This window comes from Salmo trutta, chromosome 17 (genome assembly GCF_901001165.1).
Source record: "Salmo trutta chromosome 17, fSalTru1.1, whole genome shotgun sequence".
Taxonomy (NCBI): Eukaryota; Metazoa; Chordata; class Actinopteri; order Salmoniformes; family Salmonidae; genus Salmo; species Salmo trutta.
The window spans coordinates 42,311,763-42,600,120 of NC_042973.1; the positions used below are offsets into that span (position 1 = coordinate 42,311,763).

General features: G+C 42.7%; 1 protein-coding gene across 1 annotated transcript; it reads left to right on the forward strand.

Annotated features, from left to right (window-relative positions):
* The first annotated feature begins 27,581 nt into the window (after positions 1-27,581).
* tmtc2b (transmembrane O-mannosyltransferase targeting cadherins 2b) lies at positions 27,582-200,939 on the forward strand. The gene is made up of 12 exons (XM_029696839.1): positions 27,582-28,020; positions 106,157-106,736; positions 146,160-147,006; positions 153,977-154,091; positions 154,617-154,702; positions 155,993-156,177; positions 156,445-156,523; positions 165,517-165,638; positions 174,616-174,697; positions 176,741-176,855; positions 185,425-185,488; positions 197,917-200,939. The coding sequence occupies exons 1-12, from the start codon at positions 27,938-27,940 to the stop codon at positions 198,100-198,102; spliced, it is 2,544 nt and encodes an 847-aa protein (XP_029552699.1). The 5' UTR covers positions 27,582-27,937; the 3' UTR covers positions 198,103-200,939.
* Positions 200,940-288,358: the final 87,419 nt, after the last annotated feature.

Consider the following 288,358-nt stretch of genomic DNA (forward strand, 5'->3'; position numbering starts at 1 on the left):
AACTACTGAAATAAACTAGCAATGTGCTTTACAGTGTTTGTGGCCAGTAAGTACATGTAGAACATGGCAAGAAACACATGGAAATTAGGATTGTCTTAGTTTAAGTTCGTGTGATTTCCAGAGGCATAATGTCAAAGTCATTTGGGGGGTCAGGGAGGTCAGAGGGGTCGGAGAACTACTACCTTAACATCCCATTCACCAGCATACATAAATCCTCACTTCCTGCTTTGTACACAGAACTAGAAAGGGCACCCCTCTCTGGTTCTCTATGCATCCATAATATATGACGCTTACTGCAGTTGATATGCCAGAGGGTATTGCTGTATACATGTAGTCTCCACATCTATTGTAGACAAGGTGTGTACAAGGTCATTTCCATCTAAAAGGACCCATGAGCACCAACATGTGAGGCTCATAGGGGCATGTCAAATTGGGTGTCAAATGAAAGCTAAGAGTCTATATTTTTGAGTAATGAAGGCATACAGTGCAATTGGAAAGTATTAAGACCCCTTGACTTTCTCCACATTTTGTTACATTACAGCCTTATTCTAAAATGGATTAAATAGTTTTGTCATCAATCTACACGCAATACCCCATGATGACAAAGTGAAAACAGGTTTTTAGAAATGTTTGCAAACAGAAATACCTTATTTACAAGTATCAGACCCTTTACTCAGTATTTTGTTGATGCACCTTTAGCAGTGATTACAGCCTTGAGACTTCTTGGGTATGACACTTCAAGCCTGGCACACCTGTATTTGGGGAGTTTCTCCCATTTTTTTCTCTGCAGATCCTATCAAGCTCTGTCAGGTTTGATGGGGAGCGTCGCTGCGGAGCTGTTTTCAGGTCTCTCCAGAGATGTTCGATCGGGTTCAAGTCCGGGCTCTGGCTGGCCACTCAAGGACATTCAGAGACTTGTCCCGAAGCCACTCCTGTGTTTTCTTGGCTGTGTGCTTAGGGTCGTTGTCCTGTTGGAAGGTGAGCCTTCACCCCAGTCTGAGGTCCTGAGCGGTATGGAGCAGGTTTTCATCAAGGATCTCTGTACTTAGCTCTGTTCATCTTTCCCTCGATACTGACTAGTCTCGCAGTCCCTGCCACTGAAAAACATCCCCACAGCATGATGCTGCCACCACCATGCTTCACCGTAGGGATGGTGCCAGGTTTCCTCCAGACGTGACGCTTGGCATTCAGGCCAAAGAGTTCAATCTTGGTTTCATCAGACCAAAGAATCTTGTTTCTCATGGTCTGAGAGTCATTTAGGTGTCTTTTGTCAAATTTCAAGCGTGCTGTCATGTGCCTTTCACTGAGGAGTGCCTTCCATCTGGTCACTCTACCATAAAGGCTTGATTGGTGGAGTGCTGCAGAGAGGGTTGTACTTATGCAAGGTTCTCCCATCTCCACAGAGGAATTCTGGATCTCTGTCAGAGTGACCATCGGGTTCTTTGTCACCTCCCTGACCAAGGCCCTTCTCCCCCGATTGCTCAGTTTGGCCGGGGTCAGCCAGCTCTAGGAAGAATCTTGGTGTTTCCAAACTTCTTATATTTAAGAATGGAGGCCACTGTGTTCTTGGGCACCTTCAATGCTGCAGACATTTTTTGGTACCCTTCCCCAGATCTGTGCCTCGACACAATCCTGTCTCAGAACTCTACTGATAATTCCTTCGACCTCATAGTTTTGTTTTTGTTCTGACATGCACTGTCAACTGTGGGACCTTATATAGACAGTTATGTGCATTTCCAAATCAGAGTTCCTCTGGCCAATGTCTGTGTTATTTTTCCCATCTTAATGTTTTCTTTATAGTGGCTAGTCTGAGATATGGCTTTTTCTTTGCAACTCTGCCTAGAAGGCCAGCATTCCGGAGTTGCCTCTTCAATGTTGACTTTGAGACTAGTGTTTTGCGGGTACAATTTAATGAAGCTGCCAGTTAAGGACTTGTGAGGTATCTGTTTCTCAAACTAGACACTCTAATGTACTTGTCCTCTTGCTCAGTTGTGCACCGGGGCCTCCCACTCCTCTTTCTATTCTGCTTAGAGCCAGTTTGCATTGCTCTGTGAAGGGAGTGGTACACAGCGTTGTACGAGATCTTCAGTTTCTTGGCAATTTCTCGCATGGAATAGCCTTCATTTCTCAGAACAAGAATAGACTGATGAGTGTCAGAAGAAAGTACTTTGTTTCTGGACATTTTGAGCCTGTAATCGAACCCACAAGTGCTAATGCTCCAGATACTCAACTAGTCTAAAGAAGGCCAGTTTTATTGCTTCTTTAATCAGAACAACAGTTTTCAGCTGTGCTAACATAATTGCAAAAGAGTTTTCTAATGGTCAATTAGCCTTTTCAAATTATAAACTTGGATTAGCTAACACAATGTGTCATTGGAACACAGGAGTGATGGTTGCTGATAATGGGCCTCTGTACGCCTATGTAGATATTCCATTAAAAATCAGCCGTTTCCAGCTACACTAGTCAAGTCATTTACAACATTAACAATGTCTACACTGTATTTCTGATCAATTTAATGTTATTTTAACGGACAAAACATTTGCTTTTCTTTCAGAAACAAGGACATTTCTAAGTGACCCCAAACTTTTGAACGGTAGTGTATTTAGGATAGGTACACAGATCATCTGGGATTCTCATCAGGAGCGTTCAGGATTATTACCACATGCTACACATCAGGCTCAGTGCTGCTGAGGCATAAACACTCACAGACACAGCATTGTGATTCGCAGTCTTCACTGACTGCTAGGGTGGAGCTCGACAGTTTTCACTCATCACTCTAATCCCCACTCCTATCACTCGTGACTCCCATTTCCATGGCGTGGAAATATTCAATCTGACAAAGTTATTGGAGTTTATTTTGAATGAGATCATTAAAACACTTCAAGGGTGTTGAATTAATGCAGGTGCTCAGACATTCCCCTAAGTATTGGCATGGGTTTTTGGGCTTTGGGTTTTGTTTTATACTTTATTAATAATAGCCAGTGTTGAATAATACCTAAATATGCAAAGTAGGATATTGCATATTTATATCTTTGTGTACCTATTTAGGATACAACACCATGAAGAGAATGACATTGTAATGTAGAGTTAGGAAGCAGGTGCAGTTAGTGAGTTTAATAATAATGAACATGGAACGATACAAAACAAGAGAAGCGTCTGACATGGGAACACACACAATACTACCTGATGACTGACAAAACAGAGTGCTAGATAAATGGTAAGTAATGAAGGTAGTAATGAAGTCCAGGTGTGACTGATGATAAGGCGCAGGTGTGCGTAAAGATGGTTGCCAGGTGTAAAGATGGGTTGCCAGGACCAGTGGTTAGTAGACCGGTGACGTCGAGCGCGGGAGAGCGGGAGTAGACATAACAGAAGTTCATATTAATAATAATGTATTTCTGAGTAGTATAGATCAGGGACCCATGATGAAATTCTGTTACTGCAATTCCGTTACAGGGTGGAAATCTACTTAACTTACTGTAGTTCAATAACCAAAAGAGATTTTTTTCAAAGTCAATATGTCATGTCATACCTGACATCCCATTCTTTCTAGGGGTTCTACATTATATGCCTTACATTTTTTGTAGGGTGGCAGGTAGCCTAGCATTTAGAGCATTGGGCCTGTAACTGAAATACCTTTGCCGACAAGGTGAAAATCTCTTGAAGTGCCCTGGAGTAAAGCACTTGACCCTAATTGTCTCCAGGGGTGCTGTATTATTATGGCTGAACCTGTAAAATAAATCATTCCACTGCACCTATCCTGTGTATGTGTCACGTCCTGACCAGTAATAGGGGTTATTTGTTATTATAGTTTGGTCAGGACGTGGCAGGGGGTATTTGTTTTATATGGTTTGGGGGTTATGTGTATGTAGAGGGGTATTGTATTTATGTGTTCCGGGGTTTTTGGTATATGTTCTGGTGTTGGTGTTCTAGGTTTTTCTAGTTTGTGTATTTCTTTGTTGGCCTGGTGTGGCTCTCAATCAGGAACAGCTGTACATCGTTGTTCCTGATTGAGAGTCATATTTAGGGAGCTTGTTTTCACCTGTCTGTTTTGTGGGTAGTTGTTTTTGCATTGCTTATAGTCTAGCCTGCAAAACTGTTTACTGTCGTGTTTCTCTGTTTTCTTGTTTTTCCGTGTTCACGTTTATAATAAATATAATGATGAGCACGCAACCCGCTGCGCCTTGGTCTAATCACTACGACAGTATGTGACAATAAAACATATATTTAATTGTTTTTGCAGACAATGTACAATCTTAATTTGGAGCAGATATTAACAGAGTTTTTGGAAAACATGGACACATAAATGTAGATTTTACCTAAATTCTGTAACCAAACTTTGCATATGCACAGTTCTTCCAGTTAAAGTGTTTTGTAAAATGTTCAACGAAAATTGTTAAAAGTAGTCATTGCGGGTAGAGTTGTATGGTTTGTTAAAATGTTAAATCAATTGTTTTTGTTTGGCATACCTTTTAAGTGAAAAATCAATCTCAGTGCACTTCTTTTACCATGGAATTGACCACAAATACCTTTGTGCATCTTTAATTCACAAAATAATCTTCCATCTACAATTTGGAAACATGTTGCCTTTTGTCCTTGAATGCCTGACTCCAGTAGGCCTCACATAACACATACTCACTGTTAGCATAGCTGCTCCCTCAAACTCACTCTGATATAATGACATCACCACGAAACAAAATTCCTGACTGTCCATATCCTCTACCTTCCCTCTACCAGGGGAAGGGAGGAAGAGCGGGCCAAGGGGATGAGTAGGAGGACTCTGCCTCGGGCTCCTCTGTCGGAAGCTTTAACACAGATCATCTGGGATTTTCATCAAAAGCGTTCAGGATTATTACCACATGCTACACATCAGGCTCAGTGGTGCTGAAGCATAAACACACACAGACACAGAATTGTGATTCAAAGTCTTCACTGACTACTAGGGTGGAGCTCGACAGTGTTCACTCATCACTCTAATCCCCACTCCTATCACTCGTGACTCCCATTTCCATGGCGTGGAAATATTCAATCTGACAAAGTTATTGGAGTTTATTTTGAATGAGATCATTAAATCACTTCAAGGGTGTTGAATTAATGCAGGTGCTCAGACATTCCCCTAAGTAACCGCCATCGATAAGAAACAATACTGTGCTGCCGTATTCATTGACCTGGCCAAGGCTTTCGACTCTGTCAATCACCACATCCTCATCGGCAGACTCAATAGCCTTGGTTTCTCAAATGATTGCCTCGCCTGGTTCACCAACTACTTCTCTGATAGAGTACAATGTGTCAAATCAGATGGCCTGTTGTCCGGGCCTCTGGTATTCTTTAGGGGGTGCCACAGGGTTCAATTCTTGGGCCAACTCTTTTCTCTGTATGCATCAATGATGTCGCTCTTGCTGCTGGTGAGTCTCTGATCCACCTCTACGCAGACGACACCATTCTGTATACTTCTGGCCCTTCTTTGGACACTGTGTTAACAACCCTCCAGACGAGCTTCAATGCCATACAACTCTCCTTCTGTGGCCTCCAACTGCTCTTAAATATGCATGCTCTTCAACCGATCGCTGCCCGTACCTGCCCGCCCATCCAGCATCACTACTCTGGACGGTTCTTACTTAGAATATGTGGCCAACTACAAATACCTAGGTGTCTGGTTAGACTGTAAACTCTCCTTCCAGACTCACATCAAACATCTCCAATCCAAAGTTAAATCTAGAATTGGCTTCCTATTTCGCAACAAAGCATCCTTCACTCATGCTGCCAAACATACCCTCGTAAAACTGACCATCCTACCGATCCTCGACTTCGGTGATGTAATTTACAAAATAGTCTCCAATACCCTACTCAATAAACTGGATGCAGTCTATCACAGTGCCATTCGTTTTGTCACCAAAGCCCCATATACTACCCACCACTGCGACCTGTACGCTCTCGTTGGCTGGCCCTCGCTACATACTCGTCGCCAAACCCACTGGCTCGAGGTCATCTACAAGACCCTGCTAGGTAAAGTCCCCCCTTATCTCAGCTCACTGGTCACCATAGCAGCACCCACCTGTAGCACGCGCTCCAGCAGGTATATCTCTCTGGTCACCCCCAAAGCCAATTCCTCCTTTGGCCGTCTCTCCTTCCAGTTCTCTGCTGCCAATGACTGGAACGAACTACAAAAATCTCTGAAACTGGAAACACTTATCTCCCTCACTAGCTTTAAGCACCAGCTGTCAGAGCTGCTCACAGATCACTGCACCTGTACATAGCCCATCTATAATTTAGCCCAAACAACTACCTCTTCCCCTACTGTATTTATTTATTTATTTTGCTCCTTTGCACCCCATTATTTCTACTTTGCACTTTCTTCCACAACAAATCAACAAATCAACCATTCCAGTGTTTTACTTGCTATATTGTATTTACTTTGACATGGCCTTTTTTGCCTTTACCTCCCTTATCTCACCTCATTTGCTCACATTGTATATATACTTATTTTTCTACTGTATTATTGACTGTATGTTTGTTTTACTCCATGTGTAACTCTGTGTTGTTGTATGTGTCCAACTGCTTTGCTTTATCTTGGCCAGGTCGCAATTGTAAATGAGAACTTGTTCTCAACTTGCCTACCTAGGAAAAATAAATGTAAAAAGTGTAAAAAGTATTGGCATGGGCTTTTGGACTTTGGGTTTTATTTTATACTTTATTAATCAACCATTGTGTTACCACATATACCTTTTGTGCAACCAAACATTCCCTCCATCTATCTCTTACGGTCTCTCTTCCTACTATTTCTTTATACTTTACCCTCCTTATTGTTCTTGCTTCTCATTCCCCTCTTCTCATTGTCCATTAAAAGCCACCCCGGCCATGTGAGCTGATTGTGGAGGTATGTTGTGGTCAATGTTCCCTCTAATTTCATCACTGAGCAAATTTCAGGTCTGCTGAGCACAACTTGAATGTTTTGAAAATTCAGTGCAACTTCCGGCGCGCATTTACTATGAACACTGAGGCTGTACCCACTCTGAGTTAGTTTTAACAGTGGCCAAGTAGGTCTACTGTGGTATTTGATCATGATGTAGGCCTACCAAAGTGGCCTACCATCAAAAACAATGCAGAATTTACATCCCATAACATTCTAACATGGAAATAGCTGTTCTATCATTCAGCCTACAGTAGCAGCCAATGTGTGGTCTTCAATGTAGGCCAGACAAAAAAAAACATGCAGGGCTTGACATTAACCTGTTCATCCACTTGTCCTTCAGACAAGGAGGTGATTGAAAATGTTGTTGTGTTGTTTGATGCAAGACACCACTTTACAAAATAAAATGCATTATTATTCCCATACCACTATAACAGAGAATCAGACAAATTATGCTACCCTCAGCCTAGTTGCTACTTAGCATATTCAAGCCTGTCTCAAATGCAACACTGCCCCTTTGCGACATAAAAAAGCTCTTTACCTGACTTTCTTTTCAAAGATGTCTAAAACTGCACATGTTTTCTGGTCTTGTAAGAAGCAATCCACTCCCCCATTGCTGACTACAAATTATCTATAACTAGGCTAATAACTCACTAACTAGCAAAGGATATAAACAAATGTACAAATGTGCACACGGCGCTACATGTCGCTTTTGTTTTGATCTCAAAACAAGCGCATCTACTCACTTCAGCTGATGCTGTAGAAACAGTCCAGTTCAAAGTGGATGGCACAGAGCCATATATGGCAATGGTTTATTTGCATATTGGCCTGCTGCAGCTCAGATTGCTTATGGCGCATCGATATGTGTACGGGCCTGAGTTGTGCCTGTTAAAGCAATAGAATCTTACTCCGATGCGTTCTGCCTATAACAAAATATATTGTATAGTTATTTTTGCATACTAAGTCTTGCATAGTTTTTTTTGTTTCGGTATGTTGCATTGAAAGTGGCTAATATTGTGTTGATTCAATCACAATTGCCACAGTAAAGGGAAACGTTGATAGGGTTAACTAACAGGGAAACTAGAAAGTTGAGTGAAGTTAAATCTCGTGCTTCTCAGCGCACGCTGATATTTCTTATTCGAGTCAGAGGGAACATTGTTTGTCGTGGCCATGTTGGATATGGTCCTGTACTGGGGTCACTGCCAGAGTGTCTGCCTTCTGACCCACTTCTGAGGAGCTACCAAGCTCAGCCACATCCAATCACCAGAGGGCATTCACCAGCGTAAACAATGCCAATTGGAGCAGATGGCCTAATGGCACTATGCCATTTGGGGCAAAGCGGGATATGGTGGGTCATAGTGGGCTATAGTGATCCAGTGAAACGCTGCTTGTGTAACAGATGGAGATTTGTAAACTTACTCCTAAGCCTGAAATGTCTCCACTTGCGTTGCCGAATACCTAGCTTTTGTGTGGCACGACTGGGTAAGAACGTTTTAGGAGGGCAGTCATGTGAGTTTGCCAAGCAGAGTTCCTGGTTTCTACTCTCAGTGTGAACTAGAGCAGGAAGAAGTGGTATGACTAAGCAAGCAGCACAATGTCCATTATACTTGTCCACGAAGAACTGAGTTTCAGGAGGACATGAGCAAAAGCCACATAAAGTCTGCGTTGATGGTATACGCTGTCAGTCAGTTGGCCGCCAGTGTGGGATGTGGAGACAGACGTTAGTGTGGGATGTGGAGACAGACGTTAGTGTGGGATGTGGAGACAGACGTTAGGAATGACAGAGGTTTTAGTGATTGTCTAGAGAGACGTTGATTCAACCATGGAGGAACTCTGCTCTGGTATAATTTGATTATGTAAATGAGTAGGAGTGCTCCTGAGTTTGTTAGTACGCTGAAGGGGACAGGGGCGTGTGTCTGGCGGGATGTGTGGGGGTAGGCAGAATTATCCGGACATTTTGTGGGAAGCGTGTCACCACCCTGACCCTCGATGACTTGCAGTGATCCCCTTTCTTTGGTTTGCTTGAGAGAGAAAATGGCATTATAAGAAAGCCATAATATTCCTCCCGGGAATGTATAGCATAAACAGATGGGAGGTCTTGGCTGCATCAGTCCAGACAGATATAACCCATTGTTCACTTCTAAAAAGCAGTAGAGTTAGCGAGCTAATTCGTCCAAGGAATCATTCAATCGGGTCATGTGCAGTGTCAGCAATATCTGCTGATAATTATTCATTTATCACATAAATAGTTTCTAAATAAATAGTTGCTTGTCCTCCTTGCGGTTAGTTGCATTGTTCCCTGTCTTCTCTAGTCCCTCTCTCTGCTGTTTGAATAAACAGAGTGCTCCATCTTGTCCGGAAATAACCTTGACCTCTTCTGATGCGTGGCAAATGTGTGCAGGTGCAGGTACCGGAGGGAAAATACTGATGCTTTGAGCTGTATGGGCATGAAAAACATTGGCCCCGGTCCCATAATAGGAAGTGACTAGTGGATATTGCCCAAACAGAGAATTCTCTCCCACTTGACATCACAAGTGCACATACTTGAATGGCCACGAGAACTGATACAAGCTAAAAAAGAACTAAGATTCCCCAAAGAGATGGCGTAGTCCGATGCAGCAGCGTGGGTGAGGGAGCGGAAATATTAAAGTTATTTATCCGTGACTCATTCAATCCAGCTTGCTCAAATTCGACCCAGGGAATAATGAGAATTAAACTCAGAACTACCCTGTTTTTTTTTACCCTCCTAGCCGGAGATCAAGACAGGCCTGCTCCCTTTAGACATGTGAAAAACACAATAATGTAACCAGTGTCTTATAGTCTGTCACAGTTCAAAGGAGAAGGCATTGAGAGCACTGACACGTCAGCACACAGCTCGCTGATGGACTGAGAGGAGTGAGGTTAGACTACTGGTAATCTGACTGTAGAACAGGAAGTGAACAGAGTGTGTTGACATAATGGGAGTCAAAAGGAGTCAGTAATTGGCGTCAATGCCCCTCTGTATTAAGTAACTATGACTTAGTCAAGTTCAGTCTAAGCTAACAGCGACTCCCCTGATTATACAGTGAGCATTCTACTCATTTTCCCACTCAATTGGATTGTCTCTCTCTCTTTATCATTACACTTGGGAAGAGCTGACGTCATCGCCAATGATGGTTCTTTTATATTATCAGACAACTCAAGAGTCTCAAGACCCTACTCCCCTTTAGCAATGTTAGAGTCTGTAAATGTACAGTAACAGTACCACCCATGTCAGAATTGGAGCTGGGAGGTGGTCCGACAGACCTCCACTTCCTCCAATCTCCTCATTATTAATAGGCCTGCTACTGTAGTAAAACTCCCTTCAGTCTAATGGGGAGGGAAAGAAATTCTATTAATGACCATGTAACGGATTCCAGACCTATGCTGAATACATCCTCCTCACTTTCCAGCTCCATCTAGCCATAAGCAGCCTGTCCCTCTCCGTTAGGCCATCAAACCTGAAGTGACAACATGATTCATTTTAAAGCTCTCTATTTTGCGGCTGAGCAAGTCGTGTGAGAGGAGGAGTATTTTGAGCAATGATATAAAGCTAATGATCTCATGTTTTCCCTTATGGCTGTGAGGCTGCCCATTATCGGGCAAGACTGTCTGCGATTGGAGCACAGATTGCACAGCAGAAGGGAGAGGTTTGATGTCACAACAGGGAAGAACAATATGACCAACAATACGCATGAGGAGGTAGAGGAAATGAAGTACAGGGAACTGCTAATGGTGCTGCAATAATGTTACCTTTGCCAGAGATAACGCATTCATAGGAGATAATCCCACGTTACCTCATGCATCACCTACAGAATGAGAATCTGTCTTCTGTTTCCAGCTTTTTGTCTTTCTCCGTTTCCATTGTAGTGGATGAATGAATATACATATTCAGGTGGGCTTCATTGAGTTGCTGTAGTGTAAAACATTATAGAGCAACGGGCTGGTTAGCCATGTATATATTTCTGTTCATTACCCTCATTATATTTTATGTGTCAGTCAAACCATATTACACATGTATCCCTCCAAAAAGGCCCTGTACTGTAGATGCTCCCATTAGAGTTCATACAATGTTACTCTCCACAGCCAACTTCAGTTACTGTAAGTACCATTCACATTTTTTCCACTTTCTTTCCAGACAGTACTTGCTTTACCCCCAGACGTGGTCCTGAACCTGTTATTATCTCACAAGCCCAGAGCAACGTCCCTGTAATTCCTTGAACATGTAAGATCGGAAGATACAGCAAGATGGTCTGTCACATGCTGGATCTCAGGCTGCACACATGTTTTCGCTTAGGTGGACACCTCACATGTGTCGGGACTAAGTGTTTATGGAATCAACAGGACAGGATTTATCAACAGTACCACAGTATGAGAGCGCTCTGAAAGGGGAGCAGCAGGAGATGATGCAATATCTTGAGTTGAAATGGGCTTGCGATCTGACAATACAACCTCTCACCCTGATTACTGGCCTACAGCTGTTTAGCACTTGTGACCTTACTGTCCATCAGTCCTTTTGTAATACATGGTAGGCCACACAAGCTCATAGAATGGGACCTCCGAGTGCGTAAGCGTGTAGAGCGTAAAAATCATCTGTCCTCAGTTGCAACGCTCACTACCGAGTTCCAAACTGCCTCTGGAAGCAATGTCAGCACAAGAACTGTTAGTCTGGAGCTTCATGAAATGGGTTTCCATGGTCGAGCAGCTGCACACAAGCCTAAGATCACAATGTGCAATGCCAAGTGTCAACTGGAGTGGTGTAAATCTCGCCACCATTGGACACCTAGCAGTGGAAACGCGTTATCTGGAGTGATGAATCACGCTTCACCATCCGGCAGTCCGACGGACGAATCTGGGTTTGGTGGATGCCAGGAGAACGCTTCCTGCCCGAATGCATAGTGCCAACTGTAAAGTTTGGTGGAGGAGGAATAATGGTCTGGGGCTGTTTTTCATGGTTCGGGCTAGGCCCCTTAGTTCCAGTGATGGGAAATCTTAAAGCTACAGCATACAATGACATTCTAGATGATTCTGTGCTTCGAACTTTGTGGCAACAGTTGGGAAAGGCCCTTTCCTGTTTCAGCATCACAATGCCCCGTGCACAAAGCGAGGTCCCTCCAGAAATGGTTTGTCGAGATTGGTGTGGAAGAACTTGGCTTGCCTCTACAGAGCCCTGACCTCAACCCCATCAAGCACCTTTGGGATGAGTGCGAGCCAGGCCGAATCGCCCAACATCAGCGCCCAACCTCACTAATGCTCTTGTGTCTGAATGGAAGCAAGTCCCCGCAGCAATGTTCCAACATCTAGTGGAAAGCCTTCCCAAAAGAGTGGAGGCTGTTATAGTAGCAAAGGGGGGATCAGCTCCATATTAATGCCCATGATTTTGGAATGAGATGTTCGACGTGCAGGTGTCCACATACTTTTGGTCATGTAGTGTACCTCTCAGTCTCCCAGATCTGGAATACTACATTTGCTCCTATGCTCCCCACACAGCAGGCTTCCTGTTGCTCCTGGCCAAGATGACATAAAGCAAAGCAGGAGAAAAGAAAGGAAAGGACTCCAAGCTAGGCTGAAAACATAGTATCCTGATGAAAATAAACTTTGTGAACTCATAACAAGGCCTCAATCGCAGAGGGACATCAGGGAATGCTGTGTCTTTGTTTTTACAAATATGGCTTGCGGACAATTCACTCCACTCTGCTATTAAGCCAGACGGCTTTTCCATTTTATGTATTGATTTTAACTGCAATTTGTACTGGAATTTAAAACATCTCGAGCTCCTGTTCACCTGACCGAGTTTGTGATGCTAAAATGCCGACTCCACTATTTGCCAAGGGAATTCACGTGTGTTATTATCACAGCTGTGTACTTACCGCCACAAAAAAACATCAAGGCGGCACTCGGCAAACTGTACAAAAAAATTTGCTTGCAAGAATCCTCTCACCCATAAGCAGTTTTTATTGCAGAGAGAGATTTTAAACAAGCACGTTTAAAACAAATTCTTCCAAAGTATCACCAACATGTATCCTGCCCCACGAGAGAAAATAACATGCTGGACCATGTGTACACAAACATCTGTGATATGTACAAAGCCATTCCCACCCCCACTTCGGCCAATCAGGTCATGCCTCTCTGTTCCTACTCTCCGCCGACAAGCAGCAACTCAAGAGGGAGCCACCAACAACGAATGAGGCGCTGGACAGAGGAGGCTGACTCAATGCTGCAGGACTGTTTTGAGAATATTCATTGAAATATGTTCAAAGAGTAATCCACCCCGTCTCATCCATCAACATTGAGGAATATACATCGTCAGGCACAGGCCTCATCAGGAAATGTATTGATGATGTTGTCCCCACAATAACAATCCGGAAATATCCCAACCAACTCACAAAGCCGCCAGCCAAGATGGCATCCCTGGCCGCATGCTCAGAATTTGTGCTGCCCAGCTGCCGGGCGTCTTCTCTGACCTCTTCAACCTGTCCCTGTCCCAGGTTGTAGTCCCCACTGGCTTCAAGGAGACCACCATCGTCCCAGTGCCCAAGAAAACCAAGGTGACATGCCCAAATGGCTATCACCCCGTCACACTCATTCCTGTCATCATGAAGTGCTTTGAGAGTCTGGTCATGGCCCACATCAAGGCCAGCATACCGGGCACACTGGACCCACTCTAATTTGCCTACCGCTCCAACACATCCACGGAAGATTCAATTTCCATAGCTATTCACATGGCCCGAACACAGTTGGACAAGAGGAACGCCTATGTGAGAATGCTGTTCATTGACTACAGTTCAGCATTCAATACTATTGTTCCCTCCAAGCTTGTCACCATGCTCAGAACCCTGGGTCTGGACACTACCCTCTGCAACTGGATCCTGGACTTCCTGACGGCAGACCATAGACTGTGAGGATTGGCAACAACCCCTCCTCCACATTGACTCTTAACACAGGGGTCCCAAAAGGGTGTGTCCTCAGCCCTCTGCTGTACTCCATGTTCACGCACGACTAGGTGGTTTTGCACGACACCAACTCCCTCATTAAGTTCGCTGACGACACCACAGTTATAGGCCTGATAACCAACAATGACGAGTCAGCCTATAGGGAGGAGGTAAGTGAACTGGCATTATGGTGCCAGGACAACAACCTCTCCCTAAACATCATCAAAACAAAGGAGTTGATTACTCTCTTCAGGAAGCAGAGGAACACACACTGATCCACATCAATGGGACTGCAGTAGAAAGAGTAAGCAGTATAATGTTCCTCGGTATCCACATCACTGAGGACTTGTCATGGACCAACAACACCACCACTATTGTCAAGAGGGTGCAACAGTGTCTCTACTTCCTAAGGCAGCTGAAGAAATTAGGAATGCCACCCCTGGTCCTCTCCAAATACTACCGCTGCATCATCAAGAGCGTCCTGAGCGGTTACATCATGGCCTGGTACGGGAATTGCTCCATCCACGACCACAAGGCCCTCCAGCGGGCAGTAAAGATGGCCCAGTACAAAACTGGGGCCATGTTCCCACCCATCCAGGACATCTTCTTGAAACTGTGCCTGAGGAAGTCCCGCAGCATCATCAAGGACCCCACACTCCCCAGCCATGATCTGTTCACTTCCTTGCCGTCGGGCAGAATTTATCGGAGCATGAGGTCTGATATCAACAGGCTCAAAGACAGTTCCCAGTTAGCACATTTGGTTCCTTGGAAGTTGTGGGAAAGTACGTTTTTAGTTTCCGATTGGTTCTAGGTACGAAGCCATACGTTTCCTGACCGGTAATACGAAACATTTTTTAAATATTCTGAGAACTGGAGTGAACATTTTGCTTGTTCTGTCCATTTTTAGGACACTACGTCACCGCCAAGTCTAAAAGTAGACCTCAAAAATTCTAGCCCCTTGGGTGCTGCCATAGAGTTACATTTGAAGTGCCCATCCAAAAAGGCTCAAGGTCATTGGCCACAGATAAAATGACGTCAAATCATGTTATATCTACAGTAGCTTTGATTGGACTGATCATGTCAACATCAAATCTTAGCTAGCAGTCATCATCATGAATCAAGTCAACAATCTACTGGCAAATCATTTTTAATCCTTGTCATATGAAGAGAAATAATGAAGAGAAATTATAGATAAAACGTATCAATGCTTATCGGCCATTGGACATAAACATTACACAACGAGTTGGAAATTGCAAATTCATCAATGAGTGGTTTGGAAGAAATCAGTGGCTAACTGCAAGCATAGCCTGCTATTCAGTGGAGTGGCTGTGGCTGTGTGGTCGGTCCTAAGTCTAAACATTCAACTTTGGCCATGCTGTCAATGAAGCATGATTTGTGCCGCGCTCAAAACAACTGTTAACTCGGAACTGCAAAATCTGACTTCAGTGAGTTCAAGACAACTGGGAACTCTGGAAAAATGAGCTACGACTGAGAAAATACATTTTGAACTTTCCTCCAACTCGGAATTGGAAATCGGGAACTCGGGGCTTTTTCTAGAGCTACGACCTGAAAATCACTGACGTCATCATGATTCAACCTTTTTCCCGAGTTCCCAGTTGTCTTGAAAGCACCATAAATCCAGAGAATGCCAGACTTTTATGACAAAACTTAATGACAAAATTCTCCCACGAAGGACCGCCGCGCCACCTTCCTGTTCAAGTGAGCACAGCACAACAAGGTGAGTCCAAAAACATGCCAGGGAGATATGTATACTGTAGCTAAGAAAGTAATACTAAGTGTATGTTGTGTAGTAAGCTGTTAGTAGCCCATAAGCGTCACCCTAATAATTTGGTCTATTTTCACCTCTTAATTTCACCTACTGTTCTGACTTGGTTGTGCACATGTAGCCTATAACCTGTTTTTGAGAAATGTAATGATTGAATATTGTGAGAGCTTTCATTGTCTGCTTATATGCCCCCTTTATTTATGCTAAGGTTCTGACTTGGTGTACAGGGAAAACACTGTAAAAACAGCTCATGTTCTGAATTCTGTTGCTGTACATAGCAAAAGTGCTGAACAAATAGTTATATTGACTACGTCCGTCCTAGCTTGCTCATTAATGTGTTAATCGAAATTACGAATTGCCTCTTATCCGCTTGTCGTCCCCTTGTGCCATAGTTTGTACATCTCAATTGTCAGTAGAAACCACATTTGTTTAAGCAAGTCAGCCATATGAGCTATGTTTTTTTTAAAGGCAGTAAATGAGACTGAATGAACTGTTTCGCTGCCCAGCTGATAGCCAGGTGTAGCTGTGGTAAGATGTTGGGACTGCTAATGTTGGGACAGCTTTATGTAGGCCCAAACAATTTGTGGGCACCGTTTGTCACCGTTATAGTGCAGTGGCTTGCATCTCATATTTTTTACACACCAAGATTTACATTCTAAAATCACCACTGGTCTGGTATAAAGCAGACTGAAATATTATGATGCATTTTTTTATTTTTACCAGGTAAGTTGACTAAGAACACATTCTCATTTACAGCAACGACTTGGGGAATAGTTACAGGGATGAATGAGGCTTTGTAAGCTGGGGATGATTTGGTGATCGTGATGGTATGAGGGCCAGATTGGGAATTTAACCAGGACACTGGCGTTAACACCATGGGATCTTTAATGACCACAGAGTGTCAAGACACCTGTTTAACGTCCCATCCGAAAGACAACACACTACACAGGGCAATGTCCCCAATCACTGCCCTGGGGCATTGGGATATTTTTTACTTAGAACAGTGGAATGGGTGCTTCCTTCTGGCCCTCCAACACCACTTCCAGCAGCATCTGGTCTCCCATCCAGGGACCCACCAGGACCAACCCTGCTTAGCTTCAGAATCAAGCCAGCAGTGGGATGCAGGGTGGTATGCTGCTGGCAAAAGCAAGTTGATTAAATTAAACCTGAAGCAGGTTTTTCTCTACTTTGCCTGTGCTTAGCCGTATCCTGTTTATTTTTATCCTGAAAAACTCCCCAGTATTTTCCGATGTCAAGCATACCCATGATGCAGCCACCACCATGCTTGAAAATAAGGAGGCAGTTACTTAGTGATGTGATGTGTTGGATTTGCCCCAAACATAGGGCTTTGGATTTAGGTCAAAATGTACTTCTTTGCCATGTTTTTTTGCATTACTGCTTTAGTGCCTTGTTGCATACAACATGCATGTTTAGGACTTGAACCCGATCGAGCATCTCTGGAGAAACCTGAAAATAGCTGTGCAGCATCGCTCTCCATCCAACCTGATAGCGCTTGAGAGGATCTGCAGAGAAGAATAGGAGAAACTCCCCAAATACAGGTCTGCCAAGCTTGTAACGTGATACACAAGAATACTCAAGGCTGTAATTGCTTCCAAAGGTGCTTTAACTAAGTACTGAGTAAAGGGTCTGAATACTATATACAGTTGATGTCGGAAGTTTACATACACTTAGGTTGGAGTCATTAACACTCGTTTTTCAACCACTCCACACATTTTTTGATAACAAACCCAAACGCCTGAAGGTACCACGTTCATCTGTACAAACAATAGTACACAAGTATAAACACCATGGGACCACGCAGACGTCATACCGCTCAGGAAGGAGATGCGTTCTGTCTCCTAGAGATGAACGTACTTTGGTGCGGAAAGTGCAAATCAATCCCAGAGCAACAGCAAAGGACCTTGTGAAGATGCTGGAGGAAACAGGTGCAAAAGTATCTATATCCACAGTAAAACTAGTCCTATTTCGACATAACCTGAAAGGCCGCTCAGCAAGGAAGAATCCACTGCTCCGAAACTGCCATAAAAAAGCCAGACTATGGTTTGCAACTGCACATGGGGACAAAGATTGTACTTTCGGAGAAATGTCCTCTGGTCTGATGAAACGAAAATATATCTGTTTCGCCATAATGACCATTGTCATGTTTGGAGGAAAAAGGGGACACTTGCAAGCCGAAGAACACCATCCCAACCCTGAAGCACGGGGGTAGCAGCATCATGTTGTGGGGGTGCTTTGCTGCAGGAGGAACTGGTGCGCTTCACAAAATAGATGGCATCATGAGGATGTAAAATTAGGTGGATATATTGAAGCAACATCTCAAGACATTAGTCAAGAAGTTAAAGCTTGGTTGCAAATGGGTCTTCCAAATGGACAATGACCCCAAGCATACTTCCAAAGTTGTGGCACAATAGCACAACAACAAAGTCAAGGTATTGAAGTGGCCTACAAACCCGACTCAGTTACACCAGCTCTGTCAGGAGAAATGGGCCAAAATTCACCCACCTTATTGTGGGAAGCTTGTGGAAGGCTACCTGAAAAAATGGACCCAAGTTCAACAATTGAAAAGCAATGCTACCAAATACTAATTGAGTGTATGTAAACTTCTGACCCACTGGGTATGTGATGAAAGAAATAAAAGCTGAAATAAATAATTCTCTCTGCCATTATTCTGCCATTTCACATTCTTAAAATAAAGTGGTGATCCTAACTGACCTAAGATAGGGAATTTTTAGTAGGATTAAATGTCTGGAATTGTGAAAACTGAGTTGAAATGTATTTGGCTAAGGTGTATGTAAACTTCCAACTTCAACTGTATATATATATATATATATATATAATAATAATATATATATATATATATTACAGCCTGAATTATTTGGTATAACTTAGCAAAAAAAAATACAAACCTAAGCTTGTAGCGTCATACCCAAGAAGTCTCAAGGCTGTAATCACTGCTAAAGGTGCATCAACAAAGTACTGAGTAAAGGGTCTGAATACCTGTAAATAAGGTATTTCTGTTTGCAAACATTTCTAAAAACCTGATTTCACTTTGTCATTATGGGGTGTTGTTTGTAGATGGATGAGGGGGAAAAAAACGATTTCATCAATTTTAGAGTAAGGCTGTAATACTTTCAAATGCACTATATGCTATCACAAAAATTATAATTTACGTGTGTTTAGTGCTAGTGTAACATTAGAATACGATTTTTATTTCACTTTAAGTAAAATAATAGCATTTTCATTAGTTTATGTTACTGTAGGCAATATGTTAAAAAAAAGTATTCAATCAGTTTTATTTGTGGAATGCCTTTGTTACAACTATGAAACAGAAAGCATATGTGTTGGAATACGGTAACTGCTTATTTTTATAACAACGAAATAAATACAAAAATACCCCAACCACCAAGAAGCACAGTCATAAGACGCGAGGTCAAATGATGAAAACATCAGTAGCCTAAACCTTATAATAAGCACCAAGTGGCCTTGATAAATAGTGAAACTTGACACAAAAGCAATACTGGCATTAGAATGAAAGTATTCACACCCCTTGAGTTTTTACACATTTTGTTGTGTTACAGCCTGAATTTAAAATGGATTAAATTGAGATATTTTGTCACTGGCCTACACACAATAATCAGCTAATGTTTCACATTCCAGGCATGGAAAGCTCTTATAGGCTTACCCAGAAAGACTCACAGCTGTAATAGCTGTCAAACGTGCTTCTACAAAGTATTGACCCAGGGGTATGAATACTTATTTAAATGAGATTTTTCTGTATTTCATTTTCAATGCATTCACAAAATGTCTAAAAACATTTTTCACTTTGTCATTGTGGGGTATTGTGTGTAAAAGAAAGTTATGTTTAAATAAAAAATGTATATCTAATCCATTTTGAATTCAGGCTGTAACAGTGTACTGGGATACAAGGTAGTTGGGGTGATTGATTGAGGTAATATGTACATGCAGGTTTGGTTAGGTGATTGATTGAAGTACTATGTACATGTAGCTAGGGGTGAAAAGCCGAAAGTCTGGGTAGCCATTTGATTAACTGTTCAGCAATCTTATGGCTTTGGGGTAGAAGCTCTTCAGGAGCCTTTTGGTCCCCCAATACCGCTTGCTGTGCAGTAGCAAAGAGAACAGATTGTGAATTGGGTGGCTGGAGTCTTTAGCGCCTTTAGCGCCATCTGTAGCGCCTTGCAGTCAGATGCCGAGCAGTTGCCATAACAAGCGGTGATGCAGCCAGTCAAGATGCTCTCAATGGTGCAGCTGTAGAACTTTTTGAGGATCTGAGGGCCCATGCCAGATCTTTTCAGCCTCCTGAAGGGGAAGAGGCGTTGTTGTGCCCTCTTCATGACTGTGTTGGTGGGTTTGGACCATGATGGCTCCTTAGTGATGTGGACACCGAGGAACTTGCAGCTCTCGACCGTCTCCCCTACAGCCCCGTCGATGTGAATGGGGGCATGATTGGCCCTCCATTTCCTGTAGTCCACGATCAGCTCCGGAGGGAGAGGTTGTTGTCCTGGCACTGCCAGGTCTCTGACCTCCCTATAGGCTGTCTCATCGTTGTCGCTGATCAGGCCTACCACTGTCGTGTCGTCATCAAACTTCATGATGGTGTTGGAGTCGTGTGCGGCCACGAATGTGAATGCGTTTTATAGTTTACATGCTTAGAATACCAGTAAAAGTACATGTACTGAATGATATTGTGAAACATATAGAAGATAACAGCCAGACAGTAAATAATGATATGGATTTGAAACAAGTTTTGTATTTGCACAGGCAAAAAAATAACAAATTATTTTCTATTGTCCATTATCACTAGCTTTGACTTAATAGCATTCCTTTAATAGGCAACTCAACTGCCTGGTAGATCATATTTTTCAAGAGTTCTTATAATAGTAAAAGAACAACATATTAGTAATTTAATCATTCTTAAATTATGTTTTAGAGGTCAACAACATTTTACAACTTTAATTTTCCATTTTATACACAATTAGTTCAAGAAAAAGTGTGTTAAATTATGTTCGGTTTTGCTCATGTTCACTTCCTTGTTTTCAACCATCTTTGAATGGGGTATTTAAACAAATATGTGAGTCCGATAATGAAACCCTGCTCATCCTCTTACTAAATAGCATTGGTTGAGATGATAAAAGGTGCCAAACAAAATTCACATGTTTAATTTCATTTAAAATTGATTGTCAACCGCCCAGTTTTCTGAATTTAGACCTTAAACAGACAGTGCAAGGTACAGACACAGTATTTGAGCATATGCGTGTAAAGATACCTGAGGAAATCTACACAAACACAGATATAAGACGATGAATCCAGCACAATGACGATCTTAGATATTTATGACGACACATATGCCATGCCCAGAACAAGAGATGGCGTTAAATATTCAGGTGTCAACACACACCCTCTGGAGTTGCTGCGGTGTGTCTGAGGCTGTGTGTGTTCTCCTACGACCTGGGATCATAGGCCTGTGTGTCCACTGTAAGTTTAGTATGTTTTCCCTGAAATATTCTTAATCATCAGTGACGTAATCGTTGATTAACTTTTCGACTGTTCCCTTAGTCACACTGGTCAAAACCCACTGGGTACACACTGATTGAATCAACGTTGTTTCCACGTCATTTCAATGAAATTTTGTTGAACCAATGTGGAATAGATGTTGAATTTGCATCTGTGCCCAGTTGGAATTCTTGTGCAAAGAGAGACCAGATACAGACCAGCTACAACATGACTAAAGAGAAACACCAGCTGCAGACCACTTATAGCACCCTGACTACTGAGAGAGACCAGCTACAGATTTGTTATAGACACCTGACTGAAGAGAGAGAGACCAGCTTGTAACGGCTGTCTGTGGAAGTAGACCAAGGTGCAGCGGAGTTAGTGTTCATCTTGAGTTTTAATTTACGAACGAACACGATACAACAAAACAAGAAAACCGACAGCCAAACAGTACTGTCAGGTGCAAGACACTAAACAGAAACAGAAAACAATCACCCACAAAACCCAAAGGAAAAATAGGCTTATGTGTGACTTATGTGTGACTCCCAATCAGCAACAACGAACTTCCGCTGTGCCTGATTGGGAGCCACACACGGCCCAAAACAAAGAAATACAAAAACATAGAAAAATGAACATAGAACGCCCACCCAATGTAACACCCTGGCCTAACCAAAAATAAAGAACAAAAACCCCTCTCTATGGCCAGGGCGTTACACAGCTACAGAGGGAGACAGAAAGGCTGAACAAGAAGCTCAAAGGTGAGTCAACTAATGAGTTTATCAGAAGTGCTTTCTCTATGCCAAGTTTTCTTCTGGTTACTTTATTCAATGTGAGTGGCATCAATCAATGTAACTAAAATAAGGACATGGACAACTTCTAGGGAGACCTTGTCAAGAAGGATGGAGTGTTGAATTCAATTTTTACTTCCTCTCCTGTCTGCTTAAACCTGGGAGGAAAGCAGACAGGATTGTCTAGGGAGCGAAGCACACCTTGTGATCATAAACAACCGAAAGGAACAGGTGAGAGAAAGAGAGCGAGAGTGGGTGAGGGGGCAGAGAGGCTATGTACGAACAATGTTTTTTTCTGTGCCAAAATAACAGATATTTATTAATTGCTTATACGGAGTGAAAACAATCTAGATTGGTCTGACTGACTCAATTGCCTGGAAATGGGTGGATGGCACATCACTGACCACAATGTAAGACATGAAGCGTTCTGTGTCACTAAGAAACCCCTGAATAGAGTAGTAGGATCTCAGAGAGTGGACCGTTTTGAATCTACAGTATGTGTTGTTTCTACTGCAGATATTGGCAGGATGCACAGCCTAATAAAATGTTTTGCCAGAATTTCTGGGAACCCCATTTATTTTTTGCGCCAAATTTCCGTTGACCACAAATCTCATGATGCAACTTTAAAATCTGTATATTTCAATTCATTTTATTTTCATATCTCTTATCAAGTTATCCTTCCCAAAAGCATGTGTATATTGTTCCATATAATAATATGTACTCTTAATTGAAAAAAATATATACATATTTTGGTGTCCCCACTGCAATTCCCCCATTAGGGTTCGAGACACCGACTTTTAAAATCTCTAGCCTAATAGCTGGAAAGGAACAGAGCAAGACTGTGTGGAGTTTTATACCGTTTAGAAGAAAATTACAATCTGTTGTCTGAAGAGCCTAACACTGTAAGATCATATTTTATAACTTAAAAGCTTAACACTGTAAGATCATATTTTATAACTTAAAAGCTTAATACTGTAAGATCATATTTTATAACTTAGCTAGACATGTTGGCAATAGAATAAGATTTCAAATGATGCCTACCTGACCCAGATTACAATGTATAATGGAAAGTTTTTGGATGGCAAAGCTAGGAGAGGCTGTTTCATAAAAGTGCATTTAAATGTCTTAGTTTGGAGAGGTGTGTGGCCACTTGAAGACACCAGTTAGACACCCTTGTAATCGTTTTTCTTATCTTGAACCTACTCTAAAATGTCAATGAATATTCTTGTTATGCTTTATTAACGTATCCAGAGTATTTTCAGATTTTGTTATTGATAAAATGCTTTGAAAAGTACAATAAGTTAACAATGCACATAAAATCAACAGTGTAATGTTTGGATTCAGCCTTGTTTTATGTGAACTGTTGTGTCCTCACCTTTAGTCTGATAATTTCCCCTTAATCTCCGAAGTGTTCTCTTTCAATGGCTACCATGGTGATGCATATGCTTTTTATAGTTTTACATTTCAATTTAGCCCAATTTCCAAAGGACCTCTCTGTCCTATCAATATTACCCTTCTAATCTTTTGTCTGAAGACTGTTATTTGGTGGATTGGTACTCTGAACTGCACCCACTCTCAGTACAATACTGATTCCAATGCTTCCACAGCGCCAGCCACCTACTACCATACCATGTTCAAAAGGCACTTAAATATTGTGTCTTGCCCATTCCCCCTCTCCCCCACAATCCATGTCTCAATTGTCTGAAAACCTTCTTTAACCTGTCTCCTCCCCTTCATCTACAGTGCTTTAAGTGGATTTAACAAGTGCCATCAATAAGGGATTGTAGCTTTTACCTGGATTCACCAGGTCAGTCGATCATGGGAAGAGGAGGTGTTCTTAATGTTTGTATACTCAGTGTATTGCCACACTATGATGGTTGGAATAATACTGGGAAATTGTGAAAATAATGAAAATGACATTTTTGTGTAAGAGCTGTTTGAACATTTTGTCTGAAAATGTTGCCTGTTTTGATGGGACGGAGTTTTGACCTGCCTGGTGATTTCCCAAATTAGTTAATAGACCAATAAGAAAGAGTTCTAAACCTCTCTGCCAATAACAGTTCATTTGAAGTTTTCCACTCCCCACTCAGACTACTCCCAGACAGTCATAGCTAAATTCTTGCTTGAGTAATTGCTCGTTGCTAAGAAGACAATTTAAGTTGAAAACAATCACAGTAAAGTACTTAATTGTTACCCAGAAATTATTTTATATTTAGATAAAAATGGCTGGATTGGACCTTTAACTATACTGCCTCCATTATTATAATGCAGAAAAACATTGCCTGATCCCAGACATTTACTAGCAGATGGGTTAAATGCACATAAAAACACTGGGTCAGTCGCTCCAATCAGTTTAATTAATTCTTGAAATCTATTACATCATCATGTCCTGCTGTTCAGTGAATGGCCACATTGATGCCTTCCTCGATAGACAGGGGTCCCTCTATTGAAATACCATTGCATCAATATGCAGTGGACCATACTGGCCTCTTTGTCTATGGAGCACAAAGATCGATTTAGTTCTCATCTGTTCCCCTGCTTCCTCACATTCTCCTTTATAGTGTGCAATCTCAAAATACTCAAATGGTTATATTCCAATAGTGGATGTTGAAAACACTTGCTTTAGTGTAAAACATTTGCTACAGTTGGAAGCATGACTGTGCTGCTTTGCTTCAGTGTTCAGACTCTGTGTAACTGAGTGTACTCAGTGTTGCTCTTCTTGCTGGGTGAGCCCTCTACTGGACGTTTTGAAAGGCCAATGGAAACACTCGTAGTAGCCTGCAATGGCCACAAGTCAAGAAACAATAAATACAACCCTCCTGGTTTAATTCATACTAACCCTCCTGGTTTAATTCATACTAAAGCAATGGACCTGCTATAAATGTGTAATAACCATGTTATACATTATGGATAGTAATAGGGCATATACATATCAGGCCTACATCCCCTAGAAATCACAGTTTTCCCCAACTGTTCATATTCCTTTCTGGCATACATTTGTTTCACACAATAAGTTTTAGTAAATGTTATTTAAAACAAATAATAAACTCTCCCTTATTTACCTCTTTAATCATTGTTAGTTGTTAAGTTCTCTACTGAGGCTTCTTAAAATATTGTTAATTACTTTTTTATTGGATTGTCTTTTCTGCCTCAGGTTTATTTTACCGTGGAGTGTTTTGACTCTGAAGGCAGGCACCCATGGAATATTTACTACAGGGTTAACATGTTGTAATGCTCTAGAGGAGACTACTGTATTTTCACATGATCGTTTCTGGCATATAATCCTTAGTCTCTTATAAATACTAACTAGTTCAATATACAATTGAAGTCGGAAGTTTACATACACCTTAGCCAAATACATTTAAACTCAGTTTTCACAATTCCAGACATTTAATCCTAGTAAAAATACCCTGTCTTAAGTCATTTAGGATCACACCTTTATTTTAAGAATGAGAAAAGTCAGAATAATAGTAGAGAATGATTTATTTCAGCTTTTATTACTTTCATCACATACCCAGTGGGTCAGAAGTTTACATACCAAATACTACCAAATACAATTAGTATTTGGTAGCATTCCATTTAAATTGTTTAACTTGGGTCAAACGTTTCGGGTAGCCTTCCACAAGCTTCCCACAATAAGTGGGGTGAATTTTGGCCCATTCCTCCTGACAGAGCTGGTGTAACTGAGTCAGGTTTGTAGGCCTCCTTGCTCGCACACGCTTTTTCAGTTCTGCCCACACATTTTCTATAGGATTGAGGTCAGGGCTTCGTGATGGCCATTCCAATACCTTGACTTTGTTGTCCTTAAGCCATTTTGCCACAACTTTGGAAGTATGCTTGGGGTCATTGTCCATTTGGAAGACCCATTTGCGACCAAGGTTTAACTTCCTGGCTGATGTCTTGAGATGTTGCTTCAATATATCCACATCATTTTCCTTTCTCATGAAGCCATCTATTTTGTGAAGTGCACCAGTCCCTCCTGCAGCAAAGCACCCCCACAACATGATGCTGCCACCCCCGTGCTTCACGGTTGAGATGGTGTTCTTCAGCTTGTAAGCCTCCCCCTTTTTCCTCCAAACATAACGATGGTCATTATGGTGAAACAGTTCTATTTTTGTTTAATCAGACCAGAGGACATTTCTCCAAAAAATATGATCTTTGTCCCCATGTGCGTTGCAAACCGTAGTCTGGCTTTTGTATGGTGGTTTTGGAACAGTGGCTTCTTCCTTGCTGAGCGGCCTTTGTTGTTTGTTGTTGTTCTGGGATTGATTTGCACTTTTTGCACCAAAGTACGTTCATCTCTAGGAGACAGAACGCGTCTCCTTCCTGAGCGGTATGATGGCTGCGTGGTCCCATGGTGTTTATACTTGCGTACTGTTGTTTGTACAGATGAACGTGGTACCTTCAGGCATTTAGAAATTGCTCCTAAGGATGAACCAGACTTGTGGAGGTCTACAATTTCTTTCTGAGGTCTTGGCTGATTTCTTTTGATTTTCCCATGATGTTAAGCAAAGGGGCACTGAGTTTGAAGGTAGGCCTTGAAATACATCCACAGGTACACCTCCAATTGACTCAAATGATGTCAATTAGCCTATCAGAAGCTTCTAAAGCCATGACATCATTTTCTGGAATTTTCCAAGCTGTTTAAAGGCACAGTCAACTTAGTGTATGTAAACTTCTGACCCACTGGAATTGTGATACAGTGAATTATAAGTGAAATAATCTGTCTGTAAACAATTGTTGGAACAATTACTTGTGTCATGCACAAAGTAGATGTCCCAACTGACTTGCAAAACTCTAGTTTGTTAACAAGAAATGTGTGGAGTGGTTGAAAAACGAGTTTTAATGACTCCAACCTAAGTGTATGTAAACTTCCGACATCAACTGTATATCTAAAAATCTAGTTTTGGTTGATTCGTAATTATGTTATGACTGACATTATGCCATTTCAGATTGTATAATCCAATAATCAACAGACATTTGAAGCCTAAATAAATAATATTTTGTATCATTTTGGGCCAGTAGTTCTATTGAATTAGGTTACATTTTATATGTATATATAACATTGGTTGCAGCAGAGCACAGATCAAACCTAGTGTTTTGTATGCCTGGAGGGTGAAGCCCTATAGCCCAGGTTTTCCCAAACTCGGTCCTGGGGCACCCCCGGGTGCACGTTTTGTTTTTTGCTCTAGCACTACACAGCTGATTCAAATAACCAACTCATCATACATTATTTTAATCAGCTGTGTAGTGCTAGGACAAAAAAGCAAAACGTGCACCCCAGGACTGAGTTTGGGAAACCCTGCTATAGACTACTGCTCGGATTAAATCCAGATTATGGCACTATGCTGTATAGGCCTATACAAAGAGCTCTCCCGAGGGTGAGAATTGGAAAACACTGGTGAGACTGGTATCACTGCTCCACCGAGATTGACATATTCAAACTCATAAGGGGCTATATACCGTAATTATGGCTAGATTACCTATAGAAAGGCAATGGGGATACAGCAGTTGGCAATAAAGAAGTGTCCCATCATGCAGTCTAACTCTAATCCTCAAATCATCAGCATCATTTTCTTCTATTCCCTGCGAGGAGGAGGGACATCGCACATGCGCAGAATATCCTTTATCCACACGCGGCTCAATCACGACGTTTATCCACGGGACCACTATGAATCACACGAGCAGTCTTGTAGGAAAGGCGTGCAGATGCAGTCAGAGACACTGTAAATGCTGGCCGTTTGCTCTATTTCGTGTAGGATCATAGCTGTCCTCCTCTAGCTCAAAATGGGTTAGAGGGAGGATGCCTGCCTGGATTATCCACTTTCAACACTTTGCGAGGATGTGGAATTGGAATATCTGTTTTTGCAGAGGCATCTTGACAAAGACGGAGAGAGATAATAGAGATAGTATTTGAAATATATCTCCACTGTTCTTCTTCGTTTTCTTTCCTTGTTTATTTTTTTGAGAAATGATTGCAGAATTCGTGTGCAGCGCCGTGGCTTTGGTCCTCTATGTCAACACTCTGGGCGCCGATTTCTGCTACGATGACAGGTACATGAATGAATGACATTGCTGTGCTGCCCGTAGGCCTACTGTCAAAGAACACCGTGGTTTTTAATAGCGGCAGATAATTGCTTGGCATAGTAAAATATCTCTGAACATCTCTAGACAACATTTTGCGGTAGCGTTACGGAATGGCGGGCAGAGGGAGGGTGGCTTCTGTCAGTTCTCTCTGTTGGCTGAACGGTCTCGGTAAACAGCAGGCACTTGCTTGCCAGTACAGTGTCACTGCATAAAGTTTGAGTCCTGAGAGGATCCAATGATACATAGTTGCAGGCGAGATGAACCCGAACGCTACAAACAATGATCAGAGGAGTAATTTGATACATTGTAACTCCATAATGCCATGCTATTAGTTGCATGAGGCAGCACCATGTACATAGCACCGCATTAAAAGCATTTTCATGGCCAAGTCTCGTCTTAAACAGCGATACTATGTATGACACAGTCATATTTGTTAGGGGCTGTACCGTCCACATAAACGGGTGAATAATCTTTTCTGAATATCATCATTCTAACAGACAATAGTGAATGATGATCCCAAACGAATGAAATAAAACAACCCTGTTTGAAATAGGCGATAGGACTGAAATCAAATAAGACCAGTGCGCTTCATTAGGCAGGCTAAAACATATTGATACGTTTTAATGTGGTTCATTCTCCATTAAAAAAGGAACGGTCTAAAAAGTGGAAAGGCGTTCAGTGCAGTCTGCCGCCGGCTGTTGTACCTCCAGATAAATAATATTTCTCCCGGGACGGATCATTTATTGTGCCAAACAGATTTAAGTACCTGTAAGGGCTGAAGATCTTAACACAACACCTTCCCAGTTTTATTTGACCAACGGCTGCTATACTTTTGGACAGTTAAACATAATGGCCTCAGTATAATAGCTTGGTTGATTGATTTAACGAGTGATGGTGTAGTGCAAATCACACTATATTACATTTCAATATTTTATAACTGGTTTGATACGTGCAGAATTGGAGGGTGGTCTCAGGGCAATTTGTATTATTCTGTACGTAAATCTGTGACACTCCATTTAGAATGATATGTTACATTCGGTTACATTATGAAGGGAATAGAGGTTGTAAAATATCATGCGATTTAGAGGACATACACTGAGTGCACAAAACATTAAGAACACCTGCTCTTTCCATGAGATACTGTAGACTGACCAGGTAAATCCAGGTGAAAGCTATGATCCCTTATTGATGTCACTTGTTAAATCCACTTCAATCAGCGTAGATGAAGGGGGGGAGACGGGTTAAAGAAGGATTTTTAATAGGGATGCACCAATATGACTTTTTTGGCCGATACTGATATCCAATATTTTCCTTGACAAAAAAAAACTGATACTGATAACCGATATTTAACATTTTAGCAGCCTTTTAAGCATTCTAGTACAGTTAACTAGTTGAAACAAAGTGTCATATGTTCATTTGTTCAGTTCGGAACAGATTGTTTAATAACTTGGAAATGAGAAAAATGACACCTCCGTGAATGTATTTTATTCCACAACAGATATTCATGACACAAATATTTTATCTGCCCCGCATTACAAAGATGGTTAAGTTGTTGGTGGCTCTTCTTACTATCCAATCTTGACTGTATGAAGAAACTTAAAAATGATTTGAAAGAAATATAGGTTGAAACTAAAATTCAGTTTATCATTTTAGCTATAACTGCATGAAAAAAGTACTGTCTCTAGGCTGTCATAAACCGCTATAAATGGCACAACTTCAACTTTTCAAATGTGCTCAACTGACTTCACTAGTGAAATGAGAGCAAATTTACAACACATCATCTCATCTTTCATTTATGAAGTTAAAAAAATAAACAAAAAAACACAACTGCTTTGTTTTAAATGAAATGAAAGTCTTGACCTATACCAGCCATGAATGAACAACAGAAAAGCCATTGGGCTTAGTACATTTTTTCCCCAGTGACTCTAGATGGCTGTGTTACAATATGACTGCCCATTTACAATTTTAACATTTGGGGGAGGTTTTTCTTCACGAAGAGGACCTGCTCGGCTTTGTCACAAGAGAGTCTGTTTCTTTTTTTCGTCTCCAATGTGTGAAGCTGCTCTGAAAAGCCGCTCACTGTCCACACTACTACGGGGAGCACCAAGATACTTGCACGCAGCTTTAGCTAAGGAAGGGAACCGGTGCTTGTTACTTCTCCAGTATCCAAGTGCATCTTTATTCCTGGGAATAGTGGGTGCTGTCAGGTATGCTAGTATCTGCAAATAATGAGAAAGGGGGGGGGTTAGTACATTTAATGCAACATATTGCATTATTCTTGCATTCCAAAGGATCATTAGGCATAGATCAACAATGGCAAATGTTGGCCGATGTAGTAACAGAAAATGAAAATACAACGCCTCTCTCTCTCTCTCTCTCTCTCTCTCTCTCTCTCTCTCTCTCTCTCTCTCTCTCTCTCTCTGAGATACATACACACACTGACCAAAAAGTTATTTTGTTGGCATTTATGTATGTCCCCATTACCAGTAAAACATAATCAAAACCTAGTTCTTTCACTTACTTGCTGTGCTGTTTCGTTGTTCATTTGTTCAGTCATTTCATTCTCAACCAGGATTTCATCGTACATGTCAAGCAGTGAAATTTCAGCTCTGTCTGTCCGTGGCCTCTTCTGTCGTGGGTCCCCTTCCTCGGTGCGCGCTGTCACTGTGTCCGTTTCCATATTGTCCACCTGTGTTTGTAACATTTCACATAAACCCTGTTTTTGTCTGCATCGAAGTAGCGGTCCTTGTACCTAACATCGAGCATGGTGGCAACACAGTAAAGAGGCTCAGAGAGAATGCCACCGAATCGCTTGTTCACAGCGTCTAGTAGAGTACTTATGCAAGTTTTAACCCCACGGTCTGTGTTGGCAGTTTTGTTGAACAGTCATTTCAATGCCATGACAGAGGGTATCACGTCTGCTGCAGACGCAGTTGAAGATCTTATTTCTCGAGTCAGTAGTTTGAATGGAGCTAGGAGTGTGTTCATGTTTTCAATGAGCGTCCACTAGTTTGTACTAATTGTTACAGGTAACTCATAGCCGGCTGCGTACACGCCAAGCACTCGTTTTTGTTCCAGCAGGCTCTCCATCATGTAAAAAGTACTGTTCCATCTGGTGGAAACGTCTTGCTTAAGCCTTTTAATTTTCACTCCAAGCTGCTCCTGTATTGCTTGCAGGCGGCTGTATGCTAGCTGTGAGTGTTTAAAATGACCCACTATCTTCCTACCTGTTGCCACTGTGTCAGATATGCTGCATTGGGCCAAAACACCTTCGTTCACAGCCAGTTGCAGCATGTGTGCCATGCATGACAAACTGGCGACTCCGCATTCTTCCAAAGCCTTTGTCATGTTACGTGCATTATCACGTAGCACAGAGTGTACTTTGTTCTTGGAGATTTTCCAAGTTTCAAACATGTTCTCAAATGCCATTTAAGTGGCAGCAGCGCTATGAGAACCAGCACATTCTTGAGCATGCAATATGGCTTTCCTCAGTACGAAATCCTTGTTAACCCACTGTGCTGTCAGACTCAGCATGCTCATGAGGCTGACATCACTGGTCCTAATGTCAGTCGTGAAGCGAATAGCAGTGCATTAAATGTACTGCAACATAGCAAGTAGCTTGTGGATGTGCGATTCAACAATACTGTGTAACTCCAGTAGGGCAACATCTGAAAAATAGCGCCTACTTGATAGTGTGTACCGGGGCTCAAGGAGAGCCAACATCATCCACAACAGAGAACGGTTGATTGTCAAGGGCAATGAATTCCATTATCTTGGCGTTAATGGATTTCGGCTTTGAGTAGTCTCGCTGAAATGTTCTTACTTTTTCAAATGACTGCTGGACTTGAACTTGTTTAGTTGTTGGAAGTGTGCGCTTAGTTTTTTTTCTGCTTTTATTCTAAGTAGTCACTGAACGTCTGGGGGTGATGCAGTTTCAGATGAGTAATTAGGTCTGTGGTATTGAAAGATTTGAATTTCTCCCCTCGGGAAATAATAGCAGCACAAATGTTGCATATGGCCTTTTTGTTATCTTCCTTTGAAACTTCAAAATAGATCCACACCGCAGACATTGTGGGCTTAGGAATGCTGTGTTGCACGTGCGATGCTGTATTTTTCGTTGCGTCATTATGTCACCTACCTACGTTATGTAGGTATGCACATCGGCTTTGTACATTGGCGTTAAACTAGACATCGGGCCGATGTCGATGTTGGCATTTTTGGCTAAAATCGGCCTATTCCGATATTCTCACCGAAATATCGTGCATCCCTAATTTTTAAGCCTTGAGACAATTGAGACATGGATTGTGTATATGTGCCATTTAGAGGGTCAATGGACAAGACAAAAGATTTACGTGCCCTTGAATGGGGTATGGTAGTAGGTGCCAGGTGCACCGGTTTGTGTCAAGAATTGCAACGCTACTGGGTTTTTCACGCTCAACAGTGTCCTTTGTGTTTCAAAAATGGTCCACCGGCCAAAGGACATCCAGCCAACTTGACAGTACTGTGGGAAGCGCTGGCGTCAACATGGGCCAGCATCCCTGTGGAACACTTTAGACACCTTGTAGAGTCCATTCCCCAACGAATTGAGGCTGTTCTGAAGGCAAAAGGGAGGGGTGAAACTCTATATTAGGAAGGTGTTCCTAACTATCTTCGTCCTCCTAACGTAGTCATCACTGCTAGCTAGCTAGTCAACACTGCTAGCTAGCCAACCAGCCAACTTCCACCGACTAGCTGCACTATCTATTACATTACAACGGAACGACTTGACTAGTGTAGTGTTAGTGAGCCAGCTACTTAGTTGTCTTTGCATCTAAGATAATTGTGTAGTTTAGAGTAATTATTAGTAAGTAGCCAGCCGCGACGCCAGACGTAGTCAACACACCTAGTCATCATTAATCCACTGCTAGCTAGCTAGCCAACAGCTAGCCAACCGTTACCGACTAGCAGCGCTGTAGATACCAATACTTTTACAACGGAACGATTTGACTAGTGCAGTGTTGGCTAGCTAGCTACATAGTTGTCTTTGTCATAGCTTGATAATTTGTGTAGTTTAGTAATTACCGAGGTTAGCTAGCCAGCTATTGCCGTCCCCCGCGACGCCATTTTTCCTAACCCAGCCAACTAGTAACACTGTAGAAACTAAAATACATTACAAAGGAACGTCTTGATTAGTGTTATGTTAGCTAGCTACAAAGTTGCTTTGTATCATGACAAGGTGTAGTACTGAAACTATCGAGGTCACCTAGCCAGCTACACCTAGCCAGCTACACGGTCAAACAAAGTCAACAACGCAGCCACTGCTAGCTAGCCTACTCCACCAGCCAGCAGTACTGTATCATTTTCGTCATTTCAGTCAATAGATTTTCTGCAACGTAAGCTTAACTTTCTGAACATTCGAGACGTGTAGTCCACTTGTCATTCCAATCTCCTTTGCATTAGCGTAGCCTCTTCTGTAGCTTGTCAACTATGTGTCTGTCGATCCCGGTTCTCTCCACTCTGCACAGGCCATACAAACGCTTCACACCGCGTGGCCGCTGCCACTCTAACCTGGTGGTCCCAGCGCGCACGACCCACGTGGAGTTCCAGGTCTCCGGCAGCCTCTGGAACTGCCGGTCTGCGGCCAACAAGGCTGAGTTCATCTCAGCCTATGCTACCCTCCAGTCCCTAGACTTCCTGGCGCTGACGGAAACATGGATCACCACAGATAACACTGCTACTCCTACTGCTCTCTCCTCGTCTGGCCACGTGTTCTCGCAAACCCCTAGAGCATCGAGCCAGCGGGGTGGTGGCACTGGAATCCTCATCTCTCCCAAGTGGACATTCTCTCTTTCTCCCCTGACCCATCTGTCTATCTCCTCATTTGAATTCCATGCTGTCACAGTTACCAGCCCTTTCAAGCTTAACATCCTCATCATTTATCGCCCTCCAGGTTCCCTTGGAGAGTTCATCAATGAGCTTGACGCCTTGATAAGTTCCTTCCCTGAGGATGGCTCACCTCTCACAGTTCTGGGTGACTTTAACCTCCCCACGTCTACCTTCGACTCATTCCTCTCTGCCTCCTTCTTTCCACTCCTCTCCTCTTTTGACCTCACCCTCTCACCTTCCCCCCCTACTCACAAGGCAGGCAATACACTTGACCTCATCTTTACTAGATGCTGTTCTTCCACTAATCTCATTGCAACTCCTCTCCAAGTCTCCGACCACTACCTTGTATCCTTTTCCCTCTCGCTCTCATCAAAAACTTCTCACTCTGCCCCTACTCGGATGGTATTGCGCCGTCCCAACCTTCGCTCTCTCTCTCCTGCTACTCTCTCCTCTTCCATCCTATCATCTCTTCCCTCTGCTCAAACCTTCTCCAACCTATCTCCTGATTTTGCCTCCTCAACCCTCCTCTCCTCCCTCTCTGCATCCTTTGATTTTCTCTGTCCCCTATCCTCCAGGCCGGCTCGGTCCTCCCCTCCTGCTCCGTGGCTCGACGACTCACTGCGAGCTCACAGAACAGGGCTCCGGGCAGCCGAGCGGAAATGGAGGAAAACTCGCCTCCCTGCGGACCTCGCATCCTTTCACTCCCTCCTCTCTACATTTTCCTCTTCTGTCTCTGCTGCTAAAGCCACTTTCTACCACTCTAAATTCCAAGCATCTGCCTCTAACCCTAGGAAGCTTTTTGCTACCTTCTCCTCCCTCCTGAATCCTCCTCCCCCCTCCCCCCCCCCTCCTCCCTCACTGCGGATGACTTCGTCAACCATTTTGAAAAGAAGGTTGACGACATCCGATCCTCGTTTGCTAAGTCAAGCGACACCGCTGGTCCTGCTCACACTGCCCTACCCTGTGCTTTGACCTCTTTCTCCCCTCTCTCTCCAGATGAAATCTCACGTCTTGTGACGGCCGGCCGCCCAACAACCTGCCCACTTGACCCTATCCCCTCCTCTCTTCTCCAGACCATTTCCGGAGACCTTCTCCCCTACCTCACCTCGCTCATCAACTCATCCTTGACCGCTGGCTACGTCCCTTCCGTCTTCAAGAGAGCGAGAGTTGCACCCCTTCTGAAAAAACCTACACTCGATCCCTCCGATGTCAACAACTACAGACCAGTATCCCTTCTTTCTTTTCTCTCCAAAACTCTTGAACGTGCCGTCCTCGGCCAGCTCTCCTGCTATCTCTCTCAGAACGACCTTCTTGATCCTAATCAGTCAGGTTTCAAGACTGGGCATTCAACTGAGACTGCTCTTCTCTGTGTCACGGAGGCTCTCCGCACTGCTAAAGCTAACTCTCTCTCCTCTGCTCTCATCCTTCTAGACCTATCTGCTGCCTTTGATACTGTGAACCATCAGATCCTCCTCTCCACCCTCTCCGAGCTGGGCATCTCCGGCGCGGCCCACGCTTGGATTGCGTCCTACCTGACAGGTCGCTCCTACCAGGTGGCGTGGCGAGAAGCTGTCTCCGCACCACGTGCTCTCACCACTGGTGTCCCCCAGGGCTCTGTTCTAGGCCCTCTCCTATTCTCGCTATACACCAAGTCACTTGGCTCTGTCATATCCTCACACGGTCTCTCCTATCATTGCTATGCAGACGACACACAATTAATCTTCTCCTTTCCCCCTTCTGACAACCAGGTGGCGAATCGCATCTCTGCATGTCTGGCAGACATATCAGTGTGGATGACGGATCACCACCTCAAGCTGAACCTCGGCAAGACGGAGCTGCTCTTCCTCCCGGGGAAGGACTGCCCATTCCATGATCTCGCCATCACGGTTGACAACTCCCTTGTGTCCTCCTCCCAGAGTGCTAAGAACCTTGGCGTGATCCTGGACAACACCCTGTCGTTCTCCACTAACATCAAGGCGGTGACCCGATCCTGTAGGTTCATGCTCTACAACATTCGCAGAGTACGACCCTGCCTCACACAGGAAGCGGCGCAGGTCCTAATCCAGGCACTTGTCATCTCCCGTCTGGATTACTGCAACTCGCTGTTGGCTGGGCTCCCTGCCTGTGCCATCAAACCCCTACAACTCATCCAGAACGCCGCAGCCCGTCTGGTGTTCAACCTTCCCAAGTTCTCTCACGTCACCCCGCTCCTCCGCTCTCTCCACTGGCTTCCAGTTGAAGCTCGCATCCGCTACAAGACCATGGTGCTTGCCTACGGAGCTGTGAGGGGAACGGCACCTCCGTACCTTCAGGCTCTGATCAGGCCCTACACCCAAACAAGGGCACTGCGTTCATCCACCTCTGGCCTGCTCGCCTCCCTACCTCTGAGGAAGCACAGTTCCCGCTCAGCCCAGTCAAAACTGTTCGCCGCTCTGGCACCCCAATGGTGGAACAATCTCCCTCACGATGCCAGGACAGCGGAGTCAATCACCACCTTCCGGAGACACCTGAAACCCCACCTCTTTAAGGAATACCTGGGATAGGACAAAGTAATCCTTCTAACCCCCCCCCCCTTTAAAGGATTTAGATGCACTATTGTAAAGTGTTTGTTCTACTGGATATTATAGGTGAATGCACCAATTTGTAAGTCGCTCTGGATAAGAGCGTCTGCTAAATGACTTAAATGTAATGTAAATGTAATGTTTTGTATATTCAGTGTATAGTGTCATATGTCAATCTCTGTTGTCTATACCTTTTAGCTACATGTAGGCCAAGTTGTGCACTTAACAACCCATGTTGTTAAATAGCAAGGAAAATAGCAAGGAATCAAATATAGATATTTAATTACAATGTTTAGTAAATCCTCCTCTTGAAATTCAGAAAGCAAATTTGTACACTAGCTGAGAAACCTCAAGTCAAGTGCCTTGACTTAACCCAGCTAATGAGTTTAAATCCAGTGTGGCACTGTATCGAGCATAGCCAGGAGCACCGAGGGTGGCTGAGAACACTACCTGAGGATTTCTCATCGATCTGGTCCTGGAGTCTTGCTACTCAGGAATACGTAATTATACTGCTCTCGTTACATTTAGTTGTGTTCTTGAGAAAATAAATCCTACGTGAAATTGAGTGCTCTGCTTGCTTTAATTAATGTAGGGTTTGCTGAGTCTCATCTCTATAGGACAACCCTGTTCAAAGATCACTGGTTTTACGGGTTGATTTAAGTCACCTTCCACTTACCAGTTGTTGTACATTGTAACTCATCATGGTCAAAGTTAAGAACACCTTAACTACATGTTTTGTGTGATGTGTTTGCTAGCCTAGCACCAAACAACTCTTTTATATGGAGGAATTTAGGGGCCTCAAGGCTTTCCACTGTCAATGCTCTCAGCACCACCACCACCTCCCTGCACAAACAACCTAGCCTTGAAGAGGCGTCCATTATGTGGTTCCAGAATCACCCCTGGAAGTTGGTTCTCCATCTGGCCATGGTCATCATTATCACACAGAGCCTTGACAGCTGGACTAGAACATAGTGAGTCATATGTATAGTTCATATCTCAGCCTATTGCTATAATCCTGTATGACCCTGCAGAAAAGAAATGGTCTGTACTCTGCAGTGTTGTGTATTCATGGATGCCATGAATACACCTTTATTTAACTAGGCAAGCCAGTTAAGAACAAATTCTTATTTACAATGACGGCCTAACCCGGCCAATCCCTGCCTTCGCTGGGCCAATTGTGCACCACCCTATGGGACTCCCAACCACAGCCAGATGTGATACAGCCAGGATTCGAACCAGGGACTGTAGTGACACCTCTTGCACTGAGATGCAGCGCTTAAGACCGCTACGCCACTTGGGAGCCAAAACATACAGCTAAATCTTTTTTATATATAATTTTTTTTGTTTGTGTTTAAAGTATTTGCCAACATAACAAAAAAATTATATAATTTCAATGGCGTTGTTATCATTGCAATAGTAACACATTATATCCTTCATGGGTCTTGTTCAAAAAGTTAAATAAGTATTCTGCAAGGTTTTTCCAAAAATCTACCACATTCATAGAACAAGAGTCAGATTTTCACCTTTTTTTCTCTGCAGAAAACGCAGATATCATCAATATCAACCAATGCCTAAAACAATTACATGGATATATCTTATGTAGAATCTTAATATACAAAATATTTGTAAGGCATCAACCCAGATTTTTTCCAGACAATGTCAGGAATAAGCATTTTCCAGAAAATGTTTCCTCTAGGTGTAAGTTGGCTCATTATTTTGGGATTGCACTTTCTTCAGCTCGTTCTCCAGGAACGTTATATTTTCCTTGTTCTCGCTCACAACTGTGAGAAGCTGACGGACAGTTTCTGAGTATTTATCAATCTTCTTTGATGTTTCTTTGTTAGCTCACTCCTATGGTGGAGACTTTGGAGAACGTGGTGTCTTGTTTAGTAGTCAGGGTCTGGATAACAGAGAGAAGTTCCGACATGGAAATGTCCTCTTTCACTTTTTTTTCCTCTGGTGGATTTTTAATTGGGGTCTGAGGTAAAGAGGTTGCAAGGATCTCATCCTGGTCCATCTTGTTCTTTCTCTTGCTTGAGCTCATGGCATCTTGTGTATCCATGCTGCTCTGGCTCTCGTCGTAGCTAGCTAGCATGCCTGTCATCTTCTGTGAGGCTTGGATATTCCGTCTATTGTAGTCTTTCTGTCATGTACTTCCCATTCAAATTGACAAAAATGAACTCTAAACTTGCCAAATGTTGCTAAAACAACTTATAGTTAGTTTCTTGCTACAATGATATCCCATATTAGACTGTTAACCACCTAACCCTCAAAGTTGCTTGGACAAGCGAGAAAACACTCCCTTTCACAGCGACGCCATCTTGGCCCTATATGTAGCTAGATGTAGTAAGCTAATGTTAACTAGCTGGCTCATCATTGCCCATGAAAGGAAGTTAAGCTAGTGAGCGAGCATTTAAGCCAGGTATCCTAGGATAACAAAAACTAAAAGTGTGTACTGTATGTCAAGAGTGATAGACCGTTTCAGGCAACATGAAAGAGAGGAGAATGCATTGCCGTTTCTCTACAGGTAGGGTGAGTCAACATGTTGTTCTACTTGCACGCCCACACACCCACACAAATCAGTACCATGCACAGCCACATCATATTTATCTCACGTTAATTGAACTAAATTGTTTTGGTATCTTTTAGTTGTCACTGAATTAGACTAAGCAGAGGTGATTTGATGAAGTTGAAATAGTGCTGGAATAGTGGAGGCAGCTCCTGTTTTCATTCCGACTTGCGGTAACTCTCCGTGGTTCTAAATCGATAGTTGTTTAGTGGTGTGAAAATGTTGGTAACATTAACTTGCTTGACCATACTGTAGGTCATGTAACTGTCTGTCACATGCAATATACTTCGTGGACTTGTCCGGTTTTGCGATGGAACAAAGGTGTGGTTGAATATATTCTGCCACTGTGTCTTCTTATTGTCTCAGCCTTTAGGCCTATATATCACGTCCGCAAGGCATATGAACTAACACAATTATTACAACACGTAGGTTGTAATATGGATTTTCTTTTTCCTGGCTTCTCCAGTGATTTTTACCTACGCACCTCTACTGGCACTCTGCAGGTTGTGTCAACCTGGTTAAAGCATCAGCTGCAGCGTCAGCGTTACTGTTCGTAATTGGATTTAAGTTGCAAAAACATCCGTGATTTTGTTTCGAATGGTTCTGAACTGAATCAATGGTTGATGTGGAGGATAGGAGAAGGAAAATGAAGCTGTTCTCCTGGGTCACCCTTGAGAATTGTTCAAGCTGAATGTCTTTGTAGAAAGACAGCCACAGAGCTGAATCTTTTCAGAAAGCCTAGACCTGCACTCTGTTTTCTAAAATAATGTTCACAATTTCGTGATGAAATGAGGGCTTTGATCTCAAAGTACCCTTCATGGTACATAAGAGTTACGGCAGCACTATACTGGATGGTTTGTTTATCTCTTGTCATGGTTGGACTATTCATTTCCCTGTTCTACTTCATCAATGCTGCACTGCACTCCACTCTGATTGTGATATTGTTAGAATGGGGATATGAAAGTGTGAAAGACAGCGTTATTGAGGACAGAGCCTCCCTGGACATTGCTGTGACCTGACAGCGGCTTGGTCAGGGAGGGGATGCAGTCAAAGCATGTAGCACTGCAGTCTGATGATGTGGGGTGGCACTTGGTGGCCAGAGCGCTAAATGTTTCAGGTCAATGACACACTAGATTAGTCATTCTAAAGTTCATCAGTTGGGGGGAGACAGTGGAATGCCAAAATTATTAAATCAAATCAAAGTTTATTTGTCACGTGCGCCGAATACAACAGGTGTAGACCTTACAGTGAAATGCTTACTTACAGGCCCTAACCACCAGTGCAATTTTTAAGAAAAAATAGGTATTAGGTGAACAATAGATAAGTAAGGAAATAAAAAACAACAGCAAAAAGACAGTGAATAATAACAGTAGTGAGGCTATATACAGTAGCGAGGCTGTAACAGTAGCGAGGCTATATACAGGCACCGGTTAGTCGAGTTAATTAAGGTAGTATGTAGGTATGGTTAAAGTGACTATGCATATATGATAAACAGAGAGTAGCAGTAGCGGAAAAGATGGGTTGGCGGGTGGTGGGTGGTGGGACACAATGCAGATATTCCAGGTAGCCAATGTGCGGGGGCACTGGTTAGTCGGGCCAATTGAGGTAGTATGTACATGAATGTATAGTTAAAGTGACTATGCATATATGGTAAACAGAGAGTAGCAGCAGTGTAAAGAGGGGTTGGGGGGGATGCAAATAGTCCAGGTAGCCATTTGATTACCTGTTCAGGAGTCTTATGGCTTGGGGGTAAAAACTGTTGAGAAGTCTTTTTGTCCTAGACGTGGCACTCCGGTACCGCTTGCCATGCGGTAGTAGAGAGAACAGTCTATGACTGGGGTGGCTGGAGTCTTTGACAATTTTTAGGGCCTTCCTCTGACACCGCCTGGTGTAGAGGTCCTGGATGGCAGGAAGCTTGGCCCCGGTGATGTACTGGGCCATACGCACTACCCTCTGTAGTGCCTTGCGGTCGGAGGCTGAGCAGTTGCCGTACCAGGCAGTGATGCAGCCAGTCAGGATGCTCTCGATGTTGCAGCTGTAGAACCTTTTGAGGATCTGAGGACCCATGCCAAATATTTGTAGTTTCCTTAGGGGAAATAGGCTTTGTCGTGCCCTCTTTATGACTGTCTTGGTGTGTTTCAACCATGATAGATTGTTGGTGACGTGGACACCAAGGAACTTGAAGCTCTCAACCTGCTCCACTGCAGCCCCGTCGATGAGAATGAGGGCGTGCTCTGTCCTCCTTTTCCTGTAGTCCACTATCATCTCCTAGACTCAGCATTTGGGAATTGACCTGTTTGTGTCTGACTCAGATTGTACATTTTGTCTGTATGATGAAATGGGGATATGTGGAAAATAGTGGGAATAATATTTTCACCGATATAAAGCACTGCTTAGAGGTAGGATGAATATTTTATTTCCAACATGAGTTATTACTTAGTGTTTGGAATGGATTATGGCCCTTAGTTCTTTCCTGCCTGTCTGCCAGTAATCTGTTGTTCATAAATAGCCTTGACATTATGTATTTTCTCACGGATCACATTAAGGAGTGGCAGAGTGGCTCAAACTATAATGAATCACTTGGTTTGATGACACATGCCTCTAAGTAGCTTTCTGTTCACTAACACCCTCAGCCCCGTATAATGTGCCCAGAGTGCTGTGTGTGTGTCTGTCTGTGTGCGTGCGAAATCGTCATCACTGACAAAACATCCCACGTACCTACCAGGATAAAGGAAATGCAGACAATAAATATGTAGTCCTTCACACGTCTTAGGCATTGCTTCTTTATTCTTTCCTGCCTGTGCTGAGGGCCTGAACGTATCTGGCTTGTCTGTCTGTGTGAGGCTGACTGCCCTGTAAATAGCCCTGGCTGGCCTGGCCCTGGTTGGGTTTCGGTGGTACTGCTGTCTGAGCTGGCTTTGCTCCGCTTTGCTCCGGCTCTGGCTGTAGTGTCCACCCAGTGGAATAGGATGGGCCAGCCGACTCCAGTCCGGGCCCAGCACTGTGGTAATGTAGCGAGCCCAAGGGCGTCAACCCAACAGTCTGAGCATCTCTTCCACAGTCTCTCCCAGTGCCCTGTAATTAGTGGAAGCCTCCAGAGTGGCATGGAGGCACGGACGGCAGACTCTCAACAGGCGTGCAAAGCCTCTCGCTCTAATCTTCCATCGGCTGCAGCCAGATGGTCATGTTTTTGCGAAGCATTGAGGCTTTTTCTCGCCTGTGCTCTTGGGTTTGAGGTGGAGTCAAGAGCAACACGTTCAGTGCAGCCAGGATGGAGACGTCAGTGTTTTTCAGACTGAATGATGAAGCAATCTAGGAGGTCTGTGTGAGAGGGGTCCTTTGGTATTGTTCACACATTGGCATTTGTTCTTTTTAGTTGTTATTGTGCCTTGGGATTGATTTGAACGTCATTGAGACTGAAGAGTTTTGATGTGTTCTCTTATTTCAATGGTTTACCATATAATACATACAATCCTTCCACGCTTTTCTGGCCTGTCACTGAAACAGCGTAAATCAGGGATGCATTTTCAAGTGAAGCAATCATTTCCACTTATTGAGTCATGCAGTTATTGTTCTCTCTTTGCAAATGCTTGGAAGTTGGCTTCTATTGTGATCAGACAGACAATTTCTCATCTACCTATAGCCCAACAAGATCAGCACATTTCTAGCCACAGATATACGGCTTGACTTCCTTTCATAACTATATTTTCCAGCAGATAAAGAGCTCAAATTGTAAATGTTATTTTCACAAATGTGACATAGACTAAGAAGCTTTCAGTATTTGTTGCTAAAAATACTGTTAATGAGAGGTGTCAGTACGTTGTGCATTGCTTCGGTTTCGCATAAACCCACAGAATTACTTGAATGGGAAACCATTGGGAAACCATTGGGAAACCATTGGGAAACCATTGACTAGATAGGATGCACATTTTTCCATCGAAATTAACAATCGAAATTAACAATCGTATCGTATCAAATTTGGACAAATGTGCTCAATATTCCAAGTTTTTAACAATAGATGGTTTTGTCGATGCAGGGCACAGCACATAATCAGGAAGTGAGTAGGAAGTGAGGGATGGATTGGGGCTACATGTTACGCAGCAGCAACAACTCTGGGGGATATTTTACCCCCCTTTCCTTCTGGGTCACTGCCTCACTCAGTGACTGTCAACACTATTGCTATTTAACCCCATCTGCGGCGCGGTGTGTGATGGCAGCTCCCACTGGGTGATCTGTGTCGGCTGGTGTGACCCTGTCGTGCTGAGGTGAACTTTCTCAGTCATTATCCCGCTGAGCTCTCACTGTCTGAGCACTGCTTCAGGTGATCAAACCTGGATTTGGGATTTTTTTTTAATCATGGGAATTTGTGGAGAGTAATAACCTATCCAAAAGGTTATCTGCTGTGGGGTAACATACTATGTATTTTTTAACATCACTTCAAAGTGATAAATCCGCTGTAATACATCACTATAGGTTGATTCAAAACGGTAGTGTAAAATGTCAAGCGCAAGTCAATTAACTTTTGATTTACATTCCTTATCGATAGCATTTAACATGATGAACGTGTTGCGGAGATGCCACCAGATAGCCATAACTGCCGTTGTCCAGATGGTGTCTAGACTTAATACAGGGGACTTAAGATAGGGGACATCCATCCATCGGGTTTTACCCTCTCTCCATGGGAGAAATTGGATAGGCCTGGCCCATCCTGCTGCTGTAGTAGGGGAGTAAATTGCCTCTGTGATTGCCTGGGCAGATGATTGTCATGTGTGAGGTGCAGTTGGAAAGGGTGATTGTGGGTTGGCCTGATCAGTCACTGCCCACCAGTTCATGAAAGACCCTGTGCACAGACAGACAGCCTCACAGTCAGTCCTCCCAAATGAAGCAGCCCTGGATGCTTTAATCGTCCCACTGGAACCCACAGAGATGAGGAACAGGCCATAAGTAGTTGTCGGCTTTGTGGTGGACAGCATTAAAGATGAACTTGAACCACGCTACACAAGAGTTTAATCAGCGCCCTCTTTGCCTTTTCACAATCTCTTTGTTGACTATTTAATTAAAGCCAACAGATTATCTCTCCAAATGTATCATGTGGTGCGCCTACCACCCCTCTTGACACACACACACACACACACACACACACACACACACACACGTTTATACACACCCACACGGAAACGAATCATAATCACCTTAGACGTACATATAACGTCAGATTGAATTATCCAGCATTAAAATCCTTCACATTGGCAGCAGTGCATTGTGAAACATTTTACAGCGCAACAAAGTAAAGAGACTGTAAGTACTTAAGCTGCCAGAAGAAGACTTGAAGCTTGTCTGGGCAAAAATCATCTTTTTTGGAAAAAGCTGCTTGGTCAAAGACTGAAACCCTTGCAGCAACGCGATACTGCGCTCTCCACAATGGCTGAAGGGAGGCCCCCCTCTGTAAAGGTTTGGTGTAGTGTTTCCTCCCATCATTAGACATGGGTTTTAAATCATTTGATTTCATGTGGGTGAGTCGGTAATGGGTCTAGACAAGGCCTTGGATTCAGAGGGCCAATGTTGGCTGATGGATCTAATGCCGTTTCCAGGCCCGGGTTGCTGAGCTCTCTTCATATTAATGGGATTAACAAGGGTTTTGGATGAGAGGGCAACTGTAAGCAGAGAACCCAATCCATTAGAAACAAGAACTCCCTTGTTGCCAGTATCAAACAAGGATGCTATAGTTCATCGGTGGCCTTGTTTTCCCGTAACATGGGACATTGGCGTGTTGTGATAAGACTATTGACAGCCTGGCCTGGGCCTTTGTGCATTGTGCATGGACTGTGTGCATTGTGAAGGGACTCTCACTATTCTCCCTGGCCCCATCGAAGGTCCTTATTTGTCACAGATGGGCGAATTAAGGCCCTGCTTGTGTCGGCTGTTGTTTTGGGCAGATAATGAAATAAGACCTCACTGTTGTGGCACCTTTGTGGGCCAACTTGTCAGAACCAATCAGGTCCGCTCTTTGTGGGTGTACGTGCCTGGGTTAATGTAGCCTACTCAATGGGAGGGAGAACTCCGTTGTTTTGTTGTGTCCACTCAGCAGTGGGTGGCATGGCTGTGGGATGGAAGGATGTCGGACGAGCTGGGAAAGAACAAACTGAAGTGACCTGTGATAAAAGTGTAGTATTGTATCCAGTGCTGCAAAATACAAGTGTTGGATTTCTTTGAGGTTTTATTATTATTGTGGTCAAAGGGGTTTCAAATATGATTACAGCATCCTGTTTTTGGAGAGTGAGTCAGATGTAGGACACGAGGACCTGCGGGTAGATCCATTTAGCTACTGTACTGTTGGCGAACAGGCAATCCTCTCAGGTCGACCCCCAGAGGGACGTGACAGGCCTACTGCTACTGTCCTCACTGCTGAGGTCATTTTGATGCCACAGATGGGTTTGTTACAGCAGAAAGAGAAAAAGATTAGGCCATGGTGTGTTGGAAGTCAAAAAGTATTTTGATGGTGATTTGTGGGTAGGCTGTGTGGGAGGTGCCTTCACTGAGGACCAGCATACTAGTCCCAGTGATGGCCCTGCCCAGTACAGTACTTTATGTCTTCCAGGTCTGTGTGATGGAGAACCCATCTCAGGTTGTCACGGTCTGTCTCTAATTGCTACTGTAAAAGCATGAGTCCTCCCAGCATACCTTTGAATTCACCGCCCTCTGCGTCGTCAGACAACCTTTGGGACATCGGCCCATATTAACCTCCAGATGGTACTGTCTTTACTGTATATTGTTTCTCTTAAGTGGGACCCCCAGCATTTCATCAAATTGCTACATTGAGAGAGGGGAAGAGTTGAATCCACTCCAGCACTGTAATCTAAGCTCTCTGAGCTTTTCACCAAGTGGTTGTGTGGGATATGAAAGAATGAAACCAGAGCTGTTGCAATGTTAAGTCATCGTTAGTGGAGCTGGGGCTAACTTCATCCTAGCTTTTTTCCCTGAGCTCAGTCTAACCCAGGCTGGCTGTTATTTTAATGTCTGCTGAGCAGTGAGGGTTTTGTCAACCCTATTTCTGTTTTGGCCATAACTGTTTTTTGTGTGTGTGTTGGACAGTTGCATTCAAATGACATTATTTGCACAACAAGTAACCACTATGGGAATAAAGTTTAATGTGTAATAGATTTTATTCTAATTCCAGAGGAAGACAAGCCAACTCTCTCCCTCTCTCTTTCTCTCTCTCTTTCTCTCTCTCTCTCTCTCTCCTATCTCTCTCTCTCTCTCTCTCCTATCTCTCTCTCTCACCATCAAACGTATTTATTTTGAAACAGCAAATTCTTCATGAAGACTTCACCAGTGAATCAGCGATAGACAATGTCAGTCCACCCACTGTTTGAAACGTGAACACATTTGATTCCCATCGTTTATTTTGGCTGTGTATTGACCCTCAGGATCGCAAACCATATTATTGACATACTGTAGATGTTTTCCCCCCTCTAGTGATCCAGCCAAGTGAGGTCTTCCTCTCCGGCGTGAGGAGGATACACATGGCGAGTGACAGAGGTTTATTTTAGGTCGGTGAGGAAGTTTGGGGTTCTGAGAGAGTGTGTGCAAATGATTTTCTTTTACTTCTTGGCCTCTGAGGTTTGAGAAGCTGTAGTGGTGGGCTGTCAGCTCGTCTTCCTAAATGTGCTCTCAAGAAAAATAAAGAAGTATTCAATCTGGAGGAGAGAGCGAGAACATGAACTGATCTCTGATCTGCCGTCTGTTGGCTCATGCTGCTGAGAAGACCTTGGGCTATCTGTTCTCAGTCTGTACAGAAGAGCACGAGTCCTGACCATGAACTCCTGCAGCCTAAGGACTAGACTTAAAGGACTTTTACCTGAGGAGCTGTTAGAGATGTCATCACCACATCAGAGGCTTTGAAAGGGTATTCTTTAGGCATCGGCACCACCTCCATATTTAGCTTAGTCAATTCAGCCACACTAAAATCATCAGCCTGTCTAATAAGGAGCAGTTTAAGTCAATCTATCCTAGTATTGATTGGTGTTTTAAGCTCTGATTTGCTTCAGGGTGAGTGACTGCTGATAAAGCCTGGCGTCTTCTTGCAGCCATTCACATCTGAGTGGGAACTCTTTGCAACAAATTGTCACTCATCAGGGCTTATTTGGACCCACATTACAGGATTGGTAATGTGGTGCGCTTGTCACTCTCTCTGATTGATGTGTGTGCGTACTGAATGGCAGCTAGCTAGCACAGCCTGGTAATCCTCAGGTTGGTGTATTGTGTGCTCACTGGACCCAGGCTGTTTATTTGAACAGAATAGATTGACAACATTATCTGTGATCTCCTTCAGGAACGCTCCTCAGCTATTGTCATTTGCCATAGAGGCATTAAAGACTGACATGATGGGGGTTGATTTCTGTTGATGAATACAAGTGTGGGTCGTAGGTCGGCACTGAGTCACAGATGTCTGGTCTTCATCTGAATTTTTTTTTCTATTTTCATTCAACCCCAGATTGACAATAAAGGGTTTTAGTGTCTCTTGCCTGCAATGTCACAGCGGTATGCTTTTATGCGTTATATATACACCCTGGGCCTGGATTCCGTCTCAAAATGGCTTGTGCACTTAGCCTGCATATTGATGAATGGTGCCGCAAAGCCCATTTTTTTTGACTAGCACAAGGAAATGAAAATGCACTAAAATGACTCTTTCATATCTTCATAACGTGTGATCCATAGCATGTGGGGCCTGCTGACACGCAGAGATTTGAGGTGTGTCTGGAGACGTGGTGTATCTCACCCGCCGGGTGCTGTATTGGGAAGGGCGTCTGGGAGTAAAACCTTGGGAGTGATTGATACTGGGTGTCATGAGAAACAGATGTGTTTGTGTGTTCCATGAGCCTTTAATTGTGTGGTAATTACTCGACATGAACAAAGATGGGGGTCTCTGGTAATCAGAAGCCTTGGGAAAGAATACTACCAGGTTATATTTCCATTTCTCAGGATGCAGTGCGGTAACACATGGCAGCTGTGTCTGATCGACGAGTCTTGCGGTGAGAAGAGTTGTAAGATGTCTGTTGGACAAGGGCGACCCAAAGAAGTCATTTCAAAAAGACAATCCGGTGACCTTAGATGTTTCAAGTTGTAGTTGTTTCATTTGGATGACCTGCTGCCCGAAGTGATCGCAAGCTGTGCTCCCAGAGCGCTTGTTCTTGTCAAAAGCGAGCAGAAACGGAACACTTGGAGACATCTCGTCTGAAAGTGCCTAAACTACACGTTAGACATGTTCCCTCCAAAATCGAACAGAAGAATCCATGGTTGTTGTGCATTTTTGTGACTCTGCACAACATTTGGGGTTGATGAAAATCTTGTAAGTTTCAACGTTTATTCGCCATGTGCACAGGATAGAACAGGTGTAAAACAGTACAGAGAAATTCTTACCTTGAGCTCTTTCCCAACAATGCAGTAATAATAACAGATAATAATACAAATTAGAATAAAACAGAAATACGATGTGAGTTAAAGAAACACAAGAATGCGTTCGGAAAGTATTCAGACCCCTTGACGTTTTCCACATTTTGTTAGATTACAGCCTTATTCTAAAATGTATTAAATTGTTTTTCCCCCTCGTCAAACTAAACACAATACCCCATAAAGACAAAGCAAAAACGGGTTTTTAGATTTTTTTGCACATTTATAATTTTTTAAAACTGAAATATCACATTTACATAAGTATTCAGACCCTTTACTCAGTACTTTGTTGAAGCACCTTCGGCAGAGATTACAGAGGAGGAGTTTCTCACATTCTTCTCTGCAGATCCTCTCAAGCTCTGTCAGGTTGGATGAGAAGCGTCGCTGCACAGCTATTTTCAGATCTCTCCAGAGATGTTCGATCAGGTTCAAGTCTGGGCTCTGGCTGGGCCACTAAAGGACATTCAGAGACTTGTCCCAAAGCCACTCATGCATTGTCTTGGTTGTGTGCTTAGGGTCGTTGTCCTATTGGAAGGTGAATCTTCACCCCAGTCTGAGGTCCTGAGCTCTCTGGAGCAGGTTTTCATCTTTGCCTCGAACCTGACTAGTCTCCCAGTCCTTGCCACTGAAAAACATCTCCACAGCATGATGCTGCCACCACCATGCTTCACCGTAGGGATGGTGCCAGGTTTCCTCCAGACATGACGCTTGGCATTCAGGCCAAATAGTTCAATCTTGGTTTCATCAGACCAGAGAATCTTGTTCCTCATGGTATGAGAGTCTTTAGGTGCCTTTTGGTAAACTCCAAGCATGCCGTCATGTGCCTTTTACTGAGGAGTGGATTCCATCTGGCCGCTCTACCATAAAGGCCGGATTGGTGGAGTGCTGCAGAGATGGTTGTCGTTCTGAAAGGTTCTGTCATCTACACAGAGGAACTCTTGAGCTCTGTCTGAGTGACCATCAGGTTCATTGTCACCTCCCTGACAAAGGCCCTTCTCCCCTGATTGCTTAGTTTGGCTGGGTGGCCAGCTCTAGGAAAAGTCTTTGTGGTTCCAAACTTCTTCTATTTCAGATTGATGGAGGCCACTGTGTTCTTGTGGACCTGCAATGCTGCAGAAATGTTTTGGTGCCCTTCCCCAGATCTGTGTCTCGACACAATCCTGTCTCGGAGCTCTACGGACAATTCCTCATGGTTTGGTTTTTGCTCTGACATGCACTGTCAACTGTGGGACCTTATATAGACAGGTATGTGCCTTTCCAAATCATGTCCAATCAATTAAATTTACCACAGGTGGACTCCAATCAAGTTGTAGAAACATCTCAAAGATGATCAATGGAGACAGGATACTCCTGAGTTCAATTTCGAGTCTCATAGCAAAGGGTCTAAATACTTATGTAAATAAGGTATTTCTGTGTTTTATTTTTTAGACATTTTCAAAAATGCCTAAAAACCTGTTTTCGCTTTGTCATTATGGTGTATTGTTTGTAGATTGCCAAGTTTTTTAAGTTATTTAAAAAAAAAATGTAATCCATTTTAGAATAAGGTTGTAACTTAACAAAATGTTGAAAAAGTCAAGGGGTCTGATTACTTTCCGAAGGCACTGTATATACATGTCAGTGCCTGTACCTTATTCAAAGTGTAGGGGTACTGGAGTGGTTGAGGTGGGTTTATACATTAAAAGTGGAAAGTGACATACAGTACTAGCAGGAATATATAAATACTTATGGTGATATACTAATGGTAATACTGTATACTGTACACCTAAACAGGAGTGATAGCCTTCATGTATGTCCTGGATGACTGGGACCTCGCCCCCAATGATGCACTGGGCCATCTGCACCAACCTCTGTAGGGCCTTCCAGTCGTGTTTGATAAAGTTGCCATACCAGACGATGACACAACCAGTCAGGATGCTCTCAATGGTGCAGCTGTACTAGTTCCTGAGGATCTGAGAGGCCATGCCAAATCGTTTCACCCTCCTGTGGGAGAATAGGTGTTGCCGTCCCTTCTTCATAGCTGTTTGGGTGTGAGAAGAGCATCTTAAGTGCTCAGTCCTCTACAAAAGCTGGCCTATATTTTAGCCCACCACTTTGTGTCATGCTTTTCATACAAATGGGACATCTTCAGATTAATTGTGGTACACTTATGTCACCTATTGTCAGGCTCAAAATATTTCCTGCTATTTGACCAGGAATCCTGCAGCAACTGATGGGCAGCCTGGCCTGTCTTTGGGAGCCTGTGTTTGAGTGCAATACAAGCTTGTAGTGTATTTGAGTATTAAAAAGGCTTCAACATTTTTGTAATTTCCGACTTGATTTGCCCTAACAAAAAAATGTATCAATCACTACAAAAATGTCCATTAATTTAATTTAAATTTCCTGTAGCTACAATTAAGATCCTACATCTGTATGCAGAATCTGTCCTAATGTGAAACACGAGGCTCAATAATGCTTCATTTGATTCAGTTTTCTATAGCAGGAAAGAAATTTGAAACGTTGCTGGATCGAATCCCCGAGCTGACAATGTACAAATCTGTCATTCTGCCCCTGAACAAGGCCATTAACCCACTGTTCCCTGGTAGGGCGTCATTGTAAATAAGAATTTGATGTCCCATTTCCTCGCCTAGTTAAATAAAGGTTACAAAAAAAAATCAAATACACGTAAGATAAGCATTACGTTTGGAAGCGTATTTATTTATTTAACCATTGAGAACACATTCTGTTTTACAATAACGACCTGAAAGTAACTTGATTTAGCAGCATCTGGGAAAGAGCAGTTAGACATTAAACATTAGTCAGTGAAATTATCCTCCCGTTTCTTTTTGGCCAATGGTGTTGTGCCTTAGGCTTATTTTAGGCCAATTGGCAGTTGGTTCCTTGCGAGTTTGCAGTTACACAATTTAAGATCTTGGCCCTCACCCTGAACAATTACAATCCCTCAGTTGACTGCCGTGATTAGCTGTTCTTGCTCTCCATGACACACTCAACACTAGTCACCTATACCGTAAGGTGGTAGCACTCATTCCTGAATAGCCGTACATGTTAGAGTTTTAACAGTATCCTCTCTGAGGCTAGAGACATTAGCACTGGGGCCCCGCAGGGTTGTTTGAGTTTACCCATCTTATTCACACTGTACACAAATGAATGCACTAGCAGTAATTGGACTCCCGAGTGGCGCTGCGCTTTAAGGCACTGCATCTCAGTGCTAGAAGTGTCACTACAGACCCTGTTTCTATCCCAGGCTGTATCACAACCGGCCGTAGTTGGGAGTCCCTTAGGGCGGGGCACAATTGGCCCAGTGTCATTAAGGTTTGGCCAAGGGTAGGCTGTCATGGTAAATAAGAATTTGTTCTTAACTGACTTGCCTAGTAAAATAAAAATCCTGAAAATCACATTTTCTGATTATACTGCCATTCTTGGTCCGATGTATAAAGATGATGATATGTACAGGTCAGAGATTCAAAGATGTGTCAAGTGGTGTGATGAGATCTCATCCTTAATGTAAACAAAACGGGGGAGATGGTATTTGACCCCAAATCTGTCGGCGACCACGTGCCTGTGGTTGTCCACAATACCAACATAGACAGGTTAGTTCGTATAAGTACCTGGGTGTCCACATTGACAATGCGCTGAGCTGGAAGGTCCAAGTAGAGAGTGTCTGCTGCAGAGTCCAACAACGCCTCTATTTCCTACGGTGACTCAGGGTTTTTGGACTTGACCAGCAAATGCTCCTGTTCTACCAGGCGGTCATAGAGAGAATCCTGAGATACGGCATCACAGTCTGGTTTGACAATTTAGCAGTCCAACTGAAATCCTGTTTGCTGCCTGATACAAACTGCCATGAAGGTCATGGGTGTGAGGCAACATCCTTCCCTGCAGAGTATTTTTGAATAGACCTTTATCAGACAAGCGCAGAAAGTCATTTCAGGTCATATCAGACCAGATCTGATCCCTCCCATGTACTTTACTCTGAGCATAAGCTCCTCCCCTCAGTCAGAGACTATAGGGTCCCTCCTCCCCTCAGACAGACACTATAGGGTCCCTCCTCCCCTCAGATAGAGACTATAGGGTCCCTCCTCCCCTCAGACAGAGACTATAGGTTCCCTCCTCCCCTCAGACAGAGACTATAGGGTCCCTCCTCCCCTCAGACAGAGACTATAGGGTCCCTCCTCCCCTCAGACAGAGACTATAGGGTCCCTCCTCCCCTCAGACAGAGACTATAGGGTCCCTCCTCCCCTCAGACAGAGACTATAGGGTCCCTCCTCCCCTCAGACAGAGACTATAGGGTCCCTCCTCCCCTCAGACAGAGACTATAGGGTCCCTCCTCCCCTCAGACAGAGACTATAGGGTCCCTCCTCCCCTCAGACAGAGACTATAGGGTCCCTCCTCCCCTCAGACAGAGACTCTAGGGTCCCTCCTTCCCTCAGACAGAGACTATAGGGTCCCTCCTCCCCTCAGATAGACACTATAGGGTCCCTCCTCCCCTCAGCCAGAGACTATAGGGTCCCTCCTCCCCTCAGACAGAGACTATAGGTTCCCTCCTCCCCTCAGACAGAGACTATAGGGTCCCTCCTCCCCTCAGACAGAGACTCTAGGGTCCCTCCTCCCCTCAGACAGAGACTATAGGGTCCCTCCTCCCCTCAGACAGAGACTATAGGTTCCCTCCTCCCCTCAGCCAGAGACTATAGGGTCCCTCCTCCCCTCAGCCAGAGACTATAGGGTCCCTCCTCCCCTCAGACAGAGACTATAGGTTCCCTCCTCCCCTCAGCCAGAGACTATAGGGTCCCTCCTCCCCTCAGACAGAGACTATAGGGTCCCTCCTCCCCTCAGACAGAGACTATAGGGTCCCTCCTCCCCTCAGACAGAGACTATAGGGTCCCTCCTCCCCTCAGACAGAGACTCTAGGGTCCCTCCTTCCCTCAGACAGAGACTATAGGGTCCCTCCTCCCCTCAGATAGACACTATAGGGTCCCTCCTCCCCTCAGCCAGAGACTATAGGGTCCCTCCTCCCCTCAGACAGAGACTATAGGTTCCCTCCTCCCCTCAGACAGAGACTATAGGGTCCCTCCTCCCCTCAGACAGAGACTATAGGGTCCCTCCTCCCCTCAGACAGAGACTCTAGGGTCCCTCCTCCCCTCAGACAGAGACTATAGGGTCCCCACATGTAAGCTGAATAGACATTGGCTGGTGTTTTTACAGACATTTTCCAATCCTTTTCCAAAACTCAATAATTATACCAATTCCTAAAGCATCTAATCCCTCTGTGCTGAATGACTACCACCCTGTCACCTTGACATCCTTAGTAATGAAATGCCTTGAGAAACTTGTGAAAAGTCATATTCTCAGCGTCACCCAGAAGCTCCTCGACCCGTTTCAGTTTGCCTATCAGCCTAGCAGAGGAGTTGATGATGCCATTCTTACCCTCCTTAACATGGCCTATAGACATCTAGAGGGTGTACCCTCCTTAACATGGTCTATAGACATCTGGAGGGTGCCAAATCCCATGTTAGGGTTCTGTTTGTTGACTTTTCTTCTGTCTTCAACACAATCCAGCCTTACATTCTGGCACAGAGACTCATTCGGGACTTCTCCTTAGATGGGGGGCTGGTTTTGTGGCTGTTGGACTTCCTGAACCAACGCTCACAGCGTGTCAAAATCGGTCCCCACGTGTCAGATATACGCAATACCATCACAGGCTCTCTTCAGGGATGTGTTTTGTCCCCACTCCTGTACATCTTGTACACTAATAGTTGTACTAGTTCGCATACTGACAGACACCTCGTTCGCTGATGACACTGCCTTGATCAGCCTGTTGAATGATGACGAGGAACACCATGGCCCGGTCCTAGATGACTTTGTAGAGTGGTGTGAGGAATCACACTTGGTCCTCAATTCCAATAAGACCAAAGAGATGTGCATAGACTTCAGGAAGCGTACAACACCTACCTCTGCAACATCTATCAGAGGTCAGAATATAGAGATTGTAGAGGAATACAAAAACCTGGGTGTCCTCAAGGCCAATAAGCTTCAGTGGAGTAAATGTACAGACCTAATCTACAAAAAGAGCCAACAGAGACTGTATTTTCTCAAAAAGCTGGGATCTTTTAATGTTGACTGTACTATACTGACTCTGTTTTACAAATCTTTCATTGAGAGTATTTTAACTTTTTGTATTGTTTGTTGGTTTGGCAATGCCACTGTCAGCCAGAGAAATATGCTGAGAAGGATTATTACCACAGCAAGCAAGGTACTTGGAGTCAAACAAGACAGGCCTGGATGAGATCTTTAAGGTCAGGGCCCTCCGCAAGGCTCACAAAATCATTTTAGACCCAAGCCACCCCCTGTACCCGGACTTTGAACTACTCCCCTCTGGGCGCAGGTATAGGGCACCCCTCAGCAGGGCATCCCTCCTAAACAGCTCAGGCTAATGTTCCTATCGACCCAGTAAGGCCAGCAGGCTAGTCTCTTTTTATTGGTACGTAACTGTTATGAAAGTTGTACTGTCAATTTTGTTTTGTATTTAAACGCCACTTTAAACGTGTACATGACGCTGCAACAAAATGTCCCTATGGGGACAATAAAGTCAGTAAGATATAAATAAGCACTCATTCATTCCCATGTCCATTAAATACTGTACCTAAACAGCAATAAGTAAGCTGAGCTGTGTTAGGACACCACTGTGGCTCAGTTGGTAGAGTTTGACACTTACAACACCAGGGTTGTGGGTTTGATTCCCATGGGGGACCAGTACAAACAAAACACGAAAATGTATGCGACCATTACTGTATGTCGCTCTGGATAAGAGCGTCTGCTGTATGACTAAGTATGTAGCTAGATGATAAGGGTAACGTGCAGTGTATGTATTATGTTGAGTGTGTAATGCAGTGTCTATTTTGTACACAGCAGTACTGTGCGTCGAAGACAATTTTCCCCTTGGGACATTAAAGTTCATCCTATCCTATCCTAGTCAGGCCCAGCTGTTGCATTAGCCTAAAACTCACTTTATAAAAAAAATACTTCTGCGCAAACACCACAGTGCACATTACAACGGTAGTGTTTAATGCGCAAGCATCTTTGGAGAGCATATTCAGCTCTGCTATATGTCAGTGAAAAGGGCTTCTGTCTTGCTTCAGGAGTACTGTGCTGCTTTATTCCTATGTCCGGCTTTGATTTATAGTGGAAAGAGCTGTTTGAAAGAACAATTTCTCTTGAAATATATATATATGCTCGGAAGCCCTCAGAGCTCATGGTTGTTCAGTGTAACATTTTTCACCCTTGTGGAATGGTTGTCATTGTTTAATATCAACGAGTTCAGCCCCATTAAATTCCCGTTAGTCATCATCTTGGGCAGGATCATCTCTTGCGTGGGACAAAGCCAGTGAGGGCTAGGTAGGCTGCATCTGCACTGGGTAATCGGAGCTGGGTTTGAGATGAGCCGTAGGTCAACTGCACTGCCGCGTGCGCTCACAGTGTGTCTCAGCGATGATGCAGCCGCCCCTAATCAAAAGCACATTTTGTGTGCGGTTATGCAAGTCCCCTCCAAAACCCTGCTGGTGACGCTGAATTGCTGTGGTGGACGTCGCCTCACATGAGACGTTTGCCTCTTCCCTTTGCACTAATCTTTTCTTCTCTCGAAGTAAAGATCACGTCACACAGACAATTTGGCGCCCTGAATTGTTTTTTCATTGTTTTCTCTGTGTGCAAGCTCTGAAGGTATTACAAATAGGTATTACAAATAAAACAGCGGACAACCCACCGAAGCTTTAATTATTTGCAGATTTGTCTGACTTCACAGGGGATGAGGCAGCTGTTACAATCCTAGACTCCACTAAACCAGATTAGGGGTTAAAACCTTTTAGAGGCAGGGGTTGGGAAGCTCTTTAAAACTCTCCTGCGGTGTGCATCTATTCTCTACGAAGGCTTATACAGTACATGGGAGAACAACGTACAGTAATTGCATCACAGATCCTCATTATCATTCAACTCCGGTTTAGAATCCAATTCAATCTGCAGGAACATGTCTAAATTCATGACAAAAATTCTGTTCCGCTGCCATGGCTCAAAACTGAGGATGAATCTCAAAGGGTCAAAGAATCAAGCCTCAGATCTCTGGAAGCAGAGTAAAAATCCTGCTACACTTCCTGACACCTGGAGACACAGGTCCACTCTTGCATTTAATAAGCCCTTGGATGGTTGACCTAGCACAGGCAGGTGTACAAGGTTCTTTGACGCCGGCAGGAAAGGGCAGCTCTGACAGGTTCATCCATCGTTGTTGGAAAAATGGTAGTGAGATTTATTGAAATCACACAAAAGCAAGTTTGGCTGTACACATAATTGCTGGGGACTTGCAAGAACCATTTATCAGGGCAGGCCTCCAATCAATTAAAATGTTCAGGGGATTGCAGATGCTGTCATGCTGTGGAAAAGTGAACAGCTCTATAAAGGGTATGCCTAGAGGCCCGGGTATTCAAGCTAACAGCAGAAATACTCAAATATAGGCACCTCCTAGAGCTCCTGCACTGTCAATTGAATGAACCAGTGATGATGATGCAAGTGTAGTGGGGTGAGGGGTAGCACTTGTCTCATGCCCAGCCAGCCTCTTGTAGCAGCCAGCCTCGCTCTCGCCCCTTAGCTATGTAGTCAGCTTCCACGTCTACTTTTACAGAGGTAACTGCTGGCGACCCTAACAGGAAGGGGCTTACATGGCCAGACGCGGCTTTATAAACATTGATACATTCAGCAAGTCTCCTCAACATTTTTATGTAACACAAATCGGACAGATGGCCTCATTAAGAGTGTTTTTGAGGTCTAACCAGTCTTTATTAGCATAAGCATGTACTCACCTATTTCTTTTAGCAGAAAAACAAAGAAAAACTAAGCTATGTGACCTTTGCCATTTTATTCCAATGCATATTTGACTGTTTTACTGATTTCACGTTGAGGACTACTTTTCAGCAACCAGTACAAGGCTATTGACTGGACGGTAAAGCCAGTATTTTCTTTGAATGTCGAATTGTTCCTTCCTTTTATGACTGAGCTAGCAGCAGCCAGGAAGTTTTCCTGCACTGTGAGACGCTTAAAGAACAAGACACTAGCACCGATTAAACATGCTTTACTTAGCCACTCTACTTACACGTGGTTGAATGCCCTGGCCAGCAGTACGCAACAGTGTTGTTGGCTATGTGCTGAGAACTTTATAAAAAAAATTATTCATTGCCATTTTCCCAAACATGTCAAGGACGTTTGACAGTGTGTATTTGCTTTGATTTTACTTCAGTGTGTATTTCCATTTCAACAGCAGCTGAGTTATTAGATGGATGTGTGCATATGCCTGTGTTTATTTTTTAGAGATTTAAGGCAGATTTGATTAGGATCAGAGCCCAAGCTCAGTGTATAGTAGTGGTAGTTAGATAATGCCGAGTAATTAGATAATGCGGAGAATGAATGAGTTCCGTAAAAGGCCAACGGTTTTGGTTACCAGTGTTGGAAGGTCTGCTGTGGCCTTTACATTGATAAAAAAAAACGTCACCTCTGCCCCTGACCTCAACACACTCGCTCACCTCAGGTTTTTGTCCGTCGTCCACCGTTTCCTAATTGGCAGCATTTAATCAATAGCACCTGGTGTGGAATGGGCAGAATGAGCCCTCTGATTGTGAGAGGCATAGGGTGTACCACAGGCAGTCCGCTAGGGCTAAATAATTAGAACATTGTCTGTGTTCTACCCCACTTTGAGGATTGAGTGGGCTGCCTAAAAAAAATGTAACCACAAATGATCCAAAAAAAGACAGCGCCGCCTTCAGACGAGGGATACTGCCGTAGATTTGTATACAATAACCTTCATTGTGTACCATGGCAACACAATGGTGATAACTCACGGCTTACTGCTGTGGAAGTCCGGATGGGAATTCCCAGGGACCTCACGATACAACATTATCACAATACTTAGGTGCCAATACGTATTCACTCATGATTCTATATGTATTGCGATTCGATATTGCGATTTTATTGCGATTTCATGTTCCAAACATATTGCTCACTATACGTCTGCTGCAGAGAGTCGAGAGAACATTACAAAACACTTTTTTTATCAGTTACAAATAAGTACTGAAAACATTTTGCCTCTATTTAAAACAAGATGGAGAACAACTACAGGATGAAAAAGTTTTGGCACAGGTAGAGCTGAGAAACGCTAGCTAATGCTACCCTACAGTAGCAAAAAATACTTGGAGTCAAATATCGATATAATATCGTGTCAAAATGATATTGATTTTCCCCCCCATCACTACATGGAAGATCCCATTCAGTCTCATGGAGCATGACATAATCCAACAAAATGCTCATTGTAATGTGTGCATTCAAGCTCATGTCCATGTTTAGCTTGTCTTTTTGTTGTAAATCATGTACTAATCGTGTTTTTTTGTTCTTTTTTTTCCCTCCTATGGTCCTCAACCTCTCCCTGACTCTGTGCTGCTGGCTCTTTATCAAAGGCATTGCAATCATGTTGATTTCTGTATGGAATGCTGTGCTCTGCTTTGTTGTGAACATCAATGATGTCTTTTAAGTTGAAATTCCTCCCATACTAGATCAACATTTCATACAAAATGATTCCAGTTCTTTGTGATTTGAGGGAAAACAGGCCTTCAGTCGCATGTCTCCAAAAGCAGGCATCACTGGATCAGTCCAGTTCATCCCTATTAAGTGGAGGGGGCAGCATCTGATCTAACTCGACAGACTAGAGCCGGGGAAGCTTCCCACAGCGTGTGGCTGGTAATTGATTTGATGGAGCTCCCCCCACTGAGGTGGTGAATGAGATGACAAGCCCAGAGGGGTACGATGGGAGATGAGAGAGCATGAGGGCGATCAATGCTGCGGATACAGAGGAAATGGCCTCTCAGATGGGGCGTTTGTGTGCCGAGCATGGCCTCTCTTACCAACTGCCACTCTCAGTTGTGAGATTACAAAAGGGCCATGTTTCTGCACAGCCCATTTGTTTTTACGACCGTGTATTAGACCATGTGGTTTTCTGTACCACAGGCCAGAAATATTTTTAACTTCTCGTCATTTTAAGAGATATCAAGGTCATAAATTCAATATGAGTCCCAACCAAAATCTGTTAATATGGCATGACATGGTCCTGCTATGAGGGGATGTATACGTTATTCCCCCTTTTACTGAACTCGAGTGTGGTTTAATATCCCCTAGACGTCATAATGAAGGGCAATAATCACAATTATTTTCGATTGGAAATGTGGTGATATACAAGAGTTGATACGCAACATTGAGATTGCAGTGGAATTGCTGCGAGGCATTGAATGGAATAGTTCTCCCTTTAATGACTTAACAAAAGCTCTTGTTGGGGTTTAGAAGTTTGTGAGTACAATATGCATTTCACAGGGGAACATTAATGAAAAACGTAATATTTTGAATGCCTTGCAGTACGTATAAACTCCAAAACCAGCTGTACCTTTTAGAGTTTCATTCATCTGTTTTCATGCAACTGAATCCTACCACACAATACAGTACCTGACAGCTTTGCCTTCCAGCACAGCCTTTTGCAGCCAACAGACTGGCTTGGTCAATTGCACTGACACTTCTCAAATCGTAAAATTCCATATACTGTACATATTTTTCTTTAAGTTCAGAATTCCATACTGTGTGGAGGAGAGGGAAAGAGAATAATACCCCACTTTGCACCTCATAAAACACGAGCGTTTTTCAGCAGAGTGCTCTCTCTCTCCCTCTCTGAAGGGGCCTCAGTTGCACCCCTCCAAGGGGGCGTCCCAGGGTAGAGTAATTTGAAGTGGTGAGGGAGGGCGTGTGAGGGTATTAACTGTCCTCACACTGTCATGTGGATCTGATCTCCTTCACCTGGGAATGGATAGGTATGGCAAGTATTCAGGAATGCCTCTGCTATTTCTCTCTTTCCCTGTGAGGATAGGCAGTTATTTAGACTGATAAAAACAAAAGAGTGTCCTAAAGAGGGCAAGTATGAAAGAGGTTAGTTCTTTTCTTTCTTTCTTTCTTTCTTTCTTTCTTTCTTTCTTTCTTTCTTTCTTTCTTTCTTTCTTTCTTTCTTTCTTTCTTTCTTTCTTTCTTTCTTTCTTTCTTTCTTTCTTTCTTTCTTTCTTTCTATGTCTGAGAGTTGGGAGTGGAAGTTGATAGGATGCAGGAGGAGCCTGTGGCTGGCTTCCACTTTGACCCTGCTGACTCCTCTACCCCACGCGGCTGCCAGTCGACACTGCCGAGCGGTAATCTGTGTACTGAGATTATCCCCCTTTTTGCCGCCAATCCAAGAGTCTGGGCTGAGCCTGTGCCTACTGAGCTGAATAGAATGTGTTCACTGTGTGGTGTTTTAGCCCAGTTTGCGTGACTTAAATTTTTTATATCTGTTAAGCTCTAGGAATGCTCTCTGTGGCACTGAAGTAGCGGGATGGGGGGAGAACTACTCGCCCCCTAAGTGATTCAATTATTCTGCAACAGTTCACGATCACCCACCACTGTTAAAGTGCTATGACAATTCAGTGAGGTGGAACAATTGAGGAAGTGTTTTTTTTTTATATTGTAAGCTAAAAATTGAGTATGGCCACAGATAGACGAAAAAGCCAGTATCCTCGTATAAGAACAAGCCCTCTTGAACGTGTTGTTGGTTTGAAAGCCGTAATGTCTCCGTATTTGGAAAATGCAATATAACATTCAGATTCCGATGTAGTCAATGTAAAACTAAGAGGGTGGAAGAACATGAGGCATGCTCATACTCATAACGGTTTATAATGACAGACTGGGTCATTATCCATGTAATGTGGTTATAGACCTTCCACCGGGAGATGGGTAAGTGATTGAGGAATGATTGACCTTGTTGTGAGGGATATTATCGTCCCAGAGATGTCACCAGAGCTTATCAAACCACTTTGTGCTCTGCTTGTGATTGATGTGTAGCTTATATCAGACAATGCCAGAACTGGTGGTATTTTGTAGCTGCTATAATTTATCAGGACAATCAGAGTCAAATTGATTGTCTGGGGGGGTGGCAAAAATAAGCAAGGAAATGGCTTCCCCTGCTCTTCTCAGAAGTAATTCATTATAGTATGCCACTCTGTTGTCCAGATGGATGTGGTCCTCATGTCAGTGGATTATCTTAATTATCAGACTGGGTTGGAATATCATACACATAAGACTGTACAGTACTGTATGTGACATGATAGGACATTTAAATTCATCTGTTCATTCACTGACTTATCCCAGACAATGAGGCCTAAACCTCACAATGAAGAGTAGTGACCACACGTGAACTCTTATCAGGGATCAGATCTCTTACAGACTGGTTGAGCCCAACCATGAATATGATTCAACTTAATGTTTTAATGGGGATCTTTCTATCAACTATCTCTCTTTCTCTTTCTCTCTCTCTTTCTCCTCCTAATTACTGGGCGGCAGGTAGTCTAGCGCTTAAGAGTGGTTGGCCAGTAACCGTAAAGGTCACTGATTCAAATCCCCGACACAACTAGGTGAAAAGTCTGTCGATGTTCACTTGAGCAAGGCAGGGATACTTTGGGTTTTGGCAATGAGGCCCTTTATCTACTTCCCCAGAGTCAGATGAACTTGTGAATACCATTTTTATGTCGCTGAGTGCAGTTTGAAGGAAGTTGCTAACTAGCGCTGGAAGTCTATCATTGCGCTAACGCTAGTTAGCATTGGCTCGCGAAACTACTGTCTAACTTCCTTCATACTGGACACATAGACATAAAAATGGTATCCACGAGTTTGTCTGACTCTGGGGAAGTAGATAAAATCCTGAAGTATCCCTTTAACCATTTCGCTTAGGCACGTGCACAGAGAGCTTTACCTGTGCAGAGCACAAGCCCCTTTGCCCTTCCGGTCTCAAAAGGGCCCTTTTCAGTGGTGGTATAACTTCCCCAAAATGTTTTTTTTATTTTTTATTCTGAACCCACTGCCCAAAAGTTGTCCTTTATATGTCATCTATGCTTCAGAACCAAAACGTTGTTTTGATCGTTGACCAATGACCATATCCAGATTAGTGACCAGAAAGAACTTGTTTATTCTCCTCCAGTTTTGCCTGGAAAAAAAGAGTAAGCCTATGTTTATCATCCACATAAAATGCAGTTTAGAAGTCTACTACTGACTCAGCTTTGCCAGAAAAATAGTCTACCTGGCGATTTGATTGATCATTTTCATATTTCAGATAGGCCTAGTTTGGGTGGCGACTAGCTACATGTCTAAAGACAAGCAGCTGTAACACTTGACTGCCTTCAATATTATGGGTTAAAAAATGTAACACTGGTGAATTTGTTAAGATATTTGTGAGAAAGAACAGGGCAACCCAGCAGGCAACGAGCACTCTGCAGGTAGACTGCCCTTCAAAGTGATGGCACGGTGCAGACAGAACACGCTTTCCATCTGATCCTGCAACCTCTGCTACACGTATGTCGTATGATTTCCCTGGACTCCAGAGAAGTGACATGACAACTGCTCGTCGAACATCTCGCTCCAAAATTATAGCCATTAATATGGAGTTAGTCCCCCCTCTGCTGCTATAACAGCCTCCACTCTTCTGGGAAGGCTTTCTACTAGTTGTTGGAACATTGCTGCGGAGACTCGCTTTCATTCAGCCACGAGCATTAGTGAGGTCGGGCGCAGAGATTTTCGATGGTGTTGAGGTCAGGGCTGTGCAGGACAGTCAGACTGTTGCCACAAAGTTGGAAGCACAGAATCCTCTAGAATGTCAATTTATGCTGTAGCGTTGAGATTTCCCTTCAGTGGGAAACCAACCAAACTTTACAGTTGGCACTATGCATTGGGGTAGGTTGCGTTCTCCTGGCATCTGCCAAACACAGATCCGTCCGTCGGATGGTGAAGTGTGCATTTCCACTGCTCCAGAATCCAATGGCGGCGAGCTTTACACCACTCCAGCCAACGCTTGGCATTGCGCATTCATGAAGCTCCCGACGAACAGTTCTAGTGCTGACGTTGCTTCCAGAGGCAGGTTGAAACTAGGTAGTGAGTTTTGCAACTGAGGACAGCTGATTTTTACGCTGGTTCAGCACTCGGCAGTCCGGTTCTGTGAACTTGTGTGGCCTACCATTTCGCGGATGAGGAGTTGTTGCTCACAGACGTTTCCACTTCACGATACCATCACTTATAGTTGACCGGGGCAGGTTTAGTAGGGCAGAAATGTGAGGAACTGACTTGTTGGAAAGGTGGAATTCTATGATGGTGCCACGTTGAAAGTCACTGAGCTCTTCAGTAAGGCCATTCTACTGCCAGTGTGTGTCTATGGAGATTGCATGGCGGAGTGCTCGATTTTATACACTTGTCATCAACGAGTGTGGCTGAAATAGCCGAATCCACTAATTGGAAGAGTGTCTACATACTTTTGTATACAGTGCATTCGGAAAGTATTCAGACCCCTTGACTTTTTCCACATTTTGTTACGTTACAGCCTTGTTCTAAAATTGGATACAAATAAACATCTTCATCAATCTACATACAATACTTAATAATGACAAAGCGAAAACAGGTTTTTAGAAATGTTTGCTAATTTATTCAAAATTAAAAAACAGAAATACCTTTTTTACATAAGTATTCAGATCCTTTGCTATAAAACTCAAAATTGAGCTCAGGTGCATTCTGTTTCCATTGAGCTCCGAGACAGGGTTGTGTCAAGGCATAGATCTGGGGAAGAAGCCCAAAACATTTCTGCAGCATTGAAGGTCCCCAAGAACACAGTGGACTCATTCTCATTCTTAAATGAAAGAAGTTTGGAACCACCAAGACTCCTCCTAGAACCCGATGGTCACTATGACAGAGCTCCAGTTCCTCTGTGGAGATGGGAGAACCTTCCAGAAGGACAACCATCTCTGTAGCACTCCACCAATAACGCCTTTATGGTAGAGTGGCCAGACGGAAGCCACTCAGTAAAAGGCACATGACAGCCTACTTGGAGTTTGCCAAAAGGCACCTAAAGGACTCTCAGACCATGAGAAACAAGATTCTCTGGTTTGATGAAACCAAGATGGAACTCTCTTTGGAATGAATGCCAAGCGTCACGTCTACTGAGGACCTGGCACCATCCCTACGGTGAAGCATGGTTGTGGCAGAATCATGCTGTGGGGATGTTTTTCAGCGGCACGGACTGGGAGAGGATCGAAGGAAAGATGAACGGAGCAAAGTGCAGAGAGATCCTTGATGAAAACCTGCTCCAGAGTGCTCAGGACCTCAGACTGGGGTGAAGGTTCACCTTCCAACAGGACAATGATCCCAAGTACACTGCCAAGGAGTAGCTTCGGGACAATTCTCCGAATGTCCTTGAGTGGTCCAGCCAGAGCTCGGACTTGAACCTGATCGAACATCTCTGGAGAGACCTGAAAATAGCTCTGCAGCAATGCTCCCCATCCAGCCTGACAGAGCTTGATAGGATCTGCAGAGAAGAATGGGAGAAACTCCCCAAATCCAGGTGTGTCAAGCTTGTAGCGTCATACCCAAGAAGACTCAAGGCTGTATTCGCGGCTAAAGGTGCTTCAACAAAGGGTCTGAATACTTATGTAAATGTGATATTTCAGTTCTTTATTTTTTTATACATTTGCACATGTGCATGTGCGTGCGTTGGGGTCGCCAGCTTGGTGGGCTAACGCTGCTACTCCTTTTTGGGGTCGCGGGTCAAAAAGTTTGAAAACCACTGGGATACATGATAGTGGCAAAAAAATGGAGTTGGGTTGGATATAGTCATGGTAGCCTACGGTATTTCTGACAATATTCTATTTTGACTGAAATTGTGTTAGTCATTGTTAATAAGTGCAGCATTTATTCCACTTCAAAATACTTTACTCATCAGGTTGTGCTGCTTTCCCCTCATCTTGCAGTAATTGCTCAAGGAGTCTGTGACCGCAGATGCAGGATTTTTTTGCCCCCCAATAGATCTGTACACTGTCCTACTTTTGCTCCTGTAAGTCGCTCTGGATAAGAGCGTCTGCTAAATGACTCAAATGTAAATGTAATTTAGTACATCAGTGAATTAAAGACTCTCAGACTGGCTCGCTCAGGTGGCACACTGGAATTGACCACACACACACACACACACACACATACACACATACACACACACACACACATACATACATACATACATACATACATACATACATACATACATACATACATACATACATACATACATACATACATACATACATACATACATACATACATACATACATACATACATACATACATACATACATACATACAAAACCTAATGGAACTGAGTATCAGCTGAAGTTTCAGGAGTACATGAGCAAAAGCCACATAAAGTCTGCGTTGATGGTATACGCTGTCAGTCAGTTGGCCGCCAGTGTGGGATGTGGAGACAGACGTTAGGAATGACAGAGGTTTTAGTGATTGTCTAGAGAGACGTTGATTCAACCATGGAGGAACTCTGCTCTGGTATAATTTGATTATGTAAATGAGTAGGAGTGCTCCTGAGTTTGTTAGTACGCTGAAGGGGACAGGGGCGTGTGTCTGGCGGGATGTGTGGGGGTAGGCAGAATTATCCGGACATTTTGTGGGAAGCGTGTCACCACCCTGACCCTCGATGACTTGCAGTGATCCCCTTTCTTTGGTTTGCTTGAGAGAGAGAAAATTGCATTTTGAGAAAGCCGAAACAACATTCCTCCCAGAGTAAAGAGATGGGAGGTCTTGGCTGCATCAGTCCAGACAGATATAACTCATTGTTCATTTCTAAAAAAAGCAGTAGAGTTGGCAAGCTAATTCTGCCAAGGATCCAGCAGTAGGTGTCATACCCCGCGCCAGCTGGAATAGGTGAAATAGCTGGAATAGGTGTCGTTTTTGGCTGCAAAGGAGTTCAGGAAAGCGTAGCGAAACAGCGTGAGCTCAGTGTTTGAAAACATTACCTCTCCTCAGGCTAACGAGAGGCGTTGTGGGTAATCCAGGGAGACAAGGGGATTTGGATGGTGATGTGATCAGCTCGAGGCTTTCTTCCCAGTAATCTGTGTGATTACAGTGAAGAGAGGCAACTGACCGATCTCTTGATTTACGGATACTCTGGGGCTGTATTCAAAAAGCATCTCAGCGTAGGAGTCCTGATCTAGGATCGGGTCCTCCCTGTCCATATAACCTTATTCAAAGAGAAAAGGGATCTTGGGTCAGAACTCTTTTGTGAATACGGCCCTGGACTCAACGGACCGATGGTCCTTTACCCCTTCAGAGGACGGGCCTGGGGTGCTTACAGATTGAAACAGGACTGAGTACAAGTCTAAGCAGCTGTAATTTCAACACTGTTAACCAATAAACCCTGATGTCTGACTGTTTCAAAAGGTCTTGGCTTCGAGGAATGTTTTCAAAATGGCCGTGTCCGCATGACAGAAAGATTTTCTATCGACGCCGGAAGCCTCGACTGACATGCCAAAGTCACCAGCCATCCACCCAAACAAAAACCAAATCCCACTCCAGGGACAAAGAGTGATAAATCCCTGTGAATTGATGATGATTGCTCAGTCACTCAGAATGCCCTGTTTTTATGAGCTCGTATCAGTAATATCCCAGAGAGAGTTTTACTGCTAGATTCCTCTAGCATGAGTTTGACTGTTTCACTGGCCCAGTCGACCACCAGACCTCCCAGTCTCTGGTTTCTTAATGAGCATCACTCCTAACAGGTGATCCGGGTAGGCATTTGAGGAAGGATGCTTGCGTGTGTAATGTTTATTTGCCTTACTGTAGATTATAGGCTATACTCTTATGATTCCAGCGTCGCCTTCTCTATGCTGCAAATACCATAGCGATCCATAATGTTGAAATCCCAATATACTGTATACCCAATGCCTAAATCAGAGAATGCAAGATCTTACAGTGAGTAACTAATCATCCCTAATTGAAATACATTATTGTTTACCATGACATTTAATAATTCTGTAATAACTCCAATGTGAGGCTGCTGGCGTTTCCTACACATGCTGCATTGCACGGTGAGTGGGCTGTTTTGCAATCCAAATATAATGGCGGCTCCATGTTACAGCACAGCTGGAATGAAAACAGACATAAAACAGGCTATTAATTGTTTCCAGTCGTTGCCTGTCCAGCATTCTGCTGGTGCACAGCATGTAGTCATTACATCTTTTGTAAAAATGTATCTGTATGTATAAAGGCCTATATCCAGACAGTTTCATGCATCATATACTACTCGCCATGTTGCCTTCTGTTATTTTCACACTTGAAAACGCATCATAAATATAGCTCATACATATGTTTATTTTCCCGCTTTCTACACAGGCCTGTATGGTGAGCCACAACTCTACTTTTTTCTTATAATCGGCAAATGTTGCTCCCATTACTATCTTTGGGTTTTGCATCTGCTTAAGGCTGAGTCAAGTTTTATTTCTTTGTTTCAATGAAATATAATTTCATATCTGATTCAGAGTTTAAATACATTCGCTTCCATTCTATATATTTCACTGATTCTTTCTGTCGTTCTTTTCCATTTCTTCAGGTGAGGAGAGTACTGTTACTTTCGCTATGCCAATGCATGTATAACAGGAGGGCTCCTATGTTCTTTTCACTTTCAACTCAACCTCACTTGCCAGTGTGATTTAGAACTTGTTAAAGCTATCCACATGAAACTTGTAGTTGTCACTGCTACGTTGGTAAATGGTATAATGAGTCACGCTGAGGAAATCTAGTCTGCAGCTCCATTCATCATCTATTACTTCCATGTAGAAAATGTGGAAGTGCAGTCCCTACCAGGGAATAAAACAAACCAACTTTCATCTTTAGTTGCTGGCAGTAACTAGGCTTTCATTTGATTACAGAATAAAAGTTTGACACATGCAAGGAAAAAAAACGAAGGTCATTTCTCACAAGACTAACAACATGCACCGTGCTCCCCGGCTGTTCTCTACAGAAAACAAATGAGTCACACAGGACGAAACATTACTGAAGTCTTATTTGATATACGCTTTCATGTCAGTTTCAAAGGAACAAATGTAGAAATAAATGTGGAATGATACCTGCTACATCTGAAACATAGCTATGTTCTATATTGATCATTCATCTCCCTCTATTCTTAAGCAGTCCCAATGTCAGAAGAAAAGAATGGTATTATAGTATTTTGGAACAAATGGCTGATAAATGTTGCACTAATCCATTTCAGAAGATGAATAAGCAGTGTGCCTGGGCAGTTGTTGGACAGAATGTTGGGCAGCTGGTTGCTTAGGCCTACACTGACTGCCATGTGCATGTGATTCCACATAAATGCACCTCTCTTTAACAATATCCGGGAAGAAAGGTGAAAATAAAGCTGCCATGGACATTGTGGTGTATTAGATCAAGAAAAGATTATGGTGAATTAGATCAAGCTGTGTTTCTTTTTCCATCTGGGCCCCATGGGGACCATTTGTTCTTACACGTCTGGGTTTGCGATTCTTGGTCAGTGCCGGCTGACCAGAGTGATGGAACAAAGCAGGCCTGTCTCGCGAGCCCATGTCTTTGTCTCAGAAATATAGTTCATTAGTTGAAGCTGGCTGCTCAGGACATTCCTCTGTACTACAATGTTACTAAACAGGATTGCTCCTGGCTGCAGCTGACTTTCAATAGAAATCTGATTTGAAGGATGGTGAATTATTCCTTTGGGGGGGAGTGGTTTATAGGTCACTGTGCCATCCTGGTCTGTCTGAGGAGGAGTGAAGTGGATTGGGGAGGGGCGATGGCTGTGGGGGAGAAGGAGCTCGCTTTTCTAGTTGAAAAATCTCAGCCCCTCTTGCACTGCGCTGCTGTAGGGGGACAGGAAAATATTCCCAAGCCTGCTTGACCCAGAATTCCCCTCTTCACAGCAACAAAGGGATTCGAGTCCAAATATAATTTATGTACAGTGCCTTCAGAATGTATTCGTACACCTTGATTTATTCCACATTGTGTTGTGTTACAGCATCAATTCAAAATGTATTAAATACATATATTTACACCCATCTACACACAATGTCCCATAATGACAAAGAAAAACTGTAACTCGGCCACTCAGGAACATTTACTGTCTTCTTGGTAAGCAACTCCAGTATAACATTTGGCCTTATGTGTTAGGTTATCGTCCTGCTGAAGGTGAATTAATCTCCCAGTGTCTGTTGGAAAGCCGACTGAACCAGGTTTTCCTCTAAGATTTTGCCTGTGTTTAGCTCTATTCTGTTTATTTTTTATCCTGAAAAACTCCCCAGTCCTTAATAATTACAAGCATACCCATAATATGATGCAACCACCACTATGCTTGAAAATATGGAGAGTGGTACTCAGTAATGTGTTGTATTGGATTTGCCCCAAACATAACACTTGCTTTGTAAGTGCCTTGTTGCAAACAGGGTGCATGTCTTGGAATATTTGTATTCTGTTCAGGCTTCCATTGGCCTCATGGTGAAATCCCTGAGAAACGGAGGAAGGACGCCTGTATCTTTGTAGTGACTGGGTGTATTGATACACCATCCAAAGTGTGATTAATAACTTCACCATGCTCAAAGGGATATTCAATGTCTGCTTTTTTTTACACTGTAAATCCAGGTAAATTCTAGCTACTCAAATTTTGAGGAAACTGATTACCTCAAAAAAAATTAAGTTAAGAAACTTTAATAAATGAAGCGAGCAGTTCTACCTTCATATGAGTAATGCAAATGTTGTTTTTTGAGTAAGGTAGACTTAAAATGTATATGTAAATCAACAGTTATTTTTGATTTCTCGCTACATAAAAATCACTAGTTAAATTAAATCAATATGGTGAAGTGAACATACAATCTTTTTAAATCAAGGTCACTTAAGTATATAGTTGCAATACTTTAAATGCTTGAGTTTAGGAAGGTCCACCTTACTTAGAAATTGGGCCAGAGAAGAAGAGGCAAAGCGAGAGGGATATGGGCCAAACGAGGTCAATGAGAGAGTGATCAATTTGGTCAACAAAAATTGTAATGGCTTATTTGCTACGTGAGGTTCATTTGATCGAATAAAAGTTTCATAACGCTTAGGTTGTTTTGAGTGTACTGATAGAAGTAGTGACACCCTGCAACTTTGAGAAAAAACACGGCTATGCATATTAATGATATGAGGCTAGTAGCATAGCATCTCTCTCCATTAAATACAGGTGGTTGATGTCAACCCCCCTCATCGAATTTTCAAAAAAGTTTTAAAATAACAAGCTGTAGCCACCAATCCAAAGAGAGGAATAGGCGGGAGCTTGGCTGCCTGCCGTTCTGCTCGGTGGACAACGAGTCCCATTGTTAGGGTGGAGACACGACCATCTCGTCATTTTATCCAAATCTCTGCTTGGGCCTTAGGAGAACAGAAGAGATAAGAAGAAATAGTCTTTTATAGCTTATTCCAAACAGATTTATGGGGAATATTTTCAAAATAGACTCAGGCTGAAGATGCGAATTAAAGGGAAGCAATCTATCCATAAATGTGCACACAAGTAATTTGTGCCAAGTTCAGCTGGAAACAAATGTGCAAGCTTAAAAAAGATAAAGTACAAAGTAACTTTGACCCCTGTAAAATCCGACTACAACTAATAACGTGGATAAGTTGACATTTGTCACTACACATGAACATAGCAGAACATAGTACAATACATTCTACATCTTGATGTTGATGTCCGTGATAACAATTGTTATCGTCTCCTTATATGGGGTCACTGCAAGTTTCCACACTTTCGTTTAGAGGTTCATAGTAGGTCCAAACCAAAATTGAGAGCACAACATAGTCAGTGTTTTTTAGGCCGAGTACCTATGTGAGTGTGAAAGAGAGGGAGAGTGTGTGCACGTGTCAATCACCACACTGACTGTTTACATCACTACAATTGGATAGCATAGTCTGTGCCATCAATAGTGACCTTAAATATTCAGTAGATAGTGTGCCTCAAAATGAGAGGGAGTGCGTGAGAGAGAGCAAAACACCCCACAGGCTGCTCACAGCGTCACTACACATGCATCAATAGATCATTCTTCAATAACTGGAGCTGTGCCTTCAGCTTACTACCATGAATTCGATGAATTCGAATGTGCTGGTGAGTTCCTTTGGGTAGCTCAAATGTAGGGCGTAGATCATACCTAACGAATCAATGAATCCCTCAGCAAAAGTGGAGAGGTTGGTCACCACAACTTCAACCTTCACGACAACAGCCATCATGACAGGGTTGAAACGGACTGGTACATTTACATTTACGTCATTTAGCAGACACTCTTATCCAGGTATGTTGTCACTGGTGACAGTGAGGATGACTACCGCTGCATCTCCCAGACCTGGTTCATCTGAATCCTCCAGCTGGAATAGATAAACAGGAGAAGAACATTTCGAAATTTCACCAAATATACTAGTGATTAGGTATACATTGTCTTGCCAAATTGTTTTCATCCAACAATCACAGGTCTCCTTATTTGTCTAGGAGTTAAGACAAGATGCTTCATGGGAAAGACATACATGTGCAGATAAACAATTGTACCCAGCAAGTCTTGAAAAATCCTGAGGCATCTTCATGCAGAAACACAGGAAGGACGCGGAGAACAGTGCTTTGTCTAACTGTAGGAATAAGCGCTATACATTTTTGTGACACCGCAGTCTAATCTGACCTGGTACATTTGGGATCGGTTTCCCGGACACAGATTAAGCCTAGTCCAAGACTAAAACAGGATGTGAATGGAGATTATCCATGGACAATGCTTCATAGTTCTAGACAAGGCTTAATCTGTGTCCGGGAAACAGGTGGGCTGTTAACGATCTCCTGCTGTGATACATGTGGAATAGATGGCATCTTAAGAAATACTGAGCTGGGTCATCAATTGACCAGTGTCATTCAGATTCTCAGGAGCTTCAAGTGTATCTGAGCTCGGGCCAGGACATTACTCTAGCACAGCATCTACATCACTGATGTCTGTTGATTGAACATTAGATGGGTGTGTCCTAGACTTGTGGGCGTTAAAGGACGAGTACACATTGGTATAATAATCACAATTCTTAAACTGACATTTTACTGTCTCGTGGTTCATTTAAGTGCCCCATTAAGTGACTGAAGAGAGTTGAATTTGAATATGGTTGCTTGAAAGCACACAAGGGACAAATAAAAGACACCTGCTTCACACTTGTACCAACCCTGGTCTGCTCAGTGTGAAACCTTGACAGATTCATTTTGAGGGCATTGTTTGACTGGAATGTGCAGATACAATCATTTTAGAGACACAGAAGTGGACTGACCCTAGAATAATAACTGTGCTGCAAACGAATGTGTTTCAGCAATCCTGTCCTGAGTGAGATGAGGCGGCACACAGCTTACAGTTCCAACCCCTTCTTCAATGGCGCTGTAATAATAACACAAGGAATGAGTTACTAGAAATTCAAAAAAGGATAGCTGAATGTGAAATAATTCATATTTTTAAATACGCATACACAATTATTGTTTACAGTGGAACATTTCTCTGTACACTTGCGCTCAGCTGGCATCTGATTGGCTCACTTGCTAAGCCCCAAGATATTCGAATGATTCACAGCTGTTGACTTGAAAACCAACTAATTGGGAAATCTACAATTATACTTAGAAATAAATCAATTCCACGATGTGTTTCTTCTTTCTATGTTTGAAGATTCTCCAACACGTCAGACGACCGTTCTTGATAAAAGTTAGCTAGCTAGCTATCAACTTTGACAACTGAAGACCACCATGTTGAATGACATTTTTTTCTAATGACGTACAGCCCGTTACCCACGTTGATAGCGTCTGTTAACGTTTATCGCCAAACAGCTGCAAACTCATTGGGTTTATTACTTGCAAAAACGATTATCACAAGCCTCCTTAACTTAAAACACTTGCTGTTCAAGTTTTGTGCACTCAAAAATTAAATAAACGTTGTAGTCACGCGTGTCATTTTAGCACAACTACTTCACTAATATTGTGTGGCCCTCATTCAAATGAATCGGTGAATTTAACTGTCTGGGTTCACAGTGTATTTTTTACCCATCTACCAATAGGGGCATTGGAAAAGCTCCCTGGTCTTTATGGTGGAATCTGTGTTTGAAATTCACTGCTCGACTGAGGGACCTTCCAGATAATTGTATGTGCGGGGTACAGAGATGAGGTAATCATTAAAAAATCATGTTTAAACACTATTATTGCACAGAGAGTGAGCCCATGCAACTTATTATGTGACTTGTTAAGCAAAGTTTTACTCCTGAACTCATTTAGGCTGGACATAACAACGGGGTTGAATAACCTCTACGGGCCACGGGGGCAGTATTGAGAATTTTGAAAAAAATATGTGCCCATTTTTAACTGCTTCCTACACCAACTCAGAAGCTAGGATATGCATATTATTACCAGATTTGGATAGAAAACACTCTGAATTTTCTAAAACAGTTTGAATGGTGTCTGTAAGTATAACAAAACTCATATTGCAGGCAAAAACCTGTGAAAAATAGATTTTTAAAAAATGAGAATTTTGTGACTGTACTATTTAGTGTCATTGTTTTAAAGATACCACAGTGAGAAAGGATTCAGTTCGCAACTCCTAAGGCTTCCACTAGATGTCAACGATCTTTAGAAAGTTGTTTGAAGCATCTGTGATGAATACAGACCGAATTAGAATGCTTACAAGTTGACACGTCATCACCTCATTTTTTGCGCCTGCGCATGAATCTGAGAAGAGTGTCTTTGTCATAATCGTTTATTCTAGACACTTGATAGGTTGTGTGAAAATATTACTGATGTTTACTGATGTTTCACGTTAAAAATGGACCAAAAGATTAATGCTAAACAACGTTTGACATGTTTGAACAAACATAAATAGATTATTTACTAGGTTTTTTTTAGCTTTTCGGCGTGACTTTACACTGCCCACCTCATTTTGTGGGAGCCTACTGAACGCTAACTATTTGGACATAAATTATGAACTTTGTCAAAAGAAACCACATTTGTTCTGGACCTGGGATCTCTGGCAGCGCCTTCTGATGGAGATAATCAAAGGTAAGGGGATATTTAGAATGTTATTATCGATATTAGATGATGCTAATGCTAACGGTATAGCTTAGCTTAGCTTATAGCTTAGCTTATGTTGTTAGCATAGTACCCAGTTTATAGCAAAATGTGATTTCCCAGTAAAGTTATTTTGAGATCTGGCCATTCGGTAGCAATTACGAGATGATAATATATTATTCTTTGAATGACAATATTATAATTTACCAATGTTTTCGAATAGTAATTCCGTGATTTGTAATGCTAGATTCACTGGGAGCATTCGAGCCGAAAAAAATTCTGAATTTCACCGCGACTGTAAATGCTGTTTTTGGATATAAATATGAACTTGATGGAACTAAAAATGCATGTATTGTATAACATAATGTCCTATGAGTGTCATCTGATGCAGATTGTCAAAGGTAAGTGCATAATTCTAGCTAGTTTTCTGTCTGTTGATGCCCTTCTTTGAATTGGCTAAACATTACACGCAGCTATTGTCAATGTACTCTCCTCACATAACCTAACTTTATGCATTCTCCGTAAAGCCTCTGAAAATCGGACAGCGTGGTTAGATTTAGGAGATATATCTTTCAAATGGAGGAAAATAGTTGATTATTTTTTTATTTGAAATGATTACTCTTGCAGTTTTGAATTCCCCGCCATGGTCACATGACAATGAATCCCAATACCGGGATAAGATCCTGCCCCCTGGCCTCAACAGGTTTTAACTGACTCAAGACATTTTAGCTTTTCCTTTTAAAATTGTAATTGTTTTATTTTGAAAGACATAATTCCACTTTGACATTAGGGGCCAGAGCTAAAATATCTAAATGTAATTAGGCTGTAACACAACATTTTGAAAAATGTGTGAATACTCTCTGAAGGCACTGTGCTACCATGAATGTATTTATTCAAGCATTTTTAACACATGCAACTGATTTATCCCTGATATGAGAATGCATGCAGGTTTATAAATACACCGTTTTCATCATGAGAAGCTGCCTCTGTGGTAACATTAGACAAAGAATAAAATCATTATATTATTTATGTATTGAAAGTTGTGTATTCTTTAGTAGGTACTTTAAAGGAGTAATGATGAGGTCCAATGTGGCCACCTGCAATAACAAATGATTTTCCCGTAAGTGATTAGAGAGGAAAACAAGAATTGCACCTTGCATGCAGTTTATTTTGTGCACAATATAGATTGTTCAGTAGTTTATCATTTTCTCATGAAATATTACTCATGGTGTTGCATGCAGTATTGCTCTCTTTAAATGCACTGCTTCTTTGTGAATAGGGTGCACAGCCAAATATCTTTTCACATACTGTACCTAATATATTGTTACTCCCTAATTGGATAAATTCCTGGACAGATGTTCTCAGCTGCCTGTAATATATTGGAGCCAGCTCAACTAAAATAACTTTGATCTCCACTTTGTTTGCATTCTTGGTGTCCCATCTTTTTCTCTGTAGAGATAGAGATGTGATTCCCGGACAAATGATAATGAGGTGGAGAGATTGAATAAGGCTGTAGTAATCATCCAGTGTTTTCTTAAGTCACACAGATGGACTAGGGCTGTGTTTCATGGCTGGCTCTAGTTGTCTTATTTAAAGACTCTTGTCTTAATGGTGTGATAAGGCATATCCCAGGTTTAACCGTTTTTTAATGAGAGGGAGAACGAGTCAGGCGATCGATGTGGCTATGTATCACTGAGGTTAGTTTTACAGCAGAAAAGATTAAGTGAAATGATTTTCATGATAATGATAATTACATTACTGTTTTAATTTACTGTGATCGTTTAATGACCTTCATTAATATGGTCAATCGGGATTAACCAATTATTATGACCCGACTGATAAATTCATCACACAATCCTTTATCAGTTTATCACAGTCCTAATTAGTCAGATTGTGTTGCATTGATGTCTGATGCTTCTCTGTCTCACATGGGATGTGTTTTGACTTAGCACGGTGGGAGAACATGTGGGCTGTTACTCTGTGAGATATTGTTTGTTGTACTTTTTTCCACACCGCCCCTAGATGCTGTATACCTGGGTAGTCATCCTCCCCATAACATTACACTAGGCTGTTTACTGTCCTTCTGTCGTAAACTGTCTTTACACTTATCCTCTTTACAATTACAAGGAATCAAAGTGTGTTTACTACAGGCACCTTTGCTGGTATCCCTCTCAGTACACACGCAGAACACTTTGCGGTCGTGGGAGACAGTCCCTGACGGGGATATTTCCAGATGTTCTAATGGTCAACTCACCACCTCTATTCTTAGACTTGTTGATTTTACATCGGGTTAAAGGGTCCAGTGAGAGCATGGCTGTTGTCTTGATTCTGATTAATTTATGGTGTATTTTGTTCCCAGTAACATTGCATTTACTTCCTCATCTTGGGAGATCCACTCGCCTCCACGCCTTTGGGAGATGCACACGGCTACATTTGGAAATTCTTATCTTCTGGTAGTGTTGAGTTGCTTCTTTACCCTTATCTGAACCTTCCCTGGACAACCCCATGTTCCATGGACCTGGAAATACTGGAAGACTTCCACACTAAGCCCTCCATACTTACTCCGTGTGCATTCAAACAACATGCCGTCCCTCCGTCATCGGCTGTAACGAGCTGTTGACTGATGTTCAAAGAATTTGTGCTTATGTGCCAAGTGTAGCAGGATCCTCTCTGACAGTTTGAGATACGTCATGAAGCACGTACCGCAGGCTGGGGTTGTGTGTAAGCAGCAGATAAAATGGCACAAAGGCTGTTATGTACGACCTGGCTGACTGGATGACTGGTCACGGCAGGGCAGTGGAGTGACGTCAGTGTCCTCCTGTTCTTTCCTGTGTTCCCATGATCTCTGATCCTATGAACTGTTAGGCTGTTATACGTCTTGGCAGGCTGACCTGGAAACAGTGAGAGAGCTGACGCAGATAGGTCCGTGTGTTTTAAGAGGCATGGACGGGTCTGTTTGGCCACTTCCATCTTTTGATGTGAGAAGGACATGGTTCCATCTGTTTCCTGCTGTTCTTTTTGCAGCGTGCAGACCAAGAAGTGAGACAGATGAATGTGGAAGAGATGAGGTCTTATATTCACGGTGACACATGAGTGAGTGCTTGAGTGTGATCGTGGAACATTGGTTCAGATTATGCTGACTGGAGTTATAGGAAGTGTTTTATGATTCAAGATGGAACGTGACTGAATAAACACCCTTCGTTCCCAGATGTATGTGTAGACAATAGAAAAGTGTTTGAAGAGAGTGTGATGCTGTTGTGTTTACCTGGTAGGGTTCCATTGTGTGTGTCCTTTTCTAAACAAGTTACGCAAAATGCAAGACATAATTTCCTGCGGAGACAGTTGTTTCGTAGGAGTTTGTCTGTTCCGTTTGCTGCCCAGCTACCTCCAGTCTCTGACCCCTTTCTGTGTCCCCTCTGCCCTTCTTAAGCACCTGTCAGTCCCATTGTCTTCCCCTGAAGGAGAGGAAGCCCACGCAGGCATGCTCTTATGGCCCCTAATCTATGGCTTTGCTTCTCTCTCACACTCAGTTGCCACTGGTCCTTTGTTTCCTGGCCCTTTCTTACCAGGTTTGGGGAGAACAACAAGGGACCATCCGTCTTGCCATTGATAATGGACCACACATGGTCCTGCTCCAGTAGCTTTCTAAGGCCAGGCCTCAGTGCGTGCGCAACAGGACCGGCGTTCCCTTATCCATCCCTGGCCGATGGAGAGCTCCACTCAGCTCTTTGTTCACAGAGCCAGCTTCTGGGCAGTGCTCTGCTTGTCTCTTTGTCCCACTTTCTGGGGGCTTGTCCCACTGTGTTCCCTCCCTCTGCTTTGTGTTCACTCCACCTACAATATGCCACCAGCAAGTATTCCAGAAATGCAATGAATGCCAGTCCCTTTGTGGTTGTGAATGTGTGAAGAGGTAGAAGGGGAGAGGGAGGTGCTTTATTTAATGTTGCTGAGGGTTTTGGGGTATTGTGATATTGTGCTGACAATTATGGGCAGCGTTGAGTAGGTAGGTCCGTGAATTCATTCGGGTGTAAGGATAAACGAAATTCCAGAATTCCTTTTCTTTCTCATAAAAGGGTCCTTTACAGGGGTAAATTGGTCTTGCTCTTGTAAATGTTTATTTACGGAGGGTATTTTGCTGTATAAAAGACTTCACAAGTAATTGTGTGATTTTGTTAAGTCGATTTGAATTAAAGGCAACGTGTTGCAAAAAAATAAAACATCTGAATGCTTTGGATTGAAACCCTGTGTATTGCAGACGCCTTAATCCAATGAGTCCTACCGAATCGCCAGCCTGTTTTGGACTTCTAACCCCTTTTAAACATTGTGCATTTGAGCTACAGACTTCCGGGTTGTACCAATTGGATTAGTCTATTTCTTTTGGATCTGTAGATACCAACCATTAGTACCATGTGATTAACGGGGGCTGAGCTAGAGCGGTGTTTGCGAGACAAGGACAGATCCCGAAGGGGCCAGGTCTTTTATACATAAACGTCTGTAGAGTCCGAATGTTTTGAGCATTTAGTAGTTTGTAGCTATCTAAAAAACAGAGACTCTCACTAACACGCACCGATAGCATGTTTTGCTCTATGACACTCACAAGCTGTCAATAAAACTCATGAATGCAACTGTTCATGTCAAATAGTTTTGTGTTCTACTTGTAGCCTTGGTTGTCCTGAATAGAAAATGGTAAAACACTTTATTGTGAGGCTAAATATAAGGGCTGGACATGCAGATAAATGAAAGTCAGATAAATGAAAAGCAGATTTTTTTTGTTGTTGCTGGGGTCTCGGGACTGATAGGGTTAACAATACTGAACTGACATCACACCCACATCACTGCTATTGATTGTTGAATCCCCTGCATCACTGACCACGAAAATGCTAGGGAGTGTGGCTAGAAATGGGTGCTTTGGGTTTTGATCGAGCTCAGATCTGGAGACATTATACCGTGGCTCTGTTGAAAGAGAGAGCCAAAAATGTTCCTCAGAAGTCTGGATATCATAATAAACACGTCTGCAACGTAATACGGTATATGCCCTCTGTCTTTTAGTTCTAACATGGCTGACATTGCACCCATAAATCCCTCTACATGAGAAAGGCTTATTATGGGGCCTTTTTTTTAAGGAAGGGAAGCCGTTTGATGTGTCACCCACATGTTGGAGTCTTTTTTTCCCCCTCTTTCATGATGCCGGAGAGCATGTTCATGTCTAAAACTTCTGTTGAGCCCTCCGGTTGTGCCTTACCCACTCTGTTAAGTTCACATGAGGCATGTTTAGTAGAAAGATAATGTAACCTTAATGACAACCCCAGGCTTGATTTAACTACAGTTCATAGTTAAAATACTGTAAACATCCCTCGTGAAACGTTTCATAACTTGTTCACTCTCGTCAATATAACCGTCATGACCAGCAAGACAGAGAAGTGTCAGTCGTATGTGGTAGAAGATTTCTCCGCTAATCCCATGATTTATCAAAACTGCCTTGCCGGCTGAAACGAGCCATAGAAATAAACTGAAGTGTTCTCTCTGTGGCTGGGAGTTGGACATGCTAACAGTACAACTTAGCCATATGGTCCCCTGTTGTTCTGGTGCTCATCAGGAATTATACTTTGTGAGAACATCAAAGGAGCATATTTGACAATGGGAAATGGCCACTTCCTGGGGCTGGCTATGCAGGGCAACTTTCCTTAAAAAAGCACTCAAATGTTTTCATTTTTGCTAGGCTAGCTCAGGGACGTTTGCCAAATGGCATAGTTTTATACATTCAGTGTGGATACTTTGAGGTATCAGTGGGCAGAAAAGTCATATTATGAAAGGAATGGATTTGATTACCTGACCCATGTGAAATTGCTGCTACTTTATTTGGCCTTTTTTATAACAGTTCTTTATTTTCTGCTGCATTAGATCTGACTTCTGGTAAACTTTTATAACCCATCATCAAGAAAATAGGAGTACGAAGACCAGGAAACCACCCCAGACCAATCGTGTGTGGTTATGTGCTACCCTTACTTCCGCAGGCTTATGGTTAGTAATAAAATAAAAGGCATCTGTATTTCTGTTGGTTTCCTCTCAGATCAGACTAGTGGCTTTTTACCTCCTGATTTGAGCTAATTCACAGTTTGGACAATTGAGGAGAAATACACACTAAATCTTATTTAGATCAAACTTAATCAACATTTGTACAACCTGGGAAAGATTGAGCTGAAGAAAAGCTCCTAGCTAAATCCCACCACACTGTTCTGTCTAGCTAATCAAGACAATCAGCTAGCTGTTCTGCTGACAGGCCTGCCATCGAAACGGGGTCGGTTTCCGGTAATGCAATCCTTCTTTCTTCATAATCGCAGGTATAATCCATCAGGCAAAGCACATCAATCATAGACAATTGATTCTGCTTAGTTTTGCCTAGGATGGTTCAATGCTATTGATATTGCAAAATCAGTATTCAGCTCTCCCCATTTAAAACCCCTCAAACGTTGTTTTACTGAATGGATTATGCTGACTGTTGCAGTACATCTAGGTCTGTGATTCAATTAAGCCGGCTGATTGGAGTGAGGAAAATGACCCAGGTATTGTATTGACTCAAGGAAAGTAATGCTTTTATAACACATTGATGTAATAATGCAGTGAAGATAATGTGAAGGGATCAGGAAACTGAAGTCAGAGGGGTTAGCATGGTTTTCCCCCTGGTCTGGTGAACTATACGTACAGTTAACAGCACTGGCTGCGTTGTTGCATTGAAGCCGTTGGTTTCCGTGTGGCTCAGTTGGTAGAGCATGGCACTTGCAATGCCAGGGTTGTGGGTTTAATTCCCTTGTGGGACCATTATGAAAAAGTACAAAAATGTATGCCCTCACTACTGAAAATCACTCTGGATAAGAGCATCTGCTAAATGACTCAAATGTAAAATGAAACCACATGACTTCTTTATCCTGTTTGCTAGCTGCAAGCCTGCTAAAAGCGTCCCCCCCAGATATCTGTCTGATTTAGTGTTTTTTCATGGTATGTGACCCGACGCTGTCAGACTGTGTGACGATTTAAGCCCGCTTTGTTATAGCTGCTCACCAATAGTTTTCCATTAATTGTATTTAAACAATTGGCAAACAGTTTTTTTATTGGCAAACAGTTTTTATTTTTTTTAAACTAAGCACATGGCAGGACTTAAATAGCCCGTCACGCCATCTACTGTCTGACCAACATGTTGTTAATTTGTTTTAATTTCTACATTGAGGAATTCAGCATTATGTAAATGGAAAAGTAAATGGTGAAGTCAAAAGGCAGTAAAAGTACAACTGCTTACCAGGAAGGATGTGTGGTTTTTGTGATTTGGTGGCTGTAAAATTTAAAATGCAGAAATGAGCTCCTTCACAAAAATGCAAATTGACACCATGTGGAAGACAAAGCATTTAAAAACACTTAAGTGGCTATTTGGATCCCTTTTAGACATGTTTATAGGATTACTAGACTCTGCAGTCTCACGCGAGAGCGGCACTCCTCGTTTGCTTTGCATTAATGAAGGCCTGAAGGGCGAGGAGATGGACCAGATGTCTTCCTTTCCTCATTTGTTTTATACTTAGATGTATTTACATTTTTCAAAATCTCTTTCCAATACATTCAACTCTATCTACAAATATTTGTGTTTACAAACCTGAACAAATATACTGTGTATTCCATGTTAAACATGATATGGAATAAGGAAGCTGTAGTTCGGTTTGGAGTCTACTCTGGCTCACCAGTACATACCCCATTATCTGTTTGATACCCGATTACTAGACCTTGACCAGATTATACTTGTCCTAGCCTAGCGTGTTTGTTTTTCCATGTCACAGTCATTGGCCTTGGCTATCTGAGAACAAACACTGAGTTAAAGGCAGCATTATCAGAGGTAGGCCGCAATGGTTACCATTCGAGAGCTACCAACTACACAATGGGGAACCACTCAATGTTAAGCGGCCAGGCCCTCCACTGTTGCACAGGGAGCCTTCGCTCAATATGGTCTTCTCCAATGGGGGCTCCATGTGCCTTCAATTAAGCCCGGAACCCTAATGGGGATTTAATAAGGTGTAGGGTGGGAGGCATATGTCAACACAGGCCTGTAGTGACTATCTAATGAGATCACACAGAGCAGCATCCCGCTCGAAACCTCCCTCATTTGCATAATACATTTGTGCACATGTGGATACGCCACGTATGCCACCGGTCTGTGGTGTTGTTCTCTCAGGAAAAACAACCGTATCCGATTTCAGAGGGTACAGTTGTATTAAATGAGCAAATGTGTTAGTGTGTCGTAGCAGTTTTTGTTTACATAATGTAAACAGGGTTTATTTTAATTTGGTAATGGCATCCACATTACACTAATCGTCACAATGTTCCCTCCCTGAAGTTTAAAAGGATGGCAGTGTTTTTCACCTCTTGCTCATCTACATAAACAGGATATTGGGAATACGACTTACCCATCCATCACCTGTGTCTCAAGACATCTTGAGACATTGCTGTTTTGAATCAATAAGTAAATAATGAAACCATAGCAATTGTCACAATCGTTTTGAGAGACGGACCAAGGCGCAGCTTGATCGGAGTTCCACATCTTTATTAAAAGTGAAACTTCTCAACAAAAACAATAAACAAGCAACAGAACGTGAAGTAATGTAGTGCATCAAGCACATACACAAACAATATCCCACAAAAGCAGGTGGGAACAGGGACACCTTAAGTATGATCCCCAATTAGAGACAACGATAATCAGCTGCCTCTAATTGGGAACCATACTCAATCCCAAACATAGAAATGAATCGACTAGAACACCCCCTAGTCACGCCCTGATCTACAACACCATAGAGAACCAAGGGCTCTCTATGGTCAGGGCGTGACAGCAATACTACTTACAGTGTCTTAAAAAGTAGTATATTTTAAGACGCGACCTGTCTTCACTTTTTAAGAAGTCTTAAGATGTCTCAAGATGTCTTCACTGACGTGTCTTAAGACGTCTCAAGACATGGTGATGGCTAAGTATGAATAGTTTAAACCCATAGTCAGCTCTCTCACTCGCATGGCACCTTGGCCTATTCACATTTTATTTATTTTAGATATTTTATTTAACCTTTATTTAACTAGGCAAGTCAGTTAAGAACAAATTCTTATTTACAATGATAGCCTACCCCGGGCCAAACCCGGACGATGTTGGGCCAATTGTGCTCCGCCCTATGGGACTCCCAATCACGGCCGGATGTGATACAGCCTGGTTTCGAACCAGGGACTGTAGTGATGCCTCTTGCACTGAGATGCAGTGATAGATTGCACTGAGCTCTCAGAAAACACTAGGTAATCACAATCCTTCCCGGAGTGATCAGTAGAGTGGTAAGCCATGGCCTCATTGTGTCCTTATGTACCAGCAGATGCAGGACGATTGGCCATAGCAGCACAATGAATAGAATGTAATGTTACTCCTACAGCTCTTTTGAATGCCACCGACTGAAATAAGACTCGTGCTAGCGGAGGTCAGAGCACTAAAAGCATCCGCTCCTTCTTGGTCCGCTGGCATTCTTTCTAAGTTGCTCTTCCTGCACTTATGCTCCGGCTGTAAACTTCAGTGGACAGAGGAAAGAGGAAGGCTCAGCAGTGCCGTGCCACGACCTGGTCCATCCTGAATGTCGGCGTGCCTCTTAAAGTCCCTCAGCGCTGGGGGGCAGGGAAAGAGAGATGGCAGGGCACAGGCCCACCACCCACCCCTCTTCCCTGCCACATGTACTGCCTGCATGGGAGTCTAGGGCCCGACATTCTACAGGCCCACTCTCATTCATCTGGGTCAACAACTCCCCCAGCCCAAATGATAAAAAATCCCCAAGGTGGGCAGGATGGGACCCAGCATGCAAACAGAGCACGAGCAGATGAGAAAATGGGCCCCCATATGGATGTTCCTGTCCATGAGAGACAGGAGAGCTCTCCAAAACACAAGGGGAACAAAGTTTATTTATTATACCCTGGCCGAAAAGGTCACGGCGTGACAAAACTTATCCTGTTGTGAATAAGGCTGTGGAGGAGCAGGATGAGCCCCTCTAAAACTGTCCGGACTATCTAGTAGACTGTTTAAACATGGGTCAGAGAGAGAGCGAGAGACAGACAGACTGGCCATGACTAAGTGATAAGATGGATAACATCCTTCCTCCAGAGCATAGGATAAGAGGCATTGACAAAGCGTATTTGTCTGCCGGAGCTGCCTTGTCGGTAAGATTCTTAAGCGCTAAGCAGTTAAATGCATTTAATTGGCTTAAAACTGTTTTTAAATGTCTATTCCTCTGATTTCCTAATCCTGCCACAGATGTTCAACCCAGCAGCACAATGAGCACATGTATGACAGAGTTCATTTATTTTCTCTGTCTGGCATGGCCATACAATAGACCCGTGTTCATGTCTCCCTACACAACCGTCTTGAAGCCTTTCTCATAATACAGCATGTCAACAGGGAGCAGACAGGTGTTTGGGTTTTGAGGAGAATTTCTCTCAGGAGGGCCTGCATGTTGAATTACACCCTTAGGAAGGAAAACACCTGAGATACAACAGTGGAAACCACTGACCTATGTCTACCCACAACACTTAACCAAGAGTTGATGTCCGTGCCCCTGTAGAAATGTAATTAGCGTAATCAAAAATCCACATCAGAGCTACATCTGTGTTTGTCAGACCAGCAGACATCCCGAAAATCGGTGTTCTCACAAAAAGTCTGTAGTGTCCGAAAGGTTTGACCTACGAACTAATATAGAAATATGAGACTCTCACAAACACGTACATGTTGGTTGTTTTTCTCTAGGACCCCCACAATCCTCGTCTGAAGTCAGTACCGCCGATCTGCCAACTTCTGTCTGTAGCGTCTGACCAGTTTGACCTACAAACTAATATGAAAATATGAGACTCTCACAAACACGTCGATTGTTTTGCTTTAGGATGCCCTCAAGCCACACAAGACTTGTCTGAAGATAGCCCGGTACCAGATTAAAGATGTATCAAAGTGCCTTTAAAAAAAGTATTTATACCCCTTGACTTATGCCACATTTTGTTATGTTGCAGCCTGAATTCAAAATGGATTCATAAAAAAAAGTTAGTATCCATCTACACACAATATCTCATAATGACAAAGCGAAAACATGTTTTTAGACATATTTGGAAATTAAATACAGAAATATCTGATTTACATAAATATTCACGCCCCCTTCTACAAAGTCAATACTTTGCAGAAGCACCACTCGGGAACATTCAAAGTATCTTGGTAAGCAACTCCAGTGTAGATTTGGCCTTGTGTTTTAGGTTATTGTCCTGCTGAAAGGTGAATTTGTCTCCCTGTGTCTGTTGGAAAGCAGACTGAACCAGGTTTTCCTCTAGGATTTTGCCTGTGCTTATAGCTGTATTCCATTTATTTTTATCCTTAAAAACTCCCTAGTCCTTGCCATGACAAGCATACCATGACATGATGCCACAACCATGCTTGAAAACATGAAAATGGGTACTCAGTGACATAATTATTTGTATTAAGGACAAAAATTTGCCACATTTGTTGCAGTATTACTTTAGTGTCTTGTTGCAAACAGGATGCATGTTTTTGGAATATCTGTATTCTGTACTGGCTTCCTTCTTTTCACTCTGTCATTTAAGGTTAGTATTGTGTAGTAACTACAATTTTCTTGATCCAGCCTCAGTTTTCTCATATCACAACAATTAAACTCTGTTTTAAAATCACCGTCGGCCTCATGGTGAAATCCCTGAGCAATTTCCTGCCTCTCCGGCAACAGAGTCAGGAAGGATGCCTGTGTCTTCATAATGACTTGGTGTATTGATACACTATCCGAAGTGTAATTAATAACGTCACCATGCTTAAAGGGATATTCAGCGTCTGCTTTTTGTTTTTACACATCTACCAATAGGTGCCATTTTTTGCGAGGCATTGGAAAAACCTCCCTGCTCGACTGAGGGAGCAGATAATTGTATGTGTGGGGTACAGAGATGAGTTAGTCATTCAAATATCATGTTAAACACTATTATTGAACATGGAATGAGTCCATGCAACTTATTATGTGATTTGTTAAGCACATTTTAACTCCTGAATTTATTTAGGCTTGACATAACAAAGGGTTTGAATACTTATTGACTCAAGACATTTTGGCTTATTTTTATTATTATTGATAAACAACATTTCTACAAATAAAAAATTCCACTTTGACATTATGGGGTATTGTGTGTCCATCATTGACACAAAATCTAAATGTAAAGGGGAATACTTTCTAAAGGCACTTTATATATGGAAGTAGTTTAGTGCCAAAACAAAGTGGTTACACTTTTGTTTATATATATATATACTGAACAAAAATATAAACGCAACATGTAAAGTGTGTGTCCCGTGTTTCATGAGTATAAATAAAAGATCCCAGAAATGTGTGGAGTATCAAGAAGCTGATTAAACAGCATGATCATTACACAGGTGCACCTAGTGCTGTGGACAATAAAAGGCCACTCTAAAATGTGCAGTTTGGTCACACAATGCCACAGATGTCTAAAGTTCTGAGAGAATGTGCACTTGGCATGCTGACTGCAGAAATGTCTGCCAGAGCTGTTGCCAGAGAATTTAATGTTAATTTCTCTACCACAAGCCACCTTCAATGTTGTTTTAGAGAATTTGGCAGTACGTCCAACCAGCCTCACAACCACAGACCACGTGTAACCACGCCAGCCCAGGACCTCTGCATCCAGCTTCTTCACCTGTGGGATTGTCTGAGACCAGCCACCTGGATAGATGATGAAATTGAGGTGTATTTCTGTCTGTAATAAAGCGCTTTTGTGGGAAAGAAAATAATTCAAAACAAGCTTCCTTTTGATGTATCTGTTTTTCCATGTATAAATCTGTTAACCCCTTACACAGTAGAGGTTAATCAAAGACAGAGGAGAAGGGGAGGGAAGATTGGGTGCTAGTGGGAGAGGGTGGTAGAGGAAAAGGGGCAGAGAAAGATGGAGGTAGAGAGAGAGATGGATAGAAAGTGCATGGCGTGGTGTTGTCACGTCAGCCCTCTGCTGTCTACCCAGGAGTCAGGAGCTTGTTGACAGGTTTATGGGATGTAATAATCTGAGTGTATATCACACAGCCTGCTCTGCACAGGCAGGTTTGTAATTGGCTCTCACACCTGGCTGAGATTGGCTAGGCAATGCTGTAACCTATATACAACTTGAAAGTTAGCCTTGGAAAGAGGCACTGCAGAAAAGGGATTGTTGTACTGAAGAACTCCCTAACTTGGCTCAAGGAAGAAAACGTGTTTTAGCTATAACTCTCATTTAGCAGAGGAACTGCTACTATGCACTACGAGGGTCTTCATGGCCTTCAGAGGAAGCCAAACTATGCTATGCAGTTATGAAAGGCAATATTACCATCTGTAAGAAGTTGAATTGCTTGCAGAGCATTTACCTCCATCCGTGGCTCCTGTTTGACTAAACAGTGCTGAGTGCGGAAAATTGCCTTTATTACTCTGTCCAATCCTGGGCAGTGCAGCCAGACATGGTTCCGTCTGAGGGGGAGGGGCACTCCGACAGCCCTATTAATCACAGCCCTGCTGTGGCTCTGCTCTCCTCAGGTCTGGTCTGTTACAGTACCGCTAATGATGCAACAAACACCTCGCCCAAAGCAACCTTCCACCATGCATAGCTGCCTAACCAGGGCTGCCCGGCGCTCATTTCTCCATGGTGATCAGTATGCAGAGCACACCCCAATAGGACCATCCCAGTCTAGTACAAAGGACTGATCAGGATGCTAGGGAGCAGCCGGTGTCGTCCATTGAGCTAAAACAGTACTTCATCATTGCCCAGCTTCGTTCCACAGTCTGTCACAGTGTCCCACTGTTTGCTTATCTACTGTGGCGTGAAATGGAGTGAGCCTGTGCGTTTGTACTGACGGAGCATTGCAAATAACCCCTCGCAGGGATGGACTCGTTCTGCTGTGTTAGAAAATGCTAATACGCTAAAATAGTTTTGGGGGTTTCTTATTATAATTGTTCAGCCTTCAGTTTTCTTGACCTCAGACTATGGAATTCTATTATATTCAATCCGATACAACTTTATTGTCCCTCATAGGGGAAATTAATGAGTCATTTATGCGAATAAAAGACAATGTACTGTATAATGAGGGTAATATGAGCGTATACATTTTTATATAAAAGCAAACCCCTGGAGGAGATTGAGCGCTACTCTTATTGACTTTGACCGTGTCACCTGCATCTTAAACCCCCAGTATCTACTCCTCCGTTAACAGCTTTGATGTGGGATTGCACAGGAGTAATTTATCCTTGTCGAAGGAGAGACGCATAACATCCAACACTTAATTTGTGTAGTTCGTAGGAAAATTACATCTATAAATGAGAAAGTGCCTGGGCTTGTGTCAATCATTCTGCTCTCGAACCAACAAGGAAATGCCAGTCAGATCTGAAGAGTTTTTTGGGGCAATATATTGTATACAAAATCTGTCTTTCTTTTTTTGCCTGCATTTTAGTAATTTATGTCAAATGCAAGTAGGTTTTCATGTGCATAGCAATCAAATAGGTTAGCTAGTTAGACTATTTCCACCTATGGCTTAACAAACAACAGATGCTTTTGAACAAGTGATCCAATCTTGTATAACACTCATGTTCCTCAAGGCTGATATTGTCTGAGACTTTTATTATAATCTCACTAATCATACATGTCAAACAGAGTGGAAGAACTATTCATCCCTGACAAATGGAGATTTTCAGTGACCACAGTGTTCGTGTACTGCCTACAATGATCTACACCACAATTGTGACCGACCAATTTTTACATTGGATAAAAGTAGAGACTGAGCTAGAAAATGGTATGTCATACACTACAGTTGATGAACAATGGGAAAGTAATTATACTGTGAAAGTTGATAAACTTGTAATCTCACTTTTGAGAAAATGGCTCTTGAATGTTTTGGTAAACCTACTGGAGAGTTCTTCTTTGTCTACACCCATACATCATCGTTCACAACCTCTTAAGCTTTAGCACCACGCATCTCTTTAAGGATTCATATGTGAAGCCATGTACAAAACAACTAAAAATGTCAAGACTAAAGCTGGTTTATACTACGTCTATCGACAGTTGCCGCAGTGACATCATGAACATTCTATTGTTGTCTGACATCAAACTTGTCATTGTCGTTATGAAAAAGTAAACACAAAAATTACAGGCTGTCCAAAATAGCATAATTAGATTATTTTAACACCAATAAACCCACCGCTTTAAAAATGAATTTAGTAAATGTCAATCTAGCAAACCAGGCAACTAAAAACAACTTTCTAAACAATGTTTTGGTTTGTTTCTAGCTTGTTATCTAGCTTGTTATCTAGCTAGCTAATGTTAAGTTAACTTGCTAGCCAGTTCAAAAAATGACCATATCATATAGCTGACAACATCTTCCCTTTAGCTCATTTGTCTTCATTATTACAGGAAAATAAACTCACAACAAGATCATCATTTACAAGTTAATGGCGAGCCAATTACAGAAAAGTGCTTATGGTTGTGAGTGTGACAAAATAAAAGAAGGGCATTCTACCAGAGAATTTTAGAACTCGGACACGGTCTCATTGGCCTAACGTTAAATCCTAATTTGACTTTGGTGCATGTTATGTTCTTCACATTACCGTCTCTGGTAAACACATACTATATCAAATCAAACCCATGTTTATTTGTCACATAAACAGGATACAGAAGGTGTAGTGCAATGGTTACATGCGTAGTGGAGTCTTTTGTTTAGACATGTAGCTAGCTTCAGAGGATACATGACTCGACCTTCGCCTCCCGAGCCTGTTGGGGAGTTGCAGCGATGAGACAAGATCGAAATTGGGGAGAAAAAGGGGGTCAAATACAAAAAATAAATAAATATTATAATAATTTCAAATGTTTAATATCTGAAAATGTAGCTAGCAAGACTATCGTACCCGTATACATGGATGGACGCTTCGCCCTCTCTGTGACGGATTCCATGGTTGCCTTTAGTTTGAAGATGTAATACAGAGAGAGGTGTTTTATACGACAGCCTTCTGTGTGTTCTCTTTTTGAGTCTCTCCGCATATTTGCAATCAAACAGCAGAATTTGTTCCATCTCTTTAGCTGTCATACTCTAATTCCACCGGGCATTCGACTGATTTCAAAACTCGGTCCTCCAGAAAGTGGAGAGCAACTCTTTTGCAGTTGTATCTTTCACTACTACGTGATATCTTTCAAAGAAGCCATGTTAGAAAGGATTACCTACACATCAAATCAAATTGTATTTGTCACAAGTGCCGAATACAACAGGTGTAGACCTTACCGTGAAATGCTTACTTACAAGCCCTTAACCAACAATGCAGTTCAAGAAATAGAGTTAAGAAAATATTTAGTAAATAAACTAAAGTAAAAAATAAAATGAAAAGTAACACAATAAAATAACAATACCGAGGCTATATAAAGGGGGTACCGGTACTGAGTCAATGTGTGGGGGTACAGGTTAGTCAAGGTAATTTGTACATGTAGGTAGGGGTAAAGTGACTAGATAATAAGCAGCAAATAGCAGTAGTATAAAATCAAAGACGGGGGGTGTCAATGTAAATAGTCCGGGTGGCCATTTGATTAATTGTTCAGCAGTCTTAAGGTTTGGAGGTAGAAGCTGTTAAGGAACCTTTTGGACCTAGACTTGTTGCTCCGGTACCGCTTGCCGTGCGGTAGCAGAGAGAACAGTCTATGACTTGGGTGACTGGAGTCTTTTGACAATTTTTTGGGCCTTCCTCTGAGACCGACTAGTATATAGGTCCTGGATGTCAGGAAGCTTGGCCTACTGGGCAGTACGCACTACCCTCTTTAGCGCCTTATGGCGCCATACCGGGCGGTGATGCAACCGGTCAGGATGCTCTCAATTGTGCAGCTGTAGACCTTTTTGAGGATCTGGGGACCCATGCCAAATCTTTTCAGTCTCCTGAGAGGGAAAAGCTTTTGTCATGCCCTCTTCACAACGGCCTTGGTGTGTTTAGACCATGATAGTTTGTTGGTGATGTGGACACCAAGGAACTTGAAACTCTCGACCTGCTCCACTACAGCCCCGTCGATGTGAATGGGGGCGTGCTCTGTCCTCCTTTTCCTGTAGTCCACAATCATCTCCTTTGCCTTGATCACACTGAGGGAGAGGTTGTTGTCCTGGTACCACACGGCCAGGTCTCTGACCTCCCCCTTATAGGCTGTCTCGTCGTTGTTAGTGATCAGGCCTACCACCGTTGTGCCGCAAGCAAACTTAATGATGGTGTTGGAGTCGTGCTTGGCCACGCAGTCGTGGGTGAACAGGGATTACAGGAGGGGACTAAGCATGCACCTCTGAGGGCCCCTATGTTGAGTATCAGCGTGGCAGATGTGTTGTTCCCTACCTTTACATTTTTACCACCTGGGGGTGCCCGTCAGGAAGTCCAGGATCTAGTTGCGGAGGGAGGTGTTTAGTCCCAGGGTCCTTAGCTTAGTGATGACCTTTGTGAGCACTAAGGTGTTGAACGCTGAGCTGTAGTCAATGAACAGCATTCTCAGCATGAACAGCATAATGTGAATTAATGAGGAGGCGGAACACACCTCAATTCAAACTGTTGTTAGAAAAGACAACTTGTAGAAAATAATTTGAAATTGACAAGTTGAAATATAACCTATAGAAAATTACCAGACGGTGCTTGTTAACTGTCCTGTTGCGTAATAATCACATTTTGGAACAGTGAGTGCATTCTGACATCACCTGCATAAAACAACTCACGCTGGGGTGACCGTTAGAGATATTTGGAACACACATGAAAAGGTTAAAGGTCTTGCTCACATCAGCTATGGGGAGCATGATCACACAGTCGTCCGGAACTGCTAGTGCTCTCATGCAAGCTTCAGTGTTGCTTGTCTCGAAGCGAGGCATACTGACCAGCTCATGTTATAGACAGAAGCAGGCTACATGGCAGACCAATCCGAACTCATCTCTCAGCATGTCCAGCCCATCCATTATCTCAGCCAATCATTGGAAGGTTCCTATCTTTTTCTGTGCCTAAACCACCTAGGCTCGTAATTTAATAATTGTATTTGTATTTATAGATGGCGTACACGTTTGTTATTATGGCACATGAATGTTCACATGTTCCAGAAGGCATTTCTGCCAAAGTTTACATTCAAATGCCTCATTCAAATGCTTCTTCCATAAGTGAGAGTAAAAGTCAATCATAAAGATGACTTTTACAGTAGTACTCATGTTCTGTGGTGTTCTTATATAAGAAAGATACAAATGTTTATGTTATACTTCCTTAACAGATACAGCATGTATTGTCATGATTTTACAAACAGAAGCAGTCCTCATAAGCACTTGAGCACAAAATGAAAGAGTCAGATTGCCAACCTTGAGAAATCATTCAAATTGGCACCATGAGAGTGGCATTAAGGTTTTATACTGTTCTATTGTTGACCTGTTAGCATGCCCATGGAAAGAAACATTACACAAAGGAGCTGGTGGAAAATCTGAGAGGAGAACACAAAGGCCTCAGTAGGCATTCGCAAAATACGGCTGTGCTCCTTTCAGATATTAAAGCAGGGTGATGACACATACTTGGCAGAGACGACATCACTTTCCCCAACTGCCAGTGCAGTTTTCCCTTGTTTTACATGCTGGCATAAAGTGGAAACGATTGTGTATTGTTCTGAGAAGACCACTTTTTACAGTCATTGCTCTCCCTCTCTAAAATTGTCTTTGATAGCATACTGTATGATAGAAGTAAGTAGGCTGTTTAAACGCTTTTCAAAATGTTTGCTAGTCAGCTTTACTTTAAATCTTACATATTCCTGTCAAAGAGGATGTGTGAGTGCAGCAGTTTTGATGTGAAACTCTCCATTCATACTTCTCAGCTGTAATTTATTGGCGGAAGGAAGGAAACACACTGACAGAATTAGTATTAGTCATTCATCTGCCAGTTTCTTCTGGAGTCTTAGGAAGGTATCTGTACTCGTATCTGGCTTCTGCTCTCTGATTCATCTGATTCATCATCCCATTCCAAATAGTTAATGGTACCGTTAACCTTTTACTGCAGTGGCCTAAATCAGGGTCACACAAAGTGTTTCTTGGTAGACTTAAACAAATCTACTTTGAAACACAAGTATACACCTCACCAGTGGCGACCCATCATTCAGGGCAGGTGGGGAAGAGCCCCACCTGTTTTGAGCCCCATCTGTTTAGCAAAAAAACAAACATGTTATTTTGGCATTAATACGTGTCACATATCAGTTTGCAAACAATGTAAACAAAAATCATTGAGTTAATAAAGCTGCATACAAATATGGTCTCTTTTTTGCTTTCTTGAGTAAGGCAGCTCCAAAATGCAGGTGTTTCAGACTAGCTCAGTGCTTTCTGTGGTGGTGGGAAAATAGCGGAAATTACAGAGCACAGGGGATGGTAATGTTCTCTAGTTGCGCCGTGATTGGCTCAGTGTTCTGCCACTCATGGAGACACTACGTCACCGCAAAATCTACAGGGAGAGCTAGAAAGTTCAAGCCCCTTGGGTGCTGACATAGATTTACAATAGAAGTGCCCATCCAAGAAGGCTCAAGGTCATTGGCCACAGTTAAAATTACGTCAAATCAAATTATATCTACAGTAGCTTTGATTGGATTGATGTTTTGAAAGTATGATGTCAACATCATACTTTCAAAATCCTAGCTAGCAAGCTAGACAAGTAGTCATCATCATGAAAGTCCATGGAGATTAAGTCCATGGAGAATAAGAGCACATCCTCCCAGCTGCCCATTGCACTGAGGCTAGGACACACTGTCACCACCGATAAATCTACGATAATCGAGAATTTCAATAATCGTTTTCTACGGCTGGCCATGCTTTCCACCTTGCTATCCCTAACCCGGTCAACAGCGCTGCACCCCCCCACAGCAACTGTCCCAAGCCTCTCCCAATTCTCCTTCACCCAAATCCAGAAAGCTGATGTTCTGAAAGAGCTGTAAAATCTGTACCCCTACAAATCAGCTGGGCTAGACAATCTGGACCCTCTCTTTCTAAAATGATCCGCTGCAGTTGTTGCAACCCCTATTACTAGCCTGTTCAACCTCTTTCGTATCGTCTGAGATCCCTAAAGATTGGAAAGCTGCTGCGGTCATCCCCCTCTTCAAAGGGGGAGACACTCTAGACCCAAACGGTTACAGACCTATATCTATCCTACCCTGCCTTTCTAAAGTCTTCGAAAGCCAAGTTAACCAACAGATCACCGACCATTTCGAATCCCACCGTACCTTCTCCGCTATGCAATCTGGTTTCCGAGCTGGTCATGGGTGCACCTCAGCCACGCTCAAGGTCCGAAACGATATCATTACCACCATCGATAAAAGACAATACTGTGCAGCCATATTCATCGACCTGGCCAAGGCTTTCGACTCTGTCAATCACCACATTCTTATCGGCAGACTCGGCAGACTTGGTTTCTCAAATGACTGCCTCGCCTGGTTCACCAACCTCTTCTCAGATAGAGTTCAGTGTGTCAAATCGGAGGGCCTGTTGTCCGAACCTCTCACAGTCCCTATGGGGGTGCCAAAGGGTTCAATTCTCGGGCCGACTCTTTTCTCTGTATACATCAATGATGTCGCTCTTGCTGCTGGTGATTCTCTGATCCACCTCTACACAGACGACACCATTCTGTTTTCTTCTGGCCCTTCTTTGGACACTGTGTTATCAAACTTCCAGACGAGCTTCAATGCCATACAACACTTCTTCCGTGGCCTCCAACTGCCCTTAAATGCAAGTAAAACTAAATGCATGCTCTTCAACTGATCGCTGCCCACACCCGCCCGCCCATTTAGCATCACTACTCTGGACGGTTCTGACTTAGATAATGTGGACAACTACAAATACCTAGGTGTGTGGTTAGACTGTAAACTCTCCTTCCAGACTCCAGACTAAGCATCTCCAATCCAAAATTAAATCTAGAATCAGCCTCCTATTTTGCAACAAAGCATCCTTCACTCATGCTGCCAAACATACCCTCGTAAAACTGACTATCGGCGATGTCATTTACAAAATAGCCTACAACACTCTACTCAACAAATTGGATGTAGTCTATCACAGTGCCATCCGTTTTGTCACCAAAGCCCCATATACTACCCACCACTGCGACCTGTATGTTCTCGTTGGCTGGCACTCGCTTCATATTCGTCGACAAACCCACTGGCTCCAGGTCATCTTCGCTAGGTAAAGCCCCGCCTTATCTCATCTCAGCTCACTGGTCACCATAGCAGCACCCACCCGTAGCATGCGCTCCAGCAGGTATATTTCACTGGTCATCCCCAAAGCCAACACCTCCTTTGGCTGCCTTTCCTTCCAGTTCTTTGCTGCCTATGACTGGAATCGAATTGCAAAAATCACTGAAGCTGGAGGCTTATATCTCCCTCACTAAATTTAAGCATCAGCTGTCAGAGCAGCTTACCGATCACTGCACCTGTACATAGCCCATCTGAAAATAGCCACCCAACTACCTCATCCCCATATTGTTATTTTTTTTCTTCTCTCCTTTGCACCTCAGTATCTCTACTTGCACATTAATCTTCTGCACATCTATCACTCCAGTGTTTAATTGCTAAATTGTAATTATTTCGCCACTATAGCCTATTTTATGCCTTACCCCCCTAATCTTACTACATTTGCACACACTGTTTATAGACTTTTCTATTGTGTTATTGACTGTACTTTTGTTTATCCCATGTGTAACTCTATGTTATTTGTGTCACACTGCTTTGTTCTATCTTGGCCAGGTCGCAGTTGTAAATGAGAACTTGTTCTCAACTGGCCTACCTGGTTAAATAAAGGTGAAAAAAATATATAAATGAATCAAGTCGGCAATCTACTGGCAAACCCTTTTCAATCCTTGTCATATGAAGATAAATTACAGATAAAACATACCGGTGCTCATCGGCCATTGGACATAAACATTACACAACAAGTTGGAAATCGCAAATTCAACAGTGAGTGGTTTGGACTGAATCAGTGGCAAACTGCCTTCCTTATTTGAGCTGTTCTTGCCGTAATATGGAGTTGGTCTTTTACCAAATAGGACTATCTTCTGTATACCATGCCTACCTTGTCACAACACAACTGATTGGCTCAAATGCATTAAAAAGGAAAGAACTTCCACAAATTAACTTTTAACAAGGCACACCTGTTAACTGAAATCGCTACCAAGAAGCATGTTCAGAGAATGCCAAGAGTGTGCAAAGCTGTCATCAAGGCAAAGGGCGGCTACTTTGAAGAATCTCAAATATATTTAGATTTGTTTAACACTTTTATTGGTTACTACATGATTCCATATGTGTTATTTCATAGTTTTGATGTCTTCACTATTATTCTACAATGTAGAAAATAGTAAAAATAAATTAAAACCCTTGAATGAGTAGGTGTGGTCCAAACCTTTCACTGTTACTGTATATATATATATATGAGTCCACCTGTGGTAAATTCAATTGATTGGACATGATTTGGAAAGGCACACACTTGTCTATGTAAGGTCCAACAATTGACAGTGCATGTCAGAGCAAAAACCAAGCAATGAGGTCGAAGGAATTGTATGTAGTGCTCCAAGACAGGATTGTGTCGAGGCACAGATCTGGGGAAGGGTACCAAAAAATGTCTGTAGCATTGAAGGTCCCCAAGAAGACAGTGGCCTCCATCATTCTTAAATGGAAGAAGTTTGGAACCGTCAAGACTCTTCCTAGAGCTGGCCGCCCGGTCAAACTGAGCAATCGGTGGAGAAGGACCTTGGTCAGGGATGTGACCAAGAACCTGATGGTCACTCTGACAGAGCTCCGGAGTTCCTCTGTGGAGATGGGAGAACCTTGCAGAAGGACAACCATCTCTGCAGCACTCCACCAATCAGGCCTTAATGGTAAGACGGAAACCACTCCTCAGTAAAAGGCACATGACAGCCGCTTGAAATTTACCAAAAGGCACCTAAAGGACTCTCAGACCATGAGAAACAAGATTCTCTGGCCTGATGAAACCAAGATTGTAGTTCTTTGGCCTGAATGCCAAGCGTCACGTCTGGAGGAAACCTGGCACCATCCTTACAGTGAAGCATGGTGGTGGCAGCATCATGCTTTGGGGATGTTTTTTAGCGACAGGGACTGGGAGACTTATCAGGATCAAAGGAAAGATGAACAGAGCAAAGTACAGAGAGAGATCCACGATGAAAACCTGCTCCAGAGCACTCAGAACTTCGGACTGGGGCGAAGGTTCTCCTTCCAACAGGACAACGACCCTAAGTACTCAGCCAAGTAAATGCAGGAGTGGCTTCGGGTTAAGTCTCTGAATGTCCTTGAGTGGTCCAACTAGAGCCCGGACTTGAACCCGATAGAACATCTCTGGAGAGACCTGAAAATAGCTGTGCAGCAATGCTCCCAATCCAACCCGACAGAGCTTGAGAGGACCTACAGAAAAGAATGGGAGAAACTCCCGAAATGCAGGCGTGCCAAGCTTGTAGCGTCATACCCAAGAAGACTCGAGGCTGTAATCACTGGCAAATGTGCTTCAACAAAGTACTGAGTAAAGGGTCTGAAAACTTATGTAAATGTGATATTTCATGTTTTATTTTTTATACATTTTCTAAAATTTCAAAAAACCTGTTTTTGCTTCGTCATTATGGGGTATTGTGTGAAGATTGATGAGGAATAAAAACAATTCAATCAATTTTAGAATAAGGCTGTAATGTAACAAAATTAGGAAAAAGTCAGGGGGCTGAATAGTTTCCGAATGCACTGTGTGTGTGTGTATATATATATATATATATATATATATATATATATATATATATATATATATATATTTTCCTTTATTATTTCCCACTAACCCTGCCACCCGTCCCCTAATTGGAGTAAACTAATGAGCAACAACACTTAGGCTTCTACTTCCAGCTTATTCATACTATATACATTTTGCAGACACAGTGTATTTTACAATAGTTATCTTGTTGTTTTTATTCCCACTATTCAACCCCTCCCATCTATCGTTTAACACCATCCATATTGGATTTCTATATTTTTCAACTGTGATGTTTCACGTAAGTTCTGAACCTTTCTATTCTGATAGTTTTTGCCGATTGTAAATTAAAGATAAATATTTTTGCTAAAAGTGTTATTATATTATAGATTGGTTGACTATGACTTTTCAAATCACCTAGTAGTGCTATCTGCAGAGTTAGCTACATGTAAATGTTGCAATTCTTCAGCCATTCCTGGACCTGTGACCAAAAACAAGCTACATATGGACAGCACCAAAATAAATTATCTAATGACAAATGATCTAATGACACAGCAAAATCTGCAGATCTGGGAAGGTTGTATCCTCCATATATTTAACATTCTATTGGACGCAAGGATTTTGGATAGTCATTTAAATTGAAATTAAAGTTTTGCGTATCAGTTCATAAACCATGTGCCATGGAATCGGTACATTGAAAATATTTTTGGGGTCCATACATTGCAATTTCATTGTGGCACGAATCATACGCACTGATATTAAAATGAAAATACAATGAAAATACACGCACTGATCAACCTCCATAATTTTGAGACTTCTTTGCAAAAAGGTATCCATGTTTTCTGTTGCTATCTCTTTAATGTTGAGCCTTTATGAAGGGAAAGTGATCCTCTTCATTGAGAAGATTTGGCGCTTGTGAGGGGAGTTAAAGGCGCTGCATGGTCAATCCGAAGTCTGCATTGGCCTTGCAACATTTATGGTGATATGGCCTCTGCAGAAGTCAGGGCATTCATACTTCTTTCACTTTGCAGAGCAGCACAGAGCTGTTGTGAAGGAAGTTGTCAAGGAAGTGAGTTGGTGTTTATACAGGACTTCCTGCCCTCACCTACAGTACCGTCAACCAATCAATGTGGAGCTATACGGAGCCCATTTTTACAATATTTGAGAGGCGCACGGCGAAGCACTATGGAGTTCAATTTGACCTCTGGTTGCCTCTGGAGGCTCCGCAATTGCGTCACACCATCAATACGGCGCCTCCGACCTTATTTTCGGATCAAGCATGAATTGGCTCTTAATCACGGCTTTGATATAAACACCAGACACTTTACTGGGTTTGTTTTCCTTTCTGGGTGAATCACACACCTTTGTTTTGATGAAGTCATGCACTACTCTGGTCTCAAAACATTGAAGTCATGAGCTGCTATCAACACTGCTGCATTTGAGTTTTGTCTAGATCCACCACAACAATCACTATGAGTACCATCTTGCCTGGTGGATTAAGTTATCTACATACTAGGCCTACATAAAGTTGAGAATGTTTCCTCTATGAGCTTGCATCGTTTATATGTTTTTCTGACTAGCCTTCTCTTTAGGCCTATCTTTTCTTGAGCTTTGGATGAACCCTCCTTTTAAAAGTGAACATTGAAATACTTAGTACATAAAAAGTGCACCAGATTCTGTGCAAAAACTTTGGCAAGCCAGTGATGAGGAAAAAAATATCTGACCGATTGAGTCACAGAATACTCTTCCTAGAAATTGGGGTGCAGACATAACTTGGGTAGGACAGGGCGGAAGCCTGGGTGGGGTGTGAGGAAGTGGGAGGTGGTGCTTTTTTGGGTTTCGCTTGTTAGCGGTCACATGATCCCGCCGGTCCTCTGGGAGTCGTCAGGCAGGCGCAGAAAGCGTGCGGGTGGTGAAGGAATGCACTCACGGCTGGAAAAGATTTGCAGTGCACAGAGAGGTCCTGCTGCTGCCAGCTTCCCAGAAAGACGGGCCCAGCCACATAAACCCAATCTTCCACTCTGCCAGGCAGGACCGGCAGGCCCTTTAGCCAGAGCTGAATGGGGCTGGATGTGCTGCGGTGATCAGGACCCACGCAACCATGCTGAACAGGATTAATTAATGAATGGCCTTGATTGCAGTGAGAAACTGGCTATGATTAGACTCGTCATCATACAAATGTCTTAATTCCTCTGTAGACATCCACTTGGAACAGTGGTGGGTAAGGTGATGTGGGTTATCTGACCCCTTCTCTTCCCCTCTCTCTTTCCACGGTCTTCCATCCTCTCCCCCTAAGATGTGCCTGTCAATTGCAGTGGTGTAGGTGCTCGCCTGCCTCTCTGACATGACATTCAAGAAGCTGACAATCGGAGAGCTGAACATGCAGTGCATTCTAAAGTATTCAGACCCCTTAACTTTTTCCATATTTTGTTACTTTATAGCCTTATTCTAAAATGAAGGGGAAAAAATCTAAATCATCATCAATCCGCACACGTTACCTCATAATGACAAAGCAAAAACAGGTTTTTATAAATTTTAGCAAATTTATAAAAAAAAAAAAACAATATTACATTTACATACAGTAAGTATTCAGACCATTTACTCAGTACTTTGGTGAGGCACCTTTGGCAGCGATTACAGCCTCGGGTCTTCTTGGGTATGATGCTACAAACTTGGCACACCCTAATTTGGGGAGTTTCTTCCATTCTTCTCTGAAGATCCTCTCAAGCTCTGTCAGGTTGGATGGGGAGCGCCGCTGCACAGCTATTTTAGAATCTTGTTTCTCATGGTCTGAGGCTCCTTTAGATGCCTTCTGGCAAACTCCAAGCGGTTGTCTTGTGCCTTTTACTGAGGAGTGGCTTCCATCTGTCCTCTACCATAGAGGCCTGATTGGTGGAGTACCGCAGAGATGGTTGTCCTTCTGGAAGTTTCTCCCATCTCCACAGAGAAACTCTGGAGCTCTGTCAGAGTAACCATTGGGTTCTTGTTCATCTCCCTGACCAAGACCCTTCTCTCCCGATTGCTCAGTTTGGCCGGGCGGCCAGCTCTAGGAAGAGTCTTGGTGGTTCCAAACTTCTTCCATTTAATAATGGAGGCCACTGTGTTCTTGGGGACCTTCAATGCTGCAGAAATATTTTGGTACCCTTCCCCAGATCTGTGTCTCTACACAATCCTGTCTCTGAGCTCTACAGACAATTCCTTTTGACCTCATGGTTTGGTTTTTGCTCTGACATGCACTGTCAACTGTGGGACCTTATATAAACAGGTGTGTGTCTTTACAAATCATGTCCAATCAATTGAATTTACCACAGGTGGACTCCAATGAAGTTGTAGAAACATCAAAGATGATCAATGGAAACAGGATGCACCTGAGCTCAATTTCGAGTCTCATAACAAAGGGTCTGAATACTTTTTTTTTTTTTTTAATACATTTACAGACATTTTTTAAGACCTGTTTTCACTTAGTCATTATGGGGTATTGTTTTAGATTGATGAGGGAAAAAAATCTAATTTAATCAATTTTAGAATAAGGATGTCACGTGACAAAATGTAGAAAATTGATGGGGTCAGAATACGTTCTGAATGCAATTGTCACGCCCTGACCATAGAGAGCCCTTGGGGTTCTCTATGGTGCAATAGGTCAGAGCGTGAATAGGGGGTGTTCTAGTAATGTATTTCTATGTTGGTGTGAGTATGGTTCCCAATTAGAGGTAGCTGATGATCGTTGCCTCTAATTGGGGATCATACTTAGTGTGGTCCTTTTCCCACCTGCGTTTGTGGGATATTGTTTTGTTTTCAGTTAGTGCCTTAGTGCGCTCTGTACTAGACGTTCGTTGATTCTTTGTTGTTTTTGTTAAGTATGTGGAACTCTATTCACGCTGCGTCTTGGTCCACTCCTTTCGACGGACGTGACAGCAATGTATGCATTGTGATTCAGGCATCCATGGCTGCTGCATAGAGACTGAGGGTTTGAAGGATTGGCATTGGTTTTTGGTCTTTTATTTTGGTGCCAGAGCTGGTGAGGTTTCAAACAATATATAATGTATCTGTCCTTTCTGCCACGACTTCAATGTACAATGGAAAAAAGGCACACTTGTCTTCCAAATGGATTAAAGATGTAATTGAACCATAATGCCTCTGATGTGAGCGCCTTGTGCTGGAGTGATGATCTCACTTGACAAATAGCCTAGAGAAAATAAACTTGCATATCAGAGTCATGAAACAAAGAGAGATCTTACTCTGCCAGTGGTGAGCTGCCTGGAGTTCCAGAGAAACCCATCAGGCCTGGGTTCAAATACTATTAGAAATCTATCAAATACTTTCAGAATTTGCTTTAGCCTGTCTGTAGAGCCAGATGGGTGGGGTTGGCACTTTTGTGACTATTCTATTGGTTCGATTGCACCAGGCAAGCTCAATCAATCCCAGCTCATGTATATGAAACGATTTCAAATAGTTTTGAAACCAGGTCTGAAACCCAATGATCTGCTCACTGACATGTCAGGCATTTTCATTACATAGAAATATCTCCGGCTGATTATCTTTGCCTCTCCGCTTCCATATAGGCCAGGTTGGTTGTATTAATTTCCCCCCAGATCTATCATAAGGAGGGCTATCTGTCCTCGCCCTGTCAGAGGTAGTTTATTTAGCTATTTGTTGTGGGTTGCGATCTCCATACCTTTCCCCTTTTCAACAACCTCATCTGCTTTCTGGCATAGCCATATTGAGAAGCAGGGCAAGATGGTTGCTATTTGCGGCTATGTAGGACAATGCCGGGTAAAAGTTATATGTTTAAGAGCTACACAAAGGCAGAGGTTTTCCCCAAAAAATTATCCATAGATAAATTATTCACCTTGATTCATCTGCCGCCTTGGCGCATTTCTTTGAATTCCTTGTTTGTCTCAGTCTGTTATTGTGTGTTGTGTGTGTGTGTGCCTGTTTTCTCCCTCTCCTCGCTCCACGTCTAATTGCGTGTGCTAATTGTGCCCGCCGTGGGGACTCATTACAACCTGTCGTTCTCGGTATGTTATCACACGTGTCATGTCCCATCCATCAGGCTATTTAATTACGCGGTGGCATTCTGTGTTATCATGCACCTCCTCCTCTCTAAGGAGACTCATTACATAGCCATCATCTCCCCGCCTGCTCCACCTGCCTCCCCCTGTCTCCCGCCTACTTCCCAGACACGCGGGGTTCAAGGTCTTGTGTCAGTGCCAGAGCCACCTCACAGCTAGGTAACAAAGACGCAGACATTATCTGCTCCGGTAGGGGGCTAATAGCACATCTTCCAACCCTCACACCTCACACAGCTTGGGCCTGATGTATGGCCGTCAGGGTCAAACACTCAGGCGCAACCCCGGACCCCAGCCATGGGGAGGGGGGACAGTACAGTACCCAGGCCAGGGTTGCCCCGTGGTGGGGTAACTACAGTTGAAGTCGGAAGTTTACATACACCTTAGCCAAATACATGTAAACTCAGTTTTTCACAATTTCTGGCATTTAATCCAAGAAAAGATTCCCTGTCTTAGGTCAGTCAGGATCACCACTTTATTTAAAGAATGTGAAATGTCAGAATAATAGTAGAGAGAATGATTTATTTCAGCTTTTATTTCTTTCATCACATTTCCAGTGGGTCAGAAGTTTATACACTTAATTAGTATTTGGTAGTATTGCCTTTAAATTGTTTAACTTGGGTCAAACGTTTCAGGTAGCCTTCCACAAGCTTCCCACAATAAGTTGGGTGAATTTTGACCCATTCTTCCTGACAGAGCTGGTGTAACTGAGTCAGGTTTGTAGGCCTCCTTGCTCGCACACGCTTTTTCAGTTCTGCCCACAAATTTTCTATAGGTTTGAGGTCAGGCCAATACCTTGACTTTGTTGTCCTTAAGCCATTTTGCCGCAATTTTGGAAATATGCTTGGAGTCATTGTCCATTTGGAAGACCCATTTGCAACCAAGCTTTAAGGTCCTGACTGATGTCTTGAGATGTTGCTTCAATATATCCACATAATTTTCCATCCTCATGATGGCATCTATTTTGTGATGTACACCAGTCCCTCCTTCATCAAAGCACCCCCACAACATGATGCTGCCGCTCCTGTGCTACACTGTTGGGATGGTGTTCTTCGGCTTGCAAGCGACTCCCTTTTTCCTCCAAACATAACGAGGGTCATTATGGCCAAACAGTTTATTTTTTTTTCATCAGACCAGAGGACACTTCTCCAAAAAGTACGACCTTTGTCCCCATGTGCAGTTGCAAACCGTAGTCTGGCTTTTTTATGGTGGTTTTGGAGCAGTGGCTTCTTCCTTGCTGAGCGGCCTTTCAGGTTATGTTGATATAGGACTCGTTTTACTGTGGATATAGATACTTCTGTACCTGTTTCCTCCAGCATCTTCACAAGGTCATTTGTTGTTATTTTGGGATTGATTTGCACTTTCCGCACCAAAGTACGTTCATCTCTAGGAGACAGAACGCGTCTCCTTCCTGAGCGGTATGACAGCTGCGTGGTCCCATGGTGTTTATACTTGTTTGTACAGATGAACGTGGTACCTTCAGGCGTTTGGAAATTGCTCCCAAAGATGAACCAGACTTGTGGAGGTCTTGGCTAATTTCTTTTGATTTTCCCATGATGTTAAGCAAAGAGGCACTGAGTTTGAAGGTAGGCCTTGAAATACATCCACAGGTACACCTCCAATTGACTGAAATGATGTAAATTAGCCTATCAGAAGCTTCTAAAGCCATGACATCATTTTCTGGAATTTTCCAAGCTGTTTAAAGGCACAGTCAACTTAGTGTATGTAAACTTCTGACCCACTGGAATTGTGATACAGTGAATTATAAGTGAAATAATCTGTCTGTAAACAATTGTTGGAAAAATGACTTGTGTCATGCACAAAGTAGATGTCCTTGCCAAAACTATAGTTTGTTAACAAGAAATTTGTGGAGTGGTTGAAAAACGAGTTTTAATGACTCCAACCTAAGTGTATGTAAACTTCCGACTTCAACTGTACATGCACAGCATGGTCTCTCCATGGGTGTCCATGGCCCCTCAACTCTTATTATGCATGGCCTTAACACTGCTCTCTAGTTTGCTCTCTCTAGTCCCTCCTGCTTTGTAATCCCTTCCACAAACATATTTATTCGTCCTTCCTCCCTTGCCTCTCTCTCTTGACACAGTGTGGCGTGTCTGTGTGTGAGATACCCAGTACTCAACGGTTGGTAAACACAGGGCTAGCTGTGATTGACACGTTTTTGGTCCCTGGCTCCCCACGCTCCTTTATGCCAACATGGCATTCCCCCTCTCTCTCTCTTTGTTGCTTTATTTGTTTTCGGTCAAGGGCGTGGTACATGCGCCTCTGCAGTCCCTGAGTCCACACAGTAAGAGCCGTGGTGAGCACTCCTCTCTCTGCTTACTCTCAGACTTTGTCGGTGAAGGCAACAATACCACTCTCAAAGAAGTTTTACGCAAGTTTCACGCTACAGTACTTTTTTACAGCAATGTATCACACTCAGAGGGGTGATCACACATCTTTACATATACATCAGCCTTCTCTGTGATGGGTTGTGTCCCTATCAAGCATGAGCAGGTTTCAAGGTGATTTGATTTCTGTCTAAGGCTCCTATCTTTGGGGCATGATAAATGACCACTGCTGAGTTTGAAAGAAATCCAGACATTTCTTTCAGTACAGTGAAGACATACTGTGTCATATTGATTGAATTGACTGAAACGCCAGTCCCAAGCGCTGTGGTGGCATTGCCCTTAATGAGGTTATCCATAAGCATGAGGATCATTGCACATACATCTTCTAACCCCTCTGTTTTCCATCTGTCCACAGCCGTGCGATCAAAACCAACCAGGATCTGCTACCAGAGACTCCGTGGATCAACATCTTCTATGATGACTTCTGGGGCACCCTGCTTACCCACAGCGGGAGCCACAAGTCCTACCGGCCCCTGTGTACCCTCTCCTTCCGCCTCAACCATGCCCTGGGTGGCCTGGAGCCCTGGGGCTACCACCTGGTCAACGTGGGCCTCCATGGAGCCGTCACGGCCCTCTTCACCTGGCTGGCCCGCTTGCTGCTAGGAGATGGCCTGTGGAGCCTCCTGGCTGGGTTATTGTTCGCCTCGCATCCCATCCACACGGAGGCGGTGGCGGGTGTGGTAGGCCGTGCCGACGTGGGCGCCGCCCTCTTCTTCCTGCTGTCTCTGCTGTGCTACGTGCGTCACTGCGCCCTGCGAGGGGGCCCTGCGGGGCCCTGCAGGCTGGGGGCCTGGCTCCTGGGCAGCCTGGGTTGTGCTGCCTGCAGCATGCTGTGGAAAGAGCAGGGGGTGACTGTGTTGGCCGTGTCGGCACTCTATGACGTCTGCGTGTTCCACCGGCTCAAGTTGCGTCAGGTCATCATACTCTTCTACAAGGTAAACAGTTTGTTTTTTCCCATGTATCTGATTTCCTCCTCTCTCTCTCCTTTGGCAAAGTGCAAAGTGGAAAGCCGATCTATTCACACGGGTCTTGTTGTGTGGAAGTATGCCTGTGTTATGTTTGCTTTTCATTAGGATGTAATTTGCAAAACATTTTGCCATGTATGTGCAGCTGTGTGATCCGGAATGAGCTGTTGTTTTGTCCTTTGAATGCAAGGAAATATACACGTGGGGAAGAAAAACAAAGAGAAAGTAGGCTATTTCTCCTGTTTATTCATAGTCATGGAGCTTATATACTGTTTGTGTATTTGGATATAAACACAAAGATACACATCCATAAGTGACTGTCAGAGCAGTGACGTGAGTTAGGGAATCGTATTATTATGGAATGGGGTCATGGGAAGCTGATAAGGACTTTTGTTAGTTGAATTTGAATTCCCATGGTGCCTTTCTGTCTGTCGTCTTGTGTACAAATCCTGCATTATCCTTGAACAGTGTCAATATCATTATCCATCGTTAACTCCCCTTGTGACACCATTTGTTACCAAACACCAATTAGATCTCGCTTTAGTAATAAGTAAACAATCAAAACGATCACACTTTCAGGATTTGTTAATTCATCGTCTGTCACTATAATGTAGTGCATGTTATTGAGATGAATGATACTTTAATGTAACATAATGATGATGAGGTGGTACTTTGTTTACATGCAAGGCGTTATCATTGGAATTAATCTTCATCATGTGTTTGTCGCGTGTGTTTGTGTAACACTTAGGGCTTATCGAGTTAATCACATGGTTTTCTGTGCGATTAATTTGATTAATTGAAACAAATATATATTGTTTAAATTTGACCATAATTAAAGGTGTTTCAATTTAAAAGAACATCACATTGGGTTGTAGGTATAATATATTTTGGTTACAGGGGTAAACACTAAATAAATAACAACAGATCAGCCAGGTCTGACATAATGTAAAATATCATACAGCTATTAGATTTAGCCTAGGCTACTTATCCATGTTCTTCAACTAGATCACAAGCTGCTACAACTAGAATTGGGATCATTTGCTTAAATCTTTTAACCTGTGAACTACAACAAAAACAGTAGCTAAATTGAATGGATGTCCTGTTTCGATTGTAAAATCATTGTGGGAAATTAGTTTAAACAAGAGGCATTCATCCATGGCATTGTAAACATTCTCGTTTGGTTAGCTAGCTAGCTAACGTTAGCATTTGCTAGCGACTTCTGTGCAAAACTGTGCATAACTAGATTGCTAGCTTTATTGTTGCTCAAAGCTGCGTGCATGGTGGATGTTTAAGTACCACAGACCGCTCTACAATAGCTGCTACAGATGTCAGATCTTAAGCATGAAACGCACAGAGAATCTCACTGCCGACAGATACTTATCACAGTGGTAGGTCGTTCTTCCTGCTTACTGCGTGCCGACCCGGTAGTGACGGACATGCCGTTTCTACTTGTAAATTCGTAATGCTAATCAGTGGCCAACAACTTGACTTTGAGCCAATCAGAGAGCACGAACCAACACTTGGGGGAGCCAATAGGGGTGACAACAAAATGGGAAAAAAGAGGCATTTTCTCTGTACATTAAATGTCATGAGCCAGTCACACTTCATATGCAATGTAGGCTTTGGGATGGTAGCTAACTAAGTGCACAGACGCATTGCACACCACATTAAATACTTCCTCCAAGCTAGCTAACCATTAAATCACAATGGATTCGTTTCCATGAAACGGCTGCCTGTGTTAGCTGCCGAGTTAGTGCAGTGTAGCTAGCTATGTTGTGCTATCTAGCGAATACGAGAATGTTAACTAGCTAGCTAAACATTTCGCTATGGGCTGGCACTGGCAGTATGGGATCATGGAGAGTGAATTAAATTGTTTCTTCATCATCCTGCTAGGTAGTTATCTACCTATGGTCATCTGGCTAGTATCAACGAGGGCTTTCTACAAAATACAACATTGGAATCTAGACTATAATATAGACTATAAGCAACACACACGGAAATGCATTGCCAAACAACGTTACTGCCACATTCTGGTGTGGAGTATTTTAACTAGGCCAAGTGGCTGATGACTTCAAGGTCAAATCAAACTTTATTTGTCACATGCGCCGAATACAACAAGTGTTGTAAACACAAAAAGAGATTGACTGCTGACACTGTTCCGAGGAAACATTTGACAATCGTACCGGTGTGTCTGAGCTATTCATTTAAGCCAGTTTGCTACAGCAGGAAAATAATCCTGCAGCAACAGGACATGTGAATTATAGATTATAATTGTTGTACATATAATTCAACTTCAGAAGCCTTTTTAACTAAGAGCCTACATCTGTAGCTGCTGAGACTGAGAGCACACAGCATAGCCGAGCACGTTTTGTGCTGCGCTTAAAAGGGTCCGTGCGGAAACGTTAACTTTTGGTTGAAGAAATGTAGATGAGATTAAATGTGTGAACTTTTTTTTAGGGCATTACAAATCTCAAACGTTAACTGTAAATAATGCGTTTGACAGCCCTCATAATATTACAGGGAGAAAAAAATAAACCAAGTAAACCCTTTATACCTACACAAATCAAAGATAAAACAGGAATGAGAATCTAGCCTAGTCTTACAATTTACTTGTTTCTTTTTGAGCACAAAGCCATCATCAAGTAGCCTTTTCCTCTACTGCGCCCTGTTACAAATGCTTATCGTCAGCTGTCGAATCAATGTGACTTCCACAAGTCAGTCCAAATTGAACAAGACGTGCACAAATGTGACAAAAGGGATCCAAGAAGGGCCGATGGCACTCCAGGATGCTGACTCATACAGGCGATGTACGAAGCGCATTTCTGGGAGGGGGAGAGTTGGTGGGGGCGGGGGAGAGGGAATGACAGAGACAAAAAATTGAGAAAGAGAGAGAAAGGAAGAAAATCTAGCCTTTCTGTTTTAGTGCTCATCATAGTGTGAAAAAGTGAGCGAGGCCCCTTGCTGTCTTCATCTCCACACGGGCCTCTCTCATGATTTAAACCTTAACTGAGCCTTGGTGTCCTCTGGAGTATGGCCCATACATTGACTGAGGCAGACAGGCCTGCTAATAGTGTGTCAGGCCTGGCGTTGCCGGGAGAACGCAGTGCTAGGAGGGCTACAGGAGAGGATACTTCATATCTGACAGCTTCTAAATATTTGATTAGAAACCCAACACACAAACACACCTCCCCTGCCAATACAGGCCGATCTATTGCACAATGCTGTCATGGATGGGCCAGAGCCTATGGATTATCTTATGCTTTGCCATGGTGTTGATGAATGGTCTGGGAAAACACCTGTGCACCATATTCTATGCATATGACAAGTAGATCCCATTTACTGTCAAATCAGTTGAATACATCAGAGGCTTGTAACGGATGTTTTGTCTGCAGTGCCATCTTTGAATTGGCCATGATGGAGTCATGGGGTATACCTGCACCTGCTCAACACTTAACATAATTTACTCTGAGAGAGGAAAAGGAAGGAAAAGTCTGTATTTAGATCAACATAGGACAGCTAACATTGTGAGACTGTGTTCTCTCCCTGTGCTGTTTCAGATGAAATAAGGAATAAAGGATAGTATGCTTTAGAAATAAGTTGGGCTTATTCGGTGTGAATTTCTAGTGCAGTATCACAGACTCACTGCATATCTTTGAACCCCAGCACAGAGGAAACAAGCTGGGAAAGTTGACAGATCACTCCCATCACTTGAGTGTTGTTAAGGCTGGCAGGTCTCATGCGTTTACAGTATGTACGGTTACAGTATGTCTTTTTCTGTGATAACGACGCCAAGTCATCTGTATGAATGTTGAAACCTGATTTCAGATGTCTACTTTGTTAGTATGAATGGGACAGGCCGCTGTCATTAGGCCAATGTCCTATCAGGTCAATGTCCTATACGAACCTATCAGCCTGTGTATATGTATAGATCTGGAATGGACACAACAGAAATAAAAAGTCTGGCCCAGAGATATATCAGGTGATGACAGTTGAGCCGTTAAGCTTTGTGATGAAGAACTTCCCATTATTAAGTGTGAGAACAGGCCGTTGTGGAGGGATACAACTAGGGTTGCAAAGGGTCGGAAACTTTCCGGTAAAATACCTGAATTTCTTTGGAAATTTTCCATGGGAAGTTAAGCCCGGGAATTTTGAGAATTTTGCTTAAATTCATCAAAAACGTTAGATTATAACAGTGAACTTTTTTTTGTGGGATACACATAAGGCAATTCTAGGTCTTGTGGCATATTTTGGTTAAACTGTCCCCAATTCAATGGAATTGCAAACCTCTGCATGCACAGTGCATTCTTCCATCACATGTATAGCTGATTCTCAAGATCTTGCACACTAATGATATGCTATTGAGCCCACACTACTACACTGTCTGAGCTTTCTGGTAAGTTTTGATTACAATCCTGGGTGGGGTGAATATATTGTATATGACATACATAATTTTTTTGTGAACTAGTAAATAGTAGTCTACAGCAAAGTGTGTTTAAATCATTTCTAACTTGTTAACAATTTCTGCGAGTTAGTTTTTGCTACCATGTGGGTTTTAGCTTGCTTGAACCTGCTAACTAAGGAGTGTTAATTCGCCTGTTTCCATACGTTTCATTTTTTTTTATCTTACAAAGGAGTTGTTTAATCTAACTGCTTAACTATTTATCTGTACATGGAATTGTATTTGTTTTTTTTGTTTTTTTTAAATTCTAATCTTTACAGAAAATGCCACGGGCACTTTCTTATGTGTGAAGACATTTCACTGCAGTTAATGTAGAAGGAAAAGATGTGTACATTTGCAAATACTTTGCCAAATCATATATGAAGAATGCAACAAAGACGCAGAATCATCTGGCCAAGTGCATAAAGTTCCCTCATAGCTCACAACAAGCAACCTCTGACAAAAGTACCTCTACTTCTATTCGAGGTGAAAATGGTGAATCGGACACCTTATCGATAGCAACAGCTCATGGTCCTCTTGGAATCAGAAGTTGTTTTGACCCAATGGAGGAACGTAGTCAGAGAAATGCTGATGAATGTCTTGCTCGAGCTGTGTATGCAACTGGTTCACATCTGATGCTCACAGGCAATGTGTATTAGAAGAGATTTCTGAATGTTCTTCGCCCAGCATACACCCCTCCAACCAGAAATGCTTTATCTACTCATTTGTTGGATGCGGAGTTCAACAGAGTTCAAGTGAAGGTCAAGCAAATCATAGAGAAAGCAGACTGTATTGCAATCATCTCTGATGGGTGGTCGAATGTTCGTGGGCAAGGAATAATTAACTACATCATCTCCACCCCTCAACCAGTATTCTACAAGAGCACAGACACAAGGGAAGAATAAGAGCACCACATTGAAGCTGCCCAGCAACACCCATTGGAGTGGTGTTGTCATCATGTTTGACAGTCTCCTGGAGGGGAAGGAGTCTCTCCAAGAAATGGCCATATCTCAGTCTGCAGTTATGGACAGCCCCATCAAGATGATCCTCCTGGATGATGTATTTTGGAAGAGAGTGGTAAGCAGCCTGAAACCTATAGCAGTAACCATTGCACGGATTGAGGGAGACAATGCCATCCTGTCTAATGTTCAGACTCTGCTTGCAGATGTAAGAGAAGAAATCCGTACTGCCCTGCCCACTTCACTGTTGCTCCAAGCAGAGGAAACTGCAGTTCTGAAATACATCAAAAAGCCTGAAGCCCATACATGCCACAGCGTACATGTTGGACCCCACGTATGCTGGCAATAACATCCTGTCTGGTGCAGAGATCAACAAGGCCTATGGTGTCATCACTACTCTGTCTCACTACCTTGGCCTGGATGAGGGCAAGGTTCTTGGTAGTCTGGCGAAGTACACTTCCAAGCAAGGGCTTTGGAATGGAGATGCAATATGGCAGTCGTGCCAACATATCTCATCAGCCACGTGGTGGAAGGGACTTTGTGTATCTGAGGCTCTTTCCCTGTTGCCTCCATTATCCTCCAAATCCCGCCAACATCAGCTGCCTCAGAGCGCAACTGGTCCTTGTTTGGGAGCACACACACCAAAGCACCCAACAGGCTGACCAATACAAGGGTTGAAAAATTGGTGGCCATCTGGGCAAATTTGAGGCTTTTTGAGCCTGACAACGAGCCATCCTCAACAAGGTTGGAAAGTGACAGTGAAGATGAGGCCTCAGAGTCTGATGCTCAAGAGGTGGACATTGAGGAGGTCCAGGGAGAAGACGTGGAAGCCTGAGAGGAAGACAATCAAAGCTTTAGTTTATAGACTATCATTTTACAGATGTATGTTGAAAACGTTTTTGGGAGATGCGATGGACCATTGGGGATCATTCAATATTCCCTTTCTTTTGTTGTTCAGTGAAATCATCCCATGTGAAGAGTTCAATTCATAACTAAATAGTTTTTTAAATTTCTATTGGAAGGATTTAAACATTTGCAATTATGTCTACTTATGATTAGGTGAAAGGTTTATGTTTCTGTCTCCATACGATATGGTAAATATATCCAATGCAAAAAACATCTACATTTAAATGGTATTAATATTAATTTGCATATATTTCTGTTAATTCCCATGGAAAGTTTCCACCTCTGAATATTCCCCAAAATGTGCAACCCTAGATACAACGTTTAGGAAGTGTGAGAACAGACCGTTGTGGAGGCATACAACGTTTAGGAAGTGTGAGAACAGGCCGTTGTGGAGGGATTCAACGTTTAGGAAGTGTGAGAACAGGCCGTTGTGGAGGGATACAACGTTTAAGAAGTGAGGCTTGGAGATTGGAGAGAAATAAGGCATTAATTGAGGTGTTAAAGCTCAGTCTGCCACTGTGTTTCACTGTTTAACATCTAACTATTATGGTGTCCATATTAGGACAGCCTCTGCCTCAAACAGATGAGACTGACACCAACTCCTTTTGAGGCTGTCATAATATGGACACTGTAAATCACTCATTCACTCTCGCCTCATCTCTAGATGACATGTTAACATGGTATTGTACATTTTCCCGTATACTCTCAGCTGAAGTAGGTTGACATTTCGAGAACGTTATCAGATCATGAAATGGGTTCCTTATCTGATTGTGGCTTTCAGTCAATTACATTAACGTTTTACATCCACTGCAAATCTCCCATTGTGTCATTATGTGTTCTGTGTGCGGTTTCTGTTTTTAAACAACTAATTGACCGACGTCTGTTCAATTATTTTAATTCCATTTCGTTCGTTTTTTTCCCGTGAGCGCAATGCCCAGTTTCTCTACAGATAAATCAGATAAAGCCCGAACTGTGCCATGTACAGTGGTTCTTTCTTTAAAAGTTTTGAGTTTATGCCGCGACCGTTTGTGACTCGTATCCGCCAGGCTAGATCATAGCTTTCACCTGGATTCACCTTTCACGTAGGACGATATATATCAAATTAATTTGATTAATTAGGATGTATGTTTTTGCGCGATATTCCAAATGCTTGTATTGCAAGAATCAGTAAAAAAAGAATAAATGTTTTTGGAGTATTTATGTCCATTTGTTCTCATGTTGTCTTTTTGGTCTCATCTCCTTCGCTCCTCCTGTGCTGTGTGCACCTTCCCATTTTCACACACACACACCAAGCCCATCCCCCCGTCACTCACAACAACAAAGATGAGAGATCACCTCTTCCTCTCTGACAAGCGGTTTCAACTCGCTATTTGCGTCTGAGGTTTGGTCCAACAGAACCGGTCACGTCGACACTGAAATACATTGAGACGTTATTTTACTGTAATAAAGGAGAAGTTCATCTTTCTAATGATACCCGTCTCAACTCCTCAAATTGCACACAGAGCAGACACCACTAAAACGGGAGGATCAATGAACATTGATTCTGGAAAATGAATGCTCAGTTTGTCACGCACGACATTGCGGTACCTCAGCAGCATTTTAGCCAAAGACTGTTATACTAGTTGTCTAGTCTGAGTTTTATAAATGTGCAATAAGCATAAAGCACAATTGTGTAAGGAATTGGCAACTCGTTCTCATTCTGAGAAATAAGGTAGGCCACTCGATTTCAACATCTGAACAAAGTGGACAAGTTGACATGCTGTTCAAACAGTTGGCGTCGGACAGAAGGGTGTGTTCATAACAATTCAACTGTTCTGCCTTGTAAGCTAGCAACTTTAAAATAAAATATAAAGATTAGCTGGCTACTCACTAGCACGTGGGCTTGCGTTTGAGAGGTTGTTCATGAGACCTGTGTTAATTTTCTATAATACCTGCTACAAGAAGTTAGTCATTATTAGTGAATGTGCATTATGCATGGTTCTGGTTAAACTTGTAACAAAAAGGGAATTTTCATAGATAGACTTGAAAGCCAGAACAGGGATTTTTGCAATAAAGCAGGTTAAACTATTTTGTTAAAATAATACAATTCTGGTTGTGGAAGGCTTACATTTAGCCTAGGTATAACTTCACAATCCCTGAATTCTTTAGATTATTACTGGCTGTTTGAAATGCAGTGTATTTAACCGAGTGGCACAGCGGTCTAAGGCACTGCATCTCAGTGCTAAAGGCGTCACTACAGACACCCTGGTTCAAATCCAGGCTGTATCACTGTGATTGGGAGTCCCGTAGGGCGGTGCACAATTGGCCCATCGTCGTCTGGGTTTGGCTGGTGTAGGCCGTCATTGTAAATAAGAATTTGTTCTTAACTGACTTGTCTAGTTAAATGTAAAACATAACATTTAAATGTAAAACAAAGCTTATTTTGATTTCATCTAGATATACACTATATTGTGAGTCGACCATACATTTAAAAATCTCGATATTATTTTTAGGCCATATTGCCCAGCCCTACTTTCATGTCTACTGTGGTATCTATGGCATGGATATTTTGGAATGTGATCTCTGTGCATAACTTTTTGCTGAGTAGCTAAGCCAAAGGTTTAAATAAGATTTATACTAACTGCTAAAAAAATATCCCCTGATTTCAGTATGTATTTATTGTGCCACTAATAGAGGATGACCAGGCTATAACCGATGTCCATTTGTTACAACATGGAATGCCACATGGGAATAATCTCCGCTGCCCGAGCCCAGCATTGTGTGTGTGTGTGCGAGTGCATGTGTGTGTGTCTCCAGTCATTTCCTCTGAGTCAATGGAACCTGGACAAAACTAGAACCTGGACCTTTTCCAGCCATGGCCTGCCAGCCAAACTCAAATGCCTGCAGCAGAGGTGCTATTGGCACACTATGTACTGTATAGTGCGGATTCTACACATTCAGCGCTGACATTCAGTCCCCGCTCTCCATCAGCTCTGTATACTCTGAAAAGCCGGACTGACCAGTCAGCAGGTTTCATTTGTTGCCATTTCTGTCTTGCTAAATCATTGTCCACTCTAGTCTATGACAGTGGCTGGCCACTGGTCAACTTTTCTAGTTGTGGTTTCTTCTTGACAGATTCATAATGCAGGCTTTTCTGTCTATAAAACCAGCCAAAGAAACTGCCAACACATTACTATTACTAGTGGGTGATGAGGAGAGAGAGAGACAGAGAGAAATACATTTAAAAAAAATTAAGAAATAAGAGAAGTGACTTTTAAAGAGAGAATGTGCATGACTAATGTGAATGGCTCTCTCTCTCTGTGTAGCCCAGTTTTAGCTGGCCCACCCTCCAAGAACACAAACCACTGGTGTACACTGTACCAGGCCCTCGTCCACACAGTAATCAGCCATGTGAAAATCCCTACATATTTCAACACGTTTTATTGGAGTGTTGTTGTTGCACCCCTTCCATTCCACATGTATGAGTCTTGGCACCTCCGAAAACACTGCTTTATTAGAGCCTAATTTCTTGGAGCTGCTATTCACATGCTAATGTGCTTTGTCTCTGGCAGCATTAAGTGGCTGCAGTCCATGTCTTTTTACACCTCGGACGGCTTGCCGCTGATTGGTCAGTTATGAAGCCCTGTCACACAGATGCAGGGGAGAAAAGCACGTTATTGAACTGAAGACGGAGAGGTCCATCACTCCTAATTTAGCATTTGCTATTTCCTGGAAATGACATGATTTTTTCCCCCAGACCATTTTTGTATGCAAGCTACTGTTAGCACTGAGAATACATGAATATAATTCCTTTTTTCTATGCCTTTCTTCGAAAGAAGGACATAATATTATTTTACCCTCTTTTCGGTGAGGTCACATCAAATGTGTCGCTGCTGTCAACCTGAGACGGCCACCATTTGGATTTGTGTTTAGGCATGCTAAAAGAAAGTTCCTTAATATTTAAAATGTCATTGGTTTCAATGATTGTTAGACACAGTGAAGGCATGTGGATTTTAGATACTGTAGATATGCTGAAGCAGCAGTTTGAGCGCAAGACTGATGATAAACATAAATCATTGATATGCTTTGTATTGTGTTCCATTTTCTTTATATATAATGTGCTTGTTGGAATGATAGATTTCATCTCGTCAGCATGAAATATCATCAGCATCAAATATGCTGGTGTTCAGTATTTCCCTTTCCTGACATAGTCAAGCAACAAAGAGGTGTGCGTGTGTGAGAGGCAATTGTGTGTGTGTATGTGTGTGTGTGTGTGTGTGTGTGTGTGTGTGTGTGCATTGAAGAAAGAAAGAGAGGACGAGAGTAAGTGAATGAGCACATGTTGGGTTAACACAGAGAGAGAGCGAGAGAGAGGCTGGAGGCTGGGTCTCTGAGCTCTTGGCAGCCTCTCCTTCCTAGTTCTCTGGGGAGAGTTTTATTGAGAGACCTGGTAGAACTCTTGGATGCTCTTGGTTGCTGCTTACCCCCTTTATAAAAAAAAATCTAAAACACACTGTGTTCCTCCAGCCAGTCACCCGTCACTACAATTAAACAGCTGTTTTTAATTACCATACAGACTTAGACATTTTGTACATCTAGTACACTCTTAGAAAAAAGGGTTCTAAAAGGGTTCTTCAGCTGTCCCCATAGAATAACCCTTTTTGGTTCCAGGTAGAACCCTTTTTGGTTCCAGGTATAACCCTTTTGGGTTCCATGTAGGACCCTCTGTAGAAAGGGTTCTACATGGAACCCAAAAGGGTTATACCTGGAACCAAAAAGGATTATTCAAAGGGTTCTTCTATGGGGACAGCCGAAGAACCCTTAAAGGTTCTAGATACCATTTTTTTTCTAAGAGTCAATGTCTTTTTGACAAACAAACAGACTATGATATATCCTGCCACAAACATTAGCACTGTCTCGTTTGCTCTAGTTAGCTATAGTTACACTGGTACATGTGTATTGGAGTCTGGCCTAATGTTTACACTAGGGATATCACATTCTGCACTATTTTCAACAGGTCAGGATTAGACTCTATTCCAATCCCAGACTACAGCCAAGACATGTAGTCAATAGGGATGGGAATCATTTTCTACACTGTCAGAGTGTGTTTATTCAAGTCCCCCTTTATAAAGTGGATATTCATCATGTAGTGTTGTAGCATTTATGGAAGCATAGCATGTTAGCCTGTATTAAGCCTACTAAATATAACATGGCTGGCAGTGCTTACGTTTGTGGTGTAACTGATTTATCTTTATGTGGAAAAAAAACATTTTATTAGCTATTGTTGTACATGGAACTGGCTCATAGGCTCATTTTCGATAACAGATACTGAAGATACAATTAGTACACCTAGCTTGGCCAACGTTAGCATTGCTTTTCAATATGAGCTCAGAATGTTTCTTCATTAGCAATATGCAGTTAAAAAGTACTTCCTGAGGACTTGGCGAATGCAATGTTTTTCCATCAAGCAAATTGCTTTGTTTGTTGGCTATTAAAGTAAATGTTTGGACAACTGTGTGACAAAGAGTTTTGTCTACTCGGGAGCTTTAAAAATGAGAAAAGAGAGAACTAAATGTTTACCCCGTGATTTTGGGTAAACATTTTATGATGACTGAAATTAAAATAGTTCCCTTTTGATGTGCAGTTTAGATTTTGTATAAATTGAGTGAAGGCCCATAGTTCCTCTGTTTGTGACTGTGGACAGTTGTGCCCACATAATAGTACATTCTGCCATAACATCTCAAACAGGGGAGAAAACAAAGCAGCACTTGCATCATGTTTGCTTCAATTTGCATGCCGCCCCAACAGATCCACAGACGACGCAATCTCAATTGCACTCCACACTGTTCTCTCCCACCTAGAAAAGAGGAATACTTCGGGACCCTGGAATTGAACACCTCCCTCTGCAACTGGATTCTCGACTTCCTGACGGGCCGACCCCAGGTGGTAAGAGTAGGCAGCAACACCGCCATGCTGACCCTCAACACGGGGCCCCCCAGGGGTGTGTGCTTAGCCCCCTCCTGTACTCCCTGTGCTCCCACGACTATTTGGCCTCATACAACTCCATCATCAAGTTTGCTGATGGTAAGCCTGAGCACCAACTGCGATGAGGCAGCCTACATGGAGGTCAGATACCTGGCAGTGTGTTGCCAGGACAACAATCTCTCCCTCAACATCAGCAAAACCAAGGCGTTGATCGTGGCCTACAGGAAATAGGGGCGGGTGCACACCCCCATCCACATCCACATCGACGGGGCCGCAGCGGAGAGTGTCAAGTTCCTTTGTGTCTACATCACTAAGGACTTAACATGGTCCGATCGCACCAGCACAGTTGTGAAGAAGGCTCGATAGTGCCTCTTCTCCCTCATGAGGCTGAAATGATTTGGCATGGCCCCACATATTCTTAGGAACTTTTACAGCTGCACCATCGAGAGCTTCCTGACTGGTTGTATCACTGTCTGGTATGGCAACTGCACCGCCCTCGACCCGAAGGCCCTACAGAGGGTGGTGCAGACGGCCCAGCACATCACTTGGCATGAGCTCCCAGCCATCCATGACAGGCAGGGTGTCTGAGAAAGGCACGAAAAATTGCCAAAGACTCCAGCCACCCGAGACATGGACTGCTCCGGCAGGTGTTACAGGTGCATCAAGGCTCAGACTAACAGACTCCTAAACAGCTTCTATTCCGTGGCCATAAGACTGTTAAATTCCTAACAACTACTGCTCCCCCTCACACCTAGGCTGCTGCTTGACTAGATTTATTACTACCGGTCACACTCCTGAACTATGTGGACTTTTTATGTTGGGAAAAAGAAACTGGTGGTCAGTGATGTTGCTAAACTCATATGATCTCATGACCCCTTTTCCATACCATGCCTCCCATACTCAGCATTGTGAATACACAATGCTGAGACACGATACTTTACAACTGTCAGCTGGATAAAGAGGACTTATCCTGGCATGATGTCTTAACATGTAAGGTTAAGTCATCCCCAAATTAGCCCCCCACATCCACCCCTCCCCAAACAGTCATACTCAGTTGAAGGACATACTGTATGGCTGTAGAGAACCTGAGAGCAATCTGCATAGGTAATTTATCCCTCTTCAACATGTATAAATCAACCATTACAGTGCCTTGCAAAAGTATTCATCCTACTCGGAATTTTCCCTATTTAGTTGCATTTCAACCTGTAATTTAAATAGATTTTTATTTGGATTTCATGTAATGGACATACAAAATAGTCCAAATTGGTGAAGTGAAGTGAAAAAATGACTTGTTTCAAAAAATTCGAAATAAAAATAAACAGGAAAGTGGTGTGTGCATATGTATTCACCCCCTTTGATATGAAGCTCCTAAATAAGATCGGGTGCAACCAATTACCTTCAGAAGTCAAATAATTAGTTAAATAAAGTCCACCTGTGTGCAATCTAAGTGTCACATGATCTGTCACATGATCTCAGTATACAGTTGAAGTCGTAAGTTTACATACACTTAAGTTGGAGTCATTAAAACTCGTTTTTCAACCACTCCACAAATTTCTTGTTAACAAACTATAGTTTTGCCAAGTCGGTTAGGACATCTACTTTGTGTATGACACAAGAAATTTTTCCAACAATTGTTTACAGACAGATTATTTCACGTATAATTCACTGTATCACAATTCCAGTGGGTCAGAAGTTTACATACACTAAGTTGACTGTGCCTTTAAACAGCTTGGAAAATTCCAGAAAATGATGTCATGGCTTTAGAAGCTTCTGATAGGCTGATTGACATAATTTGAGTCAATTGGAGGTGTACCTGTGGATGTATTTTAAGGCCTACCTTCAAACAAAATTGTAGACCTCCTTGTAGACTGTCTGGTTCATCCTTGGGAGCAATTTCCAAACGCCTAAAGGAACCACTATCACCTGTACAAACAATAGTACGCAAGTATAAACACCATGGGACCACGTAGCCGTCATACCACTCAGGAAGGAGACGCGTTCTGTCTCCTAGAGATGAACGTACTTTGGTGCGAAAAGTGCAAATCAATCCCAGAACAACAGCAAAGGACCCTGTGAAGATGCTGGAGGAAACAGGTACAAAAGTATCTATATCCACAGCAAAACGAGTCCTATATCGACATAACCTGAAAGGCCGTCAGCAAGGAAGAAGCCACTTCTCCAAAACCTCCATAAAAAAGCCAGACTACGGTTTGCAACAGCACATGGGGACAATGATCGTACTTTTTGGAGAAATGTCCTCTGGTCTGATGAAACACAAATAGAACTGTTTAGCCACCCAAAACATTTGACCCAAGTTAAACAATTTAAAGGCAGTGCTACCAAATACTAATTAAGTGTATGTAAACTTCTGACACAATGGGAATGTGAAATAAATCATTCTCTCTACTATTATTCTGACATTTCACATTCTAAAAAAATTGGTGATCCTAACTAACCTAAGACAGGGAAGTTTTACTATGATTAAATGTCAGGAATTGTGAAAAACTGAGTTTAAATGTATTTAGCTAAGGTGTATGTAAACTTCTGACTTCAACTGTATATACACCTGTTCTGAAAGGCCCCAGAGTCTGCATCACCGCTAAGCAAGGGGCACCATTAAGCAAGCGGCACCATGAAGACCAAGGAGCTCTCCAAACAGGTCAGGGACAAAGTTGTGGAGAAGTACAGATCAGGGTTGGGATATAAAAAAATATCTGAAACTTTGAACATCCCACAGAGTACCATTTAAATCCATTATGGAAAGAATATGGCACCACAACAAACCTGCCAAGAGAGGGCCGCCCACCAAAACTCACAGACCAGGCAAGGAGGGCATTAATCAGAGAGGCAACAAAGAGACCAAAGATAGCCCTGAAGGAGCTGCAAAGCTCCACAGCGGAGATTGGAGTATCTGTCCATAGGACCACTATAAACCGTACACTCCACAGAGCTGGGCTTTACGGAAGAGTGACCAGAAAAAAGCTGTTGCGTAAAGAAAAAATAAGCAAACATGTTTGGTGTTTGCCAAAAAGCATGTGGGAGACTCCCCAAAGATATGGAAGAAGGTACTCTGATCAGATGAGACTAAAATTTAGCTTTTTGGCCATCAAGGAAAACGCTATGTCCTGCGCAAACCCAACACCTCTCATCACCCCGAGAATACCATCCGCACAGTGAAGCATGGTGGTGGCAGCATCCTGCTGTGGGGATGTGTTTCGGCAGGGACAGGCATCCTGCTGTGGGGATGTGTTTCGGCAGGGACTGGCGCTAAATACAGCGAAATTCTTGAGGGAAACCTGTTTCAGTCTTCTAGAGATTTGAGACTGGGACGGAGGTACACCTTCCAGCAGAACAATGACCCTAAGCATACTGCTAAAGCAACACTCGAGTGGTTTAAGGGGAAACTTTTAAATGTCTTGGAATGGCCTAGTCAAAGCCCAGACCTCAATCCAATTGAGAATCGGTGGTATGACTTAAAGATTGCTGTACACCAGCGGAACCTATCCAACTTGAAGGAGCTGAGGCAGTTTTGCCTTGAAGAATGTGTAAAAATCCCAGTAGCTAGATGTGCCAAGCTTATAGAGACATACCCCAAGAGACTTGCAACTGTAATTGGTTCAAAAGGTGGATCTACAACGTATTTCCTTTGGGGGGGGTGCATAGTTATGCACGCTCAAGTTTTCGTTTTTTTTGTCTTGTTTGTTTCACAATAAAAAATATTTTGCATCTTCAAAGTGGTAGGCATGTTGTGTAAATCAAATGATACAAACCCCCCAAAAATCTATTTTAATTTCAGGTTGTAAGGCAACAAAATCAGAAAAATGCCAAGGGGGGTGAATACTTTCGCAAACTACTGTACCTTATTTCCCTTACATGTTTATATTGAGTCTCAAGCTAACATATTCCCTATCATATTTTTACATCTCACACCACCTCAGGTTACATATGATGTTCCACCCAGTTACTCAACCCTGCACCTTAGAGGCTGCTGCCCTATGTACATAGACATGGAATCACTGATCACTTTAATAATGGAACACTAGTCACTTTAATAATGTTTACATACTGTTTTACTCATTTCATATGTATATACTTTACTCTACAGTATTTTAGCCAATGCCACTCCGACATTGCTCGTCCTAATATTTATATATTTCTTCATTCCATTCTTTTACTTTTAGATTGTGTGTATCGTAGTGAATTGTTAGATATTACTGCACTGTTGGAGCTAGGAACACAAGCCTTTCGCTACACCCGCAATAACATCTCCTAAATATGTGTATGCGACCAATAAAATAGTATTTTATTTTATTTCGATTTTATTTGATTTAGATATAGAACCTCCTCATATATTGTCTATAGATGTACTCTCCTCAAACTGCTGTTATCAGGGACATGGTTTCTTTGTTCAGTTATGTTTCTGGCAGTGGACTGAGCATGCCCAGTGTAACCAGCCTGGCTCAGGTGTTGCAGACCCTCTGTCTGAGAAGAGGCGGGCAGACCTCTGGTGTTGCTCTGTCTGAAATGTTGGTAGTGTGTATCCCTTTACGGGAGAGGCGAGAACCAAAGGCGGCCAGGTGTGTGTCAGTATATGTAAGGGTGTGAGGTGCATGTGACTTGTGCTCCCTGTATGTAGGTGTGACATGTTCTTGCCATGTGAGACCCTCCAGAGTCTTATACTTAGGTGTCTACAGATGTCTTATGTTCTAATGGCTGCTCTCAATGTATGATGGAGTGGGCATAGTGGAGGTAGCCAGTGTCCCCTGCCCTCACCCACCTGCCTCCCACCTGAGGATAGATACACTCCACTGGGCCTCGCCTGGGAGAGGAGACCCGTATGCTGACTGTTCAGGTAAAACACGTCTTTCTAATGCTCTGTGTATTTAGAAATGAAGCAGATACAGTATTTTCCACCGAAGAGTAGACGCAGTGCATTCTATTTAAATTGGGAACACGGTCAACAATAAGGCTTTGTTTTCAGTGTTTTTCCTCATTCTACAGAAGCTAATATCAAGTAACGCAATAATGTGTAGAAATTCCATCTGATGCTGAATGAACAGGTCTCTACTGTTCCGTCCTCCAGCTCTACAGCTACTGGCTATAGTAGTGGACCTGCGTTGATAGAAAGTGACTGAAGTTGAGAGCTCTAGATCTTTCTTTCTCTGGCCCACCCCTCATCAGGGATAAGAGAAGCTGACACGCATTTTGTCGGAGACAGCCAAAGCCCTGACCCTGGCTCTCCCCTTTGCGAGAGTGAGCAAAATGGAAGGGAGAGAGAGAGAGAGAGAGAGAGAGAGAAACAGAGCGCACTCACTAAGTAGCAGAAAGGAACATGACATCTCTTTGAAAACAAAGATCCGCTCGCTGGCCGCTCCAAATATCTTACAGCCACTTTCTCTCTCTCTCCGTTTCTTATTCTCTCTTTCCTTTATTTAGAACCTGTCTGCTCACAAGCAGTTTCAAGTCAAATGTTATTGGTCACATACACATGTTTAGCAGATGTTATTGCGGGTGTAGCGAAATGCTTGTGCTCCTAGCTCCAACAGTGCAGGAGTATCTAACAATTCACAACAATACACACAAATCGAAAAGTAAAATAATAGAATTAAGAAATATATAAATATTAGGACGAGCAATGTTGGAGTGGCATTGACAAAAATATAGTAGAATACATTATATACATATGAAATGAGTAAAAGAGTATGTAAACATTATTAAAGTGACCAGTGATCCATTATTAAAGTGACCAGCAATTCCATGTCTATGTACATAGGGCAGCAGCAGGGTTGAGTAACCAGATGGTGCAGGGTTGAGGCAATGGTATAAGGTGCAGGGTTGAGTAACCAGATGGTAGCCGGCTAATGATGGCTATTTAACAGTTTGATGGCCTTGAGATAGAAGCTGTTTTTCAGTCTTTCGGTCCCAGCTTTGATGCACCTATACTGACCTCGCCTTCTGGATGATAGCGGGGTGAACAGGCCGTGGCTCGGGTGGTTGATATCCTTGATTATCTTGTTGGCCTTCCTGTGACATTGGGTGCTGTAGGTGTCCTGGAGGGCAGGCAGTATGCTCCCGGTGATGTGCTGGGCAGACCGCACCACCCTTTGGAGAGACCTGCGGTTGCGGGCGGTGCAGTTGCCATACCAGGCGGTGATACTGACCGACAGGAGGCTCTCAATTGTGCATCTGTAAAAGTTTGTGAGGGTCTTAGGGGGCAAGCCAAATTTATTCAGCCTCCTGAGGTTGAAGAGGCTCTGTTGCGCCTTCTTCACCACACTGTCTCTGTGGGTGGACCATTTCAGATTGTCAGTGATGTGTACGCCGAGGAACTTGAAGCTTTTCACCTTCTCCACTGGGGTCACGTTGATGTGGATAGGGGCATACTCCCTCTGCTGTCTTCCAAAGTCCACGATCAGCTCCTTCATTTTGTTGATGTTTCCTGGCACCACTCCGCCAGGGCCCTTACCTCCTCCATGTCTCGTCATTGTTGGTAATCAGGCCTACTACTGTTGTGTCGTCTGCAAACTTGATGATTGAGTTGGCACGCACCTTTGTTGGGCCCCAGTGTTGAGGATCAGCGAAGAGGAGGGGTTGTTTCCTACCTTCCCCACCTGGGGGGCGGCCCCCAGGTGGTGTTATCCTAAAAGCGGACAAAGAAGGTGTTTCTCTTGTCTGGGAGCAAGACGTTGGTGTCCATGACGTGGCTGGTTTTCCCTTTGTAATCTGTGATTGTCTGTAGACCCTGCCACATATGTCTCGTGTCTGAGTCATTGAACTGCGACTCCACTTTGTCTCTGTACTGACATTTTGCCTCTTGTATTGCCTCACGGAGGGAATCACTACACTGTTTGTATGCGGTGGTTCACGCTTTCAGATTTGCTCGAATGCTGCCATCTATCCACGGTTTTTGGTTGTGTAGGTTTTAATAGTCACAGTGGGAACAACGTCCCCTCTGACGTCCCCTGATGAACTTAGTCACTGTGTTCGTGTATACGTTAATGTTTTTTTCAATCTTGAAGCATAGATTCCAATTGATCAGACCAGAGTTGAATAGACCTTAGCATGGGTACTTCCTGTTTGATTTTCTACCTATAGGAAGGATTGAGCAAAATGGAGTCGTGATCTGATTTGCCAAAGGGAGGACGAGGGAGAGCCTTGTAGCCATCCAAGTAACAATATTCAAGAGTTTTTGAAACGTAAGTTCTACAGGCAATGTGTTGATAGAACTTCGGTAGAGTTTTCCTCAAATTTGCTTTGTTAAAATCCCCAGCTACAATAAATGCGGCCTCAGCATATGTGGTTTCCAGTTTGCACAAGAGCAGACTCAGACGCGGAGACTGGGATGAAGTAACCAATATATTTATTGAGACACAGGAGGAGATGGATTGCAGGTCAGGGGAAGCTTGGGAGGGTTGCTGGAAACCAGGTACGGAGGCTGGGCGGGCAGAACTGTAACGGAGAGGAAAACAGCATCAGGCAAGGAAAACAGGCACAACAGAATAACAGGATCTGAATAGTGCGGCTAGAAATGTAGACTGACTGAGCAGAGATTACAATCTGGCAGCGTGGAAGTGGCAGGGCTGAGTATTTGTAGAGGTCTTGATTATGGAACAGGTTGCAGCTGGTGGGGATCTGCTCTGACTCCAGCACACTTGTCTCTGCCCACACAATCACGCACACACACAGAGAGAGAGAGGGAGAGGGAGAGAGTACTGGGGGAGTGGCGGCAAGTCAAGGAGACACAGGATGAGCAGTAGAGGGCGTTGCAGGACGGATGTGACACAAAGTCCAGTGTAGTTCCTTGAGGGCCGTCGTGGTATCGGCTTGATGGGGAATATACACGGCTGTGACTATAACCGAAGAGAACTCTCTTGGGAGGTAATACGGTCGGCATTTAATTGTGAGGTATTCTAGGTTGGGTGAAAAAAAGGACTTGAGTTCCTTTACGTTATCACAATCACACCATGAGTAATTAATCGTGAAACACACAACCACCTTTCTTCCCGTAGAGTTCTTTATTTCTGTCTGTACGATGCACTGAAAACCAGGCTGACTGTATGGACAGGGACCGTATATCCAGAGAGAGCCATGATTCCGTGAAACAGAATATTTTACAGTCCCTGATGTCTCTCTGGAAGGAGATCCTTGCCCTGAGCTCGTCTACTTTATTGTCAAGGGACTGAACATTAGCAAGTAATATACTAGGAAGTGGTAAATGGCGTGCACGCCACCTGAGTCGGACTAGAAGTCCACTCCGAATACCTCTTCTCCGCCGGTGGGGTCTTGGAGCAGCCTCTGGGATATGTTCAATTGCCTTGGGGGGTACAAACAAAGGATCCGATTCGGGAAAGTTGTATTTCTGGTCGTAATGCTGGTGAGTTACCGCCGCTCTCATATCCAAAAGTTATTTCCGGCTGTATGTAATAACACCAAAAAAGTTCTTGCCTGATAATGTAAGAATATCACACAATAAAAAAATAATACTGAAAAGTTGCTTAGGAGCTAGAAGCAGAGCTGCCATGTCTGTCAGCGCCATCTTCTATTCCAAACTTATTCCATTGATTCTCTGTTCGCTTTCCCCCAGAGCTGCACGCTACAGAAAGTGTGGGAAGTGTCGTACACACCCGATCCAGGGAACTGTCATGCTTTAGGTTCAATATAGATTCTGTGGTTGTTGAGGCTGTCTGTTTCATGATCTTTAAGGCTTTCACTGAGCATGTTTGATTTATACGCTGGGCTGGAAATAACCCTGGTCACAATTACAGTAGTCGAAAAAATATGGAGCTCATGACTTCGTCTGTGCAGTGTCTTGGAATTCAGATTTTCAGTGAGATTAGTTCCATGCACCAGAGATTCAGAACAATGAATTTATATGATATTGTTTTTACTTATTACTCCTGTTCCCCATTTTAGATAGTATTTTATGAGAACACTCAGTGGTTTGTTTTGACTGCTGATGAATAACATGATTTGTATGCTTTGCAAACACCCTCAGGTTAATTGATGTTAATCTAACTGTGATTGCGCTGTCGCAAACTACTCTTTTGGAACTCAAAGCAATTCATATTTTTCTAGTGAAGAGACAATAAAGAGACGTGAAGTCATCAACCAGAACCAGCTCATTTTGGAGTATAAATGAGGATGGCACTGTAGTCACTGTGATGTGCCCAATGCAGCCCGAGAATACTGCATTATTAACCACAATGTGTTATCTCAAATCACATCAAATCAGACTTTATTTGTCACATGCGCCGAATACAACAAGTGTAGACCTTACCGTGTAATGCTTACTTACAAGCCCTTAACCAACAGCGCAGTTCAAGAAGAGTTAAGAAAATATTTACCAAATAAAGAACAGTAAAAAATGAAATGGAAAAATAATAAAAAGTAAGACAATAACGTAACAATAACGAGGCTATATACAGGGGTTACCGGTACCGAGTCAGTGTGCGGGGGTACAGGTTAGTTGAGGTAACTTGTACATGTAGGTAGGGGTGAAGTGACTATGCATAGATAGTAAACAGCGAGTAGCAGCATTGTACAAAACAAATGGAGGGGGGGTGTCAATGTAATAGTCCGATGGCCATTTGACTAATTGTTCAGCAGTCTTATGGCTTGGGAGTAGAAGCTGTTAAGGAGCCTTTTGGTCCTAGACTTGGCGCTCCGGTATCGCTTGCTGTGCGGTAGCAGAGAGAACAGTCTATGACTTGGCTGACTGGAGTCTCTGACAATTTTATGGGCTTTCCCCTGACAATCCTTTCAGTCTCTTGAGGGGGAAAAGGTGTTGTCGTGCCCTCTTCACGACTGTCTTGGGAGAAGAGGAGGACCTGGATGGTCCTCCTGTTATCCTCTTCGATCAAATGTTTTAATTTAAATCCCTTCACTACATTTTGTATTAAGGAGTGGTCAGTAATATACTCTAATATAGGTCTACTGCTTGTTTTTCTGCTATTTACATCTGAAACCAAGAAAGGCACAGCAAATAGGAAGGTGTATTTTTGAGAGCTCTCCAGTATGTTCTATAACATCAATAGAATCTATACTGAGCTCACCCAGAGCGGAGCGGTGGTCCCATTTTTACCTGAGTGATTGGCTAGCTGTCTGCTATGGTTATGTGTCTGGGCTGTGATCCCTCTCTGAGCGCAGCAGTCAAAGCCAGTAGTCCACTATCCACCCACATCACCCTGCTGCCGAAGCTTCTGGAGATAAGAAGGAGGGAAAGAAAAGAGAAGAGAGGGAGGAAGGAAGGAGATAGGGTGGAAATGGCGGAGAGAGAGGGGTGTGAGGTAGCGAGAGGAAGAGCGAGGTAGAGCGAGGTAGAGAGAGAGAGAGGGACAAAAATAAATACATACTGTAGAGAGAAGGATGGAGAGAAAGAGAAAGAGGCAGGCTCTGGACGAAACATTCTCAAAGGGCAATGTTCCATCTGACATCCCTTGCTTAGATGTCTTGTTGTTCTCAGTGAACCAGAAAGCAGGTGGTCTATTTTAGGACATGCAGAGTTGCAGATGCACTGGAATGTTCACATATCAACAGAGAGAGAGGTTTTCATGCAGGACATCCAGGTCCTCCACTGACCTTTAAAATTCTGCATTGCATCAACCACTAAATTCCTCTCTCTCTTACAGTATATTAAATACCTGTATAGTAGATTGTTTTTGATATCTGCATCTTGAATTGGGATATAATTTTGAAGAATGTTATAGCGAGTAAAAAGAAGGACAACAATGCAACATTTTAGTCGCCAACCAGGTAGGTGCATGCCTTGGAGGCCTCACAGAGTCCCCAGCCTATGGTTCCAGCCCTGTCCTAGACCCTGTCTCAGGATATTCCCATCTGTCATTGTCACTCTGCTCTTGCTCAGGGTCATACATACCATTTCATAACAGTCTGTCACGTCCTGACCAGTAAAAGGGGTTATTTGTTATTGTAGTTTGGTCAGAGCGTGGCAGGGGGTGTTTGTCTGTGTGTTTTGGGGGTTTTGGGTTATGTTCTATGTTCTTCTACTTCTATGTTATCTATTTCTATGTTGGAATTGTTTGGGGTTGGGCTCTAATTGGAGGCAGCTGAATCTCGTTGCCTCTGATTAGAGCCTATATTTAAGAAGTTTTTTTTTTCATTGTGTTTGTGGGTGGTTATTTTCTGTTTAGTTCATGTTAACCTGACAGAACTGCTGGCTGTCGTTTTCTTGTTTTGTTTATAGTGTGTCAGTATAATAAATACAAATATGAGCACTCAACATGCTGCGCCTTGGTCTACTCCCTTCAACAGCCATCACACAGTCACAGTCAGTCACAGTGACCATAAATTACAGTGACCATATACAGTGCATTCGGAAAGTATTCAGACCCCTTGACTTTTTCCACATTTTGTTACGTTACAGCCTTATTCTAGAATGGATTAAATGATTATTTCCCCTCATGAATCTACACACAATACCCCATAATGACGAAGCGGAAACAGGTATGCTGAAATGTATCGACATTTACATATTCAAAAACTGAAATACCTTATTTACATAAGTATTCAGACCCTTTGATATGAGACTCAAAATTGAGCTCAGGTGCATTCTGTTTCCATTGATGTTTCTACAACTTGGAGTCAGAGAAAAAAAACAAGCCATGAGGTCAAAGGAATTGTACGTAGAGCTCTTAGACAGGATTGTGTCGAGGTACAGATGTCTGCAACATTAAACAAATAAAATGTCTGCAGCATTGAAAGTCCCCAAGAACAGAATGGGCTCCATCATTCTTAAGTGGAAAAAGTTTGGAACCACCAAGACTCTTCCTAGAGCTGGCTGCCCAGCCAAACTGAGCAATCGGGGGAGAAGGGCCTTTGTCAGGGAGGTGACCAAGAACCTGATGGTCACTCTGACAGAGCTCCAGAGTTCTTCTGTGGAGATGGGAGAACCTTCCAGAAGGACAACCATCTCTGCAGCACTCCAACAAGAAGGCCCTTATGTTATAGTGGCCAGACGGAAGCCACTCCTCAGTAAAAGGCACATGACAGCCCACTTGGAGTTTGCCAAAAGGCACCTAAAGAATCTCAGACCATGAGAAACAAGATTCTCTGGTATGATGAAACCAATATTGAACTCTTTGGCCTGAATGCAAAGTGTCACGTCTGGAGGAAACCTGGCACCATCCCTATGATGAAGCATGGTGGTGGCAGCATCCTGCTGTGGGGATGTTTTCAGTGGCAGGGACTGGGAGACTAGTCAGAATCAAGGGAAAGATGAATGCAGCAAAGTACAGAGAGATTTTTGATGAAAACCTGCTCCAGAGCACTCAGGACCTTGACAGGGGCGAAGGTTCACCTTCCAACAGGATAACAACCCTAAGCACACAGCCAAGACAAAGCAGGAGTGTCTTTGCAACAAGTCTATGAATGTCCTTGAGTGGCCCAGCCAGAGTCCGGACTTGAAGCCGATCTAACATCTCTGGAGAGACCTGAAATTAGCTTTGCAGCAACGCTCCCTGTCCAATCTGACAGAGCTTGAGAGGATCTACAGAGATCAATTGTAGAAACTCCCCAAATACAGGTGTGCCAAGCTTGTAGCGTCATACCCAAGAAGACTCGAGGCTGTAATCGCTGCCAAAGGTGCTTCAACAAAATACTGAGTAGAGCGTCTGAATACTTATGTAAATGTCATGTTTCTGTTTTTTATTTTTAATACATTTGCAAACATTTCTAAAAAACAGTTTTTGCTTTGTCGTTATGTGGTATTGTGTGTAAATTGATGAGGAATAAAACAATTCAATCAATTTTAGAGTAAGGCTGTAACATAACAAAATGTGGAAAAAGTCAAAGGGTCTGAATACTTTCCGAATGCACTGTAAGACCAATTATTATGACCAGTGAATTAGCTCTTAGGTAATTTATCTTACTCAAACCAGGTCCTTGTGATTAGACACATGTATTTTGCTGAATTAGCTTGTGCAGATATGAAAGATTGAGTGATTGAATGATGTTCCACAGCAGTATTTTCCCCACAGCTCTAGTTTTATTGCTGAGCCACAGAGTTCTTATCCTGAAACATTCAGTTTGTAATTTGTGATTAACCGTCTTGGCTCAGACTAAATTTGAATTTCTCCATTGTGACACACTGGAACGATTATCACAGCAGCGTAGCGAAGCCACATTGGACAATCTGCCTGTAAACATGAATACAAATTGTGGAAAATCATTCTCATAACAATGCCACTTGAGCAGAATTAAGACCCACTTTGATGAAATTCCCTCTCGTTCTGTGTGATCAAAGGTTTGTTTTGTATGCAACAAGATGTTTACACACCACAAAGGAATCAACAAAACCCAGATCGGAAGTCGATGACAACCATATAATGAATTGTGGGCTGATGTTTCATATTTGTAGATTTATTTGACATTTTACTCCACAGAAAAATATTTGCATAGAGCAAGTGAGTCATCCTTTGTATGTTCTATCCCAAGCAATCATCATTGAGATTCACAATAAATAATATATTATATAAGAATATTGCAGATAAACTACTCTTTCCCAGATTCATCATCAGTGCATCAAACACTGTTTCCCAAACAGTGAAACTGTGATGCCATAATATGACAGAAGAACAAAACGGGAAGCAACCTCCTGAGGTGCCAACCTCCTGAGCCTCCTGAGGTGCCAACCTCCTGAGGTGCCAACCTCCTGAGGTGCCAACCTCCTGTGCTAACACAGCTGGGAATGTCTCCTCTCTCCCCCTCAAAATGCTGCTGTGTGGAGCCAGAATGGAGCTATCATACTCTGGTTGGAATCCAAGGCTACAGGGAGAGACAAGGGAAGGTCGAGAGACCAAAAGGAAGGAGTCAGTCATGCCTCCTAGAATATTCCCACACTTCTAGTAGAATTTTTTTTTTCTCTCGCCTGATTTTTTTTCTCACTTCATTTTTTTGGACAGAATGCTTCCCGCAAGGGCATAACATATCTTTGTCTCCTTGTGTCCTTCAGTGTCACCATCCTTTCCATTAATATATACTGTATGCCATATCATATAGGCTAGGACGGTGACTCAATACTTCTGCAGCGCAGACACTAGTCCACAACAATGAACATTTTGTATTCAGCAAATGCTTTTTGTTCAGTGCTTTTTAGATAGCTGTAAAAAAACAAAAAACACAACGAAAGGGCAAGATCTAGTCAGTTCTAAATGTCTCGTGGGAAATTTTCCGATTAAGTGTCAGAACATTTGAGTAAAATAATGTGATTGATTAGTAATCGTCACCAATATTTTTTTAATCTGTTTTTAGTCAATATCTTTAGCGCGACCTTATGGCACTCTAGCGTAGGGTATGATATTATTTTCAGGATTTCCACTGAGTGCTCTGTAATTAAAGTGTAGGAGTTGATAGTACTCATTTTGTACTCAATGGAGAGGAAGGCTCCGATATTCCACCACACACACACACACACACACACACACACACACACACACACACACACACACACACACACACACACACACACACACCGTCAGCTCACCCCATCCCCTCCCCGTCTGGCCTTTAAAATCAGACTCCAGAGGTGAGGGCCTGGTGTCAACTACATGTGCATCATATGCTGATGAAGAGAAGGAAGAAGGAAAAAGTTACATTACTTTCAAGGCTCTCGTGCTATCCTCATGTTATATTTCCATACAACATCGATAACGTTGTGTAAGGTGGGCGTGTGGAGAGTTGGGTGGAAGGGAAGGAGAGTTGAGTGTGATTGGGAGGAGAGACAGGGCTGGGGTGGGTTGGGGACGGGAGGTTAGGAGGGGGGGGTGATGAGATTTGATTATTCTGTTTTAGTAAAAGAGGTGTTCGCTTTGCCCCTCTTCTCTCCTCTCCTCACGACACACACACACACACACGAAATGTAATATTTGACTTTTTTTGTAGACACTATAATTCACGCTCATATTTATGACCGAAATAGCCATTATGAATAGATCCGGGGTGAATGTCAATAGCTTATTATCGGGTGGTATTTGACCTTAAAAACAATATTACTCTCTAAATGCTCCCTATAAACCTGCGTCAGCGATTCATTGTCAATCCGCAAGTCATCACTTTGTCTTTATTGAAGTGTTCTCCGGTCATGTGTGGCCAGTACAAACAGCGCTAATGTTACCTTGTCACAGAAATGCAGTGGACCTTACCAAGACAAAACATCACAACAACATCCAGAGAAAAGTACTCTGCGAAATGGCCCCTCTCTGAGAGAAGTGATTGGCTTCTGACAGCGCTCTGACAGCAGAGCTTCTTGGCTTGGATCTCTTGTCTGTCTCCTCCATGCATGTTCTGTGAAGAGGCTTACATTGCCTCTAAACCCAGTCTAAAGCCTGCATGCAGGAGGTCTGATCTGCCAAATGTCGTGGTAATGAGTGGGAATCCAAGGCAGAGAGCAAAGCTCTTTACATTTTCAAACAGTGTTTCCAACCAACAGGCGCCTGGGAACGTACAGCATGAAGCTCTTTAGAAATCCCAAATCCATGCCGTTTTCATGGTTCGTGCTGAATTAACATCAAACTCCAGGACCTCTCTCCTCCGACCCTCCTGCAAGCAAACTTGAATCAGCATCTAGTCTCAGCCAAATTGTTAAGTAGTTATCACACAGCCAAGCAGGACTTTGGAAAATGTTGTGAAGTTTGGTTTGCATTTCAGACACCCTATCAACTCAAGTTACGATATTCACTCAAACTTAACAATGGTAGGATCTCACATTGATTGACTGTTTATGTTTCCTAAGGCTTTAGGTTGGTGTTAGAACACCCCAATCATACTTCAGGGAGAGACTGTAGCGTTCCTGCTAACGCAGCACATTCCCTACCAAGGGGCGCTCTTTTTTATATTTCTTCCAGTTAGGAGGCTACCTCAGGTTGAGGAGAGGGAAACGTGTCGTTTTTACACTTTGAATGAGGCTCTTCAGGTTGCCATGACTGATTGCTACTCATGAGGGGCATCAATGGGCTCTGATTAAGACACAGGAGGAAGAGGAACCTCTCTGACCCTCAAACCAGGGTCACCCGTCTTTGGTGAGAAAGGAACCGTTTCAGCAGGAGTGTGTATGATTGTGGTTTCCTCGGAATGAGCCGAGGGGATGATTGGAACATCAAATGAGTGTGCTAAAGGGTTTGAGAGAGAGAGAGAGTGAGATGTTGAATGTAGCGTTGCTGATTATGATTATGGTTAATAAAGGCTGACCAACAGAACATGAGCTGGCGTAACTCAAAGCATTTAAGTTTCAACAGTTTCAAGGCTATATTCCGCCTGGGTTTTGTATATAGGCTGTCATTGAAAATCTAGTCCATATCAGTTTGGAAAGGAAAGAAAGTGCTTTGAAAGTTCAGCAGTGAGCACCCAGATAACCATTGTGGATGAATGTTGTCAGTCCCATGAGCTATGCTCTTTGAAAGTAATTTCCTCTCATGCGAAGTGATGGTGTGCCATCCTCTCTCATCTTCCCCTCTTCTTTGCCTTTGCCACTCTGCTGGAAGCCCCCGTGTTTTTATTTCCCTTATCTTACATTTCTCACAGTCAATTAATGTCCGTTTTTATCTCAACCACATTCCTGCCTCATCTCTGGCCCGTTCCCAAAGTCTCCTGTGGGTGTCTCCATGACTGTCTCTTGACTGAGGGGGTTCCATAACTTCAATACTAGGACCAGCTGACTCTGTGGGTTGTGTCCGGGCCTGTGAAGAGGTTTACCCAGGTTAAATGCTTTGATACAGGCCACTGCTGTGGCTGACCCACTGAAAGTTTGACCCTGTGACCCCTTGAACCATGCGGCCAACAGGGGTCACATGAGTCCTGGTCACGCTCTGTGGTCGTTAGAGGTGAACACTGTCAAGGTTATGGCACCACCCATGCCTTATTTTAACAACTTGTTATAGTGTGTGTGTGACGGGATGATGTTTGGAGGTTTGTTTAATTGGTCAACGGTTCAGTTGAATTTAATGTGTGTTTTTACTTCGCTCTTCTGACAAACAGATCAACGTGTTTATTTGACTCTCTAATATTGAGGACAAGATCATAAAATGGAAAATGTCCATTGTACAGCCTCATGCTCCTTCCCAATTTCCCCACTAAGCAGAGAAGCTTATCTAAGGCACTATTTGGTTTCCCAGAGAGAGGAGTGTTCTAAACCATCTAGGAAACCGTGGCCAGCCGTTGGTTATCCATCACACATTTTTGGGAAGTAATACACAGAGACTGTTATCTTGTCATTCCTGCAAACAATCAGCATGTTTTACTCACCAGGATTCCCTGCTTACTTACTGAACAAACTCTGCAGATAAGGAGAGAGAACACAAGAGTATGCTATGGTACAAGACAGGCCAGCATGAAGCTGGTTATCATGTTAGCCAGTGGAGGGTGTGAATATATCCGTTTTCAGGAAACGTGCGCAAAGTGAACAGCAAGGTCTAAGCAAGTGAACGTATAGGCTTTGTTATTGAAAACCGGATTGCCACAAATAATTTCATTTTTTTGGAATGCTGCCAATTCCAGTTCTCAAGCCTAATCATGGCAGAGCACCTCTCCTATAATTCAGTGGCTGCTCTCAATAACCCTTTTTGGATAACATTTTCTTTCCGCTCGTTTCCAACCCAAGTGTTGAGAAAAAAGGCATTCAAAGCACCAGAAAATACTTTCTGTAATTGTTCATTTTTGCACTTCATCTATGCACTTCATCATCTTCATCTATTTCAACTGAGCCTTCCTCATAAAGGCTCAGTTGAAATACAAAAATAAAAAAATGGCGAGAAAAATCCCTTATGCCTCCTACCGGGAGTGCTAAACCACTTATTTCAAGCTAAACGGGATTATAGACAAAATAGACAAAGCTGGAATTCCTTGGCTCACAGCATAATGGATTTGTGGCACTCAGGGACCCCTTGCTGGGCCCGTAATTGAACTTGTGCTTTTGAAAGGAGGACATTTTAACTGGAGACATATTAGGGAGAGGCACATGTTTGTTTAATTATGAGATAATAGTGATGCGCATCAAGTTATCCAACACCGGCGTGTGAACCCTCAAAAGGTTTTCTTTAGCAGACCCATTGCATTTCCAGTTTGTTCAACTGATATCCTGTTTTGTTTTGCAGTCAATTTCCCCCAGCTAGTCTAAACCAGGCAGTAAAGTGAGTCCATATATGAAAGAGTGTAGAATTCAAAAATGGTGTGTGTTGAAATGTCATTAAAGGCTCTTTTCATGTTTGCCATTCTGCCTAAGTTATTAGCCTGTACCTAGCAGAAACACAGAAAATAGCATGGCATACACAGAAAACTGAAAACAGATATGTAGTTAGCATGGTGGTGTTTGACTGTGCAACGAGGCTGGGAAGTGAGTTAGAGAGTTAGCATGACATACTTGTTTGTCCCAGAGCCAGGTAGTGGGTATGCGTACACCCTGGGCCAGAGAGCCATCAGCAGCACACAGTCAGCAGGAGACTCAAATGCCCTTCTGCCCTGCTGGAAGGTGGTCCCATCACAACAGGGATAAATCTGCCTGGCAGAGCCCAAGTCAGAGTCAGAGGCAGCCATGCGCAGCGAGCTCAGCCCTGCAGAGTGAGGTGGTGGCGTCACATTTGTTACGTGGCACTCCGTGAGCTGCCTCTGGCTCCCAGCCCACTCAGACTGCCGTTCCTGTCCCAGCTCCACATTCAACACGCGAAGCCCCTCTGCAAATCCCCCCCCCTGGTGAGCCTTGGCTAAACACAGAGGTGGTGTCTTAAGCCCCTGCCCAGGCCCGGGGGATGGTGTGAAGCACTGTGACGCAGCGCTCAGTAAATCCTGTCCAGATCCCCAGCAGCAGGTGTTATTAACACGACAGCACTCTGACCTCCCTGGCAGCATCCTACAACAGCTGCAGATCCTGGTCCCCTTCCAAATCCACATCTTCTTATTTACAGTTCCTCCCGCTTGTTTAGATTGAGAAGTGGCGGAGCTACTTTGCACTATAATCTTTTTTTTTTTAGTTGGATTTAGTGTGTGTAAAGCCAGTGGTGAGATTTGTGGAGTTTTTTTTAGCGGCCAACCGACAGGTTCACGTGAAGTTCAGAGGACAGACTGTGGGACATAATGGCAGAGGGATCTGGGATGTAGGGTGGATTTCACGGCCACCAAGAACAATGCTGATTTATATCTGTTGAAAAGCATGTGTCACATTGCAGCTATCCTCTTTTTTATGTATGTCATATATTTCAAACCAAAGCTGTGCTTCCTCTCTGTTACTTAATTCCCAAACTAAACCACATGAACATATTTTTGCTCTGCTTTTAACGTCACTCGAACATAGCAGCGACTCATACAGCTGTTGACGTCTCATATCTTGCTTTTTTTTGAAAGATTAAGAATTAAGAATTGAAATGGGGAGGCCAAAAAGGACATCAACCACCGGAGCCACGGCCTGTTCACCCCACTACCATCGAGAAGGCGAGGTCAGTACAAGTGCATCAAAGCTGGGACCGAGAGACTGATAAACAGCTTCTATCTCAAGGCCATCAGACTGTTAAATAGCCATCACTACCCGGCTACCACCTGGTTACTCAACCCTGCACCTTAGAGGCTGTTTCCCTATATACATAGACTTGGAATCACTGGTCACTTTAATAATGGATCACTAGTCACTTTAATGTTTACATACTGCTTTACTCGTTTCATATGTATATATTGTATTCTATTCTACTGTATTTTAGTCAATGCCACTCCGACATTGCTCGTCCTAATATTTATATATTTCTTAATTCCATTACTTTACTTTTAGATTTGTGTGTATTGTTGTGAATTGTTATATATTACTGCACTGTTGGAGCTAGGAGCACAAGTGTTTCGCTACACCCACAATAACATCTGCTAAACATGTGTATGTGACCAATAACATCTGCTAAACATGTGTATGTGACCAATAAAATGTGATTTGATTTGAACAGTGGTGGATCCTCACCCTTTGAAAATAATGTCCTGATTTGTCATACGTTTTGACGGTGTTGCCCTTGCACATTGTTTTTTAATTGGGATGGTATCCAGTGAGAGTCTACTCAACTAGCACATAACGCTCTGAGAACCATATGTTTCTTAGAGCTTAGTGAGAGTGTGGTTGTCTTATGGTTATTTTGCATAGAAGCTTCCCACAACTTTCTGGGAATGGTGCACGGTAGTTGCTTGGCTTTGTAACATTCTCAGCACATTTAAGGAACTTGACAAAAAAAAATATCTTGGTGTTTTGTTACTTTAACAGAGCGTTTACTAAAAGTTCAAACACAGTTACATTTAATTTCAATTTTGGTCATGTTCTAGGAACGTTCTCCAACTGGTTTGACATTGGGAATGCTCTCAAGTAGTTCAGAGAATGTTAAGAAACAACATTCTTCTCTGGGAATTTCAGTACAGAAATATTTATGCCTGGTTAATGGCTAAGGAAATTAATTTCCATGTGTCCTATCTGTTCTTGGAGTTCAAAAAAGTGAATCCAAAATAAGCTAGTAGTGTTATTAAAAAGTTTTATTGAAACATTTAGTGAAAGTTTTCAAGAATATATTAAAAAACCTCAAAATAACCTATAATTTTCATTAATAAAACCTCCCGGGTAAACTTTCAAGGAACCAGAGTAAAACCTTATCAGAACCTCCTGTAACCTTAAAGTAAACATTCCCAGAGCAGGAGAAATTTCCACTTCTGTTCTCAGAAGTTAAAATCTAAAACTTTCAGTTTTAACGGTCAGGAAACGTATGGCTTAGTTCCCACAACCAATGTGGAACTAAAAACACAAGTTCCCACAACTTCCAATTGTGCTAGCTTGGTAATGTTAAGGAATCTTGCTCTGGAGCTGTATGGTAGCGTAGCCTACACCAACAGGCTCACTTACAAATTAGTACAGTATGGCTGAATACGTATTTAATAAATGTCTTATTTTATCTCAATAGCCGGAGATAGGAAGATTGAGTCTCCGGCTGCCTCTGTCTTTCTCTTCAGTCATGCTGTTCCTCTCCGCCTCTGTAGTCTGCCGCTTAAAGATTCAACTGGATGGGTACACAGTTATACGACCAGGCCATTTTGACATGAGGCCTACTTCATGGGGGCCTAAACGGCCCACAAAACCATACCAGGGGTAAACGGAAGAGACTCAATGCTGGAATCAATTCAGATTTGATCTCTGTCGATTAGTCCTGCAGCTAATGATCTGATGATAATTCCGTAGTTACTCTGACAACACACCAGTTCATAGTTTGTAAGTAGCAATTGTGATGGATTGTACAGCATAGCAGAATCTCGAATTTCAATGTTTGTTCGAAGCAAAACTTTGATCAATGAACTAAAACAGATGTCAAAGGAACGAACAGTCATGAAGAATTTTGATGTCTTCAACATGTAGATTTACAACATATTTATTTTACATATTTAACTGATTTACTGACTGGATGGTCCATTGCCAATGTTATGTCTGTAAATTACTAGATAGAGTAATTAAATCAAGTGGCTATACTATTATTGTATTAAGCTATACCCCATCCATGAACCAATCGGGTTATGGTTTCCTTAAATAGCATCCCTATGATTTTTAATATGGAATGACTGAATCACTCTCCTTATATCTCTTTCAGTGAGTAGCATGATGTGTGAACAATTCATTAACAGTACAAGTCTCTCTATTGTACTGTGTTAGTAGCCTAGCTGAAGGCCTGTCTTGTGTTCACCACTGTCACTATCTGTGGGGAGAATGACTCTGTACTGTACATCACTGCTAGTCATCAGCGGCAGATGAGAGGAGGGTCTGCCCCTTTAGTCCCATTTCCCCTGAGGATACACACATCTCCTCACTGAATCAATCTGCAATGACAAAATCAATAACGCAGCCACTGTCAAAGCCACTGTCACAGCCACTGTCACAGCTGCGATATGCAGTAGGGTCGTTCCACCAATTGGGTGCCTTTTGAGTAGTTTAACTTGACACATCTCTGTCACATAGAGTTGATCAGGCTGTTGACTATGGCCTGTAGAATATTGTCCCACTGCTCTTCAATGGCTGTGTGAAGTTGCCGGACATTGACGGGAACTGGAACACGCTGTTGTACACGACGATCCAGAGCATCCTAAACATCCTGAGCGGGTGACATGTCGGGTGAGTGTGCAGCCATGGAAAAACTGGGACATTTTCAGTTTCCAGGAATTGTGTATAGATCCTTGTGACATGTGCATTATCATGCTGAAACATGAGGTGATGGCGGCGGATGAATGGCATGACAATGGGCCTCAAGATCTCATCACAGTAACTCTGTGCATTCGAATTGCCTTCGATAAAAATGCAATTGTGTTTGTTGTCTGTAGCTTATGTCTGCCCATACCATAACTCCACCTCTACCAAGGGGCACTCTGTTCACAACATTGACATCAGCAAACCGCTCGCCACTTTACAAGCTCTCTGCCATCTAGGGCTGACCCCAATTAGTCGACTGGTCGATTGTTTGGTCAATAGGCTGTTGGTCGAGAAGTAGGATATACAGTTCCTTCAGAAAGTATTCACACCCCTTGACTTTTTCCACATTTTGTTACGTTACAGCCTTATTCTAAAATGGATTACATTATTTTTTTATCCTCAGCAATCTACACACAGTACCACATAATAACAAAGTGAACAAAATACATTTGACATTTTTGCAAATGTATAAAAATAATAAATAATAATAATACCTTATTTCCATAATTATTCAAACCCTTTGCTATGAGACTCGAAATTGAGCTCAGGTGCATCCTGAGATGTTTCTATAACTTGATTGGAGTCCACCTGTGGTAAATTCTATTGATTGGACATGCTTTGGGAAAGCACACACCTGTCTATATAAGGTCCAACAGTTGACAGTGCATATCAGAGCAAAAACCAAACCATGAGGTCAATGGAATTGTCTGTAGATCTACGAGACAGGATTGTGTCGAGGTACAGATCTGGGGAAGGGTACCAAAAAAATGTCTGCGGCATTGAAGGTCCCCAAGAACATAGTGGCCTCCATCATTCTTAAATAGAAGAATTTTGGAACCACCAAGACTCTTTCTAGAGCTGGCCGCCCGGCAGAACTGAGCAATCGGGGGAAAAGGGCCTTGGCCAGGGAGGTGACCAAGAACCTGATGGTCACTCTGACAGAGCTCCAGAGTTCCTCTGTGGAGATGAGAGAACCATCCAGAAGGACAACCATCTCTGCAGCACTTCACCAATCAGGCCATAATGGTAGAGTGGGTGGATGGAGGCCACTCCTCAGTAAAAGGCACATGACAGCCTGATTGGAGTATCCAAAAGGCAACCAAAGACTCTCAGACCATGAGAAACCAGAATCTCTGTTCTGATGAAACTAAGATTAAACTCTTTGGCCTGAATGCCAAGCATCATGTCTGGAGGAAACCTGGCACCATCCCTATGGTGAAGCATAGTGGTGGCAGCATCATCCTGTGGGGATGTTTTTCAGTGGCAGGGACTGGGAGACTAGGCAGGATCGAGTCAATGATGAACAGAGCAAAGTACAGAGAGATCCTTGATGATAACCTGCTCCAAAGCGCTCAGGACCTCAGACTGGGGCAAAGTTTCACCTTCCAACAGGACATTGACCCTAAGCACACAGCCAAGACAACACAGGAGTGGCTTCGGGACAAGTCTCTGAATGTCTTTGAGTGGCCCAGCTAGAATCATGAAACCAACATTTGTGTTAAACAAATCAAAAGATATTTAATAATTGAAATTCTTCATTGTAGCCACCCTTTGCCTTGATGACAGCTTTGCATTCTCTCAACCAGCTTCATGAGGTAGTCACCTGGAATGCTTTTCCAACAGTCTTGAAGGAGTTCCCACATAAGCAGAGCACTTGTTGGCTGCTTTTCCTTCACTCTGCGACCCAACTCATCCCAAACCATCTCAAATGGGTTGAGTTCGGGTGATTGTGGAGGCCAGGTCATCTGATGCAGCACTATATCACTCTCCTTCTTGGTAAAATAGCCCTTACACAGCCTGGAGGTGTGTTTTGGGTCTTGTCCTGTTGAAAAACAAATTGTAGTCACACTAAGTGCAAACCAGATGGGATTGCATATCGCTGCAGAATGCTGTGGTAGCCATGCTGGTTAAGTGTGCCTTGAATTCTAAATAAATCACAGGCAGTGTCACCAGCAAAGCACCCTCACACCATCAGATTGCGTCCTCCATGCTTCACGGTGGGAACCACCTATGTGGAGATCATCCGTTCAACTACTCTGCGTCTCACAAAGACACAACGGTTGGAACCAAAAATCTCAAATTTGGACACATCAGACCAAAGGACAGATTTCCACTGTCTAATGTCCATTGCTCGTGTTTCTTGCCCCAAGCAAGTCTCTTCTTATTATTTGTGCCATTTAGTAGTGTTTTTGTTTTGCAGCAATTCGACCATGAAGGCCTGTTTCACGCAGTCTCCTCTGAACAGTTGATGTTGAGATGTCTGTTACTTGAACTCTGTGAGGTGCAATCGGAGGTGCAGTTAATTGCCGGTTTCTGAAGCTGGTAACTCTAATGAACTTATCCTCTGCAGCAGAGGTAACTCTGGGTCTTCCTTTCCTGTGGCGGCCCTCATGAGAGCCAGTTTCATTATAGCGCTTGATGGTTTTTGCAACTGCACTTGAAGAAACTTCCAAAGTTCTTGAAGTTTTCCGCATTGACTAACCTTCATGTCTTAAAGTAATGATGGACTGTCAAATCTCTTTGCTTGTTTGAGCTGTTCTTGCCATAATTTGGACTTGGTCTTTTACCAAATAGGGCTGTCTTCTGTATACCACCCCTACCTTGTCACAACACAACTGATTGGCTCAAACGCAAAAAGAAGGAAAGAAATTCCACAAATACATTTTTAACAAGGCACACCTGTTAATTGAAATGCATTCCAAGTGACTACCTCATGAAGCTGGTTGAGAGAATGCCAAAAGTGTGCAAAGCTGTCATCAAGGAAAAGGGTGGCTACTTAGAAGAATCTCAAATATAAAATATATTTTGATTTGTTTAATACTTTTGGTTACTACATGATTCCATATGTGTTAATTCATAGTTTTGATGTCTTCACTATTATTCTACAATGTAGAAAATAGTAAAACTAAAGAAAAACCCTTGAGTGAGTAGGTGTGTCCAAACTTTTGACTGGTACTGTATATATACAGTATACTGTATACGGTATGTTCGACTCGCCCACTTTTCCAGCACAAAACACCTGGAATTTCCCAAAAAGAGTAAAACCAGCTCACCTGCTTTTACACTATGGGTTGACTATTAGACGTTCAATGCTTCTTTAGAAAAAAATATTTAAAAAGGTATTGTTTGACCTCATGAAAATGAAAGTTAATTTCACGTAACAGGGTTGACCTTAAAATGAGGGATAGACATACATGAAATACATAATCACATTAAATAAATAATAATCTTCAGAAATTAATTTGTCAAAGCAACAAAATAAGTAAAGATTTACAATGATGGTAACATTTTTGGGGATTAAATGGGTTAAAATCTTCCTAGAAGGAAAATGTCCAAAAAGTTTTTATTCATATAAAAAAAAAGAGATTTGTTGAATTCTCCATGTGGTGTATATTAAAGGGCAAGTCAATTAATGAAACAGGCTTTAAAAATGCAATATTGGTGCAACACTTATACATGGAATATTTAAGGGACGCAAAAGGCACGCATTTCATGGAACGACCCAGTATTTGATCATACAGTAGATGCTACATATAATCCATTTGACATGCTGAGATGGAAGAGGGCACATCAAATGGACTTAAAGGGATTTCAGCTATACACCAGCCATGGCTTTCTATTTAAATGGTAAAGAGGGGTGTACGTACTAAAGGAATACTGTACAGCACGTGGGGAATAAAAGCCAATACTCTATTGCGTGTATGTCTGTGAGGGAGGTCTATTATCTTGAGATCTCTAAGGAATGATAAGAATGAAAGTCCATCGCATAGCTCCAGGGCTTTGTCTATGTAATGTCACTTTGTGATAGGCAGTATCTGATCTTTTTCATTCAATCTCTATGGGGAAATTAGTTAATTACAATGCATCTAAAATTGGTAAGATATTATATGTTATGTATTATAGCCTCATGATTGGGTGCTGTGCCAGTATGAGATCAACCTCTCATGACCACAGAACACTGTTGCAGGGCACAAATGAATGTTTCCCTGCGTATATTAGTTGGCGTTATTGTGAAAGGGAAGCCATAAAGATTTTTTTGAGCGGGAGTGTTCTTTCCAAAATAAACACAGTAAGAATGGCCAGTTGATCCTACCGCGGGAACTGTTCTATTGGGAACAATATAGGCCAGCTTTTTTATTTGCGCTCCCACCAAAGTGTAAAAGATTCAAACGCTTTATAAATACTTCACAATCATTTCCATGTAGGAGTTTCACAAAGTGTTTTATATCAAGCCTGCAATATGACAGTTAAGACCGTCTATGGGCCCGTATTCTGGCGTTTATTTTGACATGTCCGCAAAGGCCAGGTCTGTGAAGAGAAAGACAACACGGAATACGTGAATGCTATGATGTAAGACCACATTTGCTCAGCAACAGTCGATGAATCCAGCGTAGCTGTGATTATTTTGGCTTGAGTCAAAGATAGTCACAGGGCAGTTTTTCCCCTTCTTTTTTCCTGTTGGTTTATAAGCCCAAGCAACTGTTACCTGATATCTTCCTGTTCATGGGTGTTTAAAAACACACATCACAGCCAAAACATAACAATAAAATCCATTGTAGTTTACTTTTTTTTGCAACACATTCTAAAGATGCAGTCTAACACTTGGCTGAGAAAATTGTGCATGACCACAGCTTTTGTTTCAGATAAAGTTACATAACACACTCTTGTGTTTTTCCTTTTCCGTTTACAAACCGTTATACTTTCATGTGTTGTTTTTCCAGTTATTACATTCAATCTTATGCTCAATTTACCGACATGGCCTGGATCAAAATCAAATGCAAAGACTCCAAGAGTTAGAAAAATCACCAATCAACCAGAAAACGACTTTGGCTCTAGCTTCTCATGATATGTTCTTGCTGTTGCTGCTAGCTTTCCAGTCGATTGCCGTTCCTCCTAGTTTCAGCTCTGTTGTTGTTTTCTCTCTCTTCCAGAGGAAGAACGTCCACCTGCTGTTGAGTGTGTTGCTGTTGGCTGCCTGGGGGGCTGTTCTGCTGGTCTGCCGCCTTTACTGGATGGGTAACAAACCACCCAACTTCTCCAACTCAGACAACCCAGCGGGGGACTCCCCGTCCCTTCTCACCCGAGCACTCACCTTCCTCTACCTGCCCGCTGTCAACATGTGGCTCCTCCTCTGCCCGGACACGCTGAGCTTCGATTGGTCCATGGACGCCTTGCCTCTGATCAGAGGCATTGTCGAATGGAGGAACCTTCATACCGTGGTCTTCTATGTGGGACTGCTCCTCCTGACTTGGTTTGGGCTTTGCACCCACCGGGTCAAGGGCAAGGAGACCAACGGAAAAGCCCATCATGTAACCAACGGGAACGGGAGGTCCAACACCAATGGACACAGCTATCACCACCCTGACGTCCCTGACCACACAAACTCTGAAACAGAGCCTCACCCTGCCAGTGCACAAAACGGTACCAAAAAGCATTACGTCACGAGGACTCGACTGCCCACCACTGAGAATGTAGTGGTGTTCTCCTTGGGCCTACTGACCATCCCTTTCCTCCCTGCCACCAACCTGTTCTTCTATGTGGGCTTTGTGATAGCAGAGAGAGTACTGTACATCCCCAGTATGGGCTTCTGTCTGCTGCTGGCGGTGGGGCTGAGGTCCCTGTACGTGCGGCTGAGGCGGCGGTCCTCCAGGACTGTTTTGGTGTACTGTAGCGCCGCCATGGTCCTGCTGTTTGGGGTTAAAACGGTGCTGAGGAACCAGGACTGGCAGAACGAGGAGATGCTCTACAAGTCAGGAATATACGTGAATCCTGCTAAAGGTAATACACATAGACAAGCATACACACACACTTTAACATTCTCACATAATATATTCACAGGTTGACCCTGTATGATCTAAAGTAACATCCCGTTAAGTGATAGCGTGACAGCTACTCCCTGTTAATGTGGGAGTGAAAGAAAGGGTGACTTTTAAAATGTACTCTGAGATGTGAGCATGAGTGTTCAGAGCTCCTTGTTAAATTGTTGACAGTATATCTGCTTCCAGACAGTTTATCCTCTCCAGGCAGTATATCATGACTGAAGGACCTTTCAACACAAAGCCTCCATTGTAAACCTACTAAATATCCCAGTATGGCAGACTAGAGTCTCTCTCCTTCTTACTTTTGGAAGACATCTTCACTGACATCCCTGCTTGATTGGCAATGAGGGGAAACTACAATACTAGAATATTCAAACATTCAAATTTAGGGTCACGGTCATCCAAAGAGTACTGCATAGCTAAAAGTGTTACTCCTGAGACAGTGAGCCCGGGCTAAGGACAGAGGTAACGGTAGGACATGTTGTGTTAGCTAATTTCCCTTTCAGATTCTGCGGCAGGGCTGATACACGACAGCTGTTTATCCTGGCAACGCAACTCAGAGCAGCAGCTACGTTCCTTCCCTGGATCACTGTCCTCATACGATGTGTGAAGAGACGCAATGGGCCGAGTCTGAAATAGTAACACACTCTGTTAAGCATTGAGAATAAGTTCTGTGAGAAAACAGTTAAAGAGACGGAACAAATTCACATGGCAAGCTTTCTGTTGTACTATATTCCCTTTAAAAGGTCTTAATGTATTTACAGTCACATTTTAGAGGGTAAACTTATTGACTTGTTTTTTTTCTCTTTTTTTTCTCTTTCCTATTATTGTTATTGAGACTTCGGCGATATCTCTCTCAGACGCCTTAACTAACAAATAAATGCATAGCTCAAAGGAGCCTTTGGCATAACTGAGCACTTGATACATTTTTATGAAATGTAACCCGAATGACTCACTCTTTGTCTTTCCCGTCCTATACAGCCATCAGGAGGGCATGAAGAACCAGTGTCTAAAGGGCAGATTGTTCACTGTCATTCATGTTCACAGTCCTCTTACTCTTACTGCCTTCAGCAGTATATAGACCCAGTTAAATAGTGCATAAGTGCATACACAAGCCCATATGTATACATGATGGATCCCAACTGTCCATACTTAGCTACAGTATTGATTTAGTTGTCAAGCTAAAATATTGAAGAGGAACACTATTCAGTCGATCTGGTTGTCAAGCTACACTATATATACAAAAGTATGTGGACACCCCGTCAAATGAGTGGATTTGGCTATTTCAGCCACACCCGTTGCTTACCGGTGTATAAAATTGAGCACATAGTCATGCAGTCTCCATAGACAAACATTGGTACTACAATGGCCTTACTGAAGAGCTCAGTAACTTTCAACGTGGCACAGTCATAGGATGCCGCCTTTCCAACAAGTTAGTTGGTCAAATTTCTGCCCTGCTAGAGCTGCCCTGGTCAACTGTAAGTGCTGCTATTGTGAAGTGGAAACGTCTAGGAGCAACAACGGCTCAGCCGCGAAGTGGTAGGCCACACAAGCTCACAGAAGGGGACCGCCGAGTTCTAAAGCACTGAGCGCATAAAAATTATCTTTCCTTGATTGCAACACTCACTACTGAGTTTCAAACTGCCTCTGGAAGCAACGTCAGCACAAGAACTGTTCGGCAGGAGCTTCATGAAATAGGTTTCAGTGGTCGAGCAGCCGCACACAAGCCTAAGATCATCATGTGCAATGCCAAGCGTCTGCTGGAGTGGTGTAAAGCTTGCCGCCATTGGACTCTGGAGCAGTTCCCTGGAGTGATGAATCACTCTTCACCATCTGGCAGTCTGACGGACAAATCTGGGTTTGGCGGATGCCAGGAAAACGCTACCTGCCTCAATGCACTGTAAAGTTTGGTGGAGGAGGAATAATGGTCTGGGCTGTTTTTCATGGTTAGGGCTAGGCCCCTCAACCCCATCAAACACCTTTGGGACGAATTGGAACGCCGACTGCGAGCCAGGCCTAATCACCCAACATCAGTGCCCAACCTCACTAATGCTCTTGGCTGAATGGATGCAAGACTCCTCACCAATGTTCCAACATCTAGTGGAAAGCCTTCCCAGAAGAGTGGAGGCTGTTATAACAGCAAAGGGGGGACCAACTCCATATTCATGTCCATGATTTTGGAATGATGTTCGACGAGCAGGTGTCCACATACTTTTTATCATCTAGTGTATATGCATTTTCTTCTATATATGAGGTAAAGCAGTAATCAATACAGATGTATTTTTCATAGGAAAATACAAATACCACTTGACAACAGAAATGTAGCTACTATACCTATTCCATTCACACCCCTGAGATTGATTGCACCATTTTCCAGTCTACCAGACTAAATGTTCACTCTATATGAATATACTATAGAGCAGTCGTATGGAACCGTTATTTTATTCATTTTCTGTTTGGAAATAATTGGTCTCTTTGACACACTCACTCCCTGGGGAGTCTTTCTTTCCTTAGTCTCTGGGCCCAGTAGCTCAGTACCAGCTGTGGATATGCCCTCTGTCCCAGCCTGCACAATGAGGAGGGTAAAAAGCAGCCTGTTCCCAGATCAGTTTGTGCTGTCTTGCCAACCCCTATGGTCATTGTTTGAAGTGACATTTGACATGACGTGGCAAGACAATACATACAGATCTGGGATCAGGCTTTATTTATATAGCACATTTTAGACATGAATGCAACGCAATGCGCTTCACAGGAAAAAAAAAATTAAAAAAAATGAAATATTTACTTCACAACAAACATAAGAGGATAAAAAAGAAAAGAATAACAATAAAAACTGAATGTCTAAAAAAAGCACTCTAAGGAAAAGCAAAGGTGTTCTATAAGATCTCTTTTAAATAGTTTCGGCCCCCCCTCAGGTTTTCTGGCAGGCTATTCCAGAGTGCTGGGGGCATAATAACTAAAGGCTGCCTATCCATGCCTCTTGGTCCTAGACTTAAAAATGACTAAAAGGCCAGTGCCAGAGGACCTGAGGGACCTACTGGGTACATAACTCAAAAGCATGGCTGACATGCATTGGGGTGCACAATCATGGATTGATTTAAAACCAATAGAATCATCTTAAAATTGATTTTAAAACTCACAGGCAGCAAGTGCAGACTTGAAAACAGGTGTAATGTGTGCTCTCTGTCTGGTCTTGGTCAGTAACCATGCTGCAATATTCTGTATGTTTTGCAGTTGACAAATGGCTTCCTTGGGTAGACCAGACATGAGAGCATTACAGTGGTCAAGCCTGCTTGTAATATAAGCATGGATGAGTCTCTCTGTACCAGCCTGAGATAGAAACGGCCGTAACTTGGCAATGTTCCTCAGGTGGTAAAAAGCTATTTTGGTCCCATTCCTAATGTGTGGTTCGAAATTGAGTTCAGAATCTAAAATGACACCTAGGTTTTTTACCTGGTGTTTTATCTTTATTAAAATGTGCGGCCAGATTCTTTCTCTGTGCTTTGGTTCCAATAATAAGGACCTCGGTCTTGTCTTGATTTAGCTGGAGGAAGTTGTGAGCCATCCAAGTATTTAAATCACTAATACAGTCTAATAATTTATCTCTGGAGCTAAAATCCTCTGGTGACACAGAAATGTAAAGTTGTGTATCGTCTGCATAGCAGTGAAAACCAATGCTGTGCTTTCTGATAACGCTGCCAAGGGGTAACACATATAAACTGAACAGTACTGGACCCAAAACACCACATGCGATATCTATTTTTAGAACCGGACCAGAGAGGCCAATCCACCTCTTTATTTCACCTTTATTTAACCAGGTAGGCCAGTTGAGAACAAGTTCTCGTTTACAACTGCGACCTGGCCAAGATAAAGCAAAGCAGTGCGACAAAAACAACAACACAGAGTTACACATGGAATAAACAAACATACGGTCAATAACACAATAGAAAAATCTATATACAGTGTGTGCAAATGTAGTAAGATTAGGGAAGTAAGGCAATAAATAGGCCACAGTGACGAAATAATTACAATTTAGCATTAACACTGGAGTGATAGATGTGCAGATGATGATGTGCAAGTAGAGATACTGGGGTGCAAAAGAGCAAAACAAAATAACAATATGGGGATGAGGTAGTTGGGTGGGCTATTTACAGATGGGCTATGTGCAGTGATCTGTAAGCTGCTCTGACAGCTGATGCTTATAGTTATTGAGGGAGATATAAGTCTCCAGCTTCAGTGACTTTTGCAATTCGTTCCAGTCATTGGCAGCAGAGAACTGGAAGGAAAAGCGGCCAAAGCAGGTGTTGGCTTTGGGGATGAACAGTAAAATATACCTGCTGGAGCGCGTGCTACGGGTGGGTGTTGTTATGGTGACCAGTGAGCTGAGATAAGGCTGGGCTTTACCTAGCAAAGACTTATAGATGACCTGGAGCCAGTGGGTTTGGCGACAGATATGAAGCGAGGGCCAGCCAACGAGAGCATACAGGTCGCAGTGGTGGGTAGTGTATGGGGCTTTAGTGACAAAACGGATGGTACTGTGATAGACTACATCCAATTTGATGAGTAGAGTGTTGGAGGCTATTTTGTAAATGACATCGCTGAAGTCAAGGATCGGTAGGATAGTCAGTTTTACGAGGGTATGTTTGGCAGCATGAGTGAAGGAGGCTTTGTTGCGAAATAGGAAGCCGATTCTGGATTTCATTTTGAATTGGAGATGCTTATTGTGAGTCTGGAAGGAAAGTTTACAGTCTAACCAGACACCTAGGTATTTGTAGTTGTCCACATATTCTAAGTCAGAACCGTCCAGAGTAGTGATGCTAGTCGGGCAGGTGGGTGCGGGCACAGATCGGTTGAAGAGCATGCATTTAGTTTTACTTGCATTTAAGAGCAGTTGGAGGCCACGGAAGGAGTGTTGTATGGCATTGAAGCTCGTTTGGAGGTTTGTTAACACAGTGTCCAAAAGAAGGGCCAGATGTATACAGAATGGTGTCATCTGCGTAGAGGTGGATCAGAGAATCACCAGCAACAAGAGCGACATCATTGATATATACAGAGAAAAGAGTCGGCCCGAGAATTGAATCATGTGGCACCCCCATAGAGACTGCCAGAGGTCCGGACAACAGGCCCTCCGATTTGACACACTGAACTCTATCTGAGAAGTAGTTGGTGAACCAGGTGAGGCAGTCATTTGAGAAACCAAGGGTATTGAGTGTGCCGGTAAGAATGCGGTGATTGACAGAGTTGAAAGCCTTGGCCAGGTCGATGAAGACGACTGCACAGTATTGTCTTTTATCGATGGCGGTTATGATATCGTTTAGGACCTTGAACGTGGCTGAGGTGCACCCATGACCAGCTCGGAAACCAGATTGCATAGTGGAGAAAGTATGGTGTGATTCGAAATGGTCGGTGATCTGTTTGTTAACTTTGCTTTCGAAGACCTTAGAAAGGCAGGGCAGGATGGCTATAGGTCTGTAACAGTTTGGGTCTAGAGTGTCTCCCCCTTTGAAGAGGGGGATGACCACGGCAGCTTTCCAATCTTTAGGGATCTCAGATGATATGAGAGGTTGAACAGGCTAGTAATAGGGGTTGCAACAATTGCGGCGGATCATTTTAGAAAGAGAGGGTCCAGATTGTCTAGCCCAGCTGATTTGTAGGGGTCCAGATTTTGCAGCTCTTTCAGAATATCAGCTATCTGGATTTGGGTGTAGGTGAAGCGAGGGGGGCTTGGGCAGGTTGCTGCGGGGGGTGCGGGGGGCTCTACAGTGAAATAAAACAATAATAACTAACCCGAAACAGCAGTAGACAAGACAAATTGACATTAGAGATAGTCATAAAGCAATCACGGGTGTTGGTCGGGAGAGCTAAGACAACAACGGGTAAATGGCGATGAATGGGCAGAGAGGGTCAGTTAGGTACACACAGGACCTGAGTTTGAGGCTGGGGCCGACAGATAAACAAAATTAGGTACAGTGTTAATGAACAGACCAGCAGGCATCAGCTGTGTAGCCTAGTGATCATAGGGTCTATGCAATAGGTGAGTCAGGGAGCCGTTCGGTAGTCGCTACTACGCTAGGCGAGCGGGAGACACGGCGTTCAGAAAGCTAGCGGGCCGGGGCTAGCAGATGGGTCTTCGGCGACACCGCAACAGAAAAGCCTGTTGAAACATCGGACGATTACGTCGGCAGACTAGTCGTGATGGATTGGCGGGGCTCCGTATCGACAATATGGGTCCAGGCCAATTGGCAAAAATTAGCTGGTATACTCTGTCGGCTGGCCGGGAGATGGGCCTAACTCGAGGCTAGCTCAAGGCTAACTGGTGCTTGCTTTTGGACAGAGGCGTTAGCCAACAGGAGCCACTCGGTTGCAGCTAGCTAGCTGCGATGATCCGGTGTAATGGTCCAGAGCTTGTGGCAGGAATCCGGTGATGTGGTGGAGAAAAGCAGTCGTGCAGACTGGCAGGTAATTGTCCGAGCTAAAGCTGGCTAGTGTCCGAGCTTAAGGTGAAGACCGCTAGCAGTGGCAAACAATGACTAGTAGCTAGTAGCTAGTTTGCTGGCTAGCTTCTGATGGAGGTTCCAGTTATAAGGTATAAACAAATAGCAGATCCGTACCACATTGTGTGAGGCTGGTTGCAGGAAAGTATGTTTAGTTCGTAGATGGAAAGTGAGATTAAAATATATATATATAATGGAGGTTGGCCGAAAATTGCTGAGAGCTGAATAATCTAGATTACTTTTATTCAGAAGAGGTTTCACCATAGCAGTTTTTTAATGCAGTGAGGAAAGTGCCTGTGAACAGGGAGTGATTAACAATAGCTCGCACTTCTTCAGATACGCAAATAAAAACCTAAGGCCGAGATAGAGGGTGTTCGAAAGAGGCTGGCAGCCATGTTGATTGACCCTGTTAACCTTATTTTCTCCCTCTATCAGCATGGGGCAATCTGGGAAACGTCCTAAAGAACCAGGGCAAGATGGCGGAGGCAGAGCAGGCGTACAGGAACGCCCTCTACTACCGCAGGAACATGGCAGACATGCTGTATAACCTGTGAGTGTCCCTTTCAAATCAAATGTATTTATAAAGCCCTTTTTACATCAGCATAGACTCTGTGTGCATACATGAGCATCACTGTCTCCCCTTACACACACACACACACGTCTGTCTATTGATCAGTGGTCTTCACAGAGAGGAAATTGTGTTTTGTGTTCCTGCTGTCTCTGTGACAGTAGGTTATTAATCATGCTGTGTCCGCATGAGGGTAGGACAACAGCCAGCACACAGCCAATACTCAACACTAGCCCCAAGGGCTTTAGGTGTTACTCAGCAGAACCTTAGATTATTTTCCACTTTTAGATTGTTTCGAACAGATGTAGAGATTAGGTACAGTAGCATTTTATTTTACGGCACTGTTTCCAATTATATTCATCTAGTAATTACTAGGAAGCTGTATTACCTTGTTGTCTTATGTTATTCAGTCTTATCAGACACATTGGATGTTAATTAGTCACTTCTGTTGAGATTTGTAGTCGTGAGAGTCCCTAACTTTCTCTGTTACTTCTTTCTCTGTTATAGCGGTTTGCTGCTACAAGAAAACAACAAGTTCTCTGAGGCTCTCCACTACTATAAACTGGCCATTGGGAGCAGGCCGACTCTAGCTTGTAAGTACAGCTCCTCTTTTTGTTAACAATTTCCAGCTCTTGGTATTGCACAGTGCCAATGTCCAGGCAACTGCCAATGGGACTGAGGGTGAGGGAGGGCACAGGCAGGCCTGCTACATTGCTAGATGAATGATTGAATACAACCTGTAGATTAGCTTTCAAGGACCACATGCCGACAGATTAAACTATTGCATAATTTAATATGAATCGAGGTCAAAGTCTCTCTCCTCTCTCTCTCTCTCGCTCAATGATGATTGTTTTCCTCTCTTACCTTGAGGAAAGTTGCATGCATGTTTTCTGTTAGTTCATTATCCCCCTCTTTCTCTCTCCTTCTCCCTTAATGGTGCTAGTTTTCCTTGAGTCTTACCTTAACTCTTTCATGCACGCTTCCTGCTAGCTCGTTATCAGCATCGTTCAGCTGTCACACTGCCTGGTTAGCAGAAGTCACTCTCACGTGCTCAATTATTCCCCATTGTTTTTCCTATCAACCGATGACAGATAAACAGTGGAGTCCTTGATTTCCCTTCCTTTGTCTCCCAAAGTGTAATTAATAATGATGAATATAATCAAGATGATGATCATAGTCCTCATTCATTCCGCAATTACCCCATCTTTCACTGGCGATAGCTAAATGAATGAGTTACCTAAAGCGGTGGTCGTGGTGATGGAAGTGAAGGAATGAGAGCAAGTCAGATAATAGATGTCATTTGTACAAGGTTGTACCATTCTTCACTGCATTTAACTGACAGATGGTCCAACTTGGAATCTGGTCAAGTAACGATTCCAAAGTGCCATCTCCATGACGATAGAAAAGCTCTAATGATAGACAGTTCTATTCACACTGTTCTCATATCCCTTTCAGGCACACACCCTTAATGGAAACAGTCTTCAGCAACACTCTAGCCAAGGGAATATATGCAATTTATTCCTAGAATGGGATTGTTGAGTAGAATTTGGAACTTGGCCAGTTCACTTTGGATGGACAAAGGACAGAGAGAACTGAGGAGAGGGGCTAGGTAGGACACTAGTGTAGTCTACATTTCATCATGGCATGCTGGGGCACACATACAGTATTAGTAGAGCCAGTTCCACGCCACAGACTCCCATTCACATTCCACGAGTCTTGAACATTTATTGGCACCCCATGGATGTGGCAGCCAATTGATCCACAGTGGGTGGCCAATTTATTTCCGAAAGACGCTTGATAATGACTAGTTTCAGCCCCATAGAGCCTAATTACTCTCTGCCTGCATGTTGATCGTGTATTTGATCTCTCGTTCCCCCCTGCAGCAGCCTACTTGAACACAGGGATCGTCCTGATGAACCAGGGGAGACTGGATGAAGCCAAGAGGACCTTCCTGACCTGCGCCGATATCCCCGACGAGAACCTGAAAGACCCCCACGCCCACAAGAGCTCCGTTACCAGCTGCCTATACAACCTGGGCAAGCTGCTCCATGAGCAGGGGCATCAGGAGGTAGGATAGAGGGCGCACACACATATGCACACACACACGCACTCACAGGGACACACACACACACACCAAACATACACACAGAAACACATACCAGTGGAGGCTGCTGAGAGGAGGAGCTCATAATAATGGCTGGAATGGAGTCAATGGAATGGTATCAAACACATAGTTTCCATGTGGTTGATACCATTCCATTGACTGCAGTAGAGAAATGACTTGGTTGGGCCCTCGTGCCTAATGGATGGTTCCTTTTGTTTTATTAATTCATAGGAGGCCCTCTCGGTGTATAAAGAAGCAATAAAGAAAATGCCAAGACAATTTGCACCTCAGAGCCTCTATAACATGATGGGTAAGTGGCAATTCTCTTTCTCTCAAACCAAACACACAAGCTGTTCTTTTTTTGTGAGAAAAATAATATTAAAATGGAATAGAAGATTGGTAGATTGGAATGCAAGTTAATGTCTGTTTCATTTAGAAGTGTGGTGGTACATTTGCAACCATTGTGTCAGCTATTGGCTGTTAGCTTGGCTCCATTTACAGTACTTCTACCTGAGTTTGTTGAACTTTATTCCACCTGAACGGTCCCAGGATTGAATTGTATTGCTTGTGGCCAGGGTCTTGAGCTCGTCAGCTGAGCTAGGCTTACAGTAAGCATGACAGATTAGCATGGTTTCGGAGGGTAGACTCTGCCTAGGGTTGTTCGTTTTAAAAGGTGCTCTGTTTTCATAACGTCTTATAAATCTTCATCTGTTTTTTTTCTAAGATACGTAAACCGGCATCAAAGTCGGGGTGTGTGGCAGCAGCTCAACGCACCCATTGAGGCCCCAATGTTGAGGTTTCCACTGTGCGTTAACACAGTTAATTTGCTTTCCACTGCAATAATAACCGCGCTCCTCAAGTTACAGTCATGTGAAAGCAGCTGCAGACTGAGTTGTGACTTTTGATTGCAAAAAACAATAATATTTCATTTCATGTGACCCCCGATTCCACTCACACCCTTGTCACTCAATGGTCTCAATCTGCCTTTGCTCCCTCTGTGGCTCCCCCATGTTGTTCCTTTCTATCGTTCTCTCTCTTACTCTCTATTTCTCTCCCTCTCTCTCTCTCTCCCTCTCTCTTTTTCTTCTTCTTGGTCTCTCTCTTTCACTCCCCCCCTCTCTCACTCTCACTCTCTTGCTGAATTCCAACAAGCCCCCCTAATACAGTACATTCACCAGTGGAGTCAAATTCAGCTTGACAGCGGTGCTGAGATTATGTCCAATTGTTGACCAAATCATCTATAACAGTTTGAAAGCTGTAAGAGCTGTGGGAGGTTGAGTGGTACGGCATTTTCCCATAGTTCTGGCAACTTTTGGCAGTTTACATGGCTGTCTGGGTCAAAGTTGGGTCTTAATCTGCCGCACACCCCTCCTCTCAACTGTGCAATGGAATGTTCCACTATATGTGGTTTTCAAGTCCTTGAGATTCGTTTCACTTCAAATTCTATGTCCGTGTCTGTGCTCCCTCACAGAGCTCCATCTGAATCTGATGGTTAGAAAGGCACAAAGTCGGTTGCTGTTAACCGCTTTACACCATGTCTGAAAAATATGTATATAGATTAAGCTATTCATATTGCCGTATCATAATCATAACAGTCAATATACTAGCTGCTGACAAGGACATTTATTAAGTCTGGGGATTCTGTAACCCAAATAGGACATACAATATCTCACATCTGATCTGAAAGTAAAAAAAAGTTTGTGCTGATGGAGAACAGTTTTAAATATATCTCTTCTAACATTAAGCGGACTTTCTTTGGATACTTTATATACTGGCTTACAAAATACTTCCCAAACTCTGATCCTTATCATGAGCAAAAATGAAAATTGAGTCTTATATTTGACACCATTTACATGCTTGAGTACCCTGTATTTAAGGCTATATTAAGGGTACATTACAGGCCATTGCTAATGAAGAACACGGAGATGTCTGTTGATCGTCTCAGAGGTCAGCAGGTTAGCATTCCTCACCAGCCACCTGCATGGGCGGATTGGCTGAATGGCAATTCTGGCAAATGCCAGAAGGGCCGGACCATCTTTTATTGGGGTGGGCTGGTCGAAATTGACCCCAAAATGCGCTATATATACAAAAGTATGTGGACACACCTTCAAATTAGTAGATTTGGCTATTTCAGCCACACCCGTTGCTGACAGGTGTATAAAATCGAGCACACAGCCATGTAATCTCCATCGACAAACATTGGCAGTAGAATGGCCCGTACTGAAGAGCTCAGTGACTTTCAACATGGCACTGTCATAGGATGCCACCTTTCCAACAAGTCAGTTCGTCAAATGTCTGCCCTGCTAGAGCTGCCCCGGTCAACTGTAAGTGATGTTATTGTGAAGTGGAAACATCTAGGAGCAACAATGGATCAGCCGCACAAAACGAACTGACGAGTCCTGAATCACGTAGCACGTAAAAATCGTCTATCCTCGGTTGCAACACTCACTATCGAGTTCCAAACTGTCTCTGGAAGAAACCTCAGCACAAGAACTGTTCGTCGGGAGCTTCATGAAATGGGTTTCCATGGCCGAGCATTTGCACACAAGCCTAACATTCCCATGCGCAATGCCAAGTGTCGGCTGGAGTGGTGTAAAGCTCGCTGTAATTGGACTCTGGAGCAGTGGAAACACTCCAGAAGAGTGGAGGCTGTTATAGCAGGTAAAGTGGGGACCAACTCCATATTAATGCCCATGATTTTGGAAGGAGCTGTTCGAGCAGGTGTCCACATACTTTTGGTCATGTAGTGCAGTGTTTCCCAACCAGGGGTACCAAGACCCCCTGGGGTACTTGGCCTATCCACAGAGGGTAAATGTTTATGTGCTTCTGAATCTCAGTCTCTTCAGCCCAGCGAGTGGGTTTATGAGCTTGTAGTAACGAGTGACTCCGCTTTCGGATTGCATTACATAGCCACCGCCTTTGGAGGCTGGAAAGTCCCACCTATTTCGTTCGCTGAAAGGCCCGTCACTTGTTAGCAGTATTATACAGCCAAAACATTAAGGAACTGGCAGTCTCTCTTTCTCCTTCTCACTCCCTATTTTCTTCTATTGAATTATATGTAGCCTATTATTTAAACACTTAGCTAAGTGGGCAGGGGGTAACACATTACATTCTCTAATTGTAATTTTAAACTGGGTGGTTCGATCCCTGAATGCTGATTGACTTACAGCCGTGGTATATCCGACCGTATACCACAGGTATGACAAAACATGTATTTTTACTGTTCTAATTATGTTGGTAACCAGTTTATAATAGCAATAAGGCACCTCAGGGGTTTGTATACCATGGCTAAGGGCTGTATCCAGGCACTCCGCGTTGCGTCGTGCTTAAGAATAGCCCTTAGCCGTGGTATATTGGCCATATACCACACCCCCTTGTGCCTTATTGCTTAAATATGTAGTTACGCTGTTATATGGTAGTAAATAAGACAATGGTCATCTATAAGGCATGTATTTTAAGGGTCCATAATAAACCATTTATAAGGCATTCATAAATTGTGTTTAGCATTTATTTATAATTTCTCCCACATTAATAAACAATTTACTAATCATTAGAAAATTATTTTTGCATTCCCCAATCTAAAGTGAGTGCTATTTATACTTTATAAATACTTTATAAATGTTTTGAGTGACCAGTTTAATATCTCACAAAAAGATGGCCATGCCATTGGTAGACATTCCTGCAGTACCTGGTAAAAGAACAAGCACACCAAACAGGATGTTCACGGAAATATATATGTACCCTATGCATGTGTGAATAACTAGCTAACTTACTTTGACAAATGTGGGAGTAATAGTTCATAAATGGTGTGCAAACAGTTTGTAAATACCTTATAAAGTGTTAATTATGGACCCTTGAAATAAAATGTTACCCTAGGATGTTGCTGGGCCCAGCACAGGCAGTGTGGTCCCAGGTCTTCTGGTCCCAGTGATGCTAGACACATGTACTGCCAGGTTATTTATATTTTGGCTCTATATTATATACAGTGCCTTCAGAAAGTATTGAAACCCGCTAACTTTTTCCACATTTTGTTGTGTTACAGCGTGAATTTAAAATGGATTACATTGAGATTTAAACCACATAATGTCAAAGTGAAATTATGTTTTTCAAAATGTTTACAGATTAATTGCAAGCCTAAATAAGTTCAGGAGTAAAAATGATCTAAAAAGTCACATATTAAGTTGCATGGACTCACTCTTTGTGCAATAATAGTGTTTAACATAATTTTTGAATGACTACCTCATCTCTGTACCCCGCACATACAATTATCTGTAAGGTCCATCATTCGAGCAGTGAATTTCACATTTCAAAACACAGATTCAACCACAAAGACCAGAGCGGTTATCCAATGACTCGCATAGAAGGGCACATATTGGTAGATGGGTAAAAAAAAAATCAACAGACAATGACTATCCTTTTGAGCAGGGTGAAGTTATTCATTACACTGGATGGTGTATCAATAAACCCAGTCACTACAAATATACAGGCATCCTTCCTAAATCACTTTCCGGAGAGGAACAAAACCGCTCAGGGATTTCCCCATGAGGCCAATGCTGACTTTAAAATAGTTACAGAGTTTAATGGCGGTGATAGGAGGATGGATCAACAGCATTGTAGTTAGGCAAGTCAGTTAACTAGGCAAGTCAGTTAAGAACAAATTCTAATTTACAATGACGTCCTACCCCAGCCAAACCCTAACCCGCATGACACTGGGCCAATTGTGCGCCGCCCTCCACAATACTAACCTAACATACAAGCCAGCCACACTAATGTGTTGGAGGAAACACGGTACAACTGGCGACCGTATCAGCATGCACGCGCCCGGCCCACCACAGGAGGCACTAGAGCGCGATGGGACAAGGACATCCCGGCTGGCCAAACCTTCCCCTAACCCAGACGACGCTGGGCTAATTGTACGCTGCCTCATGGGTCTCCCGGTCACGGCCGGGATCAGTGCTGTGCCTTAGACCGCTGCGCCATTCGGGAGGCCCCAGCAATTCACTTTTGGTCCTGAATACAAAGTGTTCCTACTTACATGTACAAATTACCTTGACTAACCTGTACCCCCACACATTGACTTGGTACCGGTACCCCCTGTATATAGCCTCATTATTGTTATTTTATGTGTTACTTTTTTATTTATTTAGTAAACATTTTCTTAACCAACAATGCAGTTCAAGAAATAGAGTTAAGGGCTTGTAAGTAAGCATTTCACGGTAAGGTCTACACCTGTTGTATTCGGCGCATGCGACAAATAAAATTTGATTTGATTCGATTTTTATGTTTGGGGCAAATCCAGTACAACACATCACTGAGTTGCACTCTCCACATTTTCAGACATAGTGGTGTCTGCATCATGTTATGGGTATGGTTGTAATCGTTAAGGATTGGGGAGTTTTTCAGGATAAAAAGAAAGAGAATAGAGCTAAGCACAGGCAAATTCCCAAAGGAAAACCTGGTTCAGTCTGCTTTAACCCGACAACGGGAGAGGAATTCACCTTTCAGCATGACAATACACTGGAGTTGCTTAGCATGAAGACAGTGGCCGAGTTACAGTTTTGAGTTAAATCTGCTTGAAAATCAATGGTAAGACCTGAAAATGGTTGTCTAGCAATGATCAACAATCAATGTGACAGACATAAAAGAATTATGAAAAGAATAATTGGCAAATGTTGCACATTCCAGGTGTGAGAAGCTCTTAGAGACTTACCCAGAAAGACTGACCGCTGTAATTGCTATTAAAGGTGATTCTAACGTATTGACTCAGGGGGTTGAATACTTATTTAATCAAGATATTTTAGTGTTTTATGATTCGCCATTTTTTATTACAAATGTTTAAAAAAAAATCAATGTTTGCAGAGTATTTTGAGTAGATCGTTGACAAAAAATGACAATTAAATCAATTTTAATCCCACTTTGTAACACAACAAAATGTGGAAAAAGTCAAGGGGTGTGAATACTTTCTGAAGGTACTGTATGTAATAGTAATTAACCGTTAGGATAGGGGGGACATGTATGGCAGCCAGGCACTTGTATTTGTAATGTAAGTACACTGAAGAAAAATATAAATGCAACATGTAAAAAACATTAATGAGCTGAAATGAAAGATCCTAGAAATGTTGCATATGCACAAAATACTTATTTCTCTAAAACATTTTGCACAAATTTGTTTACATCCCTGTTAGGGAGCATTTCTCCTTTGCCAATATAATCCATCCACCTGACAGGTGTAGCATATCAAGAAGCTGATTAAACAGCATGATCATTACACAGGTGCACCTTGTACTGGAGACAGTTAAATGCCACCCTAAAATGTTAAGTTTTGTCACACAACACAATGCCACAGATGTCTCAAGTTTTGAGGGAGCGTGCAATTGGCACAATGACTGCAGGAAAGTCCATCAGAGCTGGTGCCGAAGAATTTAATATTCATTTTGGCCTTTTTGGCACTGCAGTTCGACGTCGTAACCGACTTCAGTGGACAAAGGCTCACTTTCGATGGCCACTCTGGAGAAGTGTGCTCTTCACAGATGAATCCCGGTTTCAGATGGCAGACCGTGTGTATGGCGTTGTGTGGGCGAGCAGTTTGCTGATGTCAACATTGTGAACAGAGTGCCCCATGGGGTTATGGTATGGGCAGGCATAAGCTATGAACAACGAACACAATTGCATTTTATCGATGGCAATTTGAACACACATAGATACCATGACGAGATGCTGAGGCCCATTGTCGTGCCATTCATCCGCTGCAATCACCTCATGTTTCAGCATGATAATGCACGGCCCCATGTCGCCAGGATCTGTACAAAATTCCTGGAAGCTGAGCATGTTTGGGATGCTCTTGATCTACATGTACGACAGCATATTCCAGTTCCCACCAATATCCAGCAACTTCGTACAGCCATTGAAGAGGAGTGGGACAACATTCCACAGGCCACAATCAACAGCCTGATCAACTCTATACATTTTTTTTACATTTTAGTCATTTAGCAGATGCTCTTATCCAGAGCGACTTACAGTAGTGAATGCATACATTTCATTTCATTTCATGCATTTTTTTGTTTTTGTACTGGCCCCCCGTGGGAATAAAACCCACAACCCTGGCGTTGCACACACCATGCTGGCGTTGCAAACACCATGCTCTACCAACTGAGCCACAGTTGGTAGAGCATGCGAAGGAGATGTGTTGCGCTGCATGAGGCAAATGGTGGTCACACCAGATACTGACTGGTTTTCTGATCCACGCCCCTACCTTCTTTTTTAAGGTATCTGTGACCAGCAGATGCATATCTGTATTCCCAGTCATGTGAAATCCGTAGATTAGGGCATATTGCATTTATTTCAATTGACTGATTTCCTTATATGAAGTGTAACTCAGTGAAACCTTTGAAATTGTTGCATATTGCGTTTATATTTTTGTTCAGTGTAGTTAGGCTTTCATAAGGTATTATGAGCCATTGGTCATCTATTAGGCAGTAATTGTTCTTCTTTATCTAATAAATGTGTTTATTCATTCACAACTAGGATGTTGCTGTGCCCAGCACAGTACTGTGGGAAAGGATGTTAGGCTTAGCAGAGACAGCTCAGAGGTGAGTGCAGTGGAAGTAGGAAGAAAAGAGAGACACAGATGTTCCTTAATAGGTTGACTCTATATGTAATAGCAATTAACACTTAGAAGTGACAGACAGACAATAGAGGAGAACAAGGAGAAGGACAGAGTGACAGGCAGAGTGGCAGGCAGGCAGGCAGGCAGGCAGGCAGGCAGGCAGGCAGGCAGGCAGGCAGGCAGACAGACAGACAGACAGACAGACAGACAGACAGACAGACAGACAGACAGACAGACAGACAGACAGACAGACAGACAGACAGACAGACAGACAGACAGACAGACAGACAGACAGACAGACAGACAGACAGACAGACAGACAGAGAAGATGCAGAGACAGACTGCACAACAGAGAGGCAACAGGGCAAAGTTATAGTGGTGAGTTGTATCTCCAGTGGTGCTTTTACATGTTGTTCTGGTTTTAAACATGAGCTGGTTAAAAAAGGAGGACTTTGTTTCACCATTCACTGGTACAGTAAAAGTTGAGAATTGCTGTACTATAGTGTACTGCAGCCATACTCAACTGGTGGACCACGCTCCGGATCTGGACCCAGAACGGGGTCAATACTGACCACGGGTCCCTTCTTAAAAAACTCAGTCAGGCCTTTAACTTACTGCTGTTGAGAAATGTAATAGTACAATGCACAAAGTTCAATATCGAAATGGGCAGTTTTCCTCCTATGTCATTCACTGACAGACCGTAGAGAGCTATTTTTAACCTGTCAGAAATGTCAAGTTGGTCAACTACTGGCCATGTTACCTAGCTGGGTAAATTAGCTAACCAGCTATCTAAATATTGTAGGTATCATGGCCAGATTACATGCCCAGGGGCCTCGACCTCCAGGGGTACCCCATTTGATTTTGTTTAGTCACTCAGGTGTCCTAACACACATAACACGCATGCGGTGATGTGGGCTGGTGTGGCTAAAATGCCAGGGCTGAATTTTTGTCCCAGTCCACCCCTGGCCACCTGTTGTTTCTCTCCAGTTTCTTATCAATGGAAATTATTAGCCATAATCCCCAGAGTATTATCTAGCTTCAGTCCGCTAGTTTAGATTACACATCCCGTAATTGGCACTCCTCGCCGAGACATGGGTGTGGATTGAAAAACGAACCATGTTACAAGTTCATGTGAAACCTATCACTGTCACGTCCCCTGTCCCTGTATTATTCCTGAGATAATTACATTTAAAACATTGTTTTGGCTTGTGTTTTCCCCATTTACCCAACTGTGTCGTCAGGGTTCTTATAATATGTGTGAGGGGCTGGATGAGGTATCGGATGATGTCTGAAGGATCAGGGAGGGTGTTTCTACTCATGTCATCAGCATCATATCATCCAATCAGCTCAGGCCAGTCTTAGCAAAGTACGTTAGGCCTGAAGTACATTAGGCCTCCCACAGAACTCCATCTAACAAACACATGGGGGATCTGAAAATCCACCTTTAGGTTCGATTATTATTTTTACAGGATTGTCACTGAGCAGTGTTGTAATGGGTGTGTCTCTGACCCTAGTCCTAGTAATAGCTCCATTAGCTAATAAAACACGAGTTTGGTATCGGGTTTCAAAGTGCACTGGAGTCATGGGGGGCCTTTCTGGATGACTGCCCTAGCTGTCATTGAATGTGTGAGACAATAGGAAGACGTGTGGCTCCTTAACTTCTGACCGTTGACCCAACCCCTCACTTCCGCTCGCAGGAGAGGCCTACATGAGACTGAACAAGCTGACCGATGCCGAGCACTGGTACAAAGAGTCCCTGAGAGCCAAGCCAGACCACATCCCAGCACACCTGACCTACGGCAAACTCCTCGCCCTCACGGTAAGTTGTTCTTCATCACCGTTAGCATATTCTTCTTCTTTCTTATCCTTCTTCAGCTTCGCAAGTAGCCCGAGAGTCTGTATGCAGTTAATCAATGGCTTGTGCATGTGTGCGGACTTGTGTGAGGATAACATTGAATTTCTCAAGGTGCCCCATCGTCCTGTGGCGTTAGCTTCCTGATTGAAACCCATGTCACGACTGCCCTGTGTATTTTTAAGATCTTTCACCAAATCCCCGGACTAATTCTTAACAGGCACTCTATATTGAACCCTAATCAATGGCTCAAGCTAACTAACCAGCGTCTGAAACACATTAGCCCTGAGGAATCTCTGTGGAGTGGCTGATCTGATGTGGATCAACCTCTAACTCCAGACCCTGCTGCCTTTTGTGCCTCCTTCTGTGTCTCTGTGCACTCAGATGATATTGACCAAGGTCATGTGGTTGACCCGTGTTTGACTAAGAGGAGAAAGGCTGGTTTGTGTGCTGGGGTAGTTCACTCCACAGGGTTCCAGAGTTCACAGGGAAGGGGTCATGTGGTACACACAGTGAGCAGTGACAGACCGGGCCCAGGATGGTGTGTAGAAACAGGGAAAGAGGGGTGAAGGTGGTCCCCCTCTCCCCAGGCTGACGCCACTCTCTTCCATGCAGCAGCCCAGCGTCTGGCCCCTGATGGAGGGACATGAATGTGTTCAAAGGTCCTGGGATGGGGATGAGCCCTCTGGAGTGCTTAAGAAGGACCAGGCCCTTCCTGTCTGTCTCCCCTCATTTCCAGTGCTTTACCAGAGCCCTTTTCAAGTCCCATTCATTTGTTGGGTCAGGACAATCAGGATAAATAAAGAAAACAGTATCTATTCGCCCTCATCACTTCTCGGCAAGCAAGGATACCTTTGATGGTGAACTTTATTGATTGGCAATAATGTTATCTGTGATAATAATGGCCATGGCCAACAGTGATTTTAATTTAATTCTGAACTAATGTGAAGCAAGAAATACAGTTGAAGTCGGAAGTTTACATACACCTTAGCCAAATACATTTAAACTCAGTTTTTCACAATTACTGACATTTAATCCTAGTAAAACTTCCCTGTCTTAGGTTAGTTAGGATCACCACTTTTTTTTAGAATGTGAAATGTCAGAATAATAGTAGAGAGAATGATTTATTTCAGCTTTTATTTCTTTCATCACATTCCCAGTGGGTCAGAGGTTAACATACACTCAATTAGTATTTGGTAGCATTGCCTTTAAATTGTTTTACTTGGGTAAAATGTTTGGGTAGCCTTCTACAAGCTTCCCACAATAAGTTGGATGAATTTTGTCCCATTCCTCCTAACAAAGCTGGTGTAACTGAGTCAGGTTCGTAGGCCTCCTTGCTCGCACACGCTTTTTCAGTTCTGCCCACAAATCTTCTATAGGTTTGAGGTCAGGGCTTTGTGATGGCCACTCCAATACCTTGACTTTGTTGTCCTTAAGGCATTTTGCCACAACTTTGGAAGTATGCTTGGAGTCGTTGTCCATTTGGAAGACCCATTTGCGACCAAGCTTTAACTTCCTGACTGATGTCTTGAGATGTTGCTTCAATACATCTACATCATTTCCCACCCTCATGATGCCATCTATTTTGTGAAGTGCACCAGTCCCTCCAGCAGCAAAGCACCCCCACAACATGATGCTGCCAACCCCGTGCTTCACAGTTTTGATGGTGTTCTTCGGCTTGCAAGCCTCCCCCTTTTTCCTTCAAACATAACGATGGTCATTATGGCCAAACAGTTATATTTTTGTTTCATCAGACCAGAGGACATTTCTCCAAAAAGTACGAACTTTGTCCCCATGTGCAGTTGCAAACCGTAGTCTAGCTTTTTTTAATGCCGGTTTTGGAGCAGTGGCTTCTTCCTTGGTGAGCGGCCTTTCAGGTTATGTTGATATAGGACTCGTATTACTGTAGCTATAGATACTTTTGCACCTGTTTCCTCCAGCATCTTCACAAGGTCCTTTGCTGTTGTTCTGGGATTTATTTGCACTTTTCGCACTAAAGTACATTCATCTCTAGGAGACAGAACGTGTCTCTTTCCTGAGCGGTATGATGGCTGTGTGGTCCCATGGTGTTTATACTTGCGTACTATTGTTTGTACAGATGAACGTGGTACCTTCAGGGGTTTGGAAATTGCTCCCAAGGATGAACCAGACGTCTACAACTTTTTTCTGAGGTCTTGGCTGATTTCTTTTGATTTTTCCATGATGTCAAGCAAGGAGGCACTGAGTTTGAAGGTAGGCCTTGAAATATATCCACAAGTAGACCTCCAATTGACTCAAATGATGTCAATTAGCCTATCAGAAGCTTCTAAAGCCATGACATCATTTTCTGGAATTTTCCAAGCTGTTTAAAGGCACAGTCAACTTAGTGTATGTAAACTTCTGACCCACTGGAATTGTGATACAGTGAATTATAAGTGCCAAAACTATTATTTGTTAACAAGAAATTTGTGGAGTGGTTGAAAAATGAGGTTTAATGACTACAACCTAAGTGTATGTAAACTTCCGACTTCAAATGTATGTCAGTTCTGATTACATTTTATTTGAAAAATAATGTATTAAGGGGAAACTAGAGTATTCAGCATTTATCCCTAAATGTATCCATAATCTTATTGTACATGTTGAACAAAACTGTGGTGAGCTGAGTAGTGTGTTTAAATAACAGTATTTAAGAGAAAAGTTACTTCTTAAAACCCTTTGACACATACCAACAAACAAGTGTGATCATTCTACAGTGGTCCCTGCAGCGTACTCTCAAACCGGTGTGATCATTCTACAGTGGTCCCTGCAGCGTACTCTCAAACCGGTGTGATCATTCTACAGTGGTCCCTGCAGCGTACTCTCAAACCGGTGTGATCATTCTACAGTGGTTCCTGCAGCGTACTCTCAAACCGGTGTGATCATTCTACAGTGGTCCCTGCAGCATACTCTCAAACCGGTGTGATCATTCTACAGTGGTTCCTGCAGCGTACGCTCAAACCGGTGTGATCATTCTACAGTGGTTCCTGCAGCGTACTCTCAAACCGGTGTGATCATTCTACAGTGGTTCCTGCAGCGTACTCTCAAACCGGTGTGATCATTCTACAGTGGTTCCTGCAGCGTACTCTCAAACCGGTGTGATCATTCTACAGTGGTTCCTGCAGCGTACTCTCAAACCGGTGTGATCATTCTACAGTGGTTCCTGCAGCGTACTCTCAAACCGGTGTGATCATTCTACAGTGGTTCCTGCAGCGTACTCTCAAACCGGTGTGATCATTCTACATTGCGTCCTGCAGCGTACTCTCAAACCGGTGTGATCATTCTACAGTGGTCCCTGCAGCGTACGCTCAAACCGGTGTGATCATTCTACAGTGGTCCCTGCAGCGTACTCTCAAACCGGTGTGATCATTCTACAGTGGTCCCTGCAGCATACTCTCAAACCGGTGTGATCATTCTACAGTGGTCCCTGCAGTGTACGCTCAAACCGGTGTGATCATTCTACAGTGGTCCCTGCAGCGTACGCTCAAACCGGTGTGATTAGAACACTTATTTAGATCGTCCAGTTTCGATTGACGCAACAGTCAGCGTTTGAGCTGGCCACACTGTTTTTTCACAGAAACATTTTGCACAAACACAGCCCTTACAAAGCTATGTCCTGAATGTGACCAGTGTATTTTTGATGGCACTATTCAGACATACATAGAAGTAGCGACAGCATAACACAATCCTCCAAACCCGGAAAATGTAGGCTATATTAGTCCTAGCGCTAACTGGGGAAAGATTGACGTAACATAAGCAGTCATATTTAGCTAACTCTTATAATAATTGAGTAAAACACTTTCTAAAAAATCGAAAGTAATCCGACGATGGGTAGTTTGTGCACGCCACAATGTTTGTTTTTTCGCGTAAACCAAAGATAAGAAGAGGAGACAAAATTAGTTTGCAGTATGTAATTATATTGAAGGGGGTGTGTCGTCTACCATCGTTCACTTCCCTTCATGCACTTCCAGAAGTTTACTTGAAAGATGAGTGAAACATTCCTTCACTTTATTTTGTTATAACATGTTTGGTCTGAAAGACCTTTACGTGACACCCAGAAGGCATTGTATAATGTCAACAAACATGGTGCCAAACATAGCTTGCAAATAGCTTAACTCATCATACAACCTTCAAAAAAGTATTTTACACACATCATAGGTGTCCATTAAAATATATACAATAATCAGAATGCATGATTTGTCACCAGTACTTGAAAATGTGAATAAAACTGTAAATACATTATGCTCCATTCATACTCTATGCTACAGTAGAAACGCCAACACGATATACTGAAAATAAGGCACTTACTTTGATAGCAACGCACACATATCCAAAGTTATTATTTGTAAGGAAAACAATTGTGAAGGCAATGCGAGCGCCGGCCAGAAAATGTGCCAGGGGGAAAAAGTTTGTGCAAGACTGCGCAAATGTCTGCGTACTTGATCTGCGGAAACACTGGGGAAGTGCTTGGGCTCTCTTTGAAGAGAGAAGTTTGTCCGGCTCAGTAAAGCCTATCACATTTTGGAACAGTGAATGCATTCTGACATCACATGCATAAAAAACTCATGCTGGGGTGACCGTTAGCTGACACTAATTGGTAAGGATTAACAGAAGCCACTAGACACAATCTCTGAAACGTACATCTGTCACAGCATACACTGGGTGAACAACACTATCAACACTATCAAAAGAAGAAGAAAAATGGCAGGCAGGGTAAAACTCACTGAATCACTGGCCACTTTAATAATGGAACACTAGTCACTTTAATAATGGAACACTAGTCACTTTAATAATATTTAAACGATGTTTACTTTGTGCCTTACTCATCTCATATGTATATATTGTATTCTATTCTACTGTATTTTAGTCTATGCCAGTCCGACATTGCTCGATTTAATATTTTTATATTTCTTAATTCCATTCTTTTACTTTTAGATTGTGTGTATCGTAGTGAATTGTTAGATACTACTGCACTGTTGGAGCTAGGAACACAACCATTTCGCTACACCCGCAATAACATCTGCTAAATATGTGTATGGACCAATTCCATTTGATTTGATTTGATAAGGAGTGAGAAGTAGATGTTGTTTTATTTAAGAAAGGGCTATTGATTTAGAGGAAAGTGGGGAGTTCAGAGCTCAGGGCCATGTGCCTCTCTTCTGGATCTCAGGCAAAGATAGACAACGGCCTCCTTTCTCCTCTGGGTGTAAATTATGGGATGAGGAGAGGAGAGCGCTGTCAGACTTACAGGCTAGCTAACCTTGAGATGATTTTGAAAGAACAGAGTATAGTGTAAAATGCAGTGGCCGAACCAGCCCCAGCACACATTTGTATCTAAAACGGCCCAGGTCTGTATGTTTATTTATTACATTTTTTTGCTTTTTGGTTATTGTATTGCTAGATATTATTACTGCACTGTTGGAGCTAGAAACATAAGCATTTTGCTGCACCTGCGATAACATCTGCAAATCTGTGTAAGTCTGTGCTGTCCTGCCATTGCGGCAATCCATATCTGTTCCGCGTCGGATGTCACCGGGAGATTAGGGGGTCAACACTAACAATAAATACAGTATGTGTGAAAACAGGATATTGCACCTCCGTAATCAGTTGATACTGAATAGGAAGTGGATATGGGTGGCAGGGATTTTTTTCATATTGTTTCTCCCTTCACCAAACAGTCTGAGAGAGAGAGAGAGAGAGAGAGAGAGAGAGAGAGAGAGAGAGAGAGAGAGAGAGAGAGAGAGAGAGAGAGAGAGAGAGAGAGAGAGAGAGAGAGAGAGAGAGAGAGAGAGAGAGAGAGAGAGAGAGAGAGAGAGAGAGAGAGTTTCTTCCAAACACTGCAGGCTGTCAGGCCATCCATCAAACATAGTTATTAAGATGCTTTCTCTCTGCTGCTGTTACTGTGTTTGCTGCACAGCCGGGTTTAGAGCATTGGCTACATATTAGAGGTCTTCACGGGTCCAGAAAGTTGGACTTGTTCTGAAATGGTCCTGGGGCTTTCCCACCCAGAAACAATATGCATGAATTCATTTATTTTATATAGAGACCCTTTCTGAACGGACCCGATGACAACTAGACCCATTCTGTAAAGACCTGGTCGGATCCAGACCCGATCCGAGTGAGGGAAGCAGCAGAAAAGTCATTTTTTAACCTACTAAATTAACCAGAGCTGATAAAGGGGGAGAGGAGGGAGAGAGAGGTGCCGCTCTGGCAGACGGGGGAGGGGCATTATTGTGAGCGAGTGACACGGGGAACAGGGAGGGAGAGACGAGAGACAGCAACCAACCAAGCCGACTCGCGCTATAGTAGTTTAGCTGCCATAGCTAGTTTATTTATCATCAAATATGATTACATAGTACCTGTCTTGACTGCATCAAACCGGGAGAAGCTAGTTAAGCTAGCTAACGTTAGGTAGCTAGGCTAATTGAGGCTGCAGTGCATTACTTTTCTCATTCTACAGTTACAAATAACAACAACTCCATTCAGAATATTAAGTAGCAGCCTACCTGTTGGCTCTTGGTCGTTGTAGCCTATCCTTCTCCTTTAACTTTTAATTCCGTCATTTTAATTCCATCTTCCATTGTTTAGATATCTGGAGGCTCTATGATTATTGCTGCTTTGATGACTTATGATTGGCCAACAACAACAAGACACAGGTGCCATGCTCCACTCTCGTAAAAAGCAAGAGCAGCAGCATAGATGATAACATTTCCATCTTTCTCTCTACTGCAGATTTCACATTCAAATCTGTACTGGCCCTTCCGTCAGTTAAAGGAGAAGTTTTATTTTTACAACCAAATCTCTATTTTTGATGTAAATGACATATTATAGAAGGGTCCAGAAACCTTTTTAGTGATTTCACATGTTATAGAGAAACTTATCCCAAACAGCAAATCAGTTCCTCATCCTCGTTGTGTAGTATGGGGCCCCCCGAAGAAAAAATATATTACAAAATGCTCCAAAAACATTCAAAAACATCATTTTAGAAATGGCAAAGCTCTCACAATAGTGATGCAGGTCTTCAGATGTTGTACACATGAAATTGTGTCATTCCGAACTTTATTTGCAACGTTATATTCCATTTTGTTTCAACGCCTCTTCGTCCATATTACAGGTAACTTCCAAAATAAAGGAAACACTTGAGTAAATGAGGGATACTGATATTGAAAGCATCGGGTCTCGGTTATTTGGGTACAGGTGGATCCGTGATGACCTCTACTACATACAAACCACCACACTAAATATAGTTTTGATCTGGATACCTGACAGTTGTGAGAGGGAAAACTAATGGGCTCAAGTGTTGAAATTATGCAGCTGGATTTCATTCAACAATCTGCTCAGAGAACTCCAAAGACGGATAAGGCAAAGCATGGATTCAAAACATGAGAACATCAATGGAGTCATTTTCCACACATTGCCTGACAACTTTTCATCAGTAAAGAGAGTTCCTCACATCTCAGTCAAACCTGCAATGTATGTACCTCATACACTGTAGATTCTCTATCAATATTGTGAAATGAACATTAGACTATCCGGGTCCATTCAAAACCACACGCACAATGAGAGCCAGTGCATTAAATTGTCATAACGTGGTTTCCTGCCAGACATTTTGTCTGAACTTGAGTAAACAGAAATATGTTGATGTATGACTATTCCAGCTGCTCCTCAGCTGAGTGCTTTGTACTATTTGTGAATTTGAGTGTGAAAGCATACAGAAATAATGCCTTTCACACTGGATCTATTACTGTCACTTTCACGCCTTGAGCTGCATTTAACATACTTATTGCTCGTAAAATGTTCCATCACATCAATGAATAATACACTCAAACATTTACACTTGTGGATACTTGTTGAGTTATTGAAGGTCAGCCCAGTGAAAAATGGAGGCATGTATTTATACAGTGTTTTGATGTGTGTATTTTCTGTAATTTCTGTAATTTAGGGCTCATCTGTAAAAGAGACCTTGGTCTCAGTATGATTCCCTGATAAAGTAAAGGTGAAATAAAATCCAGATCGGATTGCAGTGTTTAGATAAATGGCTTTTTTTAAGACTTTGCAATTCAAATGTAGGAATTGTCTTCTTTCATTCTATATAATGGCATGCGTAAACATAATTTATTCTGGTTACTGGCTTATGTACTGTAAAATTAAGGGAGTCCTTGCTGCTTTTTTTTTACATAATCTAAAATGCTGTGGCATTTCTTATATTTAGATTTCTATAGGCAATGATTGATAACTGGCATTATGTTTGTTTATAGAATATAGATGTATTGTTGATCAGAGTGCAGCTGATACACAGATGAGACCAGTGTTGTGTGCGTGAGACAGAGAGGCAGCTGTGCTGGCTGGAGCCTCTGTGTGTTAGCAGTGATTTGGTCCAGCTCTCTGAGGCCCGCGGGGGACTGGCTCCTCTGGGCCCCAATCTGTCATTGCTGCTGCTGCCCCTCATCAGGCTCGAGTAACCTAGCATGCCTCTCCACGTCCTCTCTCAATATCTATGTCTCTATGTCCCCCGTACTGTGTGTGTGTGTGCATTTATATGTGTGTGTGCATGCGTGTGTGTGTGTCTGTTGTGTCTCGCTCTCTCAGCTGCAGTAGTTTGGCCACACACACCGCTTTTGCGGTCACACAAGTGTTATTTGTACAGATATAAGTGTGTTATGATTAAATGCTCAGACCAGGCAGTCAACTGTGCCAAGCATGACATTGTGTACTTTGAGCGTAAATCTTTCATAGGATGACACAAGGTGTTAAAAGAATAATGTAGTTACATGTGTTTTATGTCTTCTTATTAAGATTTAATGTTACAGTTAGTTTGTGGCTTGGCAAAATCAGTTTTTACGCGTAAAATTATGTTTTTATATTCAAATTGACGGCATAGCAACGGCAACAAATAGTGACAATGTATCTAATTAATCTCCCTTCTTAGGGTCAGAAGACTGAAGCAGAGAGGTACTTTCTGAAGGCCATCCAACTAGACCCCACTAAAGGAAATTGCTATATGCACTATGGTAAGTGGTACAGTTTGGGGTTTTTGGGTTTCTTTTGATTTACCAAAATTATATAAAGGTTATACTGTATACTAAGGTTAATCTTCTGACATGCCATTGGCCACATTGAATCAACCAAATAGTGTACTTTTGCACTACAACAAAAAATATCTGTATGTTACACTGTTCTGACCTCATTCAACTCATGAGTTGAAATTCAAATTGAATTGGCTAAACCCCACAGGATGCAGAATTTTTATTTGAGTTTGAGTGGCAGGAAGTAGAATTGAATTCAGTGCAATTCAAAGAAATTCCACTCAGTCATAAAACATGAGCGTTTCATTAAATCTGACAGGTCACACTTCCAGATACCAAAGAATAAATAACTTTTCTCTGGAAACAATGTCCATATACTCTTTTAAACTTAGTGCTTAGAATAGACAATATTTCCACCAACCATTTCATTTGTTTGGCTTCTTTTTGAAGGCTTCAGGGTCAACTTGAGGGTTAAACTAATGCATTCTGGGAAAGGAAGTATCCCCCCCCCATATTGAACAAAATGTAAGTGATTATTGAAATATAGTAACTTTGAATATTTGCTTACAGGTTTTGTTTTCCTTGATCATTCATTTTAAGAGTTTGTCCTGAAAATATTTTTTTTCAAAAATACTGTAAGTATATAACGACATGTTTGATGTTTTATGTATAAGATGCATATTTTTATAGACTACACCTAATATAGAATAGAAGAGGTGTTTGAATTTCATTGAATTTAATTATATTTCCTTTAATTCTAATTCTAATTCAAAATTGCAATTCTGTATCCTCTTTACTACTTGAATTGGATTTATACTTTTTTTCTATTAAATTCTGAATTGAGCCCAACCCCAAGAACAAGTCACTTCTCAAGACTACTCTCTCGCGGGTTTTTGAACCAAAGCCTACACACACACACACACACACACACACACACACACACACGCCTTGATTGGATCCCTTCCAGGTAGTTAGCAATGCTGGCTGACCTCTCTTCCTGTATTAAGGTTGTGTACGTGGCTGGTTGGGGAGGATAGCGTGCGGGAATATTCACACTATTGACCAATGAAGATAAACCCCAATTTCCTCACATTGTTCTCAAATATGACATGTGCACAGACGTGGAAAGAAGGAACGTGACAGTTGACATGTCTTTTCTGCTGAACACCATTTGATCTCACGAGAAACAACCAATTTCATCTCTACTAAGGTCACTTCAAGTGTCCTCTTTTGAAACGTGGGTTTGAGAGCGAGTGCCAGCAGATGAATTTGTGGTAATGTACCGTGTGATCATTCTTTCGTAAAATGAAAGAATTTCCTTTATTTCTTGATATTTTAAGCAACAGCTTTCACATATTCTTAACCACTCCAATAAAACAAGAGTTGACATATTGAAATCTATCCCCTGCCATCGCAGTGTTTCTAACCTGGAGGTGCTCTGCAATACATCGGAAATCAGTCAGTGCCGAAGTGGTCTCTCCTTTACCTAAGACGTGTAGCAGCAAAGTCTACATTTCATCCGCAGCTATTTAGGAAAATATGCTTGGTTTCCACCAGTGGTCTGGGAGCATTGTACAGTAGTGGAGCTCACCAAAACCAACATTCTATTAATTCCTCCACAAACCTGACCCTCTCCGAGAGGTCCGACCCCAGTTCATGCCCCCATCAGGGATCCACACTCTAGCCTCAATAGGATGGGCTACAAAGGCCATGCTCTATAATTTCAGCTGCACCTCAGACATACAGAACTCCAGCCAGGCCCGACGCACATGTAAGAGAAACATACCTATCAAGATCCTCCTAATTGGACAAATAGACCTGAGCGATACCCAAAGAGCGATGGCCAAAGAGCGATGGTACGCTCTGCTTGTATCTTGTGTTTCAGCAAATCATTCGTAGGCCGGCCGCTGTCCGCCCCATCTCCGCGGGCCAAACACAATATTCCCAGCAACTATTCATCCCACTCTAGGAATACATCCACATACAGCATTTTAACTTGGTGTTTCTGTTCTCTCTGGCTGCTCCCAGGTCAGTTTTTGTTGGAGGAGTCTCGTCTGCTGGAAGCGGCTGAGATGGCGGAGAAGGCGGCGCGTCTGGACAGCGGAGAGTTTGATGTTGTCTTCAGTGCAGCCCACATGCTCAGGTGAGTGTTGGATGGGACGGACACACTGTGAGGGAGGGGAGGGAACAAGAGCTGGGGGAGGGGGGGAGAGCGTCTACGGTCTGTACACTTTATCCCAGGGATTACAGCGCTCTACTGCCAGTGTGATTTACTTGGCCGGCTGCTGTAATCCTCTTCTCTGTTGCTGCAGCGGTAGCCAGGGAGCTGCCATCTTGTCTTAGATTGCCACGCAGCTACGTGCCTGCCTCTGCACTCCCTCTGCTGTTTCTGGCTCATTCATGAAAAGCCGGTTTCAAATCAGAGCAAAGTTCAGCAGCGCGGCGTCTGACTCACAGTTCTCCTGGAAGCCGCAAGCTGTTGTGTTTGAGGCGCAAGCCGCAAGTGGAAATGTGTAAATAGAGGAACGTGCCAATTTACAGTATGCCACACAGACTGAGGGAGCTCTGCTTAGAGCCAACAATATTATATTTACTAGTTTGGAGATGTCCCTTGTTTAGACTTATTAGGGCAAATCAGGGTTTTTCTGTGTGAGAATTACTACTGCTGGCTGTGGGAAATTACGACTACTATAACCGTTAATGCGATGTCTTGAATCATTGTGCTTCACTGAGGTAGTTTTTGCGGTTCACTTTCTTTACCAAAGACAGAAAGAGGCTGTGTCATGCAGTGCTATATAATGTCTTTATCCAGCTGGTTTTCACATGGTGGCCCACTGCACAGCACTCTGATCCAGGGGGATGTGCAGCACCACCAGCTCAGCTGGCCATGCTTTACAGAGCCTCTTCCAGGGTCCGGACCCCTGGCTGTTAAAGAGGGTCTCAGGCTGGGCTCAGCAAGGGGCTCCCCACCACCGCGCTGGCATGGGGTCTCGCTCCTCTGGAACTCATGTTCTTTATGTGTTTGTCTTGGAACCAAGATGTGGAAAGCCCTCGGTTGGTGGGGGATACTAGTGAATCTGAATAGGGAGGGTGGGGGACTGGGCTTTCAGATGTGAAAACCTTCTCTTATTGCTCTCTGGGGCCCTTGGTCTTTGACAAGTTTACTTCCTCACTATCCATTTCCCCCGGCCTTCTTTAAACAATCAGCACGTTATTCCAAACCTTCGTCTACAGTAGGGCTACGGAGCAGCGGCATCAGCTGGCAGGCGAAGGGAAGGGAAGGCTGGCTGAGTGCTATCTCCCAGGGGAATGTGCTAATGCTGCCCTTTAAGTGCTCAAATCCCTCTGCAAGCCAGACCCACCGTTCACTAGCTGTGTGATGTCACAACACTGTTCCGGGAAGCCAGACTTGTTTGACAGAAGGAACAAGGAACATTTGTGTAAAGTTTGTGTCTTGTTGCTCGAGACAGATGGGCTGTAGTTAGTACACATATCGTACACTGGCTGTTGTTGCTGAAGCAATTTGTTCATAAAGTTTTGTTTTTTGAAACTGCGTTAGATGTACTGTAAGCAGTGCTGTCAGCTGTTTGACTTGTGTGTCTTTGCGTCTGCACTGGGGTTAATAAAGCATCTTTAGATTACCAACTGTCAGGGCTCGAAGACACAGGGCTTGGCGGTCGTGTTGCTGATGTGAAATATGTTCCAACATTGTTTCATCCAGGGACTTCTTTATTTTCATTCACTCATGATCCCTGTTTCCCCTCCGTCTCTTCCACTCCGTCCTCTTCTAGTTCTCCTCTCTTGCCTCTCTTCCCAGCAGCTTTATCTCAGAGGACTTGGGTCTAACCGAAGGCAGTAGTTTGTCATCTTCTCTCATTGTGCTTGCTGTGCTCTCACAAGCCACTATCCCCTGGCATTCCTTTGCCACTCATATTAAAGATCTTGTTTGTCTGGTGACAATGGTTTGGCAGCTCTCCAGTTCGCCAGTCTGATAATGATATGTTTATAGACTTGAAAATGATATAGAATTAGATTAATTCTCGAGAAGAAATTCTATCCTGAATATGATTGCGGTTATCGCAACACATGGTTACGGTCACGGTTAGACACCAAACCCATATTTGTCATCGCTGCACAATTTCTGGTATGGGGCACTATTTAAGTTACTTTTGAAAGACTACTTGTTAAACAGTTCAATGAGATTACGCAAGGAGTTAAGGTTGAGAAAATAAGTAATACTGCTTTGAATGATGGTCATTTTGTGTGAAGTATTTGTTTATTCAACACTTAGTTGACAAATGATGATCCATGCTGCTCAGTTGAGGTGTTAGCTTGGGCTCTGCTTTCTCGAGTTGCACAAACACAGGGCGCTCTATTTTAACCGCCAACGCTTAAATATAAGGGTCGGCAGTAGCGCTATAGGTCCTGTGGTGTGTCAGAAATATGTTTTACTATTTTCACAGCCGGAATTATGAGCATAATAGCTCGCAGTAGCGCGAAAGGGCTGGATTTTGAGGAATAACAAGTTGTAGGTGTGATGAGGGCTTGGCCACTCACTGGCCAATCAACATCCAGTGTTTGCTCAATAGCCTACTATGTTTGGATTGTTGGCAGTCAACATAACATTGTTGTAATTGGCTTCAATGAGCCTAGTTTAGTCTACATGTCTTTACGCATCACTCTTCTCCTAAAATAAAAAATACTAGGCGCCTGTAAATTGTATTGTATGTATGAGGCACATTCTCAATAAGAAAAATATAGCCTAGGCCTACCATTGATACTGTATTATAGAACTGAATCATTTAAATACGTTTGGAGGAGCGCAGCTTTGGTAACCGGATGAGATGCGCTCTTTGGAGATGGATACTTGAACAAGCTAAATGAAGTATGCAGGTAGGCATATGTGTGTTTATGTTTTAGAATGTGCAGTATATTTTCAATTCAAGGCATTGAAATTGAAATAGACCATTTAAACATATTTTGCTGTAGAACCAGCCTTCTTAGCCTAGGCCTAGGGTACGGGTAGCAGAGGGCTTGATATGAAACGGAAAACAAGCAATCAGTTTTTTTAAACAACAATATTTCTAAATAGGATGGGGTCAGAAGCATGATATCAAAAATGGCTTCTCTCGTACAATGGCACTTTGTGCACATGTAGACCTAAATGTCTTTATGCATAGCATTCACACATCTATAAAAAATATTAGGCTCCTGTCATTTGTATTGTTGTGCGAGGCAGATTCTCAAAATAAAATGCTGTCGATATGGCATTATAGGAGAACTGAATAGTTTGGAGTAGCGTGTCTTTGGTAATCGGACGAGGGGCGCTCTTTAAAATGGAAATGGGTAGTCTACTTGAACAAGCATAATGAAGTATGCAGGCATGTGAATTGTGAATCATGAAAAAGCATCAGTGTAAAAATCTCTAATATATTTCAAAGCACTCTCAGTAGACCATTTAAAACCCCTTTCTTCATAGGCTACTTGTCTAATGGTGTTGTGGAATATTGAGTCAAATATTTACACAGATACCGGAACTTGTGAATTCAATTTAGACTTTATTACAAACGTAACAGAGCCGAGCCCTTCCATGGAAAATACTAAATTCTCATATCACAGAGCTCTGCCTTTATAGTATTCCGTCTTTGCATAACGTATAGAATCCCCTCCCTCTATATGAAAATAGCTTCCCTTGACCTTTCTCCACCATTATCTTTCCGTCTCAGTTCTTGCTTGTTAACGCCCACATCTGACAGCTGTATAGGTTATAATGGTAGCAGGGCCCTGGTCATAAATGTTCCATTCCTTATATAGCCATTCTGTCTCAGCTCTTCAAAGTGGACAGCCTAGATGCTGCTAATAATGGAAATGTAATCATAGTCACGAGTTTTGCTCCCACAATGGCCAGGATAAAAAAGATGTGCCTATGTGATGCTGTAAACCTGCGGGCGGCAGGTAGCCTAGCGGTTAAGAGCATTGGGCCAGAAACCGAAAGGTTATTGTTTCTAATTCCCGAGCCAGCAGGTGGAAAAATGTGCTGTTCTGTCCTTGAGCAAGGCAGTTAACCTCCAACAGCAACTGCTCCGCGAGCGCCAATGACGTTGATTAAGGCAGCCCCCCACACCTCTCTGATTCAGAGGGAAGACACATTTTGGTTGAATGCATTCAGTTGTGCAACTGACTAAGTTCCCCCTAAACCAGCCTTGATTAAGGGGAGAGTAAGCTATGCTTTGTTTTTAAACGAAATGGGGGGGGGACCAATAATGTTTTTATGTTTCTGAATATGAGATGCACCGGCACAAAAAGCACAGCTCTTCCATGCCAATATCAACTGTTAAGACCTGCTTTTTGTGGGTCTTAAAACTTCCCATTAGCGAGTGAACGTTATTTATAATAAGGGTTACATGGAGAAAATCGGACCTCTCTGAAATGAAACTGGATGGCCCTCCCCTATACCCAAAATAATGATTAAAACATCAAGTGGATAGCAGAGAACATGCCTACCGTTTACCTTCACTTCTTGGACAGGTCAGAGCCTTAGATATGCCGTTTTAGAAGAAAAAAATGTTGTCTTATAAGCATTACATGGCAACACAGGAATTTTGATGCACAGGGCTGCGGCCCAGAAGGCTGTGGGAACGACCACCGTGGACGAGAGTACAGGTGGAAAGATCTCCTTTATAGTAAAAGCATTGAATGAATCTATTATCGTGTTTGCAGGTCTGAGAAAAATGTGCCTTTTTATAAACATTTAATGCAATTCTGTCATTTTAGTATTAGCAGAATATGTTTTAATACCACACAAAATACTGAAATTACAGGCTAAGAATGGACAGAGATATGCCTGTGTTCATCTTATCATGTTTCTCTAATGCCAAATCAGTATGTCTTGTTTGCAATGAAACTGTCCCTGTTTTTGCAAATAATTAAATCTAAGACGTCATTAGGAATCTGAGCATGGTACTTTCAAAAGTTAGGCCGACCTTTCCACCCCAGACAGAGTACGCCTACCGACGCAGAAAAATGTCAGCTTTAATTGGTGGCTACTCTTCTTCCGTGGCTTAACCCAACGAGAGAAAGTCACAAGTGTTTCCCTAAAAGCTGTCTTGGGTTTAAACATCTTCTATTGTACAGAAAGTGAATAGCTTAATTAGTTTATAGTGACAGAATTAGATTACTTCCCAAGCAAAGTACATGTTTTGTGTCCTCGGCTATAGAAGGTTGTAGCTCAGCCTCTGAATGTCAAGGAAACTAAACAATGATATCCCCATATGCATCACGTATTTCCTGGGTATTTTACAGCAGCACTGTAACAGATCACTTTATATAAACGATCCGTACAACAACAAAAAATCAAATCATAAGCTAACAAGGGGCTGTGCTTTTTTCCTTTTTCTTTAATAAAGGTAGACCTATGGCATACCCTCTCATTCCCCCCCAATGCCAGTCCTGGTTTAAACTTAACAGCCCTTCACTGACACGAAGGTAGGCTTTTCAAAGAGTGCATGGTGGGTGGAAGAATTGGCCGACAAATCTACGGATATAGCAGCTATTAGACTCCTTTTGTCTGTCAAAACAGGTAGGCCTACCTCTTATTTCTTAAATAGGAAGAAATAGGCTCCAACACAAAGCCCTCTTGTTGTTAAGAAAGTGTAATTAAAATTAAGGGTTTAAATAAATTATGCCTATTCAAAATTGCCTACTTTCAGCACTATGAGCTGCCCATTTCCGATTGATTGTTTCAGCACCACAATGTAAGTTACTAGAATCTGGCTTATTGTGAGGTCGATAACTCTGATAAATACCTTAAGGGCAAGAAACATATTGTTTTTATTTAAATCAATTATAGTTGTAACAAGCTATCAAAGTTGACCTCCGGTCCTCCTCATGATCTTCACACTCTCCTTCTCAAACTGAACAGAACATAGGCTATAGGCTAGTAAGCACACAAGATATTGCAAAAATACATTTTCAGAAGAAGCCTTTGACTCTCCTCCTGAACTGCCACTGTAGGCCTACACAGCACAGCCATCGGTTAAGCAGCACACACAAAAGGTTTTGATCAGCAAGAGCAGAGCAGGCCGGGGTTCAGGGTTGGAATATCCATTGCGGTGTGTAATGCAGCCTAATTTTATTTACACCATCCCAGCAGCTATCTTAGAAATATAACTTTGATCTGTGCTTCTCCAAGCATTCACATCCGTAGCCTACAGCCTACTGTATAGGCTGTTGTTCATTTGATTGAAACCACACTAAATAGCCTATAGCACACTTGATATTGTGCACCCAGCGGAGAATCAGAGATGAGGCACACATCGACATATAGCCTAATAAGCAGCTCATTCTAAAACACAGAGAATCAATTGTCAATTACAAATTGAATGACCCTACCCTGGACTAGATTTAAAAACCTCACCTCGACTGAAATTGAAAAAGCATGACCCTCTCCCATTTTCCTCCAGGTACCTATTCCGTACATTTTGACCCACCCCTTAGAGCTGTGTGAAATTGTCACTTTTACGCTTGTTTTTAAATATTGCCACCCCTCCAACCACAGCGCAAGCAAGCTGATGTTAGACAGGTAAATTGCAGAACCAGGCATTAGGGCTGGAAAGTGCCAGTGCCCCAGTTTTTACATGACGAAATTGCAAACTAAGGTGCGTTTTGACACAAGTCGAAAATAGAGACCAGTGTGTTTTGAGTTTTCATAGTGCTAACTTGTGAATAACAGTGACACACCAGTATCCACACCTCCTACACAAAGGCCTTGGACTGAAGTGTATCAACAGTTATTTGAGGGAGGCAGGGCTCTCTGCACTGAGTAAGGATTCTCAATGATTCTCAACCCTCGTTGGTGCTGGATATAGTATGACAGATGCCGAAGCCAAGCTGTCTTCTTTTCTTGAGTTTGATCGCATGTCCGTCCAAAACATCTTCACCATATCATTTCACACAACAGACCCCATCCCAGTCCCTCATACCACTACTAGTGTCACCTCACGGTGAAAGCATCCACCCATGTCTGTTGACCAGCCATTACCACTGTGGCTTAACAACAACGTTGGTCTCAAAGGAAGCTAAATGGTGTTGTGTGTCATTTGTTTTTTTGTGTGTTTTTTTTGTTTTAGCATCTCAAATGTGACATTCTGATTTGGCAAAATGAAAATTGAATGAGGGAAACTCCTCCCTACCGCTGGATATTGTGGCGATTGAAATGTTGGTTTCTAGAGAGAACTTGGGTTTTCGCTATTATTAGAATTGCACGCTGTATGCTGCTTTCAATAATGCAGACTGACATGAGAAGATGAGCACTGCGCATTTATCAGAACTGCTTCTCTTGCCTCTTGACCTAACAAACGTTACGTTCATATTCTTATCTTGTATTATTTCTCACTGTTGTTTCGTTGTCGATAAAGAACCTGCAAGTAAGGATTTTGTTAGACGATGTATACCATACATATCCCGTACGTACGTCTAATAAAACTTGAAACTTGAAATCATAGCGTGTTCTGATTTCAAGTTCAACAAGAATATGACAGCACTTATGGTCTGCAGAATGACCTGTAGGTCAGGTATTACTCTCTATTGACAGACTATGAGATTTTGTTCTGGGTTCAGAGATAACTCAGGTGTGGATATCTTTCGGGGTGTTGTCGTGCTAGTCGTGAAATGTGAAAGTGGCCGTATAGCGCTGCAATACGGAGGAGGATTCCTTAATATGGCCAGACAGGCTTAATGAAAGCCCTGTTCAGTTCAGATGGTCTCGCTTTCATCATTACAACTCGGGACTCCGGAGCCAGCAGTCGTTGACTCCGTCCTTGACTCTGTCAAAGTTAAACTGTTTGCTGGGAGACAATTGCTACCATCAGTGAAATGCAGCTGCGGGTTGTAAAAATGATTTCTGATTTATAGGAATATGAATAAACGGAAAAGCTCTTGGCCAAAGGGAAAGAGTCACACAGTCAGGTAGGACAGTAATCTAAGTTTACTAGCGTAGCATATTGTGGATGGAGATGATGAGCATATGGAGAACGTTCTTGTTTTGATTGGAGCTTTTATTGGATAATCTACAGACTCTAAGTACTTCAAGTCTTCTGGGATTTGCAGGATAACCATCTGTCTAGAGGTGCCTTTACCTTACATTACTATATCGTTTTCACTGCATGTTTTGTTGTTGTGTGTTTGTACAGTACAATTAAATATAATGATATGATGCTCCCAATTTTTGTAAAGTACATGAACTTGCAACACATTTTCACATGGGTTTCTGTGATAATCTCCTTCCTAGGCCTCCTTCCTAGTTCTCAACCCCACCGACAGTACCAAAAACAATAGATGTGTTTACAGAGAAGACAGGGGACCGGCTTTTGAAGTGATGTTTGTTCTTACTAAGGCAGTGGTTGATGAGAGGCCTATTGTAATGACACGCAAGTCAAAGATCATGACACAAAGGTTGTGACCCAGGATATAATGAAAACAATCAGGGCATGCTGTACACCACTCAGCATGGAGGGCTGTCTGCTGAAAGGCCTGCAACAAATTGCCTGTTTCATTGACTCCTCTCGTTGCTACACGGCATTCTCCGCCGTGGCCTAACCTTGGCGACCCCGGAGCAGCATTAAACAGACAGAGTTCAAGGTCTCTTATGAACCCTCTGAAGTTCGAAGTAATAAAGATGAGGGATGATTGCTTTTTTGTGCTTTCCTTTGCAGACAAGCCAGTCTCAACGATGCAGCCGAGAAGTATTACGGACAGGCAGCCAGCATAAGACCCAACGTGAGTATATCAACCTCTGCTGACCTATTATTACTCGACATGATGGACACTCTGTCTGCAATCACTGGCTGTGTGGCTCTCTGACCAATCACTGCCCTGCCTGTTTCCACACAAAGGCCTGCATTGTCAAGTCATCGGAGCTCTAAGGTTTGTTTGTGTAGCATCAATCAGGGACTTCAAAGGAGGGGCCAGGGGAATTTAAGGGTCAGATTGAAAGGAATAATGATGATAACACTTAGTCACAGGGCTTTGGTGTGTGGATAATGAATAGACTCAAGTAGCTGAGTATCATTTGACGACACAGATTTGACTTTGTTTGAACTGCAGTGGAGAAAATAATGTTTGGCCTCTGTGGTCTTAATGTTAGTTCCATCCTGATTAGAAGAAATCACTTGTCAAGGAACAATCCAAGTTTGTCTGGACAGTGTCACCCGTCGTGATGTTTGATTCAGCCAACAGAAATGTTTCCAGTAGATGTAAACGTACAACATACACAATTTACACCATTTTCCCACCATGTTTATGTAATATAGAGTGTAAAAATGTTGCAAATAGTTGTGTGCTTTCAATGGACTATCTTGTATTTGTGAGTCTCAATTTCCCACCCTTTAAGAGCAGAAAAATCCTCATTATTGTCATAATGTAGTTCATAGGAATGCATTAATAGAGACAGGACACCAAAGAGGGGAAGGTGAAGTGTGGAGCTCATTTCTATAATTCAGTGCTACTAGAGGTGAATTTATATAACCCTTGTTAGAAAAAAAAATATCTAAAAGTGTACGATTCTGGATTTTTTTTTACAGCGAAAATATCTGAAACCCTTAGCAGAGGCACTCAGGAGACAAAAACGAGACAAAAACGACAGCCTGGCCTAATGGAGAGGAGGTGATGAGGGAGGGATAAAATGGACAATCGTAACAGCAGTTGCCTATCAACATACACCTCACTAAGTGTGCTGCGCACATACACACTCATAGCCTAGTTTCAGCAGAATATCATCTGTCGGGCAGCAAGAGCACACAGCTCAAACAACTGGCTGTCCCTGGACTAGTTTACAGCGGTAGGGTAGTTCAATTGAACTAGCTTCTCATAATTCATTCAAATAATTAATCAGCGATTCATATTTCCTGCAACTTTGTGAAGAAGTAAGGCCTGTTTGTGAGCGCCCATGTGTGTTGTGTTGCCAGTTAGCTTACCGAAACAGTCTTTTCTAAGGCTTTCCCCAAAACCCTTCCCAATGAAATGTTGACTCCAAAGTAGGCCTACCTGGCAGAATGATATCATGATGATTTCGAACCTATCAATCGGGTGGTCATTTGTTCTTGCAAACTCAGCCATCACATGTACACTAGGCCTATTGTACAGTATTTACATTTACATTTAAGTCATTTAGCAGACGCTCTTATCCAGAGCGACTTACAAATTGGTGCATTCACCTTATGATATCCAGTGGAACAACCACTTTACAATAGTGCATCTAAATCTTTTAAGGGGGGGGGGTTAGAAGGATTACTTTATCCTATCCCAGGTATTCCTTAAAGAGGTGGGGTTTCAGGTGTCTCCGGAAGGTGGTGATTGACTCCGCTGTCCTGGCGTCGTGAGGGAGCTTGTTCCACCATTGGGGTGCCAGAGCAGCGAACAGTTTGGACAGTACAGAAACACCACTAGCCAAACATATGGTGAATTACAGGGCAACTACACCCCTCCCAATGTCGAATTGCAGGAAATTAGCTTCAAAATAACATACAAAATCCTAAAGCCCCTAAATTAAACTTTTGGTGGTGTATTTTATTAATCTCAAGGAGCAAATGCAGGCTCCAGTCAGCGTTTTAGCATTTTTGATATACCATGACATTTTAACAATTCGACCCCTGACCGTCGTTTACATGTGAATTAAAATTCGGAGCATGTCGGGAGTGTGTTAGAGGCCATTGTTTGAAATTCTTTCGGGGGAATCTTAAAGGTCTCGTCGGTTCGATCTCCTTTGACACAAGCAAATCATAAGCCAATCACCCCAGAATGCAGGGTGTTCCCAAAGCATACTTTTTGGTACCCACATGGACAGAAAGTGAATGCAGTGTTGAATTTGATGAAATACAGATGAAATCTTCATTTGATTTCTCCTCCATAAAATGTCGGTGCATCACATTAGGGGAGTCCGGGGCTGTGTGTCACACTTTTGACTTTGTTTTTCACCAGTAGGCCTATAGGATGAGATTTTCAACATTATTAGAAATACCAAGGTCTTGGGTTGAAATGGTTTCCCTTTAGTCCTTCTAGCTTATTCCAAAATGGGAGATCTTACCTATCAAAACACTGTCTACTTGAAATAAAGAAAGGAATGTAGCCTAAAGAGTCTTAGAAATAGCCAGGTTATTTTGATTGAACAATATTGTTTACAAAATGAAGCAGTTTATACTTTGTAAGTATAACTTATTATATAACCATTTCCAACTGAGCATAAAAGCACGATTATGCTAATTTCCACATGTCTTGACCTAGCAACTTCGAAAATAAGTTTGAAATATAGCTATCCCTTTCCTCATTCCAACAAACAATTGTTCATGAATATCCAACTCCCATAATTCAAACAATGAAAATACCAGGACTATACTTTCACCTCCCATAAAACACACAAATTCCCTTCACCTCAAAGTAGTCACACATTTTAATCTTAAAATGACTAGATTACACAGCACCCTCTAGATTGGGAGTAACAGACTAAACTATACTGTGAAAACCAACCTATGTAACACAGAACCCCGGTCTCCCCTATTCCCTGTGCAGTTATTAGAATGTTTATTGCGCTGTTTAATCCCGCATTTTGTTAGAAGACCAGCCGAAAGTAAACATGTGAACATTGGTAAACTCAAGTGAGTCTCCATGATTAGGCTATCATAGATGGAGTTAAGGCAAGCATTTTGTCCAATAAATGAATGACTTGCATGCACACACAGGCAGTCCCTGCTGTGAAGACATTTTATTATTGTGTAGGAGCTTCATTCTTCTGGTGCTCAGCAGTAAATATGAGAAAAAGATAGAGCGTAATGCTGAAGCTGTGCGATCCATCCAACCGTACCTGTAGAAGTAGAATCTTTCACACTGAGATGTGTGGAGATGTGAGAAGTTTCTTGTGTGTGATGCTTGAATTGTAAAGTAAAATGTAAGAACATTGGCTGAGATGCAGAGCAGCACGATCATCTGTATCTTCTTTCCTACGTGGTTGTCTATTTCAGGAACAGATCGTCATCATTTTCACATTTTCATCTCTCAGCATCCACAAATAATGTATGTAAACATGCATTTGATGCATCCAAGTCCAAAAACAGAGGCAGTTTCAGCCCAATGGGGTCAAATAGTTGGGACGCCTCCTTTGCCATTTGGCCTGCTTACAATGGAGGCTAGATAATGATTGAGGATGTTCATCCAGTATTACACTTTGTTCTCTCTGATGTGACTTGACTTGGACCATGTTCCTGTCTATCTTCATTTTTCATTGCATGCTATGCTTCAGCCTCTGTATTGCTTGACTGCTTGACTGAGTAGGACTGGACGATTGACTTAACTCAAGGGCTTTGGTGCCTCAACCCTTCCTTCTGTCCAGAGGCCAGCCTATTAGAGGCCTACGTAGGGCACCATAAAATGACAGCATCTGCAGTCTTTACATTTGTCAGGCCAATTAGATATGGTCCCCATGCTTTCTATTTACAGTGGAATTAAGGAGGTTTATGGCCGGTCGTTGCTCCCTCCTCATCATACTCCCATGGCTTTAAGCAGCTGTTTCTTCTGAGGTCCGGCGAATATATTGCACATCTGGTGGTGCTTCTGTCACGACTACACGCCAGAGGAAAGGGTAGCGTAGGGTGGGCGGAGGGTCATTGGGGCGGGAAGGGGGATCTTTTGAAGCTCGGCTGGAGCAGGACTAAAAGGAAAAGCAGGAAGAGCAGTAGAATCCCTACCCAGGAGTCCTTGCACACCATTCTCTGTAATGTGGAAGTGTCTTGTGTGAAGGCCTGTGATGCTATTTCATTGTGTTCAGCCAGATCTTCTCCTCTTCCCCTCCAGGGGTCACAGCTTTAACTTCACCTGATTATTCACTCCCAGACAGCTGGTTTCAATTTGTCTTCCTCAAGACAGTTAGTATTTAGTATTTTAGTATTTTATTAGGATCCCCATTAGCTGTTGGCAAGGCAGCAGCTACTCTTCCTGGGGTCCAAACAGATCTACATTACATCAAACAAAACATTGTGCATTATACAAATTTACATTGCTCCAATATTACATTACTAAGAATAATGTCTGCGTTGTGCTATGAGGTGTTGTTAATCTGTTTTTTAAATCTGATTTCACTGCTAGCTTGAGTTACCTGAGGTGAAACATCATTCCATGTAGTCATGGCGCTATACACTGAGTGTACAAAACATTAGGAGCACCTTCCTAATATTGAGTTGCATCGCCCTTTTACCCTCAGAACAGCCTCAATTCAACGGGGCTTCCACAGGGATGCTGACCCATGTTGACTCCAGTGCTTCCAACAGTTGTGTCAAGTTGGATGGTGTACCATTCTTGATACACACAGGAAACTGTTGAGCGTGAAAAACCCAGCAGTGTTGCAGTTCTTGACAAACTCAAACCGGTGCGCCAGGCACCTACTACCATACCCCGTTCAAAGCCACTAAAATCCTTGTCTTGCCCATTCACCCTCTGAATGGCGCACATACACAATCCATGTCTCAATTGTCTCAAGGCTTAAAAATCATTCTTTAACCTGTCTCGTCCCCTTCATCTACACTGGTTTGAAGTGAATTTAACAAGTGACAGTAAGGGATCATAGCTTTCAGCTGGATTCACCTGGTCAGTCTATGTCATGGAAAGAGCAGGTGCTTCTAATGTTTTGTACACTCAGTGTGTAGTACTGTGCATTTCCTAGCCTCTGTTCCAGACTTGGGGACTGTGAAGAGACCTCTGGTGGTATGTCTTGTGGGGTATATATGAGTGTCTGAGCTGTGTGTTATCTGATTGAACAGACAGTTCGGGACTTTTAACACGCCAATACCTCTCTCAAAGACCTGTAGTGTTCTCTCCTCTACTTTGAGCCAGGAGATATGGATATGCATGTTGTTGATATTAGCCCTCCGTGTACATTTAAAGGCATACTTCGGGATTTTAGCAACGAGGCCATTTATCTACTTCTCCAGAGTCATATGAACTAGTGAATATCATTTTTATGTCTCTGTGTCCAGTACAAAGGAAGTTAGAGGTAGTTTCGCGTGCCAGTGCTATCTAGCATTAGTGCAAATGACTGGAAGTCTATGTGTACCTGCTGTGTTCTGGCCTATGTTCATTTATGTATGGAGATGAATGAAGCCAATTCGTCTTGTCTAACACACAGGCAAAGTACCCATCCAGCTCCCCTGTACCTTGTGGCCTTTTGGGCATCAGTGATGACAAGAATTAATCTTCAAAAGATGAACGCTGTCTCTGTTGCTCTGTCCCGTCCTATGTCATTGTGTCAAGAGGATGCTTCATGGAAGACCAAATCTCTATAGGGGCAAATACACATAATGAATATTTCAGCAAATTCTGCTTTATGTGGCAACTTAGTTAATCATATCACTGACATTACAAACACAGACTTTCCATACTTATTATTCTCAGATACTGAGACTGAAGTGAGTTTGTCAGATGTTCTCAGACCTAAAAATGTGTCTAATGTTGAGATGAGTCCATGTCTAGCTGTACTTATTGTGTAGACTCACACAGTTATATGCACAGTTAGACTTACTGAGTCTCTGGCTTTAATATGGTTATCCTAATTTACACAAAGTACAGTACATAGCTAAAAATCCTAGGTCTAAATACTGTATGTCATGACCAAGCAGGCTAATATTGGCTAGCTAGCTAGCTCACTTACAGTAGCTAGCTCGCTCACTTGCTGACCTTAGCCTAATGTTGTTAGCTAACCCAGGTAACTTTCATAGCTAGCTAACTAGCCACCACCACTAATAGTGACATTGACATGCTAGCCATATAGTCTTTCATCATTAGGTGGTGGTTAGCCATGTAGCTAACTTAGCTGCAAGAATAGCTTGCTAACATTAGCATGCTAGACAATTAAGCTAATGTTAACGTCCGTAAGTTAGACTATTAGATAACTAGCTATACTAGCTGATAAAGCCATCCATAGGGAAATGTTTGATTTTGATCATTCATAGAAAACTAGCTAGTTATCTTACCTCTGCAATGTTTCCTGAAGTTTGAAGCAGAGTTTTTGTAGGCTGCCACCTCCGCCATCCTGGGTAATCAAAGCTTGCATTGCATGGCCTCTCCTGTGCTTGAAGGAGAACTGGTCACAGTCACAGTCTCCTCCGTCTCCATAGAAACCTTTCCCCTCTTTCACCATACGTCTTGAACTAAATTAACTAAGAAATGTGATTTGATTGGTCACTGACTAAACAACGATGAGCTCTCGCAAACTTTTCTTGCGCTCATATCTACTATTGTGGATAGCCTACAAAATCGTACTCTGTATTGGATGGTTTTAAAAAGGTAGCGAAGTACAATACTTCATTCAAACATAATTAAATACTCAAAAAAGTACAAGTACTCAGAAAAGCTACTCAATTACAGTAATGAGAGTATCTGTAATTTGTTACTTCCACCCCTGATTGAATGGCATATGGCTGAAACTGGAGCCACCTACTGTGTGTCCTCTGACTGTGTTTTGGGTAACTCCTCCACATCTCCTCAGAGTGTATCAGTCAGGCCAACAGTAAGTAGTACAGTGGGCATCTCCATTGGTGATGCTGGGAATTCCACCTCAAACACAGTGGAACCACTCCAACACAACAGAGGAAGAGTAACACACATGGTATCACCACTACCGATGTGTTGCCCTTTCGAATAACAAGTTCAGTTTTTTTTTTTAACAATTACATTTCGGTGTGGTTGGTTACCATTTTTCTGGGGTTTGACCCATCAATTTCAGGGTCAAAATTACCATGACCATTTAGCCATGAAATCTGGCTGCTCGTGTGATCTAAACGTAGAGAAAATATTTTACTTCTTCTGCTAGGTATATTGCTATAGCTACAAAAGTACCAGTCCTGCAGACAGTGGTTACCAAAGCACTTCGAAGATGAAATCACAAATGAATTTTTGTCTGACAATTAATTGCTTTAACACACTGGAGTCAGCAGGAGTGGGAATTCCTGGTCATGCCAGCCTTTACTTTGGCCCCGGCCACTGTAGTGAATATGTTTTCTTACAGTGCTCACGGAAAGTAATCAGACCCCTTGACTTTTTCCACATTTTGTTGTTACAGCCTTATTGTAAAATATATATTTTTTTAAATGATCCTCAACAATCTACACATAAATACCCAATAATGACAAAGCGAAACAGGTTTTTAGACATTTTTGCAAATGTATTAAAAGTAAAAAACAGATATACCTTATTTACATAAGTATTCAGACCCTTTGCTATGAGACTCGAGATTGAGCTCAGGTGCATCCTGTTTCCATTGATCATCCTTGAGATTTTTCTACAACTTGATTGGAGTCCACTTGTGGTAAATTCAATTGATTAGACATGATTTGGAAAGGCACACACCTGTCTATATAAGGTCCCACAGTTGACAGTGCATGTCAGAGCAAAAACCAAGCCAATGAGGTCGAAGGAATTGTCTGTAGAGCTCCGAGACAGAATTGTGTGTCGAGGCACAGATCTGGGGAAGGGTACCAAAAAATGTCTGCAGCATTGAAGGTCCCCAATAACAGTGGCCTCCATCATTCTTCAATGGACTTTTTCTAGAGCTGGCCGTCCACTAACTGAGCAATCGGGGGAGAAGGGCCTTGGTCAAGGAGGTGACCAAGAACCCAATGGTCACTCTGACAGAGCTCTAGGGACTGGGAGACTAGTCAGGATCAAGGCAAAGATGAACGGAGCAAAGTACAGAGAGATCCTTGATGAAAACCTGCTCCAGAGCGCTCAGGACCTCAGACTGGGTCGAAGGGTCACCTTCCAACAGGACAATGACCCAAAACACACAGCCAAGACAACGCAGGAGTGGCTTCGGGACAAGTCTCTGAATGTCCTTGAGTGGTCCAACCAGAGCCCGGACTTGAACCCGATTGAACATATCTAGAGAGACCTGAAAATAGCTGTGCAGCAATGTTCCCCATCCAACCTGACAGAGTTTGAGAGGATGCCAAGCTTGTAGCGTCATACCCAAGAAGACTCGAGACTGTAATCGCTGCCAAAGGTGCTTCAACAAAGTACTGAGTAAAGGGTCTGAATACTTATGTAAAAGTGAAATCAGTTTTTTGTTTTTATAAATTAGCAAACATTTCTAAAACCTGTTTTTGCTTTGTAGTTATGGGATATTGTGGGTAGAATGATGCGGGGGGAAAAATGTAATCAATTTTGGAATAAAGATGTAACCTAACAAAACATGGAAAAAGTCAAGTGGTCTGAATACTTTCACTGTATGTCTGTTAAGGGACACGTGGGGCTGTCTAAGGGACAATGGGATTATTTCACAGGCACGTTTGATGTATTTATCAATTTAACTCCTCTTATGAGAGGAGAGGCGCTACCGGACATATTGTTCCCATATAAATTCTCATGCATGTATCATCACTCATCCAACCTTGACACTGGAAAAACAGAGATGATAAGTTTCCTAGACTGGAGCAGAACAGCCCAGAGCAGAGCTGAAAACGATTGTTACTGCAGCTAGCACAGCTCAGACTAGTGTGGACAAAGCAAGACAAATGGCCAGACAATGGGAGAGGGTCTGTGGTTTTAATGTCCACGCCTCCAGGAACTCATTCATGACTGGATGACCAAAAATGTCTTTAGTCTCCATGACATAAGAAGTATTTTTGGTCCTATACCTTCAGACTAATGCTTCTAGGTCCTGGGGCTACTAGGATAAGACAGATGTATTATTAGCTAGCAGACAGCACGAGAGCCTGTTGAAATTACTAGTCAAGCTTCTATTTGTTCCACACAATTTATGTTATTTCATCAATTACAGCATACAAGTTGAAAATTATTTTAGTTTTACAGTCAAGACATGCATTTAGTTTTAATTCCAGAGAATAGTTTCAACTTCAAATAAGTTCACAAAGCCCCTGTTGTTTATTCAAATGTGCATAGTGTGGTATGTTTAGAAATCTGTAAACCTTGCAGCATTTCCCATTCCGTATATAGTCACTTTTTCCCTGCCGTGCTACAGTATTGGCAGCAGCATCACCCCACATTGTTTTACGGTCTAAGGCTTTTATAAACTTTTGGGGAAATTTGTGAAAATGTCAAACCTTGACATAAACACGCGGCGTTTCATGAGGCAAAGACCTATGGGTCATAATTACTTATGAGTTATTCTATATGACTTCACAGGCCATTATTGGTCATTTTATTGAGATGGATTACATTTCATACTCCTGTCTTTTATTTTTATTTTTTTCTTCTTTTTTTTTTTTTTTACAAATGGTAAATAATAAGAACAAACAGAAATCATCAATGCCCAGTTTAGGAATCACGTGTACGGTAACACGTGTCATGATGCTCATGAATACAACTAGTGTTACTTCTTCCACAACATGCTGTCGAGTCAACTTTACATTCAAAACAGTAATGAATTAATAAAATGTAAAGCCATGTGCTATTACTCAGTAACAGTCGCTTAACTACACAAGTACACTTCTGCTCTACTCCTTCAGATGAAATGGAGATCAGATGTGAGATGTGATACACTCCCATGGTCTCTATTTAAACTCCCAGGGATTATTTAGATGGTGCTCTGAACACTTGCACTACTTTCCTACGATCCCGGGTGACACATCCCTTGGACTGGTTCTGGTATTTGCCTCATGGCATCAGCAGGAAAATACATTATAATATGTTAATCATGTGTCCCACTTCAAAGAGCTGGGTTGAATTGTGAATATACCGCCCCAAACAGGCCACAGAGACATGGAGAAGTCCTGACACAAAACTCCCCTCAGAAGGGCACTACGGACTGGGCAGTCCGGATTGCTGGTCCACTACTGTCACAATATGGCTTCCAAGATGAAACGATGTCCCTGTTAAGTGGGACTGTTTTAGTTGAAGGTCTGAAAAATTACTACTTATGCCTATTGGCTGACTCATTAAAGAGGTTAAAGCCCTGGGTTGAATTAACCTATCATGACATTTGTTCTCAGTTTTGGCAATCAGACATTTTTGTAATTGGTCAACAGAAAGCATGTTGCGTTGGGTTTGCGATAAAGAGAAAGTAATTGTTGTTTGCTGTTTTCTTCTGTCTTTTCTTTTATCTCTTTAGTTCATTCTCTTGGTTGTTGGTGCATTGGGGGGTTCTTGCGGGTGGGGAATGGAATGAATTGTATTTTCTATTTATATTTTTCTTCTTGGGGGGACTGTGGGAGGGGTCTCGAATGGTTGGGGGACAGCTATTGGGGAACTGTGGGGGGATCTTGGAGGGTTATGGTTCATGTTTTTTTGGCCTGGTGGGAGATCTATCAACATGCCCTTGAGCAGGGCATTGACCCTGGTTGCTTCTGTGCGTCACTCTGAATGGGAATCTGTTGGATGACTGGTATTGTGTAGTTGTTGAGCGGCTTCACTGCAAGTATATTGTATGTTTCCGGTATTATATAAATAAAAAATAAAATTAAAATAATAATAATAAATAAGTAATTATGACCCATAGGTCTTTGCCTCATGAAACGCCATGTGTTTATGTCAAGGTTTGACATTTTCACAAATTTCCCCAAAAGTTTATAAAAGCCTTAATTTCACCTCAGTGTGTGTACAGAAGTAGAGCTTGGTTTCCGGCAATAGAATGACTCCATTCTAGTCAAACAAGCTTCAATGTGATTAAAAATGTCCTGCTACTTTTTTCAACTTTAATCAATGTCCTATCAATATTCTCTGAACTTGTTAGTGTTAGACTGTCATGCCATCTCTTTTGAGAAGTACTTTCCTTAAAAAAATTGTTTCTTTCCGTCTAGATTCATACATGAACTACAGTATCAGTCAAAAGTTTGGACACACCAACTCATTCCAGGGTTTTTCTTTATTTTTACTATTTTGTGTTAATAATAGTGAAGACATCAAAACTATGAAATAACACATATGGAATTATGTAGAAACCAAAAAAGTGTCAAACAAATCCAAATATATTTTAGATTTTAGATTCTTCAAAGTAGCCACCCCTTGCCTTGATGAAAGCTTTGCACACTCTTGGCATTCTCTCGACCAGCTTCACCTGGAATGCTTTTCCAACAGTCTTGAAGGAGTTCCCACATATGCTGAGCACTTGTTGGCTGCTTTTATTTCACTCTACGGTCCATCTCAATTGGGTTGAGGTTGGGTGATTAAAATTTGTTCTTAACTGATTTGCCTAGTTAAATAAAGGTCAAATTTTTTAAATAAATACAAATAAATTGATGTTTCAGCATTATAATGCACGGTCCCATGCATGGATCTGTATACAATTCCTGGAAGCTTAAAAATGGCCCAGTTCTTCCATGGCCTGCATACTCACCAGACATGTCACCCATTGAGGTTGTTTGGGATGCTGTGGATTGAAGTGTACAACAGTGTGTTCTAGCTCTCGCCAATATCCAGCAAATTCGCACAGCCATTGAAGAGGAGTGGGACAACATTCCACAGGCCACAATCAACAGCCTGATCAACTCTATGTGAAGGAGATCTGTCATGAGTCAAATGATGGTCATACCAGACACTGACTGGTTTTCTGATCTATGCCCCTACCTTTTTTTTAACGTATCTGTGACCAACAGATGCATATCTTTAATCCCAGTCGTGAAATCCGTAGACTGAGGCCTAATTTATTTATTTAAATTGACTGATTTCCTCATATGAACTGTAACTCAGTATAATCTTAGAAATTGTTGCATGTTACGTTTATATTTTTGTTCAGTGTAGACAATATGACATAACTTTTAGAATTTTCTTTTTGTATTATTATTTTTATGGTTCTCAGCCTCGGGATGACGTAATGTTCTAGATGTCCTCTGCAATTTATTCCTCAGTCTAAACAGAGGATATAAGTGTTTTAATGTGCTAACAGCTCTGGTAGTCTGACTGAGTGGTACTATATGAGACTGTTACTCTCCTGCCTCTTCTGCTACTGTCTCACTAGGCCTGACTCTGCTCTCGGCACTCTACTCCACTCACCACTCATTCTCTTGCATATCCATCTCTGACTGTTACAGTGTCTGCTATTACTGAAGAGACCATTCAGAGTGACATTTAACCAACGATTTTGCTATACTGCTAGAAGAAATGGTGCTATAAAGAACCAAAAGGCACCGTACTTTTTTTTGCAGTGTAGCCTTCTGTGAGATGTGCTTCTGAGAATGACTGAACTGTTCTGTCCTGCTCTTGTGTTCCAGTACCCAGCAGCCCTGATGAACCTGGGGGCCATTCTCCATCTCAACGGGAAGCTGCAGGAGGCGGAGGCCAACTACCTGCGAGCATTGCAGCTGAAGCCAGACGACACCATCACCCAGTCTAATCTGCGTAAACTGTGGAACATCATGGAGAAACAGGGCTTGAGGACAATGGGGGCCGTGAGTTAACTCACCAGCCAGTCAGCCATCTGTGCAGCAGGCCTAGGGAAGAAGTGGCCCGCTGCTCCCTTGGAGGAGGAACTGGGGTAGTGAGGGTGGAGGAGGACAGCAGAAAAAGGCACAAGACTGCAGAACGCTCCTTGTGACTCTTCACTACTCCTCAGACCAGGAGTAGCTTCCCTGGGAGGCTGTCTGTTTGTGAGGAGCACTACCTTTGAATAATGTCTTCCTGGAACTTTGTCCAAAATATGTGCTCTCCCAGGGTCTGTGAATCTCTACCAGAGCACTTAATTTGAAGTGGGCCATAGGTTCATACTTGAAGTCTTGTGATTAATTAGGAATTGAATTAGTTATTGATGCTTATAAGATCATGTAGGACAACATATGTCCTGGGGCAGAGTCCCAAGGCGCTGCCCTCCGAAGCAGGAACACTGCAGTAGAAGTTTAAAAAATTCTCACCGTCAAATTAAGTTTTTGGTCTAATGAAGTTGTGTTCATTGGCTTCTGTGCACATCAGTAAAACTCATGGCATGATATAGGAGATAACAGCTTTATCAATGAATTCTCAAATTGAACACAACTAGACCAGGATTAATGAATCATTCATTGTGATTGTTTATGAGATTTCACTGATTTAACATGTTGTTGGACATTGAGACCTACAGCTCCTGCAAAGAGATGTAGCAGATTGTTGAGCACCGTTGAGTGATAAAAAAGGAACCCACTGATCGATATTGTCTTATAAATAACACTTCCACAAGAGAAAACAGATACCGTATAAATGGGACATGTGCCCTCAGGGTACAGTCAAGGAGCGCTCTGAGTATTTCCCACCCTGAAACATATGAATCCATAGAATATAATTTGCCAAAAGACACAGTGTTAGTTGTGAAAGAAAATACCAATAAGATAGTTTGAAGGAAAGGTGAAATGAATTTGAACTGGAGTTTCTGTCATTATTTGCTAACTCTATTATGCCTTACTATCTGAAGGCGCAAAACTATTCCATGTAAATGTAGCAGTGAATTTCAAATTGCTTCGCTAGGCTTGTTGTTTCATAGAGTGACATAACGTGGCTCCTGTGTAGGTCAGAGCCATATATTAAGATGAATATATGGCTCTGGTGTAGGCTACTCATGTCTCCTTGGATAATTTACTTAGAGGAAGGTAGCTAATGTGTTATGAAAGGAAATGGCAAATTACCTTCCCATGGTACTAACATTAGCCCCCCATCAGCTGACATGCTAGTTGGAGGTTTGGACAGCAGCAGAGAACCGAAGGCTTCCCCTCCCTTCGCAATACATACTGTACTGATGTGTGCTGATGACCGGTCTTTAGACATGATAAGAGGACAGTTGTAAGTCATTGTTGATGTCTGAAATCTCCTTACCAAGTACCTGTCAAACCGATGCACCCCATTACATAACAATGCACAGCCATAGTTTGTCTGAGGGAATCTTTTAATGTAATATCGCTTTGTTTGAAAATGTTCCTTTTCTTTTATTTGTATGTATATATGGATTTGATAATATACAGTAAAAACCTACATACAGTATAATAGACAATAGTCTGACTTGCAAGGGAAGGTCAGTGCCCACCCAGCAAGTTCAGTATCTGTAAGATATGAATCATTTATCCTAGCGTCAAAACATCATGTTCTCTCACTCTTTTCAGTCTTAAATGTCAATGTTGTATATATTCTGTGTAATTAACATCTACTTGGTTGTTGTCATAAAAAATTATTTACCACCGCTTATTAACTGTATCTCCAACTTGGAAGAAACTTTATTTTGGAGAAACAGATAATCCCGCTATGAAGTTTATTGTAAAGAAGCCCACAGCCACCGTGCGTTTGAATATTTGTAAGTTATTTCTTTGTGTTATCTTGGCATATAAACCAGCTGGCACTGTGTTACATTTTCAAGTGTATGTTGAAGATAAGTATTGATCCATTTCACTTTATGAAATGTGATATACCTGTACACGTATGTCTAGAAGACTTTTCCTTGCGATTCTGACTGAAAAAATACAACTATTTGATTCCAATTTTCAAACAGAAGTATCTTAATTTCGCTAAAATATTGCATTCGACACAAAGAAAACAAAGTTCATGATAATTGAAATGACTAGCAAAAAGCCAAAAGTATTTAAACATTGCATTTTCTTGTGCTGTCCACTTCCCTACACAGTGACCCCATCCTCAGAGGTCATATCCAGTGCTTTATGGAGTTAGTAGTATGATAGTTGCCTTGTTCTTTCTTGAACATTAAACATGTATGAGCCCTGTTCCACTCTGTACGTAACCTCTGTTCTCATGTCTGTCTGTCAGTCTTTTGAAAGCACAACGCGGCAGTCTGTCTTTCCGGCTGGAGCTCAATAGCTCTACAGGTTCTTACTGTCGTAACGGTTGTGTATGTCTCGACTGCGTCAACACTGTGGTGTTGTTAGCTATGATCACCATGTCTATCTGTCTGATATAATGAAGTGTTGAGCTAGGTTATCACCATGAAGTATTCTACCCTCACACCTTCTCCCCAACACCACCATCCCCCATCACAAGTTGTGCTAATTTGTCTTGTGTATAAAGTGTTGATGAACAAACGAGAGTGTGTGTCTGAAGATGGAAATAAGTGTTTCATTCTGTGTCTCCGCTCAGGGATTTCAAGCGGTGGGTTGTATTGCAGACTCATGCTCACAAAGTTATATTTTTGGAAAGTTGTATTTGTATAAATTATCAAGATTTGTAGCCTTTGCTTTTTTTGTAATATAAAAAAAAAAAACGTGCCAGAATAGACTTTCCCAATGTTTCTTTTTTTCCACAATAAAATAATGGTGTTCTGCTTTCATCATCTGCCTGAGTGTTTTGGGGGGGCCGTTTTGAAGAGTTTATTTTACATTTACTTTAGCATGTAATACTTAGCCTCAAAAACACATTTCCCATGACTTCCTTCTACTGAATATACTGATACAGTATATACAGTCCATACTCATATTTGCCTCATATTCACAAAGGGTATCAGACTTAATGGGGTGGTCTTGCAGACTATGGAACGGGTTTTACAAGGCATTTAAAGTTCCGCTGCAAATTTGCTGAAAACGTGTCATAAAATCTACTCAAATGGACCTCCTGCTTTCATCTATGTACAACACAAAGGGGATGTAAATATTCCCATATGGAAGGGAAGGGTAACACAGTGTCTACATCTGGCCTGCATGTCTCGCCCGCTCCTCCCCAGCCCCATACCTTGGACCTGACCCAGCAGAAGGCCCTACCCAGTAACCCTTGTGATGTTTCTCACATGTGTGCGTCTGGTCCGCTCCCATGATGGGAACACCCCATGGTGTCCAGGGTTCCTTATTGATTCAAAATGTGATGTGCGAAGCCCATTGCCATTGTCCATTCCATTTTGGATCATATTCTACCAACACAGGTGTGCTTCTCTTATCGTGACAAATCATGATCAAACATGTCAGATAGCAGGGCCGTGGAAGCACGCACCAACTCCATGAAGCGCTCTTATTTCTTACCATTTGGTTTAACAAGCATGGTTGTTCCAGTCCCTTTCCGATGCTAACCATATGATATGGTTGACTTCGACACCATTCTATGAATGCACGGGCAGTTAAAATACATTACGTGCATGTGTGGTGACTGCAGTTGGAGTGGAAGCCTACTCTGCGCTATGCCAGTTCTATTGTAGCTAATGCTCAAAATTATTTCAACCATGTTAATCCATTTCCTCGCTGCCAAAAAGCGAGGTAATAGTTCTGAGATGAGAGAAACAGCCACACATGAAAAAAGGTATTCACACACAATATCTCCACATCATAATATGTCCTCATTGCCTCCATAGCCTACCTACCTACACTACAGGTGTTTATGTACCACTAATAACTCCATTATGAATACATCGTTTATTAGCAAAGCATTACAAGTTGAGGACAGATGATGACAGATTGCATTCGGTAATGACATAAGGATGTTATGGTCAATAGCCAATAAGAGTAAATAGAGTACACGCCACTTACTATGAGTGCTCAACAGGTACAGATGCTCTTTGTCATTTTTCATAATAAATAGACTGTTCGATGCTGGGACCTTTTGTATGCATACCAATATGTTATCCTTCAATTCTAGCCATGCAAGAGGACCACAACGACACTTTAAACTTTCAAATAAAAAAGGTCTGAACTTCCATCACCGAGGAGCACATCTCATGCGATCTGATTTCCTGCTTCTCGATCAATAAATGTACATTTTTACCATGGCATTAAACATTAAGTCATGGATTCCCTGTGTCCTGAACTCAAGGAAATATATCACATCTGTCTTTCATTTTCATGACCTACTTCATCATGTTACGATATTGCCTTTTGCATCCAGAGGAGTCCGAGCTGGAAGACAGGGGCTTACCACTTCCTTATGTGGGTATTTTTCTTATTATGTTGTTATATGGCAAATCTGCCAGCTTTTATCAAGCAAATATTTTGCAGAATGTGCCAGCGACCTATCGGGGCTTTGATCTGAGTGGTGTGGGCCAGGCACTCGGAGTGAACATGCGCCGTCTTCAGAGCAGACGCTCATCGCTGTGCGTGAGGCAGGGAAGTCTTTCCCTTTGTACTCAACAGCCATTGTAATTGCTTGACAGAAGAAGCATTAGAATGAGGATTAGGCACGAAATGCTTGCCTCAACAATAAGGTATCTACATGTGCATCTCCAAGACACTGCTTCATATTATTGAAGGGGCTTTTTTAGCTTCAGGAAATTGCCTTTCTTTTGCATTTCAATTGAATGCTTCTTTCAATGCTATCTGTACCACAGATCAACAACAAAAAAGTCAGGCCCTGCGGATGAAAGGTGCTGGAATGATGGGAGGATAGTGTGGCCCTTTCTTCCTCTGCTTTGTCAGAACAAGCAAAAGTACAAGGAAACCAACTGAAAGAAAGACTTGTTTTGAACAATTGGTTATTAACATAAATAGTAGTTATTGTCTTAAATGCATGTGAATATAGTCTTTGCTGAAGATCTGTGGAGTTATACCTGTAACAGTATTGGGGAGTAGTGAACTACATGTTGTTCAACTAGTAATTTAACAACGTTTTGCAGTAGCTTGGTGGTAGTTTAACCAAATTCAAATCTTGGTAGTGTTTTCAGTAGTTAATTACTTCTTTGCCATGTAGCAGTGTAGCTAACTATTGGAATTACACACTACTTCTTTGAAAAAAATAAAATATTTGTGAAGTATGCAAGAATTTCCTTTCTTTTTCAGTATCAGACCTGTGTAATTCTCACTTGAAACATAGTTTTGGTTTAATAGGATAAATTAACATCTGACTTACAATTTGTAGTCTATGACATTTCAGATTTAGATATGATAATTTATCACAAAGTAGTGTGAATGTAGTGAACTTGACACAGGCGTCAAAATGAGTAGACCAAGGAGCAGCGTGGAATATGTTCATCTTGTAGTTTAATGAAAAAGAATGAACACTTTACAAATTAAACAAAAAATGACAGCAGACAGTTCCGTCAGGTATTTACAACTAAACGGAAAACAACTACCCACAAAACCCAAAGGAAAAACAGGTTGCCTAAGTATGGTTCCTAATCAGAGACAACGATAGACAGCTGCCTCTGGTTAGGAACCATACTCGGCCCAACACAAAGAAATACAACACATAGAATGCCCACCCCACACCCTGACCTAACCACATAGAGAAACAAACCCTCTCTCTCAGGTCAGGGCATGACAGTACTCCCCCCAAAGGTGCGGACTCCCGGCCGCAAACCTGAACCTATAGGGGAGGGTCCGGTTGGGCATCTATACTAGGCGGCGGCTCTGGTTCGGGGCGTAGCCCCCACACCCCCCGCTGATCCCCCCGCTTCTGTGTCGCCGGAGGATCCCGACCGTGGATCAGGGCCAGGGGCTCTGAACTGCCGACCGCCGCTGAAGACTCTGGGCTGCAGGCCGCCGCTGAAGACTCTGGGCTGCAAGCCACCGCTGAAAACTCGGGGCTGCAGACCGTCGCTGAAGACTCGGGGCTGGAGAGCGTCGCTGGAGGCTCCGGACTGGAGAGTGTTGCTGGAGGCTCCGGACTGGAGAGCGTCGCTGGAGGCTCCGGACTGGAGAGCGTCGCTGGAGGCTCCGGACTGGAGAGCGTCGCTGGAGGCTCCGGGCTGAGGGGTGTCGCTGGAGGCTCCGGGCTGAGGGGCGTCGCTGGAGGCTCCGGGCTGAGGGGCGTCGCTGGAGGCTCCTGGCTGAGGGGTGTCGCTGGAGGCTCCAGGATCATCACTGGAGGCTTCATTCCATGGATTGTCACTGTAGGTTTCGGCTCCGTGCCATGGATCATCACTACTGGTTCCGCGCCATGGATCATCACTGGAGGCTTTGTGCCATGGATCATCACTGGCTCGATGTTGACTTTAGCCCGGCAAGGGCGGAGCACTGGTACAGGACGAACTGGGCTGTGCTGGTGAATGAGGGGTACCGTGCGTAGAGCAGGCGCAGGATAACCTGGGCCGAAGAGACACACTGGAAAAGAGATACGTTGAGCCGGTGCACTTCTCCCTGGCTGCCGGCCAAATCTAGCACGGCAACGGTGAGGAGCTTGCACCGAGCGCACCGGGCTGTGAGTACGCACTGGCAACACAGTGCGTATCACCGCATAACACGGTGCTTGCTCGGTCACTCGCTCCCCACGGTAAGCACGGGGAGTTGGCTCAGGTCTTTAACCCGCCTTTGCCAATCTACCCGTGTGCCCCCCCCCCCCCAAATTTGTTTTGCCGCTGCCTCTCGGCCTCCTATTGCTTGCCTAGCCGTTCCTCCCAGTATCGCCGTTCCGCCATCGCTGTCTCTATCTCCCATTGCGGACAGCGATACTCTCCAGGCCTTGTCCAGGGTCCTGCCCCATCTAGGATCTCCTCCCAGGTCCACTCCTCTGAGCCATACTGCTTGGTCCCGCTCCTCCTCCTGGAGAGTGCACGCTGCTTGGTCCTCTTGTGGTGGGTAGTTCTGTCACAGGCGTCAAAATGAGTAGACCAAGGTGCAGTGTGGAATATGTTCATCTTGTAGTTTAATGAAAAAGAATGAACACTTTACAAATTAAACAAAAAATGACAGCAGACAGTTCCGTCAGGTATTTACAACTAAACGGAAAACAACTACCCACAAAACCCAAAGGAAAAACAGGCTGCCTAAGTATGGTTCCTAATCGGAGACAACGATAGACAGCTGCCTCTGGTTAGGAACCATACTCGGCCCAACACAAAGAAATACAACACATAGAATGCCCACCCCACACCCTGACCTAACCACATAGAGAAACAAACCCTCTCTCTCAGGTCAGGGCATGACAGAACTACTTTTCAAAGTAACTTTCTTAAGTGTAGCTGTAATGTAGCTTAACTTCTTCCAGTGTGAACTAATTGGTAGCTTGGTAAACTATATTTTCAGAGTAGCTTCCTGTACCTATAGCTAAATGCAGCCTACTTTTGACATTTCACAGGCCACCATCTGCTTAATAACTTTTGTACAATACTTCCCTTACGTCAAATGAATCATCGTAGCTGAGAGTAGAGGAGGACTAAGTCTTTCCTTAATAGGGCCTGCAGAATCATCTGGCAGGGTATACTGTATTTGAACTTGGGCGGCCGTTCTCATAGCTTGGACCAGAAACTAAAAGTGACAGTGCAGGTCTTTACAGATACAACGATGAGAGAGATATCTTGTCTATGTGCCGGTCTGTTCATTGTCTTATTTATTGTTTTGCTATGACTTATTTCCCTACTTCACTGTAAATAAACGTCTCACCTTGGGCATTGCACAGTCACCATCTTGCTGCCTCCTCACTGAAACCTCCACCGCCAAGAGAACCACTTCACAATAGCATAAAATAAATTAAACATAAGCCTTCTGGCTACACAATGTAATCAAATTAAATGTAACTCTAGCTGACTGATTCTCAAGACCACAAATAAAAACAAACAAATGTAGAATAACGTGAGCCTTAATTCTCATTAATTAGCCTCAGGCCATAGGTTACTTAAAATAAATAACCTGATAGGCCTACCCGGTAACAAACAAACAAAACAATTAGCATAGGCTATAGGCCATGAATGTTTAACTTAAAAAAACAATCTTCTAAATGGGCTCTCAAAATGCACAGTGCATCAATAAGACGGTTCCTGATTTTCGTCACACATTGGCCACAGACAGAGAAAACTCTCTCGGCCTCCACGGAGGTGGCCTGGGTTGTAGCGAGCCTCTCAAACAGGTGCTGGATGTATTTTGACCTGTTGTTGGTTGCTTCGAGCAGGGAGAATTCCTTAGACAAGATCTTCAGCAGATCGGTTTCCTTTTTTGTTCTCTCTCTCTCCTCGGCGCTTCGGTATTCAGGAGGTACAATACCTATGGGTATGAAAATGAAAAGATAAATTAATAAAATGTAAAAACAGCCACGTAGCCTAATCCATTTTGCATAAAAGACAGACAGGACAAACCAATTTCATTTATATTATTAGACTAATTAGCAAACCTTATAATAAAAGAGAAATAGTATGTCAGCATAACTGAAGAAGGACATTAAGTTCTTCTGCTTCCTCTCCATGAACCTGGTCTCGATGGCACCTCTAACCTCTCATCCCGTCGGCTTTGATGATGGTGCAGTCCAGCTGGCACAGTGACTCCACGGCCATCTTCACCAGTTTAAGGCAAGTACAGAGTTCGATCAGCAGCTTCAGTTGTGCGTCAGTCAGGGCTTGTTCACAGCCCTGTGCAACCTCACATACATCTCCACCATATCTGCCGGACTGTTCCGGCAATCCAGTTGAATTTTTGGCTCTTTTCTCAATTTCTTCCTTCACGTACCCCTGTAGCTTGTCATCGCTAACCCCCTTATTTGCGAAAGTGGCATGCAATCCTCCTAACTTTCTCCACTGTGCTGGGCAGCTCCCCTCTGAGCTCGTATGTTCCTCACACTCCCCCATCTTCCTCTTCATTATCCGCATCATTCTTATCATCACTGTCACTCGGGGCCAGGGGTTGCGCTTGAGGGCAGTATATTACAGTCTGTCACAGTAGCACAGCTGTAGCTCTGGAACAACAAGTTTCCCATACTTCACCTTAACTGATACACCATCTGTAGTGCTGCACACAATGTGGTCTTGCATCGTGAGGTTGTATGAGGCCAATTGTGCAACCAACATCTCCTTCACCCTTTCACTTGGCAGGCTACCTGGGAGTTTAACCATCCCCAGGGTCCACTACTCTTGGAAGGTATGTATATTTATATTCATCAATCGTTTGTTCTGGCTGGAGGTGTACTCCTTTATGGTTAGAGAGAAACGGATGGCTTTCCTCACCATGGCCTGGAACTTGTCAGCTAATCTGCTCTTTTCTTTCTCGGCATATCCTCCCACCAGATGTGATATGTCCAAGTGATTATTGGGGAGGGTATGGCCATCTTTTTTTGTGCTGATCTGATGTAGTTGTTGTTTGCAATGGCATGGTAGGAGAACCCGTCGCACGTAGCTATTTCTGATATAATCGGCTTGAGGTAGGACTCCATAGTTCTGGAGTGTTTTGCTGCTGAAGCCCCTCTGCACCTACGGGTGTTGACTTGAATGTCTTATCAGTCAACTTGTTGAACCGCCTGCACATTTTATCCGGTGCTTGCAGATTTTACACTCAGCCTCGGTGGCATGGATTTTGATAAAGCTTTTCCACTGGGAGCAAAGTGGTTGAATCAACATTGTCTCAACGTATTGTGACGTGGACTCTAGGTGGAAAATACATTGGATTTGATCTCCAATTAAAATTAATATTGATATCAATTATTAACTAATTTGTAAACCAACTGGAATCAAAGCCAGACTTTAAATTAAAGTCAGTGGCTCAGACGGAACTATCCAAGCAGTAGATACATCTCCTTTAAATGTTGATATTTGGTTGCATTGTCAACTAAACACAATTCAATATTATCTTTTGTAATACAGTAAAGTCAAGGTTATCTTACAAACTGATGTAACATTCAACCTTAAAATTTGTAAGACATCCATGGTCACATTTTGACATTACTGTAAATATAAATGTCTTCTTATGTAATCATATAAAGCTTGCTTGTTCAAGATAGAATGCATAAGTCATTGCAGGTCTTCAGAAATCTTCACAGTTGATATAATAATCTGCGCAGAATCTCAAACGGAGAACGGCTTTGATCTCTTGCGCCATGTACTTTTAATGGAATTTCAACTGCAATCCAGGTCATTTGGTTCTGCTATTAGATGAAGGACAATGATAACACGTTCATCTGTTGTATAAATTAACAAAATAGCTGACACTGTATTCCCATCTGATCTTTGCTGTGTTATTAAATGGCTGAAAGGGCAGCATTTCCATTGGAATTTGGTTGCGCTTTTAGAATGGTTGAAAGCATAGTCAACTAACTTTTGCCTATCTTTTTGAGTGGGTGAATATAGGTTGTAATCTCATTGATCAGCGTCTCAACCAAATATTACCCAATTATCCACATTGAAATGACGTGGTGTTCCCAGTGGGTTGCTACACAGACAACATTTTGGGAAGGAAGTAATGAAAAGCAGGTTGGCCCAACAGTAGCTCAAAAGTTGGAGCCATTTTTATTACCTTATTAACTACCTTTCAGTGACGCATCTACAGTTTTTGCATAAACAATGCGTGCGCTTTGAATTAATGGCGACTTTGTGTAAGTCAATACGGTAGGCTACTACAATGCACCCTGAGTGTTATTCAGCATGCAGATAGCAGAGATAGCAGAGAAGGCCTAAGAAGACAGATTTAGACATTGCATATAATTTAACAGTTCCATTTCACGTCACACTGTTCATGGAAATCATTTCTTATAATTTACAGATTTCTTAACATTATTTAAAAGGGAGTGTGTTTGGGGGGGATCTGGGCTAATCTCTTCTGAAACCCAAACTTTGAGCTGAAACTCAAACAGGGTGTGCACATTACTCGCTCCTTTGAGAAATAAGAATCAGAGATTAGGCTACAGGACTGCTTTGCTAGCGCTGATTGGAATGCCGATAACATTGACGAGCTAACCACCTCCGTCACCGGCTTCATTAGAACATTTATCAGCGACGTTGTCCCCTCGGTGAGGGTTCGCTGCTTCCCCAATCAAAAGCCCTGGATTAACACCGAGGTTGGAGCTAAACTAAAGGACAGGGCTACCACACACAGATCTATCGTAGACAAACCTGAAGCTACATCTGAAGACAGGAATAAGTACAAGAAGTCTCGATATGACCTCCGCAGAGTAATTAAACGAGCAAAAGGATTATATAGGAATAAGGTCAAATCATACTACACAGACTCCGATGCCCGCCTCATGTGGCAGGGGCTACAGTCCATTGCGGATTACAGCGGACAATCCAACTGTGATCTGCCCAACGATTCCTCTGTACCAGACGAACTCAATTAATTTTATGCACGCTTTGATAACAACAACATCGTGCCAGGTGTGAGGGCCGTCACCGACCCAGAGGATTTGGTGATGTCGCTCTCTGACATGACAAAGATCTTTAATCAGGTCAACACCTGCAAGGCTGTGGGGCCCGACGGTACTGCATGGCACGTTCTCAGAGAATATTCACAGTAATTTTCTAACTGTCCTTGTCCCAGTCTGTTATCCTCACATGTTTTAAGATGAACACCATCATTCCTGTCCCCAATAACTCTTAGACTTAAAGCCACAATGACTACCCACAACTGCATGGCCATGCACGACTCCAACACCATCATCAACACCATGCAATATCCATAGACAAACATTGGCAGTAGAATGGCCTGTACTGAAGAGCTCAGGGACTTTCAACGTGACACTGTCATAGAATGCCACCTTTCCAACAAGTCAGTTTTTCAAGTTTCTGTCCTACTAGAGCTGCCCCGGTCAACTGTAAGTGCTGTTATTGTGAAGTGGAAATGTCTATGAGCAACAATGACACAGCTGCGAAGTGGTAGGCCACACATGCTCACAGAAAGGGACCGCTGAGTGTTGAAGCGCGTAGCACGTAAAAATCGTCTGTCCTCTGCAACATTCACTACCGAGTTACAAACTGCCTCTTGAAGCAACATCAGCACAAGAACTGTTAGTCGGGAGCTTCATGAAATGGGTTTCCATGGACAAGCAACCGCACACAAGTCTAAGATCACCATGCGCAATGCCATGCGTTGGCTGGAGTGGTGTAAAGCTCGCCACCATTGGACTTTGGAGCAGTGGAAATGTGTTCTCTGGAGTGATGAATCACACTTCACCATCTGGCAGTCTGACAGACAAATCTGGGTTTGACGGATGCCAGAAGAACGCTACCTGCCGAAATACATACTGCCAACTGTAAAGTTTGGTGGAGGGCTAGGCCCCTTAGTTCCGGTGAAGGGAAATCTTAACGCTACAGCATACAATGACATTCTAGATGATTCTATGCTTCCAACTTTGTGGCAACAGTTTGGGGAAGGCCCTTTCCTATTTCAGCATGACAATGCCCCCGTGCACAAAACAAGGTCCATACAGAAATGGTTTGTCGAGATCGTTGTGGAAGAACTTGACTGGCCTGCACAGAGCCCTGACCTCAACCCCATCGAACGCCTTTGGGATGAATTGGAAGGCCCAATGCGAGCCAGGCCTAATTGCACATAAATCAGTGCCTGATTTCTTGTGGCTGAATGGAAGCAAGTCCCCACCTCAATGTTCCAACATCTAGTGTAAAGCCTTCCCAGAAGAGTGGAGCCTGTTATATAGCAGCAAATAGGGGACCAACTCCATATTAATACCCATGATTTTAGAATGAGATGTTCGACGAGTAGGTGTCCACATACTTTTGGTCATGTGGTGTATCTACCTCCATCACTCCAGTATCCCTGCACATTGTAAATATCATATCGGAACTGACCCTGTAAATAGTATGCTTACTTACTTACTGTGTTCTTTATATTAATTATTATTTAAATATTTTCTTGTAATACATTGTTATTGATTATTGCATTGTTTGGTTTTGTGTTTTCAAGAAATGCATTTCACTGTACTTGTGCATGTGACATTAAAACTTGAAACTAACACGGTCCCCGCCATTCACCCATAAACCATGTCTGGTCATGACAGGAATGACAAGAATTTAAATACACTTTCATCAAGGCCTCACTTTGTATTTTACAACCATCAAATATCAGTGTCATGAAATAAAGGCATGAAATGCACATAAACACAATCAGGTAATACAAACATATAATTACCATGAATACACAATTCAATAATAAGTGCAGATCCATGCCTAAAGCATTAAAATAGCCTCCTTGGGAATTGGCAACATTGCATTACCCAAAACCACAGGATATTTGGTGCTCCTGAATGCAGCTCTGTTTAACGGCTCGATTGACGACAGTGGAAGATGGAGGCAACGGAAGTTTAGTAGGCTATGAAGGTGAAGGTGTGTCGAATGAAGTTGTAGAGAATGCAGTCCAAAAACTTTAACAAAAATGTATAACATTTTCGTGGAAGACAAGTCTAGGTCTGTTAATGTCTTGTTTCGGTTTGGAATGTGTTTTTTAGATGAAAATATGTTCTTGAAAGATCTGCTTGTCATCTCAAGGAAGGTGAAGAAAGCCTGCCAATAAACCCCAATGAAGAAGAGCTCTGTTTGACAGCCGAGCACAGCAACAACAAAAAATAACAATTCGCCTCTTCAATTAGCAGGATTAACAGCTAATACAAACTCTTTATAACATCTATGAAATAAAAATATTATGGGGAGCTTTTTGACCAGACCACTAGGCCTCCTGTCTGCTTATTAATGAGACACAGAGCTGTAGATGGCAAATTGGCTTGCATATAAAAGCCCGTGCATTACATACAGTAGGCCTAGCCTGAACCTGAATCCTGCATAGAAAACAGCTCTCTTGTCATTGTGGCACCGTGTTAACAAGAGGCATTGTTAGTTCACAACAGGAGGCCCAACTTGTGTGGGTGACAGTGAATCAAACAGAATAATTGCTGATTTGTCTCCTGCTGACATGCATAAACAGACAATGTTATTTGACTAACAGTCATTCTGAACTTAGTCTTCTATGAATAAATGTAAAAAGGTATCCCGGTGAGTCACACATTTCGACAATAGCCATTGGACAAGATGAAGCTCCTGAATAGAGGAGGATCTAGTATCATCAAAGAAAACAATGACTGGTAATGTTCGCTGTGTAATTTAGGAAGCCAATATATGACTTTAATCAGATTGAACACATTCATTATACCAGTCTGGGCAATTAATAGATTAATCAATTATGAAAATATTCTGATCCATTGTTCACATTGTCGTGCTATACGTGGCATTTCTTTCATCATAACAAGTAAAACGTGTAAACAGTTGTTTTATCATTGCAAAATTCCCTTTCTGCTATTCACAATTTCAAGGTGATTGATGTTTTCATAACAGTGGATATTGAAAATACCAGATACAATCTAATAGCAACCAGCATACTCATTTCTAAAGATGAATCTACAACATTGTGCAAAGAACATTTTAAACAAATTCCATTTATATTTATGAGAAGTGTTGTACTGTCATAACAATTTTTCTCTGTATTCATTCCTCATTAATAACGAGAGAGATGTCTACACTAAGTTGTCGGAAAGAAGAGATTGGGGATTTTTGATTCCATTAAACCAAAGCAATCTTAGTGATTCATCATTGTTGCAGAGGAAATGTGCTTCATAGTTACAATAAAAGACCTCAATTTCTGATACTATTAACTGCAAATGTTACATTTCTAATACAAAAAGCAAACACAACTGGCACTGTTATCATGGAGAAATATTCCACTCATCTCCTCTCTGCCAGCATCCTTTTATCACTTCATAACTCTAACAAGACAGCTTCAGAGATCCATAAAGAGTAAATATTCCTCATCCTCCCCAGTCATGACCCCTATACAATATGTAGGAGAGGTAGAGCCCACTCATAAGACAATACATTCATCAACATGGCACATGGTTATTCTTTCAGTAACTGTCCCCCACAATGAAATCGAGGGGGGACTATGGATCTGTCTCCATACATTCGTACGTACATACGTTAGTTAGTCACAGGCAATGTCTCAGACACCACCGGCCCGATTTTCATGAAACTTTGTTGAATGATGCGTCTTGCCATAGCGATCCGGCATTTACAAAATTACACTGATTGGCCCAAGGCGGGAGCTATAGTAATAAACTGAAATTCCAAACTTTGAACAAATATATCTCCTGTCCCATTTGAACTACAGTCATGACATGTTGTACATATATTTATCTCCTCATGAGCAACAAGTTTTTACCACAAGGACCTATAAGCCTGACCCATTATATTTTCCGTGTTAATTTTACTAGATTTTTTTCTCTCTCTCCCTCTCTCTCTCTCTCTCGCTCTCTTTCTCTCTCTCTTATGCCCCACTGATGTGACTGTGTGATAATAGTAATGTTGTATGTGTGTGTACTGAAGGTGGGTGTGTGTCACTGATACTGCCCAGGTAATGTAAGTAAATTGGGGGGTCCTCCATCATCCATGGTGGAAAGTTTCCTCTGCATGTCCTCATGGCCTTATCTTCTTGTACTGTACCAACCCTGGTGTGTTCCAATTTTAGCTTGGACACTCACGGCAGCATTGGACACACTGCCGCCATTCATAGTTCATACATGTACTATTAAGACATTTTGCTATATGACAATGAAAAAAATAGGAAGCTGAAGATCAGCAGTATCCATTTAGCTAACTTACAAAACTCTAGTTCATGAGAGAGAAGAGAGATCATACTGAGAGAGAGCAAAATAAAAAAAAGGTAAAAAAGAATGTTAAACTTCTGAACCGTACTGCCACGTTGTACAGACACCACCACATTCAACCTCAGGGTAACCTCTCTTGAGCCTGGCCTCAGATCACCTCTAACGCTTCACCTCCTAGTGCCCTGGGCCCAGCCTGCCATGCCTTTACAGGGTGTTATCACACACAGCATGTGTGAAAAGAGGAGCCAGTGATGGAACCCAGAACCCTGTCATGTCAAAATGGCAGCCTGTGAGGATTTACAGAGCACTGTTACAGCCGAAGCCCAGGAGCCTCATAAACTCCATTTGGCAGCATCCGAATCCTTCGCTCAGGAAATGACACCCTTTCTCTCTCTCTCTCGGTGAGGACAGAACACAGTTTGTCTTCCGTCTGTCCTCACTCCTCACCACTGGGTAGCCATTCCCATAGTTGTTCCCAGCCTACGTTGAGTTTGTTTATGCAGTCTGCGCATTACTGTATACTGTGAGAGCAGCAGGTGCGGCCGGAGCGAGGCGTCAGGATTGATTCGTTCCAGGGAGGGAGACAGATGTGGAGGATCCAGCAGCGTATATCAAAACAAGGCACTTCTCCAGACTCCTAGACAGCTGGAGTTCCATTCAAGATCAGGGAAGATGGACCAGGGAATATGGGAGGGGGGAGCTATCCGAGGGACAGCACTTGTTATTGCCCAGCAGGAGACATACGCTCCACATACAATAATAATGGGCTATTAAGCATCTGGGCTGCATCTGGGCAGGTTTCCCACTTGTCTGTCCTTCTCTCAGGGTTGACTGTGGTCATTGGGATCGGAGTGGACTTCTATCCACTCCTACTCAGGTGGATTAGAGAAGAACATCAGTGGCTATGGAGCATGTCTGTGATGACAGAAATAGAGCATGAACACGACATATTCAACCTTTATTTTGACAGGGAAGTCATACTGAGACTAGGGTCTCTTTTACAGATGAGCCCTGCATAAATATATCAAACACATACAATATACAAAATGATAAAATGTTGTATATTATGGAGAGCTGTATTATAGAAAAGGTCTTGCAAGCTATCTGCAGTCTTTCCGGTAACCTGATCAATAATGTTACTTTGCACAGTTGCCTGACTGCCAACAATAAAACACTTGACTACCCATCACAGATAGCAACTAGCCTAAACTGAATGAAAAAAGTGCAAAGAGAATGATAATTATACCCAATACAAAGTTTAAATAGAGAATAATTACTGCTTATGTGATGTAATTGCACAGTGTTAAGTGCCTCCTGTTGCTCATCTGACATCCTAAATACAGCTTGAGTGTGACACAGCACATCAGATTCACAAAGCACCACAAAACAACACAAAGCACTGTTATTCACAGCACCAGTTTCATTGGTAAACTCAAGAGGCCCTCTCTTTACCTCAAGATTCTTCAGAGACAAACCCAACTCTGTTCAGGATAGAGCTACAGTTTCACATTCCAATGGAACCCTGGATATTGCCTGACAACTCTTCGTTTTTTAGACCTTGATCCAAGCTTAAACTTCAGAACAAGAAAGCAGCTTGCCTACAACAGAACACCTCTCAGGGAATTATACTGTGCCTACTGTATTAAGACAATAGTCATTGGATTGGATTAAGCTAACAAACCTGTTCAATTTAAAATATTTTTTACATTTTCATTCTGTTTTCTTTCTGACAGTTTACTCAGTGGAATTATAGAACACGCCACTGCAATCTATACTCTGTAATCAAATAAAATCAAATACAATGTTATTGGTCACATACATATGATTAGCAGATGTTACTGCGAGAGTAGCAAAATGCTTATGCTTCTAGATCCGACAGTGCAGCAGTATCTAACAGGTAATATCTAACAATTCCACATCAAAACCTAATATCTAACAAATTCCTCAACAAAACCTAATCTAGTATAGGAATGGGATAAGAATATATAAATATAAAACATATGGATGAGCAGTGACAGAGAGGCTGAGATGCAATAGATAGTAAAGAATAGATAGTGAAGGATACAGTATACAGTATATACATATGAGATGAGTAATGCAAGATATGTAAACATTCTTAAAGTGGCATTATTAAGTGATTAGTGTTCCATTTATTAAAGTGGCCAATGATGTCAAGTCTGAGGTAGGCAGCCGCCTCTCTGTGCTAGTGGTGGCTGTTTAACAATCTGATGGCCTTGAGATAGAAGCTGTTTTCAAGTCTCTCTGTCCCAGCTTTGATGCACCTGTACTGACCTTGCCTTCTGGATGGAAGCGGGGTGAACAGGCAGTGGCTTGGGTGGTTATTGGGTGGTCACGACCCTGCCTTACACAGGAAGCGGCGCAGGTCCTAATCCAGGCACTTGTCATCTCCCGTCTGGATGACTGCAACTCCCTGTTGGTGGGGCTCCCTGCCTGTGCCATTAAACCCCTACAACTCATTCAGAACGCCGCAGCCCGTCTGGTGTTCAACCTTCCCAAGTTCTCTCACGTCACCCCGCTCCTCCGCACACTCCACTGGCTTCCAGTTGAAGTTCGCATCTGCTACAAGACCATGGTGCTTGCCTACGGAGCTGTGAGGGGAACGGCACCTCCGTACCTTCAGGCTCTGATCAGGCCCTACACCCAAACAAGGGCACTGCGTTCATCCACCTCGGGCCTGCTGGCCCCCCTACCTCTGCGGAAGCACAGTTCCCGCTCAGCCCAGTCAAAACTGTTCGCTGCTCTGGCACCCCAATGGTGGAACAAGCTCCCTCATGACGCCAAGACAGTGGAGTCAATCACCACCTTCCGTAGACACCTGAAACCCCACCTCTTTAAGGAATACCTGGGATAGGATAAAGTAATCCTTCTAACCCCCCCCCCCCAAAAAAAAAGATATAGATGTACTTTTGTAAAGTGGTTGTTCCACTGGATATCATAAGGTGAATGCACCAATTTGTAAGTCGCTCATGGATAAGAGCGTTTGCTAAATGACGTAAATGTAAATGTAAATGTTATTGTCCTTGATTATCTTTTTTGCATTCCTGTGATATTGGGTGTTGTAGGTGTCCTAGAGGGCAGGTAGTTTTCTCCCGGTGATGCGTTGTGCAGACCGCACCACCCTCTGGAGAGCCCTGCGGTTGTGGGCGGTGCAGTTGCCGTACCACGCGGTGATACAGCCCGACAGGATGCTCTCAATTGTGCAGCTGTAAAAGTTAGTTAGAGTTTTCGATGACAAGCCACATTTTTTCAGCCTCCTGAGGTTGAAGAGGCGCTGTTACTCCTTCTTCACCAAACTGTCTGTGTTCGTGGACCATTTCAGTTTGTCTGTGATATGTACACAGAGGAACTTAAAACTTTCCACCTTCTCCACTGCTGTCCCATCGATGTGGATAGGGGGGTGCTCCCTTTTCTGTTTCCTGAAGTCCACGATCATCTCTTTTGTTTTGCTGATGTTGCGTGAGAGGTTATTTTCCTGACACCGCACTACGAGGGCCCTCTCCTCCTCCCTGTAGGCTGTCTCGTTGTTGTTGGTGATCAAGCCTACCACTGTAGTGTTGTCTGCAAACTTGATGATTGAGTTGGAGGCGTGCATGGCCACACAGTCATGGGTGAACAGGGAGAACGCACCCTTGTGGGGCCCCAGTGTTGAGGATCAGCAGAGTGGAGATGTTGTTTCCTACCTTCACCACCTGGGGATGTACCGTCAGGAAGTCCAGGACCCAGTTGCACAGGGCGGGGTCGAGACCCAGGGTCTCAAGCTTAATGATGAGTTTGGAGATTACTATGGTGTTGAATGCTGAGCTGTAGTCGATGAACAGCATTCTTACATAGGTATTCCTCTTGTCCAGATGGGATAGGGCAGTGTGCAGTGGGATGGTGATTGCATTGTCTGTGGACCTATTGGGGTGATAAGCAAATTGGAGTGGGTCTAGGGTGACAGGTAGGGTGGAGGTGATATGATCCTTGACTAGTCTCTCAAAGCACTTCATGATGACACAGGGCGATAGTCATTTTGTTCAATTACCTTAGCTTTCTTGGGAACAGGAACAATGGTGGCCATCTTGAAGCATTTGGGGACAGCAGCCTTGCGAGGGTTAACACGTTTAAATGTTTTACTCATGTCGGCCACTGAGAAGGAGAGCCCACAGTCTTTGGTAGCGGGTCGCGTCGGTGGCACTGTATTGTCCTCAAAGCGCGCAAAGAAGTTGTTTAATTTGTCTGGAAGCAAGACGTTGATGTCCGCGACGGGGCTGGTTTTCTTTTTGTAATCTGAGATTGTCTGTAGACCCTGTCACATACATCTCGTGTTTGAGCCTTTGATTTGCGACTCCACTCTATACTGACGCGTTGCTTATTTGATTGCCTTATGGAGGGAATAACTACACTGTTTGTATTCAGCCATGTTTCTAGTCGCCTTGCCATGATTAAATACGGTGGTATGTGCTTTCAGTTTTGCCCGAATGCTGCCATCAATCCACTGTTTCTGGTTAGGGAAGGTTTTAATAGTCACAGTGGGTACAATATCTCCTATACACTTCCTCATAAACTCGCTCACCGAGTCAGCGTATACGTCAATGTTATTGTCTGAGGCTACCCGGAACATATCCCAGTCCACATGATCTAAGCAATCTTGAAGCGTGGAATCCGATTGGTCAGACCAGCGTTGGATAAACCTAAGCATGGGCACTTCCTGTTTAAGTTTCTGCCTATTGGAGGGTAGCAACCAGATGGAGTCAAGGTCGGATTTGACAAATGGAGGGCGGGGAGGGCCTTGCAAGCATCGCAGAAGTTAGAGTAGCAATGATCGAGCGTGTTACTCGCTTGGGTACTGCAATCAATATGCTGACAGAATTTAGGTAGCCTTGTTCTCACATTAGCTTTGTTAAAATCCCCAGCTACAATAAATGCAGCCTCAGGATATGGTTTTCAGTTTGCGTAAAGTCCAGTGAAGTTCCTTGATGTCCGTCTTGGTATCCGCTTGCGGGAGGGATATACTAGGCTGTGACGATAACCGATGAGAATTCTCTTGGGAGATAATACGCCCAAGTCATTAGCAAATGTACTGCAAATTAAGAAATCATGTGACTAAACTAAATCAAAATAAAAAGAAACTACACTATGAAACGAAGATAAATTATATAATGAATGATAGTAAAAAGCTTTGGGGCACCATAAATGAAATATTCGGGAAAAAAGCCAACTCGGCTCCTTCATTCATTGAATCAGATGGCTCATTCATCACAAAGCCCACGGATATTGCAAACTACTTGAATTACTTTTTCATTGACGAGATAAGCAAACTTAGGGATGACATGCCAGCAACAAACGCTGACACTACACATCCAAGTATATCGGACCAAATTATGAAAGACAAAGATTGTACTTTGGAATTCCATAAAGTCAGTGTGGAAGAGGTGAAAAAGTATTGTTGTCTATCAACAATGATAAGCCACCAGGGTCTGACAACTTGGATGGAAAATTACTGAGGATAATAGTAGATGATATTGCCACTCCTATTTGCCACATCTTCAATTTAAGCCTACGAGAGAGCGTGTGCCCTCAGGCCTTGAGGGAAGCTAAAGTCATTCCGCTACCCAAGAATAGTAAAGCCCCCTTTACTGGCTCAAATAGCCGACCAATCAGCCTGTTACCAACCCTTAGTAAACTTCTGGAAAAAATGATGTTTGACCAGATACAATGCTATTTTACAGTAAACAAATTGACAACAGAATTTCAGCATGCTTATAGGGAAGGACACTCAACAAGCACAGCACTTACACAAATGACTGATGATTGGCTGAGACAAATTTATGATACAATGTTTGTTAGACTTCAGTGCAGCTTTTGACATTATTGATCATGGTCTGCTGCTGGAAAAACATATGTTTTATGATGGCTTTACACCCCCTGCTATAATTTATGAGAGGTATTGACATGTTGAATGCACCGAGCTGTCTGTCTAAACTACTGGCACACAGCTCCAACCAACCAATTACCTACCTCATTCCCATATTTGTTTTTCTGCTCTTTTGCACACCAGTATTTCTACTTGCATATCCTCATCTGTAAATTGCTAAATTGTAATTACTCGCCACTATTGGCCTATTTATTGCCTTACCTGCTTACTTCATTTGCACACACTGTATACAGATTTTTCTATTGTGTTATTGACTGTACGATTGTTTATCCCATGTGTAACTCTGTGTTGTTTTTGTCACACTGCTTTGCTTTATCTTGGCCAGGTCGCAGTTGTAAATGAGAACTTGTTCTCAACTGGCCTACCTGGTTAAATAAAGGTGAAATTAAAAAAATAAGAAAATGTGGATAAAGAGTTACTTGTCTAACAGAACACAGAGGGTGTTCTTTAATGGAAGCCTATCAAATATAATCCAGTTAGAATCAGGAATTCCCCAGGGTAGCTGTTCAGGTTCCTTGCTTTTTCAATTTTTACTAAAGACATGCCACTGACTTTGAGTAAAGCCAGACTTTGCTTTTCATAGCCGATCATTCAGAGTTAGAGACAGCAGGTGCAGTAGAGAGAGAGTCCAAAACAGCAGGTCTGGGACAAGGTAGCACGTCCAATGAACAGGTCAGGGTTCCATAGCCGCAGACAGAACAGTTGAAACTGGAGCAGCAGCATGACCAGCTGGACTGGGGACAGCAAGGTGTCATCAGAGAGAGAGATGAGAAAGAACGAGAGATAAAGAGAGAGAGAAAATTAGAGGGAACAAACTTAAATTCACACAGGACACCGGATAAGACAGGATAAATACTCCAGATATAACAGACTAACCCTAGACCTGCAACACATAAACTATTGCAGCATAAATACTGGAGGCTGAGACAGGAGGGGTCAGGGAGACACTGTGGCCCTGTCCGACAATATCCCTGGACAGGGCCAAACAGGCAGTATATAGCCCCACCCACTTTGCCAAAGCACAGCCCCCACACCACTAGAGGGATATCTTCAACCACCAACCTACTACCCTGAGAGAAGGCTGAGTATAGCCCACAAAGATCTCCCCCACGGCACAAACCCGAGGGGGGCGCCAACCCGGACAGGAAGATCACGTCAGTGACTCAACCCACTCAAGTGATGCACCCCTCCTTGGGACGGCATGGAAGAGCACCAAGTAAGCCAGTGACTCGGGGTTAGAGGCAAAGAATCCCAGTGGAGAGAGGGGAACTGGTCAGGCAGAGACAGCAAGGGCGGTTCGTCGCTCCAGTGCCTATCCGTTCACCTTCACACCCCTGGGCCAATCATAGGACCTATTGAAGAGATGAGTCTTCAATAAAGACTTAAAGGTCGAGACCGAGTCCATAAAAATGGAGCTCTATAGGAGAAGCCCTGCCTCCAGCTGTTTGCTTAGAAATTCTAGGGACAGTAAGGAGGCCGGCGTCTTGTGACAGTAGCATACGTGTAGGTATGTACGGCAGGACCAAATCGGAGCGATAGGTAGGAGCAAGCCCCAAAAAATGCTTTGTAGGTTAGCAGTAAAACCTTGAAACAGCCGTAGCTTTAACAGGAAGCCAGTGTAGATAGGCTAGCACTGGAGTAATATGATCACATTTTTGGGTTCTAGTCAAGATTGTAGCAGCCGTGTTTAGCACTCACTGAAGTTTATTTAGTGCTTTATCCGGGTAGCCAGAAAGTAGAGCATTGCAGTAGTTTAATCTAGAAGTGAGAAAAGCATGGATACATTTTTCTGCATCATTTCTAGACAGAAAGTTTCTGATTTTAGCAATGTTACGAAGATGGTAAAAAGCTGTCCTTGAAATATTATTGATATGTTCGTCAAAAGAGAGAACAGGGTCCAGAGTAATGCCTAGGCCCTTCATAGTTTTATTTGAGATGACTCTACAACCATCAAGATTAATTGTCAGATCCAACAGACGATATCTTTGTTTCTTGGGACCTAGAACTAGCGTCTCTGTTTTGTCCGAGTTTAAAAGTAAAACATTTGCCGCCATCCACTTACTTATGTCTGAAACACAGGCTTCCAGGGAGGGCAATTTTGTGGCTTCACCATGTTTCATTGAAATGTACAGCTGTGTATCTAATGACATCACCAAGAGGTAAAATATATAGTGAAAACAATAGTGGTCCTAAAACGGAACCATCCACAGAGACAAACGGATATATTTCCGACAGATAAGATCTAAACCAGGCCAGAACTTGTCCGTGTAGACCAATTTGTGTTTCCAATCTCTCCAACAGAATGTGGTGATCGATGGTATCAAAAGCAGCACTAAGGTCTAGGGCACGAGGACAGATACAGAGCCTTGATCTGATGCCATTTAAAGGTAATTTACCACCTTCACGAGTGCAGTCTCAGTGCTATGATGGGAGGTGCAGATAAAGGATCAGGTTTGGGAAAGTCATATTCCTGGTCGTAGTGCTGGTTATGCTGGTAAGTTGACATCTCTCTGATATCCAATAGTTCTTCCCGGCTGTATGTAATAACACTTAAGGTTTTCTGGGCTAACAATGTAAGAAATAATACATTTAAAAAAATACTGCACGGTTTCCTAAGGACTGGAAGCGAAGCTGCCATCTCTATCGGCGCCATCTTGTTGGTCATCTCTGTATAACCGTATCAAGACCCACTGGTTGATGCTTATTTATATAACCCTCTTAGGCCTCACTCCCCCTATCTGAGATACCAACTGCAGCCCTCATCCTCCACATACAACATTCCGCCAGTCACATTCTCTTAAAGGTCCCCAAAGCACAAAGATCCCTAGGTCGCTCCTCTTTCCAGTTTGCTGCAGCTAGTGACTGGAACGAGCTGCAAAAAACACTCAAACTGGACAGCTTTATCTCCATCTCTTCATTCAAAGACTCAATCATGGACACTCTTACTGACAGTTGTGGCTGCTTCGCGTGATGTATTGTTGTTTCTACCTTCTTGCCTGTTGTGCTGTTGTCTGTGCCCAATAATGTTTGTACCATGTTTTGTGCTGCTACCATGTTGTGCTGCTGCCATGTTGTGTTCCTACCATGTTGTTGTCATGTTGTATTGCTACCATGCTGTGTTGTTATGTGCTGCTGCCATGCTATGTTGCTGTCTTAGGTCTCTTTTATGTAGTGTTGTTGTGTCTCTCTTGTCATGATGTGTGTTTTGTCCTATATATCTTTTTTTTAATCCCAGCCCCCGTCCCCGCAGGAGGCCTTTTGCCTTTTGGTAGGCCGTCATTGTAAATAAGAATTTGTTCTTACCTGACTTGCCTACATATATAAAGGTTAAAAATAAATACATAAATATTGTGTGACCAAAGTTTTCAACACGGTGATTAGCTGCTCCTTCTATTTCACCAAGCTGAGTTAGCCACCTGTTGAACGTTAATGTTAAGCAGATGGCCGTATAAAACATATCTTCATGTGGTATGTGTGTGGATTAGTGTATATCTGAGTGGGTGTGTGTGTGTGAGTGCATGTGGGCTAAGGTGTGTGTCGGCGGACAACCGCAGGGTACATGTGACGCATCTAGTGCAGTAGTGCCTAGGTAGAGGTTAGTTGCATGCCCGCTTACCACGTGCTTGCATACTCTCGCTTACAGTTCGCTGCCTCCGGCTAGCCCTTGCTGGGAATTGGGGAGCAGCTTCATGCACAAGTCTCCCCTTGACGGTACAAAGCCTCTCCATGACCAAGACTCCTGTCGGGCCTCCTCGCAGTGGCACACGTTAGCTGGTTGTCTTGAAACTCCAAGCTAACCGGCAGGGGATCTCGGAGCAGCAGTGGGCCCCAGAGATGCATCTGTACAGGCCCACTTCTGTGTGGACACGTCCTGACAGCCATCAACCACGGTCCCGCTGCCCTGTGGGTTAGTCTGGTACGACAAAGGCTAGGGGAGCACACCCTGAGAGAAAAGCAGCGTGCTGGCGGTGCGCGGTAGGCAGATGCCGGCAGACTGGTGTTCCGGCAGCCTCCTGCAGCTGTGGAAGATACTGGTCATCCTGGTCCCCCCCCCCCCTGCCACTGGAATTTCACCTTCCTACAATGAAGTAGTGCTGTTGGGGATTGTGCACCCTCAGTGGCACTTTAAATAACTTCCTTTGCCAGGTATCCACCTCTGACCTCGGTGAAGCCATCAACCGGAAACCGGACTAAAGTCTGGCGGCGTTGGGGTGTCTATTGACGGAGCCAAGAGTGAATGCACCAGTAGCCCTTAATCAGACCCCTACACGCCAGCGGTACAGGGCTATTATGGTTGCCAGCAGCTGGGACTTGAGTGACAGCTGCTCTCGACAGACCCCTGTGTGACTGAGCAGCCCTATTTAGGAGCCACACTGCTCACCCCAGCTGGTGAGAGGCCTAGAAAATTGCCCACTCACTCCATCCTGGATAGGCTACCGCTCCTATTGGGAGTTCCACTCAGCGCTCGAAAAATACTAAAGAAAATAATTCCCCTGAAACTGGCGACATGGAACATCAGAACTCGTTGGACACTGATGATAGTAGCTATAGAACAGCTTTGATTTCTGCAGAACTAAGGCGCTTCAACACTGACATTGCTGCCCTGAGTGAGACCAGATTTCTGGATGAAGGTTCCCTGAAAGGGGAGGGAGAAGGTTACACCTTCTTCTGGAAGCACAGTGTGGGACTGGCAATTAGGAACAGCCTTCTACCCAGCCTAACCGAAACACCTGTCAGCATAAGTGAAAGACTCATGTCTCTCCATATCCCCCTAGCCAAGATGCGTTATGCTACTCTTCTCAGTGCATACCCACCAACGTTACAATCTGAAAATGGGGCAAAGGTGCTTTTACCAGTCACTAGATGAGGCCCTTCACCGCATCCCCAGGAATGACAGGATCTTTCTGCTGGGTGACTTCAAAGCTAGGGTGGGAAAGAACAACAGGATATGGAGTGGAGTGCTGGAAAGTCAATGTGTTGGCCAGGTCAATGAGAATGACATGAGACTGCTAACTCTATCTCAATGATCTCAATGTTACTAAAACCTTGTTCCAGCAGAAGAACAAATATAATATATCATGGATGCACCCACGCTCCAAACACTGGCACCTGATTGACAACGTCATAGTGAGACGTTCTGACACTAATAACATCCTGCTGACATGTGCCGTGAGGGTTGCAGAATGCTGGACAGATCACTGTATGATACTGGCTAAGCTCCAGGTGAGAATATGTCCCCCCCAACGCCTGCAGAAGTCCATTAAGAGGCTTCTGCACTGTATCTGGCTTGAAAAAGCTGCAGTAAAGGACGAGTTCCGGCACTCTCTCGCTGAAAGGCTGAGGGAGACTAAGCCTCTTCTGAGGACCCCATGGACCAGAAGTGGGAATCTATTAGCTCAGTGCTCTATCAGGCAGCGGCCCACTCCATTGGCTACAGAGGGAGGAAACATCAGGACTGGTTCGATGAGAACTCTGACACCATCACAGCCTTACTGGACAATATGCACAAAGCGCACAAAGCTACTCTCGACAGCCCCACATCTGCTACCCTTCACAAGCAATGGTGTGCATCACGCAAGGAAGTGCAAACAACCTTGTGTGCTCTGCAGCACAAATGGTGGACGAATAAGACACAGAAAATCCAAATTTATGCTGACAAAAATGACATACACAATTTCTACAACAACTAAAGCTATCTATGGCCTAGAAGTCGCTCCATCACCCCCATGAAAAAAGCTGATGGTCTGACTCTCTTGAAGGACCAAAATCAGATCCTGATGAGGTGTGATGACCACTTTGAAGCACTACTCAATCAGCACTCTCCTACAGACCACTCCATCCTGTCCGTCCACCCATTCAAGACCTCAACCATTCGCCAACCTACCAAGAGGTGTTATCAACTATCCGTTCCCCGTAACCACATTGTTCGATTTCAAAAAGGCTTTACAGCGAAAGCAAAACTTTAGATTATGTCAGGAGAGTACCCTGCCAAAAATAATCACACAGCCATTTTCAAAGCAAGCATATATGTCACAAAAAACAAAACCACAGCTAAATGCAGCACTAACCTTTGATGATCTTCATCAGATGACACTCCTAGGACATTATGTTATACAATACATGCATGTTTTGTTCAATCAAGTTCATATTTATATCAAAAACCAGCTTTTTACATTAGCATGTGATGTTCAGAACTAGCATACCCACCGAAAACTTCCGGTGAATTTACTAAATTACTCACGATAAACGTTGACAAAAAACATAACAATTATTTTAAGAATTATAGATACAGAACTCCTTTATGCAATCGCGGTGTCAGATTTTAAAATAGCTTTTCGGCGAAAGCACATTTTGCAATATTCTGAGTACATAGCTCGGCCATCATGGCTAGCTATTTTGACACCCACCAAGTTTGGGGCTCACCAAACTCAGAATTACTATTAGAAAAATTGGATTACCTTTGCCTCTGCCTCAGAATGCACTCCCAGAACTTCTACTTTAACAACAAATGCTGTTTTGGTTCCAAATAATCCATAGTTATATTCAAATAGCTCCGTTTTGTTCGTGCGTTCAGGTCAATATCCGAAGGGTGATGCGAGATATTGCCGTACTTCGAAGCATGTCAAACGCTGTTTAAAATCTATTTTTATGCTATTTTTCTCGTAAAATAGCGATAATATTCCAACCGGGCGATGTTGTATTCATTCAAAGGCTGAAAGAAATTTTTTTAGAATTCTCGTGAACGCGCCTCTCAGTCTCACTGTCCCCAGGCTGACCACTCACAAATTCTCCTGCTGTTCTTCGCCCAGAGACAGCAGACACCCCATTCCACTTTCTGTCGCCTTCTGAGAGCCAATGGAAGCCTTAGAAAATGTGTACAATCCATGTGACATGGGGCTGTGCATTATCATGCTGCAAACATGAGGTGATGGTGGCGGATGAATAGCACGGCAATGGGACTCAGGATCTCACAGTATCTCTGTGCATTCAAATAACCATAGACAAAAGGCAATTGTGTTCGTTGTCCATATCTTATGCCTGTCCATTCCCCAACACCACCTTGGAGCACTCTGTTCACAACGTTGACATCAGCAAACGTTGTCTGCCATCTGCCCTATACAGTTGAAACCCAGATTCATCTGTGAAGAGCACACTTCTCCAGCGTGACAGTGGCCATTGAAGATGAGCATTTTCCCACTGAAGTTGGTTAGGATGCCGAAATGCAGTCAGGTCAAGAACCTGGTGAGGACGACAAGCACGCAGATGAGCTGGCCTCAGACAATACCGCAGGTGAAGAAGCCGGATGTGGAGCTCCTGGGCTGGCGTGGTTACACATGGCCTGCGGTTGTAAGGCCAGTTATACGTACTGCCAAATTCTATAAAACCATGTTAGAGGTGGCATATGGTAAAGAAATGGCATTAAATTCTCTGGCAACAGCTCTTGTGGACATTCCTGCACACTCCTTCTAAACTTAAGACATCTCTGGCATTGTGTTGTGTAACAGAACTGCACATTTAAGAGTGGCCTTTTATTGTCCCCAGCACAAGGTGCACCTTGTGTAATAATCATGCCACACCTGTCAGATGGATGGATTATCTTGGCTACTAACAGGGATGTAAACAAATTTGTGCACAGAATTTGAGAGAAATAAGCTTTTTGTGCTTTTGGAACATTTCAGCTATCTTTTATTTCAGCTCATGAAGCATGGGACCAACACTTTACACTAAACTTTAAAAAGTTAAAATGTTTAGATAAAACTATACTAAATATAAACACATCACCAAATAATTGATTAAAACACACAATTTTGCAAAGAAGTAGCCTCAGCAGAACTAGGGTAACGCCATGGTGTAGCCAGAGGACAGCTAGCTTCCGTCCTCCTCTGGGTACACTGACTTCAATACAAAACCTAGGATGCTCATGGTTCTCAACCCCTTCCATAGGCTTACATAGTAATTATGACAACTTCCGGAGCATGTCCTCCAGCCTATCAGAGCTCTTGCAGCATTAACTGACATGTTGTCCACCCAATCAAAGTATCAGATAATTAATCTAGTACTGAAATCATAAGCTAGCGTTGCAGTGTATCACATGTGGTGTGTAGTTGACTCAAAGGGAGAGAAACAAATTAATTTCTTCCTAAAGTTTAGCCTACTGAAACACCCTATTCAGACAGAGGGATGCTATGTTTGCTAGCCGGCTAAGACTTTTCAACACAACACTGGAACTCTTCCAAGTCAAGGTAAGCTTTTGATGTTACAAACGAATTGCCACCGGGGCCCACCGGTGTAACTGCTTACTGACTGTACACTGTAACACTACTGCGTGATTGTAGCGTGTTTACTAATGCGTTATTTCTATTAGCTATGCTTACTATGACATTACTTTAGCTAATATGATGACAACGATGTAGGCTGTGTTTAGCGGTTTTGCTTGGAAAGGTTTTTTCGCCTGGTCATATACAGCTGATGTGTTGAAGTTCACAAGCTAAGGGAAGAGGTGAGAGGAGGAGAGCGCATAGATGCAAGAAGGAATACAATGTGGCTGCTATGAAAGTGAACTGTGATCATGGGTGTATTCATTTTGCTGATTCTGTTGGAAAGATTTTCTTAAGCGCAAGCAATAAGAAAGAAACAGGGATAAATATACCTGAATTTGTCCAATAGAAACTCGTTTGCAACTGTTAGATTAATGATTACACCCTGTATCATCTAGATGTAGGCAAGAGTGTGCAAGGTATTTAATGTCACTGTCTGTCGATGTGTCACTCACTGTCTGTCACCTCAAATTTGTCTCTCGACCTGAAGGCTAGGTTGTAGCAACCTCATGATGGGTATAGGGAAAATGTTAGTATCATGTAGTAGCCTAATCCTATCGCTGCTACATTGAACTTGGTGAATGGAATATGAATGAGTGTCCTCCAACATGCTGTAGTAGAAATAAGGCCATGCTTATGAAAAAAAATGGCCTCCCTCATCTTAAACGGCACTGAATGCCACTGCTCTGGAAGCATGCTACTGTTGTTCCTGTGGCAAAAAGCAAATCCTGCAAGGTGCTAAATGACTTTAAGCCAGTGTCACTGACATCCTTGGTGATGAAATCATTTGAGAAGTTAATCAAGAAGGGTGTACTGCATCAGGTTGAGAATTCCCTGGACCCCTGCAGTTTGCTTACAGGGCCAAGCGGGGGGGTGGAGGACGCCACTATAACCCCACTCAACTTCTTCTGCAAGCACCTGGAGGGCCCAAAAACCCACGAGAGGCTTCTGTTCATCGACTTCTCACCGGCCTTCAATACTATCCAGCTTCACATACTAGCAGAGAAGCTCCTCTCCCACTTCAAGCTGGACGTGAGCATTGTGGGCTGAATAGTGGACATCCTTACCGACTGGTCCCAACAAATCAAATTTTATTTGTCACATGCGTCGAATACAACAGGTGTAGACCTTACCGTGAAATGCTTACTTACAAGCCCTTAACCAACAATGTAGTTTAATAAATAGAGTTAAGAAAATATTTACTGAATAAACTAAAGTAAAAAATATCTAAAATAAAAAGTAACACAATAAAAGAACATCATAATAACGAGGCTATACAGGGGGTACCGATACTGACAGCCTATGACTTGGGTGACTGGAGTCTTTGACCATTTTTTGGGCCTTCCTCTGACACCGCCTAGTATATAGGTCCTGGATGGCAGGAAGCTTGGCCCCAGTGATGTACTGGGCCATATGCACTTCCCTCTGCTGTGCCTTACGGTCAGATGCAGAGCAGTTGACACACCAGGCAGTGATGCAACCGGTCAGGATGCTCTCGATGGTGCAGCTGTAGAACTTTTTGCGGATCTGGGGACCCATGCCAAGTCTTTTCAGTCTCCTGAGGGGGAAAAGGTGTTGTTGTGCCCACTTCACAACTGTCTTGGTGTGTTTGGACCATCATAGTTCGTTGGTGATGTGGACACCAATGAACTTGAAACTCTTGACCCACTCCACTACAGCCCTGTCAATGTTAACGGGGGCCTGTTCGGCCTTCCTTTTCCTGTAGTCCACGATCAGCTCCTTTGTCTTGCTCACATTGAGGGAGAGGTTATTGTCCTGGTCTCTGACCTCCTCCCTATTAGCTGTCTCATTGATGTCAGTGACCAGGCCTACCACTGATGTGTTGTCAGAAAACTTAATGATGGTGTTGGAGTCGTGCTTGGCCATGCAGTCATGGGTGAACAGGGATTACAGGAGGGAACTAGGCACGTACCCTTGAGGGGCCCCAGTGTTGAGGATCAGCGTGGCAGATGTGTTGTTGCCTACCCTTACCACCTGGGGACAGCCCATCAGGAAGTCTAGAATCCAGTTGCAGAGGAAGGTGTTTAGTCCCAGGGTCCTTAGCTTAGTGATGAAATGAACAGCATTCTCACATACTGTACGTGTTCCTTTTGTCCAGGTGGGAAAGGACAGTGTGGAGTGTGATTGAGATTGCGTCATCTGTGGATCTGTTGGGGCTGTATGCGAATTGGAGTTGGTCTAGTGTTTCTGGGATGATGGTGTTGATGTGAGGCATGACCAGCCTTTCAAAGCACTTCATGGCTACCGACATGAGTGCTACAGGGCGGTAATCATTTAGGCAGGTTACCTTCGCTTCCTTGGGCAAAGGGACAAGTGCAAGTAAATGGCGTCATGTCAAATCAGCTCTGCTCTTCCTCTGGATCCCCACAAGGTTGCGTGCTCTCTCCTCTCCTGTACATACTATACACTACGACTGTCGTAGCGAATGTGAAAACAAGCACATCATCAAGTTTGCTGATGACTCTGTCATCGTCAGTCTACTACATGATGGACAGTCTAAGCATGGTCCTATGGTAGATGACTTTGTGTCATGGTGTGAGAACTACCAAAACTAAAGATATGGCCATTGACTTTAGAAAGTAGCCACTGTGGTCATGGGAAAATATATTGAGCTGGTCAGTACCTGGAAGTATCTGGGAACAGTGCTGGACAACAAGTTGACGTTTGAGGAGAACACAGATGCTGTCTGTAAAAAGGGACAGCAGCGGCTTTTTTTTCTGAGAAAGATGAGCTATTTTAATGTCAGCAAGCAAAACATGAGTTTTATTGAATCCGTATTGATGTTCTCGATGGTGGCCTGGTTTGGCAATCTTAATGTTGGCACCAAAATAAGTTGGACAGGGTGGTTAAAGGTGGGCAGCACGATCATCGGTGTGCAACAGGCACAGCTCTCAGTGACATTCAGAAAGCAGGTGGTGAGGAGAGCTAACAGTATCCTAGACTGTCCTGATCACCCCCTCCTCAACGATTTAATGCTTCTTCCCTCAGGTTGTCGTTTTAGACTTCCCAAATTCAATAGCAACAGATACAAGAACTCTTTTATCTCACAGACCATACACGTTCTGAATCTGCACATGAAATGAAATGTCTATTTATTGCTTCACTTTTGCACATTGATTGCTTCTTTTTAATCAATCTCCTTGTTCCATGTTAGGTGTATATCAGTTGTATGGTTGTCACTGTTTTTAATGTTGTTGTTTTTTTTATTGTTGAACCCTGACTGCACAACAAATTTCACAATTGGGACAATAAAGATAACTTGAACTTATATTTTTGTTCAGTATACATGGTCAAACACGTTGTTTCCTCTCGTTGGGCAGGATACATGTTGGCAATATTTTGGAAGAATTTGTTTTAAAACATACTTGGTTAAAGTCCCCTGCGACAATAAAGACTGCATCTGGGTAAGAGGATTCTTGCTGGCTAATGTTCTTGAACAGTTCGCTAGATTTTGCTTGTTTGCTTGTATGTACACAGCTGTGATAATAACACACATGAATTCCAACAGCTTACAGTGGGGTCAGCATTTTAGCATCCAAAACTCCAGGTCGGATGAACAGGAGTTTGAGATGTTTCCAACTTCGGTCCACCAGGAGTTGTTGATGAGGAAGCATACACCTCCCCCTACTGTTACCACAAGCCACCGTTCGATTCACATGAAAAATTGAAAGGCCGTCCAGTTGAGTCAAAGAACATTACCTAGTAATGCCTTATACTGTTAGAAAGCTCTGAATCTGAGCTTTTTGGGGTATTTACTGTTTATCTATGATTTGTATGCACTTTTTGTACTAGTATGCACTGCTATAGTAGATTTCATTTTCACATGTTCAAATTGGGTTTAATTTTTTATTTATTTTTTTACCTTTATTTAACTAGGTAAGTCAGTTAAGAACAAATTCTTATTTACAATGACAGCCTACCCCGGCCAAACCTGGACAACGCTGGGCCAATTGTGCGCCGCCCTATGGGACTCACGGCCAGATATGATACAGCGCCTGGATTCAAACCAGGGACTATAGTGACACCTCTTGCACTGAGATGCATTGCCTTAGACCGCTGCGCCACTCAATGTGTGTTTGTCATAGAACACAGATTTTGTGCCCTAAGTAGATTTTTATTAAGAGCGCTTGTCAGTGTAATACTTAACACCTCTTGAGCTTCCAGTGAACATAAACATTACAGTGGGGTTAAACACACGACTCACAGAGCAGGACAAAGGGCTCTGATATGCGATTTGACTGGGAGCCAGCACACCTTATGCTACCCTTCATCATGGATTTAGAAACATTGTGAATGTACACAAATTGACATATAGGCCTTGATTTTGGAAGTATGGATGAATTTTAGGTAGTGTGTATCTCTGGTTCTATGCATTCACTCACCATTAGGCTTATTATCTTGTTGAGAGGGAGCTGGTATTTTAGGCATTTTTGCAGGGTGCTGCCGTTTCCCTCCCAGTCCATTTCGTACCCCCAGAGCAGAACCCTCCCACTCGTTATTTATCCGGAGCGCAGTGGAAATGGCTGATTGTGCTCCTCAGAGACCCATTAGAACAGACGACCTGCCACAGCCAGACACCACTCTGATCCATCATGCAAATCTGGAACATGGGCACCATTCGCAAGTACACCAGAGTCTGCTTTATTACACCAGTGTATCAGGAGCGAGCACAAAGTGTTGCTAATAACTCTGGACACCAGGATAGAAAAACACAAATAGGGAAATGGAATACCAGCTGGTGGGTGGCTGTGTGGGAAGGTGCAACAGGCCCCAAATCAGTGAGGATTCTATTACCCAGCTTTGACATTCCCCGGCTTGGCTCCCCACCTCTGCCCTGTGCAGTAGCTAACCCAGGTACTTCTTGAATAGAGAACAGGCTATGTTATTCTATCTTCATCTCTGGTGAAGGAGGTCATTTGCAAATAGGCTTCAGAATGTCGAGCGCTAGCGTTGCAGAGGCCCTTGACAGTTCTGAAATTAATTCCAATGGAAAACCCTTTAGAGTTGTGATTTGAAAATGGACCAGTTGACTTGAAATTCCAGGGATAGTTCTGGACTGATATAAACAGTGTGTTATTCTCATATTTAGCATGTCAGAGAATCAACTTCTGCCGATATATACAAATAATTGGGATGAAGAGTGTATGTGCGAAGAACAGCCATCTTGATGACATGACTTAGCCTGTCCAAGATACGATACGCTTCACAACCTTTACTGTGACTCGGTCTGTGGGAAATTGCCTATTGAAACTGAAATCAACTATTCTCTTTCATGTTCTACTATAACCATCTCAACATTGCTTCAGTTGGCAACTGCTCATATTTGAAACCCTGGATAGGGCTTGGGGCTGCGTTTCTATTGAGATCAGAGCATGTGCAAACCATTTTGCCTTCAAAACAAGTGCCTGGCTGAGGAAGTGCAGAGCTCCCTCAGATTTGCTGTGTGACAGTGATGTAGCAGTTATTTGGATGAAATAGATTCGGAACTGTTAAAAACTATTAATTGGCGAGTCACATGTGAGCGTTGTTTTTATTTCCTGACCAGTATTGCCATATTTTCCAATTGTCTAAGAAACATAAAAGTTACCGAAATATTAACAAACGTTTGCAGTCTTCGCATGAATCACGCAAACGTGTCTTTCCTCAAATCATTTTCTCCAACTAAAGTACTGAGAGGCAGTATTTCCAAGTAATTTCAATTTCAAACAGTCCTGATAGTTTCCACACATGCCTGATTGTAATCAATTTGGAGCTTTTGATTAAATCAAGCGCTGATATCAGCAGCATATTCATACAGTAGGGAGCTAAGATGCTTCCTCATATGAGTAAACGTACCAAACAAAACACATACAGCAGGCAGCACCTCAAATGGCCCTAATCAGAAGCAGTAAACTATATAGGGAATAGGGCGCCATTTGTAATGATGGTAACCTACTACTGCTGCTCTTTATCAAGGAGCATGAAGGGGAAAAGACCAGTCTCTACTGACACCAAAGGTAAAAACTATCCTACTGTAAAAAGAGACAAATGAAAAGCTGCTGATTTGAGGCAAAAGAGCTGCAGACTGAAAAGGAAAATATTATTGACGAAATTGTATATCAATGTGGACACATTAAATACCTTCCCACCTTTTCACTGAAAACATAATCCATGGGAAATTATCCAAACTAACCAGGTTTCCATCCAACCTTTTTATGCTCTAAGTATATACTGTACATGTCGGATAAAGCATGTCATGACAGGCCTGATAGAAACAGAAAACATTTCGGTAAACTTTGTAATTGTCGTCAAAACTAAATATGCTAGACAATGTGGGATATTTTTGTGTTTGTACAATGAATTATGCGAGAAATGTCAGTGGAAACAATTTTATGCTCAAATATTAATATAGTAACCATCATATCGAAGTAAATTTGGAATCGTGCAACGACGTGTGGTCCTCCCACTGCGACTAGTTGGGAATGCATGCAGTTTGTTAGGCCACAGATGACATCAATTATGAAGGACTTCACAGGGTGGTGAAAGTGCAAGGTGATGAGTTTGCGCTCCTTTCCAATAAATATCGAGGGTCTTATTCTGGTGAAATGATCATCAACACTTGGCTGCCGTTTGACAAATAAAAATAAATCTACCACTTTTGTCCATAATGATCTCATCGTGTAGACTATGTGTGCTCTATAGCCAACAGCGAGCAGATACTATCGAGAGTGCACATGCCAATACCACTCTCACTATAAAAAAATGATTTTTTTGAAAACCATCAGTGGAGTTGAACATGTGAGTTGAACATGTGATGGAAACCCATTTAACTTGTATTTTTTATTCAGTACATTTAACCACAAAATTGTTTATGTGCACTACCTCGTCATGCACAGCCTTTTATGCAACTAGTCAATTTGATGGAAATGCATCTCTGGTGGGAAAATGCGCATATTGTTTTTATTTGCATGAAAATCTGTCACCAATTGGATGGAAACCTACAATAGCTAGCGCAATGCATGTACACTTGCGCGATTTGATGAATGGAAATAGACATCTGTTTACAAAACACCAAAAAGTATGCCTAATGACATTCAGCGATTGCCATTGATTAGGTGATAATCCATGGATTTCACATGACTGGGAATACAGATCAGAAAACCAGTCAGTGTCTGGTGTGACCACCGTTTGCCTCATGCGGCACGACACATCTCTTTCACATAGATTTGATTGTGGCCTGTAGAATGTTGTCCCACTCCTCTTCAATGGCTCTGCGAAGTTTCTGGATATTGGCAGGAACTGGAACATGCTGTTGTACACGTCAATCCAGAGCATCCCAAATGTGCTCAATTGGTGACATGTCTGCTGAGTATGTAGGCCATGGAAGAACTGGGACATTTTCAGTTTCCAGGAATTGTGTACAGATCTTTGCAACATGGGGCCGTGCATTATCATGCTGAAACACGAGGGGATGACGGTGGATGAATGGCACGACAATGGGACTCAGCATCTCGTCATGGTATTTATGTGCATTCAAATTGCCATCGATAAAATGGATTGAATTCATTGTTCATAGCGTATGTCTGCTCATAACATAACCCAACCGCCACCATGGGGCACTCTCTTCACAACGCTGACATCAACAAACCGTTCGCCCACATGACGCCCACATGACGCTATACATGACGTACAGTTGAAACTGCGATTCATCCGTGAAGAGCACACTTCTCCTACGTGCCAGTGGCCATTGAAGCTGAGCATTTGCCCACTGAAGTCGGTTACGACGCCGAACTGTTTTCAGGTCAAGACCCTGGTGAGGACGATGAGCATGCAGATGAGCTTCCTTGAGACGGTTTCTGACAGTTTGTGCAGAAATTCTTTAGGTGTGCAAACCCACAGTTTCATCAGCTGTCCAGGTGACTGGTCTCAGACGATCCCGCTGGGGAAGAAGCCGAATGCGGAGGTCCTGGGCTAGCATGGTTACACGTGGTCTGCAGTTGTGAGGCCAGTTGGACGTACTGCCAAATTCTCTAAAATGACATTGGAGGCGGCTTATGATAGGAAATTAACATTCAATTATCTGGCAATAGCTCTAGTGGACATTCCTGCAGTCAGCATACCAATTATGCTCCCTCAAAACTTGAGACATCTGTGGCATTGTGTTGTGTGACAAAACTGCACATTTTAGAGTGGCCTTTTATTGTCCCCAGCACAAGGTGCACCTCTGTAATGCTCATTCTGTTTAATCAGCTTATTGATATGCCACACCTGTCAGGTGGATGGATTATATTGGCAAAGGATAAATGCTCACTAACAGGGATGTAAACAAATTTGTGCACAACATGTGAGAGAAATAATATTTTGGTGTGTATTCAACATTTCTGAAATCTTTTTTTTTCAGCTCATGAAACATGTTGCGTTGATATTTTTGTGCAGTGTACATTATTTAAAAAAAATCAATAGTACAAGATGACTCACTCAATCAATGAGATGGATGTGCCTGTCTCTTAGACACCAACAGGTCAAACCTTGGAGGGAAGGAGTAGAGGGACAGTCTCAAAGTGTTTTCAACAGCCAGTCTGCTGCAATATTTTGATTTAGTTGCAGCAAGAGAGGAGTAGCTGGTCTCATATAAGTAGGTAGAATGAAAGGGGATTAACAACTTCACTGCCATCTCACTGAGTTGCGGGGATTCTCCACTGCTGAACAGCCAGAACATGGAAAGGTGCATCTCAATAAAACGACTCTGCAGACCTTGGTCAGAGGACATCTCCAATAGTTTATCCTGAAGAACCGGTGAGAATATGTGAGTCTCTTCAGTGCTGGTGAATGGATTACGCATCCACTGCTTTCCGGGCGTAGGTCAGATTGTGAGGGGAAGTAATCCTCAAATTTGAGCAGATTTGGCTCAGATGCTACCCCATCAATTTACGCATGTGATTTATGTCCACATCACCCTCGTCAGCCAGAGTTGAGGATAGGGGGAACATATTGAAAATTCCTCTATCCACTCGGTCTCTGCAGACACTCTGCTTTTTCTTGAAAGCGGCAGTTTTATAATTTGCATGGAAAATGTCACTTGTACATCCCTGTATGGATAAGTTCAGTTGGTTGAAATGGTCAAGTACTGTATATCAGAGAGGTATGCAAGTTTAGTAAATCATTAATTGTCTTGAAGGTGCAGAGCCAGATCTGATTTATTTTGGGTGTGAAGTGCCCAAAAAGGAGCCTGGTAGATGGAAAGGAGCCTGGTAGATGGAAATGTTATGAGAGAGTAAATATGAAGCCTTCAGTAAACTCTCGTTGTCTTTGAAATTATTGTGCAGCATTTTTGTTTGGTTGGTCATCAAATCTTTTTTTCATAAAAAATAAATCTGGTTTATCCTTGAGACGTGGATGTTTTGTTTCTAAATGTCTGCACAATTTCGATGGCGTCATAGCATCTTTGTGAAGGCAAGTCTGACATATCACACAGAGCGGTTTTGGCGGACAGCTGTCATTTGAAACAAATCCAAACTTGATGTTGTATGGTTCGTACATACGAGGGAATGGATGATACTTTTTTACCTCAGGTTAGTTTGTTGGGTCCACTTCTTTCGCGTAACGTTTTTTTATCTAGTTGCTTTTGTATGGCTATAGGTCGTTTGGTTAGTTAACAGGGAGAGAGAGCATGCAGGTTGCGCAGCAGGGCTAGCTTGTGTGCTGGTGCATGTGTGTTTGGTGTAGCTATACTTCATCATGGCAAGTAGGCCTACGGCAAGTATTTATTCAAGTCAAATATGGTGTGGAACCAAAAACAAAAAATCATATTAAAGACAAATATTCTATGGACCGTCAAGCATTCCTCTACGCGTGGACAGGACAGGGGTTTGAGAAAGGCTGGTCTAAATAACTAAATTGGCTAGTTCGCCTGGCTGTAAATATCCTGCTGCTCTGATTGGATAGAGTGAACCTGTATTTCTCCACCCACTCACTTCATAATTTCATCCGATCACCTTTCCTCACATGTTTTTGGTCTGATCATTTAGATTGCTGCTGCCTGCTTCTATGATAAATCACATGGCGAAGACGTTTGCTATCAAGCTATCAATGTGTACAATATCTAACTAGTGGGGCAAGGGTAGGGAAAAAAAGAAGAAACGCTAATGCACATTCTGACTGAGTGACAGCAAACCTGGCTGCCCTCTGCAAGTTGAGGACACAGACACACACTCACCCACCCCTTTTTTGCAGTGAGAACGTGCAGGGAGTTATTTTGCCAACATCTATTTAGGCATATTAAAACACTTGGTTTTTCCTATCATGAGTATCATCCGAGACAACTATCAACTGTTATTACGGATACGAATACGAACATGGAAATGTCGCCACACCCCTATTCTGGATAAGGGAGGAGGGGATTGGGTGACAGACAATGTGACACATTCAATACCGCTTTGCACACTTGCCTGCATCTAGCTGATCTGGGGTGTAATCATTAAAACGTTCCCTTTTGCTACTGAAACGAGAGTTTCTATACAAAATTGGCGGACTGAATACACCCCTGATCACCCTCACACACAGTTCACTTTCATAGCAGCCACATACAGCATCATCCCTTTGCTCATTGTATAAATACATGCTCTCCCCCGCTCACCTTTTCTCTTCGCTTGTGGCTAGCTTTCTGTGACCAGGCGCAAAAATCTCTTCAAGCCAAACTTTCATGCCATAACCGCTAACCTCTACACAGCCTACATACAATAGTTGTCACCATATTAACGTTATAGTCAACAAACTAGAACTAACCCACAATCAAATGCCAGCTAGCTAACATTGTTTGAGTCAGGTTATTGAGTCATCTAAATTAGCTGCATTAGCTAAGTGAAAGGTAAATTAAGAAGAAAAAAATTACAATAAAATATAGCCAACTCTCTCACCCTCTACTGTTTTAAAGAAATTAATTTGTTTAAAATTCTCACCACACTTTATGCACTGCGGTGCTAGCTAGCTAGCTGTAGCTTATGCTTTCAGTACTAGATTAATTCTCTGCAAGAGCTCTGATAGGGTGCAGGACATCCTCCAGAACTCATCATAATTACTGTGTAAGTCTATGGAAGGGGGTGAGAACCATGAGCGTCCTGGAATGGAAACTAGCTGTCCTTCGGCTACAACATGGTACTGCCCTACAGAGTGCTGTTGAGGTTGCTGTAGACCTTCATTGCAAAACAGTGTGTTTTAATCTGTGATGTCGTGAATATATTTAGTATAGTTTTATCTAAAAAGGATAACCTATTTTATTATTGTCCTCCCCTTCCTCCTTTGAGGAGCCTCCACTGATCAGAGGTACTGTAGCCTAAGTGTATTCCATTCATCATATCAGAAGATAATTAAACTGCTTAATTGTATCATTCCATTTTCTAGAGAGAGAGCAAGGAGCAGATCTGGAAGCAATCATATTTGCCAAAATAATATTCACTTTACACTCTGTTTAAAACGGCCTTGTGGCGCTTAACTCCTTACTAACCCAGCCATTAAGCTGTCAGTGTAAAACCGGCCATATTTCTTCATTAGCTTGAGAAACCCAGAGTGCTTTACAGGGCTTAGAGACCTTTTAACCAACATGCGAGACCAGGCCTTAATGACTGTGTTCTGTATTTTTATTTTTTACCTTGGCAAGTCAGTTAAAGAACAAATTCTTATTTTCAATGACGGCCTAGGAACAGTGGGCTAACTGCCTTGTTCAGGGACAGAACGACAGATTTGTACCTTGTCAGCTCAGGGATTCAATCTTGCAACCTTTCGGTTCCTAGTCCAACGCTCTAACCACTAGGCTACGCTGCCGCCCCCACTGCCGTATACACCACCAGCTTCTCTTTGTGAATGCTTAATGGCCTTCTTGAAAATATAAAGCTTTTGGGGTATTTCTTATCTTCTTTTTGCGTGATGTGAATCAAACCTCTGTTACTCATGTGATTGTGGGGCACACAAACCATGAAATGACGTCTTAATTAAAGGACCCCTCTGCACTCGTTCCAGACTTTTTAACTTTTTAACTGGACACATGGAGTTCATTGAGGTTTGAATTGCTTCGTTAGTATAGTGCATTCATGATGCAGTTTGTATCTGAGCTGATGCTCCAGGCGTTCTGTCTAACCACTTACTCCAACATCCCGAGGCTTGACATTTTACCAATAGTATTGAGATTGTCATTGAAATGGATCCCTCCACTTCTCCCCAACCTCTGGAATAGGCTACACACACAGCTTGCCAAACCGACACGCAATCTGATGCAAATTTTTACACTTAAGGTGCTGAATGTATTAGAGCAGATATAAATGATTTCGCTGCATGAAATAATTTTTTCAAAAGCATTCCATGCAGTCCTATTGGTCACATTTACTTTTGGATAAGCTTGAACAAACTATTTAGCTCACTATTGTGGTTGCCCTTTAGTATTCAGGGTAACACTTTTAACAGAGTAATACCTTTCAGGAACATAATTATGATTGATAAGTAAGAGAAGGAAATAGGGCCAGAGTACAGCATTCAAAAGACTCGAGTGTCACCTAGACTCTAATGCCGCCGGTTACATGGACATTCTTAACTTCATGTGTAACAACAGATAATTGGTAAGGTCAGGGAAATTGAATTAATTGTCCGGTAATTAAATCTATAATGAAGGGATTGAGGTGTTTGGTGTCAGGGATCCCATGGGAGTGGTTCACCAAATCATTACTGGTTAGATACATGGAAGGGGATTTCCTGTAGATATGCAAAACAACCAGAAAACCTGCATGTTCTTTAGGGGGAGAAGAGCACACGAGGCCAAACACATCATGACTTGGCTGGTAAAGACTTAAGATGCAGTGAAGATAACAATTACGTTTGAATTGATCATTGATAATATAAGGAATCAAATCAAATTGTGGATACTGTATCTACCGAAATAGAGTATGGTAATGTTAGGAGAGCCCCTCCTGCTGATTTATTATGTCAATTGTACATTTTCAAACCTAAAACAAAAAGCTGAATTTAAGAGACTTCTAAAATGTGCTGTGGAGGTATGACAGCAATCACGAAGTTACAGTTACATTTAATCTCATTTTGAAACAGCTGTGTTTTGCCTTCAGATATGGGCTAGCTATACTATCCACTTCATGCAGCTGCTTCTAGATTCCAGACTTTCTATTGGATGTTTGATAAGAGTAAATCATGTTGGCAACTCCTTATTTGGACAGTCTATCTGTAGATTATCCACAGACTATCAGTAACATTTCAACTAACTGTCAACTAACCCTAACCCTTATTCTAAACCTAAACATAACCTTAACCGTAGCTTATCACCAGATAGTTTGTTGATAGTATGGCCATCTGTAGCGCATTAACAAATGGATAATCCAGACTATCCAAAGAAAGTGTTACCAATATTCACAACTCTTGTTTTGCCATCTCAGCGGGATCCATTTGACATCACAAAGGAGACACACTGTTTTAATCATGTCTGCCTGCTCCTCAGGTGGTTCTTTTGAAGTCTTCTGTCAACATACAGTAGTACTTCATCTACCACAGGATTTCTGGATATCACAGTCTATCAGCCACAGGGTTGGTGTCCTGAGCATGTGGCTCTGTTTCATATTTTCTGTATGGCATGGTCTTTGTAGATACTGCACTATAATTGTATTATATATATTTTACCCTGTGTTGCCTGAGAATACATTCTCATTTACAGCAACAACATGTGGAATAGTTACAGGGGAGAGGGATGAATAATCCAATTGGAAACTGGGGACGATTAGGTGGCCAAATTGGGAATTTATCCAGGACACCAGGGTTAACACCCCTACTCTTACGATAAGTGCCATGGGATCTTTATTGACCACAGAGAGTCAGGACACGCGTATAACATCCCATCCGAAAGACAGCACCCGACACAGGGCAATGCCCCCAATCACTGCTCTGGGATTTTATCAAATTTTGTCCAGAAGAAAGACTGCCTCTTACTAACCCTCAAACCCCACTTCTAGCAGAATCTGGTCTTCCATCCAGGGACCAACCCTGCTTAGCTTCAGAGGCAAGCCAGCAGTGGGATGCAGGGTGGTACTGTATGCTGCTGGCTATTATTCAATTTAGATAGTACATTTAGGAGGCCTAGAATACATAGTAGTCTCATTAGACCATTCTTGCCAACCTTCAAATAACAGCAGCCATAGGTACCTCAAAATGCAATTTAGCTAATGGCATTGTAAAAACTGTATCAATCCCCAAAAGTTACAAGCAGAGAATTTTACATGGTGAAACATTTACATATTTATGGAGGTGAAAAACATGTTCTTTGTTATCGCACTGAGCGTATCAAAGAGTGTTTTGTATGAGTGATGTTTTTTAATGACCCCAGGTAGAACGTGCTATTTACACAGACCATGCCTTTGTCCTTAACACCCACACCTGGACGAAAGAAACAGAGAAAAGCATGGCGGTGCAGCAGAAGCATGGCTGGCCTGGTCTGTTTGGATCAAAGGCTTCTGTTCTCCCTCTGTTTCTCTGCACATATGCGTAACAACAGCCAATTACTCAGGTTCTACCTAAACAATGCATGTGAAAGCCATTCACCATTCACAGCCATGCCCCACATGCTCAAATACTCTAAACATGCACATCCACTGCAGTTTGGGCCATTCTAACATCATTCCCATTATTCAATTGACTTGGTGTTTGTCCCCACCTGTGTTGAAAAATAAAACTGGTAGCAGAGGATCAGTGATGCGCGGGGATTTAAGTGCTATACCAGTTGCTTGACCTCTGACCTAAGAAACAATGTCCAGTGAGTATCAGTGAGGAAAGAGTGGGAAAAATGCTCCTCGTAACTATGTACACCCCACACTTCCTGGAAGTTCCCAGAGATCATAAATCATTGTTGGGTCAGTTAGCTAAAACACATGAGTTAATACGACGTCAACAAAAATGACCCTTAGAATAAACATCTGTGTACCATAGCGAATATACTTCCCTATTAGGCTCACGAGCTGGAGAGCACATGTGGAAGGAAAGGTACCTATGTGATTCATGAATGACAAGAAAGATGCCATAGGAATAGAAGATAAAAAAGCTGAGGTGGAATCGTTAAATCTGTTCAGGTATGTGTGGACTTTCATAATCATTGGATTATGTGGAGACAAAACATTTGAATTAATAGTTACCTATACGCTAAATTGGCACTTGTGTGTGACTGAAACATACGTAGATCTGAAACATGTTCTGATCCCTATCCAATTCCAAAGCCTCCGATTATACTGAATAAATGATACTGTAAATCACCAGGGTAAACATAACCAATCGCAGCTATAGCTGCCTCCCTGCTTGGCATACAGTATGTGAAATAGGCAGAATAAACAGTATTGGACAAATAATATACTGAACAAAAATATAAACACAACATGCAGCAATTTCAACGATTTTACTGAGTTACAGTTCATATAAGGAAATCAGTCAATTGAAATAAATTCATTAGGCCCGAATCTATGGATTTTACGACTGGGCAGGGACGCAGCCATGGGTGGGCCTGGGAGGGCATAGGCCCACCCACTGGGGAGCCAGGCCTAGCCAATCAGAATTAGTTTTTCAACACAAAAGGGCTTTATTACAGACAGAAATACTCCTCAGTTTCATCAGCTGTCCGGGTGGCTGGTCTCAGACGATCCCGCAGGTGACGAAGCCGGAAGTGGAGGTCCTGGGCCGACGTGGTTACACGTGGTCTGCGCTTGTGAGGCAGGTTGAATTTATTGATAAATTCTCTAAAACGACATTGGAGTTGGCTTATGGTAGAGAAATTGACATAAAATTATCTCACAACAGCTCTGGTGGACATTCTTGCAGTCAGCATGCCAATTGCACATCTCAAAATTTGAGACATCTGTGGTATTGTGTTGGGTGATAAAACTGCACATTTTAGAGTGGTCTTTTATTATCTCCAGTACAAGGTGCACCTGTGTAAGGATCATGCTCTTTAATCAGCTTATTGATATCCCACACCTGTCAGGTGGATGGATTATCTTGGCAAAGGAGAAACACTCACTAAAAGGGATGTAAACAAATTTGTGCAGAAAATCTGAGAGAAATAAGCTTTTTGTGCATATGGACAATTTCTGGGATCTTTATTTCAGCTCATGAAACATGGGACCAACACTTTGTGTTTATATTTTTGTTCAGTATATTAGTTTGGGATGTTTGAGAGATGAGCTGTTAACATCACCTGGGAATTTTCTGAACCATTATCTAAGAAGATAAGTTGAATATTATGGCCTGATTAGTTAATTATGTGGGTTTCCACCTTCCCAGATAGACAAACATGATTTAAACCTGACACTTATTCAGTGTGTGATCTACTGCCTGCTGTATAATACATGAATCAAACGTAATGCGTTTTCTCATAGCAAGATGCCAAGAGGTGTCTTTTAGTTCCTGACATCATCACAAAAAAAAGGGAGAACACGGTGCATCTGTGTTTTTTATCATCATCTCCCATCTTTTCCCTGGATAGTTCCTTTCACGAGTCATAATTTTTTCGATAAAAAATCTGGAGGTAGGTTCTGGTTTAACCATCAAGTTTAACAGAGGTCTAGGGCATAGACAGAACACGCCCAGAGTTTAGGAAATAAATGCAGCTTATCACTTTAAAGGCCCCCAGTGGTATGGAAGCTCCAGTTCTTATAAACATGAAATAGCTGGACGGAGTCTCATGGCATAGGAACAGACATTCATCAGGACATGGTATTGCTGAGAGACAGCACTGGCCATCTGAGTGGACATGATGGATCTTTTTATTCCATGACTTCAGCACTTGCCAAGTAGGGTTGAAAGTGTACGCCTGAAGAAAGAATACATTCTGAGGCATGTGTTATTTGTGTGTTATTTATGTTGAATCTGAAACATGAATTCAAGTTAGCTAAAGTTATATCAAGACCACACAAACACCAATATCTCCCTGTATTTGAGCTTGATCATGATTAAAGGTAACCGTCCGTACGATGCACACAAGGGGAGACGTTTACAGAACTGAAAGCACATTGGTCAACAAGAAGTGTTCATGATTCGGGCTAGGATCAAACTGACAGGCATAAACTCCAGGGGCCTCATTTATCAATCATGAGTAGGCACAAATCTGTGCATAAGCCATGCGTGGGATCATTTCCATGCAAAGTGTGAGATTTATCAATATGAAAGTTCCCTTGAGAGTGTGACCATGCCAATGCACAGAGCCAAGTGGTGGAATAAGGGAGCTGCTTGTCAAGCATAGAATCTGGAAAATATATGTTAAAAATGTGGGAAATTGTGAGAGTAATAATTAAAGAAGTTTTCGATTGTGAATTCATGCAACATGTCTTGACAGGCTATGTATAATTCAACCACATCAGTGCATTTGTTAAGATAATAGTCCATATAAAGTACAGTCATTTCTTAAATTAGAGGCACTTGTGAAAGTGAAACTATTGTTGAAATGCTATAGAGACAGGTGGCACTTTTTCAAAAAGTATAGATTGGCTCATCAGATATTGTTTCCCAAACAAATTTTATCGGATCTTTGCATGGATTTAAATATGAGGTCAACTTCACGCCACATGTATTGAATTTAAAATAAAATAAATCGTGAACATGAAAAAAAAGTTGAGAATTTAAACATTATATTTTCAAGGATGGGTGAAATAATGGATGTTGAAATCACAAACCCAACAATTTAAAGCAAAATGTATAGAATTGTAAACAAAAATAAGACATCAAAAGCAAAACCCCAAAACTTGTAAGTAAATAATTTTTAAGTGGGAGCAAAACTCAATGACAAATGATTAAAAAAAAACATATTTGAAAACAAATGCAAAAATCGTTTTCGGTTAAACTTTCCCAGCAACCAATCTTATTGAATAGATTTTGCCTACGCTCTTGCCTACATGTGCTACCTTTTGGTTACGCTACTCGTACCTTTGCTTTCAATGTCTGTTTCTTTGCTTTCAGTGCCAGTCTTTTCGATTGCGAGTTTTGACATTATTCTTCTGTGAATAATGAGTCTCCATTGGTCCACTAGTTTTGGAGTGACGGTTCGTCTTAACCCAATCAATGAACATGATAGACAGGCTTTCTTTCTGTTTGGGATAGGGGGCAGTATTGAGAATTTTGGAAAAAATATGTTCCCATTTTTAACTGCCTCCTACACCAACTCAGAAGCTAGAATATGCATATTATTGTTCAGGTTTGGATAGAAAACACTCTGAATTTTCTAAAACTGTTTGAATGGTGTCTGTGAGTATAACAGAACTCCTATGGCAGGCAAAAACCTGACAAGGTTTCAAGCAGGAAGTACCCTGTCTGACAAGGAGTCGTGTGTCTTGCATCTGTTTATTGAAAAGTAAGGATCTTAGCTGTAACGTGACAATTCCCAGGGCTCCGATAGGCTCTCAGAACCCGGGAAATACCTGAAGGTTGACGAGGCAGCCTCAGGCTGAAACACATTATCGCCTTTGGTAAGTGGCGGCTCAGAGGACCTTTGAATGAGGCGCGTGCACGATTCGCTCCTGAGGAGAAATTTAATTCGGCTGTTTAGGCTCAATGCATATTCCCGGTCGGAATATTATCACTTTTCTACGAGATAAATGGCATAAAAATTGGTTTTAAACAGCGGTTGACATGCTTCGAAGTACGGTAATGGAATATTTAGACATTTTTTGTCACGCCAATGCGCCATGCGCGAGACCGTGATGTAGCATTCTGATAGTGTCTAGAACTCACGAACAAAACGTCGCTGTTTGGATATAACGATGGATTATTTGGGACCAAACCAACATTTGTTATTGAAGTAGAAGTCCTGGCAGTGTATTCTGACGAAGAACAAGCAAGGTAAGAAAATCTTTCTTATAGGAAATGTGATTTTGGTGGAGGCGGACCTGGGTGGGTGTCTAAATAGCTAGCCCTGTGATGCCGGGCTATGTACTTAGATTATTGCAAAATGTGCTTCATCCGAAAAGCTATTTTAAAATCGGACATACTGAGTGCATAGAGGAGTAATGTATCTATAATTCTTAAAATAATTATGCTTTTTGTGAACGTTTATCGTGAGTAATTTAGCAAACTGTTAGTAAATTCCCCGGAAGTTTGCGGGGGTTATGCTTTTTCTGAACGTCACATGCTAATGTAAAAAGCTGTTTTTTGATATAAATATGAACTTGATTGAACAGACATGCATGTATTGTATAACACAATGTCCTAGGTGTGTCATCTGATGAAGATCATAAAAGGTTAGTGCTGCATTTAGCTGTGGTTTGGGTTTATGTGACATGATATGCTAGCTTGAAAAATGGGTGTCTGATTATTTCTGGCTGGGCACTCTGCTGACATAATCTAATGTTTTGCTTTCGTTGTAAAGCCTTTTTGAAATCGGACAGTGGGGTTAGATTAACGAGATTCTTGTCTTTAAATAGCTGTAAAATAGTCATATGTTTGAGAAATTGAAGTAATAGTATTTCTAACGATTCAAAAATCGCGCCACTGGATTTCAGTGGCTGTTACGTAGGTCCCACATGCGCCAGAGAGGTTTTAAGTAGACGGTCTGACAAACCATCGAACTACTTAGGTAAACATATGAATTACCTGTCGCACAACGTTCAGCGCAGGTGTTGGTAACTGGTACGCCATACACCTGCGCTGAACGTTGTGCAACAGGTAATTCATATGTTTACCTAAGTAGTTAGATGGTTTGTCATTAAATGTATTAGATAGACATGCTTCTAATATCCGTACATTATTGACTCGTGACTGAGAATTTTGAAGTACGTTAGCTAAAACGAGGTGACGTCAGACCGTCTACTTAAGTAGGCAATAAAAGAAAAAAAGCCTGTGTATCATGTTCATTGATTGGGTTAAGACAAACCGTCACTCCAAAACTAGCAGACCAATGGAGAATCACTGTCTACGCCTCCCTCTAAACCCCGCCCTTCACGGAAAAATTAGGCCAAAACTCACAATCGAAAAGACTGGCAGCTGAAAGCAAGGACACGAGTACCATAACCAAAAGGTAGTACATGTAGGCAACAGCGTAGGCAAAATCTATTCAATAGGATTGGTTGCTGGGAAAGTTTAACCAAAAACGATTTTTGCATTCGTTTTCAAATATATTTTTAATAATTTGTCTCAGAGTTTGCTCTCTCTTTAAATGACTTGCTAGCAAGTATTTGGGTTTTGCATTTTATGTCTTATTTTTGTTTACAATTCTATACATTTTGCTTTCAATTGTTGGGTTTGTGATTTCAACATCCATTATTTCACTCCTCCTCAAATATAATGTTTAAATTCTCAACTTTATTTTTCATGATCACGATTTATTTTATTTTGAATTCAATACATGTGGCGTGAAATTGACCCCATATTTAAGACCTACTTTTGAAAGGCAAACACGTGCCATTGTGGTGCACACCAAAGCGCTATCCACTCTCGTGTTTTTGGCAACGGGCACTTTTCAGTGGGAGCTTGCCGATTGGCATCATACATCCCTCGACAAGCCAATGTTTTGGATGCAATCATCAGCCAAACAAACTCTCAACATTCAATTTCCATACACCATTGCACAATAGGTTGAAGTCAAGAGGGGTTTCCTTGCCATCAATGGGTTCCGAAGTACGAACAGAGCAATAGACGGCACCCACATCGCCATAAAAGCACCATCCCAAAACAAAATTCAACTATGTGAACAGAAAAGGCTTCCACTCTTAATGTGCAGGTGATAGGTTATGTGATGCGTAGAAAACGCTGCTGAATGTGGGTGCAAGGTGGCCAGGTGGAACACACAACTAGTTCATTCTGCAGAACAACAATGTTGGCCTATATGCCTACAGAAGGGAGCTCTTGAGGATGGATGGCTAATTGGTGAGTTTTAAGTATATTTGCCATTGCTAAAGCAACTTGTCCTAATTGTCCTAATGTTCCTCTCTTTGTAGCTATGTTTTTGCTTTTACTGGTCAAACCACAACTAAGCGAGCCAAATAAAACATTTTGGTTGTACTCAATCAATAGCACCAGTGGAGGCTGCTGAGGGGAGGACGGCTCTTAATGATGGCTGGAATGGAGTCAATGGCATGGCATCGAACACATCAGACATGGTTTCTATATGGTTGATACCATTCCATTCACTCCATTCCAGACATTATAATGAGCCATCCTCCCGTCAGCAGCCTCCACTGACTAAAACCTCTATTTCAGTCTCGGAAAAGTTTTTTTTCCTTCGCTTTTTTTGGTTGCACCGTTCTATTTCATGGTATGGCGTTGTAGATTCCCCACGGGTTTTAAAGGGATGATTTTTGACCATATATGGTTAATTAGGTGCGTTTCAAAATGCAAATAGCCAAGTTCGTGCAAGAGCACTGAAGCTGAGAACAATTGGTATTTTATCAATGGTTCTCCTACCAGTGGGCATGTGATGCTCATAGGATTGTTTGATAAATCACACCTTTTCTATGCGTACAAACATTCTAAATTCCATCCGTAAGTAGTACTTTAGAATAGTTTCTATGCCATATTGATAAATGAGGCCCCGGGCCCTAGTTCACAAGCTTATGCAGGAAAAGCTCCTTGCCCTAATCATAAGATTTATAATCCCATATTGAACTCTTGTCCTCCATCAGAGATGCAGCTGATGAGGATATGAGCTGGCTGGAGTGGAATGGACTGGAGAGAAGACTTTGACTGTAGTCAGACTAGTCTGAAGAGTCCACCATGGAGACCCCAGTCCCCAGGCTCCAACAAACTCACAGCCAACCCAAACATTTTGATGTGTCCGACACTTATTCATTGAAGTAAATAGCTTGGACCTTAGCCACGGTCAAAAAGTGACATTAACATTAAGTTGGGTACATTTCAACTAGACTAGAATGTTGTAGTCTGGTGTGATGAACATTGTTTAACTTCTACTTATTCACTGCTGGCCTATAAGAGTTATAAGTATCAATCACATGTATTTATAAAGCCCGTTTTACATCGGCAGATATCACACCAGACTAAAATCTCCCTAGAAAGGCAGGAACCTAGGAAGAAACCGAGAGTGGAACCAGGCTCTGAGGGGTGGCCAATCCACTTCTGTCTGTGCCGGTGGAGATTATAAGAGTACATGGCCATTAAGGCTAGATCGTTCTTCAAGATGTTCAAGCGTTCAAAGATGACCAGCAGTGTCAAATAATAATCACAGTGGTTATAGAGGGTGCAACAGGTCAGCACCTCAGGAGTAAATGTCAGTTAGCTTTTCATAACTGAGCATTCAGAGGTAGAGATGTAAGGAGAGAGAGAGAAGAAACAGCCGGTCCAGGATATATTAGCAGGTCCAGTGAACAGGTCAGGGTTCCATAGCCTCAGGCAGAACAGCAGAAACTAAATCAGCAGCATGACCAGATGGACTGGGGATGGGGATGAGGACTGCTAGGAGTCGTCAGGCCAGGTAGTCCTGAGGCATGGTCCTAGGGTTCAGGTCCTCTGGGAGGGGAGAGAGAGAGCGAGCATACTTAAGATCACACAGGACATCAGATAAGACAGGAGAAATACACCAGATAGGACAGACTGACCCTAGCCCCCAGACACATAGACTACTGCAGCATAGATACTGGGGATTGAGACAGCGGGGGTCGGGGGACACTGTGGCCTCGTCCGACGATACCCCTGGACAGGGCCAAGCAGGCAGGATATAACCAAAACACAGGCCCTACTGTACACCACCAGAGGGATATCAACAGACCACCAACTTCCTACCCTGAGACAAGGCTGAGTATAGCCCACAAAGATTTCTGCCACCACATGAGCCCGAGGGTGCGTAACACTGGACAAGAAGATAACGTCAGTGACTCAATGCACTCAAGTCAAGTATAGCGGAAAAGTCCTGGCAAGACTTGATGAACCCCTCCCATGAGAGAACACTAGCAAGCCAGTGACTCAACCCCCGTAATAAGGTCAGAGGCAGAGAGTCCCAGCGGAGAGCCGGCCAGGCAGAGACAGCCAAGGTATTTCGTCACTCCAGTGCCTTGCCGTTCACCTTTGCACCCCTGGGCCAGACTACACTCAATCATAGGACCTACTGAAGAGAAGAGTCTTCAGTAAAGACTTAAAGGTTGAGACAGAGTCTGCGTCTCTCACATGGATGAGCAGACCATTCCATAAAAGTTGAGCTCTATAGGAGAAAGACCTGCCTCCAGCTGTTTGCTTAGAAATTCTATGAACAATAAGGAGATCTGAGTCTTGTAACCGTAGCGTATATGTAGGTATGTACGGCAGGACCAAATCGGAGCGATAGGTCGGAGCAAGTCCATGTAATGCTTTGTAGGTTAGATGTAAAACCTTGAAATCAGTCCTAGCCTTAACAAGAAGTCAGAAGCTAGAACTGGAGTGATATTATATAATTTTGGGGTTGTAGTCAAGATTCTAGCAGCCGTATTTAGCATTAGCTGACATTAATTTAGTGCTTTATCCAGGTATCCGGAGAGTAGAGCATTGCAGTAGTCTAATCTAGAAGTGACAAATGCATGGATTAGCTTTTCTGCATTATTTTGAGACAAAAATTATCAGATTTTTGTAATGGTACAAAACCGCTCTTGTAATATTTTGATATGTTTGTCAAAAGAAAGATCTGGGTCCAGAGTAACGCCGAGGTCTTTTAGTTTTATTTGAGACGACGATAACCATCAAGTTTTGTCACGACTTCTACCTAAGTCGATGCCCCTCCTTGTTTGGGCGGTGCTCGGCGGTCGACGTCACCGGTCTTCTAGCCATCATTGATCCATTTTTCATTATCCATTGGTTTTGTCTTGTCTTCCTACACACCTGGTTCCAATCCCATTCATTACATGTTGTGTATTTTACCCTTTTTTCCCCCTCATGTCCTTGTTAGTTGCTTTGCGTGTGTTGTCATTTTTGGTGCGCAACAAGGTTTTGGTACCCATGTTTCCTTTTTATTGTACTTTGGTTTTTGGAGTTTGTTTTACTTTATTAAACTTCTCCAGTTCCATCAAGCTTGTTCCTCCTGCGCTTGACTTCTCTGCCACCTACACACACACACGTCTTGACAAGTTTAACTGTCAGATCAAACTGCAGATCTCTTTGTTTCTTGGGACTTAGAACTAGTATCTCTGTTTTGAAAGAATTACGCCATCCACTTACTTATGTCTGAAACCCAGGCTTCCAGGTTAGACAATTTTGGGGCTTCACCATGTGTCATCTGCATAGCAGTGAAAGTTGACATTGTGTTTCCATATGATATCACCAAGAGGTAGCATATATAGTGAAAACAATAGAACCTAGAGGACCGAAACTTACCATTGATTTGTCAGAGGACAAACCATACACGGGGAGGATCTGATATCTTTCCGACAGATAAGATCTAAACCAGGCAAGATCTTGTCTGCATAGACAAATTTGGGTTTCCAATCCCTCCAAAAGAATGTGGTGATTGATTGTGTCAAAAGCAGCACTAAGGTCTACGAGCACAAGGACAGATGCAGAGCCTTGGACTGACGCCATTTTACCACATTCACGGTTTTGGTCTCAGTACCATGACGGGGTCTAAAACCAGACTGGAGTGTTTTGTATACATTATTTGTCCTCAGGAAGGCAGTGAGTTGCTGAATAAAATCTTTTTCATTTTCTTTTTTTAAGAATGGGAGATTTTATATAGGCCTATCATTTTGTATATTTTCCGGGTCAAGGTTTGGCTTTTCAGGAGAGTCTTCATTACTGCCACTTTTAGTAAGTTTGGTACACATCCAGAGGATAGGGAGCCATTTATTGTGTTCAACATATTAGGGCCAAGCACAGGAAGCAGCTCTTTCAATAGTTTAGTTGGAATAGGTCCAGTAGGCAGCTGGAAGGTTTAGAGGCCATGACTATTTTGTGAATGTGTCAAAAGATACATGATTAAAAAAACTTGAGTGTCTCCAAGTAGGCTATTAATGTGCAATAACCAGGCTCACACCTATTTTACTAGTCAGGTCACACTAGGATTTGACCCTACTTATTACTGACGTTTTTATTTGTAATTTATTTAATTATTTTTAAAATAATGACACCACACGGCTCACTGTTGATTTACAGTAAAATTACTGTTAAAAAAAAGTGACCGTCAAACTACAGTATCTTGGCAATATTCTCTCCAATATAAAAGTTTATAGATGCAGCGATTGGCTCTGCTATCCCAGTTTGCTGTGGTGAGGTAATTGACGCTGTACAATGTTTCCCAAGTGGCCCTGACCCATCATCACTTTCGTTATTAGAAAATGGGACTTGGCAGCTAGTTCTAACACAAAAGACAACCAACAAGCCACGCTGTCACAACAACAATTTATTTAGTGATAACAAGCCAGGAAGACAAGGAAGAACATCCAATTATAATAATGTAACTTCATCTAAGGAGCTGGTGTTTTGTAAGTTAACATTGAATGAACATTGGTCTTTCTCTGAGAGTACTGTATTGCACTTGACTACTTGGACCAAAACAAAGTGGCACTCACAATATTGCCAAGAAATGTATGATTGCTCAATAAGATCTAAAAGTTCAGCAAAGATTTAAAAAAACATCATCGGTTTCAGTAGAGGAGAATTTAGAGACTCGTTTCCTAGTCCACACCTGGGGGGTTTACGTACCAGGAAAAATCATCATTCACATGTCATACATCAGAGAGTCTACAGTCCAACATAAGCACAACCAAGAGCTTTTAGTGTGTTTGGTTTTCTGTAACTTTGAGACGACTTTGTTCATTATAAATGGTGTTGTGCACTTAAAGCAGAAACTCATTTGAGTCTGTTGTGTGAGATTGTGCAGAAGTCAGGGTGAAAGGTTTTAGCGAGAGAATCTAATTCCTATTCGGCCTTCAACAGTTTGAATATTAGAGCTTTATCAAGATGACATATCATCTTTAGAACAAGGCTCTGCTAAACTGCTTTAACATTTGACCCATTGAGTACCACCAAGTTTTAAAGTTAGAATCCTTAATTGAAATAATAACAAAGCAGGCACCCCACCTCTGTTTTGATCAAAAAAGCTGAGGGAACGGGCTGTAACCACTCTCAAATTCATAGACAGAGCCATGAATGCAAGGACTGACCACTCATGATAGGACAATTATAATTTTAACCATGTTTTGTGGCTATACAGTGTTTGCTTATGTTTACTTTGTTTACAAACATTGGTGAGAAACAAGCTTATATTTTGGGTTCTGATGGGGTAAGACAGTTGAATTAAGCTCATGAGGCATTTACAAGTTATATTCCTTAAGAATCAATGGGTATATATAATCAATGTGTAAGTCCAAAAATGGATGTAGCAACTAAGAATTCTAGCTTTAAGTTACTGTACAGTATGTTATTCAATACTCGCAATGCATGTTTGAGTGCATGAGTCCGGTTATGAAACTGTTCCCCACCTGTTGAAAACTACTACTACAGTACGTTCTAAAGGTTTTGTCAAACGCTCATTTTAAGACAGTAATATGTGGTTCCATTAAATATGATTGATATTTCTGTAACTGATATCTTTCCCATAAAATACAGGACCACAAACATTTTGGCTTTCTCATAAATCATGAAATGTGATTTAACAATAATGATTTGATTTACATAAATGGGTCTTTGAAAAAAATCTAATTTGCCTAGGAGAATCTGGACAGGAACTTTAATCCCCACAATAAATAATATTGTCAGAAATACATAGATTAGCCTCAATCATTCTGAATCGTATTCCTTGAAGAGATGAGTGTTGGAATACACGAGGAGAGTTTTCTTTGGCTTCTAACAGTAATGGTTTGAGGTAGGATTCCGATGTTTACCACTCAAACTTGGAGCAAATGTGCAGTTATTGTTTTACATGCTGTATTTGCTGTCATCCTTATCTCAACTAACACTAGCTGAACCGTACAAGCAACACTTACAGTAGTTCAACCCAATGGTAACTTGAAAGTATTCTTAAGTGTTTTCAACCCATACCGTCAATTGAGAATGTTATTTTTCTAAAAATCACTTTACCTCTTTAACCCCCAGCTCTTATATATTTTTTCTCCTGAGCTGAATATCTTGCATTGTGTCCTTCTGATTTGGGTGAATGCACTTAGAGGAGAAGTTGCTCCCTCAACAAAATTATACCATATGTTATGATATTACATTTCCATAAAATCAGAATTTAAGCCATGATCAAGAAGTGCAACCAGCAATTGCTCAGAAAAAAAACGCATAACTAGTTACAATTCCATGAAAGACCACTATTTAACATGTAGACAAATTAATATTGGTGGCATGTTTTCATCTGGGAGTGATCATCCATTTTAGCTTTAGCCTGACCATGATGACAAATAGCCACTCACTATTTTCTTTCCCCTTGTCTCAGTGTTTTTCTACCGCCCCATGCAACAACAGTGGAAACTTGAACTTCTCGCATGGTGCGAATTACTCATAAATTTGATGAATGCTGCTTCAGCTTAATGCATATAACCCTTATCATACTGTTCCCAGATGTTCTCTCTAAACTATATAGACTTGCCTCTACTGATTTAGGCAAAAAGAATTGCCTTTCACAAATGAACGTCAAGAGGGAAGAGCATTATTCTCTTTACGCAAACCTTAAAAGGTTCAATCAAAATACCACAAGAATCAGACCTTCCCTGAATCACGAGCACAGTACAATTTAGCAGTGACATTTTACTTTTAAAGTAAAAAGTGAAGTTTCTTAAGCAGGCATCCATGAAATGAAGATACACTATTCTTTTGTGGATGCAGTCGACCCAGCCCATGATGACTCATTCACCCTCTTTGGCCTAAAATATGAATCCCCAGAGACGCTCTGGTCTCCCTTGTCATTCCTGGGCTAAATCAGGACCAGTACTATTCCCCTGATTACACACTCATTCATCTCACTTCACACACTCGCTGACATTTTCTTTTCAGAATTCTCCATTGGAATGCTCTAAGAGCTTGTCAGGATTGAACTTTTGGGAATATGATATGCACATACCCAGTGTCCAAAATAGGACAGCACCTTCAGTGTATGTATTTTTCTGGCATATTACGAACATTGTGATATTTCTATGTACTTTACGTACAAGTGTAAATCGGATACGTGTTAATTTGTCAGAACACTCTAAATACCCGAAAATGCTGCAGTTGTTGTGTGCAGCTGTACTGTCCACACACGGAAGTTTGGTTGCTACTCACAAAGATACAATAGACCGAAGCCTCCAAGTGGGTAAAATACTAGACCGAGTTATGCAGCTCTGAGTGTGGGAAGAGAAGCATGATAATTATTACCTGAATGCACCCCCTCTGGAAAACAGCAGAGCCAGTCATTCACAGGCATCAACAGTCTCCTCATTCAGAGCAGCAGGCTTGTAGGAGTCCCCTTCATGAGACTGGGTGCATGTCTTTGGCCAGCTCTGAAGTGTTATGGGTGGCTGCCATTCTCATGATGGGAGGCCACATCCCATACCAGCTGCTATTTCTCAAAATGAAAGAAATCCACAATTAATGACGCAATTATGCTAATCGTATTGCCGAGCTGGTTGCTCTCATCCACTCCTCCAAAGTATTAGTCCCATTGAGGAACGTGTACAAGTGAAAGGATGGCCAACTTGACCTCAGAACGAGCATTCATCTGGCCTGAGAGGGAATGTGCAAACCTGGAGGAGCTAAGAAGAATCTCAAGGGGAGAAAAAGTTTTCGAAGACAAGTTGTCTGGGAACCTAAACAATTCCCCTTTTCATCAGTCGACTAACCATAACTTGTGAGTTTAATGACATAAATCTAATGCTGAAAGACAGTTTATGCCTCAGCAATGAATAGACTCCATATGGCCCACTACATCTAGTAAACAGTATGCTGAAGAGTGTCACAGAGGTGGAGATGAAACAAACCTACCCACATATCAATTCCATTACATGTACAGTCTGTCAGACAACAGATGATGGTTTCCAAAGCGACTTTCAGTAAAGTGAATGCATTCATTTTTAGCATGTCTACAGTATGTAATCCTTACAGGAATTGAACCCCCACCTTTGCCTAGTCAACGCCACAGTCTAACCAACTGAGCCACGTTCACACAGTACATTGTACTGACTATTTTGTAGGGCACCTAGCGATCTGTGCAGTTCCATTACCTTGTCACTCATGTTTCAGTGGTTTGGACAAGTTTGGACACACTCAAAAAATGTAATAAAAAATATATAATAAATAAAAAAATATATATAAATAATAATATTATTGAATTTATAAATACAATCCAACTGCAGTGAAGCTGCTCAACTATTCAAGACCCCCACCCCCCTAGAAAACTTCTCCCTAACAAAACGGATGGCACTGTGATAGACTGCATCCAGTTTGATGAGTAGAGTATTGGAAGCTATTTTGTAGACGACATCGCCGAAGTCGTGGATCGGTAGGATAGTCAGTTTTACTAGGGTAAGTTTGGCGGCGTGAGTGAAGGAGGCTTTGTTTGCGAAATAGAAAGCCGATTCTAGATTTAATTTTGGATTGGAGATGTTTAGTATGAGTCTGGAAGGAGAGTTTACAGTCTAATCAGACACCTAGGTATTTGTAGTTGTCCACATATTCTAGGTCAGAATCGTCCAGAGTAGTGATGCTAGTCGGGCGGGCAGGTGCGGGCAGTGAACGGTTGAAAAGCATGCATTTGGTTTTACTAGCGTTTAAGAGCAGTTGAAGGCCACGGAAGGAGTGTTGTATGGCAAGAATTCTGTACAACAATTTCAGCTGAAAAGCACGAAGTGTTGAATCTAGTATCATTTTGTATATCAGCTCAAACACCCAATGCCATGGAATCAGTACATGAAAAGTCTCTTCCCAGATATTTTGCAATCTGTATGGCGCAGCTGTCAACATCTAGGTCCTCAAATGAAACTGGTATTCAGTGCCTTCAGAAAGTATTCACACCCCTGTAAAAACATTCAGCTGACCCCCCCCCCTCCCCCCCCCCCCAAAAAGTTTAAAAAATAAACAAGTATTCACACCCCTTTACTTTTTCCACATTTTGTTGTGTTACAGACTGAATTGAAAATGTATTAAATTCCGATTTTTTTGTAACTGGCCTACACACAATACCCCATAATGTTAAAGTGGAATTATGTTTTATTTTATTTTATTAATTAAAATTGAAAAGCTGAAATATCTTGAGCCAATAAGTATTCAACCCTTTTGTTATGGCAAGACTAAATACGTTCAGGAGTTAAAACATTTGCTTAACAAGTCACATAATAAGTTGCATGGACTCACTCTGTGTGCAATAATAGTGTTTAACATGATTGTTGAATGCCTACATCATCTCTGTACCCCACACATATAATTATATTTTCGGTCCCTCAGTCGAGCAGTGAATTTCAAACACATATGTGACCGACCGGCTCTATTAAGTCTTATGTAGCAACATTTTTAATTGGGTTTTTACATTGGATAAAAGCAGAGACTCAGAGCTAGAAAATGGTATATCATACACTACAGTTGAGGAACAATGGGAAAGGAATTCTGCTTTGAAAGTTGATAAACTTGTAACCTCACTTTTGAGAAAGTCCCTTGAATGACCTTAAATGTTTTGGTACCTACTGAAGAGCTCTTCTTTGTCTACACCCATTTAGCATCGTTCACACCATCTTAAGTTTTAGCCCCACCCATCTCTTTAAGGATTCACATGTGAGGCTATGTACTAAACAACCAAAGATTTCAAGACTAAAGGCTGGTTTATACTACAGGTGTGTTTGTACATTTAATCTGGAGTGCCTGAGTGTGCTCTGGGTGTTCATAAACTCAGAGCGTTTTGGTTTCAGAGCGTTCAGAGCGCACACTGGACGCTCTGGCCGAGGAATAGGGTTGATCCAAGCCTGCTAGCTACTTTCAGACACAAATGAGAGAACAGCTCACTCTGACCATTTTACTCGCCCTAGCAGAGCTGGTTAGGCTGTTTTTATGTTATCCAGACCGCTGGTGGCTGCAACTGTGCTGCTGGCAACAATTTAATTACGCTTTCTTGCCAGCGTTTACTGGCACCGGCCATATTCAAGGAGTTTCAACACATTTTGATTTAGAAGTTTACATTCAAATGGCGCTCCTGTGAAGTAGTGATGTGCGACATACACCTAGTTTCCTGAAACGAATCACAAATAGACCGGTATTTATTGTATCTCTCCATGGTTGAAGGATCTTGTCTATTTCTCCAAATGTTTGATTGAAATTCATTGTGGAGAGCTCATTTATTCCTTTTGTGATATGAATACCAAGTATCTACTTCACCGTTATCCCATTTCATAGGTAAACTGCAGGGTAATGTAAAAGTTGTGTATTTTAAAGATCCAATACGTAATATGGTACACTTATCAAAATTGGGTTTTAGGCCAGAAAAGTTAAGACTCCTGGATGCTGGCCTTCTAGGCAGAGTTTCAAAGAAAAATCCATATCTCAGACTGGCCAATAAAAAGAAAAGATGTGCAAAAGAACACATACACTGGACAGAGGAACTTTGCCCAGAAGGCCAGCATCCCGGAGTCGTCTCTTCACTGTTGACATTGAGACTGGTGTTTTGCGGGTACTATTTAATGAAGCTGCTAGTTGAGGACTTGTGAGGTGTCTGTTTCTCATACTAGACACTCTAATGTACTTGTCCTCTTGCTCAGTTGTGCACCGGGGCCTCCCACTCCTCTTTCCATTCTGGTTAAAGCCAGTTTGCACTGTTCTGTGAAGGGTGTAGTACACAGCGTTGTACGAGATCTTCAGTTTCTTGGCAATTTCTTGTATGGAATAGACTTCATTTCTCAGACCAAGAACAGACTGACGAGTTTCAGAAGAAAGTTCTTTGTTTCTGGCCATTTTGAGCCTGTAATCGAACCCACAAATGCTGATGCTGCAGAGACTCAACTAGTCTAAAGAAGGCCAGTTTTATTGCTTCTTTAAATCAGCACAGCAGTTTTCATCTAAGCTAACATAATTTCAGAAGAGTTTTCTAATGATCAATTAGCCTTTTTGAAATGATAAACTTGGATTAGCTAACACAACGTGCCACTGGAACATAGGAAAGATGGTTGCTGATAAATGTAGATATTCCATAAAAAATTTTGCTGGTTCCAGCTACAATAGTCATTTACACCATTGACTTGTTTACACTGTATTTATGATCAATTTGATGTTATTTTAATGGCCCAAAAAGGTGCTTTTCTTTCAAAAACAAGGACATTTCTAAGTGACCCCAAACCTTTGAATGGTAGTGTAGATCTCCATACCCTTGGCCTCCGGACCCGACAGAGAATACAGTCGTCCCCGGGGCAGTGTGGTGCCTGGAAGAAGGTTGATAGGGTCATAGGGTCGGTGTGGAGGAAGTGAAGTTGCCTGGGTCCCGGTACTCCGCAGGTACTCCGCGGGAATGGAAGAGAGGTCTGGGGCAATTTCCGAGCCCACAGGAAGACGTCCCAGGGCAGGCTGCGCTGACTTCAGGCAGTGGGCGTGGCAGAATGGGCTCCAAACCATAATGGCACCAGCAGTCCAGTCTATGAGGGCATTGTGTCACTGGAGCCAAGAGAATCCCAATACCACAGGAACCTGAGGAGACTTAATAAGCATAAATTGGATTGCCTCGCTGTGGTTCCGTGACACTCTTAGGTTGATAGGAGTGGTCTTACGAGTGACCCGTGCTCACCCATCCAGCGCTCTAACGTCCTTGAGAATGGAGAGGGGCTGAGTGAGGATTCCCAGCTCGGACAACAGGATAGAATCTAAAAAAACTCTCATCGGCCCCAGAGTTGGTGAGTACCTGGAGGGATTTTGAATGGTTCCCCCACAGCAGGATGGCATAGAAAAGGATGCGAGTAAGGGGAGAGGAATAGTTCACGGTATGGTCCACCAGAGTACTTGCCCCTTCTTGATGAGCCTGGGTTTTTAATGGGCAGGTAGTTACGAAATGTCCCGTAGCTCCACAATATAGACAGCTCTGTGTGTGGAGTCGGCATAAGCACTCTGCCGGAGTCAATCTAGCCCTGCCCAGGTGTGCATAGACTCCGAAGGAGGCGTTGGGTTCACTCGGACATGTAGACTTTGGGGGTCTCCGGAATTCTTCGGAGGAGAGGTGGGAATCGAGGGCGAACGATGGCGATAGGGCACAGATTCCCTTTACCTCCTACGTTCTCGAAGCCGCCTATAAATCCGGATGGTCAAGGTTATTAGGAAGTCAAGGTCCAGGGGCAGCTCCCGGGCTGCGAGCTCATCTTTGATGACCTCCGATAATCCGTGAAGCAACATGTCGAACAATGCTTCCGGGTTCCAGGCACTCTCAGCCGCCAATGTGCAAAAATCAACCTCACAGTCTGCCACACTACAGGAGTCTTGATATAACTGGAGCAGCTTACAAGCAGCCTCTCTCCCGGACAACGGAGAACCAAACACCTTCCGAAATTCCACCACGAACTCCTCCAGACTGAGGCAGACGGAGGACTGTTGCTCCCACATCAGTGTTATGATGTACGCTATTCTCAAGCGGTCTGAGGAGAACAAAAAAGGCTGCAGCTCGAGAATGAGGGAGCACTGAGAGAGAAAAGCTCGGCAGGTTCCAGAATCTCCAGCGTAGTGCTCCGGAGGAGGTAAGCGGGGTTCTCAGGACACTGGGGTAGGCTGGGAGATTACTGGTGTGACCCGCTACCCAGTAGGGAATCTGCGGAATAGCCCCAGCAATGTATTGAACGCCTGGTCTCGGCGTTCTGCCAGGGTATGGAGTCCCTCCATAACTCCTCGTGTCTTTCAATGGTGGCTCCTTGTAGGGAGACAGAATTGTGGAGCTGGTCTGAGTCTGCTGGGTCAGTCATGGCCAGTTCGTACCATCAGAACTCAGGATAAAACCCAGATGCAGAGCCACATATGTTTTGCCTGCCCCCCAAACAGGGGGCAGGCAAAATACAGGTCAAAGGCAGGCAGAGGTCCGTAATCCAGGGCAGAGTCAATAAGGTACAGAACATCTGGCAGGCTCAGGGTCAGGACAGGCAGAGGTTCGTAAACAGGTCAGAGTCAGGCAGGTACAGAACGGCAGGCAGGCTCGGGGTCAGGGCAGGCAGAATGGTCAGAACTGGGGAAACTAGGGAACAGAACTTGAGAAAGCAGGGAGACAGGAAGAACATGCTGGTAAGACCTGACAAGACGAACTGGCAACAGACAAACAGAGAACACAGGTATAAATACACCGGGGATAATGAGGAAGATGGGCGACACCTGGAGGGTGGTGGAGACAACCACAGAGACAGGTGAAAAAGATCAGGGTGTGACACTGAATAAGAGTAGGCCTATAGTGTGTGATGTCTGAATAGATAATGACCCGGACAGTTTTCCTGGTTGAGTGTCTATGTACAGTACGTATCATAAAGTGAGTGTAGCCTTAATATTCAGGATGATAATTGTAATCCATAGTATCAACATCATAGCTGCAGTACACATCATATTCATAGAAAAACACATACCAGCATTTCCATAGCAATTGACGTTTCACATGACTATAAAAGAGAAATTTCATTTCTATACAGACGCCTTCACTACAGTACAAATGTATCTCGTACAAGATGTTATTCCCCAATGTCGGTGTTCTGATCTCTTCCCATTGCTTGTTGTAAACTGGCATTGCTTGACTATGCAATAGGCTACAGTAAGTCCGGAAAGTACAGCTCAAATGGGATATGTGTCACATAATTGTATTCCATGGTGACAAATTACCATTTAATGACTGGAGGACCTAATTGAGCTGACAAACTCCCTCCCCCATTTGCCACAACAGTGGCCACGCTGTAAAACCAAGGAAGACGGATGTATTTTCATTGGCCTTGCCATTGTCTTTTAATAGAGGCTTGTCTTTTTCTCTAACACAATACATGGTTTCCATTCGTAACCATGCTGGGTTTGTATTTCTTCATTCAGTCTGTGAAATAACTACATTAGCTCACCATGCTCCATGCCAATTCTAACAAGCAATTTTTTTTAAATACCACCTGAAACCACCAGCAACAGAATCTATTGACTCAGCAGGTCCATATTAATCCATGGTTGTGCTTGTGAAGTAAGTTAAATTAAAGCCTGTTCTGCTATGTCCAATGAACACACAGGCGGCAGTGTCTCCGGTGTAGTAGCATGCCAACTATTATCAATATTGAGAAATGTAAAAAAAAAAAAAGAATTGGTAATAAATTGCAAATATATTTTTCGTCCCCTAGTCATGAGAAGCATCCCAAAGTCAGTGCCCTGTTCATATCCAGTATAATGTCTTAATTGTGCCCAGTTATGAAATGCAGTCTAAAATACATCAACACTGAATAATTAATCATTTCTGGCCTCACAAAGCCTGTTCTTCGAAATATGCTGTTTTCCAATGAATATTGCTCGGATCTGGCACAACACAGATTTTTTTTGATTTTTTTAACACCGATGTGATTAAACTATGATACAGATGGAAGTCCATCATTCTCTGCAGCTTTGCTATTTCAAGTTTGAATGGTAATAATAAACATGCGTAAATAATAAATATGCATAAGTTCATAGATGCTCTGGAGTGCTTTGGTTTTAATTAAAATAGGAGCATCAACTGCTGGCAAAATTACACCTGTGTTTCTCTGTAATTACGTAGACAGAGGTTCCAGGGCATGTATTGATTTAAGTAATGTTACTGCTATAGTATCTTCAGGCACCCCTGAGTGAAAGTAATGATGATCACATGTTTTACACTTTAAAATTGAAAAGCATGATAAAGAATATTCTGAATATCCTGTACTGTTCCATCCAACCTCCCAGCTAGCATATTTGGTTCTTTGGAAGTTGTGGGAACATATGTTTTGGTTTCCCATTTGTTCTGGGAACGAAGCCATACGTTTCCTGATCGGTAAAACGGAATGTTTTTTAAATATTCTGTGAAAGGAAGGGAACATTTAGCCTGTTCTGGGAATGTTCATTTTTATATCGGAGGGAAGTTCTGAGAATGTTTTACTATGGTTCCCTGAAAGTTTTCTTGGGAGGTTTTATTAACGTTCTTAGAACAGCTATTTTAACTTAATTAAATAATGTTCTGAGAACATGCTTCAATAAGACTTTTAATAACACTGCTAGCTTAGTTTGGGTTAACTATTTTGAACTCCAAGCACAGACAGGACACATGGAAATGTGTTTGCTTAGGTATTAATCATGCAAACACATTCATTTTTTATTGAGGCACAGTGTCAGTGAGATTTGAACTTATGATCTTCTGTTGTTTATTCATAGTATTAGTCCACTATGCCACCAGGATGGCATACAATGTTTTTTTTAACTCATACAAAGCTGTTTTTAGTCTCTTCAAACAAACCCCCTTTCAAAGGAAACAAGCACTCATTAAGATCAGGTGTGTTCAATTAGTTGGCGTGGCCAACACACCTGAACACACTTAACAAGATAGAGGATATAGGTTTTGTTGTCACTGAGAACGAAATGTATATGTTTTTAAATAACATTCTTAGAACATTCTTTGAACGTTACTAATGTTTCCTTGTAGTTTTTATGAAACGTTTTCTTAATGTTCTGAGAACATGACTTTAAATAGCTCTATGAGGAAACCTGTAGAGAATGTTATGCTGAAGTACTAACATTCCCACAGAGAACGTTGTTTCTTAACTTTCTCAGAACAATTTTAGAACATTACTTTAAATAGAACCATGAAGAAACCTGTACAAAACGTTATGCTGAAGTACTGAAGAAACCTGTACAAAACGTTATGCTGAAGTACTGAAATTCCCACATAAGAAACATATGGTTCTCAGAATGCTATGTGCTAGCTGGGTATCCTGCACCATTACCAGAACTTTATGGTAAAGTTTTATGCAAAATAACCATAGGACAACCACGCTCTCATGAAGCTCTACATGGTTCTCAGAACGTTATGTGCTAGCTGGGCTACATGTCTCTCATGGAATGTATTATTGGTTTGAGAGCATACATAATATATAGCTGGAAATGTCAACGCTGTGGAAGGATACCATTGGATACTGTCGAGACATATTTCATTCATTACACATCTCTGGCTGCTAAATTGCTATAGCCCAGTCCACCTCTGACAATCAACATCAGTGAGCTGTGCGTCTAAAGGCATGTACTAGGAACTATATCCTATAGATGCCCAACAATGGCTACCCAGAGCCCGAAAGTCTGCCAGCGGGGGAAATGAATAACTACTACTAGATAATTCCGCCTGTATGTGTGAGGGTTGTGAACTGAGGGGAAATTCGTCTGACGGTTCCCGGGAGATTTCTCTCTGAAACAAGGGCTGGCTCAATGTTTGGTCTTGTCAGTCACCTTCCAGATGACTGCAGAGAGAAAGCAGCACTCCCAACCAGCCAAGTCACTGAGCACAGAGCATCCTCTTCCCATCGCTTGTCTCTGCCATGGAGACAGGGATGCAAGCTGGAGGTGGAGAGGGATTTTCTTCTGAATTTACAAAAGAACCAAGCTCGGTGCCCATTGAAACACTCACAATGCCTGTGTTAGCATTATATGCTTTTGTCACAGTTGTATTGTATGCTGTACTCATGTAGGACGTTAAAATACTGCTCTTCTAAGTTTATACATACATTCTGAATGAAGTAGCACAGGTTTTCAAAAGATTTCATGATTTGTCGATAGATAACATATTGATGAAATTAAACTGTATTGCTCAAAGTCGAAACTGCTTTTAAATGAATCATATTGCAAAAACAATTGAGTATTTGGCCTTCAGCTATTACAATATTTTGCTCTAGTTAGTCTTCCCTTATTCTGAACGAATAAAAGTACAGTCTGGAGCATCACTAGAGCATGATCATCAGAGTGGAATGTAACACTGCACTCACACAGGCATTGTATTCCAATTCAATCAGATAATATTTTATTTCTTATACTGAACAAAAATATTAACTCAACATGCAACAATTTCAAAGATTTTACTGAGTTACACTTCATATAACGGAATCAGTCAATTGAAATTTGAGCCTGACCCAGCCAATCAGAATTAGTTTTTCCCCACAAAAGGGCTTTATTACGACATAAATACTGCTCGGTTTCATCAGCTATCCGGGTGACTGGTCTCAGATGATCCCGCAGGTGAAGAAGCTGGATGGTGGAGGTCCATGGCTGGCATGGTTACACGTGGTCTGCGGTTGTGAGGCCGGTTGGACATATGTTGGAGGCGGCTTATGGTAGAGAAATTAACATTCAATGCTCTGGCAAAAGCTCTGGTGGACATTCCTACAGTCAGCATGCCAATTGCATGCTCTGTGGCATTGTGTTGTGTGACAAAACTGCACATTTTAAAGTGGCCTTTTACTGTCCCTGACACAAGGTGCACCTGTGTAATGATCATGCTGTTTAATCAGCTTCCTGATATGCCACACCTGTCAGGTGGATGGATTATCTTGACAAAGGAGAAATACTTACTAACAGGGATGTACACACATTTGTGCAATTTATTGTGGAGAACATTTCAGGGATCTTTTATTTCTGCTCATGAAACATGGGACAATGTTGAATTTATTTTTTTGTTCAGTATACTGTATACAGTGCCTTCGGAAAGTAATCAGACCCCTTGACCTTTTCCACATTTTGTTAATTTACAACCTTATTCTAAAATGGATTAAATAAAACCTTTTCCTCAGCATTCTATACACAATACACAATTCCCCAGAATGACAAAGAAAAAACAGGTTTTTAGAAATGTTTCCAAATGTATTAAAAATAAGAAACAGAAATATCTTATTTGCATAAGTATTCAGACCCTTTGCTATGAGACTCTAAATTGAGTTCAGGTGCATCCTGTTTCCATTGATCATCACTGAGATGTTTCTACAACTTGATTGGAGTCCACATGTGGTAAATTCAATTGATTGGACATTATTTGGAAAGGCACATACCTGTCTATATAAGGTCCCACAGTTGACAGTGCATGTCAGAGTAAAAACCAAGCCATGAGGTCCAAGGAATTGTCCGTAGAGCTCAGAGACAGGATTGTGTCCAGGCACAAATCTGGGGAAGGGTACCAAAACATTTCTGCATCATTGAAGGTCCCCAAGATCACAGTGATCTCCATCATTCTTAAATGGAAGAAGTTTGGAACCACCAAGAATCTTCCTAGAGCTGGCTGCCTGGCCAAACTGAGCAATCAGGGAGAAGGGCCTTGGTCAGTGACGCTCCAGAGCACAGAGAAGTAAGCTCCGCTGGGGGTAATATACTTTATGCACGATGTAAACCTTCACTGTGGCTGTCTGTTTGATGACATATAGCATATTATCCAGGGCCACTGGTTGGATTGGATTTACTGTACTCACTTCCAAAACTCATGTGCTCTCCCCCCACTAAAAGTCTCCCAGACTTCTATAAAAACAAATGTGTCCACCCCTCTATTCCCAGATGAGTCTGCTGGGCTATGGAACTCTAGAGCAGCACATCAAAAAACCTGCCACCCTGTGTTGTCAGCTACCGACAGTTCCCTGAAGGACGCAACTACCAAGGCTTTAAAATGGTCAAATTTGGGGGATGACCACCAAATGCAATAAAGTTTTGTAAAAACTGTGTCATTTTTTAAATTGATTACAAAACAATAACTGTTTCTTAGCCTGTTCTCAATTTTTGCTAATTACTATGGTAACTTAAACATCTGACAACATGCAGACTTTATCCATCAAGACAACACTTAGAGCTTATGATTCAAGAATTTCAACTTGGGCCTTGGTCAAACATTTTGGGTAGCCTTCAACAAGCTTCCCACAATAAGTTGGGTGAATTTTAGCCCATTCTTCCTGACAGAGATGGTGTTAAGGAGTCAGGTTTGTAGGCCTCCTTGCTCGCATAAGCTTTTTCAGTTCTGCCCACACATTTTCTATAGGATTGAGGTCAGGGCTTTGTGATGGCCACTCCAATACTTTGACTTTGTTGTCCTTAAGCCATTTTGCCACAACTTTGGAAGTATGCTTGGGGTCATTGTCCATTTGGAAGACCCATTTGCAACCAAGCTTTAACTTCCTGACTGATGTCTTGAGATGTTGCTACAATATATCCACATAATTTTACTTCCTCATGACGCCATCTATTTTGTGAAGTGCACCAGTCCCTCCTGCTGCAAAGCACCCAAAAAACATGATGCTGCCATCCCTGTCCTTCACGGTTGAGATGGTGTTCTTCGGCTTGCAAGCATCCCCCATTTTCCTCCCAACATAAAGATGGTCATTATGGCCAAACGTTTTTTTTTTCATCAGACCAGAGGACACTTCTCAAAAGTACGATCTTTGTCCCCATGTGCAGTTGCAAACCGTAGTCTTTCTTTTTTTATGGCGGTTTTGGAGCAGTGGCTTCTTCCTTGCTGAGCAGCCTTTCAGGTTATGTCGATATAGGACTTGTTTTACTGTAGATATAGATACTTTTGTACCTGTTTCCTCCAGCATCTTCACAAGGTCCTTTGCTGTTGTTCTGGGATTGATTTGCACTTTTTGCACCATAGTACGTTCATCTCTAGGTGACAACATGTCTCCTTCCTGAGCGGTATGACGGCTGCGTGGTCCCATGGTGTTTATACTTGCGTACTATTGTTTGTACAGATGAATGTGGAACCTTCAGGCATTCAGAAATTGCTCCCAAGGATGAACCAGACTTGTGGAGGTCTACATTTTTTTATCTGAGGTCTTGGCTGATTTCTTTTGATTTTCCCATGATGTCAAGCAAAGAGGCACTGAGTTTGAAGGTAGGCCTTGAAATACATCCACAGGTACACCTCCAATTGACTCGAATTATGTCAATTAGCCTATCAGAAGCTTCTAAAACTATGACATCATTTTCTTGAATATTCCAAGCTGTTTAAAGGCACAGTCAACTTAGTGTATGTAAACGTCTCACCCACTGGAATTGTGATACAGTGAATTATAAGTGAAATAATCTGTCTGTAAACAATTGTTGGAAAAAGTACTTGTGTCATGCACAAAGTAGATGTCCTAACCGACTTGTCAAAACTATAGTTTGTTAACAAGACATTTGTGGAGTGGTTGAAAAACGAGTTTTAATGACTCCAACCTAAGTGCATGTAAACTTCTGACTTCAACTGTACAAGGCGCACCTTTGGAACAAAGTCTAATAAATCACTTTTATATTCACCATCACAATAATTCCATTATTTATTTTTGTCAGGTCTAAAGAAACTTCATGAAATTTCAGAAGAACAGAATATGAGTTAGCCTACTGTAGTCCTGTTATCTGGCTATGCTCCATGCCATAGGCTGTAGGCTTGTTCATGTACTGTAGCTGACAATATACAGTATCCTTTTAAGTCCCTTGCCATTATTTTATTTTTGTAAAATTAATATATTTTAACTTAGCTGAATAAAATAGAGACAATATTTTTCCCATTACATAGCAGGTACGCATATAAAGGGGATTTGTTGAGCATAAAAGTGATCATTTGAAACAGGTCCTATATGCTAGATTTAGAGTTATTTGGCAAATTTAGTTATGAATGATACAAACCTTAGAATGTCTTAGAAATCATCAAATGATATTGATGATTTGAGGAAGTAGCAAAAAAAGCTTGCTGTTCCTTGCCTCAGGCTGTACAGCTTTTCTCTCATCAAGTGATCATAATTTCACCCATCAGACTATTCTCAATTTAATATTGTCTTCACTAATATGTAAAATTTGTTTCGATTTAGAATGGCCCATTATCAAATGGGCATGAACAGGGGCAGGGGAAAAAAACATGTAATCTGTGTGCACTCGAAGAGAGAATGGATCTGCACTCTTTCACGCGGGTCAGTTGTAGGCTACATCGATATTATAGCGAAGCATGTGCTTAATATGAGCAGATGAGAAATATGTATAAGAACACTTATTCGATCCAGGCATCAACCACTGTTTGAAGAGCATACTCTTGCTGCTGAATAGGTGATATCCCGTCCAAACTCTATGCCATGGGCTCTGCATCTTTGTTCTTGCAGCTACCCACAGCTTAATTTGGGAAACCAAGTGAAATGTGTTCGGGATCATCGATAGTAACATCGACATTTCACTAAACTGTTGACAGCCTGTTTGCGCGCTCGAGAAATGAATAAAGGAGAGAGTGGAGATGAAAACATATGGTGGTGAGATATTCTGTATAGCTAAAGTTAATGTGTCACCCAATTAATTATGAAATTATAAAAAATGATATCAAATAAGCTCAGTACAACATTCAAAAAAGTATTTTTATCATATGTATCATATGTGTCCATTACAATCCATTACAATCTATGCAAGAATCGGAATGCATGTTTTGTCACCAGTATATACCACACGTTTTGTCACCAGTATATACCACACGATGTACAAAAAATAAGCCACTTACTTTGATAGGAACACATACATGTCCAAAGTCCAATTTGTAAGAAAAACAACCATGAAGGCAATGTGGTGCCAGCCAGCAAATGTGCTGGTGGAAAACGTTTGTGCAAGGCCTGTTCTGACTAGATATGTGCATTGTCTTCATACTTGATCTGAGGAAACACTAGGGAAGTGCTTGGGCTCTCGTTGAAGAGAGAAGTTTGTCAGGCTCAGTAAAGCCTCAAACATAAATTGTCAGCAGCATTGAAAGAGGCTACTTCTTATGTGAATTAACGTGGAGGCGGACCACACCTCAATTCAAACTGTTGTTAGAAAATAATTTGAAATTGACAAGTTGAAACATAGCCTATTATAAGGACCTACGCCGGCGTGGGAGCCCGATGATCTGGCGGAGAAGTAGCAGCCTGACGAGCCAGCTGGGCGTAAAAACCTGACTATCCAACTGAGGCCCGACGTGGGATGGGTGCCTTCCAAGCCAATGGGGGCAAGAACCTCTGGAGCCAGCTAGGGCTTGACAGCCCGAAGAGCTGGCTTAGGCCCCCCCGGTACCATCGACGTCAGCTCCCGGACCCGACTTCAACACCAACCCGAACGCCAGCACTCCCAAATGCTTCATATGGTGGCTTCAGCATTCTGTAAGGACCGACGCCGGAGATGAGAAGCAAGTACGTGGAGTCAATATTTAATCAGGAACAAACAGGTAACAAGACAGGCACAGCGTTGGCACACGGGTTAACAAGGACATACGACAATCAATTCTGAAGCAGGGAACGGAGCGGGGAACCAGACATATATAGGGAAGGTAATGACAGAGGTGATAGAGTCCAGGTGAGTCCAATAATCACGTATGCGCTTGGCGGGGGAAAGGCAGGTGTGCGTAATGATGGTGGCAGGAGTGCGCAATGCTGGGGAGCCTGGAGCCCTTGAGCGCCAGGGGGGAAGAGCGGGAGCAAGCATGACACCTATAGATAATTAGCAGGCAGCATGCCTTGGTTTGAGGGCAGCGCAGGTAACTGTCGGGTTGTGTTTTTATTTATTTATTTATTTCACCTTTATTTAACCAGGTAGGCAAGTTGAGAACAAGTTCTCATTTACAATTGCGACCTGGCCAAGATAAAGCAAAGCAGTTCGACAACATACAAAAACACAGAGTTACACATGGAGTAAAACAACATACAATCAATGATGCAGTAGAAAAAAATAAGACTATATACAATGTGAGCAAATGATGTGAGATAAGGGAGGTAAAGGCAAAAAAAGGCCATGGTGGCAAAGTAAATAAAGTATAGCAAGTAAAACACTGGAATGGTAGATTTGTAGTTTGAAGAAAGTTAAAATATAAATAATATGGTGCAAAGGAGCAAAAATCAATTAAATAAATAAATACAGTAGGGGAAGAGGTAGTAGTTTGGGCTAAATTATAGATGGGCTATGTACAGGTGCAGTGATCTGGGAGCTGCTCTGATAGCTGGTGCTAAAAGCTAGTGAGGGAGATAAGTGTTTCCAGTTTCAGAGATTTTTGTAGTTCGTTCCAGTCATTGGCAGCAGAGAACTGGAAGGAGAGACGACCAAAGGAGGAGTTGGCTTTAGGGGTGACCAGAGAGATATACCTGCTGGAGCGCGTGCTACAGGTGGGTGCTGCTATGGTGACCAGTGAGCGGAGATAAGGGACTTTACCTAGCAGGGTCTTGTAGATGACCTGGAGCCAATGTGTTTGGCGACGATTATGTGTAACAATCACATTTTGGAACAGTGAGAGCATTCTGACGTCACGTGCATGAAAAAACTCAACGGTTTGAGATATTTGGAACTCACACATGAAAATGTTAATTGAGAAGAGGAACACCCCACTGGGCACACACTGGTTGAATCAACGTTGTTTCCAAATCATTTCAATGGCACATTGGTAATAGTCAGTGACAAATATTGTTCCTGATACTGGTTATAATGACTTTGTTTTAAAGGTACAAATTAAACATATTTTATACAAGGTTTGTCTATGATTACTTTTTTCAAATCTATTGTATTTTCCAAGTAGATTCAACGTCACAATACGTTGACACAACGTTGATTCAACCAGTTTGTGCCCAGTGGAAACTGGTACGACTAGACCGATTACATTTAAATCCATTATAATACAATGATTAGACTAGTTTTGTGTGATGACTTGACAATATGCCATTAGAAATGTAGATTGGGTTGCTAAAAATTCGGATAAATTCCCTCAATCCTCTACATTTTTTACATTTCTCCTCCTAGACATAGTTATTCTTCATATTCGTTCATTTTCTTTACATATTATTCTATGTGCCCAATACAAGGTATCTAGTGACTAAATCAAGAAGCCAACACTCGGGAACAGCCTGCCTGTTATATTCATTATAGTTGGAAAACCTGACCTGCACATAACATGAGCTAATTCCCCTCCTGCAGTCATTTCCTCTAAGCATTGTCCAGTGGTACCTCCTTTACACAGGGCACAACGCGGGTCACCGCCAACTAAACTCAATGAAGATCGTTTTCACGGCACATCGTTTTTCGACCCAACAGCAGGAAGTGCATCATACCAAACACACACAAAAACCTCACAGAATCTTGTCAGTATCTTCTCAGTTGGTTATTGCCCTTTTACTGTGACAGGGTTAACCAGTTGTTTCATAACAGTACAAGCCCTTGCCCTCCTCCACATATACAGTATATTCTGAAGCAAAAACAACCGAGTCCTACATTTATTTTGCGAGTTCAAGTCATCATCTCGTGTGTACAGATATTGCCTTCCTGGGACTTGTTGGAAACACTGGCTGCGATTCCTTATTTACCAGCTGGAGTACAATCAGTAACGTTTCCCTGCTACTGAAATGATGCAATGTTCCTTCTATTCAGAAATACCAATGTATTTGTCTTTTAACTGTAGTTAATGTAATTTAAAAACAATCCCGGTACAACTTCAACTTAAATTTGACCACTTCGTTTGTATTTCAGGGGCAGCTTTAGTGGAAAGACCAACACTGACTGACCTTTAGATTAGAGTCCTGTTTGAGTAATATATTCTGACACAGGGTTTATTTTTTTCAGTTGTGGTTCATTGATTGACAGATGAGGCAAAGGTCAACTCCAATTAATTCCTCAGGGAAATCTGGTGGGTTTTGGTCACTGTTTTGTTGAGAGAGAGCCTTTTCTCCAGGTCTGTTTTGGCTTCACATTTAACCACACTGAACCAGATTGAAAGGATAATTACTGTATTATAATCCTGTGATGAGGTTTTCCACAGGCTTTCTGGGAACAGATCTTTCGGCCATCATGTCATCAGGCTCAGGAACTAACCAGAGGTCTAACCATAAACTAAGGGGTCAGGGGGAAAACATACAAATGCAAGGACATTAGTTTTCATGTGGCGTGCACACTAATAGTATAATGCACAGCAGTTCTAATCTTTTACAAACATTAGACACATTCTTTGTCCTGAAATAGATCAATTAATCTGAGACTTTTTTTGAACATCGTGTTAACATTTAAACAATTAGAAAATAACAAAGAACAGAAATAAAGTATATTTATTTATTCATCTAAAAAAGACTATTGGATGAACTGCAGTGATGGACAAGAAAGTGTTTTAGGTTGGACTGTGGGTTTAGTTCCTCTATTGTATTGAGCAGCAGTTATTCAAAGAGGCTATGGTATCACATTTGATCAAGGAACATGAATAGTATATTAACTGTTCTGTGAAGGTCTCTTTCTTCTGCATTGTTGCTTAATCTGGGTATGGGAGTCAGCCATCATACAGTGCCATACATAAGACTGTTAAAAATCAAGAATCAGGTCTGTCTTTCCTCAGATCTTCTTATATCCCATGAGTTATAATATTGTATCCACTGCAATACCAGCAGCCCATGCCCCTCTTCATAAATTGTAACCATTACAGTTCCGCCATGGTGTCTCCCACAACAAATGTCTACCTGGGTGTCGTCTTATTACGGGACATTCAAATCTTTCATTGAATAAAGATGAAGGGAACGTTGAGGATGAGAAAAGGCAGTAAAGTGTCTGAGGCGGGATTTACTGGGGTCTGTGTGATTTATGGTTACCCATAACACCCTGATTGGGACTGTGTGGGTGGCGTGCGGCGTGTCAGAGGACAGCTCGCAAAAAGGTTCTTTCCACCGCCCCGTCAGGACAGGGTGCAAACACCATCTCACCTCTCCGTCGGCTGTATAAGAAGGTTTGAGGTTGTATGAGAAACACTTTTATAGTCCGAGCTGAGTGTGACAGGTAGCAGGCCTTTCCTGCACACGCACAAAAGAGCCTCAGTTGCCCGGGCAACAAGAGGTGGAGGAAGGGAGGGGGGTGGGAAAGGGGTTGGGCTCTGTCCGTGTGGGTCCTGCTAAACGCAGCATTATTTTTTACAAATGAACGGCAAACCTCTGTGGAATATGGGTACTCAGCTCTTTCAAGCCCCATTAGTGTAACATCACAATTTGAAACATACCACGGCCAGTCAAGCTACTATATATGTGGTTTTGTATTAAGACTTAAGTGGAGGTTTCTTTAAAAAGGAAAATGTTGTCAGCTCTTTTGGACTGCATCCATAAGGAAGAGGAAGGGCACCATTTTTAGAATTTGCCCCTTGTGGTTGCTCCCTGTAAAATAAAGTACTGTTATGAGGTTCAAAAACCTGAAGTAGCTGACAAGTGATGAAGGCCCACACACACCTGTGCCATACAGCTTTCCACTCTTTATGTCCTTAGGCGGTTCTAATGGCATTCCCAGGCACCGTGACTATGTTGCATCATAATGATCCTGAACAAAATGCCATCCTTCAGAGCTGAAGAGGGGACTCTATTTTACAGCAGGGGTAGCCTGACATATGTTAACAGAATCATCACCATCTGTCTCAATATGGCCGTCCGCCGCAGACTCCTCCATACTGCTATGCCCTGGGTTCTGCAGAGCCACACTGTGCCAACGGCTGTCAAACATCCACAGGGGCAGAAAGGGTTCAACCTGTCTCTGACTTTCTTCCCTCTTCTCCTAGGTGTCATGTATTCCAGTAAGTGTGTCAATCTCTTCTCCAGTTGCCTCCTTGGTTGCTCCTCGTCACCCACGGGCCATCCTCACCGCACACTCCTTCGTACGACTTACAAGGACTCCTCTAGTTACATGATTAATGAGCTTTTCAACACCCACAACATCCCAGCTTCTGTGTTTAGTGTATCATATACAACCTGCCCCGTGAGGAGTGACATTAGACAGTCAAATACTGAGGGTTTCACAGGAGTATGTTTTATATAAGCCCCTGGCTGTTTGGGCATGTTGAAATATCTGAGAATTTGTGTGGCTGAAGTGGATTAGACTGTACAGCTCCATGTCAACTGCACACCATATGACACTGATCCATGAGCCAGGAGGATGCCATTGGGTTTCTGGGATGTGAGGCTGGCAGATTCCGGCCAGAGGAAATCAGTAGCAGCTAGGACAATAACCAAAGCACAGGGCATTCTTGCATGACTGGCATGCTCAGCTCTGCATTTGAGAGAGAAGGATGTTGGTCGGAAAGATGCTAGACAGAGATGCTGGGGATTGTGGATGGAGAGCAGTGGGTAGATTGAATGAAATGAATGAATGGCTGGGTGGAATAATGGCTGGGTGGAAATAGGTGAAGCAAACCACCTGTGTTGTCATGTCTGGCTCATTAGTCATTTGAACTTACTTTACTGTACTGGGAGTACAGGTCCCAGGGATATTCTCTGAAGTTTTGCCCTGGGAAATAGAGGAGAAAAAGAAACATGACAAGGAAAAAGCGCAATAAGCAGACATATTACTCACAGAGTTAAATATCACATGAGTCTTCACTTTCACAAGCACCCTAATGAAACTGTTTGATGTCTACACTGCATGGCCTGATGGGAAGCTGCTTCTGACGTTCTCGGCCCAGTAATTATTCCTCGGTGGCCACTCCTCTCTGCAGCTGTGGGCCACATGAACTCACATGAATCTGGCCCTTTACTGCCACATTTACATGGCAGGGATAAAAACAGACCAAACCTGGGGGGACGGGAACGACAGGACCCGAGCAGTTCTAATACTGACTGACTTGTCACGCCCTGACCTCAGAGAGCCGTTTTTCTCTGTTTGGTTAGGTCAGGGTGTGACATGGGGTGGGCATTCTATGTGTTGTATGTCTATGTTGTTTATTTCTTTGATTGGCCGAGTATGGTTTCCAATCAGAGGCAGCTGATATTTGTTGTCTCTGCTTGGGAATCATACTTAGGCAGCCCTTTTTCCCACAGTCAGTTGTTGGATCTTGACTTGGTGTTGCATGTGTTTGCACGCCTAGCTTTTTGTTCGTTGTATTGTTTATTGGTTTTGCTGGTTCTCATTTATCAATAACATATGATGAACCCAACACACGCTGTGCCTTGGTCTACTCCTAACGATGAACGTCACATGACTAGACACTACTGTATACATAACTTACATGGGTAGGTCCTGGACTTTAAAGCTACTTTGCTTTTTAATTCTATAAAATGTAGTGAATGTGTCACATCCTGACCATAGAGTGCTCTTATTTTCTATGGTAGAGTAGGTCAGGGTGTGACTTTTTTTTAATCTTGTTTATTTTTTCTATGTTGTGTTCTAGTTTCTTTTTTCTATGTTGGGGTTTTTGTATGATTCCCAATTAGAGGCAGCTGGTCATCGTTGTCTCTAATTGGGGATCATATTTAAGTAGTTGTTTTTCCCACCTGTGTTTATGGGAGATTATTTTTGAGTTAGTGCATGTTGCACCTCTGTCGTCACGGTTTGTGTTTTTGTTTTTCATTTATTGTTTGTCTTGCAAAGTTTCACATTCAAATAAAAGATGTGGAACGATACTCACGCTGCGCCTTGGTCCGTTCCTACACACATGCGTGACAGAATTACCCTCTCCCAGAGCTAACATAGTCCATGCCACAAACATCTGAACTGGATGTTCCCTAAATCACTCATGAATACGTTTGTAGCTAATAGAGAGAAGCCGCAGCTGCCATGTAGTTCAAGTAGACCAGTACAGTACAGCACAGCCCCTCTCTCTCATATTGGAAATGGAACTGTATTTGTTGCTGGTGCTGAGGTCTCTATTCTAATATAGGCATAACTGGAGAAGTCTGCCTTTCTCATGAAGGATCTAAACCAGCTGTCTCAATTAAAAAATGTCAGGTCCCCCTAACATTTATGGTCCCAGTCCAACCCCAGAACATGCTCTAAACACCATTAATCTCATATGGTCACACTAATCATAAAGCTGCTGGACCTTCCAGACTTCATCAAGTCACACTCATTTAGTCTTGACATTATACATTCATTACACATCTAACACAGCAGATATATAAGAACCTTTATCCTGCTTCCATACCATAATGGCATTTGTTAACGGATTGGTTAAAACCGCATTCCAGCCGGTGTCTATTCCACAAGTTACCACCGGCTAAATCTATGACGTTAAAATGCCTATTTACTCTGACTGTGCAATCCATTGTCTCATCAGTCCAGCTAGGCAATTCATAAACTTGATCTCCACTATAAAAAGCATCGAGACATTATCTCACATTTCTTGACAAAAAGGTCAGACAGGCAGCTTTTCTCAGGCAGTCGAAGTCATGAATCAGCGGGCATCATTTTTATGGATATATACAAAGAAATGTCAATTGAAAAAGGTCAAACGAAGTGCAGCTAGTTTGAAGTTTTTCCAGCTTCAACTTGAAGTGATTGTGTTAGCTGTGATATTGGCTAGCTCCTCTGAACAACAGTGTCTTGACGAGTGATCACATTTTCTATGACAGGCGAAATTGCACCTCATTATGTAGCGGCCGTCAAAGGGAGTAGATCAAGGCGCAGCGTGTTGAGTGCTCATCATGTATTTATTTTACTGAGAACACAATAAACAAAGAAACAAAACCCAGCAGCCAAACAGTTCTGTCAGGTTAGCAACACTAAACAGAAATTAACCACCCACAAAACACAAAGGAAAACAGGCTGCCTAAGTATGGCTCCCAATCAGAGACAACGATATACAGCTGTCCCTGATTGAGAATCATACCCGGCCAAAACAAAGAAATACAAAACATAGAAAAAAGGACATAGAATGCCAACCCTAGTCACACCCTGGCCAAACCAAAATAGAGAATAAAAACCTGTCTATGGCCAGGGCGTGACAGTACCCCCCCAAAGGTGCGGACTCCGGCCGCAAAACTTGACTCTAAAGGGGAGGGTCCGGGTGGGCCTTCCTTACGGCGGCGGCTCTGGTGCGGGACGCGGACCCCGCTCCACCTTCGGCTTGGCCCACTTAGGTGGTGCCTCTGGAGTGGGGACCCTCGCCGCCGACCCCGGACTGGGGACCCTCGCAGCGGGCCCCGGACAGGCGGGCGACTCTGGCAGCTCCGGCCTGGAGGGCGACTCTGGCAGCTCCAGACAGCCGGGCGACTCTGTCAGCTCCGGACAGCCGGGCGACTCTGTCAGCTCCGGACAGCCGGGCGACTCTGTCAGCTCCGGACAGCCGGGCGACTCTGGCAGCTCCGGACAGCCGGGCAACTCTGGCAGCTCCGGACTGGCGGGCGGCACAGGACTCACCAGGCTGGGGAGACATGCAGGAGACCTGGCTCTGGGAGCAGGCACAGGACTCACCAGGCTGAGGAGACTTGCAGGAGGTCTGGCTCTGGGAGCAGGCACAGGACTCACCAGGCTGGGGAGACATGCAGGAGGCCTGGCTCTGGGAGCAGGCACAGGATTCACCAGGCTGGGGAGACTTGCAGGAGGCCTGGCTCTGGGCGCAGGCACAGGACTCACCAGGCTGGGGAGACATGCAGGAGGCCTGGCTCTGGGAGCAGGCACCAGATAGACCGGGTCCTGGAGATGCACTGGAGGTCTGGAGCGCACGGCCTGCACAACCCGTCCTGGCTGAGTTGTCACTGTAGCCCGTCACGGGCGAAGTGCTGGCACAGGGCAAACTGGGCTGTGCTGGAGATTGAGGGCTGCCGTGCGTAGGGCAGGCGCAGGGTAGGCTGGACCTAGGAGACGCACTGGTGGCCAGATGTGCTGCGCCGGCGCACTTCTCCCTGGCTGGATGCCCACTCTAGCACGGCACTTGCTGGGGGGCTGGTATCGACCGCACCCGGACTGTGCGTGCGGATGGGCGAGACCATGCGCACTTCTGCATAGCACGGTGCTCTCCACATCAACCGCTCCCCACGGTAAGCACGGGGAGTTGGCTCAGATCTATTGCCAGACTCCGCCAATCTCCCCGTGTGCCCCCCCCCCCCCCAAAAAAAAATTGGGGGCTGCTTCTCGTGCCTGCTTTGTTGATTTGCCTGTTCCTCCCAGTATCGCCATTCCGCTTTAGCTGCCTCGATCTCCCACTGCGGACGGCGATACTCCCCAGGCGTTGTCCAGGGTCCTGCCCCATCCAGGATCTCCTCCCAGGTCCAATCCTCCTGTCCACGCTGCTTGGTCTTCTTGTGGTGGGTGGTTCTGTAGCGGTCGTCGAAGGGAGTAGATCAAGGCGCAGCGTGTTGAGTGCTCATCATGTATTTATTGTACTGAGAACACAATAAACAAAGAAACAAAACCCAACAGCCAAACAATTCTGTCAGGTTAGCAACACTAAACAGAAATTAACCACCCACAAAACCCAAAGGAAAACAGGCTGCCTAAGTATGGCTCCCAATCAGAGACAACGATATACAGCTGTCCCTGATTGAGAACCATACCCGGCCAAAACAAAGAAATACAAAACACAGAAAAAAGGACATAGAATGCCCACCCTAGTCACACCCTGGCTTAACAAAAATAGAGAATAAAAACCTCTCTATGGCCAGGGCGTGACACATTAGCTTCTTGTTATGGATCAACCCAAATAAATGTCACTAGAAAACAGTTTAAACAAATGCAAATGCAGCTACTTTGCTGTTATTCTGGCTGCACTTTTTGACATGACTGTAAGTTAGTCGTAGATGGCTAGCTAGCAGGCAAGGGATAAGAATGTTGCGAGCCAGTATGGCAATGGGACATTTAGAATGAAGGACTGGGTCGCATCCATAGATGCAGAACAAAAAGACTGAACGGCTGGATCGCATCTCTGTCAACTGAACAGACAGAATGAGGTAGCAACCTTAGATTTTTGTCGGGACTATATCTTGACTATGAAATAGTTTGAATAAATTCATAAAAATTACGTTTTTATGTCAGCATTATTAGACCTGTTGTATAAAAGTGATAATGCCCTCGAAGCTGGTGTTTGAGAATATATTGGCACGGTTCATCTCGGGCCTAACACCCGCGCCAATATATCCTCCAAACACTGGCTTCTCTGGGATTATCACTTACTGTGATTACACAACCAAAGCAATATTGTATTCTTTTTAACCCTTTACAGCCATGGGAATTGGCCTATATGGATAGGGCTAAATGGAAATGTTTCTTACAGAATAAATATGAAAATGCGTAGCAATTGAAGAGAACAGTTTGGAGATAATGGGAAAATTATTAGACCAAAGGTGAGAACACAACAGTTCACCTGACACAAGACACATTACACTGTTGATTTTATGTGCATTTTACATGTACTGTACTTTCACTGCATTTGTTGATAAAGAAATCTGAAAATATTCTGGATAAATTTATTAACGTGATAAGACTATATTCCTAGAAAATGTGGGGTAGGTGCAACATAAGACAAAAAAATGAGAAGGGTATGAGTGAGAGGACTAAGTGCTGTCTCCAAGTGGCCACACCCCTCTCCAAAGTGAACACAGTTCCTAAGTTCAATACACTTTTATGACTCAAAGAAGAACTAGAGCAAGCACACTTGAGGTTGTTTCGTTTGGGACACAACCCTCATCTGCGCCGTCACACAATTACTCTTGTTGTTTACGCAATCCACAAAATGAGTGCATTCAGGTGCGTGTGCTGTGGCAAATTTTCTTCACAATAAACAAACATAGGCTCATTCTGTTCAGAACAACCCAGGGTATTACTCCATGTCATTTTGTAACTACATCAGACATATTGATCATAAATGTTGACACTGTATATGACATGAATGTTATGATATGGAAATGTGATGTGCACATTTGGACTCACAGGTGTTTGGTTTGCTTGTATGACATCAAATCATTATTTATTAGAATCCTCAACATCTCATCTTTCAAAGTACACTGAGTCTTAATTTACAGCGTTTCCCTCACTCAGACAACAAACTTTTGCAAAAGTAACAAAATTAGTGGGAGGTGCTCAAGTTCAGAACAGCTGTCAGTCAAAACCAATACAGCGCTGTGAGGTGCAGAGCCTGAGTTCTGACGTCATGAAAAGCATGTTACTGTACAGCCACTGAGCTCTGACGTCATGTATAGCGTGTTACTGTACAGCCACTGAGCTCTGACGTCATGTATAGCGTGTTACTGTACAGCCACTGAGCTCTGACGTCATGTATAGCGTGTTACTGTACAGCCACTGAGCTCTGACGTCATGTATAGCGTGTTACTGTACAGCCCCTGAGCTCTGACGTCATGTATAGCGTGTTACTGTACAGCCACTGAGCTCTGACGTCATGTATAGCGTGTTACTGTACAGCCACTGAGCTCTGACGTCATGTATAGCGTGTTACTGTACAGCCACTGAGCTCTGACGTCATGTATAGCGTGTTACTGTACAGCCACTGAGCTCTGACGTCATGTATAGCGTGTTACTGTACAGCCACTGAGCTCTGACGTCATGTATAGCGTGTTACTGTACAGACACTGAGCTCTGACATCATGTATAGCGTGTTACTGTACAGCCACTGAGCTCTGACGTCATGTATAGCGTGTTACTGTACAGCCACTGAGCTCTGACGTCATGTATAGCGTGTTACTGTACAGCCACTGAGCTCTGACGTCATGTATAGCGTGTTACTGTACAGCCACTGAGCTCTGACGTCATGTATAGCGTGTTACTGTACAGCCACTGAGCTCTGACGTCATGTATAGCGTGTTACTGTACAGCCACTGAGCTCTGGCATCATGTATAGCGTGTTACTGTACAGCCACTGAGCTCTGACGTCATGTATAGCGTGTTACTGTACAGCCACTGAGCTCTGACATCATGTATAGCGTGTTACTGTACAGCCACTAAGCTCTGACGTCATGTATAGCATGTTACTGTACAGCCACTGAGCTCTGACGTCATGTATAGCATGTTACTGTACAGCCACTGAGCTCTGACGTCATGTATAGCGTGTTACTGTACAGCCACTGAGCTCTGACGTCATGTATAGCATGTTACTGTTCAGCCACTGAGCTCTGACATCATGTAAAACATGTTACTGTACAGCCACTGAGCTCTGACGTCATGTATAGCGTGTTACTGTACAGCCACTGAGCTCTGACGTCATGTATAGCATGTTACTGTACAGCCACTGAGCTCTGACGTCATGTATAGCGTGTTACTGTACAGCCACTGAGCTCTGACGTCATGTATAGCGTGTTACTGTACAGCCACTGAGCTCTGACGTCATGTATAGCGTGTTACTGTACAGCCACTGAGCTCTGACGTCATGTATAGCGTGTTACTGTACAGCCCCTGAGCTCTGACGTCATGTATAGCGTGTTACTGTACAGCCACTGAGCTCTGACGTCATGTATAGCGTGTTACTGTACAGCCACTGAGCTCTGACGTCATGTATAGCGTGTTACTGTACAGCCACTGAGCTCTGACGTCATGTATAGCGTGTTACTGTACAGCCACTGAGCTCTGACGTCATGTATAGCGTGTTACTGTACAGACACTGAGCTCTGACGTCATGTATAGCGTGTTACTGTACAGCCACTGAGCTCTGACGTCATGTATAGCGTGTTACTGTACAGCCACTGAGCTCTGACGTCATGTATAGCGTGTTACTGTACAGCCACTGAGCTCTGACGTCATGTATAGCGTGTTACTGTACAGCCACTGAGCTCTGACATCATGTATAGCATGTTACTGTACAGCCACTGAACTCTGACGTCATGTATAGCGTGTTACTGTACAGCCACTGAGCTCTGACATCATGTATAGCATGTTACTGTACAGCCACTGAGTTCTGACGTCATGTATAGTGTGTTACTGTACAGCCACTGAGCTCTGACGTCATGTATAACATGTTACTGTACAGCCACTGAGCTCTGACGTCATGTATAGCATGTTAGTGTACAGCCACTGAGCTCTGACGTCATGTATAGCGTGTTACTGTACAGCCACTGAGCTCTGATGTCATGTATAGCGTGTTACTGTACAGCCACTGAGCTCTGACGTCATGTATAACATGTTACTGTACAGCCACTGAGCTCTGACGTCATGTATAGCGTGTTACTGTACAGCCACTGAGCTCTGACATCATGTATAACATGTTACTGTACAGCCACTGAGCTCTGACGTCATGTATAGCGTGTTACTGTACAGCCACTGAGCTCTGACGTCATGTATAGCGTGTTACTGTACAGCCACTGTGCTCTGACGTCATGTATAGCATGTTACTGTACAGCCACTGAGCTCTGACGTCATGTATAGCGTGTTACTGTACAGCCACTGAGCTCTGACGTCATGTATAGCGTGTTACTGTACAGCCACTGAGCTCTGACGTCATGTATAGCGTGTTACTGTACAGCCACTGCGTTCCAATTTAGGTGCTTATTAGTACCCAAATCTACCATTTCCAATGGAAATGAATGTTAAAGCCTGTGTGGGAATTTAGAAGAGGGCTGACCACCAGATTCCAATAACCAATGTTGACCAATGTTTATGTTGACTTTGTGACAGACCAAAGCAAACCTTTTACCATTTCAGTTCTTTCTTCCTCCTGGACCATGCATTGTGGTTAGTATTTCATTAAGAGCCTCTGTGAAATATTTTGTGAAATACATCTTAACCTTGTTACAGGCTTTGGTTTTTCTCTCCATTTCGAGGTTGGTTAGCATGATAGCACGTTAGCTGAGGTATGCACTGCTCAGTCACCTCGTTAGTCAGTATGTGCTACAGTACACCTGTGATGGCAAGTCATCTCATTAGTCAGGATGTGTTTCACCTGTGCTAGACCAGCTGGGTTTTAAGAGCTGTTGCTGGCCCAGTGCATCAGCTGAGGTATGATTTCCAGCTCACCCACTTTAGTTTGAAAGAAGCTTGAGTTTTGGTGTTTCCCCTGTTTGTTTTTGCTCCATATTCTTTTCACTCCTTATCCTAAATTGGTCTGGGTCCTTCTTTTAATTTGTCTTTTTGGAGGCAAACCTAGTGGGTGTCCTTGGTGGGTGTCTTTTAGAACCCCTTACTAGTGGCTTTGCCAACTTTCAGAACCTTTTTTGAAACCCTTTGTCTGTCCTATGGGAACATAAAGGTGAAATAACAAATAAATAAATAAACATAACTGTTACAATAAAGATTCATATACTGTACATACTGTATAGGCAAATGGACATGAAGCAGAGATGAAAAATATGCACTAGCTATTTGTAGCACAATAAAACTAAATGTTGAAAAAAAATCAGTTAGCAAACAATGGATTGAAAGGTGAATATCTAGGCTAGTTGTACATGTGTTGTGTTCCATCTTTGAATTCATATCCATTTAGTTTTATTTAATATTTCGCATGGGTAATTTGCTAGCCACAGATTCTTCTTCGGTGAGGTTTAACTATGGTTGGCATCCAACATGTTGCATTACCACACCCAACTGAACTATAGTATAGATCCATTACACTTTGTGATACAAAATGGGAAAGGGAAAATACATTTAAAATAAACAAAAATACATATTTTAATTACCCTACCAACTAACCCTACACTCATTAAAACCCACCAACATATTCCACTACTTTTAACCCTATCTCATCCTACCCCAGGCCACTGACTTGAGAGGATGGACACTACCACTCCACACACCCTGTAACTCTTCTGAAGTCAAATCTTGTACCCCCAAGTACTTCTCTGAAGCTGCCACCACAACATATTTTTCTGTGATTTACGTTTAATTTCTGTGGGACAGTTGATAACCATTTATATGAACGCTAAGAAGCTAACATTACTGAAGCATATATCACTCATTGGCCTTTCCCTCTGTGCTGACACAGATCTACTATTCACAGGGATCCTCTCAGAATCCCTCACCCTTAATCCCAACCTCCTCGACTTTCTTAGGACACCTCTGACTCTAGCCACCTCAACCTGCCTCACTCGCTCAGGACACTTCTGATCCCCAGCAACATGGGCACCCCTACAGTTGACACACACAACTTTATTCACTGAAACTGCACAATCCTCTATCCCATGCCCTCCTGCATACTTCCCACATCTTGGAATCTCCCTCCTACACACTGCTGCGAAATGACGATAAAAGTTGCACCTGAAACAGCGCAGTGGATTCACCACAAAAGTTCTAGCAGGATAAATGATATAGCCTAACATGACCTTGTTGGGTAAAGACTGACTCAAAACGCAAAAGGACTGACAGTGACTCCTCTGTTTCACCACGCTCACCACCGGGTCTGTGTCGCACCAAACGGCTGGTTTCAAAGACCAGGAATCTTCAACTTCAAATGCTCCACATCCACACTTAACCCTTTGATGCATACGATCACATATCTGTGATTGGAACAGTAGCAACAGAATGTACAATGCAACAAACGCAGCATTGTTGTCCAAAAAGTATCTAAACAATGTTTTGTACTGCTGGGAAATAAAGGTCTTCACAACTTCATCACTCAATTTCACCTTTTATTGTAAAAGATAAATGTGAACCTCATCATCGAAACATCACACGGAACACATCTACAGCCTAACTCATTCCATAAATCAGTCTAAATAACAGGTTGCGCTGACAAAAAACAAAACATAAGTTGGTGACGTAACAGCTAGACTTGTTTACAATGTACCACATCTCTGGTGAGCACACGGGAGAAATTTAATATTGCTTAGAAAAGAGATGCTTGTCAGCTAAACTAACAGCAGCTAAATTCTTTATGATGGCAGCCATGTTTGTTTATGTTTGACAAGCGAAAACTCTCTAATCCCAGAATGCCATTCACTATAAGATGCAAATAAACAAAGTCAAAGATGGCGGCGCCCACTGCATGAAATGTATGAACTTAGTTTGGCCACTTTTCAGCATATTACAAATCTTTGATGTACTTGTTACAGTGTACTGTATACAACAACCGAAGCACATAACTTGACAAGTCATTTACCGTTTTTGACAAATCACAAAGCAAATAAAATGTTATCACCTCACAGATAATCACCCCAAATACAAGCCTACTGCCTAGCCTAACTATAGCGTGAAAGCTAAATTGGGATGAAACCATTTAAGGGGGGTTCGTGGGGGGGTTCATTTCATTTGTGTGTTTATTTAAGTCCATTGGGGATAGAAATGGGGGAAGATATCGTGGGGGGATATGATACAGGAAATATTACTCTGATGGGGGATTTATCAATAAATTGGGGGCAAACACAGGAGTTTATAAGCAAAATAAAAACCCTGGAAAAGGGAGTCTGAGCTGACAACCCATAGTTGCAATCTGATGGCGCATAAACAAAGACTGGGAACTCGGGAAAAAACGAGCTCCGACTGGGGAAAACCATTTTGAACAGTCATCCAACTCAGAATTCCAACTCTGGAACTCGGCCTCATTCTAGAGCTCCGACCTTCCGACCTGAAGATCACTGACTTCATTTGACCTCGTGTTTTTCTGAGTTCCCAGTTATCTTGAAAGCACCATAAGTCAGTCGAGTGAACTATCCCTTGTTATAACATCTTGGGTCTGACAGACGCTTACGTGACAACCAGAATGCATTTTATGATGTCAACAAACATGGCTCCACACATAGCTGGAAAATAGTTTAGCATTAGCTCATTATAATCAGTAGAACCTTCAAAAAGGTAGTTTGCACACATCATATGTGTCCATTACAATCTATGCAAGAATCGGAAGGCATGATTTGTCACCAGGACTTGAAAACCTGAATAAAACAGTAAATACGTTAAGCTCCATACACACATACGGTATGCTACAGTAGAAACAACAACACGATATACAGAAAATAAGGCACTTACTTTGATAAGAACGCACTCATTTCCAAAGTTATTATTTATAAGGAAACCAATAATGAAGGCAATGCGGGCTCCAGCCAGAAAATGTGGCAGGGGGAAAAAGTTAGTGCAAGGCCTGTTCTGACTAGAGATGTGCATTGTCTTCATACGTGATCTGGGGAAACACTGGGGAAGTGTTTGGGCTCTCGTTGAAGAGAGAAGTTTGTTCGGCTTAATAAAGCCTCAAACATAAATTGGTGGAACACACCTCAATTCAAACGGTTGTTAGAAAATAAAACCATTTAGAAAATAATTTTAAATTGACAAGATGAAACATAGCCTAAAGATAATTACCAGGCAGCGTGCCTTGGTTTGAGGGCAGCATGGGTTAACTGTCCTGTTGCATAACAATCACATTTTGGAACAGTGAGTACATTCTGACGTCACGCGCATTAAAAAAACTCATGCTGAATTTCTACAATTTATAGTTGGTTTGAGGTTTTTAAGTTATTGAAATTTGGAGCTATGGACTTTTTAAAATATTGTCCCATGTAAATTGTGTAATTTACTGATGGTCCCTAACTATTCCCATAGGGATGTCGAATGTCAAAACAAGTTGCTAATGGGCATTATGATTGAGTCATGTGCAGCTGCACTCCGAATTGTTGATTACTTGAGTGCTGTGGGCATGTGGGCAGAAATAAAATAAACCCAACCCATGGGAAACTGTTAAGGTACCCTTCATTCCGTGACATAATTTTTTTCTTGTCATCTTGCAAATCTCCTTTTTGGACTTTA

What these genes read in the sequence shown, in the direction of transcription:
- tmtc2b (XM_029696839.1), top strand. Translation starts at nt 27,938, where the DNA reads ATGATTGCAGAATTCGTGTGCAGCGCCGTGGCTTTGGTCCTCTATGTC. An exon ending in ATACGTGAATCCTGCTAAAG is followed by an intron (nt 147,007 to 153,976) that starts GTAATACACATA and finishes TCCCTCTATCAG; the next exon opens with CATGGGGCAATCTGGGAAAC. An exon ending in ATGAGCAGGGGCATCAGGAG is followed by an intron (nt 156,178 to 156,444) that starts GTAGGATAGAGG and finishes ATTAATTCATAG; the next exon opens with GAGGCCCTCTCGGTGTATAA.